The sequence below is a fragment of the Notechis scutatus genome, chromosome 3, assembly GCF_049901735.1.
Source record: "Notechis scutatus isolate UNSWTSFEM ecotype Mainland chromosome 3, rNotScu1.2, whole genome shotgun sequence".
Lineage (NCBI taxonomy): Eukaryota > Metazoa > Chordata > Lepidosauria > Squamata > Elapidae > Notechis > Notechis scutatus.
The window spans coordinates 49,160,216-49,448,573 of NC_142011.1; the positions used below are offsets into that span (position 1 = coordinate 49,160,216).

The window sequence follows — 288,358 nt, forward strand, 5'->3', positions numbered from 1 at the left end:
TTTCCCTTCATAGACTATGGCTGAAGAAAACAAGATGAAGATGCTGGTGATAATGAAGAACCACAGTAATGCTTTTGAATTCAATTTTTTAAAAGAATTTATTTTTTACTTCTTTAATTTAATATGCCAGGGCTTCTTAACTCAAAAACTGGGGTATATCATTGACCAGATGCCATAGCATCAGTGATTCCCCTTCTACGTTTATATTTAATGTATGGAACTATTTTTCCATGTGAGATGCTTAATTCTGGAAATGTACACACACTTTTTCTTTACAAATCTTACAATCTGAGGTTTTACTTGACTGCATATTTAGTTATATACTCTTTAATAGTTAGTATACAAGGGCTGCAGCTATTGTACTTCAGTCATTACTGCTCAATTCATCTCTGTTTTTCACTCTGTTTGTTGACCTATGATTGTTGTGCAAGGTTTGCCACCAACCATATTGTGAAGTATGTGGATGATACAACAGTAGTGGACCTTATTCAGGATGACAATGAGGATGCTTATCGCAAGGAGGTAGAGGGTATGGTGATTTGGTGTAATAAAAACAGCCTTGTTTTAAATGTAGGAAAAACTAAAAAAAATCATTGTCAATTTCAGAAAAGGCACAAAAAATACACCCCTGTGTATAATAATTCATCGTTGAAGTTGGTTAGCAGCATCGTATTTCTGAGTGTACATCTAAGGAGTAAGCTAGCTTGGTCACTCAACAATGAAACATTGATGAAGCAGGCACAACAGCACCTGCATCTTCTGCATTATATGAGAAAGGTACATCATCCTTCCTCTGTCCTTACCACTTTCTATAGAGTGATGATCGAAAGCATCCTGTCATATGGTATTATTGCTTCTAGAGAGTGGTGAGGATGGCAGAAAAGATCATTGGTTGTTTCTTTCCTTCTGTCCAGGACATAGCATATAAGCTATGCTTAAACAGGGTCCACAGTATTGTCTGGGATGTTACACCTCCTCTTCATGACCTGTTTTCCTTGTTACCTTCTGGGAGGAGGCTTCATGGTATCCGAAGCAGAACATTTAGATTCAGTCACAGTTTTGTTCCATATAGTATCAACCTTGTGAACTCTCAAGTTCCGTCTTTCCTCTATGTATTCGAAATAGACAGTGATGAATATATGTATATGTATATGTATGTACTCATACATAATACACATATGTACGTGATATATATAATGTATATATGTGTATTATGTATGTATATGAGTAGACATATACTTTCTTTTGAGAGCAGGCAACAGAATTTTATTTTTAATGTGTGCCAGCACGCTCACAGTAAAAAAATAACAATAAAGGTTAACTTCTCTTAATCTTAATCTCACAATTTGTTGTTGCTCCTATTGTTCATCTTTGATTATGAAAGCTAGGAAAGATAGGATTTGCAGATCAGTCACATCTGAATGGCCACATATTTCCCAACTTTATTCTAGTAGAATGCCTAGAAAATCTACAGCAATGTTTTTCAACATTGCTTCTTGCTGTCTCTACACGTAATGTCCCCATTGGTCTATAAAATGAACATGCAAAAGAATTCTAGATCTCTACCTGCCATGTGTGTGTGTGTGTGTGTGTGTGTATCTTTGAGTCAGTGTTGACTCCTAGTGAATACCTGGACAAGTCGTCCCCCCCCACAATTTTCTTGGCAAAATTTCAGAAATGCTTTGCCACTGCCTGCTTCCTAGGCCCAAGAGAGAATGACTGGCCCAAGGTCACCCAACTGGCTTTGTGCCTAAGGCAGGACTAGAGTTCACATTCTCCTAGTTTCTAGCCTGGGGCCTTAACCACTGGCTCTCACACATATATACTCAACCATTTAAGGTTAGAAATAACTCTTTGGAGGCAAGGGCTGTGGCAGGTGGGGCAATTGTGCATAAGGAGTGTGGTTATGTCATTCACATGGATAGCGATCAGATTTTCCATTCTATCCCCCCCCCTCCCAGTTTTGTGAGAGAACATTGTGGATCTTCTTTTTTAAAGTGTAAAACATATTTTATAGCTTACACACTTTTCACGTGTTTTTTTAAACTGCAAAAAAATTGCCAAGTGCAGTTTTGCTATCATATTGTTAATTTGTAAAGGGGAATCCAAATCTGTAAAAAGAGAAATGAAAATGAAATATAAAACAAGGCTATGTGTTGTCCAGGTGATATATAACATGAGTTAAATGGAATGCCCAAAGTCACATATGAAGCACCTGGAGCACAGGGGCACGACCACTCTGTGTTTCATTTAACACTGAATAAAGAAAGGGAATACTGAGTGGCTGTATATCAATTTTCTTTATACATGTTCTCTCTCTCTCTCTCTCTCTCTCTCTCTCTCTCTCTCTCTCTCTCTCTCTCTCTCACACACACACACACACACACACACACACTCTGCTGTGAACTTTTCAACAACCCTTCACAGCATTACCAGCAGGCATGGCCTGAAGATGGTGGAGAAATCCTGGAAAATGTAGTTCATCATATCTGGAAGATGTCATCCCAAGAAAATCTGCATTATAGTAAGAATGTTGTTGAGGAAATGGATGCCAAGCCTGCATTTTCTGGATTTCTCCTCTCTGTCTAATTTGAAAAAAGACAATATTTGCCCCACTCCCAGATTCTCATGTTTATGAGTGTTATGTAATCCAGGTGTTGGCTACAAAACAATTTTTTTACACATTTCCCATGTAAGCAAAGTAAGAAATTTCATCTCAAAATTGGACCATTATTCTACAGTACATGTATAATTCTACACCCCCCCCACCCCTCACACACACACTTTTAACTAGGAAAATTGTATTGGCTTGAAATTATTTGCAGCTTTTCCAATCCAAGTCCTTTGCAACATCAATGATGCTGTGTATCAGAGACTGACATCCATCCATCCACCCACCCAAAGTAAAGGTTCTCAGTGACTAAAAGGATACATGCATGTAGGGTTTTTTGGGGTGGGTGGGGAATAATACAGAAATTATTTATTTTTGGCTTCTCCAATTCTCACGATTCTATCCTGACAGCCTTGGCATTTTCCTGTCCAAGGATTAATCTGATACAGCTCTGCTTAACTTTCACGATCCATCGAAGTCAGTGTATACACCAGCACATGCACATATTTATGTAACTTGTCACCTTTTAACATTCATTTTTATTTTCCATTTCTTTTTTTCTTCTTGGTAATGATGATGTCTATGTGGCAAGTCTGTCTCTTGGAAATTCTCAGTAAGGCTGCCCCATTTACATAAACATAAAACAGAAGGTAATTATGGTTATATATGTGATATACAGGTAGTCCTCGATTTACAACTGTTCATTTAGTGACTGTTCAAAGTTACAAAATCACTGAAAAAAGTTGCCAGGTTTCCAAGTGATGAAATCCATTTAAAAAGAAAAGAACAAAGTCCATCTTCCAAGACAATTTCTTTTATTTAGGAAAGCATCAAATTGGCAAAGTCCATGGTAATTCCAGATCTGATACAACCCAGAATTATCCCCAATATTAAAAGTTAGAAACAACCCCCAAAAGTCACATTCTCCAATAGAAGTAATTCAACGTTGCTTGATGTCATAAATCTCCACCTCAAGGGGCCTCAGCAAGGTCAGCTCATTTTCCCACAGGAAGAAGAATCACCTAGCCAAAACAACTCTCTCTATCTCCACTCCTCCCCCCCCTTAGGAATGTGGCAAGCACGAAACACTTCCCCCCATGACTGCTACAGAGAAAGGAAGAAAAAGAATATATACTAAGCTTAACTAAAATGGCTACACATATGTCAATTTCAGGCTTGACAAAAGTGACCTATGACTCTTTTTCACGCTTACAACCATTGCAGCATCCCTATGGTCATGTGGTCAAAATCCATACTGTTGGCAATTAACTCACATTTATGATGGTTGCAGTGTTCCAGGGTCACGTGATCCCCTTTTGCAACCTTCTGACAAGCAAAGTCAATTCAGAAGCCAGATTCACTTACCAAGTTACTAATTTAACAACTGCAGTGATTCACTTAACAACTTTGGCAAGAAAGCTTGTAAAATGTCTCATTTAGTAACGTAAATCTTGGGCTCAGTTGTGGTTGTAAGTCAAGGACTACCTATATTTGCTATTATTTGTACCTGACAAATCTATACTTTCTTTTTGAGGATGGTCTCCTTTTTTTAAAAAAAAAAAAATAAGCATGCGTGATTAGAATTGCTGTTTTTCTGGATTATACATATACAGGAACTAATGATGGAAAGAAGTTTTGTCTCCACTGCATTCACACTGAAATTACAAGTATTTATATATCTTAATATAAATATTAAGGCATAACATAGAAGACTCCCTGCAGTGTCAAACATTACTGGATATAAGGTACGGTATATTTCAACCTATTGAAGACAATACCAGTAATTCAGTGCAAGATGAGAGTGGAGCAGCTTGAATAGAAATTGTTGATATGAGAACTGGAGTATTTCAAGCATATGTTTATTTTCAGCAATTGCATGTATGCTGACATTCCATGGTTATTTATTTATTCATTTATTTATGCAATTTTTGTCCAAAACCCCATGGTTCACAATGTTAAAATAGATTAGAATATCACATTTATATTTAAATCTTCACAATAAAATCACATCACCCAGTTAACCTAAAACATATAAACTAAAATCAAAATCCTAGATCCAACAAAGCAAACAGAAAGGCTGTCCATCATCATTTATGCCCAAACACTCTTCCAAACAAGGCTGTTTATACAGAATTGGGACTGATCAAAATTCAGTGGATCAACTACTCCAAAATATAGGCGCTGAGACTGAGAAGGTCTCCTTCTGAGTCCTTTCCTATGTTACTAATTCAATGGCACAGCTTCTCATGAACTGCTGACCAGAAGAAGACAGTAGTGTGTAGGTACAGAGTAAAATATTTCTTCTATGTTATCTTTTTCATTTTAAGAGATGCTAGCCCGAGACCATGTCTTTCTTCCTAAGATGCTCTTTGATGCTCCTTGCTATCATTTATTTTTGTAAATAAATTGTCTTTCTGTTAAGTTATAAAACCTACTTCATTAATTCTTGCTTAGAGATTCCTGTTCTCAGGCACACACACAAACCACCTCAAAATGCTGCATGAATTTCAAAAATGCTTCCCTGGCTGATCTTTTTGAAGAAAATGTTTCTAATTGAAATAATCAGCAGAAGCTGGTTGATTCAGCTTCTTGCAAATTCTGAACTAAGTCAGCTGAGCTTGAACAGAGCTATGGACCAACCTGAAAATGAGGGTGTTGCCTATTTTGATACTTCCACATGCACATGGTCTTCAAATACACACCAAAGAATCAGACAGTGACACCCATGAAAAAATAATAATTATACTTTTGGGAAATCTGGGATTGATTGATTATGTGCTGCCAAGTCATTTTTGAATCCTAGTAACCATACAAATAATTTTCAGATGGTTTACAAATAAAACAAAAATAAAATAGGAAAGCAAACAGAACAAAACCCCAAACACAATAACAGCAGTAAGACTTCCTGCTGATTAATCGACTAAGGAAAAAAAATCCTAACAATGATTGCTTACTTCCAACACTCCCCCAAGGCTTTCCAAAACAGCAGTCTTTTCTTGCTAGATACCCTGAATATTGCCCAGGTTGGTGCTGACCTGGTCTCACCTGGATCGCTGTTCTAAAGAAGATGGGCAACATCAGAGAAGGCACATCTTTGTGGTCTTTAAGGAGATAACAATCCCTCAAAGACAGGACTCAGATAGTTCTTTCCCTTCTTATTAGATGGGCAGAAACTTTTGGGAGAAAATGTCCTACAGATGTGAACATAGTTGACTAGGAAGTTAGTAGGGAATATTTAGCCCATTTCTCATATGTATAAAGTTGTATTCTCAAAGCTTACATATTTTAGAATTTTAGGTTTCAGTATATAAAATGGAAATGTGTAATCTATAGTTGAATTAAGGCAAACATGCTCCAGTATTGTAATGATTGGAAAGTTCCCAAGCATTAATTTGATATAGACTGGAAATGATAGCAAAAAATGGATGGAATGCCTGAGGAAGAGGTGCAACAGGAGAAATGGAAAATGTGACGGAACAGAAACTCTTACACCTATATCAGTGGCAAATTTCTTACATTTCTTGTTGGCTGCTAGCTCTTGTGGCTACTTCTATTTGTAGCTGGAATGAGAACGGAGAAATCTACTCATCATTCTTCATGTCTTAGACTTGTTAGAAAGTGCCTCCATGGAGAATTAAGTTTAGCAATTAGTTGGAACAGCTCTTTGTTCTTTTGTTTCCAATTAAAACTAGAAGAATATGTTTAGAAGAATAAGCCTCCCCCTCTTTCCCCCCCAACCCAAGAGAGGGCAGTAGAATCTGTTGGAAGTATGGTCATGTATAAACCATCTGTGGGGGGGATTCAGATGTGTTGGCTACAGGGAGCTGATAGATGCTTTTTTTGGTCCTCAGTCAAGAGGCTTTGAAGAGAAATGAGGTTAATAGTGAAATGAAAGGAATTAAGTAAACAAATAACTGACTGAGGAAATATTTTTACAGTGAAAGGTAGATTGGAGGAAAGCTGGGACAGAGTCCAAGAATGGTGGGGGCTTCCTAAAATTTAGCTCCACTCCAGGGAGGAGAAGAGGATGATTTGAGTTGTAGAATGACAACAGCCACTTCTCTTTCAATGTGTAGGCAAGCCCAAAACAATCATGCCTGACCCCCCACCCCCACCCCGTAGACCAATCCAACCAACCTCCCTATTGCAGCTAATTTCAAGGTTGCGTGGAGGACTGCTTTTTAATTTAAACTGTTGATCTCCTTGTTGGTGATGCTTAGAGGTAGACCATTTTCATTAAATCTGGATGTACTTGCAGAGGACAAGAAACTCTTCTTCAATGCTGAACCACGAATCTGGTTGTTGGTAATATCTTTGTGTAGTTTTCCTTTTTTTTCCTTTTCTTACCTTTATGTGTTTGAGATAGCTTGAGCCAGGTAATGTATTCCTCCTATTAAATGTGTAGATGAGCATTTACATGCATGTGTATACTTAAAATCAACTAAAAACAAGGATTCCTTTCAGGGATCTTTTTGAAGCTGGATTCTGCTTTGTTAAAAAGCATTGACACTCAATTATCATTACAGCCGCAACTAGCCAAACTATTTTGAATGAGCCTTTGTACAATAAACATCAAAGAATTTTATTCTAAAAAAAACCCCATACCTTGCTAAATCAATCCAAAGACCCAACTGATGAAATAATTCTGAAATGTTTGAGTCTTCATTCCTTCTTTCTTCAGCCTGTTTGCAGAATGGGAAAAATAAAAAGAAATCTTCCATTTTTTTTTGAAGCAAGTGTTAAGGTAGCTTTGTACATTTGTACAGCGTGTAGGGTGTTATATCGTACAGACATATCCTATTTCTTTTTCAAAAAAATAAAAAAAGTCTTGGGATTGCATTGAACTAAACAAATATCCTGCAGGGTTCCTTCCTTGCATAATAAAAGTAAGATTGGGCTGCAACTCCAGAAGATCCTGGAGAAAATGAACATTTAAACTTATTTTAGCCTTGGTTGAGGCCATTGATCACAGTAGTTGATGACCTCTGGATAATGATAAAATATGATACACATCTTTAGCAATATTATGATACACATCTTTAGCAATATTAGTAACAAGTAAGGGAAATGGGGGAAAAAAATAGGAGTCCCTGTGGATTTTACCTCACTTGTCACTGCTGATTATAGAAGGCGGTGGTCATCTCCGTTTCAAGGCCATTGAACCAGCGCTTTCAGAAGACATTTCCGTAGTCATGTGGCCAGCATGACATCAGGGAACACTGTTTCCTTCCCATTGAAGTGGTTCCTATTTATCTATTCATATTTGCATGCCTTGAAACTGCTAGGTTGGCAGGAGCTGAGGAGAGGACAGGAGCTCACCCAGTCATGTGGTGCTCAGATCTCGAACCTGGGCTGCTGGCTTTATAATAGACAAGCCCAGTGTCTTAACCACTGAGCTACCATGCCCCCTCAAGGGAAAAGTATGCAAGAAAAATTACATAAGCAAAGAAAGCTGAAAAATTCTTTAAATCCTTAGAAGAAGACAGGCAGGCTCTTCCCTGATTCATTGGGACATAAGAAGGAGATGAAATGAAACACAACCAGGTTTGCAAACTTCTGTTAGTGTAGCCTGTCTCAATAAAGTATAGTTCTTCCTTTGGAGTTGACTTTCTGCTCTGGTCTACCTAGTAGAGTTGACAATATGGGAGAAGCAATAAAATTCTAACAGCCTCATTTCTTTGTTGTTGTTTTTATAGTAACCATATCCATGTAATCTGTTTTCAAAACTGGGCATAAAAATCTTAAAGTTACACCATCCATCTTTGGTTTTAGTGATGCTTTCATCTTTAATTTGTGCAGACCTGGACAATCTTATTATTCACACACACATATGTTTTTTGGGGCTATAAATTAGAAATGTTTCATAGTATGAAGTTCTTGTAGGCAAACACTGAACCTGAGTTTGTAATTTATGTTCTGAAATGTGAAACTCATGCTGTCACACACATATAATGTACATAAACACTTGCAGATTAACTTCCATATCTGCTAGACTTACAGTATAGAGAAATCACAAACATGCAACCACCTGAGGGCAGCAAATGTGTGCTACAAAAAATAAGTTGAGCTAAATTATTACTTGCCTATCTATATGATTCTTCTTTTAAAAATAAAATTACTTTTCCCAATTCACCTAAATAATCGGTTCAGATAGTATCTGAATCAAATTTATTAGCTTATAATAGTAAGTAAAGGACAGATTTCTTACCTGAAGCCATCTTACTTAACCCCAGCTTTGCTAATTATTAAAACCAAAAGGCTGAAGACATTAGTATTTCTATTTATTTTTGATATAAATCCAAGTGCCTGTGATATATTCAGATCTTATTTATAATGCCACATAAAATATTGGCTGGGTCTAATTGCATTCATGTTACATTTCCATTACCAGTGAACGAATACAGTACATCTACACATACATATAGTATTAAAAGTCTTTCTGATCCTAGTATCCTGTATTTATCATTTTTAGTATTCATCGTCTCAAAAGACTTGGAAAACACCTGTTTAAAAAACCTGGACTAGATGGGCCAAAGAGGTGTCATGTCCCTGTTAGGCTGCCCACCAGTGGTGGGATTCAAAATGTTTTGCTACCGGTTCTGTGAGCGTGGCTTGGTGGGTGTGGCTTGGTGGGCATGGCAGGGGAAGTATACTGTAAAATCTCCATTCCCACCCCCTCCATTCTTTCCCCACCCCACTAACATGCTTTCCAGTTCTGTTCTCCTACAAGAGAAGATCCAGCCAATCAGCTGGGACTCAGGAGGCAGAAAAATATTCTTGCCACAGTTGTTAAGTGAATCTGGATTCCCCATTGATTTTGCTTGTCATAAGTTTGTAAAAGGAGGATCACACGACCATCGTAAATAGGAGTCAGTTGCCGAGCAACTGAATTTTGATCATGGGATCATGGGAAGCTGCAATGGTCGTAAGTGTGAAAAATGGTCATAAGTAACTTTCTTTGGTGTCGTTGTCACTTTGAACGGTTGCTAAATGAACCGTTGTAAGTCGAGGGCGAACTGTATTTCAATCAATTTAAATAGAATAAATAAAATCAATTAATTTTTGTCCTTTCCAACCTAGCACTGTGGTTCTTGGCATGCCCCTCAGGTCCCCAGAATGTTATCTTATGTTAGAGGTCTCCAAACTTGGCAACTGTAAGACTTGTGGACTTCAACTCCCAGAATTCCTCATCCAGCTATGCCACATTCTATGCTGGCTGAGGAATTCTGGGAGTTGAAGTCTACAAGCCTTAAAGTTGCCAAGTTTGGGGACCCCTGTAATATGTTCTCCTGTTTTTAAGTGCACAAATATGTACTTAAATATGTACTTAAAGAAATTGCTAATCGTATTACTCATTGTTGTACTGTCATGGGATCTTAAGATGGTCCCCTATCTGATCAAGCCACTGCTCAGCCTTGCCTCTGCAACGTTTCAGAGACTGAATCTGGATGCTTTTGCCTTCATCCATTAAATGTGATGGTGGCTGCTCTGTGACAATTGGAACATAAACTCTGGTTACAGGCACAAACAGTTGTCTTATTTAGTTCCAGTATGTTAACAGCAGAAATTACAATGTTGAGCAGCACAAAAAGAAAACTGCTGCCTTTCCAAATGGTTCTTGAACCATTTTAGGGTATGTCAAGAAGAAAACATGTTGAAGTAGGAACATTTCGGAAATTCCAATATGAATTGACCTCTATCAGATTAAATTAATCTATAGATATTGGACCTTGTTATCATTCCCTCGATGGCTACAATGTATGAATCTCATGGTGAAAAGCAAAATAAAGCATAGCAAAATCCTTAAAAATTCATTTGTTTGACAGAGAGAAGATACATTCAAAACATTAATATTTTTAAAAATACAGATGAATAAGCAATCAACTTATATATAGAAATTATATGAATTAGTAAGAAATTAATTAGTTTCTTTTTATATAGATAATGAATTTGGAAAATATATTCCCATGTAGTTTCAACCTCAGCTCATGAGAATCATCGGGTTGGAAGGGTTCTTGAAGGTCTTCTAGTCAAACCCCCTGCTTGAGCCATTCTAGACAAATGGTTGTCCAATCTCTTCTTGAAAACGTCTAGAGACAAGCACCCACAACCCCAGGAGGCAAGTCGTAGATTAATTGCTCTCACTGTCAGGAAATTCATCACATTTGTTTTAGACATTGCTGAACTCAGTAATAGCTGAGTGACTCCCTAACATTTGCATCCCAGATTTTTTTTTTTTATAAAAGTTGGGTAGGATGACAGAGGTGGCTACCTGAATCTGAGCTATTTCTGAATGCAAAGTACCTCTGACTGGTACTTTGTCAAATGGGAAAGCCTTAGAGACGGTTTGGAGTGACAGCTGAATAAGCTAGGATTCTAATTTGGTGCTCAGTACCAAAGTATAGCTTCAGTTTTGCCTATTCCAATTTATTTAAATAAGTGCAATTTAAATCATCCCCCTCCCCCAGAGAGCACACAAAAGCCTGTATTTAATTGGGGGGGGGGGGGAATCCATTCCCTCACCCAGTAACATTTTGCACACATTAGTTCAGACGTTCTTGATCAATCAAGAATAACTAGGCTCTATGGGTGCAGGCACTGCACACTTCATATATTAATATGCATGAAAATAAGTAAAGAACCCCGCCATGTATTTTATTTGCTTTACAATGGGGGTGAAGAAAGAATGATGAATAGGACAGACAGCTGCATTAAACTGTAAATTAATCCATGCTTAGGGATCTTGTGTAGTCACTGTACAATTGGCCAGCTGCGTACACAACTTTCACTGGCATAGGAATATTTATTAGCTAGTCATTAATTATATAATGTGTCTATATAATTTGAATGAGATTAGATGCAGGGGAGTCCAGCAGTGGCAGGAAACCTGCTGGACAATGAAAAGTACCATGATTTTTGCTAAACCAGAATGTCATCACCACATATATTCCTTCCTTTCCATTTCTCAAAGTCAGGCTACAATACTAAGGCTTCTTTCAGAACTGCCTAGATTGAAGAGCATACTTATAAAAGAATTTATCTTGAACAAATTGAACAAATTATGATGCACCCTATTCCTAATTCCCCATTCTGACTCCTAGAAGCAGTTCTTGCTCATAAGAGGCCCCTAGTTCAAATCCAATATCTCCCTCTAGTGGCCAATGATAGTGAAATGTCTAGAGTTTGGGACAAATTGATTGGCAGAAAGGTTACCAGTATGTGTAATGATAGATTCTCTGCCTTCCTGATGTAGCTAATAGTAAACATGTAAAAATTGGACGAGCTCAGCTAACATACCAGTCACCCCTGCTGGAATGTTTTGCCTTAGAACTAGTCAGAATAGGAGTAGACACAAGGGAAAGGACTTTTGGGTGTTCAACCTTGGCAACGTGCTGGCTGGGGAATTCTGGGAGTTTAAGTCCACAAGTCTTAAAATTGCCAAGGTTGGACATTCTTTTCCAATGGAAGATCTGAAGCTTAAACCCAAGAGTTTCTGCATGTCCTCTTTATACCTGTTTTTCTGTTTAGTTTTAGTGTAGGGGATTGAAACTGTTGATGAGAGAATTATTCTAAACCTTATGATGCATCCTTTTTGTTTATGTAGCAAAATGGTTAGAAACTTAAGTGGTCTGCAAGGGGAAGGATATGACAACATGTTGCATATTTTGCATATGCATATTTTGTCCCTTTCATGTCATTATGGTTAAGAAAATGTATCCATGTGTAAAGAGCTAGGCTATGAAATGGGCTCCATTCCATTTCCTGTTCCCCATCTTCTGCTTCTGTTCTACCATAGATGTTGATATCTGGGGATGCAAAAATATGATTTAGCCTCATTTCTTCAACCCTCTGGTTTGAATTTGTATTTTACACCATGTGCCTCCTACCCATGCTCCAGGTCAGCCTTCCTCAACCCGAGTACCTCCAAATGAGTAGATTTTTTAGCTATCCTGTGGAGTAAGCAATATGGCTGACCACTGGTAAATAAGTTAAAATGCATATATGGACAAATGAGAAGAAGATTCTAAACAGTATATTAGTATTCATTCCTATAAGAAAATAGTCAAAGTTCTAATCATCATTTTGTTCTGGTTCTTACTTTTCTCTTCAAAACAAAACAAAACAGAATACTGTACAACAAAACCTTCTTAAACAGGACTTGTTTAAGCAAAACCATTTTCACTGTTATACAAGTCTACTTTGAAGCAGCTTTACTGAACATTTTAGCACATTGTCTTCCGTTCCTTTCCTATGAATTTGTTAGTCCAAACCATGATTATTTATTGCATGTATTTAGAAATCTCAGGGATGCAAATCCAAGCATGTAGGAATCTCCAAATAATCCCCACTTCAGTGCCCTTGCAACTCTGCCAAAGTTTCATTCCCAGACCTGAGAACTCCATGGCACAATGTCTGAGCATCAGCTGGGAAACGTGTGTGCGTTTGCATAATGTTTAAGCAGTTATTCCAGCCCTTTCTTCAAACCATTTTATTGTAAATGATGCAGAATAAAGCACTTTCGATGCTTACATATGTAGAAGTGAGGGATTCAAATTTAATAAGAAATGAAAAGAAATATTACAATGTTATAGAAGCATGTCAGAGTTGCTACATACTGGCTCTCCTTGTGCCGGGCTGGTAAGACTGGATTTTAGCACGCAGCATCAATGTGAACACTGCCAGTTGTACAGTATTTTTGTGTTCTTATTAGTTCCTTCTCACTATTTTGGAAGGGAATGTGAGAGATGGAATGTGGCTTTAATGCAATGCAGAGATAACTTGGCCATGTTATCTCTGATAGCATGCTAGGACAGACTAGGCTTCCCTGTCATTGGAGGAAAATATGATTTGACAGTTGATACAAATTGGTCAAGAAGGAGGAAGTGGTGGAGGAAGGCTGTAGATTCATAAGTGCTACAGAGTTTAATTCAGAGTACTGGTCTATTTGGGACAAGAAGTTATTGGGGACAATCTAGCAATACCATATTAAGGAAAGATTTTTCCATTAACTGTTATGATGGGTACTCATTATGATTCTTTACGAAGTCACAGGTTGAGACTATGGTTTTCAACATGGAGTGTCAAAAATGCACACACTGATTGCTCAATATATACAAAGAGGCTTGAAGATACCCATTGTCCAGCAAGCAAGGATAATATTTTGTTTGACTCTTCTCTTTCAGACTATCTCAAGATCTTTCCTGAATAACATAGATTCTTTTTGAAAAGTTGGGACTTCCCTCGATCTTGCAAAAACAACACTTTTTGTCCTGTGGAAAGAATAGAGAAACTGCTCCCATTTTCAAATTGGACTAAATAAATACCAATAAGAGTTTTAGTAACAGTTTAGCACTTTAAATAACTAGGAATCTGGAAAAAAAATCCTGCCTTTGCCTTAAGAAATTGAACCAGATAGTGGTTGTTTTCCTGCCTGCAGAAGATAAGTTATTTGATCTCAGTGTGCTCCATTTGTGTAGTTATGTATTTCGCCCCGTAAAACCAATCCACACTATGTCAAACTGGAGGGAAAATACAGTCCAACTCATCTGAATGTATTGTCTAGCACAGAAAACCAAACAACTGTTACTTTGTCCTCCCCCCAAAAACCCGTCCCCCCATTCCTCCCAAAAAAACAGAATTGGATGAAGCATGCAGGAAAGCATTGTAAATAGAGGATACTCACCAATGCTCATCATAAATATTAGCACAAAGTGAACTGTCTTTATGACCAGTTTCTAAAGTGCTGAACATTTATTTTGTTAATTGACTTTTCACCAGAACACAACAAAATGTGGAAGGAAAGTTAGATTTCTATGAATAAATAAAGCATGTCAATTTTATAGAAACTTGTGCATCTTTTTCAAACTGTATTCCTTTAGATTCTAATTTTATATTTTACAAAGTACCAATGCTTTTCTATCTTGAGTGAAGATGTTTAAGACATATAAGGTATAGGGGATAAATGTGTTAAAAATACAAGCAGATGATAAGAGGTGGCGGGGTAAGGAATACCTTTATTCTTTTATGAATGCAGTGAACTGATTGTCAAGTATTAAAAGTAGGGAGAATATAAACTTAACATAGTATCTAAATCAGTCAGGTTGTTAATCATTACAAAAGTTTTGCTTTTGTAGATGGAAAGTCAGACACAGGAGACAAAATAGTTGAAGGATTCTCCAACACCTTTTCTCTATCTAGTCTTCAAGATGGTAGTAGTAGACAAAAAGATGGTAGTGTTATCATGACAATCAGTCTGATTTGATGGTGCATGTCAATTACTAAATCTAATATTCTCCTTTCTTCCTCAAGGCATTGCAGAAAACTAAACACATTCCTGAAAAAATCAGGATATAGTACTAGCAATAGTACTTAAGACTTAAATACCGCTTCACAGTGCTTTACAGCTCTAAGCGGTTTGTAGTCAGCATATTGCTCCCAACAAACTGGGTCCACATTTCACTGACCTCAGAAGGATGGAAGGCTGAATCAACCTTGAGCTGGTCAGGATTGAACTGCTGGCAGTGGTCAGTTATTCTAATCACTGCATCACCACACAGGGCACCATGGCTCTAAGAAGCTCTTTGAATCAGAGATAGAACAGTTTAAGTTGTCTATGCCACCCAAAGTAAATTAAAAATAACCCCAATATGTTCTGATCTACTCCAGATTCCTGGCTCTAGATATTTGGATGTTTGGTAGATTCCTGGCAGTCAGTGTATAACTTAATCAATTGTTAGAAATGAATTACTGTATAAGTGTTCTGCGCCTGGAAGTGATGCCTGGAGCTGTACAGATAATGGGTTCTCAAAGATTATTTTAAAATACTATTACATTAAGGATAACCAGACTGGTGTTAGATGTCTTGGACATGTGAAAAAAGGGGAAGATGTTCTTTACAGGAGACAGATGTTCCTTTGGGTTGCTGATGAGTAGGATTTGAGTATGAAGAATAATAATAACTGGACCAATGTTAGCTTAAATGAATCAAGATGTTGCCCGAACATATAACTCATTTAAAAAGCAATGAGTCATTTAATAGTTCCATCTGTGATTTCATGACTGTATCATGCTCAATATCATTGGTCTCTTTTTTACATATTAGTTGGGAGGGAGAAGGGGAAACAGAGTTATATTGCTCCCACAAAGCAGTTAATAAGAACCCAATTTATAGAACAAAGCAACATGAAAATACTATGTGTGGAAAAATGTGTCTGCTGCTACATACACAGAGTATTAAAATATTGAGTGAAGCCATTTTTCTAAGGTAAGACCACTTGGAAGAAGCATGAGAACTGTATGCAGAAGGAACAATGGTATAGAGAGAAACTGGAGGAATTATATTCTTAAGAAGCCACAGCCATCTTATAGGTAATTTAATTTTATTGCATTTTATAATGCCATTGTCCATACAGATTACATGCAGCTAGATCTACTGTACAAGGGTTTACCGTCTGCCAGAGCAGACACACAGAAGTCCAGAATACAAATACACAGCAATGCTATTTCCTTTATACAGCATGGAAATATGGCAGTGTGAAGCAGTAAGAGGAGGATGGATCAAAGGATTACAGACATCCCTCCCAGTAATCTTTCACTTCACACTGACTTGCCACCTGATAAAAGGATGATCACATCAAACCAACAAATGTGAGGAAGAAAAAACCCACAATATTAAAGGTCACTGCAATGTCTCGCCTCTTTCCTTATATCTTCCTGAGTCCCAGGAAAAGGAAATGACAGCAGAGTGCTGACATGTCAGTGTGCCCCACCTTCCCACCACACATTGGGTACTAATATGAAGGAGAAGATACCTATTCGCAACAGAGAAGATTTAATTAGAAGAAGCCCCTTGGGGTCAACATAAAATATTACAAATGAGAAAATCAGATCATTTCAGGAGACATGTTAACCTCCCATTTTCATTCAGTGAGATCAGAGACCCGCTGGCTCATGCTGCACTGTTTACGCTGATACAATTCGAGAGTCACCAGTCATTGGTTCTTGGGTGTTTTCCTGCCACCTGAGATTCAGTTGAGAGATTTGGAAGACAAGAACGCCAAGTGAAGCAGAGCCTCAACTCTTTGGGAGGGCCCAGAGAAACGTCGTTTCATAGAGCATCCCATCAAAATGAAGGGCAGAGAAGTGGGTCTTCAAATCTTACTGCTATAGTAGAACAACATGGTTATAAAAAAAAAAAAAAAGAGGATTCCAAACTGACAAACCTTCAGCACTTTGGAATATATCTAAATTTGAAAAAAACAAACAAAACGTTCCCCTGCGAATTATGGTGTATTTCCACATTTATGTGGATCAGGGCAATCAAGAATTCAGAGTATGGATAATACAGGGCAAAATCCTAGGGATTTTTTTTTCAGAGTAGGATTTCTGTCGTTCACCCTGAAAAAATAACTCTATTAAAATTATGTAAACATACAAAACTGAAATACGCACGCCTTTGGTTTAATACGATGTTTTTTTTTTTTTATTCTGTTCCTATTTTTCTAACTTCAGGAACCAATGAGGGAAAGAAAATTATATCATTATCCCGGTTTCTTTTTAGCAACCATCTATCTCCTCCCACTATTTCTACTGACTAATTTAAGAGAGAAAACAAGCCAAAAACAACATAAGGAACTGGAACAGCATCCAAGTCAAGTCAAAGAGAAATACAAGAATGGCTTCCTAAATTCCATAACAAGGAAAAAAAACCCTTCCTAAGTATTCCCTGCATTAGTCTCATCACAGGATAGTTAAACAGACAATAATCTAATTTTAGTAGGTTTTCAACCAGCATATATATCAATATATACATATACTATCCTGCCACAAATTGTGTTTGGTCTTTCCCACACTACCCCTTTAAAAGCCATTTTGAGGTAACAACAAAAAATAAAATATTTTTTTTAAAGACAAAAAAGAAATCCCCCAAATAAGTACTATATGCAGTTTTGAATGAAATAATTTGGTGGACATAAATGTGCAAAAATAGATGTACCTAATGTAGTCAAGAGTCTGGGAAGAGTGGCACTGGTATCAGTAGCCAAAGAAAGGAGGCTCTTCAAGACTCACACCAGCAGGTTGCTTCATCAATCAAGAATCAGGAATGAGGAAAATAAAATCCCAAGAGCTTGAGGCCGCCAACACAAAATTTTAAATAATATTCTTCCATAGGACTTATGGAACAATAATACATGGGTATATTTGGCAAAGTAGAAGCAGTTACATAAATTCCATTGTTTATTTCTTACTGACTCCATGTATATTTGTATAGACATCGTTCAAGTGAAAAAGTGAGCGGAATTTGCTGATCACACACACAAAAATAGAATTAGAAATAATTCATTAAACCCTTATAGGAGAAATGTAATCTAAGTAAAGAACCAATGAGTTTGTAAATGTTAGAAGAGACTCTTGCAGATGAAATCATGGCTTTAGTACCTACTCAATGTGCTTACTCAAATAGGCATATCCTTCTCATTTAACTGCTTGATTTTGCTAGGAAGGAAGCCAGGAGGACAGATTTTATTGCTAAAATTTAAATAGGCTTTTAATACAGAATAAACATTCTTACTCACCCACCCTTGGCCTGGATTCCTTAGGTGCCATTTATTATTTTTTATGTTTCCTTGTATTTATGCTATTATAACAGAACAAATACTGACCAAAGAACCAGGGCAGAACCAACTGGTCATTTGCTTGTGATTTACTCTATTGAAGGGTTTTTATAAACTAATGCACTTTATAGATGCTATGCAATCAAATTCAGGACACAAATGCTCATAATTAATCATATTTAGTCATAATTAGAAAAAAGGGTCAAATGCGGTACATTTAAACAAAACAGCATCAGCTATGTTGGAAACTAAAGTTTCAGCAATTCAATGTGGGAGAAACTTCAAATTTCCAAGGTGTTGGGGGACAAAATCACCCCAAACTGAAGATCTTTAGGGAACAGCATATTTATTCAGTGATACTGAATTACATTCTTTCTTCAGTACACTTTTAAGAGATATATCAGGATTAGAAAAATACATTTAAAGTCCTATAAACTACACAAACACCTGTAGGCTTCTCAAAGCTCTCAAGAGAAATAAATATAATGCAAGTCCTCGTTAATTGCAAGTGTAATTAGCATACAGCCTTTAATGGAAAGTGAATAGATTTAGGATCTGCTTCTCAATTTATTTCATTGTTGGTTTGTAAAAAAAATGTTTTGAATTTTTCCCCTATTGGGAGAGTTTGACAACATTGAATAAATGAAATTGCAGTTCTAAGTAATATTTGTTGGGAATGCCAGGATCACCAAACAAAATAAGAACTATGGTGACAGGATAATTTCGCTTTAAGTCACAGGCACAAGTCTGAAGATAAGTTCATGATTCCAAAGTCTAATTTCTTATTTTCCAATTCTTAGATATGTGCTGGTTCCCTTCAGGACCAGGCCTAGATTCTAAGCCAATCTAACAGTAAGAGTTATCTATCCACCTCTCACATTGACAAGTTGGTTACAGAAGCCTTGCTTCAGCACATAAGGCAGCCATTTGAAGAAAGCACACCCAATATTTTAAAGTTCATCCATTACAAAAAGAGATGGGGAAAGCATAGGAAGGAAAGGACTACGTTTGAGGAATTTAATAATTGTCACAGCACCCAAGACCTAAAACACTTTCCTTCAATGATCACTAAACAATTATTTGATTCTCAATGAATAAACCTGTCTTTGAGTTGTACCACTTCAGGCTTCAAGTAGCAGATCATGTAGTTAAATTTTCCATTTTTTTTTCAAATTCTGCATGGAAGAAAGTTTCTGTGAGATGAAAATTTAGTCACATGACTTCCTTCCCTCCTGTAGGCTGATCTGACATAATTAAACACAGACAGATCCTGTGAGAGCTAGGTCTAAAGCTGTCCTCTGAGGATACACACATATATTAATACTGTCACACGAAGGCAGGAAAGAGCTGAAACTGGCAGAATTTTTTTTTAGCCACAAAATACATTCTGGAGCTGCTCCATTTTGGGCAAAATGGAATTCTAGAGGCTGCATTGTTTGCCTTTATGCAGCAGTGAAGGGCTGAAATCATTTCCCCTGAGAGATTGTAAATGCCTAATATGAAATATGGATAGGATAAAAGGGAAACATCTTTGTCAAGATTCTCAAGAGAAAAAAAAAAAAGGAAGGCTACCAGTATAGTAACAACAGGGATGCTTCTAGGGCAGCCTCAAGGTTCAGAAAGTCAACCTAAATTACAGATATCCACCAAAGAATTGTCCAATTGTTTCTTGGACTGTTTCTTTAGAACAGTGATAATAGCATATTGCTTGACTAAGCATTGGGGAGGGAGGGAAATTCTGCCCAATGACTGTCTAGTATATAGTGGAAAAGGCTTAAAGATTAACTTTCTGTCTGGCAATAACTTTTCCTCAGTTCTAAGCCCCAGATGACCTTTCCGTATTCTGCTAACCCAAATGAAATAGTATTGGAAAACTTTTAATTTTAAAATATGCTAAATACATACTGCGCAACACTGCAACAACAGCCAAGTTAGGCTTTACAATGCTTTGGATTTGAAGGTAAAAATATGCTTTGGAGCTAGCAAGGGTGGGGATTTAGCCTACCTGGAACTCCTTAAACTCAAAATATTTTCTTACGGTTGCTATATTAACAAGATGCTACATTAGTTCCCTATATGCACCAAAGCACCTTTTCCCCTTGAAATCTGAAGCGCTCCCTAGATCTATAATTGAGTACTACTTAGCTCTCAATTTACAATGGGTAATTCACTTATTAACCCCAGTGTATCATACTTTCTTTTTCCTGTGCCTCTCTCTTTAAATGGATAAGGATGAACAAACCCCAACAACAAGGCAAGTTTTAGTTTGAACAGAAACAATTATATTTCTAAAGAGAATCTCTTCTCAATGTTAGGATGGTTACAGTTTAGCTCTTGACTATACAGTACCAGAAAACATCACTTTAATACTGGCAGAAAACATATAACCTGGGCATCTCAGGTCCAGCTGCAGATGTCCAACAAGCGGTTAATATTGTACCAGGACCAGGCAAGACAAAAAAAAAAAAAAAAACTGAGATCAGTGAATTAGGATGGTAGCAACTTTGAGAAGATCAAATGCAACTGTAATACTAGGATTGACAGAAAAGGGAGCCAAGGACAAAATACAACAGCATAGTATAGCCATTTAGTTCTAAAACTGTTTGCAAAGCAATTTGACACAATAGAGTACTACAAATTGTGATGCAATCAGACAAAGCTCAAAAAAGCACTTCAGTGCACTCACAGAGAGTTGGGTCTAAACATTACACATTCCAGAATATACCATTTTAGGCTGCAAAAATCTGCTTTTTTAATATGCAACCCAGTTTTTTTAAAAAAAAATCAATGAAAACTTGCATACATTTAAGAATAAACTATGCATAATTTGTTTTTCTGATGCATGACTTTACTATAAACTAGGAGGTTTTGTTTATGGGAAACAATTACAGGATGTGACTTAAGTAACCTTTGCAACATTATTTTATGTTCAGAATTCTCTAATTCACACAGTGCAATTTGTAGATCAAAGTTTGAGACGTTACAATGAATCTGCTGTATTTCAAAAACATAAGTTACCCAACAGTGCTTCAAAGAAAATAGCAGTTTTGGGAAGAGAAGGAGAAGGGGTTAGGGCAATTAACCCTTTGAAAATTAAGAAGAAAAAATGCTAAAAACAAGAGAGAGAAACTCCAATGTGTATAAAAACAGCTGAAAAGTTAACATGAAATAAAGACAGTTCTGACCTGTAAAAAGAAAAGAAAAAGAAACCACCAGCAGCAAGATGGAAGTAAGTTCAGAAGAGACCCATGGAATGCCAAACCACCCTAGGCTTCACAGCGTACCCTTGGTTCAAGAAACTTCAAACACAAAGCAGCAATCCATGCTCCCAATACAACTTCATTAGAAATGTACAAAACAGCACCTGTAAACGTTGATTTAAATAATAACTTAAAATCAAAAGAAAGTGACAAAAGGGCTAAAGGGATGCAGGATCTTTGTGATTTTCCCCCTTTTTGGCTGATGCCAAAAGTTAGAATAAGTCAGAATAAAAGCACCACACAAACAAAAATATTAAGTGTTTTGGTTTATGCTTCTTGTCTAAGCAAGGTCTTTGGTAAATGGTTAAGCCAATTGCAAAGCATTCTATAGAGGACATCAGGGAGACATTTAAATATGGTCCCAAGAGAAAATGAGGTGTGGTGTGTTCTTAGTAAAAGGAGGATAGATATATATTTTCTCGAGCTGCTTCTGGAGTAAAGCTGGGACCCGAGATGGATAATAAAAGTGTTGAGGTATTCTTAGTGCCTGCAATCCTATATTGCCTGTCTTTGTGGTCCTTGAAGAGCAAGACACTTGTTGATGGTTCTCTAAAGAGGCTCAAATTGTACTTTGATTCACACCCCATAAACATGATCATCTCCAGTTTTCTGCAGCTTAGAGACTGTTCCTCTTGGTCCCCTTAAGTGTACAGCCCCATTCAAATCAGAGCAATTAGCTCATTTTATCTAAATAACAAACTTTACAATTTTGCTTGCCTGTTAGAAACAGTAAGAAACAAAGTAGGAGAAAATGCATGTTTGGTACAGCCCCCTACAAGAGGCTCCAGGAATCAAGTCCTGAAAAGTTTTCTGAAGTAAGGATTGTGGAATTTCTTGCAATCATAATTCAGAAATGGAGAATATTTTTTTTTTCATTTTTGGTGTTCTTGATTTTACCTAGATTCAAAATCAGTTTGGATCATTTTGACATGCCATTTAGTAAATTAAGAACCTTAGAGAAGGGGAATTTTAGAAAGGAAGTATAATCTTGTTTGTTAGATGGGCAATGCCAAGAATTAGATAAAACATTTTCAAATTTTACCAAGTCTGAGATTTGAAGTCAAGGCTTTGCAATGGAGACTGGCCAAGATCAGCCAGTTACCATTTCTTTCCCTTTTTTTAATGCTAGTATGACCCGCCATAACCCTATCCAGGAAATAGATCTATTTTAAAAAAACTGAGCAAATTAGAGATTACCCAGTGCTTTAGAGTTATTGGAAAGAATAATCCTCAGAATAATCCTCCATCTTTTTAAAGAGTTTGATTTGGGCTAAGAAATTTGACAACAATCATATACAGAAATTTGTGGCAGTTCAGGAATAATGCCCCTTTTTTGATAGGTAAAAAGGCTCAAGTGCTACTTGATGTATCATAATCTTGTGAGTTAAGAGCATTTAAAAAAAAAGACAGTCTCTTACCACAGTTGACCAGCTGCTGAAAAGGGCATTAAGAATGTACTGTATTTGAGACAAATGGAGCAATTCTGCATATAAGGAAAATGCAATATCCCTCTTCTCCCCCCCCCTCCTATGTCAAAAACACTTATGTTACATATTATCAACTGCCATGAGCTGCATAGTGTTTGGAGCAATGAAAAAGCATTATTTAACCATGAAAATCAGAAGCGTAGAAAGGAATCCTAAATTAATCAGAAATATGCTGACAAAGTATTCTTGAGCATCTTAGTTTGAGGAGGTCATTTAACACAACTATCAATGTTGAATGTGACTATTCAAACATAGCTGTGATGATTTATTTTCTTCATGGGCTACAGAGTATAGAAGAGGAACAGCTGTCATTTCAGAAAACATCAAATTGCCTGGATCAGCTTGTCTCCAAAATAATGGGAGGAACTCCAATATCCCAATTTGGCCTGAAAATAAATTTCAGAGATTTCCTGATGGGAAAGGGAAGCATGTGTTGATCTGTTGTAGAAAGGCTTCCTTAGAAACATTAGTATCCATCTTCCTTGAGATATTGGATTCCTGATCATACAGAAAGCAAACCAGTTTCTCAATCAGCAACTGTCAAAGTCTCAGTAATCAAGGAGGAACATTTGGGTTGTCCTTTCATGGGGGGCAATAGCAAAGTAACCTTTGGAAACCTGATGTTTTCTGTCACATGAGATGCTCTTTAGATTTTAAAAAAATATTTTGATGTGAGGCAGCAAACAATGAGTTGATAAAATCAAGTTTGGGTCAACACTATTCATCTGACACATTTAATTCTTGTTATTAGTTTTGAAGCATCTTTTTTCCCCACATTGGCTTACAGCTAAGAACTAATGAGTAGCACAAGAGTTGTAGGATAGGATATATTTCTACTAGAGAATGTCAGAGGAAACTCAGTGCTTATTTGTAGCTTTGTTCTGGTTGGTCAAAAAGGTGGAGAATTACTTATCTTACATTTATACAGGTATATTGCTTTGAATTCTGTTTGGTCAACCCAGTTTTGGTCTGTTCTCCACAGCCATAAATTTCAGTTTAACCCCCCCCCCTTTCCTATCCCAAGTGCTTGAGATTTTGGTGGCTTTGCCAAATCAGCTGTATTTACATCAGTTAAACCTTCCCATTGCTCACATAAACGATCAAGGAGTCATGCTTTCTGGATTCAGTATTTGCTGGAATGGAAAAAACACGATGGCAGATGATAGAAGCAAGCAAAAGATTCATCTTGCAGAAGTCTCTCCCTGATTCTGTCTCAAGCTGGGCCCCGTTATCTTGACTGCTGGCTGCCCATATACAGCATAGACTTCTGAAAGTTATTTAAAATTATGTGGTGGCAGGGAATGGACATTCATTCCTGGATTTTGTGCAGAATAAAGCTTTGTGAGTTGAAGACTGGCTGTCAATCATGACTGGTGATAAAAGAATGCTTCTTGAATTTGGAAAGACGCAAACACAGGTTGGAAAAAAGAATAACCAAGTGGTTTTATGTGTGGCAGTAACCCCTTGCTATCCTATAATGTATTTAATAAAGTAAAGTCGGTTTTTCATTTTTTGCCCAGTCAGAAAATCAACACAAATTGCAACATTACGACCCTGGCAGAGGTCTTGCTTCCATTGCTATTCCAGTACTCTGAAGTGGTGTTAGTGGCAAGGATGTATGTGTGTGAGAAATGGAGACAGTGCATGTGTGAAAGTAAGAAAAAGTGAGAATAGATTCCTCCTAGTGCAAAGTTCTCAGTGGGATTACTGGCAAAACTAATGAAAATTTCCATGGGAAAATAAGGGACATTCACTGAAGCCTTTGGCTTTGATATTGCCCCTTAATGTACTGGATGCTTCCAAAATCTTGATTTGTGGAAACCAGGCAGATGGGTTGAAAATGACAAAACACAGAGCAGACAATACAAGACAGCTTCTTTTTTATCCCCATGAGATGGGGGTATGGGGAGGGGAGGCAGCAAAGAAGTCTTCGGACAGAAACAACCTACCATCCTCGTTTAACCAGTTACAAAATTTAAAAAAAAAATAAGAAAAGGAAAAAGCTCAACTCCGTTTTTTGTTTTTGTTTTCACATCCTCTCTGTGAATGTCTTTTAAGAGTCATTTGGATGTAAAAAGGGGGGGAAAGGTGTGTGTCTTCAGCAGTGGGTAGGCTCATGAAAAGCCTTTTGCTTTGTAGAAGTGCCTTAACTAAGTAATGCTGAAGGTCACCTTGAATAGGTGAGAGCCATTGCTTTGTCTCTGGGAAAAAATGGGCCCTATATGAAGATGAAGGACCCTTAAGACAAGTCTTCCACTGGCAGTTCCTCCTCTAGGTCTCTGTCATCGGGAATCGTCACATTCTGATTGGTAGTTGCCATGAGAGAAACAGGTCTGTTGTCATCTTCTGTCTCAGCTGGTTCTTCCTTCACATGCACTTGATGGCTGAAGAACAAAATTTTGGAGAACCAGGTAGAATTAGAAAAAATACAATAAGAGTCTACAAGAGATTGGCAAAAGAGTTTTCAGATGGAACTACACAATAGAGGATCAGATGTTGAACTGAGTATTTGCTTAGCTAGATAGCAATACTCTTCTGATTCTCACCCAGATCCTAAATACCCAGGTCTCTATATATTTTCAATGAAACAGAAATACTTGTAGCATTCAGTTCAGCTAAGTCAACTATAGAGTACTTCATTGCAATTTTAATCTATGGTCTCCTAGCAGTCTTTTCAATGATTAAAATTTTGACATTAAGAAAAATATTCCTTTTCTCCATATTTGCTAAACATTGTAAACTAGACCTCTTTGTTAGTACAAGTAATCCAAATACATTTTTCAAGCTGCCTTTTGTTAGTAAGAATAAATATGGCAATATTCACTTGAGCTCTTAATAGTGTTGCTGACACATAAATAACAAACAAACCTACAGATTGTAGGCTGAGGGACAGCTCTGTTGTGAAACTATATATAACTATTTTGAATTGCAAAGCTTATCTCAGTATTTCTAAGAACCTTCTATGAAAATGAAAGTCCAGGGCCATGACTACTTATTGACAAAAATAAACAACTGATGAAATGGATCATAATACATGAAAGCTCACATGTTAATGAATGTCTTAGTCTTTACACTGTCTCTATACTTTTTCTTTTTGCTGTAAAAGACTAATATGACTATTTTTGGAAATCATTAACAATAGAAATTCTAGATCTATTTCCAGTTTGCATAAACTCTTGAAAAATCCTAAATTGATTCTCTACTAAACTGTAAGAGATATTTAAAGACTTCTGGATCTAGTAATCCTGCTTCTGAAAATAGCATTGTATTAGCACTTCCAAAAAACTTCATTTATTTTCATCAGTATAAAGCAATAATAATACTAATAATACTAATGCAACCCAACAGGACAGACACATATTTCAGAGGATAATTAGGACTGCAGAAAAAACAATTACTACCAACCTGCCTTCAATCGAGGACCTGTATACTGCACGATCAAAAAGAGGGCTGTGAAAGTATTTACAGACCCCTCCCATCCCGAACATAAACTGTTTCAACTCCTTCCCTCAAAACGACGCTATAGAGCACTGCACACCAGAACAACTAGACACAAGAACAGTTTTTTCCCTGAACGCCATCACTCTGCTAAACAAATAATTCCCTCAATACTGTCCAACTATTTATTAAGTCTGCAGTATTATTACTATTAATCTTCTCATCACTCCTTATCACCCATCCCCTCCCACTTGTGACTGTATGACCGTAACTTTGTCGCTTGTATCCTTACGATTTATATTGACTATTTCCTAGTATGATTTGATTGCTTATTGTATCCTGTGAATATTATTAACTGTTGTACTTTATGATTCTTGACTCTTGACAAATGTATCTTTTCTTTTATGTATACTGAGAGCATTTGCACCAAACAAATTCCTTGTGTGTCCAATTACACTTGGCCAATAAAGAATTCTAATTCTAACACTACTACTATTACTACCACTGAGGATGATGATGATAATAATAAAAACACATTTTTTTCTGGGCTTACTTGTACTGCTGTGGTGAAAGCCGGGGGCTATTGCTGCCATTGCTGTTGACTTGTTCTACAGTGCTGCTCACATCATCATGGCCTATGTGTAGCATGCCACTAGTTGAGCTTGTGTTGATCATGGTGGGACTATTCAGAAGAGGAAAGTTGCTCTCAGCCAGAGCTGCCTAAACATAAACAGCAACTGGTATAATTCACAAATTCTTAAAGAAATCAGATATGACATGTTTAGAAAACAACCCCAGATATTTATTTACTGAGAAAATGGTTAAACCATTATACTAACAGTACCTTTATTTTTCAGAAAAAGTGAATGATTTAGACAAATAAAAATGTATGACTTTATTGAGAATGTTTATATTTCACCTTCTCATTCAGTAATATCAATTAGGATGCCTTACAAGAAAAAAATAGTTCAACATAGATAATTAAAATATAATTAGAATAGAATAGAGCTGGAAGGGATTTTGGAGGTTTTCTAGTCCAACCCTGTTCAAGCAGGAGACCCTGTACATTTCAGACAAGTGGCTGTCCAGTCTCTTCTTTAAACTTTCAGCGCTGAAGCACCCACAACTTCTGAAGGTAAGCTGTTCCACTGGTTAATTGTTCTCACTTTTTGGAAATTTCTCCTTAATTCTAGGTTGCTTCTCTCCTTGACTTGAAAGCCCGCGGTTAACCTTTATGCTTTTATTCCTTTATGGTTTTATCCCTTTAAAAATATTGAAGCAAAAACCTTGGTCTGTTTCAAGTAGATGTCAGAAATATAAGCTTTCTACCAGTATGCGTGCTGATAACCTTTTTGGTCATTGGCTAAGATGATATATCACTCTTTCTCTAACAGAAAATATATCTAAAATAGGGGTGGGATTCTACCAGTTCGCACCTATTCTCTAGAACCGGTTGTTAACATTCTAAGCAGATCGGAGAACCCGTTGTTAGAAGAAATTATTGACTAATCCTGTAAGGAAGGCAGGAAGGAAACATTCTGGTGTTGCTTACAGAAACTGCCTCTCCGTTAACCCTTATTACATTCTTGGCAGGACTAGACTTCCTGTCTCAGGAACTTCTCTGGAGTTATTTTTCCCTCCTTTGCTGGTACTTTGCTTGTGTGGAGTGACCATTCAAAGTTACAATGGCACTGAAAAAAGTGACTTGTGACCATTTTTCACACTTACGACTGTTGCAGAATCCCCACAATCATGAGAGTCCAGGCGAGGAGATGCGTGCCTCGATGTGAGTGATATTGAGTTGGCCACGCCCAGCCAATAACATGACCACCAAGCCATGTCCACCCAGTCTCATGACCACCAAGCCATGCCCACCAACTAAACCACGCACACAGAACCAGTTGTTAAAAAAATTTGAATCCCACCCCTGGTCTAAAACATCTACACAGCTAGTCCATGTTGGGTCCCAATGCTATTTTTTATTCCAGTCTGTTATTCCCCATCAGAAGAGAAGGGTAGCAGAGCATTGACCAAAGCATTCAGTCCCAAGAGAGACTATCTATTCTGTCATTTGCTGTCAATGATTTATTCTCACCTTGTTAAAAGTTAGCACTTATATTGTGAAGCAGAACATTAAAAATTAGCAAACATTGCAATGTAATGGAAACAGCAAGAAGGTGGATATTGTAGTGCTAAGGATGGCCAAGTGGTGTGGGTTATCGTGATCTGGTTCCTCTGATTATCTTGAGGGAAAATGCTACATTGAATGTTCTGTACTGGAATATAAATTGAATGTAATAATGACTTCAATGATGGTTGAAAGAGTTTTGAAGTTTTTCTACAATGCAGTACAAGATTCCAATAGAGCAGGAGTTTACTCTGATGGCTTGGAACAACCAACCCAATATTCTCCTAAGAAAGAGGACTTGCTGTAATGGAAACAATTGTGCTTCTCCACAAGTCTTACCTGGTAGCTGGCATTAAGTGCTCCATAACTAAGGCCAGAAATCATGTTTTTCACTAAAGTTGGACTCCTGTAAACAAAAGATGCAGCTTTTAACATTCCTATTCAAAAACAACAGTAAAATAACAGATGCCATGGAAAGAACATATTGTTCATCTCCCTCATTATTTAGCCCTTCCCAATTCCCATAATTTACAACCCCCATAATACAAAACTAGCATTTTAAGGAGTATTGGGATATTCCTAGCCTAGCTTCATAATGCAGTTATTTACTCTCAATATATTCTAAGTCCTACTACAGTATGTCTTGTTTTATTTTACATGTTGCAAGACCATTCAGGAAGGAGTCCTGGAAAGAGAGGGGGATAAGCAGGTGAAGGTAATTTCTCCCTACTCCTTACAACATAGACAATATCATTATGGGAACAATTCTGGACATTTTTATTACTTTTTAAAAATACTATTCATCCTGGGTTATGGATGATGTTTCTCATCTACTTGTAACATCTAAGGATGTCTCATACTACTGGATATACAACCTTGGTGGCAGAAGGCAGATAACAGTTATATAGGCTTGCAGTCTTTCACAGAATGTTAGCATGTTTTTAGCATGTACACACACATACGCAAAGATACATATGAAATATAGTGAATGGTAGTAATGTAAATTGGTATAGATTTAAAATATAAAAACATTAATCATATAATAAATACCATATTTTTCACTGTATAAGACGCACTCCCCCTCCCCAAAAAAGTGGGTGGAAATTTCTTTTTTTTTCTTTTTTCTTTATTTATATAATCTTTATTAAAAAAAAAAAATTAAAACATTAAAATACAAAATACAAATATTTAAAATGAAAGTGTTGTGTATATTACAATCCATTTTGACAGTGCTTACATTTCAATTGTTATTCCAGTGCGTATTTTATACTCCTAATTGTTCTTATATATATATACCTCTATCTTTCTAAACTATACATTCCTTATTTATTTAATTGCTTGTTTCTATTATTTATCCAATGATACCAATTTTCCCAAGCTGTATAATAATCTGAGTCTTCCTTCTCTTTTAATTCCAATGTAACTTTGTCCATTTCTGCACAATCAAAAATCTTTTGGATAATTAAGCAATCTGTTGGCATAGAATCTCCTTTCCAACATTGTGTAAGTGCTCATCTCGCTGTTGTTATTATATGCAGGATTAGATATTTTATCTCTTTCGTATAATTCCCTTTGATAATTCCCAGGAGAAATATTTCTGCTTTAAATTCTATTTGGACTTTAATAATTTCCTTTAACCATTTTCGTATTTTGGTCCAATATTTCTTCATTTTTGGACATAACCACCATACGTGAAAGAAGGTATCCTGCAATTGCTTACATTTCCAACAATTTGGGCTTAAATTAGGATACATTTTAACCAATCTTGAAGGGGCTAGATACCACCGGTAGCACATTTTATATTGATTATATGCCGCTGATTTTGTTATCATATAATTTTTTTCCAGATCTTTTCCCAGTCCTCCAGTTCTATATTATGTCCCAAATTCCTGGCCCATGCTATCATCAGTCCTTTCACTATTTCTTCTACCAAATCATATTCTAATAAATAGTTGTATATCATTGACATCAATTTTTCCTCTGTATCTACTATTTATCTAGTTGATTTGGTTCTACCTCAATTCCGAATTCCTCTTGGTCTTTTTTATAATTTGATTTTAATTGCAGATATGGCCACCAGTCTATATTTTGTCCTAGATCTCTTAATTCCTGGTTGGTCTTTAATGCTCCTTGGGGATCCAAAATTTCATAATATCTGGCCATTCATCCTAAATCTAATGTATTGGGGTGTATCATTGCTTCCATAGTGGATACCCATCCAGAGATTTTTAAGTAATGTTTATTTTTGATTTCTTCCCATATTTGCATATGTCTATGGAAATATGTATGGGCCTTACCTCTGTGACTCCACATGAAGACATGCCAGTGGGTGGAAATATCTGTGCGTCTTATACAGCGAATGTTGCTGAAGCCCCGCCCACCCACTGTTCCCCATTCTTCGGCCTCTGCCTCCCAGCAATTTACCTCCTTGCAGCAAACAGCCTGGTCAGCTTCAGCACAATCTGATTTAGCACAAGCAGCTGATTGTCAGTTGGATCTGCCTTCCGACAACCAGCTCTTTCAGGCTGTAGGGATTGCCATCGCCTATTGCCACCTCTGTGCCCCCCCATTTTTGGCCTCCACATCCCGTTTCAGCCTCCGTGCATCCTTTTTGGCCCGTTCCAATCCCCGCTGCCTGGAACAGGCCGAAAACGGGACGTGCAGAGGCCAAAAACAGGGCATGCAGAGGCCAAAAATGGGATGCAGAGGCTGAAAATGGGGCACGTGGAGGCAGCAATAGGTGATGGTGATCCCTGCAGCCTGAAACAGCTGATTGTTGGGAGGCAGATCCAACCGACAATCAGCTGCTTGTGCTAAATCAGGCTGTGCTGAAGCTGATCATGCTGTTTGCTGCAAAAAGGCAAATTGCTGGGAGACAGAGGCTGATTTTTTTTTTCTTATTTTCTTTCCCAAAAGCTAGGTGCGTTTTACACTTTGGAGCATCTTATAATCCAAAAAATATGGTAAGTAGAAAGCTACCATTGAAAGATAAATGTTACTTTGTTTCTGAATCTTAGATAATTTTTCTTAATTTTTTTAATTATTAGAGATTTTCAAAGTGATTTAACTATAAAATTAAAATATTTCTCTTATATATATTATTTATATTAGCTCAGTTTTTATGTATAAATATACCTTTAAACACAGATAATGGCAAAACAAAAAATGGTTTATCATTATTTAACAACATTTTGTCCACAAAAATGGGAAGTTATAGCACTATTAGAATGTTACGAGTGGTTCTTTCTTATTTATGGAATACCATTAGCACCTTTCAGTTACTATCTGGTATCTGGACTTTGTATCTGTTCATTCTGCTGAAATGCTTCTATGTATTTTTACCAATGCTACTACATGCTGAGGCAATGTTTGCAGCACAATTCTATATATTCAAGAAGATAAGTATACAATTCTTTTGATCATGTAAACTTACCGAGATTAATAGTATGGTTATACCACTAACATTGGTATCAATGCACATTGAATGTACCAGATACACTCTCTTTTCTCATTTCCACCCTGTCTTCTTTTGACTGTTTTTTATTTGACTAAGCTCCTCTTCTTTGATACTTGTATAAGGTATCTTTATGCAATTCCTGAGGGAACTGTCATAAACTGAGGCAAGGCAATTTCTAAAACATTTAGTGACAAGGGTCTGATGTTGATAGGGGATATTTACATTGTGCACATCTATATACACATGGAGTGTGAAAGACAGCCAAATGATTATAAAATCATTGAATAGTGTGCTGTTCACTCAAACAAGCTGACATATCAACATGAGCATTAGTTATTAAAGCAAAAGTTCAAATATGGTTCTAAAAAAGCCTAAATGAAGACCCCCAAGAATGTAATAACCTTACAAAGTCTCTCAGTCACCTCTTTTCCCTTGGCCATTTGGTGGGAATTATATTGGGGTTAAATACTCATTTCCAAAATATACAACTAGCTTATGTATATACAGCTTATAATATATCAGTGGTGGCCATAAGCCTAGATATTTTTTAGAAGCATTCATGGAGGCTATGAATGACTAATAGTTGTGACAGATATATATTGGTGTGAGATCCAATGCTCCTATTCCAGAGTTCCTATGCACTTCCCACCTGCATGTACTCTGGAGTTTTCATGCTCCCAACTATTCTCATATCTCAGCATTTGGCATCATTGCCTTATCTTGTCTATGCTCAGAAACTAAGCAGGGTAATATACAAATCTGAAATCTCCAGAAAATAACATGAGTATAGACCAGTTTTAGGACTAAATGCCAGAAAACAATATAGCAAACCACTTGTGTTTTGTGTGTTGCATTTATTTAGCCACCAAGTGTTATAATACTCAAGACTACCTTTACTTTTTCAAAATAGTTCTCAGATTGAACCACAACACTACCGACAAGCAATCAGACATACCCGGTCATCTTTGGTGGCCTTCTCTTTTGGTACTCATGTTCATCTACTGTCCACACTGCTCCCTTGACATTTTCCACTCGCACAAAGCACTTATGCAGGCTCAGGTTGTGGCGTACAGCATTCTACAAGCAGGGTAGAGAGAAAAACAGAATATTACCAAAATAGATTAAGATCTTCTATTTAACAGTTCCTCTCCAATAAAATTTTGCAATCAATTTTTCTGTTAACCAAACATAGCCTCCTACAGAGCTGTCATCAGCAAAATGATATCTATATTCTTTACAACTCTATATAACATGTTCTAAGGAAGGACTGGTTTCAGTTTATCTCATGCTGAAAACAACATATAGTAATTATTGTAGCAGATGGGGTTTTGTTGAATTCTCTCTATTCAATTGTCCTATAATATTGCTTCTTTATACCTCTTGATCTGTATGAAATCTTTGCTCCTAAACATTAACAGTCTGAGTTAACACATGTCATAACACAGACATACACATGGACTATCTTGAAGAAATTCAATAGTTATGAGTTCTGAGCTGCAGGAAATAGAATGTCAGCAACAGGAAAAAAAATATGACCATTTGTTCCACGAGACATCACTGTAATGAGATTAAGTGCCCACAGTCACTTGAAAAAGACTATTACTTAGAGATACGAAAGGAAGGGATTACTGAATGACAAATTCAATCCAGTTTTCCTGAAAGTTAGTGGACTTCATCAAACCACTCTTTCTTAAATTCTAAAACATCTAGTAATAAAACTTCCATATAACAACCAGGTGTTGCAATCTAATTTTTAATGGATTTTTTTTAATTATTGTTATTGTTTTTCTTTCCTTATCAATCAACAATATTCACTGGGTTTCCACAAACCACCCTACATATTTCCTTACTACTGGCTAAATTAGGGGAAAAAGAGGGAGAGGAAAAGTAAGCCCACATATTGCAATGAATTTCTATTGTCATCTTCTTTCTGAAACCCTGATTCTCCCTCCTTTTTCACAGCACGTCCCTCCTCTTTATTCTCCCATCTTTACATTTCTAAATGTAAAAATAAAGAAAATGCACGTACACAGGCAGTGTTGCCCTGAGAGCTACTAGCTCCTTCTCTCCCCCTCCTGCCGCTCCCTGCCATTTGCTACTGCCCCTATTTCATTACCAATTTTAATTTGCCTCTAATTAAATCCTGTGTATTTTTCCGACTCACTTGCTAATCCATGAGGGAGGCAGGAGGCTGGAGTGGAATCTCTCCAAGCTATAATTACAAAGGGCCTAATCACGTTGGGGCTCTGCCTTTGAATAAATTTCCTTGCATTAAGGTTCTCAGATTCTCTGCCTTGCAAATGAGAATGACCCCAATTTCAGGATGTTGGCCTCAGAGGATTTTTTTTTTTATTTCGAGCCCTGATTCGTGATGAGAGACTAATTCGTTAGGCTAAAACATTAACAGCAATTTAAAAGGTCGAATGGGGGCCGTATAAACAAAAGAGCTGGCCAAGACAACAAGGCAAAAGCGAGAGATGGGAAACAATCTCCCCACCTTAGAAATGTTACAGTTCTTGGAAACTCAATGAATTAGACTTTTTCTTCCAATTTTGGATACTGTTTATTTTTCAAGATCCTCTCTCCACTTAGTTATCCAATTGTAATTATGCAGTTGTTCCTCCTCAATGCCTCTGTTCCCCAAATTTAGAAAGGAAGGCCTTTTTTATTTTTGTTATAAAGGGCATTTTTGTCATAAATGTCTGCAACCACATTAGGTTAGATATTGCTGACACATCACTTGACTAGCAAAGGAATTTAGCAGTAGAGAAAACTTCTTTCTTGGGGCTGAAAAAGACCACACCAACTGACAGAAAGGGTAAGAGTGAGTTCTCATACTGGCATGCCTATGACAAATTTTTGTTTATATTTATATGAGATTATAGAAATAATATAGACAAAGGTTAGCCATAGAGTAAGAGTATTATGTATTTTTAATTCATCTATATATCAAAGAAAATCAGAAATCATTTTAGTTTTTTCCTTTTGCACTTCTTTTTTTCTTTTTCTTAAACCTTTTTTCTTGTCTGTTTATCTTTTTAATTTTCTGTTTCTGTTTTTTAAAAAAGTATTTTTTAAAAAGAAAGAAAGAAAAAGCTTTCACTTGACTTTGCTTTTCTATTCCTTGGACCAGGTGACCCAAATTTCAGACAGCTAAAGAATTTGTCAATAGCCTTCAATCATCACCACTAAACACTTCAAAATTATGGGGACTCCATGTTTCCTTGGGGCAGCTGTGCAGAACTTCGCAATAGCTTCAGGGAATCTGCATGGTATCATTGGTTTGAAAATAGTAAAACAAGTTGCAACCTAATAAAATGCTTTCCCTAATTGCTTTGCAAACCCAATAGCATTTGTTCTCCTGCACTGCACTGCAACTCTTCACTTTCTGTGGCATTGATGGTGCATGGCTGTAGCGTGAGGTTCAGATAAATTCTAAATACTGTTTGGTTGATTATCTGTAACCAGAAGAGTCTCACTGAAGATTACCTGCAATATATATCTCACAAACAGTGGAGTGGGGTGTATATGTGTGTAAGAAAGCAAGAAGTGATCTGAAGAGGGCAGGAAAATAAGAATGAAAATTATAAAACTTAGAATTCCATTTCAGATAAGGATTGAATCTATATCTCTACACAACACCAACACTGAAATCAAAGGTATGTTAGGCTTTCTCTGTAAAAATGCTCTTGCCTTATTTGATATCTGGTTGAAATACATAGTTGGGAAACAAAATAATCCACTTTATCCTATGGCTCACAAGAATGATAATGCATTTGGAAATATACCTCCCATGTGTTCTCCTCAAGGTAAGGTTTCATTTTCTTGTTGGGACATTACCTTGTGCACATTTGTTTCCCAACTAGACAACTGACCAAATACTATGATTTAAAAGTGAATCTTGTTCTGTTAATCAGAGATCCAGATCGAAACCTAGATTTGATTTAGCATCAGTGTGCTATTTTATTGCTTTCGCTCACCTCCTGTAAACAGAAGTCTGACACTATCTTATTTTGTATACCTAGTAAGAAATGTAATAGTAACATAATGAGTGTGATTTATTATTGGTCCCCTTTTGTTCTATGCTATTCTCACATCTTTCTGGAATTTTTTTTTACAAGAATGTCCCATTCAAATTTAGAAGCATAATTTTGTATCACAATGCCAATCTGATGGCTGACACAATTTGGCTTCTAAAGGACCCTCAATTTTTTAGTTTTTTGGAACTTACCATTTTTATCCCTTTTTATCTTCCCACCAGTGGGTGGTAGCAGGGTTCTGTCAAGCATATCTTGTGGTTTGATTTTTTTTGTTTTTTGCTTCTTCTTTTTTTGCCTCAATTCTGTGACTCCCTGCTCTAGGGAGGCCATCTTGCCTGATTTTATGCAGCTTTTGTATTTTTACAGAGTATTTGTCTAATATCAGCCTTGGCTGCTCTGTTTGTTTCTTATCTTTGCCTTTTCTAATGATGTTTGCTTTATGCCTCTGGCCCAGCCGGTCTCTCCAGCTCAAATCCCAGCCATTTAGTATCTCCCGCAGCTCCTTACCATGTGTGCTGCTGTTGTCATATCATTGAAAGCCTCCTCACACCTGTCTCTTTATAGGCACTGGGCACTTTACCTCTTGGCACCTGTTTACTTTGCATTTGCCCAGCTTCTATGAAAAGAATACTTCAAAGTGCTGTAGAAGGATATCTAAATGTTATCATCATTAAAACATTGAAACACTTTCTTTGTGTTACACGAAATATATACTTGCAGAAAAAAAGCATGTCCTGGTGTTAAAATATCCATTCTACCTATAATCCCTTTGAAAGAAAAGAAAAAAGACACTTTGCTTTAATTCTTCCAATGAAAAAGAAAAGCATATCTAGAACTTCCTGTGATAACTAAACAGCCATGTTGGAAGACAACTCACAAAAATAATTTAAAAGGTGTTTTTCACAAGCAGGGGCTTTAAAGTATCGTTCTTCAATTTGCAATAACATTTTTTTCTGATATAAGTAGGATGGCTTATATGTTTGTATCAATAGAGAACACAAAGATGTTCACCCCACTTCCTGCAAAGGTATAAACACAAACATTTGGATGTCCTTTTTCTATCCTCACCTCACTAGTTCTAAACGGAAGTCTGACTGACATTTTTCCAGCACTCCTTTCTCACCCTATTTTCTCCAATGGAGCTCCACTTGCAACATACACAGTATATGATCGGTTTAGTAGACCAGTTTGTACTTGTAGTTTTTGAACCGAACCATTAGAGGGAGTCAATGATTGGTCAATGATTAGACCAGTATGTTTCAACTTTCAGTTCACAGATACCTGTTCTGATTAACAGTGTGGTTTTTGCTTCAAAGTAAGGAATGAAAATAAAAGTGTCATCTAACCAGATCTTGACTCAGATCTGTCCCTATCATAAAAAACAAATATCCCAACAGTGCTTGCTAAAATGGTGATGTACTTGACCTAAGTACAACAGTCTATAGCCAATTTTTGCATGTCTACACCCAAAGAATAACAGCAGTAGCATTCGTCATATTAGTACATATTATGCATTAGTTATTTTTGGTATGAATTTTAAAACTTACAAAGCATAATTTCCTTGTCAGAACATGGGTGAAACTTAAATCTGTAGGTGGTATGGGTCTTCCTCCAAGCTCAGACCCTCTACTAGAAGCCTGAGAGTTTGAAAATTCTGCACAGTACCTTAGTTCTTCCTAATATTACACCCTTCTGGACAGGAAGATTGATGTTGTTCCTGGAATCTGTTGAAGCCACTTAGAAGTCACAGTTCTGAATGCTTCCATCATCTCTGAGACCACTTTGCCTTTTATTTTCGACATCCTCTCTAATTCCTCCTTCTTCAGATTTTCATACTTTCTGATGTTGCTGTCACTTAATACTACTATATCTATCACCTCTGCTGTTTTCACACAACTCTGTGTGTGCGTGTGTGTGCGCGTGTGTGTGCATGTGACAACTCCCACTCAACAACAACCTATGCACAGGCATTCACTTTTTAAAAATTATTTACCTGAGATGCAAGTAATACATATGAAAATTCATCTCTACAAAAATGAAGAAAATATTTTAGTCAGGGAATGAAATGAATGTATTACAGTTTTTTATGTTCCTAGTTGGGGTGAGGAGAAGTTGTTTAAGAAAAACTAGTTTAAAAAAATTAGAAAATGGCAGTTTAGGATAATGGAATTTAACAGCAGTTCCCTTTCCTAATGGAATTTAACAGCAGTTCCCTTTCCTTGACATCATCATCTGTCTTCCAAACAAAGGGATAACATGTCACTATCAAATCAGCTAACTTGGAAGGAAGATGCAAAGCTGTACCATATTTTCCTCATAAAATGCAACACACTTCATTTTCAGGTGGGATTCAAATTTATTAATATAGAATCACCTATTTCCTCATTAGTAACAGAATGATTTGTAATCTGGGTGGCAAGTTCAGTGATTGATTTGTACTTTTAACTTCTATGAATGATTAGCAATTAGAACATATAAAGCTAATTAAGAATAGTTAGCCACTTATACAAAAAAAATAGATAGACCGAAGAAACGGAAACTATGAACAATGGAAAATACACCACACAGAAACACTAAGCATTTCATCAGAAAAAGTTGAGAGCCAAGTGTGAGTCAGATACTGAAAGACAAACAATACATGAATTTGTTTGTGCTAAAATTAACAAATTGAGGCTTTCCTCTTCAAACATTCCTGAAATGGGAACCAATACCCACACACTCAAAACAGGCCAAAGATATGATCCATTCAAAGTTAAGCAACAGGAGAGCAATATAGAGTACCCATCAGAGGTGGTATTCAGTAGGTTCTGACCAGTTTTGGAGAAGTAGAAATTTTGAGTAGTTCGGAGAACCGGCAAATACCACCTCTGACTGGAGATTTTACAGTATCCTTCTCCAGCCATGCCCACAGAACTGGTAGTAAAAAAAATTGAATACCACTACTGGTACCAATTTCCTTTTTCACCTGAATGTAAAGGTGTCTTTTTAAATGGCAACCCAGAAAATGCCTCAGATTGTGCTGCATATCATCCAAGTGATAGACAATGAGGCAAATTGTACAAAATCGGGGCACAGAGGAGCTTAAACAAGACAAGAAACATGAGCGGCCACTTTGGAGCTTCTCTCTCCTTTCAGTAAGGAAAGGAAAGGTAGAAATGAAGAGAAGGAAATGCAAATTCCTCTTTTCAACTCAAAATTACAGAGAGACACTCTCCTATTTTTATTAACTCAGAGGACTGCTTCACCATATTATTCACAGACATCTGCTTTTTCATCAGTTTTGATGTTTATTTCTGAACAATACATCAGCCAGCTAGACATTTTGTCCCACTATGCAACAGCCTTCCACTTGCCTACTTTAGATTATTCTAATTTATGACTTTTTATTCCCCTCACACACCAACCCAGCAATCTTTTGTTAACCCATCCAGCAGTTCTTTTTAAAGTCTGCATCTCTATCACCAACCTTGCTTCTAATTTTCATATCTGTGGCCCTACCCTTTCCTGTTTGCATCTCTACAATGCTCTTTACTCATAGGTTACATATAGTCCCTAGCCTTCATTTTTGGGGCCTCATTATTAGGTTGCACTGGAAAATTTCGCAATAAAATTTTTAAGTGGCATGAACTTTACTAGTTTTGTGATTAAATTAATATGAAAGTAGATGCTATAATCATTGTGACCCTTAAGAACCCACCAAAATTTCCATCCTCAAAAAATGGACAAAGGACATTGTGCAAATTTCTTCTTTGGAACATAAAATCTCATATATATATATGTCTTTGTAAATATGTGGGGGTAGGGAATCCCCCTGTTTATATGTGTTTTTGCATTTATCATCCTTAAGTGATTCTAGATATGAATCATCCTTTTTAGTTACCAAATATGGCAATGAGTTTATTCATTTTTAAGACCAAGGGGGAAAATGAACAGAGTTTAAATTACCTCTTTTTCTCTGTAAGTCATGCTCACATTCAAATAAAAAAATGAGGTGGTAATTTGTATACAGTTAGGACTAACAATTAAGATTTTTTAAAAATCTATCAGAAGCTTATAGATGACTAGCAGACAGGGTATGGTAATTCATGTGGATGATGAATATTTTTGTGGAACAACTAGATACCACATATTTTAATAATTTTTTTCATGCTTTTCTAAAAGTATTTATTTTCTATAACCTAATTCTTGTCATATAACATAAATCTTAAAGTCATATGTATTACAACATAAAGTCCAGATAGATCAATCAGGATGGCACAGTAACTCTACCCCTTTCCTTTCAAGCCTGACAGTTTGTCTGACAGCTGAAGTATCAGTATCTTCTTTTGTAAGTTTATGGATAAGAGATGGATATATATACAGAATATTATATGGAGTGTATTATGTTATTAAGTTGGGTAATTAAATGTCTGCAAGTAAACAACCAAGGTGAGAGAATACTAAGAACTCCAAAGTTCAACCCTGAGCTACATACATTCTCTTCTATCTGAATGTCTATACTTATCTAATATAGGAATGGACAACGTGTGTTCCTCAAATGTTCTGATCCACAATTTCCAACATTACTCAAAACTGGCTGAGCTACTGGGAACTGTTGTTAAGCATCATCTTGAGTTCCATAAGTTTGCTATCCCTGGATAAGTCTTTTTCATAAATTAATAATTCAAACATATTCAATATGCAATAAGTTTGTTGTTTAAATTCATTTGTCAAGAATTCTGCTACTGCAATCTTTAATTCACACAACAGCAGCAATTTCAAACATGGAAAGGTCTGTGTTGTTAGGCTTCTACACATTGAGACTTCTCTGAAAGATTAAAGTCTGTAGGACAATGTTCAAAGACTGCCTTGCAGCAGACGTATACATCTTTTATATGGATATTTGGATGGGATGGCAAGGAAAGTTGGATAATACTGAAGTGAATCAAGTGAAGTGATCAAGTAGAATCTTTTTCATGCAATTCATTCATGAAGGAGGATATATTGCACATAAGACATCTTACAGATCTCTATAAAAGAGAAGAACCCCCACAATATTCCTAGGGCAACTTGCTTATTTTTGGCTTTTTACCTTGGGCTGATTCACCCCAAAAGCTAAATCTATGGAAAAGCACCTTTGGGACTTCAAAAGCTAGTTTGAAGTTCAGATAAACTGTAGGTATTGTAAATAATATTTCCCATATAGTTATTAAATAATATTGCATGCATGTGAAACAGAAACTTAAGTTCCCATTTTTTAAATCAACATCACTTTGAACAACAATTGTTCATTCATTCCTACAATAATTTGAAATTATTTCATTCTACAAAATGGATTTTAAATTTATTTTAATACTTTACTTACATATATCATAAGAAATAAATGGCAATAACATCAGTAATAGTACTACACTATTGCATCTGCCTATATAGCATATAGGAATGCCAGTAAGCATACTCTTAATTCTTGTTAACAGAAACTATAAGCAAAACATAAAAGCACCAGGCTATACACAGTTGATATCATTGCTAAAGACATCACATACTGCTTGTGAATTTCACTGCGGTTGTATTCCCTGAAGCACTTTCATATCTGGTGTTTTCAGAACATGATTATAGCATAACATAAGCTATTACAGCTGAAATTTGTTATATTGTAAATAATTACATAGTAGGAAAAATTATTCCTCTGGCAGGTGAATTGACTAGGTGTCAGCTAATAATTGTTTTCTAGACTCAAACAACCAAGATTATATAATTCTTGAACAAGTAGAAATGAAAATTCTTTAAAGCCTCTATATTATACTTGAATAGGTTAACCATCTGCCACCATCTATGGTAAAGCTGTGTGATGTGGTCAGTCCCAATATTAGAGCTTTCAGCAATTTGTTATATGAGCCTAATATTGTACAATGCTTACATTAACCACAGGAAGGGCTCCTTTTCTCAAATAAAGAAAAAGGAAGAGAAAGTATAGATGCAGACGACTAGCAGATTCAGTGCTTTCAGAGAAGTTGAACTCCCTGTGTAATTAAATCAGAAATCTTTCTACTAGGACAGGCCTGCACAAACTAAAGCCAGCCAGCCAATTGAAACAGTAAGTGCAATTATTTTCTCTGACATGCCACAAATTCATTTATTTTTCCCCACCCCAAATCAGACACATACAAGGGAATTGATAGCAATATTTTCCCAACCCTCTGCTGACAGAAAATTTGTAGCCTTTCTACATGTTTTTCAGATATATGCTTTGTATTCTTAAGATGTCATGTAGTAAATAATTTGGCATGATTTCAAATATAAATATGTATCATAAATATTAATATGCCTATGAGGTAAGCTAAGCTTTACCTTCCAATGACATATGAGGTTTAATAAAGTTTGAAAAACTCTTGAGTGAAGCTGGACTTTGATTACATGGATGGATAATAACTGTGTAAGTTTTTTGGCCACAGCATGGAAGTGATTTGCTATTTCTTACCTCTGAGATAGTTTTGAACTTCTCAGCTTGGCTTCCTAGTGGTCTACTGTTTGAGTATTCCTACCAATTCCAATCTTGCTTAGTTTTTCTACCCAGATGAGATGCTGCCATCTGCTCATCTGAAAACCTAAGTTTGTTACCAAAGGCCTTTGCTGAATTGCTGTCAAGGGAAAGCTTTACCTGTATTCACTGAGGTGGAAGAGGACAAAGAGACACTATACATGGGGACTAAAGAAAGAAAAATGGGTCATAGACATAGAGACAAAGGTACCTTGTTATGAAGGGAAACAAGAAAAATGAACTACAGATTGAACTGTCCAGATGCAGTTCAATCTGTACGTGTTACAGATCTCACATCTGTATCTGAGATCCATATTTAATGCATGGTTTCAGTATGAGCTAGGGGGTAGAGACAGAAAAATGGGTTAGTGAACTTGAAGGCACAGTTAAAACTGTGTAGTTGAATAAAGATACATGAAAATAATGGAAGTCCTAGATAGAGGAACCTGTCATGCTTTTGATTTGGTATCTTCATGTCACAAAAAACAGAAGGAAATAGGATTGGAAAGGTGAAAGATTGTTCTTTTATATGCAGGCAGAATATCTTTGTTTTACATGACAACTGGCCATGGCCAGCTCTCCATGATTGATTCAACACAACCAATTTGCTGTAGCCAACTTGCCTTGGCTAACTTGCTTGGTCAATTCATCAGAGGACAGCTCTCCATGGCCAATTCAACAATTCAATTTAATTATTTAAAATAATTTAAAAATTATTTTAATTTTTATCAGCCACATTTCATTTTATCGCTCCTTTTGCATACTTTCTTTAATGATTTTATTCCACCATTTCTTTGATATTAGTGTAACTGTTGCTCTGTGGCAAGTTGTCCTGCAGTGAATTGGTTGTGGTGAATTGGTCATGGCAAGTTGTCATAGACCCATTTTACAGGTAGTCCTTGACTTACAACTTGTAACTTTAGTGACCTAGGATAAAATGACATTGAAAAAAGTGATTTATGACTGTTTTTCACACAACTTTTTCAGCATCCCTGCAGTCATGTGATCAAAATTCAGATGCTTGGCAACTGGCATGTATTTATGACGGTTACATAGTGCAGGGTCACCTTTTGCAACCTTCTGACAAGCAAGTAAATAGGGAAGCCAGATTCACTTAATAACTGTTACCAATTTAACAACTGCACAGATTCATTTAACAACTGTTGCAACAAAGTTTATAAATTGGAGCAGGACTCACTTAACAACAGTCTCTCTTAATAACACATTTTGGGCTCAATTGTGATTGTGAGGACTATATAGAAAATCTATTACAGTAATTATGTAACTTGTCTAAAACATGTTCCACACAGTGAGTAATCAGCAATTTGAATGTTATGTGTGCTCCTGGAATAAAATGACTCAAAATGCACACCAAAGTTAGAAACAAAAATTAATATGGAAATGCTGATATTATTATGTTTATGTTTAGAGGTTTATGTAAAAAAATTGTGTTAGTTGCTATCCTATATTTGGCAGTTTCATATTTAATCTTAAAAATAATTATGCATAAATCTTAGAATCATGCATACAGTAGATTGGTTGTTTTCATGAGAAGGAAAGAAGGCAGGAAATGACTTCTTCCTTTCTTTTCCTGAAACCTTACAAATCTTCTGAAAAGACAAACTGTTCACAAACATTCCACACCATAATCAAAAAGAATGCTTCAACCAGCAAGTTTGACAGGTAATTTTTAACTAGTACAAACAAAATTGCTTTTCCCTGGAAACAAGAAGTATCTTAAGAAGAGGTTATATTCTGCCTGCCCTCTGAAATCTCATAATGGGTTATTTCATGGATCCTCTCAAAGCATGAGTTGGACTACCGGGCAGCTGCCTTCTCCAACAAACTTCACTGGCAAGTTCAGATTTCCATGGTCTCTCTTGGATTGATCCAAATCTACTCACTACCCACAAGAGCCTAATGCCATGACCTCCTTTTCATTCTCAGAGTAATTTGCCGCTCTCAGACTTGTGTTTGCTTAAGAAGCAGCAAGTTCTGCTTGGCCGTTATCAAAGTCTGACGGCTACACAATAACTCTGGTTTCCCGTCTAAGGGAGTGATTGTATCGGGCCTGAGTGTGACACTGGCAGAATTATGTCATGTCTGGAGGATGGAATCTTATCAGGGCTTTGTCTGAAAGGCAAAGATGCCCAGCTGCAGGAACATGACACCCCTCCTCTGCTCTGGAGACAACCCTCTGCTTTTCTTTTTCTCTCTCCCTCCCCCCAGCCCCCCACCCCCACCCCCATTTTTGCATCCCAAGGAGAAACAGTCTCTTCTACTTCCAGATATCACTGAAGCAAGGAAGGGCAAATAGATTCAGAGACAGAGGTTATTAACAGGTCAAAATACAAATTAAAAATGGAAATTGAGTACTATTTCACATGAAGAAAAATACACACACACAGACACGCACACAAACTTCATATTTTAAGGATATACAGTACGGTTTTTTTGCTAAAATATTAATCAGAAAAAATAAATCTGCAAAGAGGGCATTTTGGATTTTATAATATAAACAAGCCTTGGCACCTAATATTTTTAAGCTGTTACTTTTCTAGACAGTAGATACAATTGGCTTGATTTAGGGGAAACACACACATACACAAACTACTTGGCCCACTTAGTTTACTATTCCCTATAATCTACAATGATGGACCACAGCTCTTCTATGTGAATTCTTGTTCTCTATGATTGAGGTATGGACATCTTCCATTGCTCTCCACACAAAATTTGCAGATTCTGCCTTTGTTTTGATAAATTTTTAATTACCAAGGGGTACTACAAAGTTGAAATCGAGACATGCATTAAACATTATAGCCAGACTCAAACCCTCTGCTGTCCTGATATAATTAAATAAGTAACAGTAACATCCTCTTTTTTATTTTACAATTGTAGGAATAGATATACTAAGTAATCAGATCTTAATTAGAACCTCAAAAGTATGTTCAGGATAAAAGGCTGGATACTGGAAACTTATGACTAACTTGCATTGTAAAGTTTAACTTCTCTCCCAGGATTGAAAGCTAAGTTTGAGTTGAGTATTGCATGTTTCTCTCTTATGAACACTCACACACGACTATCCTATTAGGATGCCATCTGTATTATGGCAAGTACTCCTTGTAATCTGGGAAACTAACCTGAATGATAGCTAGGTTGACTGAAACATCTATTTGCCACATGCAGTGAGATGCCAACCCCCAGGTTATCATTAACCTTATTTTCTATTTCCAGCATCTTGAACTTCCCTTCTGCTTTTCTTGTACTGAAGCCACATGCATGCAGCTGCAGACCTATTTCTGCAGGCTTATAATGGAACAGACTGGTCACATGCTGTTGTCACCAACTCACACATCGTTATCCTCACCTCAGAAGCTAAAACACATTGTTCTGAGAGATGGAACCTAATGCTCTAATCTTGTTTAATCATCCATGCATTTTGACACATTTTATGTTAAATTATCTGTTTATTGTGCTGAGGAACTATACATTCTCATCAAGAGAAACTATAGCCCACAGCTCAGAAAGAAAGCCATAGAGGCAGAGGATTATCTTGTGCTCAAGAAGGTGGAATTCATCAGTCCCGACAGTCTCACAGCCCCTTCATCCTAACTGGAAGCAACATAATAATGGATACAAAATGACTCAGATATCTATTTTCTCCACTTTGGGTAACAGCTAAAGAACAGATCATCTTACTCGTGGAAGATATGGAATACCCCATGCGCTTTATTTGAAGGAGAGATAAGAATTTTGTCTTCCACACGTATTATAGTAGAAGCAAAAAAAAATAAAGAAAAGGATTCAGAAGTCACTCAAATATCATTTTACTTATTTCACTGGATCATATCAAGTCACCTCAAACACCCTAGTATGTTATATTCTTTGTAATCTTCCTCTTTACCTTCACATATTAAGATCTTCAATGCAGATTTTGTGCAACATGGAATGAAAGAAATAAGGAAACTCAACAATGCTGCTACTAAATCACAGAGTGGACTTATTGACATGCAATTGTATGTCACTTTTATAAAATTATTAATATCATGCCCACATTCAGAATACAAATAAAATACAACCCAGTTCAGCCATAAACACATTACTCTTTTTCTAAGGATAATTCGAATTCAGTCCTATATGTCTTCTACATTTAAAACATGTACACATGCACAGGTATGCACAGACACATACATACAACTAACACACAATTCCATTTTGTGGTTAGCAACATTAGACAGAGCACAGAAAAGGAGTCAGAAATATAAGCCAAAGAAATTAAAGTAGGAAAACAAAGATATTCAAATAAATTAAATTTACACTAATATCATCACTATTTATTAAATGTATATGCTGCCAATCTCATTATCCAAAGTGACTCTGGACTGCTCACTGTACTTCTTCATACTCTCTCTGCAAACCTTCCTTATCTTCACCATGGCCATATAGCGCTTCACGTACAGATAGTTCTCAACATATGACCACAATTGAGCCCAAAATTTCTGTTGCTAAGTGGGACATTTGTTAAGTGAGTTTTGCCCCACTTTACGACCTTTCTTGCCACACTTGTCAAGCGAATCATTGCAGTTGTTAAGTTAGTAACACAGTTGTTAAGTGAATCTGACTTCCCCATTGAGTTTGCTTGGTCAGAAGGTCACAAAAGAGGATCACATAACCCCTGGACACTGCAAATAGGAGTCAATTGCCAAGCGTTTGAATTTTGATCCCCTGCAGGGGATGCTGCAATGGTCATAAGTGTGAAAAATGGTTATAAATCCTTTTTTCAGTGCCGTTGGAACTTTGGTCACTAAATGAACTGTTGTAAGTTGAGGACTACCTGTATTGCCTTTTCTTTATTTAACCTGCAACCTCCGTTTACAAGTTAAAGTTGAGGAATTGATCAACATCATCTAACAACGTCTAAACTTCTAAATCTTTCAATTTTTCGTTCATATATTTGTATTGCAATGCATTTTTCAATTAATCTGTATGAATAAATCACCTCAACATCTCTTTTGCATACTGGTCACTTAGCTTTGTACTTCTACCCATCCATTTTTTATTAATTCCTACTTCCCATCTCATCTGGCTTTAACCACGTACACTTCTTAAATATATCTATTCTCACTCTGTTCTTAATACCATAAAATGTAATCAATACAAGTGACCATGGTGTGCGTGGCCTACTTGGCCTCCTGCGCCACAGTGGGGGGGTGGTTTGCTCTCTCGTGGCTTCGGAGGCTTTCTCAAGCCTCTGAAAGGGAGAAAATGCCCCCCCTGGCTCCGGAGACTCTCTGGAAGCCGGAAAAGGACCCATTTCTGGCCTTCCTGAACTTCCGTTCAGGTGTTTTTCGCCCTTCCCGAGCCTCCATATGCGCCCTGCACTTACCTGCATCCAAAACAGGCCTCGTGGGGACTCCTGGGGGGGGGCAAGGTAGGGTAGGTGGAGCCAGCCAGGAGTGGGAGTTGGGAGTTCTCCAAACTGTACAGAATCTTAGCTAGGGGCTCTCCCGAACACTTGCTAACCCCCAGCAATCCACCCCTGCATACTACCCACTACATTTATACCATCAGTATTTTTCTGACACCATCAATTTCTCCATATTTATTAATCAATAGTGTTCCATATTTCTTTAAGAAGTGATATTGTTGTGAAGAATATTATATATATCCCAAGGTTATATTTAAATCCTAGATTAAATATTACCTTCCATGTAGCTGTATTTCTCCTGAAGTAGGCAAACATCCGTGTGAACCAATTGTAGATTTCATTCAATGTTAGCTGCCTGTCAGGGGTCTCAAGGATAGCCTACATTTAGACATGAGAAAAAGTCACTCTCAGATATAAGACTCATCATTTCCCATCACCATTCCTGGGTGAACTACTATTAAAAATGTTAAAAGGGACTGACATTACTACAGCATGTTTACAAAATTTTCAACCACTTGTTAAAAATACTGACAAGTTAACACATATTGATTTTTTTCTTCACTTAATGATTAGAAAATGAAGTGGGAATTAGTGTGAGCAAAGTAACCATATAGATCCTACATTATTGAGTTTTCTCATGGAATGATGTTACCCAGAAACCACAGTTCTTTAGTGAATTGAATTTATGACTCAACAAGCTATATGACAAAGTATTGAGAGTAACATACAGATTTGTGAACCAATTCAAATTGGTTCCAACCAATTGGAATTGGAAACCAATTCAATTTGAGTTGACATTCAAAAATGTAGAAGTATCTAGGGATGACATACTGTAACATCATCACTTATCATTACTTATTCCAAGACAAAGCAGTAGAAGCCAGTAAAGGTATGTATTATTCAACAATGTATCACCATGCAGCTGGGTAGCAAAAGAAAATGTAAAGACCATATTCCACGGTCTTTTTATTAAGTTGTATTCATATCTTCAGAGAAATTCAATATTTGCTAATATTAGGTTATTATCAATTCCAGGAAGTGATGTACCAAATTCTCAAATACAATGGAATTGGTTCTTTCAATATTTTATTTAAAAAAGTAACTAGACCATCCAATCTAACCATTTACTTTCTTTGTCTGAATGTAGAACACCCTTTTGTAGGCTTAATGATTTCTAAAGTATTTTTTTATTTTTTAAAAATAAGTATTTTTCATTTTTTCATTTAATTTTTAGTTAAATTAAAAATTACTCTTAATTTTTTAAAATTTTAATTTCAATTTATATGGCTAGCTCTCAGGTAAGCCAGTAAGTTTAATAAGGTTATCTGTCTCACCAAAGGAAGTAGATCTAATCTACGTAGATCAGGAGTAGCAGTGCTCAGGGAATGCAGGTTTTAAATAGTTGTATTTACGGTAGCAGAAGATTTCCTTATGCAAATACAAGAATATTCTGTTTTACATACAGTACTATAGGCTTAACTGCTGAGAACAAGATCTGCTAAATAGTAAGTACAAAATTGCTGCTAATTATTATTCCCAAAGTACAAAAATGGAACAGACTAAGCAAGGCAGGTACAGAAATCATGTCTGCAAGCTGAGAATTGTACTATATGGACAAAGACAAGTTGTTGAGTACAATGTACTCAAACGTTCTTCAAAAACTGGTCATGATTCTTATGCCCTTGCTTCTAATTATATAGCAAAAGAAGAGCACCCTAAAATGGTTCCTTCTTCATTTCATTTTTATTATGCATCTCAGGATTTAACAAAGTCAACAGAGAAAAGGTAACAGGTTGGCTTTCACGTTTACTAACTCAGATCAGACACTTGGTGCAATCAGTTTTTGGTGGTGGCGCAGTTAAAAACGGAACATAATCAAAATTTGCTGGACTGTGACTGTGATAGAGACAATAAATTTCTATCAGCTGTTAACTCAGCAGGGTTGGGAGGTTTGAAAGTATCATTTGATCTAACCTAATATTTTTATATATGTGACTACCTGCACCAAGAGGGAGAATATTTGGGGGAGCTGGTAAGTGAAAATATTTGTTTAAAGTGAGAATACTTGTCAAAGCATCTCTTGGAAAAGCTTATCAAATCATAGATATCCCAAAGTGGCTAATCTGAAAGACCTGAAAATAACAGGAATAAGTTAGGAAATTATCTAATTCACACTTTTTGCATAGGCTTAAAAAGACTATGCAAAAGTATTTTCTAAGGAGGAGATAATAGAAGTAATGATCTTAGCTTGTTCTTCTAAGCACATTTTAAATGCAAAATAAAGTGTTTATAAAGGCATTTATTCAGCCAGAAGGAAACAGGGCTATAAGGTCAGAGCTCCAAAGTCCTATAAAGTCAGAGTCCCAGTACTCTTAAGCTACCCAACTGGTTTCTATTCACTGTAAAATGGAGATACTGGCCCAATACAGTATTATCAGGGAGCAATAGTAGCCATTTTCTCAGGGAATTTAGCTTGTTTTTGTATTTGGCTTTATTAAGTTTTTTTAGGTAAAAGAAAATGGGAAAAAAACCTAATAGAAAATGAATAGTCAAGGAAAGGAATAGAATAGAAGACAGAATAGAGAAAGACATGAGAATTAAACTTTTTTAAAGGATGTGCTATAGAAGGTTGCAGTTCATACAGGACATTATGACCCAAAGAAAACTATATCTGCTCTGCCAGAAAATTAAGACTGGAAGGAGAATCAGCAGTTACGAACCACTAACATGAATATATAGGAACTCTATAGTCTTACATAAATGAAGCATGTGATTATACTGCATCTAAAAATCAGAAATATTGGGTACAAATGAAACTATAGTAAACACTGATCTCTTCTTTGTGTATGAGAGAACAATATATACAAATATTAAATGTCTGAGTATCACTAGTTAAATTAACCTACTAATTTGTATTAATAAAAATATTTCTCTCAACAAAATTTATCAGGAAACAGCATTAATCAATCAAAGTTATTTTAAAGGGAGACTTTTGTTATTCAGTACAAGGTTAGTAACTCTGAAAGAAATAACTTTAATATTACATTGGTATATTTCTGAAAACTCTGGAAGACACTGAAGGGCAGATTTTTTACTAATGAAAATTGAGCATATCACTGTCATTTATTTATTTTTAAAAGTTCCTTTCCTACCCTTATTCAGGGAGCTATTAACCTGACTATATAAAGCAGTGCATTAAGAAGCACTAAGGTCAGAACTGCCAAGAGCTGTCTGATTCGAGCAGGATACAACTACAATTATAAATAATTAAAGAGCAATAAAAACTAGAAATACAATCCTTATGTCTTTGTCTCTAGGTCTCTCTTCACACAAAATAGACAAAAGAAAAAATAATAATATGTATCTGATTCATTAATCAGCAGTATTAGGATGCTTAGTGAAAGGCACAAACAATGGCTTAAAATCACAGATAATTTTGCTCTCAAGATATAAATTGGCAGTTTAAATTTGCAGCTTAACCAAACTGCATTCCCCAGAGTTAGGACAGAAGGCAAAAATCTTAGAGTACATTACTGACATATTAGAAACACTTCCCACAATTAACAATTGAGTGTAAGTGTAAGCACTTCATAAGGATTGCTGCCTTTTCCAGATATCATTGTATTTATGTGCATTCTTAAAAAATAAAGAGGTTTTTACCTGTCTGATAAGTGAGGCATATGTGAAGGGAGGGCGGACATCTGCATTTTTGTAAAATTCATGATTCTGTGCAAGTTCTAGGCAGAAAAAAAGTAAGTTATAAACAACAGCAAAAGACATTCCAAATGGTTCATTTCAACACAATATTTGATGTAACTGGAACTTCTCCTCAACTATCTCACCTGAGGAAATTGGTGTGCAGAACTTCTCTGAGTTTCTCCTGCGAATAGGCCCTACATTGTGTAAAGTGGAGGAGCTGATAACAGAAGGACCCTGTCGCAATGGAGTAATGGGTGCAGTTGCAGAGGTGGGGGGATGAGGTAATCCATCAGGAAAGGTATCAGAAGTGCTTTTGGACATTGTAGCGCTGGAAACCAGATTCAGCTGCTCAAGGAGGATTAAAAGAAGATCATGATTAGAACTAGACCAGAAGTGCATGGGTAAACAATATGTGTTCAAATAAAGCAGGTGGTGAGCATTATTTATCAATAAAGATAACTATTAACAGTGAAAGTAAATATATTCCAATGAGGCCTCATTCATTGACAATTGGTGGAGACAGACTTCAAGATATCAAAACCACTGTATTTCAAAGTATATTGTACCAAGTCAGGGCAAGTTGATTCTTGAAATCCTTTACCAACTTCAGTTATATCAAAGCATGTTGTTTGGTATAGGAAAAAAAATTACCCCCTAAAAATATACTTCTAATGAAAACAAAAACAAACCCCTAGCATATTTTGGGGGGGAGGGGGATATAGACAGATTTTTAGAGGAATAATTTTCAGTGATGGTTACTCAACTCTATCACTATTATCTATCACCAAGTTCAGCATTATTAAATCTGTATCGCAACTGGTGCTAAAGTTAAAGAAACAGGCTAGCAAAAGTTTAAATTCCTCTCTGCAGAGAAGACAAATAGTGTGATATATATTGAGGACAATATACACCAATATACACAAATTCCCTAATATTGTTTCCCGATTTGATAGCTTCATTTCAACATTGAATCACATACTGCAGTACTGGACCAACCAATCAACCAACTGAATAGGGATCTGAATCTTACTTTACTATTAGATACATCACAACTTAGGAAAGCTTTTTTTAAGAGAACAAAAAAGCCAGACTCGGCTCTTGGGATATCAACATGACTTAGCTCGGGAGAAATAGCTGGAGGACACATTAGTGCAGGGGTGGGCAAACTACGGCCCGCAGGCCACATCCGGCCCGTTGGTCTTTTAATCCGCCCCGAAGATTGGTACAGAATTAAGGTTTGATGTGAATGATTGCATTCATTTGATTTTGACTTGTAATGATAGGCATTTGACACCAGGTGGTGGCCCTCTGTCAAATTTTAAAAGTCAATGAGGCCCCGAGCCAAAAAGTTTGCCCACCCCTGCATTAGTGGGTGATACAGAACTGAATCTAAGGATGTGGATTGAGATCTTTCAAGCATGATCAAACAGTGTGTTGTCTGGATACAATTATTGTTAAGAAATCATAATCAATATTCATCACAATAATATTAATTCTATAATAATGATACTGGCCTTCTAACTTATTTGAGCATACAAGGCGGGAATAGGAACTGAATTTGAAAGATAATGCTTTTCTGAGAGGCTTGTGCTAACAATCTAGAAGGAAGATTTGTGCTATTCACCTTTATAGATTACCTGCATCCTACAGACAAATCTGTGACATTCATGTGTAGCTATGACTACACATGAATGATCATTAGCAGATATAGTGAGAAGGGCCTCAGCCATTTGAAACTACTGGAGACTGATCATTTTCCTGGAGATCAGGCTTTGACATAGTTATACATGCTTCAGTTATATTCATACTGGACACATAAAATGCAATTTAAATGGAGGATCTCTGAAAAGGCTAAAGAAGCTCACCTTGGTCCTGATGGCCTTTGCAGCATATAACAGCTACCAATATTGCAAAACTTTTCTTTACACTAATAGCTGTTTATTAACACTTATAAACAAAGTGATTTTATGATTTCTGTTATGGAGTTTCTATACATAATTTTTAACGTCAATCACTCTGGTGCTTTTGAAATTAAAAACATTACATAATTTCCTAAAACCAAACAATAAATGAATAATCACATTATACCAATGCTGCAAGAGCTGCACTGGTTATCAAACAGTTTCCAGGTCTAATTCAAAATGCTGGTGTTTGAGATACAGAAAGCATGTTTCTCCTTCCTGCATTTTGATTGCTAAAAACAGAAGGGGGAGGGGGTTCTATTTCCTGTTTATCATAAAAACATGTTTGAAAGGGAAAAACAAGTCTTCGCAATAGCTGCACCCAGACTATGTTTTGCCCTGTGTGGCTGCATCTTTCTTTGTTGGTCTTCACTATATGCTAAAGACAATTATACTCTTAAGTTTTCTTTGTGTATAGCAGATATTGTTACATTTTGATCTAGTTAGTTCCTTGACTGATTGATCTATACTATTTTTTAGAATTTTTTTTTGCAATTTTTACATTATATAAACCATATTGTTTGATGCTTTTGGCAAGAAAGATAGGATACAAACATCTTCCAATAAATTATTCTGAGGCAGTGGTAGCAGTACATTTCTTTACTCCTTCCTCAAGTTATAATTACAGTTGCCTTCCTTCTCATGGACTGTGGTAACAAGGTCCAAATGCCATATGGGCAAAATGCAGAACAAGATGGCAAAAGGAAAATATTAAATATTTGGGTTAACAATGCAAATTATTCTAGCAGGTTTTCTGACTGATGTGGTCTAGGGCATCAGTGTCACAAGCTGGCTTTTCCTTAGTAGCCATATGGAATGGCTGATAAACACTTAAATGGGCAACAGATCAGGAAGGAGCCAGTGGCACACCCTAAATGTAAGTTCCTAGGTCTTGTAAGTAGCAGTCATGACATCAGGATTGTATCTTCTGTCCCCACATTTTCAGATAACAGAGCTTTTCAGCTTTTGCTGGTAATCCCTCACTTAAGCAGCAGTGCACTTTTTCTGTTGTTTGTTTCTCAGTTCAAGAATGACATTTCCTTTTCTATTATGGCAAATATTAGTGATTTTGGCTAACTAGGCACAACTTGTAAGCTATGCTGTATCAAAACCAAAGGCAAGAAAAACCAAAAGTACACATACAGACTGGGTGAAACCAGGCTCAATAGCAGTAACTGTGAGAGGGATCTTGGAGTCTTAGTGGACAACCAGCTAAATATGAGCCAGCAGTGTGCGGCAGCAGCCAAAAAAGCTAATGCAATCCTAAATTGTATTAACAGAGGGATACAATCAAGATCAAGGAAAGTACCACAAGACTTAGTAAGACCACACCTAGAGTACTGCATCCAGTTTTGTTCACCACATTATAAAAAAGATGTTGAGACTCTAGAAAAAGTACAGAGAAGAGCAACCAGGATGATTAGGGGACTGGAGGCTAAAACATACGATAAACGGTTGCAGGAACTGGGCTTGGCTAGTCGAGTAAAGAGAAGGACCAGGGGAGACATGATAGTGGTCTTCCAATATTTGAAGAGCTGCCACAGGGAGGAAGAGGTCAAGCTATTTTCTAAAGCGCCTGTAGGCCAGACAAGGAATAATGGATGGAAACTGAACAAGGAGACATTTAACCTGGAAATAAGGAGAAACTTTCTGACAGTGAGAACAATCAACCAATGGAACACCTTGCCCTTGGAAGTTGTGGAAGCGCCATCAGTTGAGACTTTCAAGAAGAGATTGGACTGCCATTTATCAGAAATGGTGTAGGGTCTCCCGCTTGGGTGGGGGGTTGGACTAGATGACCTACAAGGTCCCTTCCAACTCTGATTATCTGTTATCTGAAAACAACTTCACTCTGTACATAGAAAGAACAGATTAAAACTCTTAAAGTAGACCTAGTAAAAGACCTATTATTTTTATTTATACAGCATGCCAGCAGCATTACAATGCTTTATGGAGTCACATGGAGACAAGTTATTGCCTGGAAGAGTTTACCTAACCTTTGGATCAACCTTGTAGGAAACCATGATAAAATGGGAGTACTGTTGCTAATTGGTCTGTCAGTTATTATAATCTCATCTGACCTCTATGATTTCATCTGATGAGAGTAATCTCCAAGCATTCAAACAAGTTGCTTGAGAAAACAGTAACATCTTATTTAGCATCTTCAATAGGAACAAAAATCATTTGTCTTCCACAGTATCTTCATGTTCCTTGGAAACAGTACCTCCACTTTGAGCTTAATAATAATGTCACAGTCAGCATTGGCTTTCAGCTCTGAATCAGTCCCCTAAGATGACGACATCATATTTTAGAACAATTCCTATTACAAAGAGAAGTTGGCATATGTGTCAGAAATGACCAGACTTACAGGCTGACTGAAGGGTTTTGGCTCTGAAGGTCTCATATGCAGATGGGCCATCATTGCCTGGAGACGTTCACTTTCTTTAGCTAGCTGTAGAGAGAACCAAACAGGAAGTTATTTGTTTGGAGGAAACATCCTTTACAATGGTCAATTCATTTATTTAGAAAAAGGGCCACGATAAAAGTTCATTTGATAATCATTCCCTAGAATGGCTCCTTTTCCATCAGCAGGAGCAAAACCAGCTACTTTAGTTTGCCCTGTTTAGCTTCAGGGTATGCATGCTTTCCTCTCATCTTGATTAATTCTTCTTACATGCTATAAGAACATGTGGCATTACAAAACTGTTCCTTTGTCTTGCTGCCTTTTAGAACATACCTGAGAGGGGAAAACTGCTAACTTTTCTGATTCCTTAATATCATGACTCTGGCAAGAGCATTACATTTCCAGGCCACTAAATTATTGACTTTCATACTCTCATGCTTATACTGTAAGGAAATTAGTTTTAGCTGTACAGAGACAGCAAGTAAAACTATATCCATATACAGAATTCAGCATCCACAAATAACTTTTCACTCAGCTTTTTCCCAACAAAACTTAGGTTATTTTCTTTACATGTGTCTGGTATTAGCATCCTGTCCCATAAGGAATGCCACTAGATTAGATCAACCATCTTTCTAATATTCTTTCCTTTCAGATACTTGCTCTTGCTTTCTTTTGCTCCTTGCTTTCTCTTAATTTGTCATTTGTCTTTGTTTCTATTATCTTGTTTCTGTTCACTTTGCGTTTTCCTCAGCTTATCCACTCACCTGCCTATCTACCTCTCCAGTTGTGCAGTATTATTTAAGCTGCATGCTTTATGTTGTGTGAGAGACTCTATTTCTCAGGGTGTGGGAAGGGTGAAATAAGTGCTATGGCACTGGAGAGGCTGGGTGCTTTAAAAACAGTGGATCCTGCAGGATCTTACTGTCATCGTCATTTTCTAAATGTTCAAACTTTTCTTTGGTTCCAGCCAGACCTGATGGATCCTGAGGCAGACTGCAGGGTTTATGCAGAAAGGGACATTTCTCTCCTTATGAGGTTCGGAATCTCTTCCCAGAAGTAAAAATGAGGGCTAAAAAGGCATGAATTAAATGCAGCATTGAGTTTGGAGAAGGCTTGCGAGATTCTGAGACAAGGATGACCTGACAGTATTGCAGCTTTCATTACAGCTGACAGATCCACTCCTGTGATGCATTGTAGGATCTGTAGTGAAAACTTTATAATAGGGAGCAAAGGCTTTTTACACGTGCAACTTTCTGCTCTCTTAAAAGGATTGTCCCCCACATAAGGATCAGTAATTGCTTGATAGTCTTTTTGAGAATAGGACAAATTCGCATAGTTGACTGAAGGCTATAAAAAAATGAAACTCTGCTCTTTAAATGCTCTTTGTCTGTTTTACTTGGCGTAAATGATGCATTCTTCTAGTCAGCCCCATTTGCACCCACTGATTTAATTTAACTTTCAACAGCGACTGCCTCCACTATATTACAACTGGCTATCTCCCTGCAGTCTCTTTCCTCTGTCACTAATCCTGTTGCTGCAGTGTCATGTCCCATGAAATGCTCCTGCTTTCATCCCCATCCCCATTTTGCTCATATATAATTCATGCAACAACATGGATGAAAAGAAACTCCTGCTCCATCTCTCTAGAGTTCATCAAGCAAGCATCAGTGCTGGCAGAGCCTGCAAAGAAGTTTAAAAACAAAGGGCATTCCCTGTTACATATCATAGATTACATGCTGTTTCACCACATCCCATACATTTAACAACCATTTATAGTTATCTCCACGTGGACACTTTCTCTCATCACCCTTTGAGATGCTAACTTTCAATCTGTTAATGTCACAGCTTTCTGTCACTGTTTACAATTTATGGCCCTCAAATAAATGTTATAGTTGTTACATGATTGCCATACAGATCAGCAGCAGGGTACTACTTGTCCTCACTTGTGCAGTGGCAACATTCAAAAGATGAAACGTGTGACATAAAGATATTGTGTTGCCTGTTTTTGTTTTTTTAAATTCTTTCCCCTTCATTGGCAATTACTTTTGGGAAAATGTGGAAATCAGCATAATTTTACATTACTAGGTATTCCCAAGTCAAAAAAGAAAGAAAATTCTGTTGCTGCTGCTTTCTGAACATAGCTACCTAATTTTGATAAATCCATTACCCATATTGAGAATCTATATGACATATCATAAGATATGTTCACTTCTGGAACCATAACATAAAATTCAGGTGAGGGAACATAGTGGGAAATCAGTTCACATTTAGTAGCACATTTCAGCTAGCACTGCTGGATTTATTTGTGGTTGGTTCACACATATCAGAGTCTTTCTACATGTGAGGTGTGCAAATAATCAGGCTATTAAATCAGTTTCCTCTGCTCTATAAATTGCGATTTTTCTATGTTAGAAATACAACATATCAAGCAAAGTCCACTACGTTTTTGCTTCCTTTTATATTAACTTCTGAAAGCCACAGTAGCCTACCTTGATTTGACAAACATGTCAAACTTGCTACAGCAGAACAAATCATGAAACCTCAATCAGCTTTTCACTAAGGGACTTTTTCTTGCCACATGAGCAGTTCTCTAACACATCATGAGGTATATGCATTGTGGAGTGGAAAAATGAGGTGTGAAGCAGGTGGTATTCAAAAACGGTATAGCAACTGCCATTCTTGTAACGATGACACATGTTCTATGGCGACTGTGGCAACTGTACCCACTGAATCCAATTTGTACTTTCCATGTACTGTAATCAAGATGGCAGAATGCAATTCAAAAATTACAGTGGTCAAAAAAGGAGTAAAAACCATCTGGGAAATAGCTTTTAAGTAAACTTTAAATCAGGTAAGAGGACACTCAAGGAGTTAGGAAGTTTTATAGAATTAAATGTATCTTATTGCGTACATTTATACTGACCTGTATTTCCAGCTGCTGTACCACTTGCATTTGAACTCGACACTGAGCCGTACTCCGGTCATCAAGTGCATGTTCTGTATTGAGGTGTCTAAAAATAGAAAATACCAATTTTTCTCCAGGGATTTGAAATTTGCAGTGCTTAATTAAAAGAACTCATCTGTGCATTTTTCTTTTCATGTTTTATATTTAAGAGTTGCAAACCAGCCTATGTTATACATTTTCCTATTTATCAGATTTTCATTCTGTTTTTCTTCTGAATTGCTGAAAGCATTAGGTTTTTCTATTTTATCATGACAATAACTGTGAAAGATGTCCTATGGGGAAATAACTCTTAGCTAGTTTATTAGTAACTTTGATTCAGTAGCACAGTAAACTGAGCAGAGATTTGTTTCCAGAACTTCCTCTTTCAAAGCTAATTCTCTAATGGCATTATATATACACAACACATTCAAGCCCAGATTTTTATAGTTTGAAGGGATAAGACAATCAAAGGAATAGGTGGAGATTCTGAATCACAGAATCACAATGTCATGTTTACAAACTTATTAAACAGAATAACAATTTGCCATTCTCTATTTTTTTTTATTATTTCTTTATCTTGGTGAGATGGATTAAAAAATAGGCACTTTTTTTCTACTTCGTAGCAGCAATCTCTCTGTTGTAGACTCCTAAACAAACTACTCTGGCTGAATAAAACTGCTGTGAAGTTCAGGTCAATGATTGAAGCATCATAGTCTACTGCTATAGTAAATTAATAAAGCCAAAATAAATCTGAACTTAAAGATGCAAGCTTTGAAATGGAAATTAAGCTCTAAGTGAAAGTTGCCCTAATGTCAGCCAATGAAATACCCTCTATTTCATTCCAATATTTTTGGTTCAGTTACTAAACAGCATTCTGTGCAGTATTAGAGAATCACAGCAATGTCAAGACATCCTTTTTATGAGGATTGAGATGAAGGGAAGCATTCTGTAATCTTGGGAAGACTTTGGAGGGGCAGAGTAAGAATACACATATATATGAAAACAATTCTCTATTTGCCCTTCTCATTTTGAAATGCAAAATGCTAGAAGGAATTTGGTAGGAGTACCCAGCTGACACTTGTTGACTATTGTAGTGATCTTCCATTAGTAAAAGGAAGATTTGTTGAAATGCTCAGTTTGCAGAATAACATTACACACTGTCTGATTAGGCACACAGGCTGTGCTTCCCAATATCCCCCACCTCCTTAACATCATTTCCACCCCCCTTCCCAACATTCTGTTCAAAAGGCAGTAGAGTGGGAAGGGGGGGGGGGTTGAAAACAGGCAGAGGTATATTGTGCATGTGGGAGGGGGAGCATGTGTAGTCACAAAGCAAAGAAGGGGAGGGGGAAATCCCAAAGAGGCAAGGAAAAGAAAACCCGTCAGTTTCATCTGATGTCTTTGCTAAAAATCTTGGCTACAAAGAGATCTAATTGCAAATGAACTAATTAAGTAAACCTCTGACGAAGCGTGAAAACAATTTGTTTGACCCTGACGCTAGCAGAGGGCTCTTAGACAGCAGAGTTAATCAGTCAGTGACAGAGCCCACAAGCGGTGTCAGCAGGCTGCCGTGCTGCCATCTGTTTCTCTCTAGTTCTCTCCTCCACCCCCACCTTCCTGCCTTCCTTTGCCTAACATGGACAAGTTATAAACTTTGCTGGTCTCATTTCTGTAGATCCCCTCAGTTTCTTTTCCTCCTGTCTACACCCCTTTTGTACTTCTTAGTGTTCAGCCATGGTGCTTCATAGCTTTCGACATTCTCCCTATTAAATATATAACGGGAACCTAACTATAGTGAGAAGCAGAGTGATTTTACCTCCATTTCAGGGAATTTTGAGAACATATACTGTTGTGATCAATTTTTCTACATATAATCATGGCAGATAGGTCTGCTTCAGTTCCAAAAAGAGGTTAATTGTCAAACCTTGCTAGGAAACTACTTCTTTAAAGATAGAAAAACTATCTTTTGAAGTCAATAAGGGAGAATATTTGAAGCTCAGGGTTAAAATGCGGGGGTCCTGGGTGCTCTCTGAGCTTGCTCGTTTTTTATTGCAGACCTTTCATCACTCAAACTAGGTAACATCATCAGTGCCAGTAAGAAGTGCAGTTTGCTGTCAATTTATATTCTAGAATAGAATATAAGAATATACAGAATATTCTATTATATTGTAGAATATAAACTGGCAGCAAACCATGTTCTTTACTAGCAGTGATAAAGTTACCTAGTTTGGGTGATGAAAGGTCTGCAAGAAAACAAGCAAGCTCAGGGACCACCAAGGACCCTTTATCTTCTGACATGCCAAAGTAAACTAAGTCCAGCACAGAGGAAACCATCCTCATGATCCAAGAGCAATAATTACTGGTGTTTCTTGTTTATACATTTAGCTCTGTACTGGGCTAGAGATGAATGAAAACAAAGTATAAGTTCAGCTAATGAGCATAGCAGCATAGAAACGGGTCACTTACTTGATAAACTGTCCCAAGTCCTCGCAGAGGGTTTCACATCCAGGCCATTTGCACTCCCCATGTCCATACAGGGGATGTGAGCCAGGAGTCTCCTCATGAGAAGAGCTGCAAATGTGGACAAAGAAAAAGAAAATAAACATTACTGCTGAGCGTTAAAGGCTTCTCTGTTCTGCCTACCAGGAACTATAAAGTTGGAAAGGGGATATTTTTCCCAGACTTTCATATCTCTGAGTTTTGGACTAAGCATATATTATATAATGCATTTGTACTCATCAACAAAAGAAACATCTACATGGGAATTTTAGAGGAATTTGACATGCTCTCAAAATTGGCAGAAGGTGCATTCCCTATGTTGAGCAGCTGTGATTGGCAGTCGTTCATCTGCATGATCAAAACAGGAGTGAAGACAAGTTATTATTTAGTAGCTCAGACATAATCTGCAGACATATGCTAGCAGAATGAACTTGCTCATCTTGGTTCATCTTAGATTTATCCTAGAGATAGGATGTCAAATGTGAGCCTTCTGGAGGAAATGCGATCCAGCTTATATTTTCCTGCATGCAGATTACATACATTCAGAAACTATCACCAGTTTGGCCATGCAAATTTTAAAGCATTGGTTTTAACAATAAAGTTGCAATTATGTATCCTGATATGGAATGTAACCATGGTTATAACCAGAATTCAGTGCAACAGAATTCCATTTTTCCCAGCAAAACAAAAATAAAAAAGGGAATCTGTTTGGCACATCCATATGTGCATACACCAAGATGCTAAAGACAGAAATAGTCAGTCTTTTGCACATGGACTACCAGATGGCTCTAGCATCCTAGACTGTCTCAGCCAGTCCTTGAGTATTGAAGATTTATCTTTAAATGAATTCAAACTCCAGCTCCTCTTTAGGACAATAATGGTTTATTAAATATAGCATCAAACAACAATACTTTAATCAGGCAAGAATGGCTAAAAGCCAGGCAAGGTTAGAGTTGGGTTTGAGTTTGCTCCCTTTCCTTTTATCACCATTATCATGAGACACACCCCACCACACCCAGGCCTATATGCAGTTCTAATTCTGGCCACACCTAACCCATTATCCCTAAATGCTATTAACCCTATAACATGTCTACATCCCTACCCTATTCCAACCCTCACTAATTGATCCCCACCTGGTGCCACCTTTACGTTGTTTTAACCTAAGTCCTAATTACCACCTATATGTGCCCCAACCCACTTTAACAATATGCACATCAATAAAGAGCCAGTTTCAGCAGACCTGCAGTTGTTGCAGAATCCATCCTGCAGCCCTGCAGTTGTTGCAGAACCCATCCTAAGCTCTGCTGAGTCATTCCAAAGCCATAGGTCAGCACACAAGTAGTAATACAGATCCGGAAGCAGCAGAGATAAGGTGACATGGCTAGCTGACTTGCTGCGAAGCATATTCGGAGCTGATGGGCTCTGGGTGAACTCGGAGCCCAACAGACTGGAGGCACTGATATAGAACATCATGACAATGTACTTTGAATCTATGTGATGTTGATAGATTTACTGACTATCAACCTTCCCCTTATTGCCATGGGTCTAATCCCAAAAATTATTTCAAGCCATTACATTCCTAGCTATCTGCTAGAGTGCACAAAATCTAGGAGTGTGGGAAATTCTAGACCGTAACAGTTTCACTTCTGACCATTTCCCTGACATTAGCAAACAAGATGATTAGTGGGGAGGATGGGCAATCTTGTGTAATAAAGGAGACCTCTCTTAACTGCCTCATTTAGTAACCATTCAAAGTTACAATGATATAGAAAAAAATAACTTTATGATCAATGCCCACATTTATGACCTTCACAGTCATAACCTCAGTCACATGATTGCCATTATAATCAGTATGCATTGACCTATGCCCTGCTCTGTCCTGATGTGTTTTTGTTCTCCCTTTGCAGAATGGAGAGATTGGACAGGAAGGGATTATAAGAGAGTAAAGCAATGGGGAATACACACCAACAGAAATACAGTGGCACAAGCAGCTCTGAGCATTCTTGCAGCTCCCAGCCCCAGCTGGTATATTCCCCATTGTGTGCCTGCTTACTCTCTTGTAATCCCTTCCTCTCCAATGAATGTAAATACAAGTATTAATTCCCTTTTTACTAATTATCCCAGCCCAAGGGTAAATCTTCCAAAGGGTAGGGAAACAGTCATAGTGATTTAACTGTACACATAGCAACCACTTTACTTAATGACAGAGCTGCCAGATTCAATTGTGGTCACTGAATGAGGATTACTTGTAAACTGAAACATTCAGCCCATATTTGTACTAATAAATCAAAAGAGCATTTGAGCTAGCAAGGAAAGATTTATCTCCAGAGTGCTGTAGCTAATTAATTTTACATTTTGCATTCAGTGACCTTAAGGGGAACTTTTCTTATTTGACCATGAGTAGGTTCATACATTGCACAGTAACAACTTTTTATACCATGGTTTGCTGAACAAGAAAGAATAAGCTTTACAGATAAGCAAAATAATCATGACTTGTTTTGTCAGTTTTTGGTTTCTTCTGTTTCCTTTTGGACTGTTTTTGCTTTGCATCTTGACAGCTTGTTTCTTTTGTCCCATCTACTATCATTCTATGCATAATATTTATTTCTAGAAACCTGATTTGTTGGAACAAAAGGAGAAAAAAGGCTCCTGATTATATACCATTTTGTACGGAAAATTCAAATCATAGCACTATCATGACTTAGTTTGACTTCTCCTTCGCTGTTCTGATGCTGCACACGTTTATTTGGGAACCTATACCATTTTTATTGAATAAACAAATACAATTCAAAAGAAAAAAAATAAAATGAGCCTCTGTAACTATATACATACTTAATCAGCCACCTTCAGATTTTTTTTAAATGAAAATTATTACTTTCTAGATACTGATTTGGAGGCCTCCTTGGCAACTGATGGGATAGAATCAGAATCTCAAAACTGACTTCAGGAGACCCTACTCTTTAGCCATAGGTTACTACCCTAAACTGTTACAATCAGAATTTGATTCTAAACCCATTTGCTGATACTATTTCAAATTGAAATGCAAATAGCTTAAGTGCCTTAGATTTGAATGCAGGACAAAAAAGTAGATTTTAGGGTTTGTCCTATTATACATGCAGTCTTTAACATATAGAAATTCTATAGTGAGATTAAATCTGCTTTTTATAAAATCTATATTTTTTTCAAAATAAAGATCCATTAGCTTCACCTGTCCCTCCTTTGTGCGAGCATGGCGTTCTGTCCATTGGGAAGAGGGTGATGGGAAATTGGAGGAGAGACCTTGGCAGCCGAAAACGAGGTAGAATTCGAGGTGTTGGTGCTGAGGTCAAGTCCCTCTTGCTTGATGCTTTCTTCTACAGGCTGAGTAGCAGTAACCTCTTTCCACAGCTGCTGAAGGTCTGAGGGACATACAGCTTCATAAGTGTTGTAGAAGGAAGAGAGGGAGAGAGAACACAGAAAGAGATTTATTTATAAGAACTTCAGAACAACTCCACAACTGTGAAGGTCTCCCCAATTTAATTAAGTGAGAAAAAAGGAATTAATTTATATCACCCTAATACATAGATATTATTCTCTTAATAAAGGAGAATGTTTGTAGCTCAGAGTTGACATGAGGTGGTGCTCTCTGAGATTAGTTTTTTTTCCTTGCAAATATTTCGTTACCCAAACTAGGTAACATCATTATGCTAGCACTGATGAGGTTACCTAGTTTAGGTAAAGAAATGTTTGCAAGAAAAAACCAAGCCAAGAGAGCACCAAGGACTCCTTACATATAAACTCTTTTTCACACTGTTATTAAATTGCACCATCTGAGCCTTTTAAATACTTAAATATATTTCAGAGCAATACTGCAGATATTTCAATCCTCTGTCATTTGCTTTAAGAAAGTACCAAAAGAATCTCAACACTTAAGACAAAGCATCATGAAAAAACAAATCTAAACTATAAATCACTTAAATATTAAGAGATAATTAGTACTAAGCAATTTACATAAAAGTAGTAATTTAGATGGAATTCATATTTCTTGATTTTAAGCAATGCTGGGTAAAATCAAGAAATATGAATTCCATCTAACTTACCACTTTTATGTATATTATGCCAGTGGAAAATGCAAGTCTAATATTCAGAATAAACTTTACATTTCTGAATCTAATTATTTATTTATTAATTTGTTTTGTAAAATTGTTATTTTAATTTGCCTAGTGCTGGTATCTGGACTGAACTAGAATCTTTGGTTTCCTGCTCCATCAGAGGTTAGTAGATTTTTAGGTACAGAACACAATCATGAGATTTCATATGATTCATTGCTTCTCAACCTTTTGGTGAAAATCAACTATGGGGATTTCCCTGTGATTCACAGGTGGCCAAGAATAACAAAAAAGAAAGGAAAATAAAAATAAAAATGTGGAACTTTTGTGGAATCATATAAATCTTTAGATCTTATAAAGTTGGGCTTTCTTGTCTGTTTATGGCAGGGGTGTCAAACTCGTGGCATCACATTGTTGTTACATGATGTATCACAACTCCCCCCCCTTCGCTAAAATAGGGGTGGGTGTGGACAGCACGTGACACATCTGGCCCCCGGGCCACAATTTTGACATCCCTGGTTTATGGCCATTTTTGTTTTTTAAATAGCTATCATCTAGGGACATAAGTGTACCTGTGCACTTGTATTGCGCTTAGGATCATGCCTAAGGCCTTCCATAAAATAAAATACTAAGCATAACATGTACTAAAATTTTAGGATCCTTGAGGTTGAAAACTCATTTTCTGACATGACAAGACCATGGAAGAATTATGATAATATACATTTCCTCTGTTAGTTTAATCAACAAGCCTGGAGTTTTTTTTTACTCTAAATTAGCTAAGGGAGAAGTAACCATAGAAGTTCATGCTATTAGATGTTCATGCTATTTATCAAACTGATTCAAAATTAGTATAGTATGTCACACTTCAATATCTTTGACATGCAACTTCTCTCACTTTTGGAGATATAATTTCCAAAAGTTTAACACTTATTCTACACCATCGATATATGGATTTATGATTTTCTTACTTCTAATTAGGACCAAGCTTGTATATTAAAATTGATTTTTTCCAATTTTTAATCTGAAGGTTTTTGACTAACTTCAAAATTCATATATACAGGTATACCTGATGTACCTAATTAAAGGCATTTTGTTTCTTGTCTACTAGGATAAATTGGGAATATTTATAGGGATGCTAGCTTTATAGATATTTGAGAAAACCTCTTTGTGGTATAAGGTTACCCTAGGTATAAGTAAATCCTAGGTCACAATGAAGCATAGTTTAAAGTGATGAAAAGGAGATAGTGCAGGTTGGGTGGGGAGGTTGCATGCTTCGTTTTCTGATTTAATCATGATTGAAAAGAAGTGTTCAGAAACTTTTTTTTGAAGTTAGATTGACTCCTTTTTTGTCATTTCATCAAACCCACAAACTGTTATCTTGTTGCATCAATATATCAAACAATTTAGAATTCAGAGAAATGCCTAAACTACATTAAATGAAATCATAAGAGAAAACTGATTGCAAACTCCACATGAACATGCCACAGAAGGAGAATGGATCAGGAGTGTTAAACATCTTAAGACTTGTTGCAGTTCATTTGGGTGGTTTTGGATTATACAGGTTGATGTCCAAATTGAGTCAATCTATTTATGAAATCTATTGGTAGCTAGCATTGGAACTTTAATAGAAGAAACATGGCCACTGAACATTAGTTCAGTTATTTGTTGACCAGCAGTATCTAAATGCCTTTCAGGCTGATAGATAAAACGTGTGTCCTTAGTGATATATTTCAGGGGATAAATTAAGAATTAATTGTTCATATTGTTCATATTGACATGTTGCTACTTCTTTCCTTCCTGTAATTGGGATGGCTCCAGAATGTCAGATTGTAATTTCAATGATTTGCATGGACTTTACTGACTTTCCTTCTCAAATTTCCTTAATCATGAATTTGACAGAAGTTGATAGGTGGTGCACGTATATGGGTTGGAGAAAGGCATAAGAAAATAGCTTTCAGGTACAGTACATTCTGCTAACAATAACCATTTATCAGAAAACCCAAACAGTGCTTTCACTCCCATCTTGTCCATCCCTTCCCATTATTATTCTTGGAACTCTGATATTTAGCATGATTTCAGCCCAGATTCTGCTGCTTCCCTTAAAAACAGTGTTTCTGATAGAGAAGACATAAGGTCTTCTGGAATAAAGCAAGATGATAAGTTACACGTTCTTTTCTTCTATAAAAAAAGTAATAGCAGCAGCAGCACCCAGGACGAGCTACTACTGCTTGCCGGTGACTGTTTTTCATGAAAGGTGCATTAGGCCCAGTTCTCTCCCATTACTATCAGCAGCACATCTTCAGGTAGTCCCTGAACTGTTCCTGAATTACATGCCCACTGCACTGCAATCAAAAAATGCTTTATCAATGGCTGTTTGACAGCAAAACGTAAAAGTGTAGCAAGCATCAGGCCTCAAGTACATGGACAACAGGCAGCTTTTAAAATGAGATGAAAACCAACTGGCAAAGCTAATTGCTGCAATGGCTGGGTGGGTTCTCCCTACAACAACTAAAGAACAAGGAGGCTTATGTGCATTACCTTGTGGCAGGGTCTGCAGAGGAACGGTGCCTTGTCCTGGCTGTAAACTGACCAACCCTTGTCGCTGGAGGTTTAACAGGTGCTGCTGCTGCAGCTGCTGCATCTGCAGGAGCTGTTGTTGGAATGCCAGCTGCTTATTCCCTAATGGCTGCTGGAAAACAAAAGAAAGAAATTAAAACACATTTTCATTCTCAAAGCACAGGCCTTCTATTTTTTTCTCAGGTCTTGCATAAGCAGCCCGATCTCAGCTTTAGCTATAGCTAGCACAGCTCACAGTTCTGATCTCTTATCCTCCGTGGCTACACAGCATATAACCAAGACTAAAAGCCTTTGATCTGCCAGAGCAGCAGAAACGAAAGGGAGGGTGGCGGAAGAGAAGACAGCGAGCCTGCTTGGCGGAGCACTGAAAATGCTGACACTCTCTCTCTCTCTCTCTCTTTTGCTCTCTCAAATGAGTCTTTTCATTAAATCTGTTATTTGAATTGTTATAAGAGACAAAACATCTTATATGTCAGCAGAACCTATCCACCTTAAACATATATAGATTAAACTCCTATGAATGCCAAAAGCTTCTGCACACAAGCAGTCTCCCATGAGGCTTTTAAAAGCAAGAAAGCTCCTTTTTGTGCAGTAACTCAGCACTGCCTGGGCCACACATATTCTGGAAATGAGAATACATGAGATCTGGAGGTTTCAAAATAAAAGGGAACATTCAATATTAATTGATTTGATGCACTATATCACTCTCATACATGAGAATCCTAGTTATGCCCCCTTGAATTACATATGGAAGCAATCAAGTATATAGATATGCTAGATATTAATGATGCAGGGATAATGATGTTTTAATTAAAGACTCCAAACAATTTTTATCTACCACTATTATTTAAACTTATGCTTTAAACTTGTTACATCATACAGTATACATTGAAGTATTGCAATCAGGTGAAAGCATATGGAAAGCAAAGTGCACTTGCCAGTGGCACTGAATATTTGAGTTCTGTAACTTGTCTTGAGCCATTAAAGAAGTGGTTAGCATACAAAATATTTTAAATCATTCGAACCATCTTTGAGTATAATCTATACACTGTATATGTATTTTTGTTTTGTAGCCATTTCATGACTGACTTTTTAATCAAATTGCCCATATTGTTATAGGGCTAATACAATGTCTAAGCATAAAAATGCTGCTACAAAGATAATTGCAGGTATTTACTTTTCCACTGTGGTCCATTTTCTTGTGAGTACTGTGCCATGGTGTCATGATGCATACACTAAGCCTATAAAAAACAAGGATTGTAACACTGCTGTTCCGTCTCTTTTTTACTATAATTAATTCATCCCTGATGCATGGATAGCCTTTGCTGCTGCTTCCAATGGCCCAGCTTCTTCATTTAAGCTTTGTCCCTGAAATCTGGCCCTCTGTAGTAATAGCCACTGCCAAAATATTCAAGTCTACATTAGGAGGGTATATTTTATAAGCACCACCAGAAACAAGTTTTTAGTATTCATTTTATAAGCAACATTGTAACAGACAATAAGTTTTTGACAAAAACAAAATCACACACCCTCCAATGTAGCTCTTCGCTGTCACAATTATTTTCTTCCTACCCTCTTCTCAAGGATTATGTATATTCTAATGAGCAGAGCAGCTAAGAGTGCTTAAGAGGCCAGAGAGACCCGCAGCAGCTTCAGTCTGAAGAGGGCCTCAGAGAATCAAGAACGGGTAGTATTAACACATACATACTCAAAGCCCCAAACATTAAATTTGTCTATCATTTCATTTTGAAAGTATTTAACTAGTAGTTCTGTGAAGAATAACATAGAATACATCATTACAGATTGTGCCTATATCAAGATAAGTTCATTCACTTTTGATTTGGACTGGATTCCTTTCCAGTAAATCATCAGGACTTTTAGCAAAAAGGCATCAAAATGGGAAGGAGCAGCCCCTGCAGGGATTGAACTGCAGGCAGAAAAACAAAAAAGTTCTTTAAAAAAAACCTTCTTCAATACGTTTTAAATAAATAACTCAAGGCAGCAAACTTAAAGCAGCAAATATACTAATAGTCATTCCTCCTCCTGTTTTCCCCACAACAATATGTGAGGTCAGTTGGGCTGAAAGAAAGTGACTGGGCCAACTGGTTTTCATGATTACGGTGGGATTAGAACTCACGGGTTCCTGGTTTCTAGGCGAATATCTTAACAACTACATTACACCAAGAAAAGGTTAGGCATTAATGTTAAGCCGTTTTTAAGGGTGAGAAAGATGCACCAAGTCGCCTGGAGAAAAAGGAGGGAGCTCTAGCTCTCTGCTTTGTGACTATAACTGCCAGCAATTTGCTTCATTTGCTTTAGTTCTCAAATGCAGAGAAAATTGAAACAACATAAACTGAATAGAATTCCAGCCTCTCTGCAGGCCTTCCCAGTGAACACAAGTAGAATAAGAGTATGAGCAGGGCTAAAACATTTGCCCATCTCTTCTCTCTGTTTCTTTTTCCCCCAGAACAAGATTTATTGAGTATCATTTTTTATGAGAACATATCCTGGCATCAGCCAAAAATAATCTTGTGTTTATAGTATGTATGGTTCAAGTTCAAGAAACAAGATTATTTACAAAGACTGACATTCTTGGTGATTCCCCACAATTAAAGACGTTCATCTCACTACAAATTCAGTAAAATCCAAGCCTATTAATTTTATAATCAAGTTATAAGTCCAAGTAGTCAGTCCTCATCTTATGACCACAACTCAGCCCAACATTTCTCTTGCTAAGTGAGACATTTGTTAAATGTGTTTTGCTCCATTTTACAATCTTTCTTGCTATAGTTCTTAAGTGAATCACTGCAGTTATTAAGTTTGTAACATGGTTATTAAGTGAATCTGGCTTCCCCATTCACTTTGCTTGTCAAGAGATTGCAAAAAGTGTTCACATGACACTGGGCCACGGCCACCGTCACAAATATGAGTCAATTGCCAAGCATCAGAATTTTGATCATGTGACTATGGGGAGGCTGCAACAGTTGTTAAGCGTGAATAACAGTTATATGTCACTTTTTCCAATGCTGTTGTAACTTTAAGCAGTCACTAAATGAACTGTTGTAAATCAAGGATCAGCTGTACCTTGATTTTTAGGTTTTTAGGCCTTGAATTAACTTAGGGGAAAATGAGAACGTGCATATAAATGATTAATTTTTAATGTTTTTTTAAATTATGCTTTACTTATATATATCTTCTTTATGTTTAAGAAGCCTCCTTTTCAGAGGTTTCCAGAAAAATAGAAAAATAGCTTTCAGCACTCACCAATCAAGAGGCCAAGATATTCTGGTTTATCCTCCTACATGGATTATACATGGAATTTCATATATTATATATTAAGAAAAATAAAAGCAATGGAAAACTATGAGGAGGTAATAAATAGATAATTGTGATGTTTCGATTCCCTCCATTGAGATGAAGCTTCATGAGTGAAGCAGATGTACAATAAAAGCTTCATTTGGAAGTATTTTTAATATTTATTTTCTTCCAAAGTATAGTATTCCAAATGTGAGTTTCCTTCTAAACGACAGACCATCATGAGCACATAGAATTACTTATGGTGGATGAATTTTTTTTGAATAACTAATTTTATTGAACCCAAATTCTTCCTACTTCCCAAACTAACCCACAGTGTATCAAATAAAAGAAACAATCCTACAAAAGAAAAACAAGAGTTTTTAGTCTTTGGATAAAAAAACTGAATGCAAGGCAAAAAATTAAACTACTGTACTTTTTTTCTGAGGAATTGTTAGAAATGTATTAGAAATTTGAAATATTGGTAATTTTACTAAGCCCAGCAGAGTGTTGTGTACATAAAAATGCAGCCCACTTCACTTTTTCTTGTATGTTATTTTTATTAACCTACATTCCTCCAAGATTTCTCCCTGATCACTAGAACTAAATAGCTAATCTGGTATTGCCTTAGAAGCTATCATTTGCCAATATGTTGTCAGAATTTGTGGTCTTCTCTGGACATTTTCACTTTTGGAGATCATCTTCCATGTACTTTTAATAGAATCAATGAAGTAAGAAACTTATCTGCACACTGATAAAAATCTTAAACACAAGGAAATAATTACTGAAGCTTACTCTGCCAGCCACTAGCAATTACTGGTGTACTGATCATACCATTTACAATCCTTTCTTCCTCTAATACTTGCAGGTATCTATAGAAAGCATTTATTTAGGATTAAACCCCAGATTTTTACCTTCACTTCTTGTTGCACCAACTCTATATTCTTTGATCCCTGATCTTTTCCCTAGTGATGGGGTTTGAATTTCTTAAAGCATTTTGTCTGCTCTGTTTACATTAGATGCAGCTGAGTGGGTGCAGTTACTGGGGTAACAGGCGCCCGTCACTTTGATTTATGAGCACATCAAGAGGAGTTTCAGCGTGACACTGTGGACTGACAGGAGCACTTCATTAATTTGATGCCCAGGTTACTTACTGGCCAATCCTCATGTGCTGCTTCCCTCCTAGATTAACCATGTTGTATCAGGTGGTATACTGGGATAACTTATGAGGGACAAGATTCTTTTTGAAAATTCTCACTCTCAAGCTTTCTGGAGTTACGGAACAAATTAGCATTGCAGGATTTCCTGAATCTACCTTAGCATTTCAAATGCTTCAGTACAAAGCAACAAGGTACGCACTAGTCTAGGCACAATATGTGATGACAGAATTTATACCTGCCAATATTTTTTCCCTTTAATTCAAAGAGAGCATCATTTCTAAAGTTATCCCAAAGGTGTTTTTTCAAGAGGCAACTGGACTTTGAAGAAGTTTCGCTTCTCACCCAAGAAGCCACAGAAACTGAAGGTTAAGCATGTATTTGCAGGTATCATGGCACAGATGCCCTGTCAACAAATATGATTTTATAGGAAATTATAATTTTAAACAAATATAGCTGGTCAAAACCAAATTTCACAAAGTTTCAGAGCAGGACAATAAAATTTCAAAAAATACAACAACGTGGGATTTTGGCCATTTTGTTACTTGTATTAGAAATCACTTGAAGTAACCTCTACCATCAAGAGACCCCCAATCATAGACTGAGAAGTCGTGCCATACAGAAAGTTTGTGGGATGTAGTAAAATTACTTGCAATATACATCACTTTAACTTTATGTCAGTCAGTGTATTGTAATTATAGTACTGTAAAGGATCTTGAAAATCTGGGTTCAAGGCCACATAAACTCATGAGTTGAGTTTGGGCCAGACATTCTCTTTCAACCCCGCTTAACCATGCTGAGAGGAAAATGGAAGGCGATTTTGCTTTGTATGTCACCTTTTGATCTTGGAACTTAAAATACTTATTGTCAAGTTAATCATAAACATGTGAATATGAATTCTGCAAAGTTATTGTTTCCTGGGTCTAACAGGCAACCTTTTAAGTTTTCCTTGGACTATTAAGATGAATATACCCTGTTTCTCCAACAATATGGCTTCCCTCAATAGGAAGTCCCAGCATGTTTTATAGGCATGAAATGAAATTAAGCCCCTCCCCCCAAATTAAGGCCTATATTAAAACATGCGAAATGGGGGAATGGCAGAGGGCTTGCCATTAGGAAGCACTTTTGTTGCACACCCGGATATGGTGCTGCCTGCGTTGACCCCGATACAAAGTGCCCCACCAACGCCGAGGTCAACATCCAAGCCGTCACCGCCCGCCCGCCTCAAGATGCAAGTGGGGGGAATTAAGTCACCCCGAAAAGACGGCCTAGCCATTTTTTCAGGGCTCAAAAAAAAAATAAGACCCAGCCCTATTATATGAGAAACACGGTAGTAGATTTTCTGGATTATTATAGTCTCTCAATTCATTTCATGTTTCTGAGGTAATATCACAACTACCAGAAATACCTTCACAAAACTCTGCATCATTATGATGATGCTTCTGGCAAAAATGCCAATAGCAGGAGTAGTACAAGTATCTTTTATTTTAGAATTCTACAGCAAAAATCATGTACTCAAGCCAGATAAATCTCTTAAATGAGAGCCGATTGTTGAGAATCCCTGCAAAACATGTACCTAAACAGTGAATTAGTCTCAGTTAAACTTGCTTATTGCAAAACATGGGTTACAACAGAGGCAGTAACTTGAGAATTTTTTTGAAATTAAATCTATACTGAATAACCAAAGATAATTCAGTTTATTCTCTCAAATGGACAAGAAGCACATCCAGGGGTGGGATTCAGCCAGTTCGGAATGGTTCAGACAAACCGATGCCAATTTTACGTCCAGTTCGGTGAACTGGTAGTTCCAAAGACCAGCTGGCCCCATCCCACCCCTCCCAGGAGTTCCCACATGCCTGGTTCTGGCTCCCAGGTAAGTGCAGGGAGGCTTGCTAGGCCCAAAACAGGGCACGGGGTGAGGGGGTGCGAAGAAAGAAAGAGGGAGGGAAGGGAGAAAGAGAGAGAGAGAGAGAGAGAGAGAGAGAGAGAGAGAGAGAGAGAGAAAGAAAGAAAGAAAGAAAGAAAGAAAGAAAGAAAGAAAGAAAGAAAGAAAGAAAGAAAGAAAGAAAGAAAGAAAGAAAGAGGGAGGGAGGAAGGGAGGGAGAGAAGGGAAGGGAGAAAGAAAGAAAGAAAAAATAAAAAGGGAGTGAGGGGATAAAGAAAGAGGGAGGGAAGGAGGGAAAGAAAGAAAGAAAGGGAGAGAGGGAAGGGAAAGTGAATGAGATACGGATGGATGGACAGAGGGAGGGAGGGAGAGGAAAAGGAGACGAAGGAAGGACCACAAACCCTGGCACCAGATGCAGCTTCAGAGGATGCTTTGAAACAGCACAGCAATCCAGGGCAGAAGGCACCTTGGAGGTCATCTAGTCCAACCCGCTGCTCCAACAGCATTGTTGAAGTGAGTTTCTCTCTTTTGACCCACCCAGTCACATGACCACCTAGCCATGACCACCATGCCACGCCCACAGAACCAGTTGTTAAAAAAATAGAATCCCACCTCTGAGCATGTCTGTTATTTTGCATGCAGAGCAATGCAATTTTTTTTTTAGCAAGTCTGTTTTTCCCTCACTTTTTTTTTCTTTTCTGCAGATTTTTTTTTTTTTTTTTGGAAAATATATCTTGCTAAATTCAAAGGAAACCTCACCTCTTTGGCTTGCTGCTTTCCAGCTTGTTGCTGAGTTAGAAGCTGTAGGTGAAGCTGTTCCTGCTGCTTCTTGTAGTATTCCTGAAGCTGAAAAGAAAAGAGAAGAAAAAGAGAAAACAATTATGATAAAGTTGGTGCTGCAGAATTTTAATGCTCTGCAACTATCTAATAAGATGCAAGCATACCATAAAGATATTATAGTGCTATACAATTGCCTAAAGCTGTGATGGTGAACCTATGCATGCTGGAAGTGGCACATAGAGTCATCTCTCCGGGAACATCAGCTGTCGCCCGTTGCTCTTCTGGGTTCTGGTGTGCACTTGCACGCTGGACAGCTGGTCTTCGCTTGCATGGGAGCACTGGAAACTGGAAGAGCAGCTCCCCGGCATGCATGCGTGCACCGGGAAGCTGAGCTTCTGGTTTCCGGTGTGCACATGCGTGACAGCCAGCTGGTCTTCGTGCACACATGCGCGCCAGAAACCAGAAGACCAGATGGCCAGCATGCAGTCTGTGCCGAAAAGGTTCGCCAACATGCCTATAGGATCATAACAAATAGAATAAAAAAAGTCAGTCAAAATAATTCTTTTGCTCTTTTAGTATATAATTACTGAAAGTCACAATAATTATTGAAAAGAGGTCACTAACATTTCCATTCTCAGATAGACCCAGAGACCAAAACCTTGATAACTTCATGAAACGTGATCTTCCCATAAACATTTCTTTTTTGAGAAAGAGGACATGGAAATTATTTCCCCAAAAATACAGAACTTGAAATGAAAGCAGATAGCCAATTGCAATATTTTTCTAGAGGGTGTAGACAATACATGTCAACAGGCTAGAAGGGTCAATCAAAAGAAGCATTCCCAGAACTGAAGGAATATGACTCACTAACATTTTATTGAATTACATGAGACTTAGGTTGTAACCTTCTCTTGCCAATCATTATTTGGGGCAAGAGAAACAGACTGAAGAGGAAAGAAAGCAGGAGAAGATATACAATCCTGTATATTTTTATGACTTTTTTGACCAGAAATGAATTAACTCGGAACTGCATTATGCCATATTTCAGAGTTATTGAACTTTGAAGGAACTACCACATGTGACACATGGCATTCTAATTGCTGCACACCAAATTAGAAAAAGTAGGAGGGAAAAAAAATGGAGGGCTCAGGACAGAAAGTACATTTGTTTTAATTTAACTTACTGAATGAGTCATTTATTTGAGTTTCCTTTTTTGGTTAAATTAAAATGATAACATTTTTAACTGCAACTTTTGGAGGGGCTTTTGACCCAAACAAGGCTTGTTAGATATAATTAGTTCCCAAGGCTTATCTGGCACTATTGTGGACAAATATTGTTTTAACAGGATGAAGTCACAGAAGAAAAATAATTCTTGCCTAAATAATGTTTATATTCACATTAGAGCAAATGTTATTTATTTTGCTTATTAAAACATTTATACTTGTCTTTAAGTTACAGGTCTATACAAGTTATAACACGTTAAAACCCATAATGTAAAACGTTAATCATATTTGAGATAAACATGTAATAAATCAGTGAGTACAATAGGAATCTAATAAATTCAGCAGACAAACCTATATAGAAATAACAAACAAAAAACAGCATAGTAGCTATAGTAAAACAATCAGCAAAAGTGAAAGGTTCTCAAACATTTTGTTCCTTTGAGCTTTGGTTTTAGTGTCTTGGGGTGCACAGCCACTGGGATCTCCTAATCCTAAAAAACCCGCCATTTTTGTTTCATCTTGCAAGTCTCCTTAGCACTGCGATATCCAGAGTCAACCAATGCTTTTTCCACATTTTGTTTCATTTTGCTTCACATTTTGTTCCTATATCACTCTATATGCTTTATAATGAAAGAAAAAAAATCTGCTCCTTAAAGACCACATAGAAACATTGGCAGGGTGACTTCAGCAAGGTGGCAGGAACAGCCAAAAAACTGAGACAAGGTTCAGAGTTTTGCTGGTAGGAAAACTGCTATGCAGCATAGAAGTTTACTGAAAACACTTTTTTGAATGGTTTACTCCTGCATTGCAACTTGCCAGAAATTAATCAGTTCAGGTACAGAACAGCTGTAGAAACCTTGTGATACAGGCAGATGAAGGGGCTTCATGCAGAGGAGTCCCAAAAATCATTAAAGACCATGAAGAATAATTTATACTATATGCAATGCTTTATTGCAGGGGTTCCCAAACGTGGCAACTTTAAGACTTGTGGACTTCAACTCCCAGAATTCTGGGGATTGTTGTCCACAAGTATTAAACTTGCCAAGTTTGGAGACCTCTGCTTTATTGGAAAAGAAACAGGTCTCTCTCTTAAAGGAGCTTAAAGTTTAAATGAAAAAGGAAGATACAATTTTCTGGGATGAGACAAAGTGTAGAAAGCATGAATACATATGAATGTAATTGCTTATAAAAAGCTTTGGCTATCAGTGGGGATGAGAATTAAAAATTATGTCAAAAGGATTTAGGGCAAATGACAGATTCTATGTTCTACTCCAGGGGTCTTCAAACTTGACAGCTTTAAGACTTCTGGACTTCAACTCCCAGAATTCCTCCTCCAGTCATGTTAGCTCAGGAATTCTGGGAGTTGAAGCCCACGAGTCTTAAACTTGCCAAGTTTGAAAACCCTTGTTCTACTCCCTTCCTCTTTAGGAAAAAACACCTGCATCAGAACACATTGTCTGTCTGTCTGTCCGTCCATCCATCCATCCATCCATCCATCCATCCATCCATCCATCCATCCATCCATCCATCCTATATATCTATCGTCCTAGCATTTGATTCTTGCCTAAAGGTGTTCCTGGAATTATTTTTATAACATTTTTTTATAAAATATGGTGTTCAAAGCCTTGTCTCTGGAAACCCAGGTGCCTGAAATCATTAGGAATACTTATTTTCAGATCTGACTGATTCACAAACTATGGCTTTTCCTGAGCCATAGCTAGTAATCTTGGTTCGAAACCATATGAATTTAGCAACCACTCACAAGTCCAATAGGTAAGTATTGCTTTTTGGACTTAAGAAAGCCAGATATTCTGCTTTAAATTATTAATTTTTGTTTCTGGAAAGTTCTGTGTGACCATGAGCTTCAATTAAAAGAAACTTTGGAATACTGCCTAATCTATATAGCTAAACCAATACATGAATCTGTTTTTATAAGCACTTAGTTTTCAAATAATGAAATTTAATGGCCAGAGTAAAAATGTATACCTATTATTGCTTAGCAAACTTAATAAGTACTGAATGAAACTAAAATATAGTTATATAAAATATATACACTATTTTATGTCATTAGGTATACTGGCTGGGGAATTCTGGGAGTTAAAATGCACACATCTTAAAGTTGCCAAGCTTGAGAAATACTGGCAATGTGATTTTGTACTTATTTTGCCTAAATACAAGGTTTAATATTTTGGACAGAGCCATTTCTAGGTTAATAATGCTTATTTTCAGGTGTAATTTTGGTTAGATTAGTTGGGAATAGGATTCAATTTAATTTATATAGTACATCAATAAAAAGTATAATTATTTATTTTTATCCATCAAGCTGTGCCTTTTCTTTCCAGAAGAAACTTATAAATAAAAAATTAAATTAAAATAACCTTTAATCAGAATGTAAAATTTTCAATTATTTCAGTTTTAGTTCCTGAATTATTTTAACCACAAAAATGTTAATATTTAGTACATGGAAGGATTTCATCTCTTCAGTGCAATTTTGCTTAGTGTATGATAAGTGGCATTACTCTGAGCTTTTCTTAGGCAGGCCAGTTTTAATTTCATTATATTGAAATACATGATTTACAGAGGTAATTTGTTTTTTTGGCGGGGTGGGGAGAGACCAGTATGGGTTTCCTCAATTGGGAGGGGGAGCAAAACAGGAGAAAGCTGACTTCTAAGAAATGTCCCTGGGGATTCTGGGAGAGTCCTTATCAGCTTGTGTGTGACAGTACTGACAGCAGAAACCTTTCTCTTTAACTCTGCTGAACAGGTCTGGAAAGCCTCCCTTGTTTACCCAAAAGCCAATCAAAACCAGGTCTCTATATGGGATTCTGAGAACATTGGGTCAAGAGGTGAGAGGTGTGATGTTTGGTTTTCTTCTCACAGAGAATGCCAGCTATTCCGGTCCAGGCTGTTTAATTTGCAGTCAGACGTGTTTCTCTATCTGGCTCCAAAAAGGCTCTGAGAGGGAAGGACCCCACCCAGGTTAGTGTTTACCTTTTGTTCTTCCCCTGGGGCTAACCTTGACTCCTTATCAGCATGTTTGAAATAAACAGGTACTTAAGGCAGGAGGAAGGGTGTGGAGGATGCTGTGGTTTTTATGTTTGCTCTCCATTCCCTGGTGTAAATGTTTGTCCAAACAGTTGTGTTTTCTTGGGGATTTTTATCTCCTCCCTCATTTTAATAATTATTTTCATTTATATTTAGTTTTTAAAAATGCCCACCCGACTCCCAATTCTATATAGTGGTTGATGAAAATATTTCCTGAGGGAACTTTTTGCTTTAAAGTAAAGCTTTACAGGATTAAGCATATTTTAGAACAGTAAGCTAATATGATAAACATGCTTCTGCAATTCAGAAGAAGCCAGAACTTGAAAAGTTCTAGAGTATAGAATGTGCTAGGTCACCAAAACAAAAATGAAAATTATACCTAACTGCTTTATTATATGTAGCTCTTAAGCTGACTGTCATTATATGGAAAAAAAATTAAAAAGCTTTGAAATAGAATGTCTGGAATGAAATTTCAATGCAAAATATACCATATATTATACAGTCAATATGGTTAAATAGGACATTCATTTAGTCCTCATTTGTTTAGTACAAATTTTAAATTGAAAGATGTACAAATAGTCCTCGACTTACAATCACGATTGAGCCCAAAATTTCTGTTGCTAAGACATTTGTTAAGTGAGTTTTGTCCCATTTTACAACCTTTCTTGCCGCAGTTGCTAAGTGAATCACTGCCGTTAAGTTAGTAACACGGTTGTTAAGTGAATCTGGCTTCCCCATTGACTTTACTTGTGAGAAAGTTTGCAAAAGGTGATCACACGACCCCGGGACATGGCAACTGTCATAAATATTAGATGCTAAGCATCTGAATTTTGATCACATGACCATGGGGATGCTGCAACAGTCACAAGTGTGAAAAAGTCACTTTTTTCACTGCCATTGTAATTTTGAACAGTCACTAAACACACTGTAATAAGTAGAGGATTACCTGTATTATGCTTCTCATTTTCAGTTTTCTTCCAGTTATTCATTCTTAAAATTTCATAAATGCAGGTGGACAAGAAATAAGGAACTTTTTATAATTAAAAAGTTGATATTTATTCTAAAATTAGTGCTAACGAACCTGCTATGGGAAGGGAACTGTATTTCCCGGAGTTAAGAACCCAGTAATTTTATTATGGGGGGAAAATAATTCAGCCACATTTTATCCAACTATAGTATAACTTCTGAACAATTTTACACGACTTAACTTCCAACCTTATTTAACAAAATTAGACTTCCCAATTTGTGCATGACTAGAGGAATTCCAAATCATCATTAAAAGATAAACAAAATAAAACAAAACAAAATTGGGGCATTGGAATCCCTATCAGTCCACTGTAATATATTTCAGTAAATAAACAAAACAAAAATCAAATTCACAAGCAAAATCTTCAACTGCAAATAAAATCCTCAATCTTCCCTCATATACATCCTATCTTTTTATAAACCTCCAACATTTGAATTATCCAAAATATTCTAATCCACATATTTAATCCATGACTATGACATTTTCTTTTTAAACTGAAAAGAGTTGAACTTTACTGTCAAGGATTCATGTTTTTATTCAACTATTACATCCAACAATTTTGGGCAAGTCAGTAGTTTTCAGTCCATCCTGCAAATTTACAAACAGGAAACACATTGCACTTGCAGGAGAGAAATTCAGACGTAGACGTCAGTCTCTGTGACTCTCACACAAAAAGTTTGCTCAAGTGCAAGCTGCTTTACCTGTTGCAGCATAATTGCTTGCTGCTGCTGCAGCAGGGCTTGAAGCTGGGGTGGAGACAGAATCTGTTGCATCTGCTGTGGGGTGATCATCTGAGGAGACATCATAGCCACAGACACTGGAACCTACAGAGAGAAAGATGGGTTATAGGTGATATCAAGAAGAGGGATAAGAGTTTTGGGGGAAAAAATACTTGCACAGATAATGTATACACCCATATACATATTCTTTAGACTCCAGATAAGAGTCTAAACAATATGTATTCTTTATGTATTCAGGTGCACTAAAGCTAAAGTGTCTAAGTGCTCAGAATCAGAAGAACAAAAATTGTCGCTTAGTGTTAAAAAAAATAATAATCACAAGGACATGATCTCAGGTTTGAGGTAGACTTTTCTGTCAAATACTTAAAAAATTATCCAAGTCCAAATGCACACTGTGAAACAAGCCTGGGACAAAAATTGATGTTAACACTACAGATGGAAAGCTGTAGACAGAAATACAAAATCCTACTTCATATTTCACAGGTAATTCAATTAGCAGATTTTTTTTTATTCCACCTCTCCAAATCAGTACTGAAGCTAGTGAATGAACATTATTCAAAGAGTTGTATATACAGACACACTCACACACAGAAATGAAAGTGAGAACAAATGCTATTTTCTTATTTGCAAGATGAAGCCATACGTTGTTTTGAAAAGTTCAGTGGGACTTCCTTTTTACCAATTGCTGTAGATGGGAAACCTTTTTTAAGCTGCACTTATTTGTTTGTGGCTGGTAGCAGTTTAAGGTAGCCTAGAGCAGGCAAAGTGAGTTGGTTACATCACACTCATAAATGGGGACAATTTGTCAATCCTTTTGTTTTAATGGGAATTTCATTTTGTTTTAAATACTGCGTTTCAAGATTTAGTCTAGAATATTAGGAGTTTCCCATTTTAAAATGGTTCTTAGCAAGTGGGCCATGAAAATCCAGCAGCACAATCAGAACAGCTTCAGGGTGGCAAGTTGTCTATTTAACAGATGTCCACAGTGACTGTTCACACATGTAATATAGCCGCAGTAGCTGAATTCCTGAGAATAAAATTTGGCTTTTCTGTTGCAGCAAAATATTACATAATGTTACACAATATTTTGAACAGATTCATATTGAGATTTGATACCGTTCTTCCATCCAAGCATGCATTTATGTTCACTCATTGCTTCATCATAGTGTTTCCCAGCCTTTGAAAAAACTCTAGTCTGTGGGCTAAACCACCTGTCCTATCATGCCTTGTTAAGGGCAGGAAATAGTACTGCTTTCTTTAAGTTCCCAAAGGTTATTATTCTTATGGCCTACATTACTATCAAAACAGACAAGTCAGAATTAGGTCACTATAATGCATGATACCCTGTTAAACAAAAACTTCAATGAGTGTTCATCTTTACTGGAGACGGGAGATCAAGAACAAGTCACATAACCACTTCGTGGTTGACCACTATTTCCTCTTTGTTCATTTGTGAATAACACTTCCAGTCAACAAACCATTTGCGACAAGAAATCCATCAATACTGAAAACATGTATTCTAAGTTTGTGGTGTTGTTGTGTCATGTCAAATTGTACTGCTTTTCATAACAAAGAGTTAGGCAACATGTTTATCACAAGATAGTGAAAGGCAGGAAGACTAAAACGTGTGAAGAATAGTTGCAAGATTTGTGTTTGGCTAGTCTAGAGAAAAGAAGGACTGGGTGGGGCATGATAGCAATATTCCAGTATCTGAGAGGTTGCCACAAAGAGGAGGGGTCAACTTATTTTCCAAAGCACCAGAGGACAGGACAAGAAACAATGGATGGAAACTAACCAAGGAAAGAAGCAACCTGGAATTAAGGAGAAATTTCCTAACAGTGAGGACAATTAACCAATGAAAACAGCTTGCCTTCAGAAGTTGTGGATGCTTCATCACTGGAGGTTTTTAAGAAGAGACTGAACAATCACTTGTCTGAAATGGTATAGGGTGTCCTGCTTGAGCAGGGATTGGACTAGAAGACCTCCAACGTCCCTTCCTGCTCTATTCTGATTGATTGATTGAAAAAATGCCAACTATGAGCTAAATACAGTCTTCAGGTGGAGATGCATTTGTTGCAAGAAAACGTTAAATAAAGTGGGGAGAGGGAAACGTGTGGCATGCTTAAAGCATTGAGTACGCCATTACAGAAACAGAAAATTTTTATTCAGAAAAGTTTTATGAAGGTTCGTTTTCCTAAATTAATGGAATCATATTTTACTTGCTTATCAACAACCTTTTGATTATCAATTATTATAATTATTTCAACCATTAGAACACTAAGAAAAGCACAGAGTATTTTTCATGCTGCATCCACATTTGATTTTCCCTCCAGTAATCAGAAATACTTGAACTGAAATATTTCATTAGGAAGAAAAATTTCAACCACTTGTATGATTAAATTATTATATCCCAAACAAAATTCTAACTTTTATCTTGTAATTATTTTTCTTGAAATTCTTGCAGGTATTTTAAAACATTGATGTTATATAATATCATATTAGACAGAAATAAAAAGGTTGATTATCTTCACATGCAATCAAAAATGTCTGTTTCTCAGTAATAACCATCTGAAGAAAAATAAAAACTTAGATTTGATGAGGATTGTATCCATTCCATTTGCCTAATTGGGTATTTTAATTAAAGCCATTTACCGTGTAGTGGAAATGAGTTTTTTTTATCCTATGTTATTGATGGAATAGCTCATAAAGAGTTCAATTTTTAATGGACCTTATGCTGTATGTTAGCCCAGAAGATACAGGTGGGGGGAATAAGAAAATAAAAAAGCTGAAGAAGCTTCTTGGATTAGAAGTGAAACATCTTCAAAGAAAAACAAGAAAGCCCAGTTGCCTCTTGAAAAAACATATTTTGGACAACCAGGACCTGGATGGCTGAGAATCTCCATAGACAAGAAAAAACGTATCTTCACCCTGGCAGTTCTTACTTCTATGCCAAACAACATTTTAGGGGAAAAGGTTATTTTGGATGTCTTTCTGTTCCAGAAATAATACAACTGATTTCCAAGTCAATCTGTACTGACAGTTACCACATCATGTTTCAAGAAAGCTAACAACAATAAACTAAAATTCTACTAAAACATCCTTAAAATACCATTGAACACTCTTGGAATATAGCCTACCTCTATTGTTACCAGAGCAAACATTTGCCTATGTAACCTAATTTCTCCTTCCTCCCTCAACTCATCTGAAATATGTTCCATGTCGCTCATATTCCATAACTCCCACCTTAATTACTTAATAAGAAATTACTGAATCATAGCTTTATGAAGATGCTAAAGAGACATGTAGCTTCCAATGATAACTTAGATAGTACCAATTGTAGACTTTAAATCCTGGAGATATGTATAACATATATTTTTTGTTCTTTGAAAAAGAAAAACTAACAGCAGATAACAAAAGAAGTTAGCACATCGGCTGTAGAAAGGGAAGATGATGATCTTGGCAGAAATTTGCAAGAACTGTTATGAAGGCAAAGGAGCTGAAGTCCAGAAAAATGAGATAATATTCATAAGTGACTCAGGCAGACTCCTCCCTGATTCATTGGCGTATAAAAGGGGGAGGAGATATGCCATAATCAGATTTGCAAGATTCTGTTGTTAACATCAATCTCAATAAAGTAGTTTTAGCTTTCCTGTGGAGTTCATTTCCTGGACTGATCTAACTAATGGAACTGACAGTAGCATTTTCCACACAAAGCTCTGCAAAATTCTATTTCAGATATTGCAACTGCTTTGGATCAGTTCAATGTAGATGCCAGTTATTACATTTCAATATTGGTGTTAAAAATAATTAAGTATTTATACCTGATCTTTTTGCATCTTCTCAACCAACTCACAGCACATAAATATACCTTAAATCTAATGCACTTAGCACATTTTTTTCTCCAGTCAATGTCATGGTCCTTCTTTCACATTCCTTCTTATAGTAGATCCTGGCTAGGAATACAAAGAGCAAAGGAAAATGGAAGGTTGAGGATCTTAATTCTTAGGATAAATTAATTTATTGCTTCTTCTAATGCTGAAAGATGCCCTAGAAAAGGTAATATCTCCAAACATGTCAGATGAACTCTTCTCCATGTGCCTTCAAGCAAAAGGCAAGATTTTTAACCCAAGTGTCATGAAATGGTGGAAAGCTTTCCTGGTTAAGCTAGGTAGCATTCCTCCTTCTGTGACTTGTGTAAGGAAAATCTATTTCTGATGGTAATTAGCTGTCCATTTCAAGCTTTTCAGTGCTTTTGGAATAGATGCTTTGAAGTCACTTTGAGCTCGGAAAAATGGCATATAAATTACTTGAACAAGGAATGTAAATTACTCTAGTTGAGCCTTTCTCCAAGCAGGAAATGTCAAATGAACACTACAAGGAACAGGTCTCATATTTGGAGTACACTTAAGGAAACATTATCTGTTGCTTTCCAACATGACGGATTCAGTAGCGGAGATGGCCACATATTTTCCCTCTCATCCAGCCTTGCTTGTTATTAAGGATGCCCCAGCTTGTTTTCCTTTCATTGAAGACCATGCAACAATGCATGTTGCCTTCTTCTCTTCTCTCAGTCTATTCAGAAAGAAAAAGGCTGCAGCTTGGCACATGAAGCAGATCAACTCTGTCATCAGACCAACAAGTGAAAAAAAAAACCTAGAAGACATTCTTACCTTTAGATTTAATAGTTCTTGAAGCAGACAGAATTTCACCAGGGAATTTCTACACCCTTCTGTCCTGTCAATTCAAGCAAGCAGGAACTTGCTGACCTTTGGGGCATGTTACAAAGCTTATCTGTTTACTCAGGTTGCTGGCTTGAGGGAGGTGCCCCAAATTTCATTTGTCATTCTAGAAGTCACTTTAAGTTAACTTATGAAGTTATTTATTAACTGCCTTTGGACTTGCTCCAAGACTGCTGAAGAGGCACTGACAACCAGAATCAGTCAATGAATCAAGGCAATAGGACCTTGGTCCATCCTGACAAAATCCAGACTGCTTAAACTTCCTATTAGAAAGAGACTCTAACAATGCTTGTGATCATTGCAACATTCCTCCAGCTTTTACCTGAAGAGAGCTCATAGAAAACCAAATTTATCACAAGGACAGCAACAGTGAAGAGACTAAATGAATTGTAGTGGAGTAATTAACATAAAGCCTTGTGATTGTAACCTCCACAATCTGTATTTGGCTAGTATATCAAGTTGCTAGTAGTTCATGCTTTATCTATCATAATGGCTGTTCCAACATGCAAGAAGCAATGAAAATCAGTAGAGAAATTTGGGTAATAGCAATAGGAGGACAAGAAAGAATGCAGTTGATGCCCACTCTTTAGGAGACAAGCATCAGGATAATTTCCTTTTGCTGCTCATCAGCTTGCAATGTGCTCTGAATGAGAGTCTGTAATTAATTGCTCATCTGCATCCCCCATCTGAACTCTCCCCCCCCACACCAACCCCCACCACCACACCGTACATCCAGCTTGATACACGTTGGCTGGCATTTTCAAAATCGGAGGCATTCTAATTACCGGAGAGTTATAACACCTTCCATTTCGCGCCCGTCGGACTGACACCCTGTCAAGAGCAAAGAGACTTGCCAGAGGTTTTGACAACACTAATTGCCCCTATAATCTAAAAACACAAAGGAGAGGCGATTAGTCGTGAGGGCCGCAGCTCTCGATCCGACATGAGGTTTTCACAACGTTACAAGAAAACAAAAGCGGCGCCTTTTAGAGTGTGATGGCTGCTAACAAAGCAGAATTATATTTTCATACAAACCTTTGTCTACATCAAATAGCTTCCTCTTTTCTCTTAAAATGCTATGCTGACACCATGAATGGTGGGGGCTTCTTAGAGGAGGGTCATGAAGAAAGATATACATGAGCTATGATTCTTACGTTCCTGCTTCCTAGTTTACAAAGAGTTGGTGGAAAAAGTCACTAACCACGGCTCTTGTCATGATTAGAGTCTTTCTTTCACCTACCTTCTTTATCCTTCCCCAGTATGGGGATCCTCCAGTGTGCTGGACTGTAATTTTCACAATGCCAGTCTATAGTAGTAGTTGCCATGCAGGCTGAATAGAAGAGTTGTAAACCAACAAATCTGGAGGCCTCCAGATTGGAGATGGCTGTTCTCAATTGGATTATATCAATTGTTGACATAACAATGTCTTTCTGAAACACACCATTTATAGAAAGAGTGTGCCCCTACCAAGTACTTGAATAGACAGGTTAACTGTATAACTCTAAATGCCTTGAAACATGAATATCTGAAGGATGCCATCTTCTATTATGAATTTATTATTTAACACATTTATATAGCTGTCTGTCTCATAAGAAGTGACTCTGAGTGGTATACAATTATTCAGTAGAGGCCATCCAAAGATACTTCCTTTATTTCTGAGGCTGTGCATCAGACATGCAAAGGAGGACCTTCTACATTACTGTCAAGCTATGAAATGTACATTTTATGGCACAACAACTGATCTTCACTCATTTGTTTTAGCTACACATTCTGAAGGCACATCCCTTCTTCCACTGTGGATTTTTTTTTTTTACTTTTAAGTGTTATTTGCTGATAAGTAACTTGAGTATTTAAGATGAACAGAAAAGCTGAATATAAATGAATATATCTTCTTGGGCCAAAAGCAAGACATTTGGCTAGCTGAATAGCTGGAGATGAAATACTTTGCCCCAAATGTAGAATCCAATATAAAATCCACATATATTAAGCCTTCTCTTTTTTAATTATCATTATTTATTAGAACATTTTTAAACAAATAAAAGATAAACAGTTTCATGTCCCCATCGGAGTCTGAATCTGCGGGGGAAGATGAACTGGAACAAGAGTGTCAAAGATCGAGAGGGCGGCTCTGCTGGCCTTGGAAGAAACTGGAGAAGGGCGGAGTCAGTCTGGGCAAGACTTTTCAGGATTAGAAAGACTTGCAGACAAAGAGGAACAGGAGAGACAGGGATCAGAGCAAGGACCACCCCTTCCTGATCCTAGAGCATGGAGAGAAGAGAGAAGGAGAGACCAACACAGACTGAACTGGCTACAAGGGAGGAGAGTGCCCCGCTCCCCTTTACAAGGCACACCTGGGGACTGAGATGTAAGGAGGTGCCGGTGGGAGGGGCATTTGTCAAGAACAAGTGTTGAATCTGTGGAGCCTTGTGTGCACTTGCCGACACCTGGAAATTGCTGTGCTCTGTCTTGTGTGGTTTGCCTGGCTTACTGGATTTCTTGCTCTTGCTTACTGTTTGGCTAAACCTGGCTTATTGGGCTGCTGGCCCTGCTTACTGCTTGGCTAACCTTGCTTACTGGACTACTCACAGCCAGATGCTGCTGAAGGTACATGTGAGAGCTTTGCTCCAGGACTTGTAGTAAACATGGGGACAGTTGGGGACAAAGTTGGAGCAATAAAGGGGAGTTAGACCTGTTCTCTGGCTGTGTTGCTTTCATGCCATGCCCTGGGTCATCACAAACAGTGAAAAAAATAAAGAAAAAGAAATTAAGAAAAAAATATATAAAGTACAATAAAAGAAAAATATTTAAACAAGCAACTTTCAATCTTCCACACAATGGTTACAACTATATTTATCGTCACTCCTCCCTCACATCAAAGTTATAATCACATAGCTAATTTCTTCCCATATCCAACTCTTTTCAAATCCAGAAATCTTCAAGTCATTTTTATCTATTTTCAGCAAAACGTCCATAAAGGGTTTTCTTTACGTTAAGATCCAAACAAGTTTTCAGAATCACTTTGGCTAACCTCTGGTTAGTTTTAATTTGCAAGCAAGCAAGCTACATGCACATCATTTTTCAGGATAATTACTTAAAAATACTTTCAATTTTGACTTAAACTTTCAAATCACTATTTATTAATTAAGCTCCCAGTAAGCATTACACACCAGTCCAAGTTCTAAGGAGGGTTGTAATTTCAGCTAGTTTTTGCACTACTAACATGAGTTCAAGAGTAATTAAGTTACCATGGAACTTTCTACTAACTAGCCCCAAGCCTGCTTTTTAAGTTTTACACTCTTAGGCTCTTCTCCTCTCTAAAGAATTAACACTCTCAGCAACAACAGAAGCATTATGCCTGTGGACAGAGATGCTGAATTTCTCTCTTCAATAATGGCTTGTTGGTATGGGTGTGTCATAGCTGACATTTGGCAGACAGTGAGCTAGGACAGGCAATGACTCACTTGTTGGCCTGCTGCCATTCTACAAAACTGCTTACTAACAGTTCTACTCTTATAACAAAGCTCTGATAAGACATCAGAATGGAGATGCCTTTTCAAGATGTTTCAGCAGGAAGCCCATTATACCCTAATTAAAGACTAAATAGCAAAAGAATAGCCTGTTTGTGGGTAGAAAGCAAGTATCATATTAAGGAAGAAATGATAGCTCTATTCATGTTTATATCAATCAGGATTTGCAAACACATGTAAGGGTATATGGTCATGCACAACATACCCATATTAGCATATCATGTGCCAAATTTACCTGTTCAACTGCAAACTTCCTCAGAGGTTCTGAAGAGGATTTCTATATTTGCATTTTGTTGAAAGAGAGTAGAGGCCTGACTTTCATAAAGCTAGAGAGTTCTATCCCATTCAGCCTGCCAAAATTACAAATAGGGAAGATTGCATATGGATAGGCATATTTGTATAACTTCTTTGGTATCTTCTCCCAAAGTTGTACACCTAGGATATAAATTGTCTTGAGGAATGGGGGTGAAGATATCAAGTGATTCAAGGAAATCATTGCAATACTGAATATATACAGGTACTCATTCTGAGCTAAATCTTATTCCAAGGGGCTAGCACATCTTTCATAGAGATGGGCCATATTTTAAAAAAAGTCTGTCATGGGGAACATAATATCATCAGAAGGAGTATGTGCTGTGGAAAACTTTCTTTGGGTTTGTAGTGGAATTGCAATATTTTAAATTATTGTACTGTAGTACATATATATAAATGCTTACTAGGTATTTATACAAATTTGAGTCTTACTGCATTCTCTAATTATTATAAAAATGAATCTAAGATCTAGTTGCTAACTCCATTTATATTTTAAGAAAGCATTCCAACTGCTTAACTTTGCATGAGCTAAGTCCTTTAGCTAAGTCTTACGTGTATTTTTAATTGCTACAAGTTGAACTAAAAATATTCCTAAACAGATGCCCTGAGATGGACATCATACTGTTAATCCAAATGAAGCTAAGGTCCACTGAACTCTGGGGATTCTAAGAACAAATTACAACAATGTTGGGGGAGATACATTAGCATTCCTGGACAAAAAGCACAGTGTGTTTTTATGTGCTTTTTATGGTAAAGTTTCATGAAATCTGACAATCTCCTGTGGCACTGTTCAGGTTTATCAGACTTAAACCAATAGTTTATTACCCCTGAATGACCAATGCAATATAGTTTTGTTTCATAGTGTCTTTTTACCTACATTACCAATGTTCTAGATACAAAGCAAAAGTAAGAGCTGTAACAAGAAGACAGAACGAATAAAAAAGTAGGGTGATCAAGGCTTGGGAGAAAATAAGAGAATCAGCTTTAATATGATCAACTAAAAGGAAAAATCAGCTGCACAACACGTACAGAGGAAGTCCTGTTTTTTCTCAAGTGACTGAACGTAGAAGGGCTAATATTGATCTGTCTTCATTACCCATTTCACTCAAGTTCAGATCAACAAAATACACTTTTCCACACCACTGCTCTCTTGCCACACAAACAAAAGAAAAGCAATTTCCTGCAGTTGCTCCAAACTTGCTGCTCTTTCCCTGTACCGTACTTCTTTGGTTACAAAAATGCCTTGAAATGGCACATTTACCCCTCAGTTTTCTTTCAGAAATGGACAAAATCTTAAGAAGAAAAGTGTGTTTCTCATTGCCAGAACTTTTAAAAATGGCCATAATCTTGCAACAATTCATTATCCCAAGTAGAATTTGGAATGTTCTTTTGAAACCACATCACTGGCTCATAGTCCATCAACTCCTATAGCCCAAATGGTTGGGGGGGAAAGTATCGAATTCTACCAGACTACAACTGCCAAAATAAATTGGGGATGCAGTTTAAATTCCTATTCATTTGTGAAATGTATTGCACCATTGTAAGCCTTCTTTTGATGGACGAGAGTCATATTTAACATTGGGGGGGGGTGTATGTCTCAAGACCAAGAAATGGAAATCATATTATGTATAAGGTAAAGTAAAAGCATTAACACATAAAGTTGCAATCAAAATGACAGCTTAGACAGAAAAGAGGTAACTCAAACTACAGGTTCTCAATGATCCAGGTTATGATTGTCCCAAAGGTGCTTTTTTTCCTTTTTTTTCAGGAGGCAACTGGACTTTCTTGTTTTTTCTTTTGAAGACGTTTCACTTCTCCTTCCATTCCCCACTATCCTGTCAGAGCTGAAGAAGCTTCTTGGATGAGAAGCGAAATGTCTTCAAAAGAAAAAACAAGAAAGTCCAGTTGCCTCCTGAAAAGGGGGGAAAAAGTTCCTTGGGAACTGGGGCATTTTCATGTTGCAGATTGCATGAAATAAACATCTTATATTTTAGTTTGTACCTGTAACATCTTTCTAAACAAACAAACAGAAAAAAAAGTAGGGTGAATACAAATGTGCAACTACATAGACTATTAAAATTAAATAACCTTCTACAGAAAGAACCTGGTTTTCATAATTTGTCATCACTGCATAATTGAACTTCCAAGTGTAAAATGCTTATTTAGGGATGTAGAGTGAATTACATTAACATTATGCTCTCATATACATAACATTCATAATATGCCATAGGTCAGAATGGAGAGTTGAATTTCAGTGTTACTCCTGGAATAAATTCAGTTATTCTTGCTCTTTCTTTTAAACAATAAATCATCTAAGATAGAATTAATAATAAATTAGAACATGAAATTACTTCATATTATTAAAATAAATAAAGTAGATTCATGTTCACTGAAATCGGATTGTGTCATCTCAATTGAATTTCAAAACTTCTTACATCTACTTCAAATGTGCGTTATCACTTTATCTGAAACCTGCCAGGTGATTCAAAGTAATTCAAAGGCCAAACACTTTCCTAGAAATGTATAATCTGAGATAAGAAAAAGAAAATTCATGGAAGCCTCCACCTGAAATTTTGGATTAGGAGAAGTTTTTTTTAAATGATATTGACTTTAAAATGGAATCATTAATAAAATATTCAAAAGTGTAATTACTGAACTGGAAACAGCAGCAAGTAAATGAGTGAGTGCATATGCGTATGTACATGTGATATGTGTAGATAAAAACGGAAACAACTAAAAAAATGACAAATATAACAAATCAAAGAAGAAATGAAATAGCAGATAGCTAAGAATGCCAAGTAGAATTGTTAGGATATGTTCACGGTCAAAAAGGGTAAAGGAGGGAAGGAGAGGGATGGAGAAAGGAAGGAAGGAAGGAAGGAAGGAAGGAAGGAAGGAAGGAAGGAAGGAAGGAAGGAAGGAAGGAAGGAAGGAAGGAAGGAAGGAAGGGCTTATCATTGATCTATGTAACTAATTTTAATGTCAAGTTTCAGAAATCCTGGCTAAAATGACAGTTACAGTGTAGTTGTTAATCATTTTTTTAAAAAAAACAATTTTAAAAATCTATAAAATATTAGGGGTACTTTTCCTAATATCAGATGCTTGTTCCCAGCTTTCAATATAATGCAAATGATATAAACCTAATGGATGTGAAATGTTCCTCTTAACAAGAGAGGAAACAGAGGTTAGTGAATGGCTGTTTGATTTCCTTGAATTAATTTCCTCCCTCCCTCCCTCCCTCACTTCCTCTTGTTAAAATACATACAATTTGTACCTAAAATGTGTGATTTATATTACACTCACAGAAACACAGACACACACACACATAATGTTCAAAATGATATTTTAGAAGTTTTTTTTTACCCTAAGACAAGTTTGAAAGGAAGTTTTCATGAGCTAAAAACAGCACTGTGAACTTTGAAAAAAAATCTGATGAAACATTATAATTCTTTTTCGCACATTAATTTGGATGATATGCATCAGAGTTCACAAAGTTCATATACACTGAATTTCCTCTACATTAAAGTTCCACAAATTATTCTAATCTGAGTGCCTTTTTCAACCACAACAAAAATTGCCTAAAGTTAATTTTTTTGGTTTACAGTAATTTTGTGAATTCTAAATAAAATAGACAGGCACTTCACTTATCTCACTAAGCCACATTATATATACAACTACAACCTGAAATAGAGTCAATGTTTTAATACTTTTTGCCTATACAAGCCTGATAGGGAGGTTTAATCTTGGCATGAGCCCCACACACACCCCACACCCCAAAAATGCAATTGACAAGACAGAGTGTCAATGAATGTTAAATGAGACAATTTAAGTTTGGTAAGTTGTTCTGTAGAAAACTTCTCAACTTCAAACTTTGGACTAAGAGTCTGTCTACATATAGAAGGTAGCTTCCATCTATACCAGATTAATGGATCAGGGTCTGGTCCATTCCAAAATTCAAAAAGATTTGAGTAGCAAGTAGTCAATTTTACTCAATATATTAAAATACCACTACAAGACATAATTAAAGAGATATAAAAATAACATATTTTGACAAAACGTCATTTTTTGTAGTGGGCAAATTTTGGTACCTGATATTATTATTCAGTAAGGTCGACAATACAGTTTTGGCTTTTCTCAATATTCATGCATACACTATATAGTAGTATTCATGCTACCAAGCCTGAATGGAAAAGTTTGAAAGTGCTACATGAGCTTTGCTTTCCTTCTTCTGCCACACCACATCCAATTCATGTGTTTAAACTTGCAATAACTCTGATTTTAACATTAGAAAGCTCGACTTTCCTTTCTAGCTGTGCAGCTTGTTTTAATACTTTCTATCCTCTTTATCAAGGAAAACATTATAGTGGTGTTCAGAGGCTACTGGACTTCAAACAATGATTGAAGCCTGGCAAGCGGTGGTGGTGGGGGAGAGCAGGGGTAAAGTCTGGTTTTGTTTCTCTTATGGTCATGGAAGCATACCTGTTTCATTTGGACTTGTCTTTGGCTGCAGAATTTATATAAAAGTTCAAATTCAAAATACTCTGACATTCTGCAGTCATTTTTTAAACATTCTATCAACAAGCCCACATTTTAGTCTTATCCAATACATTCTTCATTCACACAAACGCACTTTCTATCAATTCTCCCACCTGAAGAAAACTCCTGGTCAATCTCATCCACACCATTCCACTGTTAGATAAATGTCTTTTCCAAAATAAAAAAAAGATTAAAAAAAAGTCTGGCTAATCCAGTTTCTTCATTTGGATCCTCCTTCAGTAACACTGCTGGAGAATATGGAGGAGAGAGAGGCTGTTCAGTTTTGAATTATGCCTGACTCATACCTATAATTTTCACAAATGCTTTTGCAACACAAAAAGATGGGGAGGGAGCGGGGAGGGAGGGGGACACAGAGAAAGAGAGAACATTAGGCTTTGCTAACATTGAGAAAGTTATCAAGACAGACAGAAAAGAGACTGGAAAGGGTGGACCAAGAGTGGTGGTAATGTAAAGAGACAAAGCAAAAGGACCATAAAAAACAAAGAAGGAGAGAGAAAACAGATCAGGAACAAGGGAAGGTGAAAGGGAAGGTAAACATAAAATGACAGAATGAGACTAGTTTACAAAGACGGCTAGATAGAATCCAGATTCACACATTTAATAATCACTAAAAAAAAATGAAAAGAAAAAAGGGGAGAAAAACAATAGGAAATATGGGCATGTGTATTCACGCAAAAGTAAAAAAGGAGAGAGACTCACAGATTACAGGAATCTGACTTCACCCTTACTGCCTTTGTTCTTTAAATATGTTTTCCACTTAGTAACTGCATTTCCTTCCTGAAAAAGCTATTGGAAAAAGCTGACTGTTGGCTCAGGAGAAGCTCAGATGAATTATTGCTCTTAATATCAACAATGATTTTGCCTTCTTCACTTTCAGTTAAACTCATTAATGAAACTGGTGGCTTTTCTGCTCCCTCTACTGAACGGCTTCTCCTTTCAGGTCAGGTGTGATGAAGGAGAAGGAAGAGAGACATACAAAAAAATCTTTCTAGGTGGATCTGGATTCTGTCATGTCTCACAAACTTTCATAAGTTAATGTCATTTTTATGGTGTTTTCAAGACTCCAGCAGAAAAACAAGAAAGTTAACAGAAAACTCACAGAAGGACTTCATTTGAAAATTATTGGACTGAGCCAGGGGTCTTCAAACTTGGCAGCTTTAAGACTTGTGGACTTCAACTCCCAGAATTCCTCCTCCAGTCATGTTAGCTCAAGAATTCTGGGAGTTGAAGCCCACAAGTCTTAAACTTTCCAAGTCTTAAACTTGCTGGGCATCAAGAAATGAGAATTTCTCCTGCTTTCAAAGGAACATAACGCAGCTTCAGCTGTACAATTTCAGAGGCAGACAGCCTCTGTGAGAAATAAATAGAATCTGGTTAAGAAGGAAACAGGGCATATTCACTTGAGGACAGGGTGTGCGCATGCAAAACAGAATGAGAAACCATAGACAAGATAATCCCCTTGTTTTATTTGAGATGCACTTAAAACAAAACATGAGATCAAAAAAATATTAAGATTATCACAGGGATTTAGCCACTTTGAGCATTCTAGATAATCAGAAAATAGGCTCTCCTTCTCCATGTCCTCTTCTATGGGTTTTCTGTGATTTCTGGCAGATTTGAGAAGGAATTCAGACTGATATATAGGTAGGACCTTCAGTTTCAGTATAGCATACACTAATTACTTTCTTTTGTTAATTAAACCTGTGTGGCTCTAATAAAGTATCCTGCTGTATGCCAATAAATTTAATTAGCCTAAAGGGAGAGTCCCCCCTCACAGCTATTTAAAATTGTCATTTTCCACTCACTTGGGCTTCCCCTCCTTTTCTCTGTTCCTCTTTTAGACCTTAATTTATGCTCATTTGGCAACCCTTTGCATATCCCAAGTCCACTACCCTGACTGGTATGTACAATGACCTCCACTTTGGCAATGTCTCTAGGGACATTTGAAGCTGAAAAGAGGACAGTTTTACCATTTTAAAGTTAAAGAGCAGGCTTGATGCTTGAGGTGTAACTGATTCGGGGTGTAATTAGATGTTACAAAAAGCATAAAGCTGCTACCTCTTTCTCTGTCTCTTTCACACTCTTTCTTGTAATGTCTACAAAAGTGTGATGTGATGACATAATGCTATATATTTCTCCATTCCCACTGCAATCGCTAGATATCACTTTTGGGGGAAGGGCAGTGCAGAACATGACAACATGATATTCCACACAATGTTAGATGCCAGAACAGCAACAGCTCTGTGACTGTGATAATATTCTAGTTCGAAAGTCACATAATGGGTAGAGAAGGGAGTGTCAATACTTTCTGAATCATACAGAACCAACAATGCTACTTAGCCAAAGTTTGGACATTATTTGAAGAGGGATGAGCTTTTGTGAAAGGGAAAAAAAAATCTGAAGCTTTTGTTTTCTAGATTCTAATAACAGGTATCACAATTATTTTTACAGGCCACCAAGAAAGACAGTCAAAACTGCACACATTATCAATGAGTGACAATACAGAATAAGTGCTGGCTTAGAACGTAAAAGACAAATTCTCACTAGCTACAAAACTTCCACCTTAGAGAAAGCATCAGCACTGTAACAGTTTTCCTCACCTCTATAATGAGTATAATGAGAATAATAATAATGCTCTATACCACGAGATAGAACATAACAGAATAACAGAGTTGGAAGGGACCTTGGAGGTCTTCTAGTCCAACCCCCTGCTTAGGCAGGAAACCTATACCATTTCAGACAAATGGTTGTCCAATCTCCTTTTAAAAACTTCCTGTGTTGGAGCATTCACAACTTCTGGAGACAAGTTGTTCCACTGATTAATTGTTCTAACTGTCAGGAAATTTCTTCTCAGTTCTAAATTGCTTCTCTCCTTGATTAGTTTCCACCCACTGCTTCTTGTCCTGCCCTCAGGTGCTTTGGAGTATAGCCCAGGGGTGGGATTCTCCTGGTTCTGACTGGTTTGGGAGAACCTCTAGCTCCAATGATCAGCTGTTGAGTGAACTGGTTCTCTCAGCCCGCCCACTGGGCAACGATCAGGTCAAGCCGCCCACCTGTCTCTGTGCTTACTTACCTATACCCTCTCAGCTGATTCATGCAGCATAGCAGATTGCTGTGTCTCAGCTGTGTTACTCCCCAGAAGTAACATAGAAAATAAGTAATTCTGAAAGTTGTGCACCACCACCAAACCGGTTGTTAAACCAGCAGCTTCCCACCACCCCTGACTCCATCTTCTTTGTGGCAGCCTTTGAGATATTGGAACACTGCTATCATGTCTCCCCTAGTCCTTTTTTTCATCAGACTAGACATACCCAATTCCAGCAACCATTCTTTATATCTTTATATGTTATATGTCCAGTATCCTAATCATCTTTGTTGCTCTTCTCTGCACTTTTTCTAGAGTCTCAACATCTTTTTTACATTGTGGTGACCAAAACTGGATGCAGTATTCCAAGTGTGGCCTTACCAAGGCATCATAGCAATGAAAAGCATGCTTATAATATTAGCAAGGCAAAAAATACCTTCAATTGCTAAAAGATTTACAGAATTATTAATGCTTTTTAAAGCTACCCCAAAAAAGCTCAGATTTTTAGATATACATTCGAAGTAGAATTTTAAACACTCTCAATGTCCTATTAGGTTTAATAGCAAGCACCCACATTTTTGCTGTCACTTACCTGAACAGCCGGCTGCTTATTTTCATTGCTGGTGGGAGAAGTCAGCCCCGTTGCCTGCTGCAGAAGGAATTGCCTTGCCACCTGAAGAGCCTTGAGAGAAACAAATACAGGACAGAATAAAGGGGAGAAAGTTACAACTCTCTTTCCAGTTTTCTTCAAAAGCAATAAACTCTGAGCTACAATAACTATGTACATGTTTAAGCTATCAGGGCAGGGCAGGGCAGGGTCTCTAAAAGTCTGTATCATTGATAAAAGTATGGACTTAATTCAAACAGTATGATTCCTACACAGTGATATAATTTTGTTAAGTATTCTTTTATGTAAGAAGAAATACATCTTCAGCCCTGAAATATCCTAGAGCTCACAGAATAATTTAGCAATTTCAAATGCTGCATAAGGAAACTGAATGGAAATTGACTGGATTGGTAAACTCAGTGGGAATACCCTGGGAAACAAAGAAACAAATACCAACAAACAAATCAACAAACCAAATCTACGCACAAGATGTTAAATGCAGGGGAAAAAACTCAATAGATTATCTGACAGATTGGACTCCACTGATGCTTTCTTTCTTTGCTCCCTACTTCCTATTCAAATCCCATTCAAGATAAATATTGCATATAATAATGTTTATGATTTCAGCTGGTCTCAAAGTAAAAAGCCAATGCATTCAGATTAGGAAAAAACAAACCATTAATTTATACTTCTCAAGGAATGATTAGAAAATGTCTTATGCACTGCTCTCCTTCACACCGTATACACACTACTTCCATACCTTTCCCAATGCAATGCATTGATTAGGATAGTTCATTTTTGCTACAAAATATGTATTATATTAGGATAAAAGTTAAAATTATAATTATGGAGTTATTTCTTAAAATGATACATAATTATGGAGAGAATGGCATGCAAATCACCAATCCCTTCTTCAGACCATTAATATCTTAGAAGAATACTTAAGCTTCATGTTAATGTTTCACAATATATGTTCTGCATATGGATATAACATATGACTCAAGACCGCGTGAATTTGGCCACAAGTTTCCTCATTGTTACTTCTAAAACTGTTCCAGTAAAAAGGGCATTGTTAGAAATGCAGAAAGAATCAGAAATGTGCAACAGCATGCTAGGACGGGGTGTATTGTATTTTAGATATATACTGTACCTTGAATGTAGCTTAGATAAGGGTAACTTAGTATCTACATACATTCAAAATACTTCTCTTTATCTCTGTTATATTTGTAAAGGGATTAAAGCTCTCTGTAAATAATTTTCTACTGTAAATTGATAGCATGCAACTAGAAGAAACATGTTGATTACCAACATGAAAGCAGCTTTTAACTTGCAAGTTCTCATTAAAGCAAAGAAAACCAACTCTGGCTCTCTATCTGCTGAGAGAGCAGCTTCAAGAAAAGTCTCCACTTCTTGTGTATTGTTATTTAGTGGGCAGATACCCACAACTATTAACAGACTCACACACACAAAAACTTTACTCAGTTTAAATCGTAATTCTTATCCCATCTGAATTTTTATGGGGTTTAGCAAACCACTGAGCTCTTAAATCAGATATTCTGCGCCTTTAAAAAAAAATCTGTCCAGTTCTAAAATTCAAGGAACTTGAAGCTAAACACACACACACACACACACATCCATAAAATAATTACAAGAAATACTGCCTTTTCTTGGGGTGGGCCTGGATAAGGTTAATACCCCCCAGACAGTATGAAAGACCATGCTAGTTAAGGAAAATGGAAAGTATTACCTATTATATTAAGAAAGCAATGGTAAAACGTTCGTCTGTCATTATAAAATAAATAAATAAATAACTGGCCATGTCTATGTAGTTAATCAGAAGTTCAATTTACCTTATGTTACTCCTTGGCCTAAAAGAAGATCCCCTTTGTTAGAGCAAGGTGTGAAAATAGGTGAATGAAATGAGCCATTAATTCTCTTAAATTCTCATTTTATAGACATGAATCAACTTGTACCCTATCAAATGTTAAATTTCCAAATGGAACACAACTGTATTCTGGAGCCTCAGAGACACAAGATGTTCAGAAAGGCAGTATGGCTGATTTTTCAGTTTTTTGTGTAATCCTGATAGCCACTCAGAAGAAAACAGAGTGGGAAAAGGTGCACATAAAGTAGGGAACTTGTGAAAGAATGCAAGCATTCAAAAGTGTGCCCTGGTGTTTCAGACTAGAGGGGTTGTCCCCAGAAGTGGAGGGGGGGAAGGAAAGCATACTGAGAAGAGGAGTTCCATTCAGGAGCCAACAGCGGAGAACTGCAAGCAGAGAATAAATTCTAGCACAAACAAACCTGCTCCCAAAGCCCCATTTCCTCATACATTCCTTATTTTTGCTTTGAAAAGAATTTCATGAAAAAAAAAATGGTACATTTCTGAACAACAAAGTCATTGTAGCCCTGCCTGCAAGACAGGTTTTTATTACAGCACAGAGACAAGAGGGGGGAGCACAGGGTAGAGGTCAGCGGGTCATAGCCCAGCTTGGCGGTGCTGCAAACAGCATGTGGGTTCCACTGAGCTGTCAACACTGCAGCCGTAAATCAAGGCTCTGGCTTCCAAAGGCCGGCTGTGCTCTCCCCGCTCAATAGAGGTACTTGCAGGGTGTGTCCCAGAGAAAGAGTCGCTTGTTAATTTTCCACATTTCCAGCCATAAAGAACAAAGTTACTTTCCGTCAGGCATTTAAAATCCTGCGTACAGTACCGTACTTTCTCTGTTTGCAGGAACAGCTGATTTTCTACACCAATGATCACTTACAGTTTAACTGCGCATACATACAAGAGAAATATTGCACTGTACTATCAAAAAAATAAAACTATCTGATTTGCAATGAAGATACACATATATAAAATATATAATTTTAGAAACATACCACAGAAATATATCTATATACATGAAATTGCATACAGAGCACACTTTGTAGTTTGTGTGTGTGCGTGTATTCATTCTTCATCTCTGAACACAGCAGCTTAACATTTCTAAAATTATTTTCAGGATTGTATAGGAGTATAATTTAAAAACTTCATGAATTAAAGATGTTAAAATTCAGGATCACAACACATATGTAAAATGCATGTATGGATTTTGATTTAAATATGCTCTATATAGCACACCACACATAGTTAATATTTACTATTCATGTTAAGTGGACTAATTCATATTTTATGCAAATTTACTGAAAAGAAAATCTTTCGCAAAGTACCCTTAAAATTCCAAGTTATGTAATTTTATTGTTCTTAGAATGGTTTCTTAGGAAAATCAGGTGTTTCATTAAACTATGATAAGTACAAAATAGGATGATGTTGCTTTTACACCTTTAAAGGAGTTGAATGACTAAAGAGTAAGTTTACTGATATTTCCCATGTTTGCACAAAAGCCACTAAAAGGTGCCTATAACAATCAATTTCTAACCCAATTCCCTACATACAGTAATTGTAGATGCTGTATAAACATTTAGAACATAACTGTCAGTTTAAAGAAACTTTAAAATCAGGTTTATAAAATGTACAGAACCGGTAAAGCCAAAAGGGGTTTCGAGGCTTTCAAAAAGTATGAAAAATATCACAGACTAAATGCCTATACATTTAAGACCCTGGATCTAAACTCACTGTTTTTCTTTTCTTTTCCCCCCAAGTTAATAGTTTTATTGTATTATAAAATGCAGGCAATACTTTATAGAATATAGACAGTAACTGAATACAGTGGTATGTATGCAGTAGCAATTAAAAATTATTAATATTGTGATCATTTAGATAAATTAAACCTTTAAAAATGAGGGACAAATTTTACAACAAAGTTAACCATGATTTCTAAAATATACTGAGCTTAAGTTTGATTAACTGTATAATGAAACAGTTGCAAAATGCAATGAGTTATTGTAAAATATGAGAAAGGTTTTGATCTGTCTCCACTATATTGTTAGCTGTTGTTAGTTATAAATGTTAGAAGAAAGAAAAAATGATAAACAGAAAAGAAAGTCTCAACAGTCAATTCCTGGGAAAGAGGAAGGGGGGGAAACAAGTGTAAATGGCTGAATAAATCAGGGAGACTGAGATTGCCATTTTATGGAACGATATTTAAATTTTTTTTATTTAGTTTCTACTTTACCTAGGCGCAAGACAAAATAAGAACAATAAAAAGAAATCCCCCATTCAAAATTCAATACTCTGAAATTTCAGTTGCACCATCTGGCTTTCAAACAACTGTGGCAATTGTTCATAGAACATTTTTGTGCACTATAACTGTATCCTAAACAGCTTATTTTTCTTTTAACAGTATGTTGAAACAACCTTTGCCAAATGCTTGTTTTCCTTTGCTTAAGGAAGGCAAGTCAATTCAAAACAGTCAGATTTCATTCATGATAGTTGTAGTGACCTGTCTTGGATTCATACAGTTCTGTGACACTGTTGACTAAACCAGAACCTCTTAAAATATTATTGCCCCAATGCAATAACTTCAAAGATCACTATAAAGTACATTTTGCCAAAGAAAAAAAGATTCTGCAAAAAGAAGGTGACTTTATTTTTTAACAATGATCAAACAAACTAAAACACTTATTTGTCAAACTTTTCCATATAAATAACCCGATCTTTAATACTTCCCATGTCTTCTTTTCACTTCCTGAATTAATTTGCCAAAGTTTAAAACAAATTCTGAGTAAGTCTAAGAAAGGGTTGTGTCATAGCACAAATGCCATACCGATTGGAAAGATAGCTTGCCAGCAGAAATTGTGATGCTGCAACCAGCTGTGTAAAGTCTCCAAAAGACCCCATTTTTATTGCATTTGCCACCCAATGGGAGCATTGTTCTCAAGGGGACGGCTGGGACTGCCCCCTGTTTTATGGGCTTTGGGAACCCTATAAAGACAGTGTGAGTTTATTAAGTTGGTCGTAGCTTGGGCAAGAAGAATACAACTTGTGATGTGTGCCAGAACATGTCAAGAGGGCACCAAGCCAGGCTGGTACACAGGAGGCAGCATAAGGCCTGGTGCTTGATTGTGGGGATGCACAGCATGGTGCACAAGAGCCAAGAGAACTGTGAGCAGAATGGAGAGGCCCACCCCATAGGAGCTCTCATGGGGGAATTTAATTCACTCCCTGCTGACTCTCTCACTTTGTTGTGCTCTGAAGCACGAAATTACAAGATTTACAGGAAAAAAATGACATGGCTTTACAGTCTCACATCAGGGTCTCCTTGTGACAATTATGCAGCTCACTCACAGATATACTTCCTCCCCTCCCTCAGCTACAATCAACAAAGGGAGAAGACGAAAAAACAGAGCATTCAATGATAGGAATCAGCTGCATAGGTAGCTCCAGGTTGCAGAAAGGTTGGGGTTAGAATTGTTTTTCCAAAACATGCTAATTTTGAATGAATTCCATCACAACAGTTGGCAATCATCTGTAATTATGTCACAAAGCGCATATGTGTCTAATACACATGAATATATAACTAATACGCACATTATTAATTTTATTTCCATATTGGCTTATATGCCTCTCCAATCACAGAATGTTGAGCAGCATATACACATATATATATATACCCTACTCATAAATTATAATCATAATTACTATAAAAAAAGGAAGCATATTAACAAATATAACTATTGGGAACATCTACTACATAAGAAGTGTACTCCAAAGTTGGAACAACATTAAAAGATTCCAGCACCCAAGGCCTGTTGAACTGTCAAGTTTTAATCATCTTCTGAAAAACCAAGGGGAGAGAAGCAATTTGGATTTCCAGGTGAATGCTGTTCCCCAGAAAGAAGCACCAACTGAAAAAAGCTCACTTTTGTAATCACTGTTGCTTCCGAGGGAAAGGGATACAGAGAGAGACAATAATACTAGACCTTTTGGATGGGCAAATATAATTGGGAATGGATGGTCTCAAAGTTACTGAAATCCTGAGCCTTAGAGGCTTTAAACTAGACACTACATCCCGGATTGCACCTAGAAACCATGTAGTATCTTGTGCAGTTCTCAAAATGATGATATCATATAGACAAATTGAGAAAAAAAAAATCCACACACAGTGAATTAAAATCTTTATAGACACATGATCTTCCACCAAACTCTTGCCAGCACAGAATTGATCATTCTTTTCTGTTCATCCTACTTATATCAGATGAGAGTGGGAAAGAACTCTCCTTCCATCTTTGAAATCATCTTCCCTTAGTCTCAAAGCTATGTTTTGATAGTCTTAGAAAAAATACAATTTCACTAGTACAAACAACTTCAAAACAAGTCTAGCAATGGTGGTAGGTTCAAATGCCACAAATAAATACATAAAATGAAATAAATCAGGAAACTACTAGACATACTGTTCAATTAATGGCCAGAGAAACTGCTGGTGACTAAGGATTAGCCACAGTCTCCTTTCAGGCAAATATATGAGATTTCAAGACCTGTCAAAATTTGTTTCAAGTTTAGTACTTTTCTTTAATCTTTTAATTATTTTCACCTGTTTCGATAATTTGTAAGCCTCTCAGAATCACCTTGTAGGGGAGATGGTGGCATAGGAATGTAATAAATAAATAAATACATTTTAAAAGTCAATCAGCATGTGATGAGCAAACTAGATTCACCCGATCCAACTTTTAAACATACAATTATTAAATAATTTTTATGCTGCCTTATTGATGGTTTAAATTGTTATACAGCAATAATTTAAAGTTAAAGGAGCAAAAAATGTTGAGGATTAAAATGCAGGGTGCTTTTGAGCAATCAGTGACAGCACATTAACAAGCAATACAGAAAACAAACATGAAAATAAATAAATTTCCAATCAATAATATTTAAAAATTAATTATACTTAGCATGAATTATATGGAGGTAAATTTATATTATTAGTAATTAATTTACAAAAAGCAAAACTTGACAATTCTTCAATTTCTCTATATTAAGCTTTGAAACCATTTGCTCCTTCCTTGCAGAACATACCTGTATCTAATTTAAATATTTTTAAGAGGAACATATGTATAGACAAATATATAGACACTGTATATATTCTTATTTTCCCTATCTTGCTTAATTCAACTTTCAAAAATATGCCATACAAGGTATTTCCCATGTATACAAGGTATACTCAAGGTATCTTTAATGACATTTTTAATTCTTTCTTTGTTGTTACTGTTATTAAAGTAACATTGTTGCTAATTGCTAGATTGGTCCACAGAAAGAAAACACTAATTAATTACTGATTAGGAAGTCAAACTGGTGCATATTAACAAGTGAAAGATGAATTACTTGATGGAATTAATCAAATCGAGTTATGCCTATACAACTGAAAAACAGAAAAAATCCAGATAACAGAGATTTAAAACAAAATTCAAAAAGACAAGAGTTAAGTGTTACAAAGCCAAGAAAGACAGATATTAAGAATCCATATACTATTAAAATTGTCCTGTCTGTTTGTAATCTCCAGTTAGTCCAAATGGTGTATCGTAGCGCAATTTTTTGTTGTGAGTTGCATCTGAGATGATGATGGGACTGTACAGTGTAGAGCCAAAAACTATGGTCAATCTAATTATGCTATGTGGAAAGAGTGAGGGAAACCAATGTAATAGCACTATGATTCAGGAAAACGTAATGTTTATTGTTTTCTGCTGACACAGTGAGTCAAAGGTTGTTTAGCATAAGAAAAAAATTGTATCCATTATGAAAAAGACTAAAAAAGGATTAAGAGTTAGCTACAGTATTAAAGCAAAAAGAGAAAGGAGAAATACATTCTGAAATATTAAAGTTTACAAAGGAAAAAATTAAGCATTTAAAACAATTAAAGCAAGCAACAGTGTACCAGTCTGAACCTAACCACAGGTATTCCATATATTAAGTACAACAGAGAATATTAAACAAATAAAAATCGCCATTGCAAATTGGAAGAAGGATAATGAGAACAAAGAGTTCAGAGCTGAAAGAATGCTGTAAAACATCTAATTATGGGAAGATGGAAAAACAACTACAAGATGAAATAGAAGATAACTAGGGGGGAGATTAATGATTATGAACATTTCTAACTGATTTTTGAATAAGACTAGATATAGGATCAAGAAAGTGGCATAAAATCAAGATGTTATACTGCCTACTCTCAAACTGATTGTCCTGTGGGAAATGAACTGTCATAGAAAAGTTATTCAATATGTAAATCTCACAAAAAGATGCAAAAAAAAAATCTACAGAACTGCCCAATTTAGCAATACCTCAATATATATTGGAAATTATATGTGATATAAACATGGAGAAATGAACAATTGCTCCTTTGGAATTCCACTACTTTTCCCCCCTCTTTTCAAGTGCATCAGTTTTAATGGTCCAATCCAGAAAATTAATCCAAATGGTTTCTAGATAGCTAATGGACACAACTACTTCACAAGAGCATGGCACAATCATATATGGTGGTTATGTCCTGGAGCGAAAAAAATACTGGAAGAAAATACAAAAATATAGGATTTAATTGGAAGTCAAATAGAATTTATCCTGGAATTATTTCTTCTAGAGGTAAATTAAAGGAAAATATTATAACAAAAGAACAAAATATTTGGTGCTACATATAACAACAGCAGCCAGAATAGCCTTTGCGCAATGTTGGAAGAAAGAATATATACCATACAACACCACTATCTTCAGTATACAATGAAGTCCTTTTGGCTATTCCAAGAAGATTCCACACCTCTCAAGTGACTCTGAGGGCACAGATAAAACCCCAAGTAGCCTCAACTGCTCTCAGAGTGTTAAGACCAGATGACTGCAAAGAAACACAACCCTTCTCTTTCCTCCTGTCAGAACTTATCCTTTCCTCCACCCCACCCCCCAAACATCTATTCTGAGCTGTCAGTAGCTGTCCTTCCATCTCCCCCACCATCCAGTACAACTAATGAAGCTTCCTGGATAGGAAGCAAAACATTTTTTTCTTCTTCCTCCTCAAAATATCACTTCAGCTGCCTTAAAAAAAAAAAACCTTTGAGACAACTATGACCTGGATAACTGAGAATCTTCATAGACATTTAGTGAGACAAATTCCCCTTAAGATCCCATTTGCAAAGTGATGGTGGCATTAATGAGACAGTGCTTGTGAAGGTCAATGCAACATGGTGGAAGAAGATCATTAAAGTGACCTGAGATAGGTATATGCCAATTCACTTAAAATCAAAAGTGTATAAAATGATAGTCTGCCCAGTAGCACTGTATCAGACCGTGTACTGGCCAACAACCAGAAGTGCTCAGCATCCTTTACATGTCATGGAGATGCACTTGCTCCATTTGTCTTTAGGTATTTCCCTTCTTAAAAATGATATAGTCCAGCAGCAGATGGGTTTTGCACTAATAACAGAGAAATGAAGGAAAAATACCTACAGTGGGATAGCCATGTTCTACAAGCACCACCACATACTCTTATTTACACCACTTACCATTTTATTATTGATGGCTAATGCCCATTCAGAAGACCAAACTAAAGAATACAATTAACGTGCACATGGAATTGTGTTCTTGATCTAAAAAGCAGATCCTGCACCTGTGGGAAACTGCAGGAGGAAGAAGAAGGGAGGAGGAGGAGGAGGAGGAGGAGGAGGAGGAGGGGAGGAGGAGGGGAGGAGGAGGAGGAGGAGGGAGGGAGGGAGGAGGAGGAGGGGGAGGGGGAGGAGGGGATGAAGAGGAAACTTCAAAACTAAATATAGTGAAGCAAGTGGGAAAGTAGCTAATGTGCAGGTGGAGAAGGACCTTCGCTAAATCCAGCTGAAAAACTTATTACAATTCATTAGTAAGCTTATGATATAGTACTGTAAGTGGCAAATAAAGTATTTTATTTTTTCATTTTTGCTATGCCTTTATAGAATAATTCAGCCCATTCCCAGGGAGTTATGATGAACTGGTCTAAAAAGGAACCTGTCACACTATCAGCGTCTTGCTGTGACAAATTTACATGACACTTAAAAGATAGAATTGATATGATTCCACAATTCATGGAGTTAATTTCATTAATCAAAATATTCATACCATTTGATTTAGTTAATTCAGATGAGTTACAATTGAGTTTTGAAGATGCCAATAAGCCCTTTGAATAAGTCTGGTTAACCATTTGTGCACTATTCAAATAGTACAACTTGAAATTGGCTGATATTTTCAAGTAACAGCAATACTGTACAATCTGAATAACAATAGTTTTCACTCCACTGCCATAGCAAATTCAGGATTTTAGTACAGTGCTTTCTAAAAAAAAAAAAAAAAAAACAACCTTGGGCCAGAATATCTTTTAAAAAATCTACCTATCCTTTGAGTTAGACACCATCAAATTAAATTAAATTCCTGATTATTGTATGTCCCTTTAACTTGCCTAAATTTTGTTAACAGTTTCTACCCTACCACCATTGGAAGACCTGAAAAATCAAGTGAGGGAGTAATTGTCATGGAGAAAATCTAGGTGGTCCTTAAATTCAGAACTGGCTTGATGACACATAATCAATCAATATTCCTTCCAAGGACATTAAAGTGCTTTTTTAAAATTCTGTCTATCCATAAAAACTATTACCTTCCCTTTCTCTTATTATTTTAAATCTTCACAAGCTTAATCATTATTTTTAATCAATCTTTTGTTTAAGCTCACCCCAAATCCCATCCCCAAAGGGGTTTCTGCTTGCTGACCATTGTTTCAAATCATCAGCCTTTTTCTTGGCCCAGAATTGATGAACTGAGTCTTCTTGAAGTCCATGATATTCTTAGTTATCAACTCCCAACCTTGAGTTCAAAAGGTCTGTTTCCTTCTCTTGTGCTTTCTCAATGTGCAGCTTTCACAATCATATATTCCCTTGAAAGGCAGTTGTTTTTAACTATTCTGGTCTTTAATTCTATTGAAATATCTTTGCCTTTCTCCTCTTTATTTTATTTAGCACACTGCCCTTATTCTTCTTACTTTTATGACCAGCTAAACAAAATTATGTTTCTTTCACTTGTTTGCCATCAACAATGTTCATGAAGTAAACACAATGACACTATCTTTGCCATCTTAATATCTACAATGAACCCAGATATTTCACTTTTCATGTTTAGTTTTATAATGAGCATTTCAACCAAACAAGACTGGATCTTCACCGCAGTGACAGTCCATCTATGATGCCCAAAGGACACCTGTCTAAAGCCCACATTAATTTCTTTGTGACAGGCCTAAATAGCCTTCTTTTCAGATTTCAAATCTAGTTTGTATTTAGAATGTTAATGTCCATTACTAAAAAAAAAGAATTGGTTTATATATTTTACTTTGCATCTTTTGGTGCTTACGTTGATTGGTAATATGAAACATGCTTATCCTTTAAGCAACATGCCAAAATATATTATTTGCAAATTAAAACATAATAAACAAGAGATTAAAATCAAGTGAGTAAAATAAAAACAATTAAAAAAATCCAAACAATGAACTTGGCCACAAATCACTTGAGCTACTGGTTACAAACTGATGCCCTGACTGAACAGTCTGGGAGAGATGCCAAAGCAGACATGCGGCACTGTCTTTTCTCTGCCTTCTCCTAAAACAAACAGAACAAAAAATAAGGAAAAAACAACAACTTTAGGTGATTGCATGGCTTAGCATCCCTTTAGTAATTACTTTTAGTTTGACACCAGCGATAAAGCCTACTGTAGAAGGTTATGGGAAAGAAATGGATTATCTGCGCCATGAGAAGTAAACATTGTATGTCCTAATCTTACCAGACCACTCTACAGTAATCTAATAGGGCTAGGTATTCTTTCATTCTTCAGATATCCTTGATGTAACTGCTCACATATAAAGTCTGAATTCAAGAATTAAAAGGGAAGAGAGACCCACGACAGTTCTTAATCCTAGTTGTATTCTTATCTAACCTAGTATAACAAGTAGTGATTACTGTTATTTGGATACATTGAAATATCAATGGAAGTATTCAAAGTAAAAGACAAGGTAGACATTTGAAGACAGCAAGATGTTGAAAGACTGACATTTTAAAAATGCTTCATATATCATATTAAAACACTTTCCCATCTAATAAAAGCACATTTAATGTTCTATATTAGGGGTCCCCAACCCCTGGGCCATGGCCCATTACTCGGCCATGAGCTGTTCAGGACCAGGCCATCCAAAGTGGTGGGTGATTATGTGTGCATCCCCACTTGCACGAGCAGTGGGTGAGCTCGTGCTCCATTTGTGCAAGTAGCAGGTGTGCATGCCTGCCACTTTCACAAATGGAACAGCACACACTGCTCATACGGAACCAGCCCCTTTCTCCCCTGCCAGTCCGCAAAGTCGAACTCTGTTCTACATTATGTATATATAAATAATATATATAACAATAATACATAATATATAAATAATCCAAAATGCATCAAGATCTAAAACAAATTTCAGTTTAGACAACTAGCAAAATGTTTCTATTTTAAAACCACTTTATTTCCAATGCTAAGAGATAATGTAAGTATTTAGAGGAGAAATGGGGCTTTATATTTAATGAATTTCTCAAAGTGATACTAATTTTCAATATGCTCTGGACTGTAGACCATGTAGTAAATGCATCCAAGTTTGTAAATCTGACTTTCAACTGCTGCTTTATAGTGTAACTACAAATAACCAGAGCACAGCTAGTCCTTGACTTATAAGCAACCACTGAGTGACCATTCGAAGTTCTGACGGACCTACCTGGAGAGTATTTAAAACCCAGATTGGAAGTTCCATTAGTCAATCACCCCCTCCCACAATCATGTAATTGCACTTCAGATGCTTGGCAAACGGACCGCATTTACATCCATTTGGAGCATCCCATAGTCACAAGCACATATTTTATGATGGTGTTGCCAAAAATTGCTTTCAATTTTTGGCAAAAACATGCCACAGCAAACCACTGGATCACAGTGTTTGCTTAACAAGCACTACAAAAAATATTGTAATATCAAGTTGGTTATATAAGTTGTTTTACAACCATGAGTTATGACTGTGATAGGCAGCTCCATTACAGTTATAACTTGAGAACTACTTGGAATAAGAACAGCTAGAATGCTAAGTGTGAAGCAACAAATAAAATGTTCACGTACACCTAAAACTGAACATTTTAAAAAGTTGTGTTGATATTAAACATATATGAATGAAGGAATACAGCAGTTACTGATGTTTGAACTTGTTATAATACCTCCTTTAATGAAATTAACAACATACAATGATTTCCTGTAATTAACAAAGAATTTATTTTTGCTTTAGGATTTTTTTAAAATAACTTTTTCATACAGAACATCACTGTTTCAGAAATATTTCTTTAAGGTTTCTATGCATGCATGCAATGTTCCCACAGATTTCCAAGAATATTCAACTCTCAGCACTGGGATTCTGTTCCAAACCAATTTTTATTTATTTTATGATTGATTGGGATTTTTGCCTTGCTGAATGTCCAATGTCTTTAATATCTTCATTTAAGGACAATGAGACATTGGCTTTTAGTATATGTTGATATTTGAATCCTTTCTTCTTTTTGTACATTATTTCCTATGCCACTGGCTACCATAAAACCCAAAATAATGTGCACCCATCAATTATGCTTAATGGTTGGCAAGGTGTTATTTTCTATTAGATATGACGTTTGTTCTTTAGTCTAGTTCTTTCTTGTGTAATTGTTGCTAAATATGTCAGGTTTTATTTCATCAGTCAAAAGCACTTTTGTTCCAAATTGTATATCAAATTTTCTTTCACATACTGATAATGACTTTTGTGATAACAGAAAAAGTCTTCTGGCAAGATTACTGTTATATGCAATATTCTACTGTAGACCTATTAACAACTACTCTGATGTCATCTTAACTTTTTATCAGGTCATTTGTGGTGATCTATGGCTTCTGTTTTGCCACTCTGAACAATTCTGAGTTGATTCTAACAGAGATTTTTCTTATTCTTCCAGGACTTGCTTTGACTTCCACAAGTTCTATGTAATTTCAATTTCTTTATTACAACTGGAAATGTCCAAAAATATTTTTTATATACGGTGGTGTTCAAATGTTTGTGAACCTTTTATATTTTTTATACTTTTGCATAAATGTGATCAAAACCATGATCTCTTCTCCACACAAATCCTAAAACTAAAGAGTGCCCAATTAAACAAATGAGTCAAAAACATACTTGTTTATTTATTTATTAAGGAAAATGATTGAAAGTTACACAGTATTTGTATGTGGCAGAAACATGTGAACCTTTGCTTCCAGTAACTTGTATGCTGCCTTTCCCTCCACGCTCCATGGTGGCAGTAACAGTTTATGTTTTAAGTCATACTTAAGTAGAAATATAGAAAATTCAAAGCCACCACAAAATGTTAAGCACCATTTTAAATAATTCTTCCCCTGCTTCGTAAGAGTTTGTAAGCTCACCTAATGAAGAAAGCTGGTATTTTCACCTAATGAAGAAAGTGCTTAGAAGAGTGGGGAGGGAATGGAGATATTGCAGTAACCTCCCCCTGCCTCACCCACCAAGCCACACCATGCCCACTAAGCTACATCCACAGAACTGGTAGTAAAAAAATTTAATCCCACCACTGGTGTATGCGCAGACATGCACTCATTAACAACTTCAAATTAAAATAAAGAACTGAATCAATGAGAGCATCCAAACTTCTCTACTTCACATATTCATTGGTTTATTTTTAATTTATAAATTACATATAAACAATAACAAATGCATAATAAGCATGCTTTCAAATTTGCAAATAGATATGTTTAACTTTATACCTTACTGAGATTCTGTCAGTGTACATTCACTTATGGGTTTATTTAAACATATAGTTTGACCAAAAGTGCCTAAATTTCTGCATGCAGCTATAAGTTTATTCATATATTCACATAAGAAAGGAAATAATATAACACTGAAAGCATGGTTGACTTAATGGCCTCTAATGAATGACTGTAAGAATTAGTGAGGTATATAAGGATGATACAAATTCTGAATGTTTTCTGAAAGAAAATCTTTGCACGTTTGTTAATTTAGAGAAAAAATTGTTAAAGTCACTATGCTTGAATTATGGACTATTTTGGTTAAATGTGAAAATGAAAGTAGAGGTAAGAACTACTGAAAAAAATAAGAGCAACATATTATGGAAATAAATTATGCATGAGAATAAATAGAAGGCTTAATGAATGCTTCAAACTGAGCATGGAATAAGGATGTCTAATGTCCCCATGATGGCTTAATATATTAATGGATAATTTGTGTGTGTGTGCACACGTACACACACACACACACACACACACAGATGTTGCTTGGATGATTTGCAACAAATAGTATATAATGCAATAAGAATGATCTATCAATTTATCACACATCAGTAAAGCTGTATTTCACAGGGAAAAATGAAATGAACAAATACAAGGTACTGCTGTAAACCACAGCAAGTAAATAAACGTACTTTGGAATAATAGGATTATTAAAATGGTAAATAATAGAGGTGGAAATGTAAGATATGCAAATGTTGATCAAAAAGTAATGAATAGTCTGTGTCCTATCTTAAGGAATGAATATTGAAATATATGAAAGTGGCTGTGTAAAAAAAGCATAGGGTTTGCCACTTTTAATATAGAAGAGGGAGCTAGGTTTGTTAGGAGAAACACAAAAAATTAATGCAGTGGGAATATGGCACTTAAGAAATGTTATGGTGAAAAAGAGGGTCAAGGTGAATGGGTCATGAATGTCTGTGACTTGAATGCAAAAAAGACTGCCCGTATGAAAGAAGTATGTTGAGGTGATCTGGTCATATAATGAAAATTAAGCAGGATCAAATCACAAAACAAATATATAAAGGAAGAGTGAATGAATTGAGAGAAGGGGAAAGACTGAGCAAGTCATGGATGAATGGAGTAGATGAATTCCTCAAAAAAGAGAGGTGAAAAGCTGAAAGGATAAACAGCAAAGTTTGAAGCCATATGTGGACATGATGGAAGCAAGTACAGTTTCCAAGGACAGAAAAATATAGAGAAATGCAGTGAATTGTGTTGATATAAATTATTGAAACATTTTTTCTGTTTTTAGTATAATCAAACCTTCAATTTCTAAGGGCTACCACTGTATTTCTTTCAATGCACTCTGCATATTGTTACTTATCCTGAAAGGGAACAATGTGATGGCTAAATTTCTATGTATACATGTGTGCAACTACTAAAAAAATACTTAATCAGAAAAGTATGGAAAAGCCATACTATTTCACATTTTGTTATACTAACCTCATAAAAAATAACATCATATTCCAAATTCAGCAGTTTTAAAACATTTGATCACATATTTTGGATAGCTATTATCAAGAAATGTTATCACCCTGAAATGCACACTTACATCTGCTTATTTTTATATGATCAGAACTAAATGATATAAAAAAGCAGCAACATGTGGTCAGATTTTTCCAATTTGTTGAAAGAAATATCTCTAACTTACAAGCTCGTTATTTTTTTATAGGCACATGTTACCAACTCTTTACAAAGTCTATGTAGGACTTCGATTTTTATCTATCACTCTCCTTGGTCAAAAGCATCACTAACAAAGGATGGAAGAAACAGGTTCTCTCCTCATTTTTTTTTAAAAAAATCTGTTTTATATTCATTTAGGAACTATAAATCAGGCAAAGTAATAGAAAACTGATGATCACTTAAGTGCTCCAACCTTTCATTTTTATCTTAAAATACTCTAATAATGTTTTACAAACGTATATTTGAAATGTGATCAGATCCATTGAACAGAGTTTTATGTGGTCAAGTTATTCTCCAATCTATGTAGATACACCTTAACTCTGTTTAATATGAACTGCTCTGTTTTAAAAGCTTATTTTCACTTAACATTAATATAACATATGTCTGTCATAAAACTGGCTCCAAAGAGACAAAATAAATATTATACCTTGTCAATGAAATGGTTTTTCCAGATGGGCCAGTATTATTTCATTGTATTTTTAAAAAGCAGTTACTCAGAACCAACAGAATTACCTTAGGAGAGAATAGTTTGTTTCTAAATGGGATGAAATAATCTGATATTTTATTTTGGTGCTTGGAGCAATAGGGTGCTCAACCTATATCCAATGGTGTTTTGAACAATAGAAAACTCACTTTAAAATTTACAGCTATTACAATAAAAAGGAGAGGTTTATGAAATTCACTTTTCCCAGCCCCAAAGTTCAAAAATTTGAAAGCACATGAATCACATGTGTGGAAACACAGTTGTGGATAGTAGGTAGGGGAGAATATATCAAACACTTCCCTTAGAGGCTTTTAACTTTTTTTTTTTAATCTTTAAGCTGTATTTCAGTAGCAATATCAATTTTTTGTAAGTAAAAAGTAGTTAAGAAAGTTTTTAGAAACTAAAATTAAACTCAAACTTCAAACTCATACAGAATACTGTATAGTACCGGGGGGTGTGTTTCCACACACTTTTATTCTATCCAATTATGTGCTGCAGTGAAAAACTTACATCATCAAATATAAGCTGTCATTAAAATATATAGATTAAGAGCAAAGATTGCATTTTAGAAAGTTTCCTTTTTCAAAATTGCAAAAAGAAAGTATTTTTACAGTTTCGTATTATGCTTCTTTTTTAGCAACCAATCAATGGCTCTTAGTGTTCTTTTCTACTAATCAGTTAACCAGCATCTAATTCTTCTGAAGTAATTAGTTGATTACCTGCTTCTTCTTGAGTTTTCTAGGAGGCCATGGAAGTAAGGCTTAGCAAGGAACTGCTACTTCTCTTGCCTGCTTGCCAGATTAATAAGAAGAAAACCTTAAGATTTTGAAATCTTCATTTTTTGGCCTGTTTTTGGCCTGTTTTCCAGGCTATTTTCCGGTCTGTTTTTCACCCGAAAAATGACCGAAAACAGCCCCAAAAACAGGCAGGGGCAAGGCCAGCCAGTGGTGGGATAAGCCAGTTCACTGAACTGGGCAGAATTTTAACAACCGGTTCACTTGAACCAGTCCAAACTGGTTGAATCCCATCTCTGTCTTAAGGATAAATTTGTCCTTTCTAAATTCTTGAGCTTCATTTCTCTGTGTCAAAACATCACACCTATATCAAGACTCTATTTTGAATACTATATTCTTGTTTTAGGTTTGCAGAATAAATGACATTCTCCCCTACCAGTTAGCATTGCCATTGCTGTGCAGTTGCTATGTGTAACGGGTGGTGCAGTTACCAGGGGCACTTAATGGGTAATATCTATGACATCACCAATTATGAGAGATCTTTCTGTACTACCATGATGTCTGTAGATTTGTGACCATTGATTGGACAACCAATGTCTGACACAGTATAGGGTTTTCTGCTTAGGCAGGGCGTTGGACTTGAAGACTCCAAACCCCCTTCCAACTCTTGTTATTTTGTTATTATTCTGTTTTTTACTTCTTTTATAAATACTGATTTCTTTTAGAAACTTTTCTCTGAACAAGTACTTTCTATAATTTTTGCAGGATTAGCAGATCACTGTCAATTATTGACAGCTAACCATGCATTTCAAACATTTTCTAATATTTCATTATACCATGGTGATATGTGCACTATCAAAAATAACTAGTTTGTTTCCTATTTAATGAAAAAAGTACATCCTAGAATGCTTTATTGTTGCCTAGCTTGAGGAAGAGATGTCAATGTCCATAATAAAATATCTTCTCATTTCTGTTTTTAACTGCAATTAAATTTATTCAGACTAAAAGCTAAAAATAAATATCTTCAGATTATCAATCATACTGATGATTACTTTATCAAACATTGGCTTCTTTTTTTAAAAAAAAAATCAATAGTATTTGTTTGGAAAATCAAGAGCCAAATTCCTCTGTATTCCTCTACTCATCCTCAGATGTTATTGTTTCTGAACTAACTATAATATCGGAGGAAGCCTTCCAAACCAGAATTCAGCTTCAGTGCCATTCCATAAACAAGCCTAAGCATAAGAACTATATATCCGATGATGGTAGATGCTCTAAATATACATAAATTATATATTTAACATGCTTTTCATAACATTTATTTTCAATCTTGCGTTGGAATGGGGAAATGTTCTCATCATTTTGACCCCTTGTAGATGTCTTTGAATGACTATTTCACTATCCATCCTCTGATTTATTCTACACCTTCTGGATGTTGTTGACTATATCATTCCCATTCCATCAACTTTTTTTTTCATGGTACAGAATAGAGAAAAGATCACCTGGTGTTCTACTTTCCATCTTTATTCTGCTACTACTATGTACATCAAAGGTTTAAAGGTAGAAAAGCCAAAGATATTCACTTTGGAACTGTCCTGTTAAATATCCACAGTACTTTTCCAACAAATGAGTAGTATGGATTCATTAAATTAGAAATCAGATGTTGTGTGAGAACACATGTCCCTAACCCTTCAAAACAATCAGAAATTTTATGAAACTATATTAAATATACAATTTATTGAAACATTTCAATATCATATTAGATCACTGTAATTGTTGTTTTGAAATTAGCAACACCTGAGCTGGCACTTAGTTTTTTTAAAAAAAAAGATTTATGGAACAAATCATGGTTCAGCAGAATTTAAAAAACTTAATACCTACTAATCTATTTAGGCCATCAGAAGGCCAAACACACTGGCAGATTTCTGCTTTAAAAAAATATGTAGGGAGAGGGGAATACTCCATAGAGGAAAATATATTAGCCCACCTTCAAAGTCAGGATATGTAAACAAGATGCAGCCTCTTTCTCACAACTTACTCTGTACTTTGTCAGAGGTTTTCAAGTGTCTTTGAGCATAGTATAGACAGAAAACAAATATTGTCAAATATAATTCACTATAAAGGATAGTCTTCACAGCATTATTTAACTTCCTAAGATATAGGTTTACTTGTGCCTGCAGACATCTGGCAAATATCCTTGCTTTGAGAGAAAAAGGATCATAGTAACAGTTACAAATATCCCAGACACACTGAAACAAAACTTAGTTCAAAGCCAGATGATAAACATTGGCTTTACAGCATGGTTAGTCTGGACACTCCAGCAGAGAGGACATTTGTGTCAGAATTTTAGTTACCTGATTGATCATTCTGTCAAGCAAATACAGGAGAAAAACAATAGGTTTCTGAAGAGTTAATCTTTCTCCAGATGTTCTTATCAAAGGCTCCTAAGGAAGTCAAGAGCACCATAATTCTGTCCTAAGCTTACTGCTTGGGGTTATATTCTTATCCTCATTGTACTGAGCAAGAGAGAGGGTTATTTTGCACCACGTTGCCTTGTTTTTCACTTTGCAGTCTCTGCAGTCTCTGCCCCCACCCCCTTTCTTAAGGATTAAAGGGATCTGCATTTGAGGACATGGTTCTGAAGGAGGGGTGGACTTAGCCCAAGTTAAAAACTCATTATTGTATAAAGATTGGGGCTCTTCTGAATCTCGTTATAGGATGTTAGCACACTGGAGGTCTCTCAGTGTTCCCACAGCAACCACTGTGGGAGTTCCCAGATGCTAGGCAACCCTCCCATGACCCTGACTGACCTTTCACCTCCCATGACCTTTGCCACAAAGTAAGTACATGCTATTGAATCTCAGGACATTTTTCAACTGGGCCCCACCATTGAAACTTAAGCTTTTTCTCCTAACACCATCAAATTTGCTAGAGAAAGCTGGGAAGTGATTCCTCTGTTCTTCTCATTCTCAGACAAGATCTGTAGAAGCCTTTCTGGAAATTGTATTTAATACTTTCCTCCTTGGAAAGAGATGAGAGTTGTTCCCCCCCATTTCCTAAATGAGCAGAACAGAACTGTATTCATACAGTATGTTAAGCCGGTTTTTAGATTGCAGGTATACTGACCCTTGTGAACCAAGTGGGGCTATAAATAGACATCTGACAATTACTTTGAAAGTGAACACAATTCAAACGAACAAGACACGTCACAGCTTATTGTTGGAGCTATATTTCCAGACCTGGGTTGCTTGCAATCAAGGCTCTTGACCTCTGGTCTTTCAGAATGTAAGGAAGAAGTCCTAAAACATATTTTCTATTTTTTTAGAAAACACTTAAATGAGCCAGTGTAAGGAGCACAACTGGGCCAAGAGTTCTCCAACCAAAACACAACCCTTGATCTAGGTTGCGGTTGCAAAACACATGTAATTATTTCTTTAACAATGTGCTTAGGAGCCCAACTAAATCTCTACTGAGATTTGAGAATTCAGTACTTTAGTTTCAGCTTCCACAAGCAATTCGTGAAGGATCAATTTAAATCTATTTGCTAGTGCATATTGTTGAAAAGCTTTACTGTGTACCAGGATTACTTATAGAAGCTTTATATATAACATTTTTATTGCATAAGAAACTTGTTCGTGCAGCACTACTATTTCAGATTCAAATATCAGTCTGTATGATCTATAGGTACCTGGATAGTAAATGTGGGAAGAAGCATTTTAAAACATTTCTTAGCACTACTACATATGTTTTGGTAGCTTATCTGAGCAAGCGATAATATCTAAAAAGGACGATCTATGCAAAGCTTCAGAATGTACAGGAGTAAGAATGTGGCATCTATATATGAGTCATTCAAGCAAACACGTCTGCAAAGGGAAAGCAGGGGAGATATTTGCTGAAACCACACAATCCTGGAAACAGACACGACTGCTTTAATGAGTCACAGACAAGAACTGTATTCATGCTCCCATGTGTTCCAAAGTATCTCTTTCAAAAGTAGTCAGGGCCTAATCTATTCTAGCAACAAGACATATCTACATAAGAACATTGTTATTATACAAATTGTTACTATACAACTGTACCTGTTATTATACAAATGTACTATTATTTATAAAAGTACTTTCAATTGCAAGTTTCTCTATAGTGAATAAACACAAACACAGGTCTTGACTATAGACTCCTAATAAAATGCAGAACATAAAATGAATGTTTCTGCTTTTTTAACAGCTGCACACAATATTTAATGTTTTCTTAGAGACCATCCTACATTAAATTGGAAAGGGCAAGGTGGATAGAGAAAGACAGTTTAAAAAAAAGATGAGAAGCTAAGAGACATGTCATAAACAGCAGGAATATGAGGTTGAAAAGTCTGATAAAATGACAAGTTTTCAGAAGATACAGAAAACTAACTAGACTTATGAGGCAAAAGTCCAGAAGTCCAGTGGGAAGTAACCACAGAGGGAAGGAGGGAGGGAGAGGGAGAGAGAGAAAGAGGGAGAGGGAGACTGTCTGTGTGTGTTGTGATTTTGGGTTCAAATATTTTCCCCAAAATACCAAATAGCCGTGCTCTTTGTCAGTCTGAGGCCACAGATTTAGCAACAGAGGTGGTTAAATCATATATTACTGATTCTGCTTTCCTCTGAGTTCTTAATTCATAAATGAAATAGCCCAAACTTCCTGATATCTCTGCATGGAATTTCAAGGTCTTTACTTACCCATCCCAGATTTTAAAAAAAAACACTCTGAATTAGGATTCAGCAACTCCCTTCTTCTTCTCCTTACACCTCTCTTCCTTTTTTCTAACATCAGGACCATACACTGGCTACAGGTCACCCAGTCTCCTTGCTCCTTTCATCTCTGTTTAAACAAGCTCTTCAGTTCTGCCCGTTGCATGGAAACAGACACTCTGTCTTGTTCAAAAGTGACGTGTGCTCTCTTGCCAATGCTGTTTGTTTCAGTCTAAACTCCTGTCAGATGCCTGACTTCTGACTCTCTCTGTTTATCTCTCTCTCTTTCTGTCACCTCATTACTCCGTAGCCCAGCTCACGTTTCCAGACCTTGTTTACCATAAGCTCAGGAGTTGGGCACTCTGTCTGCCTGGGAAGAGGTGGAGAGAACATGTTATACCTGTACAACAGCTGGAATAATCACAACAAAATTCTTTTCTATATTATCTAAAAGGTTCTTTAAACTCCCATGTTTGGAATAGGCATCTTCACAATATCTTTCACAATTATCAAGTGATTTCAGCCTGCAGATTATTTATGTATTGATACAAAAAGCACAAATTACCAAAATCATCTTTCAGACCATGCAGCAATCTAAAAGCTAGAGATTAACTAACTTCATTTATTGCCGCAGCATTCAGGGCTCCTCCACACTGATTCCTCAAACATGAGGATAAGAGCAGTAATGCATATTGTCATCCTTAGCTTGCCCTTTTTCTCACCACAACTCACTGCTGAAGCAACCTATACTTGCTTTCTCTTGTCTGCATCAAAAGTGATATTTTTCGACTTCTGCTTTCACAAGCAGTGCTGAGTGATCCACCCACTGCCCAACCTTTTATTAGCAGCAAATGTCTCCACTCTGTTTGGCTCCTATGCATTGTGGAGCAAATGCCTTCAGGCCCTGGCATCTGTCCTGGGCTGCCAGCCTGCATGCCCTTTTCTAAGCACACAATCTCACAAATGACGGCTGAATCTTTCTAGCCCAAGTGAAGAATAGTAAAATTGTGATTGTTTCTTTCCTTTAAAAAAAAAAGACTAGTTCACTACCATACAAAAAGGAAGGTGCCACAAAGTTAATGAAGGGGGTCTTAAACAAAACACCTAGCAGTGGAAACCACATATTTAAAGACTTATCCACATGGTGAATGGTGCTTGATTTTCCAGACCAGGTGAGAGAGGTAAAGAAGCAGGGGAATCCACCAATAAGGGGCCATGGCAACCACCATCTGGACAGGACACCTAGCCAGTATCATTGCTAAAGCTGATGAAGAGTCTGAACTCCAGACAGCAATTTCTTAAACTGGCTTAATTTCCAGTTGGCCTTAACACAAACAGCTTAAAGCTGCCATTCAGAGGTGCTTTTACTGTGGCTTGAGCAAATCACTTTATCTCTTTACAGGAAGATAGTTGGTGTACATCTCTCACAGGTTGTGTAATTGTTTTGTCCCAGATGTTCAATTATTTTGCAAAAATATATTACCACTTGCAAGGAATTTGAGAATTCCTCTGACAAAATGATAGAATGCATTACTGAATGCTCATCTGCAAAACCAATTTAGTTCAATAAAAGGGGTGTTGGTCTTACCTAAGACACTCCTCAGAGGGTGGAGATAGGATCCAGTAGCTTGGGTTCATTCTGGTCTACTAGCACTTTTGACTGAATAGTTTAAACTGAGGACACACCCCCTGCACTCCTATGGTCCCCAGTTTTCTATGAAGTTGCAGTGATGCCAGTAGTTAATCACTGATAACTGTCCTTACCACACCCACGCTCCGGACCAGACAGTTGACAGGGTGGGCCTGGATCCTATCTCCACCCTCTGAGAAGGGGGGTCTCAGGTAAGACCAACACTTTTTCTCCAGAGTGGTGTCGATAGGATCCAGTAGCTTGGGACATACCAAAGCTAATAATCTATGGGCGGGTCTCCGTCTGGTCCCAAGTTGGTTGTGTCAGGAGTACAGGACCCGTCTACCAAAGGCAGCTTCTGCCGAGACAAAGGTGTCGAGCCTATAGTGGCAAATAAAATGTGTAGGTGTGGACCAGGTTGCCGCTTGACAGATCTCCTCCACCGAAGCCTGTGTGGCCCAAGCCACTGTTGCTGCAGTGCTTTACGTGGAGTGCGCTGTTATACATTTAGGTCCTTCTAGGCCCTGCTCCTCATACACCTTGGCGATGCAAACTCTAATCCATCTGGCAATGGTGGATGGCGTAATTTTCTGGCCCATAGAAGTCATCTGGAATGACACGAACATGGCCTCCGTCTTCCTAAAGCTCCGGTCCGCTTGATATATATACGGAGGGCCCACCTTACATCCAGAGTGTGCCAGATCTTCTCCCGGGCAAGAGATGGTGCCGGGCAGAAGTCTGGCAGAATCAGCTCTTGAGCTTGATGAAAATAGGAGTTGACCTTAGGGATGAAAGCCAGGTCCAACCCTAACCCTGCCCTGAGCTACTTGGTCTTGACAATGTGCCCCCCAGTCCAGAAAGCTGGCGTCTGTTGTTATCGTCAGCCGATACTACTCTTTGAATAGAGACCTCCTGGAAACCGCCAAGGACATCCACCACAGAAGAGATATTAAGACTTTCAGGGGGACTCGAACACTTGCCGGAGAATTGCTCCATCCTGCTCTCTGATATGGGAGCAGAAACCACTGCAAGGCTCTTGCATGCAGGTGCGCCCAAGGGACTATGGCGATGCAAGAAATCAACATGCCCAAGAGTTGAGAGAGCAATTTCAAGGGAGCAACTCTGTCCTTTCGGATCTTTGCCGCCAAGGCCTTGATGTCCTTAAGACAGTCCGGTGAGAGATATACCATGCCCTCTGAGGAGTCTATAATTGCCCCCAGGTGCAGTATATGAGTTGACGGTGTCAGATGACTCTTGTTGAAGTTGATAGCAAAACTGTGGGTTCTTAGCACCTGTACAGTGATTTGCAGATCCTCCTTGGCTCAACAGAGGGATGCTGACTGCACCAAGATGCCATCCAGGTAACATTGTATCTGGACCGGTATGGTTCTAAAATGGGCAAACAGTGCAGCCAGGATCTTGGTAAAGGTTCTGGGCACGGATGGCAGTCCAAATGGCAGTGCTCGGTATTGCAGATGCTTGCAGGAACTGATGATAGCTTGGGTGAATGGGGACATGTAAGTATGCCTCCGTGAGGTCAATGGATGTTAAATAATCCCTCTCTCTGACACTCTCTAAGGTGGATTGCAGGATGTGCATTTTGAATCTGCAATAGACTAAATAGCGATTCAGGCTTCTGAGATTGAGAATGACTCTCCAACCCCTTGAGCTCTTTGGGTTGACGAATAGAATTGAATACAATCCGTGCCCCTCTTATCCCTTTGGAACTGCCTCTATGGCCCGTATTGTTAATAGATGTTGAATAGCCTCCTCCATCAATATTGTTCTGACCCAAGCCTTGTTCAAACCAAACACAAAGTTTGTATAAAAACTAACCTTTTTAATGTGTTGCTGTGAATTCTGTTCATTCACAGCCAAGAGTCATTCAAAACTAATTGTCCCAGTTAAGAGCCAGCCCTTTCAAGGTGGCGAAAGACTGCCAAGAACAAAAGACTAATTGCAGATAAATATCCAAAGCCAGAAGTTTCCATAAACAAACCAGAGGACAAGAACTCTGAGCATAAAAAACATCTTTGCTTCTTGCAAAGAAGCCAACTCTGAAGGCTGGCTTTTATCTCTTATAGGAGGGGCCATCACCTTCCAACTTGATTCTCGAGTCGCCCGTCCTGCTTCAGCTACTCTTTCCTTCAAGCAGCCCTACACACACGTGCACTGAGCACAGGCTCCCCGGGTTCCTCTTTGTCACTGTTGCCAGACTCCACAACCCCCAAAGGCAGCACTCCACTCTCCGCTAGTCCTGGCCCCATCCCTGCATCACACACAGGCCCCTCGTCCAAGTCCTCACTGTCAGAGACCACATCTGGCTGCACCTGCTGCTGGTGAATCACAACTAATATTCGCTTGGCAGCATCCTTTGACATGGGACACCGGATGAAGAATCTCGGAGTGATGGATCGTAACTCCAGACAGGCCATATCTTGTCATGCTTCACACCCACGTGTCCGTTGTGGTCTGCTCCCATTGGTCTGTGAAAAGTTGTAGTTGAACACCAATGGGAGCTTCGGTGACATAGTCATCTGGACCGACAAAATGACCAGTGGCCTACCCCTCAAAAGGGCTGCTTACTGTGGGTCTGGGCTTGTTTTTGTCTCCAGAGCCCTGGCCTAACTGGAAATCTTGCCTTTGCCCAAATGGATCCTGAGTCCGTTGAAAGCTCAGCCTGTAGTACGGCCCCCGAAAGGACTGACGAAAGGATAGCACAAATCTATTATAGCCCCTTTGGGAAATGGAAGGAAGAATGCCTCTTTAAATATAAAAAATATATAAAATATAAAAAAACTTTCACGGTTTGCATTTTTGGAAACTGCAGTCCTGATGCCTCAGTTGTGGCCAGAACTGAAGAGCAGAGCCTTCTGGTCAAAAAGCTGCCCTGGGACTGCTCTCCTTAAGAGGCAAGTAGCCCAGAGAGCCTCCTTCAAGCTGGTGCGGTTTAAAATAGCGCTCCCACCAAAACCGTGCTTCAATGGTGGCTAGCGGAACGCCTCACAGCTGATCTTCAGCTGCCCATTCCAGATCTGTCAGGAGCTCCGAGCGAGGCTCCTTGAAGGCAGGCGGCTCCGTTAAGCTACAAATCGTGGCATCACTGGCTGCACTCTCTCCTGGGGCAGGCGGGCAGGCAGGCACTCCCACTCTCATTTCCTGTCAGTCTCCGATCTGCAAATTGGCTTGAAAAACCAAACGCCGCGAAGAGCAGCTTTCAAGCTCTGTGACTGGGGCCAAAGACTCTGGCCATTGAATAGAGAAAAAGACTGCTGCTAATTCTAGATTCAATAGAACAACAGTCCTGAAGAAAAAGGCAGTGTTGAAAAATACATCTGTAGAGCTCTAGACTGAATAGAAAACTGGGGACTGTTGGAGTGCAGGGGCCGTGTCCTCAGTTTAAACTATTCAGTCTAAAGAGCTAGCACACCAGAATGAACCCAAGCTACTGGATCCTATCGACACCATTCTGGAGAATAAGCCAGAGGCTATACACTGGCACAGGAAGCATTGTTTCAACTAATATGCTTTACGATAAAGTTATGATTGCCTCATGTTGCATACTGTAGACTAAATCTATATCTCACTTTGCCCAAAGCATCTCTTTGCAAGAATAGTAAATCAACATATTCCACAATCAACTCATCAAATATATGGGATGTACAGGTGGCTTATGCAATTGTGGATAGCTTCTACAAAATATTTTTGATATTGGAAACATGGATTATCCAGTGATCAGTCTCGTGAAGGCAGTGGAGTGGTGGCCCGGTACACCTGTGTTTATGGAAAATCCACCTTTCTGTCACTAGAAAAAGAAAGAAAATTCAAGAGTAGACACAGGACTGATTTGAACCCCAAGAATTGTGGTTTTTATTGTTACCAAAGTACAAACATATATTAGTACTTTTAGTACAGGGGGGGTCTACAGGTTGCTCAACTAAATATGTGGCTAAGGAAAGAGCCTCCCCGTTGGTTAGACAGTTGGATGAGACTATGAAGCCAGAAACACACAATGTTGTGTATGCAAATTATCATGTCATGTGAAAGCAAATGTACTGTATGAATGGACCCACTATAATTTCAAATGGCTAAGACTGTTACAGCATACTCTGCTCAGCAATCAGGTGAATGTTTCTCTTCCATATACGTCAAGGGTTTAGGATGCCTGTAAAGTCTTTGTTCAGACTATCTTCTTCAACTGAAAGAAAAGGTTAGAATATTTTCATAGCTGCCAGCATTTTAACTTGCACATGCAGCTATCCATGCTGTAACAGCAAATTAAGATGGAATAAATATTTTTTTCTAATTTTAGAAGGCAGATGGAAAGCAAATGAATGATGCTAGCATTGGTGACCATCTATCATCACATTGATATGCAGCTTGTCAAGGTATTACTATTTGTTGCCCTCTTGAGTCATAGCAACACTTTCACCCCAAGACCATCAGTTCAACATAGTACACACAGTATAGTTGTGAGTTCTATGTTCCATTCAGATTTGTGTCCTGCCATCCTTCATGCAACGTGAAATATTTCTTAAACATCATTTCTATTGTTTTGCATTTTCATAGGGTATATGATTTTTTGGGACAGGTTCATAGGGTATATGATTTTTTGGGACACTTATTGTGCAGTGTACTTTCCAAGAAATTGATACATTTAAGCTTATGGTTCCAAATAACTACCCACCAAGTATTAGAAAACAGCCACAATTTGGGAACCTTATCCACCTTAATGTAATTCATCTCTCAGAATTCTCAACATTAGCCATGCTGGCTAGATTATTCTAGAAGTGAAGTTCCTACTTATCAAATGTACCAGGTTGGCAAAGACCAAGTTAAAAGAAACTGTCATCAATGAATGAGCTTCATATACACAACTCATGATGTATTGACATTGTATCTCTCCAAATGAAGCCAAGTTAAATTACATTTAGTCCTACACTAGAACATTTTAAATTTTCCTCATTAGCTATTTGTCCTCACGGAGAAATTATTCAGAACAAATTTTCTTTCATCTTGTAGCACCCTGGACCATCTTATGGCATGGAGGTTATTAGACATTGCATTTTGCATTGGCCCAATACCTGAAGGAAAACTAGTATTTCCCTTACTGTCTTCTTTATAGTCCATATAAAGTCTGTCTTCTTTATAGTCCTTTCCTTTCTCCTCTTGAGAATTAGGGCTCAACAGGAAAAAACATTGAAAAGGCATTGAGGTAAAATGCATTGGGGTCTAAAGCACAAGGAAGAGACAGAAGCTGTCAGACAGGAACAAGCTGATGGCTAGGTTACCCTTTTAAGCAGGGGCAGACATGGGATACTTCTCGAGAAGGTGTAAATCCTTCATGAAGTACCTAATTGTGCAAAACTCTATAGATGGGGACATTTATTACTGACCCCAGCTGCTGCTCAGCTTGTTTCCTGAAGCATGAAGATTGATGGCACCAATGATTCTCATCTGAGCTATTGTCACTGCAGATGCCATCTGTGTTCAAAACTTCCTCTGCCTTTAAGTACTGTCTCGCACTGGTGAGTTCTACAGGTTAATTATATATAGCATCAGGGAATGCATTTAAGTGAAGGCAAACATTATTTGGGATAATGATTCCAAGTGTGCATGTGTGGGTGCACACATGCACATGCCTATAGCCTCCTTTTACAGTTAAAATACCGTATTTGCCGGCGTATAAGACGACTGGGCGTATAAGACGAGCCCCCAACATTTCCACTCAAAATATAGTTTTGTTATATACTCGCAGTATAAGACGACCCCCCACTTGGAGGCATGCTTTTCAAGGCAAAAAGTCGTCTCATACGCCGGCAAATACGGTAAGTTGTAACACTTGGGGTATTCTGGATATAATTCTTGATTGACACCCCCAACCCCTTTCCCCCAAACTTACAAAGCCACCAAAATGCTTTAGAGAGGCAGCTTCGCCTTTCTCAGGCTGGCACTCAATTCCTCTCCCTTTCTTTGTGACAGCCCCGGCGTGCGTGCCATCGGGACTCCAAGGGTGGGGGATGGACAGCTGCCAACTCTCTCTCTCTCTCTCTCTCTCTCTGTGTGTGTGTGTGTGTGTGTGTGTGGTGTGGAGGGTAATTCCGGCTATCTCTGGCCTCCGCCGGTATTAAAGTCGCTTGGCCGGTTCCCAAGTCGCAGCGCGCGCTGGCCGGGAGACGCGGCGCCGGGTGGAAGCTCGGTGCAGGGGAGGCAGATCTTTTCTCTTAAGCGGGGAGGGGAGGAGGGGACAAGAGGAGGGACGGGACGGGACAGGGGGCGGGAGGAGGGCGCTCGCCTTCTTCCACCGCCCACCGGACCCTTTTCTTCCCAAGGGGACCCTGGAAAGCAGCTCGGGAGCCGGGTGGCCCTGCCCAGCGGGGTCCCATCAGGAACTTCCTGAGGACACCCCCCCACCCCAAGCACAGCCCTCCCGGTCTTTCAAAGAGGGAGGGAGAAGCGGGAGGAGCAAATTGCCGCCCCCGCCCGCTGCCCAGAAGGAGGGGCGCCACAGTCCACCCCCACCACCTCCCCCCACTCCCCGGGCCATTCACGCGGCTCGGGCTGGCTGGGCGGCGGCCCGCCAGAGACCCCACCTCAGGGGGGGGGGGGGGGGGGGGGGGGGGGGGGGGGGGGGGGGGGGGGGGGGGGGGGGGGGGGGGGGGGGGGGGGGGGGGGGGGGGGGGGGGGGGGGGGCCTGACCCCCACCCCACCTCCAGATTGGCTGGGCAAGCGCCCGAGCCGGGCGGGAGGGTGGGTGGGTGGGTGGGAGGAGGAGGAGGAAGAGAGACTTCGGGCTGGGCTTGAAGGGGCTTCAAGTTGCGGAGCTCCGCCCGTCGCTCTTGCACCGAAAGTGACGATGCATTTACCGCGCATAAGACGACCCCCCCACTTGGAGGCATGTTTTTTAGGGCAAAAAGTCGCCTTATACACCGGCAACACGGTACATAAGGCTCAGCCAATCTCATTGTACACATGTTGTACTTTGACAATAAAGGTGTTTAATAATAATAATAATAATAATAATAATAATAATAGTAGTAGTAGTAGTAGTAGTAGTAGTAATAGTAATAGTAAATGGAAGGATAGATTTAAGAGGCTATCTTTGCTAGATTTTCCTTTTCTGATAAAAGTAAAGGACATTAAATAATGTTCATTTCTTCTTTCTTCTATCTCTTCTATCACTTCATTCAACTATATTGGAAGCAATGATAATGTATACCCCATGTATAGTTTTATAACCCTCGGAATGCTAAAAATCGCAAAGCATTTTTTAAAAAAAAAAAACATACAAATTTTCAACAGGCCAAATTTTCACATTATTCCTTTTAAAAATGCATCAAACTTCTATATTGTTTAGCGCACCTTTTTCATATCTTAATCCTTTCTCCAAAGGGAAGATACATAAGCTGAGCGTTTTTTCCCCTACACAATGGAAACAATACTGTGATCCTTGCATGTTAAGGAGAAAAAGTTAAACTGTGGTTAATATTGGCCATAGTGATAGCAATAATAAATGCAATACTTCTAATACCAGAAAGGAGTAGGGAACATTACATAAATTGCAACAATCTTGTCCAAATGTATCTTGTTCAGTCTGATCCTACCACAATAGTCTATCTACAGGATTTTAAGATAGGCTTTCTATAGAACTCATTAGTCAAGGAACTTGATACTTTTATATTTATGATTTTATGGCACTGTAAGCCGCCTAGAGTTGCTTTGGATAATGAGATGGGTGGCATATAAATTAAATAAAGAAGTGTCTGCCTAATAAGATACAGTGATTGATACTAAGTATGCTGTAGAAGAGGAAGAGAAGCAAACATTTAAATGCTTACTTTGATCAGGTAAACAAATCATTTTATAAACAGAACGGGCATTTAAAGTTAATGCAATTGCTTATATTTGTAAAAATACATAATTCATAAATGAAAAGAAATTTGGAGAGAATTGTATCCACTTGGCTATTTCATATGGAATCCAAAAATCCAATGACTAACTAATTGAATGTATCATAAGCACCTCTTCAAAATAATTGCCTCACAGATCTTTGTGTAACCCTATACAAGTAAGTGTAATAAATATATAAACATAGAATCTGTTGCCTCTGAATGGTACATAGTGAGTCTGAACGTCTTTTCCATGTACAACATCAAGTCAAACCATATCATATTATAAGCTCTTGTTTGGAAATATCTGACAATTTCCATATTGATTAGGAGAGGCATTGGGTAAACATGACATATTTTTTCTTCTGTGAGTTTTAATGGCCCAACCAATCAGCACCCATCTCAGTAAAGGACTTTCTGCTCATTGAGCACTGCAGTACTTAGACCCCTAGTGAAATAGAGCCTACAAAGTAATTAACTGGATTACAGTGCTGAGATTCTAGGCATTATGAAGACAGACTTACTAAGGCCACAAGCACATACACATCAGTGACAGGAGGGGGAAGTGCATCTCTATCGTTCTGCAGGACAATTCCAAAAGGCAGGACAGCACATAATTTCCTTTCAGATCAGGAAAACAGAGGCTTGACTGAATAAGAAACAGTTGTAATGTAATGTACATTACATTGCACATGACATTGTAATCTAATGTAAAGGTAATGGATTTACAGTGTTAGCTATTAAAGCATCATAGAAATTTTTTATAGCTCTGACACTAATATTTATGGCTCAGGGAGGCAATCTCCAACATGGTTGGACTCATTGCCTTATTTAGTAAATGAGGAGGAACATATTATGTTTTCTAAAACTTATTTTAGAAATGACTAGCCCTGATGATGTTACCTAGTTTGGATAATGAAATGTCTGCAAGAAAACAGCCAAGTGCAGAGAGCGCCAGGGACCCTTGACTTATTTTAGAGCTAACTAGCATGTATTTATATATGCATACATAGTAAGACACATCTGTGCAGTTACTGTGTAAATACTATATCCACATGTATCTAAGCAAATACCTAAATGTCAAAAAACAAATGCACACAGAAAAATCTTTGCAGTTTTTATACTTTTCTTTTATATGCAATAAATGTAGCACATCTGTACGCACTTGTTTATTTAAAAGAACATATCCAAAATATTACAGGCTGAAATCCAAGCAAATTGCATTGTTGATTTTTAAAAATCCTTTCTCACCCCTATGGGGAGTGTGTGCTTTCTCAATCTCAGGTCTTCTACCAAAGCCCTAGGATTTTGAGAGCTCTGTTCAGTATCTTACACTACTCCTAACACTGGCCTATCATTCACTGTTCAAGACATTCTCCTAATGCTAAGCGACCTCCTGAGTCTTGAATGCCATGAAAGAAGCAGCTGATGCCAATATACAAGTACTATAGCATATGCAGGTAATAATCCTTGATGAAATGGTATTACCGCTAAAATAGCAGCAGAGAATTGGAAACATTTAGACAATCAACCCCTGCACAGAACAAAAATTCAAATTACATCCTTGTCCGATTATTGCCCTTTCCAGCAAATATATCTTATCACCTTTAATAATTGGTTCTACTATAAAATTGTTATTATTATTATTGGAAAGTTTTTCCTAGTATTCAATCAGAAGCTGCTTCCTGTAATCAAATGACCATTATTCTATATCTTGAATACAGACAGAATAAAAAAGATTTTCTTGTATGTGACAACCCTTCAAGTATATAAAAGAATGCTATCATGGCCTCCCTTTGTCATCTTTCTCAAAACTAAACATTCCCAACTCTTTATCAGAACTGGACAACCTACTCAAGGTGGAATCTGATTAATTTAGAATATAGTGGAACTATTTTTTTTTTTTTTTTGCAGCAATTCCACTCTGCTCATTCAAATAAAAACAGGCTATATATTGAGTCAGAGAATAAATAATTCCAATACATGTTTCATATACATTAGCAACAAATCAGTTCTTTTATATCCTATAACTGTGGATGGTATTATGTTTTTAATGTGAAAAGCTTTCAATTCCTCTTGGACAATAGGGAGTTCATTACACTAAAAAATCAAGACCATTTTGAGTCATTTGTCATTTAAACCAGAGTTCTCCAATCTTTTTAGTTTTGCGGGCTGGTGGGTGTGGGGGGAGGGGAGGGGATGGTTCTGTGCAAATGGAACACGCACGGACGAACTCACCAGCTGCTTGCAAGAGTGGGGATGCATGCATGCGTGTGAGGACACACGCACCTACCAGTTCCACGGCTAAGTTCTGAAAGGCTCATGGCCCGGCAGTGGACTGCAGCCCAGGGACCCCTCTTTTAAACTAATTATCCAGTTCTGTATTACCTGCAAATTTGATAAGCAATTCCTCCCCTTATTTATCCAATTTATTAATAAGAATGCTAAAGTGAATCAGTCCCAAGTATTGAACTCTGCAACTTCAGTCCAATTTATTGAGAAACTACAGTTTTCAAGCCAACTTCAGAGTCAGCTAATAGAAGAATTAACTGGATGACATGTTTAAGTGCATTTCTATATGTAGACACTAATTATCTCACTAAGCTATAAGTTATGTATATATTTGAAAATTTTGACAACTATTTTCCTGATTGATTATATTCTTCCTATGATAGATAAGATGAAGTTGTGCTTGGTAGGTAGAACACTTTGTTTGGGAACCCTACTCATTTTGAATGCCTAATAAACAATGTAGCAAGTATACACTACTTCACAAACACTTCTAGAATCACTGGGACTGTCATTTTCAAATGTGCAGGCAAAGCAAAATTAACAGAAGAGTCAGCATACAAAACAACTGATACACAGCAATATAACAACCATGTATAATTGTGTAATGCAGAACTACACTGGCAGGCATTCAGTGTCAAGTGCTATTAGAGTTGGCTTGGAGAGAAGGTAAATGGATGGATAGATGTATGGACAAACAACAAGCTGTCCTCAAGAATTCCAATAAGAAACAATAAATGCAAATGATACTTGGTCTATCTTTATATAGTTGATAGAGCTGCAGGATAACAGAACTTTAACAATATCTCCCCAACTGTGCTAAAAAATATTCCAAAATTAGCCACTGGAATGGCAAATTCTTCTTTATATTTATGATGTCCTAGGAACACACGTGAATATGTTTTAATATATTTATTGTTTGTGATGCCATGAGTGACTGCTAATGAACAGAGGTTTTTTTAATTGCAAGTTATTCAAATAATCTTTAAATCCTTTGAAGGATTTTGCTTGGACCTTGTCTGGCTGCAACTACACCAAATGACACAACTGTTGCATTACAACATTTTCGTTGCAAGCAGAAGTTGCTTACTATCGCTCTAAATGGTTGAGATGACAGGTAGCATTTTCTATTGGTGGAATCTTCACTTATTTGGCAATCTTCTTTTGGGGCAGCCTTCGCTTTCATTTTTATACAAATGGTAAATTGAGCAAGTAAGAAATTGGGGAAATTGGAGGGAGATAGGTGGTCAAGATTTATGTTATGTATGAATGTATGTATGCATGTATATACATATGTGTGTGTGTATAATATATAAAATAAAAATAAAAATGATAACTTTACCAATCCAGACATTTTAAAAAGCAGTTTAAGGATAGACAATATGGCATTTACAAATGAAGTGCCATCAACTCTATACATTACCAATCCAGACATTTTATTTTAAAAAGCAGTTTAAGGATAGACAATATGGCATTTACAAATGAAGTGCCATCAACTCTATACTTAATAAGTGTTCAGAATAAGGCAATTAAATGTTCATGAACTTTATACAGTAACTGCCTCTGTATTTATAGAGATATCTAAAAGTAAGTGAAGAAATATAAGAGTTGGATGATGGAGGGAACACAAATATCAGATTATGCACTGAACAGGGTTTAGATGTACAATATTTTTATATGCATGTTTTCTTGATGTGTTATGTTACATTAGATCTGTTAGGATAGGCTATTATTAACATAGTTATTATCACTGCCTTTTAAAACATGAAGCATCATTTCAGATTAATGTTTGCTCATATCTTCACCTATAAAATAATCATTCAAATATGTACTAATGAATGCTTAATAAGTTGTTGACTATAATGGCTGAAATGAAAGGAACTTTAGGCTTTACAAAACTTATTAAACAAAACTGAAGAAGCACAACAGCTAACAGTTGAACAATAGTTTTAATGAAACCAAGCATAGAGATACAGAGCATAAACATATAACTAAACTCACAACTGCTTTTATAAATTAAAAATGAGGGAAGTATTAGCATATTTCTAGAGTGTTTATTGCCATTTTGAATTCCCTTTTTATTTTGTCACCAAAGTAGTATTTCTAAGGATGCCAACATATGGCTTCTGAACTATACAGGGGAACAACTTAAGGAACAATCATGCACCAGGATCGTACCTTAAATCCTAAAATTTTAGCAAGATTTATTAGTAAGCAGATGCAATGAAATAGCCCCCATGGATGAATGTTTCTGTTAAAAATATCAGACACATCAACAAAGAAGTGCCATGAGAACGATTCTTCTCACCCAGGACTTAAGAGTAACATGTTTATGAATGTAAGAAAACAAATATAATGTGGGACCTACCATATTCAGGTTCTTCACCTGATTTATAACTTTCTATTTCCATTTCCATTATCTGCAATATTCCTAAGTTAAGACCTACTTAACTGAAGAGAAATGAGCAAGGGAAATGAAAAAAATATGAAAAGAAATAAAATGAAAACATCAAGTCCACAGTACCTGCTGCTGCTGAAAGTGGAGGAGCTCTACTGGGCTCATTTCTCCATTAGTTTCTCCACTGGCTCCTCCCTCTCTTCCACATCCTCCTCCTCCACCGCCACCACCTCCTCCTCCTCCTCCATCAGTTGGATTGTTTAGGCTGCTGACACCATTTTGACCGGAGGGAGTAGAACGTATTGTCTCTGAGGCTGATTCAACCATCATGACTTGCTAGCAGCACCTTTATAAAGAAAGAAATGACAAGATATCTGAGCAAAGATATGAACTGCAGGTTCTAAATTATGATTGAGGATAGCATTCTAATAAGTGATGTTTCATTCCTTTATCTTCTTTGCAAAGGAGATGTGTAGTTGTATTTCAAAAAATAAGATTTATACACTATTTTTGAATTTAAAATATAGTTTTTTGACCCATTTGCTAATAAAACCATTACCAATCAAATACATCACTTTAGCTATTTTTCCCTTTCTTAATAGTGTTGCTATGAGAAAGGGAAATTCAGGATGTTACAGATGGAAGACAGTGATGTCAAGAAGATCTAGACAACTCGCCACAGCCAACTCACTATGACCAATTCATCATGGATAATTCAGTGAATCCAACCTGTCGCAGTCAATTCGCCATGGCCAACTCACTGTGGGACAACTCACCATGGCCAACTCACTGCAGGACAACTCGCCACAGGATGAGAGTTACAGTAATATCAAAGAAATAATGGAATAGAATTGTTAAAGAAAGGATGCAAAAGGTGGGACAAAATGAAGTGTTAATGACAAAAATATTTTTAATTATTTTAAATGATTAAATAAAATTGTGGAATTGTCCCACAGGGAGTTGCCCTATGATGAGTTGGCTGTGGCAAGTTGTCCCACAGTATGTTGGCTGCAAAGAGTTGGCTGTGGTGAGTTGAGCATGGCAAGTTGTCCCATTCCGATGTCAAGAAATCTCTCGTATAAAGTTCTTTGACAGAGATATAGCAAATTGTAAAACAAACATGTAAGTGTGAATTGATGATGCTATCAGTTTAATCATAATATTAATCCAGCTCTCCAGTAATTACAATTTTTTTTGAAGAAATGACAATTTCACCTGAAATCAATAAGATGCTTCAAAAAATCTTTGAAAAAAACTGCCCCTTTTCTGTAGTGCTAGTTAACAAATGCCTGAGCAAATATCATGTGCTTATCATGTGTTAAACATTAATTTTATTCCTATCTTTTCTTTAACTTGGATAATCCTATGTCATCAAGAAATAATTATTATTATATTGTTGTTGTGCAAAACCCAGAGTTGCCTTCGTTGAGATAGGTGGCTATATAAATTTGATTAATAAAATAAAATCATTACTTTATTTTATTTATTTTATATTTGCATCTGTTTTTCCCCTCAAAAAAAGAGATAAAACCAGCCAATATCCATATATAAGGAAATATAATATTAAGTGCAAATGCTGCACAAATCTTTTAATAGAATTTTCATTCCATAGCAAAGGGGAAATAGACAATATAACATTTATTATAATTAACAAGGAGATCATAAACTATTTTCAGACAAGTACAAACACCAATATCCCCAAGTCAGCAATTGGCATAATAAATTATATACATTAGGTACTAATCTGCTCTTGAACTACTTCGAACAAAGAACTGAGTACTTTATATAGCAGTAGTATAATACAATGAGAACCACCACCTCATGAAAATTTACAGAGTAAAAACCAACTTCTCAATGCAAATTAATACAGAGACAGAGCGTTGTTCATTTGCATTGTGTTCAAGCATTGTTAACAAGTACAGGCACTAATGCACAACTACTGTTTGATATGTGCAAATTGTATAGGAACATTGCGATGAACATGGCCATAAACTCAATTTCAGAGCTACTAAGTTTGTTGGCTGAGTGGGTACAAAAATAGCCAGGAAAATGGTTGAAGCCTGGGAAACATGCCCTTGTCAGTCAACAGGAACACTGATTTACCACCAGCTTATCAGGTACTTTAGAACCAAGGACTGGCAGCACAAGGAAACAAGTGCCAACAACTTAATAACCAGCCATGAACCTAATCAACAACTAAAAAGTCATACACAACCAGGCACCACATAAATACTACTCACAGAATAAGTTGTCTGATGATGGGTTCCATCATTGAGTCTAAAAGCTCGGAAGATTAAACCTCTAGTCCCAGTGACTGACTCAGATTGGATCCTCCCAACATTATCCTGGGAAGCATATATTTGCCTTCATTCTTTGTACAGGAACATTTCTGGATGTAAACCAGTGAGGAAGTGATTGATTGAAGGCATCTGTAGGTAATCTAAAATTTTTCTAACAAATATCCTAAAAAGGCCTATTTGTAGACAGTATTCAAATTAGGCAGAGCCAAATTGGTGTAGTGGGTAAAAGCCATGAGGCTAGAAGCTGGAAACCTGTGAGTTCTAGTTCTACTTTAACTAGCTAGATGATCTTGGGCCAGTCTGTCTCATAGCCCTAGGAACAAGTCAACTGCAAACCACTTTCAAAAGCCTTGACAAGAAAACTGCAGGGACAGTCTCCAGAAACACTGATTTGAAAGAACACACACACACACACACACACACAATCTGAAAGCACACACATAGTTTCTTCATAGACACTATGAGGTAGTTAGGAAACTATTCTAAAAGGACCTCTAGAACCAAACTCACTCTCTCATATTACTGACACTTTGTAGGAAAGATGCTGGGCATAGGCAGTAAAAGTAAATGAATAAAGCTGGAAAATCATCTATCATAAAAAATGTTGCTACAGCTGTTTAATTCAAAGTTTCATTAGAGACAAGCAATACCATATTAAAAATGTTAGGTTAAAACCTGTGAGAAACTATTCCAATAGTTATATGCCACTATCACTGTGCTAGTGGAGATAAGAACTGCATGCCAATACAATTGGAGAGCAGAATAGTTAGGAAAGTTTACAATTTCTAGATCACAAAATGTTTGTGAAGACAAAGAATTGAGAAAAAACACACACACACACAAATTATGAGCAAAGATACATGACTCTTCCAGACACAGGACACAAAGATATTCATTTATTTGTTAAATATGTATCCCACTTTTCTTCAATGAGCTCAAAGCTGCTTACTCAACATTCTCTGTTCCAATTCCTCTGTCCTCCATGATCAATTCTATTCAGTGGGCTCGGCTGGGAGAATGTGACATATCCTAACTCACCAGAAAGTTTCCATGGCTAAAAGTAAACTTGAGTCTGAATCTTCCCAGTCACAGTCCAACATTTGACCATTATACCACACTGGCTCTCAAAACCTTTCTATTCAAAAACTGCAAGAGACTATATAAACTGCATAAAGAGGTCAACAGTGGGAAAGATTGCTCACTTCTCCAAACCATTAGCACCATGTGAGTTCATTATTAGGAAAGACTGTCATACTTGAATTCTCCAATATAGTAACAGAGAGTAATTCTACTTCCACCCTTTATAGAAAGGTTCAGAATATCCTCCAATTTTAATTTTCAACATTATCCTCCAATTTTACAATACCCTCCAATTTTAATTTTCAACATTAAATAATGCCAATAAGGTTTTATGTATTAAAACTGTAAAAGGACAATCTCCATTACAACTTTTAAAAACTAGGAAGCAGGGGGAGAAAAGGAGTCATTCCTACCTCTGTCTGTCAATCCTTCCTCTCAACTACATTAGGGCTTAGAATGAAGAGAAACAAAAAGCAAACTTGCTTGTCCTCATGCTGCCAGCACCCCATGGCAAAATTAGAATAATATCCATTCCCAATCATCAATTTCTTGTCTCACTTAGCTCTGTACACAGACAACAATCTTCATTATTGCAAGACCCATAAAGTCTTGCTATTCTCCCACTGCTTGGGATGGGGCAATACACTTCTCAGTTTGAATGCATGAAAGATAAAGCTTTCTTAGATGGTTGGACAATAACAATCTAACATTTCTCCCACTCTCCTCTCAGCAAAGCAAAATACCCAGATCCTCAAATGCAAAATACAGTGCAGAAGATTTTGGAAATTTTACTTTTAGTTGTCCTGGATATTCAGACTAATAATTTTGAAAGTAATTTGTGTGGAGCTTTGTCCTCAGTTCAAACCACAGTCAGTATCATGAGATGAACAAGAATGTAAAATGATTACTCGCTGAGTAAATTACCCAGCAACACTTGTCTATCATAAGAACTGTCTCTGGATAAGTCCCAGCAGCTGGTACCAGTATGCCTTTAATATATGAAGGCTGGGAGAGAAGAGAGCTTCAAAGAAGTCCTTCGGAGGTACTGCTAGGCTGCTGTTTATGTTCCGAAGTTGAAACTCTTGAAGGTGTATTCTAATCATGATCACTATTTCCTCTGCCACTACTAAAATGAATTATTCATCTACAAAGTGAAAGCAGACTCAAATATGTATTCAAAGTATTTCAGTAATCTAGCAAATTGAAATTTAAGGAGGAGATAGAAAATTTGTAGCTCAGGGCTGAACTGTGGGATCCTCAGTGTCCTCTAAGCTTGGTTGTTTTGTTACAAACATTTCATTACTCAACTAGGTAATATCTTCTGAGGAGGAAATGCCAATTGTTTTAAATTGATTATCACCAATTTTGAGTGACAATCAATGAGTAATTTCTACTATTGTAATTACATTCAGAAATCTAGATTCAAACTAATGGTAATGAAAAACAAACAAACAGGCACACTGTGATTTTTCACTTTCTTCCTCTATTAAAAAAAACAGTACTCATCCTTCCTTCAAGACTGCTGCTTTCTAGATCAAATGAAGCACAAAGCCCACACTTGGAACTGATCAGACAAGTAGTCAGCAAGTTTCAAAGCAAAAGGGGCAGAAGAAGAGTGGTTTTTCTTTTTTTTACTATCCTTTTTTTTCTACTGCATGTGGATTTTGCTTTTGTTTTTTTGGCACAATAGACCGACAAACTGGGAACAACATAATTGCTGAAATGTGGCATGTAATAATAGCTATTCAGAAGCTATCATTCATATTAAACAGGGTGAAGCAAGCTTCTCATTTGCATGTTTGAGATTATATGCATTTCAAAAGTCATTTCCACAGGATATGTGAATGACATTAATTCCCATGTGGAGTTGTCGATTCCCTCCTGTAGCCCCTCACACTATCAAGTACACACAAAGTGACACAGTATGACACACTTGTACCAGGGAATTCAAAGACAGAATGTTACAGTGACTTGGTTTTATGGAAAATATACATTTCTAGTTAACAATATATTGCTGGATAAAGAATAAGATGAAATCAAATAAAAATTCTTGGAACATAGAAGTTACAAAGTTATCAAAAAAGATAGAAAACATTTTAAAAACAAATGCAAACCAAACTTGACTTTTAGCACATGTTAACTCTACACGTTGCACAATAATATACTCAGTTCAGAAAAAACTGTCCTCCATGGTATAAATCCAATTGTCAGAAAGAAAATTTTTCTTTACCTAGCAGTAAACACAACAAATATTGTCTTAAGATTTATGTACGATTTAACTTCTCTTACTTTATATATTTCTACTAGTCTTGTTGTTCCTTTCCATCAGTTTTTTTTTAAATAGATGTTTTATTTGAAATTCGTCTCTTTTTTACAACATTCACGACTACATGAATACTCACAGAATTCTCTTATTATCTCTCACACAAGGTAGAATATATCTTCCAAGGGATGGCTTGCTGCAATTCGGATATATTTTATAACAAAATGCACTGTTGTTTATATTTCCCATGGCTAGATCTAAGGCTGTAGTTGAATGAGGATATATGTAATGGACAGATCCACAATGAAAGTCAATTATCAGTTCTGTTAGCCATTCATTTCTGGTTTAGCATAGGATTGAAGAAAGGGAAAGCTGTATAATCATCAATAGTATAAAGTCTTGTTCTTTTAATGCATTTCTTGCATTTACAAAACCTAAGGAAGACTACAATGTAAATTCAATTAAAAATTATTGTCTTTCACTCTCTATGTAGAATATTGACATGACTCGTGTGTGAGCATAGATCATTCAAAGCATCTTTTATATACAAAAATGGATATAATTGATAGAATTACAAAAATTGGTATGAGATGGAGATGGCATTTTCTTAATGCACCCAGTATAGGCATTAGCTAAACTTATGTTTTAAAATCAAGATGGGGGTGGGGGGGGCTGGAGCCTTGTCTTGCCCACAATGTGGCATTTCAGAAGGTGGCAGCACATAACTGACTGTGCCTGGATTTTGAAGCTAAGCAGGCTCAGGCTTAGTTAATACATGGATAGGAAAGCAAGTAAAGATGAAAAGAGTTGAAACAAGGCAGAGGCAAACCATTTCTACATTTTGGTCAAGAAAACAATATCAACATTTCCATGAAGTTAACAGGAACCAAGCAGGATGTAAATACACGGACATGCTTATGGGTATATGGCTATGGGTAATGCATCAAATTTTCTTCTCTAACTGCTTATTTATTCTGCTTATGTCTGGCTGAAGATCACAATCATGGCAGACCCAGAAGAAAAATACAAGGTTGAAAAATCATACCACAATTGTCATTGTGCCATGGCTATTTTCTATAAACTCTGAAAAGAAGAGCACATGGTCAACATGTAGAAGGTCCCTGATTCAATATCTGGCAATTCATTTTTTTAATGATAAAAGTGGATAAGTAGCAATTCAATTAAAAGCTGTTATTGCCAATAATAGGAAATACAGAATGAAATGGATAAACAGTATATCTTCAATTAAAATATAGCGAATGACTTTCCACTATCAGGGAGGGTCATACTTCCAACATGGTAACCACTTTCCTCTGGTGTAAAATTAGCATGAAATAATTACCATAATATAGAAGAATTTAATTAAAAGAAAAGTGCTTTAAAGTGCAGCACCTCGTGCACTAAAAATAGGGTTTCAGTTACTTTAAATTATTATGTATTAAAATGAAAACTGTATGGACATATCTATGATCCCAAGACATATGTACTTGCATGAAAGCAATGTGTCTTCAGCCAATGTGGAAATTAATTTGAGCACCAGCAGTCACTATTAACCATTATTTTGGATTTAGATGGCAGCTAAACACTGTCCGGCCTGGAAAACAACTAGTTTTGCCAGGAACATTCCAGAGTCATCTTATACCTTGCAGAATTGCCTATACTTTGCAGAATTGGTATGCAAGTTGTACAGTTTTACTAAAATCAGGTTTTACCATTTGTTGCAAAAAACTAATAGCGAACCTTACACATTTCATCTTTTTTATTCTTGCATATTTGATTTTTCTCTCTTCCTTTTTAGATTTTTTCCCATATTACTTTCAGTTGTCAAACATCTGTGCATTTGACCATTTTTGTCAAGCATATGTATTTTGTGAGAAAACCAATTTTCAAGTAAAGAGAAAAAGTACTGAAGCAAGTGAGACCATATACTACAAAGCATTTAAGGAAAAAAAACTGTTTACAGATTTAGAAACATATGTCAGATAGTTAACCCACTACTGACAAACACCAGGAACAGGGGGGGGGGGGTTTACAGCTGGACAAAGAAAAGGAAAGAACAGGCTTATTCCTGTTTTTCCAGTTTGTTAAGAACCATTTTATCACACAACCATGAAAATAGAACGATCATAAAACAACCCTAATGAAGTTGCTTTTTAAATAGGCCATATTAGCAAAAGGCTGTAAATGATAACTAAAAAAGTCTTATTCCCAGTACTATTATGCAATGTATAATGACTGGGAGGAGTCTGATTACCAGAAGCTATTTTTCAATAATTTGTTTTGATTTTATTTATTTGCCAAATTTGTTTGCCACCCATCTCATGGTTCTAGGCAATTCTGAGCAGCTTATAATAATTTTTATAATTATATTTATAATTATAACGTATATCTGCATGTCATGTCTAAAAAATCAAAGGTTCAATTTGCATACCATGGTGTATCTCTGAAGATATAAAATATGAAGGGCTTTAATTGTTTGTTTCAATTTCTTATTTATGCACTATGTACTAGTTCAGGGGTCCACAACTCCCAGTCTGTGGACCAGCATAGGTCCACCACATGCCAGAAACCAGGCCACACAAACAAGCAAAGGGGTGCATGTAGCACATGAAAGTACGCCCCTGCTGGTCCAAGGAAAAACTTCCTTCCATGGAACTGGTTTCTGGTGCCCGAAAGGTTTGGGGTGCAGGGCACTGTACTAGTTCATAGAATATGGGCAGAAGAATACAAATATTCCACAGAAAAGAAAAGAAAAAGAGAACTATCCTTTCTGATGTTAGTAGCACTTTAAAATGCCTTGATCATACTTTGAATATTGCATCCAGTTTTAGTTGCCACAATATAAAAAAAGATGTTGAGATTCTAGAAAGACTGCAGAGAAGAGCAACAAGGAGATTAGGGGACTAGAGGTTAAAACATGAATAATGGTTGCAAGAATGGGGTATGTCTAGTTTAATGAAAAGAAGGACTAAGGGTGACATGATAGCAGTGTTTCAATATTTGAAGGGCTGCCATAGAGAAGAGAGGGCAAACCCATTCTGCAAAGCATCTGAGGGCAGGACAAGAAGCAATGGATGGAAACTAATCAGGGAGAGAACCAACACAGAAATAGGGCGTTGGTACTTACCTGATACGCCCATTCTGTGAGCTGTGAAGAGCATCCAGAAGTGGAGGTGCTTCAGTCTCTTCTGGAAAGGCTGGGCTTAAAACTCCGGGATGCTCCTCCTCCTCCACAGGACACCTCCCCAGCGTCCCCCAGTTTTGCAAAGACTGAGTGCCAAAGTCCGGAACTCATCACCTAATCTAGATCCCTGACCGGAAAGGAACCCCACCAGATGGAAAGAAATGGGTGGGGCTGGGTGCTCTTCACAGCTCACAGAGAACGAGCGTATCAGGTAAGTACCAACGCCCTTTCTCCCATGAGCTGTTCAGAGCATCCAGAAGTGGGACATACCAAAGCTTGGGCTGTCCTTAGGGAGGGATTCCGTCTGGATCGAAATCCACTCCTAAACTCTGTGGACCCTCTGCAGGACTCTTCTGCCAAATGAAGCGTCCGCTGAGGCATAGACATCAATTTTATAATTTCTGACAAAAGGCGATGGTGAAGCCCAAGTTGCCACTCTGCAAATTTTGTCTATGGAAGCCCGTGTGGCCCATGCTGCTGATGTTGCCGTACTCCTTGTTGAGTGGGCTGTAATGCCCTTAGGAACTGAGATGGACTGGCATTCGTAACTTTTAGCTATGGTGGCTCTCAACCATCTACCAATGGTCGTCGACGACACCTTGTGTCCTAAAGTGGATGGGTTGAAGGATAGGAATAGAGCCTCAGATTTTCGAAATGCCACCATGCGGTCTAGATAGATGCTTAACGTCCTTCGAACGTCAAGTCTATGCCATTGATGCTCCAGTCTATGAGATGGTTTCAGACAAAAATTTGGAAGCACCAACTCCTGCGCTCTGTGGAAGACTGAATTTACTTTAGGGGTGAACGATGGATAAAATCTGAGAACCACTCTGTCTGCATGAAACAAGCACAGGTCCTTTCTCATTGACAATGCTGCCAATTTGGAAATCCTCCTTGCTGATGTGATTGCAATTAAGAAGACCACCTTATATGTCAGGAATTTGAGACTAGCGGTTCTTAAAGGCTCGAACAGGCCAGTTGTAAGTGCGGTTAACACCTTGTTGAACTCCCAAGTGGGATAGCGGTGAATTACAGGACGTCGTAAGTTTGCAGCACCCTTAAGAAAGCTGCGGACATGTGGATGGAATGAAGGTCACCCCAGGATATCACCGAGGCTAAGGCCGCCACCTGTCTGCCTAAAGTATTTGGCCCTTGGTCAACCCCTCCTGTAAAAAGTCCAATAATTGTCCTATTGATGGGGCGGTTGGGTCGATCTTAGACCCCTGGCACCAGCGACAGAAAGTGGACCACGTGGCCTCGTATATACGATTTGTTGAGGACCATCTGGATGCTTATATGGTGGCAATAGCATCCTCTGAAATCTGTTAGGTCCTTAAATGGCTCCGCTCAACCTCCATACAGCTAGGCTGAGCCATTGTGGGTCCGGGTGAAGTACCAGCCCTTGCGAGAGGGAAACCCTCGATGGTGGAATTTTCCAAGGTTGCTCTCTCGACAGGTCCTGTAAGTCTGCGAACCACGTTCGCCTGGACCAGTAAGGGGCGACCAATATCAATTCCGCTCGTTCCTCCAATAACTTCTGGATCAACCTGGGTATTACAGGGAGTGGAGGAAACGCATATAGAAGTCCGGGAGGCCACTGACATTGCAATGCGTTGACGGCCTCCACCCCCTGAGTCGGGTACCTTGAAATATACCGGGGCAATTGGGCATTGAGAAGAGAGGCAAATAGATCGATCACCGGTTGCCCAAACCTCCGCACTGCTTCCTGGAAGACAGACGGGTGTAGGTGCCACTCTGTCTGATCTATCGTGGCCCTGCTGAGCCAGTCCGCTTGTGTGTTTAAGGCCCCTGCTATGTGCTCTGCCTTGAGCGAAAGCAGATTGGCCTCGGCCCACTTGAACAACCTGGCCATCTCCAGCATCAGAAGTTTGGAGTGGGTTCCCCCCTGTCTGTTTACGTGGGCCTTGGTTGTGATATTGTCTGTCAAGACCAGAACGTGGCGTAATTGGAAAAGGGGTAGAAAACTGCATAACGCCACATGAACTGCTCGCAGCTCCAACAGGTTGATGCTTTGTGATTGTTCGGAAATAGTCCAACTTCTCTGTGCAGTGTGGGATTGGAAGTAAGTTCCTCATCCTACCAGGCTGGCATCGGTTGTGATCATTGCCCTGCCAGGTTCCTTGAAAGGACACCCTTTGTTTATCGTATTTTACGACCACCAGCGGAGCGATTGGAGAACATTATGTGGTACCTTTATCCGGACATTGGAAGTGGCTCTTCCGGATCGCTGGAAAGGTAGCAGGAACCATTGCAGATCTCTAGAATGGAATCGAGCCCAAGGCACAATGGAAATACAAGAAATCAGTTTCCCTAACAGTTGAGACAGAACTGCCAGGGAAACCCTCTTTAAGGCTCTGATCTCTCTGGCCAAAGACTGGATACTATTCAACCTGTCCTGAGAGAGAAAAACCTTGCCCTCCACGGTATCTATCACTGCCCCTAAATGAACTAACCTAGTTGAAGGGATCAAATGGCTTTTATCCCAATTTATGGAAAAGCCATGACCTTGAAGGGTCTCCAGAGTAATCTTGGTATCCAAATTTGCTTGATGTCTGGAAGATGAGAACATTCAAATATCATCCAGATAACATTGTAAATAAATAGATTTGATCCTGAGGGAGGCAGCCAAAGCCGCTAGGACCTTGGTAAAAGTTCTAGGGGCCGAAGCCAGACCGAATGGTAGGGTGATATATTCGTAGTGCCGATCACAATAGCAAAATCTAAGATATTTGTAGTGAGCAGGTCTAATTGGTATATGTAGATAAGCCTCTGTCAGATCTATAGAGGTCAGGACATCGTTTTCTCTGATGCTGAGCAGAATGGACTGGAGAGTAGTCATTTTGAATTTTCGATAAACCAATGATCTGTTCAGACGTTTGAGGTCCAGAATTGCCCTCCAGCCCCCCGAACTCTTTGGGACCACAAACAATAGAGAGTAACAGCCTTGACCCCGTTGTTCAGATGGGACCTCTCTAATGGCTCGAATATGCAGAAGATGATTGATAGCCTCCTGCATCAATGGTCTCTTAATGGGGTCCATGGACCTAGGGCTCCTAATGAAAAAGTTCAGAAGGGAGGATTGAAACTCTAGCACCAAACCAAACCTAACAGAGTCCCTGACCCACACATCAGAGGTGGATCTGTCCCATTGATCAGCAAACAATTTTAGCCACCCTCCAATGGGAACTGCTGTCAAGGATTCACTTGGGGCGACGAAAAAATCGGCCTCCGGTACCTCTGGAGTTTCTTCTGTTTTGGCCTCCCCGCTGACCTCTGTCGGAAGATTCCGACCTATCCTGTCTAAAACTGGGTCTGTAGCCTGATGTTCTTTGGGATCTGGGAACGAATGGGCCTTGATAGTAGGGCCGAAAGGAACCCCTTCAAAACGACTGGGGCGTTCTGTTTTCAGACCACCGAAAAAGAGGGGAAAGCACTTTTTTCTTGTTTCTATTCTCAATAAGCAGGGGCTCCAAGACACTGCCAAATTATTTATCCCCCAATATTGGGGCTGATGCCAACTTGCATTTATGCTTGGTATCCGCCTGCCAATGTCTGAGCCATAGCAGTCTCCGTGCTGCTACGTGAGATGCTATGGCTCTAGACGAGAATTTGACTGCATTAAATGTGGCGTCGGCGGAGAATTCTGCCGCTGCAATAATCTTAGCAATGTCCTGGTGGGCTCTGACATTTGACACCGGCAATATATCCCTCAAGTGGAAGAGCCATCGTAGGGAGGACCGTGTAAAAAAGGGTGCAGCTGTAGCTGCCCTAATGGCCCAGGCGTCAGAAACATGCGCCCTACGAAGTGCCAACTCTGCTCTCTTTTCCTCCGGTCTCAGGGCTTCCTCGGCCTCATTAAGAAAGGTTGAAGAAGAGGCCAGTGCCACAATGGGCTCATCCACCTCTGGCGTTTTGAGAAAATTTGAAAACTCTGGTGCCAAATTATAATATTGTTTATCGTACCCTGTTGGGGCTGGGTAGGATGCTGCTGATGCCCATTGATTTTGTACTAATTCAGCAAACATATGAGGGACAGGAATAGTTTCTGCCTCATTAGCCGGTTGTGAGAATATTAGATCCTCGGATTCGTCCTGAGACCCTGTTGACAATGGATGAGGGCTTGATGTGCCTAGTTTAGCGGTGTTCTTTGCTTTGAACAGTAAAGCATTAAAGAGGTGCAGACAAAAAAGGCCAGAAAAGGTAGGTTGGTCCGGAATGAGGCCTTCGTCATCCGACATTCCTCGTTCTAGTGGGTCAGCCTCTGACAACCCCAAGTCCATCTGATGGATCGACCCCACCTCCATGGGAACATCCTGGTCATCTAATTCCATCTCCTCCTGAAGACCCTGGACTGGTATGTCAGGGATATTGATGATGTCAATATCATATGCGCAAAGGATCGAGCAGACAGGGATCCTGCTTCCAAAGTAGCCAAAAAGTGTCTGGTCCGGATGGATTGCTGAACTCCAGCCGCAATGCCCTTTTGTATGGCCATCTCCATCCACTGCCTCATTTCAATGGGAATAGTCTCAGGTAATCTCTCCTCCTGCCTTAAACCGGTGGCCGTAGGGCTGAAGGTTGCTTCTGGGATTCGCCGGGAGTGCTCATTGGAGGAGATATGCCTACGGGAGGCTGTCCAGAAATAGCCTGTCTGGGCTGGGTGGATAAGTCCAAGGGCCCCAACAATGTACTTGGGCCCTGATCCGATTGTTGTGTCAAAGCCATCCTGGCCCATTTCTGCAACTGCCTTTCCAAGGCTTGGTGCCGTCTATGGGCATCCTTATCTGCCGCCTTAGAGGCATTTTTGGGGCCCACTGACTTATCTTGGGACTTATTTGTCTTGGAGCGGAAGACGCTGTCACCTTCCATTGTGGAGGACTGATTCTCGTGCCTCTAACTTTAATTTTTTAAAAAATTATTATTATTATTAATATTATTAGTACTTAGGGGTGATGCCTATACCTGTGGTTGAAAGTAGAATGCTTCTCCAGGAGTGTAAGTCTATCTATATATAGCTATACACACACACATATATGTACCCATACACATACGTGCCTATATCTACATGTAAAACTGTGTATATGGGAAACTGTATCTAAGGGTCCCCAACAAGGGAAACCCCCAAGTGCTCCAAGCCAGAAATATTCTGGATCCCTGGTCCCCAACAAGGGAAACCAGCTATACAGGGCCTGATGGATCCTTTCCTGTCAAAAACATCCCGCTGTTTGAAATGACACTTGCGGTTTCACTCCAATGTAATGATCCAAAAGCAATTGCAAAAAGAGAGAGAAAAAAATTCCTGTTTAAGGACTAGCCTGCTTATCCAATGCCAGCAAGATAAAAGAGAAATAATGCCAGGGAAGCGGAGTGGGAAGGTACCTCCCCCAGTCCCCAAGAAGGGAAACCAATGGGGAATAGCGCCTGTGATATTTAGGCGTGAACTTGAAGCCAGCCATTGAAAATGGCGGGAAGGCAGAATCTCCGATGTTAATTGCCTGAGCAGTTTAACGAGCCACTGCTGCTGACTCTCTAAATTGTCAGATAAATGATCCTGTCAGTCGAAACGGCAAGAAGAAGTGAGCCGCGGCTGCGAGCACTCCGCCAAGATCGCAGAGATAAGACGATCGGGGGATTAGATAATCTAATTGCCTGAAGCGGCCGTCCCAGGCTGCCTGCAGAGTGGCAGGCTCCGCCAGCCACAAAGAATTGCTCTCAAACTGATCGGGGGAATGACCTAATAGAGCCACAAGCCTTGAAATCGCCAAATTAATTGGGGAAAAATTTACAAGCCAAATTAACCCAGGAGCAAACCTGAATTTTGACTAGCTGAATCAGAAACCCGTTGCAGTCAGGGAGTGCACAACTTCTTACCACGAAGGCTGAGCTAAAACTGGGGGACGCTGGGGAGGTGTCCCGTGGAGGAGGAGGAGCGTCCCAGAGTTCTAAGCCCAGCCTTTCCAGAAGAGACTGAAGCACCTCCACTTCTGGATGCTCTGGACAGCTCATGGAAGAAAAGGAGAAATTTCCTGACAGAACAATTACTCAGTAGAACAGCTTGCCTTCAGAAATTGTGGGTACTTAATCACTGTAGGTTTTAAAGAAGATATTGGACAGCCATTTGTCTGAAATGGTGCAGGGTTTCCTGCTTGAGCAGTGAGTTGGATTGTAAGACCTCCAAAGTCCCTTTCAACTCTGTTATTTTGATAGTGCAATCTAGCATGAAATTTTTAAATGCCCCAAAAGGATATATATTATTATTTATTAATCTAATTATTTATTAATAATTTACCCCCTCAATTATAAACTGTTGTGCAAAATGCTCCTTAGCAATTGATCCACAGCAGCTCCATTTTGATTCATTTGCAAGGAAGCACCATGAAGATACAGAATATAGCTACGAGATTATCACCCCTTTTCTGTTAATTATATGACCAATGATTAAGCCAAGATCTATGATCAAAGTATAGCATGCATGGTCACAAAAATATGTTGTTCTTGTAATTTTGGATCTGTATTGAATGATATATCAATATGACCAGTAATGAGAACTGCTAGATTTAAAAGATGTTAATACTATTTGTTGTTAAAAAAAAAAAAAAGTAACTGGTGCTAGGCATGTAAACAAATAAAATGTAAAATGACAATGTTAAATTAACACTAGTACTTTATAAGCTCTTTGGAAAAGGTAACTACATAAGTGAATAAAAAGTGTTTGCACGAAAGGAGCAAACACTCATCCTACAATGATTAATTGAAGTACTGAGTTGAATATCTAATTACTGTTATTTTTAGGTAGAATTAAAATAAATGTATTCAGTAACTGCCATTCCATTTTACTATTCTTATTTGTTTATTTCAAACACATTTTATTTAGCAATGAAAAAGGAGCCAGGAGAAGAAAAAAAGAAGAAAAAAAGGCTACTACAGTAGAGACCCAATACCATATGGCAAATGGCAAATAGGCATATTAATTACTGCTACTTTTTAATTAACAATTGCTTAATCTGAGCAGTAACATTTGCCTTGACATCTTTTGACTCTCTGCTAACCTGTGAAGTGCACATGCCATGCCAAGTCATCAATTAATTTTTATTGACATTTTCTTCCCCTAAACAGGCACAATACCAGGGTTTTCCAATTAACACCTCAGCACTCTCTAATTAGTGCAATTAACAGACTGATGGATGCCTGGAGTTTCCCAGAAGGGAGAGTAGAGATCAGTTGGTTTTGCTATGTGGACAGATCTCCCACTGAGAGCAAGCATACATAGCCGAGGACACAAATTATCCTCTAGAATTTTAAATGGGAGCAACTACAGGTTTGTATATATGCGTATTTCATAATTTTCATGCATTTCACACACATTTCATCCTAAATATATGAAGACACATTAGTGTAGTCACCAATAACTGCCTCTTTACTAGCATTAGTATATTTAAATTTACAGAACTCTTAAGTTGTCATGAATTACTGTTTTTCATAGAAAAATCTATTACAATTATATTACTCAAATACATTGCATATATTCTTCTCATGGAGCTCTTGAAGCAGCAAGAATAAATACATGTGCCACATTTCCCTTTCATTTCTTGTCCCCTTAATCTATGAATAAAGACTTTCTTTTGTTTATCAAAACTGTTATGGTCAACTAAAAATGTCTTTTTGAAATGCCATTTCTCCTTTCTGAATATTATTCCTTTATACCAGGGTGATATCTCAAGTTCTCTATTGCAGTCTTGCTGCAGTCCTCCTGATTTGGTTGAGACTTGCAATGATACCTTATCCAAATTAAGTTAAATGATGGATACAACTGCCAATACAGCTCTACATATATTTGGTCCAGTTTTCTTATGCCAGCAAAAATTTATCACCTCATATCCCTGGGCTTCTCCTCTTCTAAATATCAAGTAAATAATTATCTTGCCAAGTATATATTTGTTTCAAGGAGCAACCAGAATCTCCATGACTTCTGCTCTTTCCCAATGACCATTTCCAACTGCCACAGAACCTTCAGTCACGAAAAGTTCTGTCTACACATTTGACTCTTAAAGTAATAACAGAAGATGTAGAACCACAAACATAATCTGTCTTCGTGCCCTCTATCACAATCGTGAAATTTCAGATGAAATACACAGAAGATTTATAGCAAAAGTATAAAATATTAAGCAAAACCTTGTTTCAAATGTTCCAAAACATTTGCAGAAATGGAATAGATGTAAAATGAATAATCTTTCCTACAGAGACATCAAAAAGATTACAGAATGAATGCTGCTTCGGGAGAAGAGAAAATCTAATTGAGGTATCCATCAGAATGGGTTCTTCTTTCAGGGTTTTAAGGGGGAAAGAAGACACTTATCTGTATCAGAAACAATGAAGTATGGGTTAATTAGAAGCAATTATCCACTAACTCTAAACCAGAAGTCCAAAAAACAAGTCAATATTCAACACTTGGCAGAAAAATACACATCTAAAACAGGTTCAATATTGCATACTGCATTTATTGATTTTAGGTTTAAATTCGATCTACAGTAGTTCCCAGAGCAAGGCTATGGACTAACCCAAATAATACTACTACTGATAGGCAGTTACTATTTCAAATCTTAATAAGATTTCTAGAATCAAAGTTTAATGCTATGCGCAACTACAATAAAGATATTACAACCACAGAGGAGAGAGACAGGGATGACTTTTATAGCCCCTGCTGTTTAATCTGTACATTTATGAACAAAATAAATTACAACATTACCCACCCCCAAAAAACCTAGCAAACAGACATACTGCAACTTTGTGGTATGCAGACTACACAATATTCCTGTCACAAATGTTAATTGGACTTAAATGAGTTCTGAATGCTCTGGCCAATCACTGATCTGAGGAAGCACATGAACTCAACTATAGTAAAACTAAAATTCTGATCTTTGCAAAGAGACCCATCTACACACCTGGGAGATAAACGGTCAAAGTACTGAACAAGTGAAATCTTTTAAATATTTGGGCATAGTTTTCCATAGCTCCTGCATACACAGTGAACACCAGAATTATGTCATACCAAATGCTCAAAAAACAGTAGCCACAATTCAATCTTTTACTTCACCAAAGGAATAGAGCCTATCCTAGCAATGTTGAAAGTTCAAACATAACTACTTTTTTGTCCCAGATAGGACTTTATACTTCTTTACTCCTCTTGAAAGAGTCTACTCTAGATTCTTAAGGGCCATATTCAAGGAAACAATTTGTGTTTCTATTATTAGATGAAGGAGGGAGTCAGGGCTATCTAAAGTCAAATCAGATACACGGACCTGCATCAAAGCACTTTAGATGAAGTTACTGTTCTTTCTAACAGGTTTTGAGTTCTTTCTTTATTGAAGACAATTATGAATCAATATGGTTTAGGTCAATCTCAGAAAACCTTCAACAGCTTGGCTTTTCCACAGAAGCACTTCTAATGATGGGTTATAAGCATGCACTCAACAAAGTAAAACAATATAGCAAAGGCCTAGAAGCACAACAGGACCAGTATGCTTTACCTATGAATGTTTTTCTTAGCAGTCAAGTCACATCTTACAAATCAGCAAGATACTTATACAACATAACTTTCTAAATACTCCAAAACACTGACTTTAAACATTCCAGCATTCTCCCAACAGCAGTTTTGGAGGACATGTACAACTAAGTCCTACAGGAAATGAAACTGTGCCCCTGTGAACAAGGAGCTGTTGAAACTACAGTTCATGTCCTGTTATACTGTACCTTCTATAAGGACACAGGGACATGCCTTATAATTCTTCTACCTGGTAAAATGCTTAGAAATTTCTAATGTTTTTTATGTACAGTTGTTATCAGAACATATACTTCAATTTTCTTGAACATAGCCATTATTTTATTACCTCTAAAATAAGGAAGACTTTTGACCCTAACAAACCCACCACCAATTATAATATTTTATCTTGTTTTGCTTTTATTTTTTAATGTGTTTTTGTTTGCAATTCAGTGGTCAGTGATCGTAATAAAAAATACTCATATTCAAGGCAAGTCAGCCCACTCACTGACCTTCTACCCCATGTCTCAATTAACATGGAATTCAAAATACAGAACATTCCCCACCCCCTCCTATTTCAGAAGTTTTAATCAATCTGAGCTGAAAAGACAGATATTTAAAAATAGTAAAAATAAGGAGATCACTCTGGAAATTAATTGTGCGGTAGATAAATTATATCAGTAGCATCCTATTTAGATCTAACATAACTGAAGATATGAACTGAACAAGGGTATGAATTTTCCCCATCCCATTTTAACGCCTAAAGGTAACTTTTAGTTTTTTACAGCAAAAAATTTGAAAAATATAAAAAATTTATAGCAGAAAAATCCTCCCCCTCCCCCATTTGCTTTTGGAAAGAATAAAATAAGATAGTTTTATTCTAAACATTTTGCATGGAAAACTGAAATCTAAAACAATCAATATATTACAGAATTGTATTAGGTTGACACAACTTAAACTATTCATAATAGGAAAATGGCCGCTCTATGTGCACTTACATGAAAGCAACCTCTGTCAAAGAGTTTATTGGAAAAGTATGCATAGGAATACTTGAAAATTTAATAATTATAAAAATTACTACTACTCTCTATCCTACGTTATGCAATGAATATTAAATTTAACATAAGCATTTTATCTTAATAAAATAAATTTTTTAAAACATATTTTGCCAAAAATACGTTTTTCTTGACATAGGATATGTCAAATATTCTTTACATATTACTTTACTAGAATATAGGAAAGAATTTCCTATCAGTAAGTCGTATATATATATCCAAATTTATAGATGTAAATCTCTTTCACTTTTGTACCATCTTAACTGAAAGATGAAAATAAATAAACTCTTTAACTACTGGCGATAAACTGGGCAAGTGTTAGGTCCTGGTTAGAAGCAGAAAAATTATCTTGTCTATGTGAATTTAAAGTGCTGTCTTCTTTTAAGCTATCATTTTAAATTCACATTTAGTCTCCAACTTTGCAACATCAGGCTGTTCTGTATATTTTAATTCATTTGTCCAATACTTTTAGGCTCCAGATAGAAAACTGGGTTTGCAATTGAGGCTAGATACAAAATTGTGTTTATTCCCCCAAGTACAAGAAAGTGTTCTTCCAATGTTCAAATGGTATGGATGGTATCTCCAGATGTTGTCAAACAGTAGAGATATTTCCAGATGTTGTCAAATCAAACCCAATGGCACCGGATAAGGTTTATAGAAATTGCATCACATGATATTTGAAAGGTTCTTGATTGCCTACTTGTGTGCTAAGAGGAAGACTTTTACAATAAATATATTTATGCATTTGTTCATTCATTCCATTTATATCCCAGTATATTCAGCAAGAGACAACAGTTTACAGAAAATAGCACTTAACATTCTTAAAACAGCCACAACAAAATTAAGAAATACTATATATCAGACACTTGTCATTAGTTGGGTATAAGAAGAACACAAAATTCTATGTTTATAAATAACACCTTTAGGAAACCCATTTTTCATGTATTTTTATTTTAGTTTATTTTTTCCAATACCAATATTACACTGAGTAACACTAATTACCTAATATTACACTGAGTAACACTAATTCATCACAGACATTTAGATAAAGCATCTGTAAATAAATCTATTTTCATTATACTTTTGGTTATGAAGATACTGAAGATACTAAAGATAAGATAGTAAAAATTTTAAGCAAATAGAAGTATATACTTTCCCCTTCTATAATAGGCAAGGATAAATTTGTGTGCTGCTATAATAAAATTCAAGACCATAGTCATCCATGCCCAAACACAAATTTCAATGTATGTGTAGCATAATGTTCATTCCTATTCTACAGACTCCTTTGAAATAATGTCTCACTTGACTTCAAAGCCAACAAAAACTCATACTCCATGCAGGAGAAAAAAGATTTTATGACTTTCTTATTGCCTTCATGGAAACATCTGAGATTATTTCTACTTGGTGTCTAAAATAACCAATATAGTTTTCAAGAATATATTTTACAGACATATAAATGATAAAAGCTCATGGTAATGGCAATTTATTCAGGTATCTTTATTTCTACAGTCCTAGCTTTTAAATGAAGAGAAATGAACCATTTTGTTCCCAGGTATAAGCACCAGAATGATTTTAAAAAGCAGTTATTTAATGATAAAATGATTTGGAGAAGAAGAACCTGAGATTGTTCCATATGGCTTTTTACACTTTAATTAACACACAAACACAGAAAACGTAGAAGGGGATTAGAAAATAAAATCTGCAAGAGCTAAAATGAATTTAAAGCATTACAGTAAATTAGAAAAGATTTAAGGAAGAAGGATTGGCTTAGTCAAGGCCAATGGGATCACTACTAGGTATGCTTTTTAGAACTAATTTTTATTTCTCACATTTTGGACAACAGTTACCCTTGAGCTTTTCCCATATACTAATATGGCAGTGAAGCATGCATATGGATATGCACACATTCACCCCACGCACACTTCCAGTACATGACAAATACGCCTATGCTTCTTCCCTCCCTGGACTTTTATTTAGAGCACTGACTTTAAATCTTCAGTTTGGTTCATGATGCAGTATTTAAATTTCATCCATTTCTAAGTTTGGTTATGTGTCAAAATCCTTAAATCTGAATATGAGTTGTATGATTACACAATGGTAAAATTGTACAGCTAGACACAAAACATGGACTTAGATTTCATGTTACAGAATACAGAATGCAGAATAACAGAGTTGGAACGGGCATTGAAGGTCCTCTAGTCCAACCCCGTTCCTTTTATATTAAAGAATGAGAATTATGAAGTGGTCTGCATTGTACAATTAGGAAGTGGTCTGCATTGTACAATCTATATAATTTGAAAATCTGTTCACAGAGATAAAAGAACTGGCTAGTTAATATTAGATTTACATAACAGAGTATATATACATGAACAGAAAATAAAAAACAAAGAAAATATTTGGCTATTGTGTCTGAAGAGAGAGAAGAAACAGACGCTCTTTAATTTCACTCAGAAGTATTTTCCCTGCATCTCCAACAATTGAATTAAAATTATGTCACATCAGTAGCAGCTCTGTCCAGCTAGCAATTATCAACAATTAGTCCCTCCAAAACATATGTTTAGTCTTTCAAGGACATTTTATTTAGGAATTATTTGCAGTCAAGGGCCTCCACTTCATGCTCAGCCTGATACATCTAGGGTGGAATAAATCCCTTTTTCATAAATATAAACTAGTCTTTTGATAATCGTACATTTTCCAAATATGCTGAAATTATTTTATTTTAAATAAAAGTATGTTAATTTATTTTATTTCCAAACTATTTGAATGATACTAGGAGAGAAAACGGAAGATGATGTTGAGCTGGATAGATAAATGGCTCCCATGTAGCTTTCTCTAGTAAGAGTAAAAAGTCATTCGGCGTTCAAAACAACTAGAAACAGTTGGGAAACTATAGCCTTTCACATCTTGAACTACAACTCCCAGCAGCCTCATTCAGCCAGTTCAGAAGTGAGCAGCAGGGACAATTCTATAATGTCAAAATAAAAAACATCCACAGGTACACTCACCTTCCCTAAATCCAGCATCACGTGAAGATATGATATTTTTTAGAAATCTTGTTTATGAAAACCTATAGGTTAGATTAGGAACCTCTTTTCCTTACAGAAAAGCAAAGTGGCTGGGTAAGGCAACTGGCCTGTTTTTGCTGCCTACAGCAACAGAAAAGGTGCCAGGGGTTGGCATTCTAGTTTCACCACTGCTTGCTTTCTGCTGAGCTCTTGAAAAGATTAAAAAAGAGCCCCACTCCATCTCATTAAGAAAGTAAACACAAGAGCCATCTAAGTGTCTAATTAAGCTTCTAATTAGTCCCTGCTTGTTACTAATGCAAATTAGATTACGCCGCTTAACTACAGCATGTCCACAACACCCTTGTTAATTGCGGCCTTTTGAAATTAAATTACTCCCTAATTAGCATATCAAAGCTATTGATTCGAAGCCAGGAAAGATGAGGGCAGAAGGAAGCTGAACGCCAAGTTTTGTTAATCAGGGATGACTAATTAAATAGTGACGTTGCACACACAGGGCTCTTGCCTCACTGTTTGGAAGAAACAGGAAACCATACATATTTGCAGCTAGGAACGAAGCCAGAGACAAAAGTGGTCAAGTCTCCTCACTGTGTCCATCTGCAAGGATATGAGAAGGAGAAAAAAGCTACTGATTCTTAACGTGATCTCCTAGCTATGATGGTGCAGATACAAAACCTCTGAACGTGTACCGTACATGGAGAAATTCCAACAGTTTTATTTGTATCTAAGCTGCCTCTGCATTCTCATATTTTCTGATACTTCAGTCATACTTGCTATCGTGTAACAGCACAGAGTTATAAAAGAAAGCCAAGACAACCCAATTTTCAATGAAACGTATTCAACAAAGAGATATATAGTAAATCAGATCTCTTTTTCGTATATGACACTAACCACAGAATGGAAAAGGCTGGAGAATCTTTAACAAAGTTCAGACAAATCTTTATCTTATTTCCATCAGGTTTTAAAACTTTTTTTAATATACACCAAATTGTATTTAATAACAAAATATAACCACCTAACTTACAATAATGTACAGATCATAGTACGAACAGATATCTACATTTTACTTAAATATACCAAAACATTCTATCTAAAAAATAAAAGACTTGAAGGACTTTAAATACTAATTATGTGTTTAATAGTTTATGCCCCTCAGTTCCTTTACTGGTTAATGGATGTGTTACCCTTAACTACTAAAAAGTACTTTCATCATCTTATAGGAACCTTAAAGAGATGAGGTATTTCTACTTTATCACAAAGCTACATTGACAGAGTCTTGCAAGTATGAAAGTATCATTCTTCCCTCCCCTCTCTTTTACATCCTGAGAAAACTAGGGGGGGTTTCTTCTGAGCCTCTTGGCCTGCCTACTCTCTAACTGCAGGCTATGTGTCAACATTCCAAATAACAACCTCCAAAGAAAAAGACTCCGAGAATATCATCTTCCCAAAGATCCATTTTATTAGAGATGTCATATTGGCACATCTGGGGAAAACCCGAATCTGAAAAGTTCCAGGTTTTCCCTAGCCCCAAATCCAACCCCTGCACCCAATAGTCCATGGTCTAATCGTTACTTCATTCCCTGGAGGGGACTGACTATCCCCAGACACTCCCCTCCAGGTGTAGAGTGACATGTCCTTGACATTATGAGAAAGGAATGTTGTTGTGGCTAATCTTCCAATGCTCCTTGAAGTCCCACTCCCAAATTCCCAGGCATTGAATGTGGCAGCCCAGAAGCCTCAAGGAAAAATGGCTTCCAAGCTGACACTATACTATATTTAGTTGCAAGTTATGCTATCTCTTATTTAACCATTCCCTTGGCAGCATCTTTTTGCCCAGTTTCTCAAGATCTTTATCATATACCATTACAGAAGCTCACAATTTCATCAAAGGATGAGAATAACTGTAGTTGGGAACCCATGATCATCAGAAGCAAAATTAGCACAAAGTAGGCCATGCTCCTAGACCTCGACAACCATTTTAAAATTCTATCCTCCAGGAAGCTTCTACAAACATGGGAAAGTTATCCCAAACCCATAGTTGACACTTGGTCACCTAGTAATATAGAAGTAGTCCATCACCAATCAACAGCACCTGGTACAATGGAACTAGTTCAATTAGAAAAGGAAGAAAAAGAAAAGGAATTGTCATTGTAGATGAAAAGATTTGCAGTATTGATCACAGATCTTTTCTACTCATTTACATGGGGACAAATTATAGGCAGCATATAACATTTTATGGCTATGGGAGGAGATGAAGGATTGTGGGGCCCAAGTCATAGTCTCATTAATACTTCCCATTGAAGGCAAAATTTCATAAGAAAAATAAAAATATTTCAACTGCACTCCTTATTGCAAGATTAGTGCAAGCACAAGAGGTTGTGGATTTTCAACAATGGTACTAACATCAAGGAGCAGAGACTGTGAACAGGAGTCATAAGACCATTGGTGATTAATGAATTTACATGTAATGGACAATAAAAGAATTTTGAGCATAAAAAAGGGGGAAACAACTACATGGAATCCAACTCTTATCTTAAATGTTTTTACACTCATACAAAAAATATGGTTTACAAGCAAGATAAGCTAAATGTCATGAAGCACAAGAGCGAAATGCTACGGATATAATCTACCCAAAAATGAGCAAAGCAATTGACAAAGGTTATTCACACTGACCACCAATGGAAATGTAGTTTGGATGGCACTACAACAAAGTGAGTCCAAAACTGGTTGACTAACCACATTTAAGACAGTCTTATCAATTGGGTTCTTACAAGGATTTGACTTGTATTCAATATTATGCAACATTATTAATGATCTGAATGAAAGGGTTGACCTGCTGCTTGACAAATGTGAGAGGTCTTGTCAACACTCAGGATGATAGAATAAAATAGAAATCTAATATGGACAAGCTGAAATACTGGGCTGAGATGAACAAGAAATCCTTCAGTAGGGAGGAATATAAGGTATCACATTTAGGGAGATAAATATAGATAATACTTAAGATGCAGGGTTCATGCCTTGGACAAAGACTTGTGTCTGCTAACTGAAAACAAGCTAAAGAAGAGACATGTGAGACAATTCCTAGAACAGCTACTACACTGAATCAAAGATTGTGAAGTCCTTCTGTCCTTCTACTCTATAGTTCTTTTTTTATTGATTAATTGATTGATTGAATGAATGAATGAATTAATTAATTTATATTGCCACCTATTCTCCCATGGCGACTCAAGGTGGCTTACAGAATACAAAAACTACATTCAAAACAATAAAGACTAACAAAAATAATCAAATAAATTATATACACTTCCAGAAAAATATGGACAGATTAAATGAGAATAGCAAGGATGATACAAGTACTATGAGGATACGCTGAAAGTATTGTAGATGATTAGTCCAGTTGTGTAGTTGTTAAAGGAACTGGGTCAGAAAAAGGATATTATGAGTTCTAACCCTGCCTTAGGGACAAAGCCAGTCATTCTCTCTCAGCCCTAGGAAGACAACAGAAAACTACTCCCAAAAATATAGCCAAAATGAACATGTCTTTGTAGCATGGACATGTCCTTGTAACAGCCAGAGTCAAGAGTGGTTTAGAGGTGCACATAAGCAAAGTATGGAGAAGATTGGGGAGAGATATAGTAAGTTCAGGTATATAAAAAAGGTGCCATAGGGAAGATTACAGGAATTATTTTTCAAAAACTAGGACCAGAAATAATGGAGATAAACTGCAACTACTTATGTTTTGTTTAAATATGAGAGAACATTTCCTGATAGTAAGATCTGTTCAACTGTGGAACAGTCTACTCATAGAAAGCATGAGTTCTTCAACTAGAGGTTTTAAGAAGAGGCTGGAAAATCACCCATTCATGGTTCAATTGTTTTCCAGTACCTTGCAGTGGGTTGGACTAGATAATACCTGTGGTCTCATCCAACTCCATAATTCTATGATTTTATAATATTTCCTATTTAAAATGCCACTTAATGTGATTGGAAGTTGCCACTTAATCAATAAATTACATATTGTTGCACAGCACATTAACAGAATAACAGAGTGGGAAGGAATCTTGGAGGTCTTCTAATTCACCCCCCTGCTCAAACAAAAGATCAGATCCTACATCATTTCAGGAAAATGGTTGCCCAATCTCTTCTTAAAAACCTTCAGTGATGGAACATCCACAACTTCTGAAGGGAAGCCATTCCATAGATTAATTGATCTAATTGTCAGGAAATTTCTCCTTATTTCTGCAATTTAGACTGATGTAGATGTAAAGGCTGAGGCCAAGATATTTCACTTCTTATTAGTATTCACTTTCTGGTGAAAGCTCTAAAAAGGATGCTAAATTTCCTTCATTCAACTGCCTGCTTATGTTTGGATTATCTGCTTGTTTTGAGGATATTACTGCTGTTCTTTTGGAAATAAATTTACTTTCCATACATGATTTTTCAATCTTATTGGATTTTAGTTTACATGTTTCTTTATATAATTTGTTCTTTCTCTTAATCTACCGAATAAGTTCCTCAAATATGTATTTTTGACCATCAAAATAATAAGAGCAAACTACCTGAGAAAGGAGTAATAAAAATATTTATGGCTCATTTTAAGTAGCATACTAGTCTATGTATCCACTACAAAATAGATGGATCTTAGCTGGATTTTCTAACTGAATTTGTTAAAAACTACTTTTGTAACTCAGTCTTAGGGCACCGTAGAGATATATAAATTGTATAATATTGTAGGTACAATAGACTGTAATATTTCCCACATAACAATTTTAAATACAGGATTTAAGATTACTTTTTATGCCAACTCATTCTATGCATATGGCTATTGTTTTCAATTTGTTTACTAATAATAATGCCAAATGTATACTAGCTAGAATACATAAATTTAAACTATCTTTTGTTTCTTCTACATTCAATATTGAGGCAAATACAAATGAAATCATAAAATGAACAGGATAAAATGAGAAGCTAAAACAAATGCTAAATTTAAATTTCATATTAGAAAGTACAGGCATTAATCAGTTAATATGGTTTAAGAAAAATATAGACATGCAATTTTATGTGAAATAAAAAGTATGTAACTTAAAAGTACTTATACTTTATTATGTACTTGGCAAGATACAAATCAATTACCCTTTAATAAATAAATAAACAGTTCTTCATGTAGCATGGTATCATGTTACCTTAGGGAACATATTGTTCAAAATTATCCTGCCTATCCAGAAGCTATAGGGAGCCTCTAAAGAGAGTTTAAGAACTTTCTCATAAGAAGTCGCAGAGTTATGTGCTGGAAGACCTTCTACCTATACTAACCATACTATGAAATAGGCTACTTCTAGAGATAGATAAACCAATAGTAGTGATGGAAAGAGACCACTGTCCTCTTTCTATCACTCTAGCTAATTTGCTAGTGGGAAAACAGGAATTGAAGCAGGTGGTTATTTTTTATTTTTATTTGTTTTTTGCCTGTCTGAACTGCCCATCTCAAATAGTATATATAAAAGTTAAAAATTTAAAATGAAGAAAGAGTGATTAAAGACTATTAAAATAAGTTAAAAGGAGAGGGCTTTCAGGGAGCTAACCAGCCCCCTTATTCTTGTTGCAACTCTTTTCTTGTTTCCCTGTTATTTATGCAAAGGCTTCCATGTGAGCTAGAATTTTAATAGTGCAACGTTTTACCTCATGGATAAGCAAAACATCTCTGATACAGACAATCATGCCAATCATGTAGACAAGAAATTCACTATTTCACAATACAATACAATACAGGAAACTCACTGATACTGTTGAGATCTGTATACAAAAAGTTTCATCTCAACAGGATCTCTTGTTTTATTAAATATATTTGAATCAATGTTATCTAGTTCATTCTAACAACATTGCTTATAGATTTTAAAACAGTAAACATCCAATAATACAACTGATTTGATTTAAAATTGTACTAGTTCCATTGTACCGGGTGCTGATTAAACCATGCTTAGAATACTCTATCTCAGTGGTTCTCAATCTGTGGTCTGCGGACCCTTGAGGGGCTGCAACGTTGTCACAAAGGGTCTTGTGAAGGGTTGAAGAAATGGGGCGTTGGTACTTACCTGACACGCCCTTTCTCTGTGAGCTGTGAAGAGCATCCACTGTTTGGGATGATGCTTCTGTCGCTCGTTTGATAGGCTGGGCTTTAATTGAGAGGACGCTCCTCCTCCTCCACAGGACTCCTCCCTAGCGTCCCCAGTTTTGGCAAAGTCGAAGTGATGAAATATTTCTTCTCCTTCACCCTTTCTAATACTTGGCCAGAATAGCATCCCACCAGACGAATAAGGGTGGGGATGGATGCTCTTCATAGCTCACAGAGAAAGGGCGTGTCAGGTAAGTACCAACGCCCCTTCTCCAGATAAGCTGTTCAGAGCATCCATTGTTTGGGACATACCAAAGCTTGGCATGTCCTACGGGAGGGCTTCCGTCTGGTTCGGATTCCCCTTTTCTTGGTCCCTATGGACCCTTTGTAACACTTTCCTGTCAAAGACAGGGAGGCCTGCCTCCGTAGAGGCGAAGACATCATTCTAATAGTTTCTAAATAAAAGGCGATGGTGAGGCCCATGTTGTCACCTTGTAAATTTTCGCTATTGGCGCTTGTGGCCTATGTTGTCAACATCGCAGCACTCCAGGTCAAATGAGCAGTGATGCCACTGGGTACAGGAAGAGATTGTGTCTCATAGGACTCGAGAATTGTGCTCTCAGCCACTTACTGGTCCTTGAGGAAGGGGTCTTGCACCCAATGTTGGGTGGCTGAAAAGAAATGAAGAGAACCTTTGTTTCCTAACACACATCGTGCAGTTGAAATATATGCAGAAAGCTCACCTTACATCTAGATTGTGGCATTGTCGTGCCAGATTTTATGTCGGTTTCAGACAAATGTATGGGAGTATCAGTTCCTATGGTCTGTGGAAACCCAAAATTATCTATGGGTGAAAGATGGATCTGGACTAAGGACCACTTTGTCTGTGTGAAAAATACAGAGCTCCTGTCTAACTGACAAGACTACTAGATCCAAGATGTAACTGGCCGATGTAATGGCAACCAAGAGAACCACCTTGTACGTTAGGAATAGAGACGCATGGTCTACATGGGCTCAAAGGGAGTTTTCTTGAGTGCGGTAAGGACCTTGTTGAGGTCCCACATGTGATATCAATGCACTACAGGAGGCTGTAAGATTGTAGCCTCGTGCAAGAAAGTGGCATATGCGTGGGTGATAAGAGATGGACTGCAAGTCTCTCCTAGTGATGACCGATGCTAAGGCCTCCCCTTTGCCTGTTTATATGAACAAGATAATAATGAAATGTCATATAAATAACACTGCTGTCTAACAGGTGTTACCCTGAGATGAACAGCAAGAGCCATCAGAACGTTTGTAAGAACCTTGGGCAGGTGACAACCCAAAGGACAGTGCAATGTATTCAAAACGTTGAGTATTATAACAAAAACTAAGAGTTTTGCTATGTGAGGATCTAATTGGAATGTGGGGATGGGCCTCCATTAAGTCAATGGAGGGTAGAAAATCGCCCCTTCTGAAGCTCAGAAGTATGGAGTTCAGTATACTCATCTTAAGCCTCCTATGAACTATGGATCAATTAAGTCATTTTAAAACTAAAATTGCCCCTGCTGATCTGGTGCCACAGGTTGGTTGCCTGGATCTCCAATAAATGAACAATAGCTGTCTCCATCATGCTCCCTTTAACAGGATCCCCAGAGAGAAGGCAAGTAATGCAAAGGTTCCGGGGAGAGGATGGAAATTCTATAGCCAGGCCTAATCTTCTGATACCTCTAACCCAGGAAACAGAGGTAGAGGCATCCCATCTGTCCGTGAAAGGCTTGAGCCTTCCACCAATAGGGGCACAGTCGTGAGGCCTATGTTGTGCCTGGGAGACCTCTATTTCATGTTCCTCAAGAGATTCTTTTGCTCTGCCCTCCCCTTCAGTATCTATCTCCAGATCGGAAACTATCTGACTGTTGGTGAATCATGCGTCCAGATGGTCCCTTGCCTATATCCACGAAGGCTGAGCAAAAACTGGGGACGCTAGGGAGGAGTCCCGTGGAGGAGGAGGAGCGTCCTCTCAATTAAAGCCCAGCCTATCAAACGAGCGACAGAAGCATCATCCCAAACAATGGATGCTCTGAACAGCTCATCTGGAGAAGTTATTATTTTATTGTTGAGTTAAGTCTGTGGTCCCAAAAGGTATTTAAAGGGGGTCCATGGTGAAGAAAAGGTTGAGAAACACTGCTCTATCTAGTTCTGGTACATTTTAAAAGGGACACAGAAGGTGAAAATAATTAAGATGATAATGATATGGTATCTGGAAATCAAATCCTGTGAGGAATAGTTAAAGAAGTTAAGTGCATTTTTACTTTGCAAAAGAAAGGACTAGCAAGATGGGCAGTAAATAAATTTGATTAGATAGATAGATAGATAGATAGATAGATAGATAGATAGATAGATAGATAGATATAGACAGATAGACAGATAGACAGACAGATGTTCAAGCTGAATATAATGAGAAATTCTTGGCAATAAAAACTACTATGCAGCAGAACACAATCTATCTAGAAAAGGGATTTCAAACTCAAGGCCTGAGGGGGCCAGATCCAGCTTGGGGGATGCTTAGATCTTGCCTATGGGCCCGCCCTGGAAACAATGAAGAACTGGTCCGTGGTGCCTCTACCAGCAAAAACAGAGCTCAGGAAGTCCTCCCAGGCTTCATTTTTGGCCGCAATGGCCTCCTGCAGCCCTCTGCCAACAGAAATGGAGCTTGGGGAGGCCACACACAGCCCGCCCAGGCTCTGTTTTCAGCCGCAACAGCGTCCTACACCCTCTGCCAGCGAAAAAAGAGCCTGGGCCAGCCATGCAAGGCCTCCCCAAGCTCCGTTTTCATTGGCAGAGGGCTGCAGGAGGCCGTTGCAGCCAAAATGGAGCCTTGATGAGTGACATTGAGCTGGCCATGCCCCCAGTCCCATACATGCCTGCCCCCCAAGGTCAAACACAACCCTGATGCGGCCCTCAATAAAAGTAGATGGCCCATCTGACAAAGTTGATTTAGTGAACAGCTGCACAGAACAGAGGGTTGGAGTAGATGAGATATTACATTCCTTCCAATCCATACATTCTGTGATTGTACAGCACAAATAATCAAGCTACCTCCAGCAAAAAGTATATTTGGATATAGGATATTAACTAATATGTTAATTCATTCTGTAACAAAATGCATTAGAACATAAAAACATTTACAAATCACTGTCCTTAATGTTCCTGAGAAAGAACCTCAAATTAATAGTTTGTGTCTGTGTGTACAGACATACACACACACACACACATTTCTATTATATAATTTGATTGCAAAAAAAATTTCCAGTCCTAGTATAACATTTTAATGGCAAGATTAACAATATAGTTCTTTCATATACACATGCAGAAGCATTTATGGCAATAGTATAAGCACTTAGACTTATATATCACTTTATAGTGCTTTACAGCCCTCTGTAAGTGGTTTACGGAGTCAGCATATTGCCCCCAACAATCTAAGTCCTCATTTTACCCACCTCAGAAGGATGGAAGGCTGAGTCAATCTTGAGCCTGGTGAGGATTGAATTGCCAAACTGCAGGCAGCTGATTGCAGCAGAAGTAGCTTGCAGTACTGCACTCTAACTACTGCGCCACCGAGGCTCTTAATAATACATTTTTGTAAAACAATATTCCAATATATAACTTGCTGCAACACGACCTTGGCTAAAAACTATTCTATGTTGATATCCCCACAGCTATTCAGTGAAGGTTGTGACTAGGCATGGAGCAACACACAACTTACACAATGAATCTCAATGACAAAAAGCATAATACACCATTGCTTCAAAACTGGGGTTTTGCCTGAATTTTGGAAAGCCACTGCTGCAAGTAGTACAAAATGAATGGTTTGATTTAATGAAAAAAAAAGTTCCTAATCTTTACTTACACTTACACACACACACACACACGATATTGGTGAAGACTATGCACAATACATGTTGAACCAGTCATACACTTCTGGCATATCCATACATAAACACAGAGCATGTATCTGGGTATTCTTTTTTAGGGGAAAGAAAGAGAAAGAGAAAAAAAAAGGAAGGAAGGAAGGAAGGAAGGAAGGAAGGAAGGAAGGAAGGAAGGAAGGAAGGAAGGAAGGAAGGAAGGAAGGAAGGAAGGAAGGAAGGAAATTTTAAGAAAAAGAAATAGCTTTATCCAGTTTAGACCAGCACCATTCTCTGTATCTCTCCACACCCTTCTGTCCTTGCAAATATTAACAATGTTACTTCTGCCTATAATGAAAGACATTTATTGACCAACAATAGTCTCCCATCGCCATTTGCATCTACTACCACACAAATTACAGTATCTAAGTATTATGTCAGCTTCATGTTAACTTGAGTTCACTTGACACAAAATACCCCCATTCAAATTCACATGCATGGGATTCAATCTATAAAGTATGGGGTTGGATGAAATAATATGCAACTTGCCCTTAAGAAAAGCTATTTCAAAATAGCTAGTGCCAATTTCCTAAGTACATGGATACTGTTGTCCATGAAGTCTATCTACCCTCCTCCCTTGAAAATAGGAAAGTTTCTGTTATACTCTTATGCTCTACATTTTGTACATGGTTTTGCTAGAAAAACCTCTGAAAGTCTACTTTTCATCAGCATTATCAAGAATTAGAAAAAAGATCCACTTTTCAAAAATAAATTAAGTAACAACAAAAACTAACCAAGGTAAACAGTGATATTTTTCTTATGTAGAATTTCTGGTAAATTTTTGAAAATGCTTCTAATCAAGTTACCCCAAGGAATCAGGTAATAAAACATATAATAAAAATATTAATTTTAAATAGAACATACAGGATTATAATCTTTCATGATAACAGATACTTTATGTTTAAGTATCAGGAATTTGAAAGTAGAGGAGGAGGAGGAAATAGATTATTCCTGTCTCCTTGAGGCAAAATTTTCTCATCACTTTGAGTTATTTAAAGATGGAATATAAATAAATAAAACTTCCTACTCTGGATTACATATTATTAAGCATAGTACTATGCGTTTGAATAAATAACTAAACCATGCTTTTGCTGTAATATGGGAAGAGAGGTCAAAATTTTAGACATACTATATATTATTTCTTTTAAAATATTTTAAAATTGTCTAAAACTTAGATAAAAAGCTTAAATAAGAAACTTGTGTTTTGTATTTAATCATTTTGTCTAAGAAAATAAAAATGGGGCAAAGAGTTATTTACACTTCAAACTGAAAGTCTATTCATATTGTGGGAAGAATCCATGTTTTAAAAACAACTTTGGTAAAGAAAAGGCATAAGTTTTAGAGTAGGTATAGTACATTTTTAAATGAATAGAGATTCAAATGAAATACCTAATTTCACCTTCTGAAAACAAATGAAGACCCACCTCTAGTAGCAAGAAAGTGCTAAAAATTAATGTTTTTTTCCTTTGGATATAGAGGAGATATTTTCCTTTTATATGAAGAAACTCCAGAAAAGGGAGGGAGATAGTAGAGACCCAAATTTTATTCCTTCATTGTATAAGAAGAGTAAAATAATAATGAAGTTGTACAATGCCACACTGTTTGGAAGAAGTGGTAGAAAAGAGGAAAAAAAGTGTATGTAAAAAAAAAAACAGCTAAGAACAGAAGGACCAGCTCTAACCACCCGCTGAACAAGCTTCCTTCCCAACGAGATTCAATTAATTGATAACAAGAGGCATCAAATTAATTTTTCAAGGATGTTAGATTTTGATGAAGGAAAAAAATCTCTCTGATTTTAATCGGGGTGGCGTTTAAAAGGCATAAATGAATATCCCTTTCTAATCATCTGAGACACGGAGGAAACGCCAAACGGTTAACGTGCAAATTCAAACCGTTTAATTAGGGGGGGTGGGGAGATGGTGGCATCAGAAAAGGAAAACAGTTTCTTTTAAGAAGCCTTTATAAAGAGAATTATTTTTAAAATAATATTTCTCCTGACATTATGTCCTCATGCACTGTACAAGCTTTCAGCTTGGACCAGAGTTTTACCATTGAATAGAGATAATTTCTCTTCACAACCTAATTAATCAGAAAAGAGAATACATCACAGTAAAAATTAATTTATGAGGGGTAGAAAATCAATGAAACAAAACTCCTTACACATATTATGTTTCTAGTGCTTCCTGCTGTTGAAACCTACCACTGAAACCTAGTAAACTTAGAGAAGTACCTTGTAATACTCAGGAAATTCTAATTGAATGGAAAATCCCCAGAAACGAAGTACAGGAGATTGCCTTGCTTCCCATCTTAATATATATGTTTACATTTGCAGAGAGAGACAAACATTCCAAACAACTTCTCAGCTAGTCAAACAGGAACGTTCATTTACAATAACTTTGATTCAATAGTGAAAGATGACAAAGGCAGTCCGTTTGTACATATTTTACTTACTGTCCTTTACTCATAGCTTCTACAAGATGCTGGATAAATTACTTGGATAAATTACTCCATGGGATATTTAGTTCAGAGCCAGCAACTGTTTTCCCCTCCCTATGTCTTCACATATGGTCACATTGAGTGAAAGAGTTCGTTGGCATATTAAAACATACTGCTCCACCATTTAGAGAGACAGTCAAGTGTATTCATTTATTTTTAAGTCATCATCTTAAATATTAGCTACAGCTTAATCACTCACAGACAAAGAGATTCTGCTGTCTTTGTTTAGCACAGAACCAAGTCATAATCTATTTCCCCACATGTAATATATAATACAATTTTGTATATAAAATATAATTTTATACCATATATTTAGGATTACAATTAGATGAGTGCCTGGAAAAATACCCAAGTACCAAAACACTGCCAGCCCTGAACCACTACAAAAATCTGGAATTATTTTCAGATGAGGAAAGGGGAGGCATATTAATAGAACAGTATATTCTTTGTAATATTTTCTAAACTGAATAAGGGCCCAATCTCTACAGAGTGGCTGTTGTCCAACACCCTCAAATATCAATTGGGAGAAGAAGTAGCATCAAACCACACCAGGCAGTTGAAATAACAAGCTTGCAGATGCAACCAGTGATTATGAATCCTACTACTATAGCCATAATTTCTTCAGGGGATAAGAGTCAGTCTTTAATATTGTTTTAAGTTTTAATAGTCCTTAAATTGGGCTTCTAGTTTCTAACCCCAAGGATGTATTTTATTGATGGTTATTTTTTAGACTTAATAATTTTTTGAAGTGAGAAATCCAGGTATCATATTGTAAATTCTGATTAAAATTTTAATTATTCTAAGCCTTACATAATGCTTACATAAACAGAAAGATGGGGTATAAATCTAATATTATGGAAATAAGAATTTAAGAAAAGGAAGATCTACTGAACCACTACTTGTAGTTTCAAATCAGTTTCCCCAATTCAAATTCTTCCTTATGTTATGGGAATGAAATAAGCCTCAGAAAATTGCTCCTCAAATTATTCCACTTTCACCCTTTACTGATAAACTGTCAAAATATACAAAGTTGTAACTCACCAGTAAACTGCTGAAATCTTCAAATGTTAAAGATCTACACATCCTCTTTATGTAACTCCAAAATAAACCAATAGACACTACTTCAATTAAAAAAAACTAAGTCTATTGCAAGAACCAGATTAAATTCTATTCTCACATTTCCTGTATCTACAGATTTTTACTACTGACCAGGGGAATGATTTCTGCCAAAAGATTATCTGATATGTAGCAAACATATATAAATAGAGTTTTCAGACTGGACTAAATTCAAGGGGACTAATACGATTCATACCTACCAGTCACTTGGTTATACAGTATTCCTTCCGGTATTAGAAATTATGTATATCAACAACAATGGATCTGACAAGATTCTAGGCTGATCCAGCATAATCCTCTTACATTCAAGAGCTCATATATGGGCTAATGAATGGGCAAGGTGCTTGGGGAAAAAGTCACCAGGGAACTACATACAATCTTGGATGAAATTGCTTTTCTAGCCTCATTTTAATCAGGTTTCAAAACTGAACTGGGTTGATCAACTGGCAAGATTATCTGAATGGAAAGAACAAGACTCTGCACTTCTGATAAGGCTTTCAACACCATCAACCTTAGTATGTTTCTGGGCAGTTCATCTAGGTTACAATTTGATGGTATCACAGAAACATAATCACTGTAGTACTTGGATGATTGGCTTAATAAAGTGATAAAGGAAGAGTTTTGCTATGCCTCTATGTAGCTAAACAATGGGTTCTACAGTTTCCATCTAACAATAATGGGTTCCACGCAAACCAATAAACAAAATAATCACTCCAGATGAGATGGTGTACACATAATGGCTATCAGATGAGTTACATTCAATCTAGTATGGAAGAATTTGCCTCTAAAAATTCTTAGTTTGGCATTCTCTTTGGATCCAGTTACAGAAGTGTGTTTTCTCTTGAAACTGATAATACAGATGTGCTCATATCTGAGTAAGTATAATTTGGCTCTTGTCCACATTTCCATAACTTTAGATTATTGCACATTTTACATGGGCTAATTTAAAAATAGGACTGTAAATTTAAATTAAGCCCCAAAGGATTTTATGATTATTTTTGCATGTCTTGATTAACAGTCCTGAATACTTTGTCATTGGTTTTCAATGAACTATTTCAAAATCAAACTGGTATTATATCTTTAAAGCAATGTACAGCTTTTTCTGGTGCCATGGTATCTGGACAAGTGTCTTCTCCTTTGCACTCCTATCCAAATGCCAAGGTCATCTTCTAATACGAGACAGATGCTACATAGAGAAAAAGAGGGAGAGTTGTTCCATCTTTGGAAAAAACGGTTTTCTTCTTAATTAGCAACATTAATGTCACATAATGGGAAACTAAAATAAACAGATGGGTACAAATGTATAAGAAAACAGAACCACAGATTTCTGCTTCAATGTTAGTTTATAGTTTGTTTTCCTGACTTTGTTACAGACCTCCAATTCATAGATAAAAGCTCTGATTTAATGAAGGTCAGAATTCCTGTGCTGGATTGAGCATCCAAGGAAGGAACACTGAATCAAAAAACCATATCTTCTGAAGTGTGGGCAGACATAGAGCACCCACAGAATGCTTTATCAGTTCTCTCAATTGGGGTATCTCATTCCCCAACCTGTAAAGCAATGTTGGAAACTAAGAACTTCTAATAGGACCAAACTCTCCATTATCATGATTTTGCTGTAATGTAGTTACAGGACTAAGTATTAGTCTAGCCAATTGAAATTGCATAAAGTCAAGCAACCACAATCCTGGGTATGTATCATTTATTGTTTGTCCTGAAAGACAAAACTTTTAAACTGTTTTTACAGCATATGCTTTATAATTTCAGTCTGACCTTATTTTTCACATGAAATCTCTGTACAAAACATTCTGGTGCAGAAGATGTAGTCCATAGATGATGGTAGTTCACTCATTCTAAAAAGCCACAGTGTTTTTAATGACAGTTTCTGTGGTCCATACAATGCAAAACACTAACACTTTATTAGTAGAACTCTGGCCACATTATCTATTTTCTCCTCAGCTTTAAAAGAAACTGAATCAGTGACTTCAGTCATGCAAGAAACAACATGGTAAATTAGTTTATTAGTTCCACCACAAGCTATTAGGCAAAAGCTAAACAGTTTATATCATGAAATATTACATGTATACACGTTAGGTGTAACTAAAACATTTTTTCATTTAAAAATAGTTGTAGTTCTGCAAATCCAATTGTGCCAAAGATTAAACTACTATAAAATATAGAGCAGCAAAAGCAGCTACATCAGTTTCTGCTGAAAACATTTCCATATTGCTTTGACGGACTGAAAATACATTTTTCTGAATGGATTAAGACTGAAAAATAAATGGAGACAATCAATTAACAAAAACAAAGCCAATAATTAAATTGGCACTTTCCAGCTATCCCTATGAATTCTTGTCTTCTTATACAGGCACTGTACAAAACTGTTCTCAAGAACTTCAAAACAGAACACATATATCACATAGTGCAGCCCAGTTCTAAGTGTTATTGCTTTTTCTGAAAATTTTTATCACAATTTTACAGAATACACAAATTAGACTCCTAATTCTGAAGGACATAGAACATACATAACCACAGGGTAGTAAGCATCAATGTGTAAAAAAAGTTTCTCACATATCTTGGGCAACACCTCCGTCTCCATAACACAAAATGAATCTTCCTATCCATTTAATTCCTAACCTGCAATAAGAATGCCACATGGCAGCAAGTTAAATACCAGTTATATTAGCAGCTTTAATGATGGGGCCTTCAAGTTCCATTGAGAACTGAGAGGATATTCACAATCCAGCACAATACACAGTGGAAAAATGAGATTGTTGTTCCCCTCCTATGCCTATGAATCATATAGGAATCTCTTCTCCACTGACAAGTTCTACAAGCATCAATGTGGACTTTCATTTTCAAATTAGCATATTAGTAATTTTAAAAATGTTGCAACTTAACCATACCAAGCACATAATGGCAACAGATTCTACTTCATTGAACACTATATCAATCTGAAGTTCAAAAGCGCATAACTGCATTTTTACCCTGATACAAACCATTTCATTTGTAATGGAGTAGCTGTATACGTATCTATGCATTATCCAGCATTTGAGAGAAGAGAAATAATAATAGGTAGGTACTTTTTAAATATGCATTGTTTTATATAATAATGAATAACACAAAATGCACATACATCTCCAGAGTTGACAACATGGGAGTGCTTAAGAGGGACAAGAACAGTTCAGCATTCCATCAGTACTTTAAAAAATCCCATTAAAGCCCACCTTGCATACAATATACCTATCTACTACATAGATATTTTAAAGATAATTTACCAAAGTGGTTTCCAAAAGTATTTTTACAGTAAAAATATACAAAAACTTTGAACATATTCTTATACAAAAAGAAATTGTTAGGATTTAATAGCGGAAAATATCATTGTATGATTTCTGAATCAAATCATTATTCTTTTCTATTCATTCCCTTTCATCTCTTATGTACCAGGATTAGAAACAGCAAGATTTTATTAAACCTTAATTTCCCATTATATATGTACTGTGAAACCAGATATTAGTTTCTGCCTCTACTTATAATCAGAAGTCAAGCCACAGTTCCTACTTTGAATGTAACAAGAATCTGTGGTTTCACAATCCAGATTTTTTCCTATCATATAATTAATAATAGAGAAGGAGTAAGGAAACGTGTAAGCATAATTCTCATTATTTAATACTCCCATGGTTAATAACGATCATTCTTAACTATGTGGATTTTTTTACTTTTAATCAGAATACTTCGAAAAATGTGGTATAAATTCATCTAGATAAGACAATTTATAGCAAAGCCATTATTGGAGTTCTTTCCTGCTAGATTTTTCTGAGCTACAACTCTAGAATCTCCAGCCATCAGAGCCAAAAAATTAAGTATGCAGAGAGTTGTGCTCACACATACAGCTAAGGCCTCTTCTTGGGTATTATATGCTGTTCTTCACAGTACAATGCAATACAAATAATAAAGCAGCAGAATGCTGTAAAATATCAGTGTTTAAAAGTATTTAAAATAACTGCCAAGAAAGCTAATAGAGAAGCAGTAGAAGAGACAACTATTCCAATCTAGATCCAAATGTCAAAAATTGAACAAATACTTAAGAAATGCCCGTTCCTGGACAATAGGACAAAAGAACCAGTATCAAATATGACAAATTGTAGAGGGGATGCATGCAGCTCTGAGTTCACAAGATTTGGGGCGGAGGAAATTGAAAAGATTTTCTCTAACCACAAAAAATTAATACCACAAAAATTTATCTGAGACAAACTAGTCGCATTACTGTTACCTCATCAATCTATCAGATCTATGTGCAGTATCATGCTAATTCAACCTCTTTAGAAACTGTTGCACTGAATGCACTGTGAAGCAAAGTCAGGGGGAAAATCATAGTCAAACAAAGAGATATAGAATGGTAAATAGCAGGATAATATACCGCCTGCATAAAGACAAAAGTCCAGCACATCAGGGAAAATAGTTTAATCTAGACTAGGAGTGTTAAACTCACGTCGTCATGGTGGCATCACATGATGCATCGGAACTGTTTTCCCCTTCGCTAAACTAGGCATGGGTATGGCCAGCGTGTGACTCATCTGGCCCATGGACCGGGAGTTTGACAGCCCTGGTCTAGACTAAACAGAGGTACCAAGAAGGAATATTCATATATGTAATTCAGCTACCTATAATTTGAAATATTACAGTCCTAGGAAGAATTTTTACTATGTAACCCTATAAATTATAGAACCCAAGATCTTTATTGTTGGTCTAACTAAAAATTATGCTTTTGCCCAAAACATATGCATGCATATAATTGTTTGTTAAGACTTTTAAAGTATCATAAATACGAAGTCATCTTAACATGGCACAGTGGTGGGATTCAACATTTTTTACCACCAGTTCTGTGGGCGTAGCTTGGTGGGCTCAATTGGTGGGCGCGCTTTATGCGCACACAGAGGATTTGATACTGACTTTTTCCTGCAATCTTACACTCTCCCTGTGACAACTGACACACGGCAATCCACTGCGCCACGAGAAGCAGCTGAGCTTCAAAAGCAGGAAATAAAGGTCAGTATAGAGCCGGGATAGGTGGGAGGGTCAAGCAGCTGATCATCGGAGCAAACCTAACTGGGCCGAACCAGTAGAATGCCACCACTGCCATGGCATTAGAATAGCCTGAACCAGTATTGAATAATTATTGATTAAATGTATTGACAGAGTATTGCAAGAAAACCCCAAGACACCACCAATTTACAAGTCACCCATAGCCCCAACTTTTTGTTGTAGTTACAAAAAACTATATATTTTGCATAAATGTTTTGTTCCTTTACAATTCTCTCCTCCAATTTCTTTAGCGGACAAAATCTCTCAACATTTTCAGAGATATGTTTTCCCTCACTACTCCACCAAGTTATAGTTCTACAACCCCCATGGATACAGTTACTCCATCAGAACAAGAATCAGGGTGGTGGTAAAAACAAAAAGTTCTTGTTAGACTTAGTACCTGACCTGTAAAAACTTGACCAAAAAACCTAAAAACTTCTGCTGATATCAAAAGGGCAAAAGTCTTTTAATTAAAATAGGGAGAATAACTACGGCATCCTTTTTTTCTCCCATTTCTTTCCACATAGGGGTTAGATGCAATCCTGGTGATACTCATGCTATCAAAACAAACACATCTCTGTATTCAGAAATCCTTACATATGTATAGATAATAAACTCTGAATATTACATTTTGCAATTTTCAATGAAAGAAAGAATGCATGAGGGACTTAGAATTTATATCCAAATGTAATGTAAACATGTTGAAAAGTCTTTCATCAGTTGTATTCCTGCTTCGTGATCTTTCAAAATTGATACAAGTTTCCTGTTTTCCACTGGGAAAGCTCCCCCTGAGCATGTGCAGTCTAATTGTTCACTGCTAGATGTAGATTAAAATAATAATCTAGAACATCTCGACTAACTCTGGTCCTCAGAAAGCAATATTAGAGGTACTTCATTTGGAAAGTTGCTCCGAAAGTGGTTGTGTAATACACCAGATGTACAGGTAATCTTCAACTTACAATCACTCATTTAGTGACCAATGGCACTAAAAAGTGACTTACAATCAGTCCTCACACGCTGTTGCATCCCAATGGGTCATGTGATCAAAATTTGGACACTTGACAACTGGCATGCATTTACCATGGTTGCCATGACTCAAGGCCATGTGATCGCCATTTACAACCTTCCCAGCCAGCTTCTGACAAGCAAGGTCAATGAGGGGAGCCAGATTTGCTTAAGAACCACAGCTGATTAATTTGACAACTACAGAGATTCACTTAACAGCTATGGCAAAAAGGTTGTAAAATTGGCATGACTCATCTAACAACCTTGCTTTGCAATGGTGTTTTTTTTTACCTAAATTGTGGTCATAAGCTGAGGACTCCCTGTATAAAGGTCTTCTGTAGCTTCCAAAGAAACTGAACCACCAAGCCTTTAACATCATGTCACTGCCACGGAAACCAAGTAAATGTCAAGCTTGAAAAAAGGAATGAGAAACTAATGGAAATCCCTATTTACTTTTTCTATAAACTTGATAAAAGGAGAAAAGACTACAAGATAAACAAGTACTCTAAAGAGCCAAAATTAAATGGTATAGGATGATTTTGCACTAGCTCTGCTCTAGATATAAATAGTGGCTAGTTGACCACTAATAATGCTTGCAATATCACCAAAGTGCACAATCATTTACCATACAGGATAGTATTAATGCAAATTTCGAATTTGGTGCACAATCATTTACCGCACCATACCATAACTTTTGAATTCATACCGCTAATCCTTATTCCTTCAGAAATAAAATAGGATTATTTACTTTGAGCAATTTATAACATCGTTGAAGGCATTCTGCCACTGAGTTTTCTACTTTAAAAACTTACTAGACATTGAGTTCTCTTGTCCATCAGAATGAGCTTTTTTTCTGCAAATATTCAGAGAATATAGCCAAGGAAATGTTATTTGATGACATTTCCTGGGCTAATGATAGAAGAATACTAATTCCCACACTATGGTTAATTTTAAGGTTTTATAGTAACTATGAACATCCAACAATAAGTCAAAGTTGAGAGCAAGTAAAATAATCATCCTCTTTTCTAGATGTGAAATGAGGTGATGGAATGCTAAAGTAATTTTCCTTTCAAAGGGATGTATATATTTTGCATAGCAAAGAAATAGAAATTGGAATTGTTTCAAAAGAATTCTGCATCAATCATTGAAACTGGACCTGATATTGAATAGAATTTACCAGTGACATTCCGAGATAAATTCTCTGGGTAATTTTGAGTCTTTCTTTAACGTGGTTCATACATGATGTTATTCCACAAATAGTTTCCCTCATAACTAGTTTTGATATCTGAATCTATCTAAAGTAAAAATCAGAATTTAATTTGGGAACAAATCCTAATCTAGATTAAATCCAAAAACCCTAGTTTAGCTTTTTACACCTGAAACTATGAATCCTATGTTACTCTTGGCTTATTTTTAAGTGAGTCAGCTCTCCATCAGTCCAAAAGTGAGTAGATTTAAAAGGTACTATTTCTCAGGTTAAATTTTATTTGTATTTTCTTTCCAACTCCTCTCTGATAACAACTGTGTCTGCTTAGGTTTTCTCTCAGTCAAAAGCAGAAGAGAAGAACTGATCACTAAATGCAAATCACGTATCTGCTTCCCCAAACTACAAAAAAATTTTCCATGTCACAGAAGGAAAACTTGCAAAGCTCAGAAAAATATACATGGGCAAAATACATACATTATATAAAAATTCATAGCTCTACCACCAAACTCATACAAACACAAAATAACAAAAGGAACAAAACAAACAAACAAGATGTAAACTTTACATTTCCCAGGAAAAAAAATATCATACCAACACTCCACCCAAAGAAAACATAGGAAAATATATTGCACAAAAACAGAAGTAACAAGAATCATCCAATGTTGTTTTTAAATGGCACTAACACATACTTCACAAAAAGAAAATAGTCCATAAAAATCCAAAAGCCGAGATTCATATACGTTTTAAAAACCTGCACTCATAAAGAACCGCAATAAATACATAAGAAAAATATACTTGCCCCACAAACAAATCTTTCTCTCGAGCAAGCATAGAGGGAAACGCCTCCATTATTATTAGGATATTTGGGATATCATAGTCTAATGATATTGGGAAGAGACATAGATGGAAAACAAACTGGGAATTGGACAAACAGCTTATAGAATGATAACAAACAAGCCATGATTATTTTGCTCTTCCTTCATGACTGTAAGTTGTCTAGAGAACAGCAGTGAAAACAAAACTTTCACCTACGATAATGGATGAATGTAGCGTCCATCTCAATTCTACAATCATATATTGGGGAAATATTCTGCCATAGAGAGAATATCAGTAAAGCAAAACAATAATGCCATATTAAAAAATGGTAAGATCAATGAAACTATAAATTCAAAAATGTAAGCACGTCATTTATAACACAAACAATCAAGTTCCTCCACATATGCAAATGAAGGGGATATGGATCCATTTGAAATCAAGAAGGCAAACAGAGGTTGCTGGGTTTTTTTTTCATTTTTAATTGAGATTTGGGAGAGACAAAAATTATTCATTCTGTCAAGGATAACTTGGAGTATTTACATAACATGAAGTTATGTAGGGTGCTTTTTAAAGCAAATACATATTTTATTACCAAAGCATAATTTTATCAAAACAAACAAGGTAGGTAGGTAAGAAAGCTATTTTATTGAGAAAAATCTTGCAGAGTTTCAGTTCACCATAAAAAAAAAGCTTTTGTCCATTAAAAATGATATTGTGTAACATAGGAAACAAAAAATAGACCAAAATAAAGTCATGGATGTAATTTATTAAAGAATCTTAAAATCAGAACTTTAAAAAGAAGAGTCCTGGCTCCTTTGACCTCTTAAAAATCCCATTATAAAAGTGAACATTACAAGGTTCAAACAGACTTTTACCAGTCACCATGTCACTTGGTCTAACTAAAAGTACAGATATGATCTAAATGTACCACTTTAGATACATTTTGCAGAAAACATTTTTCTAGGTGTTTTGCTTTGCTTTCAAGTGACTACATATTTTTATTATTTTTCCTCATAGTTCTCCATCATGCAGTGCCAACTTTTCCCTTCTATTTACTGAAAAAGTCAGCCAGTTTTTTTCTTTTTTTTCTTGAGGGAAGAGGAAAGAGTTTGTTAAGTTCAGCTTGCTAAGAAAATATCTTGGCATTATGAACTGCCATACCCCTTCTGATTAATATATCCACCCTTGTAATAAACAAAGGCGGAGAAGAAAACCAGGGCACTGTTCATTACTGAGCGGACCCAACCTGCCAGATCCTGTAGCCAAAGTCCTAAGCCAATAGAGCTGGCTTTGGGAAAGGAGAAAGGGACTTGCACAATTAAATATTTATTATTGCTGTAAATATTTGGTGCTGGCAACAATTTGTCTTCCACTGGCTGCCAAGGACCACTATTGAGAAACTTAAGGAACCTCAACAAACAAATGTGAAGCAATTACAAGATACAAAGGAAAATACTCTTTAAAACAGCAGTGATGTGGTGGTAGATTTGGACACTTCCAGTAATTGTAACAAGATGGCAGGGGAGTAATACCATATCTCTATATAAACTAAGTCCTCTATCAGCACAATGAGGAAAAGACTAAAAATTAGGGGGGAGAATTGAAGAACAACAAAAGTTCCAAGGTCCAGGGTAAGCCAGGAAAGCCATCCTGGATGTCAGAACTCTTCTGAGTAATTTTTACTGTGTCTGAAATTAGTTCCAAAACCTATACTTTGTGGCTAGTTAGATTAAGTTTTCCCTCCTGTTTTAATTAGAAACAATTTATGTCAAATATTGTACCACCCTAGAGACAATGCTGGAATTAGAACCAATCATTGGGTATTTCTTAATGATACAATTTCCATTGCCCTGACTATTCAAAGGACAAGCAACTTCAGCCTGAGTTGAAATAAGTTTATATCTTAAATCCTATTGATTTAAAGTTGTTAAGGGGTTGCAGAATAAATGCTACAAATAACTGCTAAATATTGAATTTCACTCTCTAGATATTTAGCATCATCATTTTCCAATCTATATCTTACAAATAAGGACCTAAACTGCTTCCCAAATGCAGTCAACCTTTTCCCATGTAAAACTCAAATATTTCATATCTTAAATCAGTTTCATACAACTGAGCTGCACAAAGAGATTTATGTAAATGTTACAAAGCAGTTTTCACCAATTCAGCACTTTCACATATATTCAGACGAACTTTAAGAACTTGCAATCAGCAATAATATTGGAACAACAAGTACATAAGAGGCATTCAACCTTAGGAATAGACATACTTGAAACAAGTTTAGACTACTAGAAGACTTAGAGCTCCAACTTATCCACCACAAATCAGGCTTCTAACTCTATTTAGCCCCCAAAGGCCATTTTTCATCTACAATAGCATGTGGAATTTAAAATGGTTTGGACTTCCATAAAATGACTAAGTGTTCAGTTTGCTTTTGGTATTGCAATAAATCCTAAATTCAGAATATATTCAGAGACACTTTTTTTTAATTTTAAGTATATACTATATTATACTAGAATCTGGTGGATATATTTTGACATTTCAAGCAGTTTTGCAATAAATACGATATTTACCTACCTTGATATAAGGTACTATATTGGAAGGAATGCAAACTATTTGTTAAGATACAGAAGCTTTCATTTCATCACATCCATGAAAAAAAAACCTAGCTATTCCTATGCCATACCAACAACTGAAATTTTATAATTTCATTTTGTAGAACTAAAGAATCTACAGTACTATTTTCCATTTCCCATTTTTAGTTGTTTCTATATTAGAATCAGAGACATACCTTTCCTTCACACACCTCAACAACTTCAAGCTTCCTTTACTGTATTCAGGGAATTGGACATTTTACAAAGGTTCTTCTAAAAGAACTATCCCATCTTCAAGGATTTCCTTGCCATTCTGACCATAACTGGGATTACCCTTTTCTTTTAATGAAACCAGACAATTCCTGTAACGTAGGACTAGGAACACAGATTACGGTTAGCAAATTAAATACATGTTTGAATTAAATATACCTGGAATTTAGTCACTATTAGGGAATCACCGCTTTTAAGATGAGCTTTTAAAATAGATATTTTTAAAAAGTATATAAAAAAACCGTACAATGTTAAAAGGTATAGTCTGCTATTTTCAATTTTATTTTAAACAAATTTCATAATTCCTTAAGCAATACAACAGAAGATGTGCTCATGGGATCAGATTATAGATTCATATTTGGAGTTAATTCTTCACCAAAATTAGCTTTCTTATCAGTCTCAAAAATAGTTTGTACCATCCAACAAACTTGCAGCTTGGCAAGTAATGGAGTATTTATATTACTACTTAGCCAAATTCAAATTTCAACCCAAGCTAAAAACAGAGTCATCGTGCATGCCAAATCTCCTTCAACAATGCTTGTGAAAATCAACCCTTTATTATTACAGCGCTGCCTGGAAATATAGAAGTAATTCAGCCACACTCTTTTTTTCTCTTTTTCTTTTTTTAAACTTTTTTTTAATGGGGTCATGGGGGATTGAAGCAGGGTCCTAAGTTCCTGGGTGCTCATTCTGGACTTTTAAAAGGGTATAGACAGTGCCTACCTCCATCTGCACACATGGATAAATTCCCTAAAACTGCTTTGTTCACTCCTGCATGTGTGAGTCATTACACAAACAGTTTCCGTTTGAAAGGATCAAATACCGCCAGATAAATCCAGAAACATGTTAGCTCCTATCCTGCCCTCAAGGAACACACTATACACATGCTCTGTAGTCTAACACTACATATGCACATGGGTCATTTTATCTTTTTAATGTATAATGCTGCATGCATTCCTCTATACAGCTATACCTCAATACCATACTTTTATGCAGGTAAGTAAGTAGTAGTTTCTTCTAAATTATACCAAACTGCTATAGCCAAGATACTGCAATATACACACTTGAAAAATAACATTTGGGTCTTTGGGTATGCAGACCTAATCACTATGTAAACAGTGCACACTACAGTTCCCATACAATTTGTAAGATTCTTGCTTACTACATATGTATTTCATGTATTTCTTACTAAATCACTTTGGAACAAATTCTTTCTGTTTGCTAACCTGAATGTGCCAGCTCCCATCCTAACTGTGTGGTGTTAGATGTACAGTCATGCCAGTAAGTTAGAATAAAAAGCTTACCAAATATATCAAATGACAGTGACTTTTCCCCTTTTGTTCAAATCCTTAGAAATTTATATGTTTCTGTAAATGCCTACAGTTCTTAAATGAATCTAAGTTTTAACATCGTTAAACAGCTAGAAGATTTCCAGAAGGAAAGCAGAAATTCTGATATTTTTCCATTTTTTACTGCAAGTTTTCTCACTGAGGGATAAGGAGGCTCAAAGAAAATGGGAATAAAAGGATTTGATTCTGTCTCCTTCCAAAGACACAAAGGATATGAAAGAAGTGCAGACTATTTGGTGATAAACAAATGCTGTAAAGGCAAGTTAGCAGAGCATGTTATAGAAAACAAAGATTTTAAAAATCTGCTAATAGTGCTCACACCTCAATCCAACAATCCTTCTGACCTGATGTACTTGCATTTTATCTTCAATAATCATTCTTCCATATAGAATAAACAAAATGGGAAATCAGGTTTGTGCTATGAATCATTGCTCTATGAACCTGAGTTCATCCTACACAAATATATTTTCAAATGCACAATTACACTTTTAAATGTTTTCTTCTTCCTTATTTTGGCTGGTTAAATTGTTCCATGGATATCCCAATTTTAAGAAAAGATACCTTAAATAGATAGAAATTCAATAATAATCAGTTATATTCATACATAATACATATTAAGAATTTGTAGGAAAAAATCAGTTCAGTTTGTCTCTACTACATTCTTGATTAAATTTCTTGGTACATAAGATCTTTTTAAAAGCAAAAAAAAGATACACTGTTTTAAATTTCATGTGCAAACTATATACCCCAGGACTAAAACTGCTCTGTGGGAAAAACAAAGTCAAATAAGAAAAATAACATTTGTAATTTAAAAACAAAACAAACATTTCAAAAGCTTTTGATTATTATAGAAGACTGCTTATAGCGAACAAAGGATATAACTTCTAAGGACCAAAAATCAGAAAATATAACTAAGACAAATCAGAAAGTATGGCTAAGAGAAGCTGGCAAATTTGAAGCATAGCCATGAAACGTAAAATTAGCAAATTTCAACAAAATTCAAAATAAACTTTTAAAGTAAGTTTAGTTTAGAATACACTTTCATATTACTCACATTTCCCAGAAGAAAGATTTTTAGTTCTCACTTAACTTCTCCTTCCTATCAAGCATTTGGGAGGTGTGCTTTAACCTGCCGTGCAGCAATTACTCACAGAGTAAGGAGGAAATCACTCAGCCCTGGAGGCAAGTGAAGTAGCCAAGTTTGAAAGGTGGCATCCTGTTCTATCCAAGAGTAAAACAATGCCGAATGGAAAATAATTAAATCAAAATGGGCAACACTGGGATTTGAAGTTGCCAATAAATAATGCTAAAAATGTTTGCTACCCAATTTAAGATACCTCAGATGAAGCAATGTACTTTTGCAGTCAAAAGCAACCTTCTCCATAAAGAATTAATAAAGTAACCTAGTTCTACCTGAAAGTTTGATTATTAAGAGCCTGCAACAAATGTCTTACAGAACTTCAAAATCAAGTGTCTTTGTAACATTAAATTGCCCTTTTAAAGCTGTGCAATCTTAGAGAGAGAAAATGCCTTTCTTATTAAGAAACACACGTGCTAGCAGGGAAGGAAGATTTGAAGAAGGAAATTCCTTCTCTCTCCTCAACTTTTTGCTTCTGCTATGGTAGAGGTCAGGTAAAAATCAACACAATTCCATTCTTTCTAAAGAGACTCACAAGATAATAAATAAATAGCATACACGGGTAATCTATATGTGGCCTTTTTCCACATTCTGTAATATTCTGTAACATATAGGTTAAAAAATTTCCACTACCATATGTCTGAAATATAAACAAAGAGTTGATTAAAAACTATCGTATACACACTTGCCTGGTGTAAGCTCCATTAAACATAATGAGATTAATTTTTGAGTAAGTATGCACAGGATCGGACCATAATTCATCTTAAAAGTAAAATGCAACAGAATCTTTTCTTTTTCCAATCTTCTTCTCCACATATAACAGAAATATATTTTCAGCTTACCTCCCCCCACTCCTCCCCTATTCCAACCCCACAGCAAGACACACACAAACATTATCAGATTCAAAAGCATCCCCTGTGCCATGAGAAAAGAAATGCTCCTAGGCTTCTTTGGGCAAAAACTTCACAACTGACTGAACATAGTTCCCGGCTTGGTTATTAGAAACGAAAAAGAGAAAGCGCCTCAAGTGCTTATTTTATTTGCTCTTTGCTTTATGGATTTTTTTTTCGTCTTAAGAAATCCTTCTTTCTATAAGAGAAATCTGAGTTAGGAGCACACCAAAATTCTTCTCTGTTCTTGCTTTTAATCTCCTCCAATAAAGGAATAATAAGGGGAAATGTTAATTATTAAATCTAAATGGATATGCTTAGACCTAAACTACTCATCTAAACTATTGTTCATCACCTTTATGGACTAAAAAGTTATCAGTCGGAGAAGAAGGGAATTCAATGCCAATTTCCTAGTTTTCTTACAATATTGCACAATGGAGGCGTAATAAGACATCCTTATCCCTACTATGTTTCATATTCTGAAGTTCTTTCCTATCCCAATGTTGAATGAACTTTTTGTTTTGTTTTGGTCTGCCATATAATGCATAAATGAATAGATTATCCAGGATTTTTATTTTTATTTTCACTGCAAAGATGTTCTCAAATTAATTATATGAAACAGTAATAAATTAAAACTATTTTAGTTTTAGGAAATTATTTTTACAAACCTATACTCTGAGCATTTCAGATTTACATATACATTATACATACACACCAAATATTCATTCAAGGACTCAACTGAACTTTGAATAACTTTCTAAGAAATCTCCAAAATAGACTGAATGACTTTTAATACATTCATTCCCATATGAGAAAAAATAATTTTCTGAATCACTTTTCTGTTCTTATTTTTTGGTTTGCACAATAAATAACTGATCCAGATTGTTTTCTGCCCAGCTTTATAGAATCTGCCTGATTTTTTTTTACTAATTCAGAATGAAAAATATTAAATATTTTGAAATCAAATTATCTGAGGATCACTTACCTTTAGATTTTAGCTTTATTTTAAAACACAATAAAAATTAAGATTACACTTCTTCATTGTAGCATCAGAATATTTTATATAATTTAGAAGTTACTCTGTGGATTTTACTTCTATATGTATATAGTATTAAATAAAGTTAATTTTGTATGAACTTTCTCAATAGAGTGCTCAATGCTGTTACCAGCTAACATATACAATTGATGAGTTCTATTGGCTGAAGGTTAATATCATACACTGTGTAAATTTCATACAAAATGGCCTATTAGCGGAACAAGTCTCTTTCTTGTAATGGTACATCTGGATAATATTCTACATTATTATATCAAGCAATACTTCTATTTCTTGTCCCCACACCCTACACCCAATATCTGAAAATATTAAAGGTCTAATCTAGAGCTAAAAAGTGGAATTGTCTAGAGTAGAAGACTGCCTTATAAACTTTATCTTCAAGAGACAAATGCAGTTTTTGGCTGGAGCACATATTTGAAGTTTTCAATGAACTCAGAAAGAGATCTATAAATAAAGGGCTTACAACTACCATGAGGGTGTCCAGCACACTTCTCTTAATGCTACACTTAAAAAGAATGTAATGTCTATTCCTATTTATGCAACATGTATTATGAATTTGAGGAGAATGTGCTAAAATAGCTTTAAATAAAATATGAAATTCAAGAGAAAGTGTTTTCTTCCAGGTACATACTAAAAATAGAAGATGCCAACATTAGCTAATTATCAAAGAAAAAAATTGCACTTATTGTATTCAAACTGTTTTGCCTTACAAAACTTTGTATAAGGGCAGCATAAACATATGTGTACAAGAACTAGGGGAAAAACAGAACTTTAGTAATATGGGCAGGAAATAAATGTTAAAATTATTTATCCCTGTTGTGGGAAAATGAATATTATAAAAATGGGTCAATACATTTCCCAAATCTATGCAAACTATAATTCTTTCAATAGCTTGCTTGAAACTTCTCAGTTGCCCAAATAAACGTGAAAATAGGGGATATTGGCTGAGGTTTACTGGGCTATAGTCTGCGAACTAAACATCAATCTGAAACAATTGTAAAATTGTCCATTTAAGATTCATCTTAATAATGAAATTTTGATTGTCAATTTTTTAAAAATTAGAAATCTCAGTTAATGCACTGAGCAATGTTATTTCAAGTGCCACTCCATCTGCTAATTACTTTTTAATAAACATACATTATAGATATTTGTATCATTTTGTGCTTCTATTCATTTATAGAACTCTTTATTATTTCTGTTGAGAAAAAATTAGAACTAGCATACTACATTAGGGCTAATAACATATCCAGTAGTTTCCCTGATACTTTTAGCCTAAACTAACATTTCTAGTCATAGGTGACATTAAAAAGGAAAGCCAACAAGAAAATTATGCCACACTGGCTGATGGAGCTTCTTTGACAGTGTTATATCCTGCACAATAAAAATATGTGTAAAACAAAGTCACAGTAAAAGGAAATGTTCTTTTGTAACTTTTATTCCACCTACCCTTTCAAAAAGCAGACCTATTACTTAAAAAAAGTTGTTTATAATAACATCATTTAAAATTTAGTCCAACTGGGGTATTTTCTAGCTATTTAAGGTTTTTCTACCATCCCAACGTTTTACAATCCCGAAGAAGAGAACGAACTCAAAAGCTGGTTTTTTGTTTTTTGCAAGGCAAGAATTTGAACCAAGTTACTGCCAGAAAAGTTACTCCACGAAGTGAAGTTGAGGATGGGGGGGGAGGTGGGGGGGGGGGAGAGCAGCCGTCCCGATCCGAAGCTTTCCTTCTCCCTCCCCTCCCCCACCCTGGTGTGTACTCAAGGCGGCCATAAACGCGAAAACCTTGGAGTCAACCCGTCCTGTCAATCACAATAAATTGTAATTCACAGACACACTTACCGAACTGATTGATCTGGAGAAACCCCAAAGCGGTTTTGCAACATCTTCTCCCCACCCCTCGCCGCATTCACAAAAAAACAGAACAGCCAAATACACACACTCACACACTCACGCAAACACGCTCGCCGTTTCTTCCTTCATTTCCCCCACCACCACCACAGGCAAGATCCTCCTATCTCTGCCTCCTCTCCTCGCCGCCGCCCCCGCCCCCGAACAAAGAGGAAGCCTTCCAACGTGCCACTTTCGTCGCCGGCCGATGCCCCATCCATCCTGGGGGTGGGGAGGGCTGGCTCCGCACCCCTCAACCCCCGCCTCGGCAAAATCCCGGCCGAAAAGTTGCCTCCGTCAAGAACCTTTTCTCTTTGTCTCTCGGCCGCTTCAGGTCCCGAGTGCCCCGAACTTTCACGCGCCTCCTTGGCGAAAAAAAAAACAGCCACCGAGAAATCCAAAGCAAACACTCGGAGCGGCGGGCAGCTGCCGCCTTCCAAGTGGCTTCTCTACATATGTCCACGCCGCCGCTTCTCCACACAAACACACACACACCCGGCAACCTCCCCGCGACATTCTTAAGGGGTTTTCCTCGCTCTCCTTTGGACACTGCGAGGAAGGACGCGGGTCGGGGGGGGTGGGTGGGAGAGAAGGAACCAACAAAGCAGAAATCTCAGCCTCCCCTGACACCTGTTTTCCAAAACACCTGGGGAGAGGGGGGGAGAGAGAAACACCAACTCGGCCAGTTGAGCAACTTTACGGGTTTCCCGGGCGCAAATATTCTGGGTAATTTCTTGAGACTTCAAGCAGAACAGTCCTTTTCAGCAAGGGGGAGGGAAAGAAAGAAAAAGAGGAAGGAACTACAAAAGGTCCTTTGCCTGGATTCAAAAGTAAACCAACAATGAAAGTTTCAGAGAATTGAGGGTGGGGGGTGGGGAGAGAGGCCACTGGGGTTGCTAAGAAATCCCACCAACCTGTTTTGATCTTACGGCGCCCGGAATCGAGACTCAACTTTTAACACCCCCCACTCGGCGCATGTGGCTGCCTCTTTCTTGCTGTCTTGCCGCCGCCTCCAGCTTCGTCCCTTGCGGTGCAGAAATGCCCGAGATCCCCCAAAGTTAAACACCTCGGAGACAAAGAGAGGGGGGGGGAGAGAAGAGGGTGGGGAGAGAGAGAGAGAGAGAGAGGCCGAGAGAGAGAAAAGAAAGCTCTAACACAGTTCGGGCATGGTCATACTTTTCTCCTGCTCAAGCTTTTTCTGTTTCCTTCTCTCGTATCGTAGTGGGGAGGGGGTGCCTGCTTCTTCCTTCTTCTCTTCCGTTTTCCTCAATGGAAGTCTCCAGGGGGGAGTCAATCTCTGTGCCGTGGGTCCCTCCTCTCTCTCTGTCCCATTCAGACGGGGAGATCAGCGTCTAATCACAGGGGTTGTGTCTGTACTGGAGATGTGACTTGAGAGCTTGGAAGGGAGGGGTGGGAGAGCGAGTTACTTCCAGTTTTACCATAATTCATCTAAAGCAGGTGCAGCTCGTTTTCAAGCCCACGGGTCCTGAATGGAAGAGGAAGCCACGGCGAGGGGGAGATAAAAGAGGTGAATGAGAGGGGAAGGGACGCTATTGAAGCAAGAGGAGTTAAAGGAAACGGGGCCTCTCTTGCGATCTGTCAAGTGACTTTGGGGCCTTTTAGTACCTGAGCGGGCTGCTATTCCTGCCGAACATAGTGAAGGCGATCCATACTTAACTGTCTTTTGCCTTTCTCCTTGGTTTGCTCCTCTGTACTTATTATGAATGGCCACTGTGATAAATTAATCCCTAAAAGAATGCAGATATTGAGTTTGTAGTTTGTAAAGTGTCCTACCGCGTGATTGTGTCCTAGCCGATCAGGGGTGTACAATCTAGTCAACAAACCTGCATGTGTAATGCAGGAAGGATTTTCTTCAGATGTATGGGCAGTGGTGTACACTGGAGATCTAGTGTGTGAAGCACATAGTTCATACAAAGATGATGGAATGAATAAAGGATTTTCACATGTGAAGCTAAACTCCGTCATTGCACATCTCACATCCGTAATGCCAATATCAACACATTAGGACTTTCCTGCACTTCGCCTTCTACAAAAAGATTAAGATGACTGCATAGACACAGTGGGAAGCTCAGTTTTATGTTTCATGTTGATGCATGAAAATGTTCAGAATGCAAGACTGAAGTAGATAAGTATTGATTGTACCCTAAAATCAAGCTATGTGATAGAAAATCATAGTAAGATGAGAGTGGTGTGAAAACCCTGGTAAATTTTATTTGTTCATTTTGTACACCTTTTTAACTTCCCTAAAATGGGATACGATCTAAACTTATGCAGGAGTAAATGAAAGGAATTACTTTGGAATACAGTTTACACTGTAAAGGTTATTTAGATCTCTCCAAATTCTTCTAAAATTTTGGTCTGATTAAAACCAGGTCAATAGGTAAGTATGCTGGGGACTACTTTGTTAAAAAAAATATCAGGGTTATTTACCCACAACACTAAACAGAAGAATATATTGCAAACAGACTGTGTGCTTTCAACATTATTATTTTGATTTCAAATGAGGTACTTAAAAGTGCAGATAATAAATTCCTTTTACATGATTTGTCAGTATTAAATAGTTTGAATGAGCACACTAGCTCTACTTAACAGCTCTACTTAACAAGTACCTTCTTCCAATTACATTGAATTAACGAAATATAAAACAGTTTTCAACATTTTGCTATTTTTTTCAGGCTGAAAAAAAATGTAATCTGTAAGTTACGGGTATCACTTTTGCTCACTATTTTCTTTTTGTTTTTGGGGGGGCTGGCATCAAGGCAGTATGAATCTGAAAGAACTGGCAATAATGGGAGTGCAGTGCACAAACTAATAGAGTGAAAGTTGCCATAATTTCATATGAAGGGAGCTGTCATAGGGTATCTGGGAGAGGTGCTGGGGTCACAAAATGTAGCAGGACTTGTTCACTGCAGTTAGGGAAAAGGGCTCTCTATCGTGCTGGTTTACAGATGTTTAATCTCTGCTACAGTGCTTGGATGATAAAGAAGGCAAAAAGGGAGCACACCAAACCCAAATGTACCTAGAGTGGGAAGAATTATACCAGTTCTGAGTGCTTAGTTTTTCTTCCATCAGGATATATATGAGAATTGTACACAAATATAAAAATAAAGGGAAAGAGAAGTCCTTTTTACCTTGCTAATGCAACTCCTGGAGAATTTTAGACATAGCAGTTCATCCTCCTGAAGCATTTTGCTTCTCTTGAAAGATTGTTATATCTGAATCACAAATATCCTGGTTTGATCCTTGCTCAAACATTTTGTTTTGAAACACAAAGTTTAAAACATAATAAAAAGCACACTTAATGCAACACTTTTTTTAAAAAAAATTACTGATTATAGCTCTGTAACTTAATACTGGTGTTCAACTTGTGACAGATGTAGTTGAAAGAATGAAACTAAGCAAAACACTAAAATTATAATATAATTTGGTTTGCTGATACTTTAGGAAGTATATGAAGTTCTATCTAAAATTTGATTTAAGTCACCCTGCCTTTATTTTCAGTGCTTATTCAACATTAAATTCATCTATATTCAGTTGGATTTAACCTGGTTGTAATTTTATACTAAAGGAAGGCATTTACTTCTGAGTAGACATATCTTAGATTATATATTATGTATATTACAGAAGTTTCTTTTCTGGATACTACATACATGCAAATACATTAATTTTCAAGATTCACTCCTTTAGTGAACTAAAATATTTAGAGTATATGGTGCATATTATGCATAACTATTTTTTATCACTTTGAAAGATTGGTATTTTCCTTTCTACTTTATGATTTTATTAAGGATGTTAAGCCCAAACAAAGATCCAGAAATAAAATAATCTAAACTATACAGGATAGAGAAAGTCCGTGATCTTCTGTGGATTTTATGCAGTATTTGCTTACAGATCAGAGAGCCTTAGGACAGAAGTTAATACAGATCAAGATGACAGCGCTATGACAGGATTACTCCTTCTCTACTCATATTTTGAATGAAAAGCAACTAAAAGGATAAGGAAAAACTATCAAATTGTAAATAGTACATTCTATCTGGGAGACCCCAGAAACAATCAGAAAAGGAGAGATTCCCCTGCTACCTAGCATTTAATCTTTTTCAACACTTTCCTCCTGAACTATACCACTTTTAGGAGGAGAGGAAAGAGGATACTCCTCAGCCCTGCTCACTTCTTAGAACACCACAAGGCCCCACAACAGGAAAATTGGGAGCATGAGCTAATGCCTTTGCTTGAAAAAAAGCAGTTACTGAAAGGGTTCTCTTCCTGGACTCTCCCCTTATGAAGCATGCTAACAGTGGAATACCCAGCCAAATTGCCCATCATAACCCCAATGAAGAAGAGAATTTGACCTACTTATGATGAATAGTCCAACTAATCCCAATTTTTCCATCTGCATTGCCCAAAGAAATAGGATATTCATGCAAGTGGCTGCAATAAGAAACACAGAAATGTTTATCCAATGTGGAAGCACTAGTAATAACAGTCTCCTCCCGTTCATCTTCCTTTTTAGAGGAAAGCATCCTGTGCCTTCGAGATACTTTGGATTTCACCTCTTAGCCCTGGCCCATATAGTCTGTGATCAGAGGGGGTTGCAGTTCAGAACATCTGGTATTACCACTCCCAGCTGTCTCCTATAAAAGAATAGAAACTATGAGGTTCACAGCATAGCTTTCACTATTGGGTTCAGAGGTGGTATTCAGCAGATTCTGACCAGTTCTGGAGAACCGGTAGCGGAAATTTTGAGTAGTTCGGAGAACCGGCAGAACCACCTCTGACTGGCCCTGCCCTCATCCATTCTCTTCCTCCCGAGTCCCTGCTGATCAGCTGGGTCTTCTTTGGTTGCCCTGCACAGGAGAACGGAGCTGGAAATTAGGTTAGTGGGGTGAGGAGGGAATGGAGATTTTACAGTATCCTTCCCTTGCCATGCCCACCAAGCCAGCCAAGCCACAGAACCAGTAATAAAATTTTTTGAATCCCACCACTGATTGGGTTGCTTAGTTAAGAAATTCAGTGAAGGGAAAAGCTGGAGTAGTTGTTGCTTTGATGACAACATCTAAAGTTTGCATTCTCCAAAACAAAAATAGTTTGAGGAAATGAAGAGAAGCAACTGCTGCTTTCAGACCTTCACTCAGTAGATTTGTTTTTTTCTTCTTTTTACAGGAAGAATTGTGCAAGACATTGCTCTTATTGTTTATTGTTTGTCTCGCCTAACCAACTGGCTTCTAAACAACTGAAAGCTTACCATGCTAAGAATGCTTTTTGAAAATGCATTTTAATGCCATATGTGGTTAGTAATGAAAAAGCACCTGCAACAAAAATCAACAAATGTAGCAGTGCTAAAAAATACATCCATAGTTAAATGCTAGCAGAAGTTCAAATAAGCTTTCCTCCAGTGCATTGCAGATACTCAAGTAGATAAGTAGATGGATATCTTTGACTGGGCATTGAATACAAAGCAGACCTGGCCTTTGGTCATAGAATTATAGAGTTAGAAGGAACTTAAGAGATCATCTTGTCCAACCTCTGTATACTACCATTCCCAATTAGCCAGGCTTTAAAAAAAAACCTGTAGTGAAATGGAAGAAATGATTCCATGGTGTGACCTGCTCCAATGATTGATGGTTCTTACTGTCATGAAGTTCTTTCTAATGTGTAATCTAAATCTATATCCTGTTAGTTCTAGTCTTCTAGTTTTAGTCTGAAGCAAGTGGTAATACATCTGCACCCCATAAATGTATCAACCCTTCAGATATCTGAAACTTTTTACCTTTGTTTCTATAAACTAAAAACCTGGGTCTTTTAACTGTTTCATGTAGGACTTGATTTCCACTTCTTTCACCATCTTGGTAGACCTTCTCTAGGCACCTTTTTAAAAATGGGACCAGGCAGAATTGAACACAATACTCCAAGTAAGGCTGACCAAGGAAGAGTAATTACTTCTTATAGACTGGACTCTGCTCTATTTGATGCTCCTCTGAATGTCATTGGCCTTCCTTGCATTACCCTGTTGCAATATGTTGAGTTTGCGATCTACTAGCACACCCAACTCCTTTAAACACATGTTGCTCTTGAGCTAGATTTTTCCTACCTGGTGTAGGTTTCTTGAATTTTTCTTAACTAGAGGCATGTTTATATTCCTCCTTGTTAAATTTCATTCTGTTTGTTTCTGCCTAGTCTTCTACTCTTTTTTGCACCCCACTTTCTTTCCAAGTGTTAGCCAGCCCTCTTAACTTTGTATCATCTAAAAATTTGGCAAGCATTCTCTTGACTCCCTCATCATTTTATCATTTATAAAAACATTGAACAGCACCAGGCTCAGGATAGAGCTCTGTAGCATCCCACTCAATATGTCTCTCCAGGCAGGTTTGACATCTTGTACAACCACCCTCTGAATATAATCATTGAGCCAAAAGTGGATGCCTCTACGGATTGAGTTATCAATGCCATATTTGGCTATTTTGTTAATAAGGATGCCATGAGAGGCTGTCAGAAGCTTTGCTGAATTAAGATATACTTATATCCAGGGCATTTCCCCAATTGACCAGGCTAGTAACTGTAATAAAAGGAGATCAAGTTAGTCTGGCATGATTTATTTATCATTAATCCATGTTGGTGCCTGTTATTTAATGGATGCCTATCTAAATGTTCACAGAAATGCTGTTTGATAACAAACCTATCATGTACCGTTTTATAGAACTCTTCTGTTTTTACACAATGGCAATGTAAACCCTTCAATACCTGTTGGTTATGCTGCACACATAAAAGAAACATACAAAAACATGGGAAAGTTAAAGCACATCCAGTACATCAAGTACAATTGTTGAATTGTAATAATGCTGTCCCAAGTATATTTATTCAGCAATAAATACTGATTCTAGTCCAATTTCTTTTGAATAGATCTGTTTTGAATTACGGTTTAAAATAAATGATATCATACAGTTGTCATGGAATTGTTGGTAAAAAGTATGCTATGCAAATGAAATTGAATAGACAGATAAGGGGTAGGTCAGCAAGCAAGTTACTCTTTGTGAAGGTTTTTGTTACTACAATCAAGTAAACAAAAATGTTGCCTTTTACATTTCATCAAAAGTTCCTATAAGTAAAGCTTGGATAGTCAATAGTTGTGGTGACTGTAGTAACACTAAGCTCGAACTGAAGTATTTGAGAGATATAACACCTGCCCTCTACGAAGGAATTGTAAACTAGATGTGATAGAATAATCACTGCCCTTCACACCAGTGTACAGAATTCTTAATATTGCATAATAAGGTAGATATTCATTGATTCCTTTATTATATTTCTAATCTGCCGAATCCTGGATGGAATACAAAATCTTTACAATTTTTTAAAAAAATATAAAAATAACAAATACTAAAAATACTACAACAAAAATACAATTAATAAAGATCATACTCTTTCAAAGCCATGGTGGCACAATGGTTAGAATGCAGTATTTCAGGCCAACTCTGCCAACATCAGGAGTTTGATCCTGACCGACTCAAGGTTGGCTCAGCTTTTCATCTTTTTGAGATTGGAAAACGAGGACTGAGATTGTTGGGGGCAATATATTGACTCTGTAAACCAGTCGGAGAGTGCTGTAAAGTACTGTGGGATGGTATATAAATCTAAGTGCTATTGCTATTGCTTTCAATCTAGAATAAAATATAAAATTAATAAATTATATATATATATATATATATATATATATATATATATATATATATATATATATATATATATATATATTCTGAGGTTCTCGGGTATTTGTATGTGGATCTTTGGTTATTCAGGGTTTCTCCCGCGTAAGATTGGAAGTATCTAGGCAACGTTTCGATGAAGTCTCATTCATCATCTTCAGGCTTCTGTCTTCAGCTCTGTGCTTCTCAGAGTGATGTGAGCTTGCAGCTGCTTCTTCCTTTTAACTGCTAGTGGGGGTGACTTGATTGGGTGGGGGCTTGGCTGTGTTCTGATTGGGTGGGGAGTGTTCTCATTGGTTGGGGTTTGGCTGTGTTCTGATTGGCTGGAGGTGTGTTCTGTTCAGGTGGGGGCTTGGTTGTGCTCAGGTTGGTCTTAGTTACTGGGGGCTTTGAGCTGGTGAGCTGTGATCTTGCTGTCTGGCTCCGAGTTCGTGGTCGTGCTGCATCTTCATGGTGGGGGTCAGTTCGCTTCATGTATGGCTCAGAGGGTTTGAAGTGGGTAGTAATGCAGCTGCAGTGCGGCTTCTGGTCTGTGGTCGTGTCTCATCTTCTGTGTGGGTGTGAGTCTGCTTTTTACGTGGAAGTGTGGTGGTGGCATCTTGTGTGGCCCTCGTGGGTGTGGATCATGATGAATTTAAATCTGAAACCACTGTAAAAGTCTGACTCACAGACGGACACAATACAGAAGCCTGATGATGGCAGATGAGATTCTGCTGAAACATAATACATACATACATAAAGCACAACTATACATACGTGGAAAATACCGAATAAAGCTGAAGGCCATATATACATACATACATACATACATATACATACATATATATATTGAATATCTTAGGCCTGGTATTAAAAGGATATCAATGCAGACACCAAGTATCTCTAGGGTGGGCATTTTTAAAATGAAGTCCCATATTGAGAAGCAGAAGTTGGCTGGGGGAACTATCAACACCATGAACATGGCAGGAGCATCTGAAAGATCCTTTTTATGCAATAGATACCCTCTTGACTCATCATTTCAGAGATATTTCCTTATCTATACAAACAAACAGAATGACCAAAAACAAAAAGCAATAGAAGCAGGAGCAACTTCCTGCCAGCTTGACTGCAATTGACTGTCCTTGGGCAACTCATGGTACAACTGGTCTATTGGACCTCGGTAGGTCTAGGGTGGAACCAGTCTACTTAATTCTCATTGGCCAAAAGAGGGGCTGGTCTATCTGACCTCCAGAAAGCTAGGCTTGGAATTGCCTACTGAACCTCTGGACATAGCAACAGGCTAACACTGAAGTGATCACAAATTTGCCAAATTTCAATCCTACAGGTCCCTGATTTTGGCTGCCTATTGGAGGTACTAAAATTGTCCTATGATGCACTGTTTCACCCAGTTAAAGGTTTCAGATACATGAGTTTAGTAGTATACAAATCAGTGGTGGGATTCAAAAAAATTTGCAACCAGTTCTGTGGGCATAGCTTGGTGGATGTGGCTTGGTGGGCATGGCCGAGGAAGGACACTGTAAAATCTCCATTCCCTCCCCACTCCTGGGGGAAGGTTATTGCAAAATCCCATTCCCTCCCCACCCCACCAACCTGTTTTCCATTTCCATTTCCTGTGCAGGGCAATAAAAGAAGACCCAGCCGATCAGCTGGGACTCAGAAGGCAGAGAATAGATGGGGGCGGGGCCAGTCAGAGGTGGTATTTGCCTGTTCTCTGAACTATTCAAAATTTCCGCTCCCAGTTCTCCAGAACTGGTCAGAAAGTGCTGAATATCACCTCTGATACAAATTATACAGATAAAAAAGGCAACTGAGCTTCGAATACCTAGTTACATACACCATTTTTATTCCATTTACTCTCTTTCCCTCATAATGGTCTTGCTGAGGAGGCCTTTTCCTTGTGGCAATTTTCCCTCAATTCATTTAGCATGGCTGCTTGGAAATAGGTTTTGGAAGGTATTCAAATAGCTGGGCAAGTTATTAGCAAAAAAAGGGGAGGCTTTCTTTGAGCTTGAAGCCATGAAGACCTTTGGATATTAACACCAAAACTATAGAGCAAGGATACAGACTAGAACAGTGGTGTCAAACTGGCAGGCCACGCCTACTTCAGCTCTGCAAAGGGGAAAAACATGGTGAAACGTCACGTCACAGCAACGTGACGCCATGAGTTTGACACCCGTGGACTAGAAGCTAGAATAGTGTTCCTCAATCCCAGCAACTTTAATATGTATGGACTTCAGCTAGGGAGTTCAATTCTCACATCTTAAAGTTGCTAAGATGCATAAAGTGTAATTTATCCAGTTTCATGTTAGGATTTACAAATGACTTGTTTGCATTTATTCCCCTCCCCCTCCCATCTTTTGGATATTGACTAATTGAGAACTAAATCTTACTACCTCTGGTCCGGCAGTATATCAGTACTTTAAGGAACATTACTGAAGAAATCATTTCAGTGATTAAAATATCATTATTGTCAGCTTCCCCAACAGACATGCTAGGGCAAGCTGTGCAAACAATGGACAAAAAATATTTGAGGTCTAGGATTATATGTATAAAGATTTTCCTAGAACCCAATGACTCAGGCTGGTTCGAAAGCATGCTTTTGTACATGAGCAGACAATTGAACACAAATAGGTGATCAAGTAAATGCTTGCTTTCTTATGGGGGGGTGGGATCAGCATACTGGAAACTTTTTTTTTTTGCTTGTATGAGGAAAGGGGAACAGACCAGTGAATTCAGCAACTGAAGCTTTATATAGAGCATTACAAACTGAGAAGCTGTAAATGGAACAGTTGGGAAACTGAGAATGGTGAACCCTCATGTCTTGAGTTCTAGGTCCTTGGTGTAGGGCTTTACAGATTTTATTGTGTGGACAACACCCAAAATGATAAATGAATTATTTGACCCCTCTTGCTTCTGTGAACGAAGTTATTTCATTTCAATTAGGGTTGGGCAGGAAATATATGTAACTCTTGTATTTATTTGTTCGTCTGATTTCTATAGAGAGGAGTTCAAAGTGATGTTCGCACTGCTCCTCCTCCCATTTCTTTTTCTAACAACAGCAACTTTGTGAGGTCAGCTGAACTGAGAGAAAATGACTGGCCCAAAGTCACCTGGTGAGTTTTTATAGCTGACAGCAGACTTAACCTGGTTGGTTCTTATGAGAGTCTCAATCTCTGTACCACACTGGCTTCTTCCTACTTGCAATAACTCAGTTTACTGCTGTAGACTCACCAGGATTCTCAAATGTTCCAGTCCTGCAACTGCTTACCAGGGCTTGCAGAGACAAAGTGAGGAGCAAAGCTTGGAGCAGGTTCTGACCGTGTTCCAACTCTGCTTGCACAAAGCTGATCAGGAGGTTTTTTTCTTCTTCTTCAAGAAATTGTGATCCTTCTCTAAGTAACTTGTATCTCTACTCCCCTAGGAGAGATCACAACCCCTGATTTACCTGTTGGCTAATTTGGGTTGAGTAATAACTGCGGGCCAGTGGTGGGATTCAAACTTTTGTACTACCGGTTCTGTGGGCATGGCTTGGTGGGCATGGATTCTGTAAAATTTCCAGACAGAAATGGTATTTTCCGGTTCTTCAAACTACTCAAAATTTCCGCTACCGGTTCTCCAGAATTGGTCACAACCTGCTGAATACCACCTCTGCTGTGGGCTCAAGAAACTAATAATACCATACTGAAAACATTTCAATGTTAGGTTACAAGAGGGAGAAGGTGGGCTAGACTTCCAGTGTGTTAGGAAAGATTTGGAAATGGAGGGGATGGGAGCAGAGCAGAGCAGAGCAGAGGGCAAGGTTGGCATTCACGAACTCATAGCAAGTCTGGCAAAAATTCTGTTTACTACCATTTTTGTTTTGCTTGAAGAAAAAACTATGACTTGATCAACTGGGTTGCAAGCCAGCTGGTTAAACAGCAGTAAGCTAAAGCAAGTCACATGACAAATTGTCTTCAGCTTGCTTTTGTATTTAGACCTAACTCTTATTCTCTTGAAGAAGGAATTGAATGATTATGGAATAGACACACACAGAGAGAAATTTTAAGCTCAAGGCTTAGGTTAAGATTTAAATGTTGTATCAACATATCAGCAACTGACTCATCCCAGGTGGGATTCCATTTTTTTTTTACTACCGGTTCTGTGGGCGTGGCTTGGTGGGCATGGCTTGGTGGGCATGGCAGGGGAAGGATACTGTAAAATCTCCATTCCCTCCCCACTCCTGGGGGATGGTTACGGCAAAATCTCCATTCCCTCCCCACCCCACTAACCTGCTTTCCAGCTCCATTCTCCTATGCAGGGCAACAAAAGAAGACCCAGACGATCAGCTGGGACTCGGGAATAGATGGAGAATAGATGGAGGTGGGGTCAGTCAGAGTTGGTATTTGCCGGTTCTCCAAACTACTCAAAATTTCCACTACCGGTTCTCCAGAACTGGTCAGAACCTGCTGAATACCACCTCTGAACTGACTATCTTTCAAATAATGCTTGTTTAAATAGACTTGTGCATCTGTCCAATGAAGGAGGATATTAAATATCCACAGCAATCCAAAGGCACAGCTGTTTTGAGGCCCCCAAAGACACTTTCTCCAGAAAAAAGGGGAAGGACAATGGGTCATGTGACAGACTGCACAGACTACTTTTTAATGTTGCTGCAGTGTTTTATAAATTAAAGTTTTTATGAAATGCTTTTTCTTCAGTACAATATTCTTGGATAATAGACCCATTTTGAAAACTAAATCTTTAAGACAAAATCCAACAGAAATTAACTATAGCTAAGACTCAGTCGTTATGACTCGTCATGAGGTCCCACCTAGTTTTTTCCCCCAAATATTTACCTAAGTTTCATATTGAATTCAGTATATGTTTCTAAATCCTACAGAACCTTCTCATTGTTTTCAAAACTACCCATAATTTTGCCACCCTTGCCCAAACTTTTACTATTTATATGGCTACTATGATCTTTGTTTGCATAGTCCACTCACAGTGAAGCTTTCCTCCAGCCACAAATTGCTCCACCTTTACTCCTTGGCTGTCCCTTCTGCCTCCCAGAATGTATCCTTTAAAGTCTTCTCTAAGTTCTTCATTGTCCTTTGTACAATTCACAAGTATCACTATTATATGGTAACAAATCTAAGTATGTTCCCTGTTTACCTCCATTTCCTTCCCATTCTGTTGACATTTTTGTATTATTTCTAGGATATAGAAATATTGGCTACTGTCTGTTGGCAATAAGAAATTGTAGTATGCTATGTGCATCTGTGCATTATACCAAATAAATACTTTTTTAACCTATGAGGAATGTGTTTGTAAATTTCAGAAACTATTTTCTAAAATGTCTCCATAATATATTTCATGTTTTCTTAATAACTCTCAATTATGGCGTTAACTCTGACAGTATATTTTTTCAGAATGCTTAATAATTGCCCAGAAACAAGAAATTCAAGTAAAAGATTGAATCTTCCATCATGGAAGTATTATTCTCTGTTATTAAAAGCATTGTATATTATTCAAGGCCCATCTTGTCCTGAGTCACATTAATCTTGGTTTGGGAGAATGGATGTGGGTGCAGTTCAATTAGCAAAGGACTTGAATTAAATTCTTTTTGTTGTGTTTTTAAATGTAAAAATTCAAATTTTAAATACAAATCTGGATTTTGATTCTAGAATTTCCCCCTCAATATCACTAGATGTCACATCTATCTATCTATCTATCTATCTATCTATCTATCTATCTATCTATCTATCTACCTACCTACCTACCTATCATCTATCTATCCACAGATACAGACAGACAAACACGCCAAATTATTTCTCTTGTTTGCAGTTATATATGGAGAAAATAAGGTTATTTATTAGCATAACACATTGACAAAGTTGTTTAAGCATGGTGAAATCCAGTCATATTATATTATGTTATTATTATTTATTATTATTACTATTATTATTATTCACAAAAAACGATGGTGTACACAGCAAACGAGATGACTATGCAGGGTTTTGTATCACAACTTACTAGTTGAACACTTCCCAAGCATTTAGGACCGTGTGATGTATCGGCGGATTATGCAAGCAGAACTCAGTAAGATGGCCTTCTGCAGCTGACCAATGGTGATTTTGTCAGTGCTAATTGTTTTTAAGTGCTTGCCTAGGTCTTTAGGCACAGCACCCAGTGTACCGATTACCACTGGAACCAGCTGCACTGGTTTATGCCAGATTCTCTGCAGTTCGATTCTCAAGTCCTGATATCTGGTGATTTTTTTTCAAGTTGTTTCTCGTCAATTCTGCTGTCACCAGGTATGGCAATGTTGATGATCCACACTTTTTTCTTCTCCACAGTCGTGATATCCGGGGTATTGTGTTCCAAACCTTTTTCAGTCTGTATTCGGAAGTCCCACAGTAGTTTTGCACGCTCATTTTCAACCACTTTTTCAGGCTTATGATCCCATCAGTTCTTTGCTACAGGCAGATGGTAGTTGTGACACAAGTTCCAGTGGACCATCTGAGCGACTGTGTTGTGACATTGTTTGTAGTCAGTCTGAGCTATTGTCTTGCAACAGCTCAGTATGTGATCAATGGTTTTCTCCGCTTCCTTGCAGAGTCTGCATTTGGGGTCATCAGCAGATTTTTCTATTCTGGCTTTGATTACATTCTTTCTGATGGCTTGTTCCTGGGCTGCAAGAATCAGGCCTTCTGTTTCTTTCTTCAGTGTTCCGTTGGTCAGCCATAACCAGGTCTTTTCCTTATCTACTTTTCCTTGGATCTTTTCAAGGAACTGTCCATGCAGTGCTTTGTTACACCAGCTGTCAGCCAGAGTTTGCATTGCAGTTTTTCTATATTGATTCTTGGTTTGCTGCACTTTGAGCAGCTTCCTCTTGTTGACCTCCATCAACGCTGGTTCAACACTGTCTTTCACATAATCTGCCAGAGCATGCTTCTCTTCTTTGACTGTCTGCTTCACTTGCAAAAGTCCTCTACCACCTGCTTTTCTGGGCAAATATAGCCTGTCGACGTCACTATGCGGGTGCAGCGCATAGTGTATGGTCATCAGTTTTCTTGTTTTCCTATCCAAGCTGTCCAGCTCTGCCTGTGTCGAGTTTATGGTCCCAGCAGTATATCTGATGACAGGTATGGCCCAGGTATTTATAGCCTTGATGGTGTTACCGCCATTCAGTTTGCTTTTTAGAAGTTTTCTTTGTGTGTATTCTTTGCTGACCACATTTTTCACTTGCCCATGCTTGATATTATCCAGCTGCAGTATGCCCAGGTATTTGTAGGCTTTGGGTTGGTGGCACTTGAAGGTTTGTCCATTGGGCATTTCAATTCCATCACTTTCTACAATCTTCTCTTTCTTCAGTGCCATTGTGGTGCATTTGTCCTGGCCAAACTCCATGCTGATGTCAGCACTGAAAATTCGAACTGTATTGGTCAGTGACTGGATTTCAATTTCTGATTTTCCGTATAACTTCAGATCATCCATGTACAGCAGGTGAGAGATTTTCTGTGAATTTTTAGCAGTTTGATAACCCAGGTTAGTTTTCTGTAAAATTGTTGACAGGGGGGTCATGGCGATGATGAACAGCAGAGGTGACAAAGAACCACCCTGGAAAATCCCTCTTTTTATGTTGACCAGTCTGTAGCCTTCACTTCCAATAAACAGTTCTAGTTTCCAGTGTTTCATCGCATTTGCAGTGAAAGTACCAATGCACTTGCATATTCCGATGACATCCAGGCACTTGATGATCCAGCTGTGCGGTAGTGAATCAAATGCTTTCTTGTAGTCAATCCAAGGTTGTATGCAGATTTGTTTTTCGGCTTTTGCAGTTCTCCAAAATTATTTTGTCAATCAGGAGCTGATCTTTTGTGCCTCAGCTTCCTACTGGCAAGATGTTATTTGCTTCTAGGTAGTCCTGGATCCTGTCAGCTGTGATGCCGGTCAGCAGCTTGAACATGGTTGGCAGACACATTATTGGCCTGTAATTTGCAGGTATTATTATTATTATTATTATTATTATTATTATTATTATTATTATTATTATTATTACCCTTCTATCCAACACTAACTTTCTACCCTATTTGGATCTAATCTTGGATTCAGAATAGCATGATCAGCAGACTTGAAGAATCTGGAGAAGTCATGAGAGCAAGAAAAGTTAAAGCAATTTAGCATCAGTTAAAAAGTAAAAGCAGAATCCAAGTTTATATTAACTGTGGGCTTGTAAGTAGTGATTTTCTTGATGATGTGCTCTGTAGGATACTAAAAAAGGGAGGTGGTTTTTTTTGATGCCTACTAATCAGAGAAAGTGATACATATCTTTCCAGTTGGCTCCTTCCCCAGTGCATGGGTATTACCATCACCTGCCTTCCCTAAATGGCTGTGAAATCTTTCCTCCTGCTTAAGACAGAACAGTTAGGTGGGTGGCCATGGATTTCTCACTTGGCTACCACATTCCAGTTGCATAAGGCAATGAAATGATGTGATTCATTTACTATAAATGATGAGAAATCTCCTGGCTCTACATTTAAAAAAACATACGCCTCTCAGCACTGGGTGAAAAGCCAACCCACTAGACTTAGTCAACAAGAGACTGCATCATGTTTTCCCAAACAAATATCCGCAAGGGAACGTGGTCCTCTTTACTGGCTATAGTGCCAAAGAAAAGTGAGTGTGTAGATTCATTTGAGGAACTTTCATTCTGATTTTCAAAAAATATCAGATGCAGACAGAACCTTGGTATAAACAGAAGCTGTAAATGACTTCAAAATTAGCAAGGACAGCTATTCCATTTTTTCTTTCTTTTTTTTCTTTTCCCTTTAGAAAAAATAAGAGCAGAAATAATGGTATAAAATAAGGGAGAGATTTACAAACAGAGTATGATAAATTGGATTTCTCATAAAATTCTGCAAGTAAGACACCACTATTATGCAATGAAAATTTTACTTGGAAGTATCCTAAATCTTTTCCTGACTTTTTTCTGGAAAACCACAATAATTAAAAATGATGAGGACTGGGAAAGCAATACAGCTAATGAATACGTCATAAAATATTCTTCATCCTCTCCTGAAACTTACTTTTTCAGTTGTTGTGGGTGTGAACTTCCACAACAACCAAGAGAATAAGCTGAGTTTATTCTAGATAAGAATGACATCTGGTTTTGCTTTATTTTGTCATTTTTACGTATCTACAAAAACCAGTTTTCTGTTCTCTGATGCCCACATTTTTCAGAGGATTTCTGGCCTGTTGTACAATATTCCCATGAGGAAACTAATTTTGGAAGGATGTTAAAATATCAATACAGATGCACCATGCCATCTCCTGACAACCCTCTCTCCTTCACCTGGTAAGCTTCTTTACAGTTAGGGCTTACTCAACAGGGATCTGGTTAAGTGTTGCCAGGGAGGTTGGGTATAATAAATAGAATAGAATTCTTTTTTATTGGCCAAGTGTGATTGGACACAGAAGGAATTTGTCTTGGTGCAAATGCTCTCTGTATACATAAAAGAAAAGAGATATTCATCAAGAGTCAAGAATCATAAGGTACAACACTTAACGATAGTCATAGGGTACAATAAGCAATCAAATCATATTAGGAAACAGTCCATATAAATTGTAAGGATACAAGCCACAAAGTTCCAGTCATATCATCACAAGTGGGAGGGGATGGTTGATAAGGAGTGATGAGAAGATTAACAATAATAGTAGTGCAGACTTTGTAAATAGTTGAACAGTATTGAGGGAAATATTTGTTTAGAGAGTGATGGCGTTCGGGAAAAAACTGTTCTTGTGTCTAGTTGTTCTGGTGTGCAGTGCTCTATAGCGTTGTTTTGAGGAAGGAGTTGAAATAGTTTATGTCCGGGACATGTATTTTCCCACGTCATTGTAGTTGTGCTTTTAAAGTTGTAGCGACGTTTCGGCAGAATCTCATCTGCCATCATCAGGCTTCTGTATAGTGTTCATCTGTGAGTCAGGCTTTTACAGTGGTTTCAGATTTGAATTTGGGGCTAGCCTATTGCTGTGCCAGAATGGTTTTTTCTTCATCCTGATTTGGTTGGGAGTCTTGGTCTGTGTTTATTGGTCTTGGAGTTTGCTGTGTTCTGCCTGATTGGTGTTTCTAATATCTTCTGTCTGTTTTGTAGCGTTTGTTTTTTTTTGCCTTGATTGGCTGGCAACATTGTGTTTCCTGTATTGGAGGCTTGTAGTGCGGCTTGGTTTCGAGTAAACAGACGGCTATCATTTATTAGGAAGCTAGGTTTCATCTGGGTGCCTGGTTGGGGTGTGTTTGAGCTGGAGGTATCGGGGGGTGGGGTCTGTTTGTGCCCAGGTGTTTGCTTGGCTTGTGGTGTGGAGATTTTTTTGTTTGTGAGTGCAGGCTTCCAGATAATTGACAGTCTGGTGGAGTCATCTCTTCTATTCATGCTTTCAGGTCTTTTTTCAATCTCTATGGCTTCTCTGATAATTCTGTAGCTGGGGTTTTCTATAGTGGCTAGGGTTTTGGTGCCATTGAAGTCGATGCTATGACCTGTGGCTTTCATGTGTTGGACTAGTGAGGATGTGTGTTCCAGCTTTTTTTACTGCATTTTTGTGTTCATCTAGGCGGGTACTTATTCTTCTATTGGTCTGTCCAATGTATGTGGCAGGGCATGATGCACAGGGGACTTCATATATGCCTTGGTTTTCCAGGTCAATTTTATCTTTGGGGTTTCTTAGGATGACTGCTATTTTTCTGTCTGTTTTAAAGGCAGTCTTGATGTGATGCCTGTGTAGTATCTTGCTGATTTTGTCTGTAGTACCTCTTATGTAGGGCAGGACAGCTGTTCCGTAGGTTTGTTCATCTTCTAGGTCTCCAGTATGTCTCTGTGTTTTTGTGGATCAGGCCTGTGATTTTGCTTTTGTGGAAGCCGTTGGCTGTCAGTACTTTACAAAAGCAAAATCACAGGCCTGATCCACAAAAACACACTGAGACATAATGGAGACCTAGAAGATGGAACAGCTGTCCTGACCTACATAAGAGGTATGCCCTATGGAACAGACAAACACAATACAGAAGCCTGATGATGGTAGATGAGACTCTGCCGAAACGTTGCTACAACTTTAAAAGCACAACTATAATGATGTGGGAAAATACCCGAACAAAGCTGAATACCATACATGTAAGTACCCACGAAAACTTAAGCAACACACACACAATATATATATATATATATATATATATATATATATATATATATATATATATATATATATATATATATATATATGGATGGCATATATAGGTATATTGGGTTTTATATCTGTAAGCCACCCTGAGTCACCATGAGTGATTTGGGCAGCCATGTAAATAGCATCAATCAATCTGCCTCACTTTTCCCAAACCTCAGCCCTATAGGAGAAAAATGGTGCTTGTGTTTGAGCTCAAGAGAATAATGTAATTCCAGATCACTGAGAAGCTGGCCTGTGCTTATTCTATGCTTCATGCCAGGTAGAAAAAGACCAAGGCCATAGAACCACCCACTTCCAGCCATGAACTCTTTATCACTCACTATTTTACACAAAGCAGATCAGGGATTCATTTTCATTTATCTGTTTTTTAAATAATGTTACTCATACTGATCAGGCTGTCTGTACATACCACTCATGGAGCTTGTCTGCATTGTTTCCTTAGATTTGAATTCTTCTCCTCTTACTTCTTTAGAGTCAGCTGTGAGTAATCATTTTCAAATGGACAGGACAACCCTGAGACTAAATAAAACATTTAAGCAGAATATTTCTTGCTTGGGAACTTTGAACGTTTCTTTTGTCACTTTTATTTTTCCTCTTACCACCCATCATTTAATCTATTTTGGAGTATCAATTGAAAAAATCTTCATTTATTCAGGCAACTCTTTGATGTATTCATATCTTTTGTTTAATGGTAACCAAAGCATTGATACATGCATTTTCTTTAAATTGCTTTAGAGAAGAGGGGCTCAATCTGTTTTCCAAGCACCTGAAAACAAGACAAGAAGCAATGGATGGAAACTAATCAATGAGAGAAGCAACCTAGAACTAAGGAGAAATTTCCTGACAGTTGGAACAATTAATCAGTGGTATAAGTTGCCTCCAGAAGTTGTGGATACTCTAACACTGGAGGTTTTTAAGAATAGATTGTCTGAAATGGTATAGGCTTTCCTGCTTTAGCAGAGAGTTGGACTAGAAATCTCCAATGTCTCTTCTAACTGTGTTATTCTGTTAAATCCTGGAGTGATGCTAACAGGTTTTTACTCAACACTACAAAATAGGATACTGAGTTGAGTGAGTTCTATCCATCTCCAGCTCCTCACGTAATTCTCATACAAAATATGCCAGCTTTTTACTCCATTTCCTTTCTATTGCTCTTATGTGTTTCTTCCAACTTGGAGAAGCTGACATTTACTTCTCTCAGATCATACTCTAGGAGGTGAAACCTTGGTAATCATTAAGCATACTGATGCAATGAAGGAAGGGGGAATCTTTGTGTCACTCAGAGGTCTTGGTCTGATTCTGTGAAGTTGTCTGACAAGGTCTAATTCGTGAATTATCATGTTTGGAATGCTGGGGCATAATCTTTTTTAAATGCATGCTTGGGAAGACTCGACAGAAAAGCATTTGGGATACAGCCCATTCCTTTTTCCATGCAAAACTGCAGTAGATCAATGAATATTTTAACAAAGAACTATTTCATTAAAAGGGTTGATTGCTTAATGAACTGTCCCTGTGAGCCATCAAATGCAATGGTTCTCCACCCCCACCCCCTTAACAAAGGCAAAGATTCATATCACGAAGAACTAGTTTATCAAATTACCGTAATAGTCTGTGTAGAATATGCATTTTTTGAGAACCGCTTGTAATGGAAACTGGGAATGACATGGAAAAATAATACTTATTTAATATGTTCCTTTATAGAATTCTCCTGTATGATTCTATAAGATGTCTAACTGGATACGTGTTTACATAGGTTAAAGGTAAGCAACTTTTTATCAGACAAGAGCCTCATTCCATTCAAAAATAATCTGCTGAGGGCTGCATGTCAATGTGGGTGAGTTTTAATCAAGCAATCGGTGGAACCAAACCAAAAATTGGTGGAGTTACAAAACACCAGCAATTGCCTACCCCGGATTTAGCACAGCTAAATTGAATCCTTTAAGTTTTATCCTGTATGCATTTCAAAATACATAAAACAGTAATGAAGAACATGTGAGACAGTTGTGGATGCAGTGTTGTTTTTCCAAAAGTCTCAGTACAGAGGGACGGGTATGTTTATTTCACTCCCTAAATAAGAATGTGAACATGAAGTACTATATATTTCAAAATACTGTATTTTTAAGATAATATTGTATTTTTAAGAAAGGCAAAATTTACCCACCTTTTCCTTTTTTTTCTATATGATTAGAAATTGCTCTAAACATACTGGTCTGTAGGTTTTATTCATCCAAGCAGGGTTTTGCATGGAAGCTTCATACATCTTTGCAGACATGGCAAGAATTAACAGCATTTGGAGGGCAAAGGAAAGATTTTAAAAGTTTGCTAGACATGAGTTTTCTTTTTATTACTTGTTTGCACGTGCACATTTTGCAATATGAGCTGCAAAGTCAAGAAGGGTATTTTAGATAAATGTTTCCTGCTAGTCTCAGGATTCCTAGTAGCTACTCTGAGAGTTCACAATGAACTGAGGAAGAAGCTTTAGAGGAGGTTATGTAGCATGCAGTTCCATGGCAGTGGAAGCCTACAAGTATTTTACATGACCTCCAATTTGTGCTCTGGTTGGTAGGAAGCACAAGTCATTACAGACCAGGAAATGAACTTTAACTTGTCAAGAAACAACCTATTTTCCATCAGTTAAAATTAAACCTTTGGTTTTTTAAAATAAATAAAATTAAAGGTGATGATTGGTGATTACTTTTCTGTGATCACAATTAATTAAAATGCCCAAGATGAAAACTGTTAACAGATCATTAAAAGGTGGCTTCAGGAAGGTTAGCTAGCATGGCATTAACTCCCGCTGATCTGAAAATGTGGCATCCATGAAGACCGAAGGAATTCTAATATCTAATGATATCAAGATGCCCACCAAATAGTATATTTGGGAGGGAAAGCTACATAATTTAAAGGCATATGGGAATTATATTTGAGCTAAAAAAAATGACAATTTAGTATGATATGTTTTCAGTAGTGATTTATAGTGCTTTTTAAGCATCATTCAATCATTCTTGTGTTAGTGCAACATTAATGAGGACAGGCTTTGTAGTGCTTCTGTGATCACAGTTGATGATGGTATAAAGGTCTTATATACTTAAGAACATGCCTAGATTGGCCAATGCTGTTACTTAGGGTTAGATTGGGGAATTCGTGGCTAGGGAATTAAAAAGGTCAGCATGATATCCATTACTGTGCAATTAAAACTTGCCCCTTTTTACATGCAACATCCATAAAAAAGGGGCCAGTCTTTAATTATGAGGACATGGACACCCTTTTTTCTCATTTAACATTTTTATTTAGTTATAAGATAAAATAAGATACAAAATACAAAAGCAAATAGGAAAATGGTGGGGAGGAAGAGCGGGAAGAGAAGTGAGGAAGGGTAGGGAAAAAAAGAAAAAGAAACATTGACTTCCAACTCTCTCTGTTGCAGTAAAATAAGGCATTAATATCAAATCACAACTTTTTGTTTTTTCATAATAATATAAACAAGCCATTTCTATAAAGATCTATCAATCTAATCGGTAAAACCCAAAATCAAAGTTTCATTCTTTTTCACTTCAAGCACAAAGTTCAGAAGCGGTCTCCATGTGGAAACAAAAGTACTTGTATTCTTTTCTTTAATCAAAATTGTCAATTTTGCCATTTCAACCAATTCCATCAACTTCTGCAACCATTCGTCCACTGTAGGAATTGAAGTGTCCTTCCATTTTTGTGCATGTAATAGTCTTACTGCTATCCACATATATAGTAACAAAGTTCCAAATTTTTCCTCCAGGTCTTTTTCCATAAGGCCAAAAGGAAAAAATATGATTCCATCTTTATCTCTGTTTTTAAAATTTTCTGTATTAAAATATGAATAATACTCCAAAAATTTTTTGCTTTATCACATGTCCACCATAGATGATAAAAAGTCCCTTCTTTACTTTTACACTTCCAACATTAATTTGACATACTTTTATACACCATCTTACCCTTTTTCACACCACCACCATCATTCATACCCCTGGACTAGATAAAGGGAGTTTCCATGTTCCTAATTGTTTTCCTATCTCTAATATAGTATAATTAAGGATGCTTCAAAATGTGGAGGTTAATTTCCATTTATGTAATCCCACAATATATGGATTTTAATGCTATTGTTTGGTAGCAATATGCTCAGACATATTGACATTAAAAGTGACAGAAAGAAAGTAATTTCATGAAGGTTGCCAAATTGTTCAAGATGTGCACTACTGCCAATGTAGATGCTTGCAAACAGCACAAGGGAGAATGGCTGTCATTTTTCCACAATTGTAGCTTGTATCAATGCTTATGACCGTCAACAATTTCTTCAATGGGTCTAGTTGTTGCTAAACAAACATCTGCTTTAACCTAATGGAAGATAGGAAGTTCTACAAGTATTTTAACATATTCACTCCTATAAACAGCAATTGATTAAGCTGTTTCCTCACCTGAAAGCACCATCTGTGTATTACTACCACTGGAGTAATTGCCATTTCTAATATCAGCTTTTAATAAAGTATTAAGTTTCAAGAAAATGAAAAGTCAAGTCTGTATGAAGGGTATGTTAGACCAAGGATGATTCTAATTTTATAACTAGTGTAAGCTCCAATGAAGTAGTGATTGCTGAATCCTAAATCAATTTGCCTAAATGGTAAGATGTTTTAAGAGACATAGTTAATCTCTCCTCCAATTGGATTCAATGGGAAGGAAAAGTAAAAGCAAAAAATAAAAGGTCACTGGGTTTAAAATCAGCAAAAAAAAAAAAAAAAAGCCCACTGTGCCTTCTAGCCTTGCATCAGTAAACCAAAAGGGCTGGAATAAGGCAGATTTTCTGCCACATAATCACAGACATTCTGTGTGATTGCTCTACCTGATGGTGTTATTCTCTCAGGCATATAATGATCTCATATTTTTTAAAAACAAGAAATAAAAAATGCAGCCTGTATTGTATCTTTAAATTTACTGCTTATTCCATGATTTTGCCTCCTATAATTGGGTCAACCTTGCCAAAAAGCCATGGGTTTTGCAAAATTTTTTTTAATGGGCAGAGCTTGTATAACAGCCAACAGGTAAAGATTACCTGGCATCAAGAGGCATTAATAAGGAAGAATTTTTCTGGCTCATTTCTCTCAGATGTGCCACTGTTAAGAATCAAAAAGCTGCTGTCTAAAAAAATGTAGCATCTTAAGATCTGTCAGATGCACCTAGATCAACTGTTTTATGGAGAGAGTTAGGCAAATGCAAGAGAGTTCTTTCAGATTCTTTTAGAATTCTATTTTTTTCTTTTTCACTGGGAGATTTCAAGACATACTTTCACAAATGAATTCAGAAAGTAAATTTGGTTTGCAACATTCCTGCCAATCATATTTGTCTATTGATTTCATTTTGAAATTTATTTACAAATAGAATAGATCTAATATCATTCAAAAACTAACTCTTTTTAGAGTTCAAACGAAAATAGTGATCTGGAAAAAGTGCAAAATTTTATTCAAAGAGACTTATGTGGGTTCTTGTGCATTATTCTTTTTCTTTCTCTCTTTTTCTCACCTCTCGTTTTCTTGCCCTATTCTTTATTCTTTAAGTTTTATTCTTGAAGTTTTGCAACAAAGCATGCTTAACCTATTGATGTTTGCCTGAAAAACTACAGCCTGTTAAGGTGAATTATTAAGTATTCCTGGGCACATTAAACAAAAGATGGGAAATAAGATGTGCAAATAAGTCTTGCAATAGTAAGCAATATTGCAATTAATAATGGGAAGGAATACTATGATGTCTCAGGAAAATAAATTTTCCATGCTGGAATAAAATTCACAATGGGCATAGTCTTTGTCAACTTTTGCTCTCTGAATATAGTACCAGATTGGTCTACACCATGTGGACTTCAACTTCCAGAATTCCCCAGCCAGCATATCGACATGTCTTAAAGTTGCCAAGATCTATACTACTAGCCATCTTTTTCTCAAAACCATGAAAAATGTTACGTTGTAGATGAGAAGAATCATCAAAAAGTCAGACCATTTTTTTCCTGTTGACTTAGCAATAACATTGAGTCTGCATCTCCATAAAGACATTTCTTGGAGTAAGGTCCATTTAACTTAGTGGAGCTTACTTCTGGCTAGATATAAATAAACTGCCACCTGGGTTCATTTCTACTGGGGAGTTCAACATCAGTTTTACTTCCGGGGACTACTGTATCACCATAAGAAGCAAACAAAATTAACGGGGGGAATTTATACATTTCAGGACACATTTTAGTATATTTACCCATCCTACCCTTATTCAAGGCAATAGTCTAGTTGGGTCCCTTTGTAATAAAGAAAGATTGAGATGAAAGCCATGTTTACAATATATGAAAAAAGGTGAACTGAAAAGTGACTAGGAATGATTTTCCCCCATGTAGTCTTTCTAAAGGGGGTTTAAATCTCACATATACATGGAGAGGGGATGGCGAAGACTTTAAAGATCTGCAGGTCAGATATGATGAATATTAGAGATATTTGCATTCAATTTTCTTCATCTAAATTGACTATAATAATGATGAATTTATGGAAGAGAGCTGCATATTTAAATGAACAAGACAAGAAAAGAAGGTAGGGGAAAGGGAAAACCATCTGGATCTCAGTTGCCTTCCAGCTCTGAACACATTTATGCCACCAGTTCCTAAATGCACAAATTATGCAGCTATTTCACGGGACACTTAGGACTCAATTTGCAATGCGGCAGTGGGGGAAAATTGGGCACCTAATTCCCCCTGAACAATAACAGGGAGTTGCGTGGTTAATTTAACTCAAAGCCTGTAGCCAGTTTTCACTCCATCAGAGGAAGCATATTCCTTTGAACTACTAGAAAGCAGGTTTCCTAATTGAGAGGCAACCCTTATGTTTATATCCTGACTTCGGACCAGGAGATATCTGGTCTATCTGAGTTGCAGCGAGAGGAAAAAGTGTATATTAAAAATTTTGCCTGTGATTTATCAGCAGTGCATGAAATTCCAGCAGGAATGAGAATGTGTGTGTGTGTGTGTGTGTGTGTGTGTGTGTGTGTATGTGTGTGTGTGTGTGTATATATATATATATATATATATATATATATATATATATATATATATATATATATATATATATATATATATATATATACATACATACACACACACATACATACATACATACATACTCACTCTGAAACTAACTTCCCAGAATTCTCTGGCTGGCACCTCCCATATACATTAAGAGTACAAGATATTAGAAAAGAGGAAACCCACCATGATGGTGGACTTCTCTTTGAGAGAGCAAAGAAGGGAAGCAATACACCCTGAATTGCCATGGATTGGAGGCAAAATGGATTCAGAATTGCTTATTTGGACCCTGTTTACTTTTCAAGAGGGAGGCTGGGTGAGGTTAGCTATGTGCACACAGAGTGAGGCAGACACATACATACCAAACTGCCCTCACACCCTTGGAATCCAGCAGCTGGGTGCACAGTGGCAGCAGACTGTTCTCATTACAGACCAATGAGGCTGTTTACTCACCCAGCTGGAGATGGTTAGAGAGTGATAAATAATGAAAGAGAAAACATGATTTTCCCCTCTGTGGTTTCTACTTGTGTAACCATATGTCACAGCTCAATACGTCGGCATTTTTGCGCATTCTTTTTTCAGGAAACAGTTTATTTTTCCCATACAGTGGCTTCCCCCCCACCCCTTTCATTTTTTGGTTCAGTGGCAAGCATTTTAAGGTTTGGATTTCCTTAAACTCAGGCTTCTGTCTGCTTCAGGAGTTTATTTGTCCCAATGACAACAATCTCCAATAAATACACTCCTTTCTTTTAAGTGTAATTTTCAGAGTAGTTTTAGGGATATACTGTATGGAGCTCAGCATCAGTATGATGGACTCTCAGCTTTGATTCTGCAGTAGTCCTGATACTGAACTTATTCTGAGGGTCCTGTTGTATAGAACAGGGGTTGCAAACCTTTTGGAACTCAGGGACCACCAAACTCATAATTTTAAATCCCGCGGACCAGAGACCCTGGGAAAATCTCCAAAAAAGTCTGCAGGAAAATTCCCCACCCCATTTTCCTACCAATCGATCATTCTTTATTTGGGATCACAGCATACCATCTCCAGTTCCGTTCTCAGAGAGAGAGGGAGGGAGGGAGGGAGAGAGAGAGAGAGAGAGAGACTTTTGGCTTCATGCAAGGAAAGCAGCAGAAGCAGCAGAAGTCTTTCTTTCTCTCCCCCAAATTCCACCAGAAATGAGTCTTTGTGAGACTTGTCGCACCAGCGCAGCCTCTTGGAGCAGGATGCCTTGCAGGGTCCCAAAGACTTATTTCTGGCGGATTTGGGAGAGAGAAAGAAAGACTTTTGCTGCTTTCCTTGTGTGTAGCCAAAAGCAGAAGAAAAAAGAAGAGGAAAGAAGCAGCCAGGTCACTAGGCGAGGTGTGTGGGGTGAGTGGGGCAAGTTCCCCCCTCCGCCCTTTCCCCCCTCCCCTCACTACCTCATGTTCTTCACAATGCAAGCAATGCAAGCCTTGTGTTCCCACAGGCCACGTGAGGAGCACAGCCTTGTGTTCCCGCACAGCCTGGATTAATTGCTTTGGGGGTGACATTTCTCTACAGACCACCAAAATTTTCTTGCAGACCATCAGTGGTCCCTGGTCCACTGGTTGATGGCCACTGGTATAGAAGACAGTCCTCTCTTTGAAGAGCTGTCAAAAAACATATTTTGTTTTTGTCCAGTCAAAATTCAGTTTGAAGAAAAAGGTCCAAAAGACCAGAAAGCAGGAGCCTTGAAGTTGTCTTTTGGCAGTGAGCATGTGTACAACAGATTGAGTAGATGCTCATCTCGTTTGGTCATACTCCTGTCCAATAAAATGAGATGTTTTTAAATTTATCTCTCCAGATTACGCAATGTATTTCTAAATCATGTGAACATATGCATTTTAGCCCTTTTCATCTACTTCCAAAACAATTCTTATTCCACTCAGAATCATTCTGCATATCTATTTTTCTTTCATTTCATCCATTATGTCATGCTGTTCATCATTTATTCCACTTAAATTCCAAGTTGCAATCTTTCATATTTCATGGTTGTCACTGATGTTCCATAAATAATGAAATTGACCTGCATTGCCCATCCTGGCTTTGATCAATTAAAGCATTCTCTTAAAGCTACAATTTTAGCAAGATGAAGAAAATGTAGACTAATTTACCAGCATCAGTTGCACCTGTGCTACCATTCAGCATTCCCTGTTAATATTATGTAGGTTACCAATCACCTTTGGCAAAGTTTGGCCAATATTCTACAGGTATACCCCAGCTACAATTTTACCGTAAACATGCTTGCACTATTCCATAAAGCTTGGATTGCTCATTTAAGGAACTACATTAAAAACCAACATACTCGCAACTCACAACCAGAAAGTACATGCAGATTTAAAATTGAAGAGAAAATATTCTGAAAGGAATACTTTAGAGCTTTAAATTGGGTGATATATTGAAGAACGATATTAAAACAAATTCTATAAATATCAGTATCCCCAAAAAGAATTGGTGAAATGGAAGTCCTAAATGTTATGAGAATATTAGTAAAATAGAATGCTGCGGGTGTAATTGGTATAACTGGAGAAACATGAAAATGTGGACATAGCTTGCTTAAAGAGTGGCTGTGCAGTTTGTTTAGTATGTTTATGAAGATTGTATTTGGGCCTTATAGTTAGAAGAATGTTACATTCTTCTCCTGTAAAAAGGGAGAGATATCAAGAATAAATGCAAAAACCGTAAAGAACTGATTTGTTAAGCATATCTGAGAAGATGTTTGGCAACATTCTGATTGAAAGATATAAGGTTTGACAATGAATAACATTCAACAAGTATTGTGTGGCTTTATACCAGGCAAAGGTATGCAAACCAGATTCTTACTCTTTAGCAGGTCACTGGAAAATGTATGAAAGAAAAAAGGTTATTGCATTTCTGTTAACTTATAGAAAAATGTGTGATAAAATTAAAAGGCATAAATTATGTACGGTTGTTCATGAATATAGAGTTGAAGGTTGGTTGTTGAATGCTATCAATGTACCATGGAACTAGAACATTAAAACAATGGAGTGCTTAGTGAATCATTTAATATTGAGCATGTAATAAGATAGGAGGTTGATATCTCTCTGTATTTTATTTATTTATTAGATTTATTGGCCACCCATCTTGCCTCGCAAAAGTATAATGAATGCTTGTGATGACATCAGATGTGCATTGGTTAGGATGTGAATGCATATGGTGCTTCTGTATTTAGAGGATGTTGTGTTGATTGAGAAGCTTAATGTTTTGCAATGAATGTTCAATAGATTGAACAATGCAATAGAGTCAGAACTGATAATTATTCTATCAAAGAGGAATCCAGTTATGATAACATATGTGGTCCATGTTTTTTGAAAGAAGATATGGAGAACGTGAATGTTAGTGTAACATAGTTTTAGCTATATTTCTTTTTTTTCCCTCTTATGCATTTGCTTTCTTTGGCTTAGCATTTCTTCCATCTTTTCTGTGCTCAGCATAACAATAATTATCCCACAAAAGAATAGCATGATTGATATGTATGTACATACTTATATATGTAACTATTTTGCTGCATTGATGTCATACTATCTATAGGCACAAAATCATTCGGTAGTACAATAGGGTATTATATTTAGAATAGCAAATAGTTTTTAATGTTTAAAAACAAATGAATGGGTGTTCATGAGATAAGATTGAAGTCACTGTTTAGGAATGAATATTCTACCTATTAGCTTAATCAAACTAAAATTTAGATTTGTCTCAGGGCACCGTTCATTTTTCCACACGGGAAGAGAGAAAAAATCCAAAATTAATTAGGAAGCTATGGGATATGCCTTTATATGCTTATTATCTCAGTTGCTGGCAGCACTTCTCTAATGTCAGTCATAGCAGGGACTTCATCACTTAGCTAAAAATACTGAATTGTAGGAGAATGCTCATTACTTCCAAACCAAAGGACAAAATAGCACATTTATGTATATATGGACTATAACATTCTGAATCTTCTGCAAAGAGAACGGAAAAGTGTCTGAACAAGTTAACCTCCATCTCTGATTCTATACAAGTGTACACCTAATGATCTGAGCTTCTGCTTTTGCTACTTTTACAGACCCCTGCCCATTGCACAGTATCAACAGCATACCTGCTAAACTGCAATTTTATACAGTTGGAATCTGTACCTCCTGGTCACCTTTGGAAAACCCACTTCCCCTTCAAGTACAGATTAGGCAAAACCTGGCTCAAAAAAACAGTGACTGTGAGAGGGACCTTGGAGTCCTAGTAGAAGATCACTTAAACATGGGCTAGCAATATCCGGTAGCAGCCAAAAAAGCAAATACAATCCTTGGTTGTATAAATGGAGGCATAGGATCAAAATCACATGAAGTATTGTACTGCTTTATGCATCCTTAGTAAGACCACACCTGGAATACTGTATTCAGTTTTGGTCACCACATTACAAAAATAAAAAAAAATGACACTTTGTTGCAAAGAGCAACTAAGGGTCTGGAGACAAAAACATGAAGAACTGTTGCAAGGAATGGGTCTAGAAAAAAGAAGGACTAGGAAGGACTAGAAGGATGATAGCAGTATTCCAGTATTTGAAGGGCTTCCAAAAAGCAGAGGGGGGTGAACTTATTTTCCAAAGCGCCAGAATGAAAGACAGAAGGAAAGACAAGAAACAATGGATGGAAACTAATCAACCTGGCATTAAGGGGAAACTTCCTAACAATGATGACAGTGGAACCAGTGGAACAGCATGTCTTCAGAAGCTTTATTACTGGAGGTTTTTGAGAAAAGACTGGATAGAAACCCTCCCATACTACCACCTCTTACAATACAAGACAACACAGTATCAACAGTAGAAACCTTCAAATTTCTAGGTTCTACTATATCACATGACCTAAAATGGACACCTAACATCAAAAACGTCATCAAAAAAGCACAACAAAGAATGTTCTTTCTGCGCCAACTCAGGAAGCTCAAACTGCCCAAGGAGCTGCTGATACAGTTCTACAGAGGAATGATTGAGTCTGTCATCTGCACCTCTATAATTGTCTGGTTTGGTTCTGCAACCCAACAGGACAGGCACAGACTTCAGAGGATAATTAGGACTGCAGAAAAAGCAATTACTACCCACCTGCCTTCAATTGAGGACATGTATACTGCCCGAGTCAAAAAGAGGGATGTGAGGGGTCTGTAAATATTTTCACATAAACTGTTTCAACTCCTTCCCTCAAAACGACACTATAGAGCACTGCACACCAACTAGACACAACTAGACACAAGAACAGTTTTTCCCCGAAAGCCATCACTCTGCTAAACAAATAATTCCTTCAACACTGTTCAACTATTTACAAAGTGTACACTACTATTCTGTTAATCTTCTCATCACTCCTTATCACCCATCCCCTCCCACTTGTGACTGTAGGACTGTAACTTTGTTGCCTGTATCCTTACAATTTATATTGACTGCTTCCTAGTATGATTTGATTGTTGATTGTACCCCATGATGATCATTAAGTGTTGTACATTATGATTCTTGATTCTTAACAAATGTACCTTTTCTTTATGTATACTGAGAGTATTTACACCAAGACAAATTCCTTCTGTCTCCAATCACACTTGGCCAATAAAGCATTCTATTCTATTCTATTCTATTCTATTCTATTCTATTCTATTCTATTCTATTCTATTCTATTGCCACCTGCCTGAAATGCTGCTTGAAAGTATCTGCTGCTTGAGAAGTGGGTTGGACTAAAAGACCTCCAAAGTCCTTTCCAGCTCTATTCTGATTTAAAGTTGATTCATGTTTTTTATTATTGTGTTTTCCTCCCATTCCCATGTATACTGCACTCCAGTTCATGTTTTAACTCATTTACCCTAGGCCAGGGATAAATACTGAAATGAACATCTCCTTATTTGCAATATTGCTGCATAATTCAAGATTTGAACTATCACACTTCACTGGATTGGCTGATCTGGTGCCATATTGAAAAGAACGCTTCTGAGGCTTCTTTGCATTTGATAAACAATAGCAATGGCACTTAGACTTATGTACTGCTCCATTGTGCTTTACAGCAGTCTTTGAGGAGTTTACAGGGTTAGCATATTGCCCGGAACAATCTAGTTCCTCATTTTACTGACTTCGGAAGGATGGAAAGCTGAACCAACCTAGAGTCCGTCAGGATTGAACTCCAGACTGTGGGCAGAGTCTGTGGGCACATTCTATACATTTTGTCAACTTGCACTGTGTTGAAAGTAAGGCTTTTGAGAATCTTGTGCATGTGGTTACAGTTTCCTTCCTGTGATGCCAATCTCAGAGCACCAATAAGGAGAAATGCTTTTGCAAAGCCTTGGCAAAATGTATGTGTTTTATGGACATATATCATAAACTTGTTTGTTTTTTTAATGCAAGAAGAAAGGGTGGCTGCCTGTTATTTCATGTAATACAAGAAGCGTATGGCAATGAAAGCAACTATTGACAAATCTGAAATGAAAGAGGAAGCATTGATTGAGCTCCATTTCCTCTGATCACATTAGATTGAGCAATGATAGGCTAAAGGTGCCAGCTGTGACTCTTAATTTGCAAGCATGCAGACACCCTCATACTAAAAGTGTTTCCTATCAGAGGACCAAGGTGGGGAGAAAATGCCAATTCAATTGAAAGTACTTTGGGTTGATCATGGAAGACAGGGTAGCGTGGCAGAATTTGTACTCCCAAATGCCAGAGGCTGAAGTGTATGAGCTAATCTGGTTATAGTGATGTAGTTGAAAAATGCTTAAATACTATTTGCTTTTACATGGGCCTACCATATCTGGGCTGCAAGATGACAGATCAAGGTATTTTTTTTAAAAAAAAAACTCACTTAACTTCTTGCTTCTGCCTAGTGATCCCATGGATTTTTTCAGTTCAGATCTGATAACCCTAATGTGACAGGCATCTTAAAACAGCACTACTTCTCTTTTCCCAATTTATGGAGCTGTGCCTTCAATAGGAACTGCTGTCTTCATTATGAAGGGGGCAGTGACAGAAGGAAGGTTATACCCGTTGAACTTCCTCCATCGTGCAACCATTAGAAGCACAGATTCCTTCTCTAGAAAAGTGGTGACAATTCTAATTATATGATAAGGTGATTACTTCACTAGCAAAAGTATAACAGTACCGAGCTATTTCAAATTAATACCAGTGGGAAATAGGTATGCTTCTTTGCTTTAAGCAGCTACCTGACAGCCAGAAATTTAGCAGATAAATTGTTTCCCGCTCATTGGGCAGCTGTTAAAAATAGAGTAACCTGCCAGAAAAAAAGCGATCAGAATAATACATAAAAATTGGGACATTGCAGTATATGTGTCTGTGTGCCCCTAAATCTTCCCATGACAAACAGCTTTAAGGTATTTATTTATAGCACTTATAGGGCCATCTACTCATGATGACTCTAAGCCAGTGATGGCTAACCTTTTTGGCATCAAGTGCCCAAAGATCATGCGTGCGCATCCCCAAAATGCAATACACATGCATCCCTTGCATGTGCCCCACCTCCGTGCATGTGTGTGTGTGTCCCATGCATGTGCATGCATCCCCCATCTCCTGTGCATGTGCCCCACCCTATATATCCATGCATGTCCTCCGTGCATGCACACACATTCCTTGTGCATGCGCCCCACCCCTTGCATGTGCCTTGCCCCTCATGTATGCATGGCAGAGATCCGAAGACCAGCTGGCTGGTGGGAAGTGCACATACATATGCACAGCGGGGCTGAGTTGGGGCGACGGCTTGCATGCCCACAGAGAGGGCTCTGTATGCTACCTCTGGCACGCATGCCATAGGTTCGCCCTCACAGCTTCTAAGCCATTCACAAAACTCCATTAAAAAACATAGTTAGAAACAAAATGATCTTTCCCCCTGGTGCCAGATCAATCATTCTCACGGCTCAACCCCTTCCTAGCCAATACTTGGTGGAAGAGCCAGGTCTTCTTCTGGAAGGCTAAAAGAGTAGAGATTCCCTCATATCTCAGGTAGAAGGCTGTTCCAAAGAATTGGGGTTGCCACCGAGAAGGTGTACCTCCAAGTCCGATCAAATAGCACACTTAAGGGAAAGGATCTAAAGCATGCCCAGCTTTGTAAACTGGTAGGAAGGGCAGATACCTCAAGGGAAGGCAATCCTGCAAGTAGTTTGGCTTGTATCATGTAAAGCTTTAAAGGTGATAATCAGCATCTTGAATTGCACCCAGAAAGTTCAGAAAGGTCCATCCCACTCCTTTTAGGACCTAAAGGTAAAGACTGCAATGATGACACCATTAAAGCCAACCTCTTTAACACATTCTTTGGCTCAGTATTTGTAAACAGCAATGGATCATGCCCAGTATTTCCTAGTGGAATCACAGACAACTACAATGATCTAATACATATTGATTTAACAGAAGACAATGTTGAAAAAAGCACTAAGCAACCTAAAACCATCTCTATCTATTGGACTGGACGGAATATGTGCCTACTTCTTTAAAAAGCTATCTACTGCCATAGCTGAACCTCTGAGCATAATCTTTGGAAAATCTTTCAGGACCAGCTCCTTGCCTAACCTATGGTCACTAGCCACGGTCATCCCCATCTTCAAAAAGGCAGACCACAGCCTAGTTGAAAATTACAGACCAATCTCCTTATGCTGCATCACCTGCAAAGTCAGGGAATCAATTATTAACCAATCCATTATCCTCCACTTAGAGACAAACAACCTACTCTCTAATAAACAATTTGGTTTCAGAAAAAAACTATTCTGTAATCTGCAACTTTTACACTGCAAAAACATATGGACTACACAACTTTATCAGGGCAAAGCAATAGATGCAATCTACATAGAATTCTGTAAAGCGTTTGATTCAATGGTACATGACAAACTACACCTAAAACTAAAATCTTATGGTATCTCTGGACACCTTCATAACTGGATAGAAGCATTCCTGTCAAACAGACAACAAATGGTCAAAATTGGGAGCGTTCTATCAAATTCTGTACCTGTCAACAGTGGTGTCCCCCAAGGCACTGTTCTAGGACTAACTCTCTTCATACTCTATATAAATGACCTCTGTGATCATATTAAGATCAACTGTGTTCTCTTCACTGATGATGTAAAGCTATTCAACACCACTGACAATACTGCTACCCTTCAAAAAGACCTCGACTATGTATCAGAATGGTCAAACAAATGGTAACTTCAAATCTCAACAAATAAATGCTCTGTCTTACATATTGGCAAAAAAAATCAGAAAACAAGATACAGGCTGAATAGTCAAGGCTTGTTGATGATCTAAACTCTGTAAAGGACCTTGGAGTACTCATCTCTAATGACCTAAGTGCTAGAGCCCACTGTAACTACATAGCCAAAAAGGCATTAAGAGTTGTTAACCTAATCCTACGTAGCTTTTTCTCTGGTAATATCACACTACTAACTAGAGCATACAAAACATTTGCTAGACCAATACTTGAATACAGCTCATCAGTCTGGAACCCGCATTATGTATCTGATATTAATACAGTTGAGAAAGTCCAGAAATATTTCTCAAGAAGAGTTCTCCACTCCTCTACCCGTTGCAGAATACCTTATGCCACCAGACTTGAAATTCTAGACCTAGAAAACCTAGAACTACACCGCCTTCGGTCTGATCTAAGTATAGTACAGTATATAAAATTATATATTGCAATGTCCTACATGTCAATGAATACTTCAGCTTCAACTATAACAACACAAGAGCGAACAACAGATACAAACTCAAGGTTCATCGCACCAAACTTGATTGCAGGAAATACGACTTCAGCATCAGAGTGGTCAATGTCTGGAATATTCTACCTGACTCTGTGGTTTCTTCTCCAAACCCCAAAAACTTTAACCTTAGACTTTCTACTATTGACCTCACCCCATTCCTAAGAGGTCTGTAGGGGGTGTGCATAAGCGCACCAATCATGCCTACCGTCCCTGTCCTATTGTTTCTTTTTCTTTTTCTAATATGTACCCATTCCAAGTATAGCTATGTCTATACTTATACCTGTAATCTTATAATCGCTTGACAAAATAAATAAATAAAAAGCAACTAGAAGCCAATGCAGCTCATGCGACAGTGTTGCTACCAGGGGTGTGATTCTACCAGTTCGCACCTATTCACTAGAACCGGTTGTTAACATTCTAAGCAGTTCAGAGAACCGGTTGTTAGAAGAAATTACTGGCCTAATCCTGTAAGGAAGGCAGGAAGGAAACATTCTAGTGTTGCTTACAGAAACTGCCTCTCCGTTAACCCTTATTATGTTCTTGGTAGGACTAGACTTCCTGTCTCAGGAACGTCTCTGGAGTTTTTTCCCCCTCCTTTGCTGGTACTTTGCTCATGTGGAGTGACCATTCAAAGTTACAATGGCACTGAAAAAAGTGACTTTTTTTCACACTTACGATTGTTGCAGCATCCCCACAATCATGAGAGACCAGGCAAAGAGATGCATGCCTCGATGTGAGTGATATTGAGTTGGCCACACCCAGCCAATAACATGACCACCAAGCCATGGCCACCCAGTCACATGACCACCAAGCCATGCCCACCACCTAAGCCATGCCCACAGAACTGGTTGTTAAAAAAATTGAATCCCACCGCTGGTTACTTCTGCTACTAAGGTGAATCACAGGGCACACAAAATTGTATATGATGCTGTATTCTGGAGCAGTTGAAGCTTCTGGACAGTCCAATGTAGAGCACACTGCAGCAATCCACACTGAAAGCAACTAAGTTTAACTGTGAGCAAGGCCTCCCAGTCCAGGAATGGGTGCAACTGATGCACAAGGTGAACTTGTGCAAAGCTCCCCACTCCCAGCCACCACTGACATCTATTCTTCCAGAAGGAGTCATGAATCTAAGATGACCCCCAAATTGTGTACCAGATCTGTGTAAGAGAGTTTTACCCCTTCTAGAATCAATTCCCTGGGGGCAAAAATCCACATCCACTTCATCTTGCTAGAATCGAGACATTTGGATTCTTCTCATCCTGGCCCTGACAACTCTAGACATTGAGTGAGGACCTGAAAAACATCACCTGCCTGCCCTGAAATACAGATGTATAACTGGGCATCATCTGCATGCTGATGATACCATATTTCATAGGGGCAGACTCCTTGGCAAAATCACTTCTTCTGTTTAAAGTGTTCTCAGAAAGCTTTGTGTCTTTTATGCCCATGAATCCTTTAATCAGATCTGTAGAGCCAAGTGAGGTTTACCATATGTATAAAGCTGCAGTTCCAATTGTTTAATACACAATCATGTTTTGTGTATGGTGCTGAATATGATACCTAATTTGTGTTAGTACAAATCAGAAGCCTGCACTGTGTTTGAATTACATCCATTAAGGTTAGCAAACACACTTCCTTATAGAGTTGATCAAATTTTAAAATGCATGAAAAAAAATCTCCCTAGAGTTTTATGAATATTACTGCAAGGCATGTCTGAACAGCATACAATCCACAAAGTCACTAGCACAAGCAAATATATCTGCATCTACTATTTCACTGATTCTGATAGTTTCACATTTATAATACTCACTGTACTCATACATTTGCCATATTTCAAGGTAAAGATGCCCTTTATTTTAAAGGCATAAAATTATCAGTACCACATAAAGCCAGGGGCAAATCCAGTATTTGATCAGGTCTAAAGAAATTCAACATGAAAGTCAAATAGGGTCAAGATGGAGTTAGGTTTTATATGTTTGTCCTGATAAGCCTTCTTCATTCCCTTTACTCATTTCTGATCAAGTAGAGTAAAGGATAATAAATCCACTGCAATTAAAGCAATGTTTGGAATGTATGACTTTATGAGAATTAGTTTGTTCAATCCACAATGAAATTGCCCCAAATCCTGTCTGTATCATCCTAAAGTCCAAAAATAAAGGTTTTGCAACTCCTCAGATACTCATGGTTAGGGTAGATGTCTCTAATAGATGGGACTGAAAGTCAGGAAAGTGATGTGGCTCATGAATTTTCATTGACCGTTGTTTACATCAATAATATTGGCACACAATTGTAGCAACACAGGAGACCTGCTAGATCAGACCAAAGGCTTTATTTCCAGAATAGAACTGGATAGCCTTAACACTCCCTATTCCCTATTCCCAGCAACTACTCGTTCTAGGCATATGGTTTCTCCAATCAGAAGTAATATAGATATATTGCAATTGCCCTTTTTATTTATTTGTCTAATTCCTGTTGAATTGTCACTACTCCTGTGGATGACAGAGAATTCCATAGCTCAACAGTGTCCTATACCAGGGGTCTCCAACCCTGGTAAATTTAAGACTTGTGGACTTCAACTCCCAAGACTTAAAGTTGCTAAGATTGGAGAGCCCTGTCCTATACAAAGAAGTAATTTATCTGAATCTTAGCATATTCTGCTTCATTCTAAATTCCAGTATTATCAGAAAAGCAGAATATGTTTCTCTTCCCTATTTGTTTTGTTGGATTTCTATAACACCTTTCATTGTGGGACTGAAGGTGTTCTTGAAGCGGTCAAGGGATAATTTTCTTTTATTCTCTACCTCATCATACACATTGCCTCTTTTCTTTAACCTATAGAAATCATATAGTATCCACAGAAAACTAGGCCAACTTTTGCCTCTAACTAATTATCAACCCACTAACTTATCAACAGCCTTCCTTGTAAATCTATAGCACTCTTTCACATCAGGTATATAGCCCTTTACAACTACGCTTAAAAACATTAAAATGCACTGTGGGAGCTTTACAACTACAGAAGTGACTCCTCAGAACTGAAACTGGTCTTATTACTGGTCAAAACAAAATATAAATTTCAAATGTTCTTCATTTGCATAAATTCTAACATCGTATAAAACATTTGATGCAAAACAAATTGCTTTTGATTTTTTTTCCCAAAGGAGAGTAACATTTGGTGAAAGTCTCATCATTGGTGCTAGGGTCCTGCATTTATTGTAATTGTGAGATACCTAGAAGCTTATCTTGCCTTTCACCATGTAAATCTATCTCTATCGGTATTCAGATTTTCCATATTTCAAGTTTATTTGAAGAAAAGCTCCACAGGGACTTTCTACAAAAGTGTTATACACACAAAATATGGGTAGCCAAGGAGGCTGCTCAGCAGTGGAAGAATGTGTAACTGAAACAGAGTGAAGAGAGTATCATTTTGTCATTTTCTCTCATCTCACAGCAATAAGGTAATATGCTTAAAACTAAAAAAAATTCAAAAGAAATTTAACAGCAGCCCAGGAATGAGGTAGAGAAATTTCTCACAAAAGAAAAAAAGGTTCAGGAAATCAGAAGATAAATTTTGGCATACTATTCTTTGGGGCTACAGAAAGGTTGGTGTTCAATGGCTGCTTGAAACAAAATATAAAGGCGAACCAAAAGTTGTTTTTTTTAAGATGGGAAAAAGTTATGTAGCTTCTTCTTCCATTTACAGCTATCCCAAGTCTCCAATTGAACATTGTTTATCCGTATGCTCTAATTTTCTGCATTAGACTTGGCCCAGACATTCATAAACATATTTTTGAAACTATTTTTGGCTCAAATACCCACAAATAGATTTTTTAAAAGCAATATTTGGTCCAAAAAACAACAAACAAATCTTTAAATATCATAAACAGATTTAAGAATGAAACAAATGACCCAAACAACAATTATAGTTTTGGCAAGGTAAGGGAGAATTGCCTGACTAAAACAAGTAAATTAAAACAAAATTAAAATGATTCAAACAAGTAGTCAAACTAGATTTTGAATACAGTTTTAACAATAGGGAGCATATTTAATTTGTTAATCTTGTTGTTTTTTTCTATCACATTAGCACACACTGTGCATAGCTAGGGAATTTTAGGGCATCTCACAGGGTTTTAGCAAAATTGCTAATCATAGATAGATAGATTATATGCCATTAGGTTGAGGTCAGTTTTTAGAAACAAGATAAACTTTCTCCATGATGACCTATTCTCAACCTGGCCTGTCAGAGGTTCCAACAATGAATGTTCCACTATTGTAGTTGAGTCTCTAGAACATAGAGCATAGAACATAGAATCATAGGGCTGGAAGAAACCTCAGAGGTCAATACTCTTTTCATCTTCTTCAAAGTCCAACTTTTGCCTCCATAGAATATCACAGGGAAATCAGCAGAATTCTTATATTTATAGATATGGATACATCAAAGCATCTGAATACCTTTTACAAAGCCTTAACCACTACTCTATCAAGTGCTCATTTATAGCATATTTCTTGACTGCTGGTTCCTCCAATTTTAAAAGCATGTTCATGTTCTTTGAACCCAGCCTTGGTCATTACATGTTCAATGTATAGGTTGAGTAAATGAGAGAATTGTTGTTGTTTTAACTATTTAATCAGGCCTAACTCTTGGCAACTTCATAGGCAAATGTTTTCTATGCTACCCTGTCACACACAGCTTATTTCAATTGTTGGATGTTCAACTTGGTATCAGATCTGATATTATCAAGCCAGTGTGTACTTTGCTTCCCCTTCTTCTTCTTGTTCTTCTTCTTACATTAACCATTCCTAGTATCATTGCTTTCTCCAATGACATGGCCAATGTGAATCAAACATAGTCTTATGATTTTAGCTTCTAGTGATGTGTCTGGTTTTATACAATTTAACACCTCTCTGTTAGTTATTCTAGCTGTCCATGGTATATGCAATAATGTCTGCCAAAACCACAGTTCAAAAGCATCAATTCTTCGATCAGCCATTTTTAGTGTCCAACTCTTACAGCCATATATCACTATAGGGAATTTTTTTTGCTCTAATTAGCTTGCTTTTTGTATTTATAGAAATATTTCTGCTTTTCCAAATCTTATTCATATTAAGCATTGCAATGTGGCCTAAGATTATCCTATATTTGAATTCAGGAGTAGAACTGCCATCATGAACAATTTTGAATCCATGAAGATAAATTATTGAACTAATTCAATTCCTTCTTGTTGATTTTAAATGTCTCATGTCCATCTGCAGCTGGTGTCATTATCTTTGTTTTCCTGATGTTAAGAATCAATGCTACTTTTTCACTTTCATCCTTGATTTTCCAGATCATGTTTTCCAGGACTTCCTTCTTTATAGCCAACAGTGTTATGTCCTCTGCATACCACAAATTATTTATGGTTCTTCCCCCAATCTTCACTCAACATCAGTCAGATCTAGATCTAATTTCCCTACAATCATTTCACATACATATTGAACAAAAAGGGTGATAAAATACATCCCTGTTTAACTCCCTTACTGATCCTGAACCAGTCTGTGTTGTCATAAAGAGTTCTCACCGTTGCCTCCTGATCAGTATAGAGTGACTCAAAGAATCTAATCAGGTGGGTTGGGACACCAAGATCATGCAAAGCTGCCCATAACTTATTGTGTTCTACACCAGTGATCCCCAACCTTTTTTACGCCGCGGCCCGGTATCCCCAACCTTTTTTATGGCGCGGCCCGGTACCGACATCAGCTGGGCACCGCCATCTTGTTTTGATGAAAAAGTGCTTCCGGTGAGCTTTCTACCCGAAAAAGTTCACCGGAAGCACTTTTTCATCAAAACAAGATGGCGGCGCCCAGCAAGCCAGCGGCCCGGTAGGACTTGTTCCACGGACCTGTACCGGTCCGCGGACCGGTGGTTGGGGACCCCTGTTCTACACAGTCAAAAGCTTTTCTGTAATCGATAAAACACATATAAGAACCCTTTTGATATTCACATGTCTTTTCCACAATCCATCTAATATTGATAATGTGATCTTACGCGCTGCACCTCTTTTTAAAGCCAGCTTGTACATCAGATACAGTAACTCTTGATCAATAATATTTTGTAGCCTCTGTTTAATCATTTTTAACAGAATCTTGCTTGCATGAGAGATCAATGCAATCAGATGATATTTGGGGCAGTCTCTCGCATTGCCTGTCTTTACTAATGGGATTAAAAACAGATCTTTTCCAGTCCTGAGGCCATTGGCATGTAGTCCATATCTTTTGTCATGGGGCAAGGAGAGATGTTAACTGGCACTGGTCTTATTAATTCCATTGGTATCCCATCAGTACCTGGGGTTTTCCAGTTCATCAATTTTCCCATCGCCCATTCTACTTCTTCTTTCAAGATGTTTGGTTCTTTATTAACTGGGCTGTTATCATTGTCATTTTGATGCTAAATCAAACTGCTATAGAGTTCTTCTATATATCTTTTTTCTGTTCTTGATCTTCTGCTGGTCATTTAGTACATTCCTGTTGTGGTCTTTAAGAGTTCCTTGCCATGCTGAAAAGCTGGATCACATCATTTTCCATATGGCAAATATGACCTTAGTATGTCCCTTCCTATTAGCTTTTTCCAGATGTTGACACTGCTCCTCCCACTGTTTATCTTTGTCTTTTCTGGCTTCACATTGGAAAATTGCATCCAGCTTTTTAACTTTATCCTTTTTACCTTTGGCTTCGGGTGCATTTCTCTGATCAACTATTTTAATGGGGTCATCAAATAGCTATTTGTTTGTTCTCTTCGGTTTTGGCATGACACATACTTTCCAGCAATTTCCATGATGTTATCTTAGATCTCTTGCCTCTGTTCATTTGGGTTTTTTTTTCCCTTCTAAAATCAGTGGTTGAAACCTATTCTTAATTTCTATGGCATGCATAGGTGAGATGTTGTTCACATTCAATTTTGGGGGATATTACCTTTTTTTTTTTTTTTTTTACTTTGCACAGTTTGACCTTTAGTTTAGCCACTACCAGCTGATGGTCTTAGCTACAATCAGCACCAGGAAGTATTTTAACAGATGTAACTGAACCGTTCCAGTGTTGTTGGCATAAAATAAAGTCTACCTGATTTTGATGTTGTCTATTTGGTGCAGTTCATTTGTATAAACATTGCTCATGTGTATAAACCATGTATTTATTATGCTGAGATGATTTTCCTGGCAAAATTACACTAGGCGATTTCCAGCTTTATTCCATTCATTTAGCTAAACTTGTCTATTATTCTTGCAACTTCTCCTTGGCTTATCTTTGCAGTGACATCACCCACAATATATAATTTTTTAATATTTACTTGGGAACACATTGAAGCACACTGTAAAAAAAAAAGTTTAATTTCATCATCATTTGAGTTCTAGAGTTGGGGTGTATGTTTGTAGTATGGTGATGTTGAGTGACTTGCCTTGAATTACAGATAGATATTATGAGATTGCTGTATGCTCAACATAGCCATTTGTTTGCTTGTGCAGAATGCAATTCTTTTTCATCTGATGATATAATTTCCAGAAAAATAAGCTCATCTGATTTGAATTGACCACTATCTGTCCAGTGTAATTCACTGATGCCAAGGATGTCTATGCTAGCTCTCACCCTTTCTCTGTTTACAATGTTGAGCTTCCCAAGGGACATGCCTTTAACATCCCATGTTCCAATTACAGAAAACTCTGTGCTGCACACCACACCAATATCATTTCATGCATGTTTCTAGACAGGGGTGGGATTCTACTGGTTCTGTCCGGCTTTGTAGAACCGGTAGCTCTGACGAGCAGGAGACATAAAACCGGTTCAATGTCTGCTGCTGTTTTGGGCCACCCACCCACCCAGGTTCTTACCTGACCTTTATTTCCTGCTTTTTCAACCTCAGCTGCTTTGCGTGGCATAGCTGAGGTTGAAAAAGCAGCGCTACTCAGCTGTCCAGGCGGCAAGCTGATAATGATCTACGCGCACGTGCAGCGTGTGTCATCGAACTGATAGTTACACTGGTCGGATCCCACCCCTGTTTCTAGACATTGCACAGCACTGGAACTCTGGAACTGCATGTGACTGAGAGGAATCTTTTTCCCCTTGATTCCTCTGGTTGAATGATTATGTCTGGGCATGCACCCCTTCTTTCTACAATGGCAGATTCAACAGGAGAAATGCTATCATGCTAAACAGAAAACTGGGTCCAGGAAATTAGTTGAGAAAGGAATAGGAATATCACTGGGATATTGAAAGAATAAGAAAGAGAGAATTCTATTAACCAACCTATTTCTATGCACATTTTGTTTGTTAGTACAAAAAGAAAGCTGTTTGGATTGTCTCAGTTAATAGACTGCATAATCCCATTTACTAGTAGATGTGAACTGGCACACCTGCTTAGGCTGGAGTGATTAGGTTTTACAGTTAACTGTGGTTTGTTCTGTTTTCCACCATTTAGCTAAAAAGTGTAAAGAAAATATGCAAAATAGTTTTGAAAAATGGGCTGTATTCCCCCCCTCCCCAATTTTGTCATTACGTTCTGCAGGAAAGCATTATCCAAAGTACTTTCATTCATATACCAAATGATACTTTTGTGCTCCTGCAATGATATATGTAGTTCTCAATGAAGATTGATGTTTAATTAAAGGATTGATGAATGTCAATTGGTACCTTGTTGGATCTGAACCAGTGATTTGGAAAATGCAAAGCTTCACTAGTCCATTATTAAAGCATTGAACTAGCCCTCCCCTAATAACACATGCTCATAAACCTTTTTTAAGGACCAACTTCCTGGACTCGGGAGAAATGACACCATCATTACATTACATTAGGATGAAGTTTGCCCTTTGGCTGAAATATGTGAAACATGTTAGAAGTGAAAAGCTCACTGATGTGTCTGATGGTGTCTTTGAGACTTTATAACCATATTGAAAAAAAAAGAATAAAAAGAAGTTTTAGTGGACTGAGGTATGGGGAGCTCACTGGGCCCTTGTCATAGATCAAAGGTCTCCAACCTTGGCAACTTTAAGACTTGTGGCTGGAGAATTCTGGGAGTTGAAGTCCACATGTCTTAAAGTTGCCAAGGTTGGGGACCCCTGTCATAGATGAAGAGAAAGCACCACATTTGCAGTCAAGCAAGAGAATGTCTAATAATAACTACTAGCAAAGAGTTTTGATTGCACTCCCCACATAGTTCTGCTTCAGAGAAAACCTTTCAAGATTCCACATCTCAGGGAGCAAATCCTCACCACCTGCTGGCATCTATGAACACTATTCTACTGCTGAATGGAACATCTTAATAGATAGGTTGCTTGGAGTTTTCCCCATACTTGCTCCTGTAATGGAGTTTGCTCTTCTTTCCAGAACATATAAGAAATCTTATATAGTATACAAAACTATGCTGCCTGGGAACATAACCCAAGTATAACAATACTTAGTTCATTTTTCTCCAGCCTAGAGCACTTGAAATAAATCCAAGCAACCCTATAATCACCTAAGAAGGATCACAAAAGTCATGATGCCTCGGGCAGTTCAACCAATATGCTATTCACAGGCAAAACAAGTGGTGAGATAAATTCTAATTATAGGCATTAAGTTAACCAATTCTTTTCCTTCATACTAATCCTGAAGATATATCCACTTCCTATTCTGTGTTGATGAAAATAAGAATACTAATTACAAAATACGGAGGTACCAAGTTAAATTCAGAAGTCTATAAATTTTAATGGGACTTGCATGAGCAAATGATTTTTCCAGCAGTTTTATGTGCATCAGGACACAGACCATAGCAGCAATTTGGCTTATGGCACTATCATATGTAGTTGTATCTAATCACTTTAGTTCCCACATAAAGTTCCCAATTGTATCTTAGAAGAGAAAACCATGTTAGAGTTTAGCCACAAATTCCGATCTACATGTTGAGATGTCATTTGGAATCAACAGTCATAGATGGTAAGTTGCTCAATTCTCCAATGCTACATGGCCAGCTTTTGGTGCAAGATGAATATTTAACACCAAGATCTCTAATGAGCCTGTACCATCCAGATTCATATATCTCTTATAGCTAGGGAACTGCTTGGTACACATTTTGTACCTCAATACTATTACTCTATATAATAATTTGATGCTGTTGAACATAACCCTTGAAAGTATGCCACATGATTAAATATGCCCCTGTAAGAAACCATTATCACTTTGTAAGTAATAGCTCAAGGGATTGTGGTTTCCAATAAACAGCAGTCAATTGGTTATAAATATAAGCCCAAGTGAACAGAGCCAGACAATCAAATGGTGACAGATAAGATCTATTTTTCATTTTATTATACCTTTGACATGCACTAATCAACGCAGGTAAAACAGTGACTGAGGTAGCCTTCTATTAAATTAAAATTCAAGACCAGAGGGCCTCAGAGAACATACTGAGTCAAAGTATTTGTTTGAAGTATCAAGTCTGAGTTCATAGCCCTTTGAAATGCTAAATGTATACTGCTTTCTCTAAGCTTTTTTCACTGGATCAGTCAACTTGAGGAGGTGGAGGGTAGGGATTATTTGTTGTTGCCATTATTAAATCAGTGGGAATCAGAAATGCTTTCAACATACTGAAAAATACTACAATCCCTACAGTATATTCCAATCTGAATTCTTTCCATCGCTGTACAGTAGTAGACTTTGCAGTGATTATGTTTGCTAACAAATGTGTACATCCAAAGGAAAAAGAAAGGCATATGTGTTTTATTCCAAGTTCACATGGCTTAGCCTATTGATAGGAAGAAACAATTCCAGGAAAAGATGTTTTTTAAACCATGTAAGCCACAACTTATGTAATACTTCACATATAACGGTTTTTTCCTGATCTATCCTTCTTTAAACTCAAAATCCCTTGAACTGGGACTATAGATAGGAGGAGGAGATTAACTCCTAATCAGTGCAACCACTTACATATTTATGAGAAAGTGGAAAATTCATGGGGGGGGGCAGGAAGAAGGGGAGGAAGAGGAGGATGAAGTTATTTGAAACCTACCAAACTACCTGCATATATTTGCATATAGTAACCTATTAGCTTGCACATATGAACCTAACCATAGAGATGTAAATCTGAAAGAAATGAATATAATTTAAATAGAAATACAATCCACTTCATCATGGTGGAAAAGACTGGGACTAGGTAACATACATGCAAGCTCAGAGCCTTATCAGATGCTAACTCTGAGTGGCTACCTTGTGAGCCTTTATTGTCCTTTCCTGTGTTTTTAATACTTTTTGTAAACTAGACAGGCTTATTGTCATAGAAATGGCTTGTACATACTGTTGTGTAAAAGCAAAAAGTTGTGGTTGTAATGTTGTTGCCTTCTACTGTGCTAAAGTCAGTTGGAAATTGGTGCCTTTTTCATTGTTTCCTCCCATTACACTATACTCCCTCTTTTCCCCTTCCTGTCTTTTTACTTTTCCATGTTTTTTTCTTTGTATTTATACTTTCAGAAACTAATAAAATGTTAAATCTCAAATACTTTAGAGCCGTGATGGCACAGTGGTTAGAATGCAATACTGCAGGCTATTTCTGCTGACTGCCTGCAGTTTGGCAGTTTGAGTCTTACCGGCTCAAGGTTGACTTAGCCTTCCATTCTTCCGAGGTCGGTAAAAAGAGAACCCAGATTGTTGGGGGCAATATGCTGACTCTGTAAACCACTTAGAGAGGGATGTAAAGCATTATGAAGTGGTATATAAGTCTAAGTGCTATTGCTATTGCTATTAGAGAAGATTTGGACCAGACAGCCTTTTAAATAGCAAAAGTCACCATCAAACTTAGGAGCTTCTTCTATAAGTCCAAGTGAAGTGATACCCACATACTTTATCTCAAATAGTGCCTATCCTTAATTTTATTTTTTATCTCTTTTGCAATTTACTCTTGCCATGAAAAAAGTAGCATGACATCATTCATTATGAAATAAGAGGATCCGAGATCTCATTTTTACCCTCCAACACCAGTTCCACATCTTCTATCACTTGTGTCATTTTATATTCATGTAGGTCAGAAAGACAAAGGGGCAAAAATGTTGGAAAGCAATAGGAGGGTTTTTTCCGCCCTCTTTTCATTTTGTTTCAAAGCTTATCTAGAATGTTTACTGGGGAGTCTCTCGTTCAGCTTGGTTGGTTTTTATTGAGAAAATCTGCTTAACCTATAAGGCTAGTAGTTCTTGTAATTAGAAAGACTTTGGATTTTCAGTTCCAAGCAAGTAGCATATTTTCAGTCCATCAATATATTTCCCCTGGGTTTCAAAACACTTGCCAATTATGTAATTGTACCCAAAATTGTGTCACCTGCTTGTGGGAATTTCTCAGAAAGTAATACAAGCTTCAGATGAAGGCTTTCTCTCGGGAACTAAGCAGAAAATGATTCAATTCACCTACACTTGCAGTGACCCTGTGAATTACCACTCAACAAGCTGCGTTGATTTGCCTTTTTTCCACATTCAATATTTATATCTAGCTTAGCCTTAGATAACAAAGGTAAGATATTTAAAGATCAAACTAACATGTGCCAAAATCTGTCCTCCAATTCTCATTTTTTTTTTCCTTTCTGTGAAAGTCTTCCTTTAAAAAAAAAAACCTCTGATGTTGTTTTAGAATTTCTTTCAAGTTCTATTGCCTCAATGAGAAATTTTAAAAAGTGCAGACAAGCTCAAACCTATAAGCTACTATTACACAACAGATGAAATAACATCTGGATCAACAGCTGTTGATATCAAGATAGCTGAGCTTGATTTTGGAACAAATGTAGGAGCAGACAGTAGCACCGATTCTTTTTCATCAACCTGAACCTTCAAATCTCTTATTGCTTCAAAGGAATTGAAGAAGAAACAGTATGAATTCTAATTGCATTTGTTTGTCTCATCTTATTAGAAAATCCTGCTGCTAAATTTGGGCAATTACATCCCTTACTGTCTGAAAAAGAATCAGATTAACAATATTGCACGCCCATCCTTTTTATCCTTGAGAGAAATAAGCATGGACCTAAATGCTGCGTGGAATTCTCCCCTTTCTTCTAATGATATGCCACCTCAACACAGACAGAGAACACTGGAAGTCCCAGGTAATTCTAACTCTCTAGCCTGTGACCTTCACATGTACTTTAGCACGGGTGTTTCTCATGTAAACATTTGGCTTGTTTACCTTGGGAAATAATCACCCAGAGTGGCATTGCTACAAAATAGCTTCAATAAGGGCAAGTGGTTTTTTTTAAAAGTCTATTACTGTAATAAGAGTAATCAAAGTAAAAAATTTGGAGTCACTAATAACATATAATGTAAGTGTGATTACCTCATAAGACCTCATATAAGAATTTGGTCAATAATTTTTTTTTTATTAGAAGTCTTGTAATCATCTCCCATAATTAAGGGGAAAAAGGTCTTGCCCTCTCCTTTTTCTTGGGGGAGGGGATGGTCATTTCTATCAATGGCATATAGTGACAGTAAACAGAACTGCAGAAGCTCCTATAATTCATTTTTGTAAGTCAGGCAGCTATGCCAAGAATCCTGAATTCTCTTTTATGAGATGGCACAGCTATGCCTCGTTTCTCCCTCCCTCCCTCCCTCCCTCCCCCCAGGGAACCCTAGTGCTTTGCTGGAGGGCACCAAGTGAATCATCCAGTAACACAGAAATCTCCAAGTCCTCTTTAGCAATCTCAGGAGGAGGCAGATCTGAGGAAAGTCAGCGGAGAAGATGCCTGCAGCAATGTCAGTTCTAGAACAGTCGGGCTGACAGGATTCTGAGCGGGGATTAAGGTTGGGATCAGGGACGCAGAGAAAATGAAAAAAGATTCTGGCTTTCAGGCATGCTTCTGTTGTGTTTGTCTTGCTGTTTGTTCTTAAGGAAGATTGACTCCCTGGACATTTGACTTTAAAAAGCCCGTGATCACCTTCATGAAAGGCCACAGTGTTTGCCTAACTACCAGACAGCCTCTGCCAGTGCCAAAGACCCATGTTAACAAAGTGGGATTGGCAAAACTCAGAAAGTTCAGAGCATCTTAGAGCTGTATCTCTCTCTCTCCCTCCCTCCCTCCCTCTCTCTCACACACACACACACACAAAACACACACACACACAAAACACACACACGCACACAGCCCACGTGGATTGCTGCATCCTCAGACATAGCAGCTTAACATGCATATAGTGATGCCACTGAAGTGCAATGCGTTTGAAGTGATATTCTGAGCAGATATTTTAGTTCTCTTAGTGTTTCGTTTTAGACGGTCCATTCACAGTCCATGCTTGATACTACAGTAATTATGCAAGGCAGCTGCTTGTGGGAAGTGGCTCTTGGTGTGTAGCATCTACTATCACAGCTGCTTTTCGGAACTCTCAATTGTGGAACTCAGAAGGGGGAACCTCTCAAGTGGTTCTTGCCCTGAATAACATGAAACCAATGGTCGGGTCTACAAATGTTATTTATGCTATTCCTGAATTTACATCTCAAGCTTTTTAAAAAAAGAAATTAAAAGTAGCTTTGTGGAATTCTTTAATCCAACCTTCCTCAACCTGATGCTTTGCTGTTCAGGTTGCAATTTTCAGAACCCTGAACCAGCTCTGTGCCTTGCATTCTCTCCATACCGCACCATCAAAGACACACAGAAAGATGATTTTCTAATTGCCTAAGAAATGTTTATTGTTTTTTGGATGCCAACCTCTTTAACACCACCACTGAAAATTATTTGACTGCTTCTGATTAGAGATAAAAGCTATATACAAACAAACTGTACAGCCAGAGTTAAGGGAAAACCTTTCAGAGCTTTTGACAAGATCCTGGGCCCGAAACACACTGGGCAAGACATTAAATGGTGCTTATGCATTTTGAGATCATGTCTGGATCCGCCTTGGACTATTGTGCCTAATCTCTTCACAAATGGTTACAGCTTCATCAGACAAACAGAAGTGGCAGCAAGCAGCAGCATATCTCATTTGCTACTTGCTTGAACATAATGACATCTGTAAGTGCCATCAGCTTCCTTTGAAAATCAGAGAAGCTTCTGTAACTGATGTGTGCTTTCCTTCATGACATGTGCATAAACTAGACATATATAAACCGGCTGGTGACAAATCTATCCAATGGCTCTCATGTAATCTATTTTGGATACCATTGTAAAAGCATAATTTAAGTCAGAGATGCTCAAGTTATTGTGCTTTGTTCTAAAATATGTTGGCCCAGATACTTAGAGAGGTTTGGCTATTTATAAATTTATCAATGGAAATACTCATAAATTATTAAGCAATGAACAGTTGATGAAGGAGACAATAAGCTATCCATTACTAGAAATACATTATTTGAACAATTTGGGCTTTTTTTCTGCCATGTTAATATGTTTAGGTTTAGAAAGATTGAGAATGCAAGGATAGAGCTGAATGGATAAGAGGTAAGATGTATATGAAGCTAGATAAGAAGAAGACACTAGTGCTTTCATTTTATCTACCCATCATTATTAGACAATCCTAGTCTAATAAACTTAGAGTTGGAAAAAATGTTATACAGTGCCAAAGCCGGGTAGTTTTGAAAACCAGTCAAAATTTACAATCCAAATTTCTTCTTGATAATGCTAGAATTAAATCAGTTGCATGTCTTTAATATATTTGCTGTTTTTCTTCTCAATACATTATACAACATTTTCATCTTATGTAGAATTTTGTTTTAACATTCTCTCAGTATATCAATTTTTCATGCTCAATTTTAATTGTACATATACAGTAATTCTTCTTAATTTTGTGTTGTCTGCAGAGTTGAATGTTATACACTGCACTTCTTCAACCAAGATACTAAAAATGATGAGCATCTCTAGATTCATAATATATGTGTATAATAATGATATGTGGGAAAAACATGGCATATGGAGCAAGAGATACTGTCTAGGGTAGGGGTGTCAAACTCTATTTCACTGAGGGCTGCATCAGGGTTGTGTTTGACCTCAGGAAGCCAGGATGGATGTGGCCAGGGTAGGCATGGCCAGATTGACATCACTCGTGTCAGGGGCACTTGTGGTGGCCTGAGTTCTCTGCCAGCGAAAATGGGCTCCCAAGTTCTGTTTCCGGCTGCGACAGCCTCCTGAAACCCTCTGCCAGTGAAAACAGAACTCAGGAGGGCCATGTGCAGCCCTCCCAAGCTCCATTTTCACTGGCACAAGCATTGCGGTTTCCAGGGTGGCCCCGCAGGCCAGATCTAAGCACACCGAGGACCAGATCTGGTTTGCAGGCCTTGAGTTTGACACTCCTGGTCTAGGGAATGGTAAACAATAAGAGAAGGCATAGTTTACAGTTGGATAGTGGGTGGGGCAAGAGATTTAGAAGGGGCCCTCCCTGGTTTCTTGGGCTGCAAAGAAGACAGTGGGAGAATTGTACTTTCAAAGTTGCAGGATAATGTTAGCTGTAGCTTTACTATAAAGTAGAATTAGCTTATCTGGTTATGATTCCTGTCTGATCTACCTAGTAAGGCTGACATTGTAGCATAATTACCACACACTGAAACAACTTCTCAACAAATAGTATAATTTTGATACAATGTCCTTGACATGAATTATTACCATCAGGTTCTTGACCGCCCAATATTCTGATGAAGAACCACATGTTCTCCTCTGTATTTATGCTTTTGTGTCTTGTCTAGGACACTTGAGTCATTTACTTGGTTTGCTTGAACTTTGTCCACAAAACTTTGCTTCATACCAGGATTGGATTATCACCCTGCTTTGTGCATCTGCACAGACATAGTTCCATACATCTGGGGGAAGTCTGGAAAAATATTAAAGAGTAGTAATTCATCATAGGCCATTGTATTCAGAGAGTGCATATTTAATGATATCAGCAACATGTGGGAGCAATGTGCAGATTCCCTACCTCACAGAGAGTCAAAAAGAGAACAGAGTGGCGGGCCAATTCTATGGTCCAGTAAAGATAGCTGCCACAATGTTGAATAATAATACGATAACAATAGTAGCTTTATATGAGGGTTGCCTTTAACGACTACTCTGAAATTATAATTGATCCAGAATGTAGCAGTCAATGTATTAATAAGATTCCCCTCATTGGGACTATTTAACACCAGTTCTATGGGTCCTGTATTAGTTAGCAATTCAGTTCAATTTTAGGTACAATTTAAGGAATTGGTTTTAAACCATAAAGCCCTTTGGAGATAACGGCAGGATCACCTTATCCGACCTATATTGCTCTGACCCTCTAGAGCAGTGGTGGCTAACCTTTTTGGGCTCCTGTGCCAAAAATTGTGCACGCACTTGCACATTCACACTCCTGTACCAGCACCCAGAAGGCAATGCGTGTCCCCCCTCACCCCCTATGCATGCATGCACAATCTCCTGCCACCCCCTTACCTGCATTGTGCCTCACAGCTGATTTTTGGCTGGTTTGAGGCCTTTTTCGGCCTCCCAAAGGCTTGAGGAAGGCTTCTGCAGGCTTTGCAGGCCAAAAACTAGGCCGGTTTTGTCACTTCTGGTATTTTCGGAAAAACAGGAAGTGACAAAATGGGGCTAGTTTTCAACCTGCAAAGCCTACAAAAGCCTTCCTCAAGCCTTTGGGAGGCCAAGAAAAGGTCTCAAGATGGCTGGAAATCAGCTGTGAGGTGTGCACATGCGCAGTGAGGTCAATTTGCCTGAAGCTCGCGTGCTGGCACAAATGGCTCTGTGTGCCACCTGTAGAGTATGAAGGGAAAAACTCCCTGTGGCATCACATTTCCAGAAGGTGAAGGCTAAAAGTCATTGATTCTTGGTGGCTGCCCTGGTGCTGGGGAACTGTCTCCCCATGGAGATCAGGATTGTCTCCTCTTTGATAGCACTCAGAAGACTGTTAATAATTGAACTTTTCAAGAGTGTATTCCGATGATTTTTTTTTTCTACTGTTCATTTCATTTTTCTGTTTTCACTATTATGAGGCATGTGATTGTTACTTTATTTTCATTTTTCTGTGTTCACTATTGTGGGGCAAGTGATTGTTACTTTATTTTCATTCTTTACTTTGTTGTCTCTTAATCTTACTATATGCTAATTTTTCCTTTCTTGAGAAGAAATGAATGACATTGCAGCCAAATATAAATTCAGTAACAGTGACAATGTAGCAGCAGACTCTAATATAACCTTTCCCAAAATGATACCTTCCAGATCTGTTGAGGCTGTAACTCCTTAAAGCCAAGCTGGTTTGAAATGCTAGGACTACTAGTTTCAATACATCTGCAGGGCTCTGTGTTGGAAAGGACTGCCCTATGGGCAGTAATATTACTGGCATTACATTATTCACAATACATTTCCTGACAAGGTTCCTCCTAACTTTTACAAGAAATGCATTCATTCACATGCTGCAATAGCAAGAACACTGTGATGACATCATTTTTCAAGTTTGGTCCGAGCAACCTTTCAAACAAGATGTTTTTAAATCCAGGCCCATCTCCTCTAATTCTGTCAGAAGGATCTGAATCTTTGGTATCCCAAACAGCAACAATTTGCAAACCGATTCCACTTTTGTCAGGAAAAATATCAGGGACATACATATAGGTACATTCCTAATCACAGTGACCAGGAGATAAATAGAACCTAGCAGAGATAAGCTTGGTAAAGAACTATACCAAGACAGTGACAATAATGCTACATAAAACATGCATGTATTCGTGTATGGAACAAATTTTGCAAAAAGAGGGAACAAAAGATTTGAGAAAAGAAGAAGACAAGCTACAACAGCCAGCTCAAATGCAAAGTAAGCTCACAAACTAATCCACAGCACAAAGGAAAAGAGCACAAAAATAGAAACAAGGGAAACCAAGACTTTTTCAGCTGGCAACAACAGTGCTCAATGTAATGGGGTAGGCAGCAAGAAGAGAACCCACATCCATGAATGTGTATTTAGTTACTATGATGCTGCTTGTGCAGAACAGTTGGATAGAAATCCAAGGCTCCACTCAGCAAAATGAGCAGATGGGATGTCAAATACAGCAGGACTGGTGACCACATTTTGAAGTGAAATGTTTCACGTTACACTCTAAAAAGTGTGGGGGTGAGTTGGGTGGGGCTCTTCTGTTGGACCACTTGAGGTAATAGATATGATATTATGATCTAAAGGGACACTCCTCCATAGGACCATAGCATCCTAAATCTGTAATTATCTAAATGCGTCCATGTTTGACTATAAGAACTAATTTTATGCAATGCAGGAGACAAGAATTAACCTGGGGGAGGATAGGATGTCAACAAAGTTGGCCATTGCTTCTATGTTGTTTTTCTGTCTCTGCCAACCCCTGGCACTTTGTGCCATCCACCCACTCTCTCACACCCACTCTTCTCATCTAATATGAATTGGAGTTAGACAGCAATGCAATATTTAGTTGCAAACTTATTGTTTCAAAAAAAATAGTTTATTGCCTGCGATACAAAAAAATGCATCACCTGAACCAAGTTTGAAAGAGAAATAACAATAACTATTATCCCATGAAAGAATAGAACCAGTGTTAACAAAATATATTACGTGATGGTTTTAAACAAACGTAGATGTTTAAAGTGCATACCACAATCTTTAAAATCTATCCTTTTTCCTCTTTCTCACACATACATCATTTCTTCATCTTTTTCCTAAATCTGTTTATTTCTCAGAGGCCAATTCTTCTTGCTTCCAACAGAATTGGTGGCAATGGCAAGAGAACCACTAGACTGTATTACATTTTGGCACTGGATAAGTTCCCAGCTAAGTCAAGAACTGCTAAAACAGCAAAACACTGAAATAATAGCAAGAACAATAACAACAGAACAAATTCCCAAAACATTCACTGATCTCCAAACCACAAAACTCTATTTATTGTCCAGTCAGCACTCACAGTCAAAGCTGGATCTTACTCCCCCAGTATTTTTCTGCCAATTCTCTAATCTCTTTATCATATTATATACACTCTTAATTTCTCCCCAAATCTTTTCTACTTATTTTTCCCTTCATCTCCCCTCCATTTACTGCCTGATCAGAATTCTTTTGTAATGTCTTCAGAAGGACAGAAGATGCAAGTCTTTCTTTCTGCCAGTATCTATATAATGGTGTAATAATACACTGGTGACTTTCAGACAAGCTCTGCACTGTGATGTCATAAGACACTTGCAAGCCCCACACAACATCAGTAATGATTGTACCAAAATCTGCCTTCCGTGTCAAAAGGTGGAGGAAAAGCTTCAGCACTCAAACAGAATTTTCAGTTCAGGGCTCTTGTGGCCTTCCAGCTTTTTCTTCTCCAAGATACAAAAGGCTTTAAATTCTTTTTCTTCCTCTATCTTGCAGTGTTCTTTCCATCTTCTTTTTTTTCTTTTCTTTTTCATACATAATATTCAAACCTGTTTGAGAGTGCTTCCCCCCCCCCAAGTTTTCTTTTAACTTTCAAGGTCAACAGGGACAGACAATGCCACCAGTGCCTGTTTGATATGTGAGCGCTATTGGCGTCCATTGCCACGGTTTCCGTGGTAACACAGTAACCATTAATTTTCAATTAAACTAGACAAAAAGCCTGATGACAGCTCCAGGTCTGCTGAAGATGTCAAGAATCCGTATTAATATACAGCAAGAGAGCATAATTGTGTGTCCATCTTCCCGAGCAACGAAAATGGGGGGATAATTACCAGCTAGAAAGCCACTCTATAATTTTGTTCTTACTGTCACCACAACCCTACATATTAGCATAAATTAAAAACAGGGTTTATTGTTACTAAAGTGCATTGATATTTCGAGGGTATTTTCTTTCTTTTAACTGTTTGTTGTTGATGGGTGATTCCTGGACTTGTGACAGCTTGTACCTTGGGAACATTCTAGATGTGGAAGAGTAACAGCAGAGGTCTGAAGGATGTCACAAAAGTTGAAAGAACAAAGAAAAAATGTAAAGGGTGAGAGAGGTAGGACTTGAGGGACTGAATAGTCTGTTTCTTCATCTAGCCATACAACATCATAATCGATTCTCTAATTTTCCTGTACCTCCTAATGTTAGCATATTCTGTGCTAATACTTCACTTTCTGTTCCTTGATAGCCCCATCATGCAATTTACATTTTAGCAGGTTAAGGACTTACCATTAATGAGAACAAGGCAACCAATCCAGGCAGCTGATGTGGTGCCAGCCAAACTAGACCCATGTAAGAAACTAGTGCTGTATAGGTCAGCTGTAGTAGCAGAATCTTGCAAGTCTGAATGGGCTTCCACCCTCCTCTCTTTATCTTCACTTCTCTAGGGAGGAATTTGTCTGAGATGTTATTTTCCCAGCCTGGGGTCTTATCTGATCATAGCCTTGGTAGTCCCTCTTCACTCTTGTCCTTCAGGACATCCCCTTTGCCTTCTACATGCAGAGGGCAGTGGTACAAGCTTTTTCTCCTGAATATTTCAGCTATTTCATTTCAGATACCCCCCCCACCCCATCTGTAATTATTTTTCTCTGTTACAGAACAAATCTAGAAGAATGAAACACCCTATTCTGTACCTTTAAAACACTTCGCAGTTCTCAAATGTGATGGAAGACAATAACCCTTCAGGACTGCTGAAATAAGTCACCTCATATATGAACAGAGACAGGGTGGGGACACCTCTACTTTAAACAGCCCATAATTTTGAATTTGTAGGGATCTTTCATACTAGCAATGTATAGCAGCATCTAGCCACCACTATGTTGTTAAATCACCATGCAGTCAGACTTAATATTGTGACAATAATGACTGGTTGATACTATAAATGCTGGTGCAGAAAGGCTGGTAAACATTGATATATTTCTATGATTATTTCATTAAAAATCTTTTTTCCTTTTGTATTAAAAACAGAGACCTCAATTCAACAATATGAATGTATCCAAAGGAAATTAATTTCAGCAATTAAAGTAACATCTACTTCAGATTATGAACTGAGAAGGATTTCATCTTACAAACTCTTGCTTGCAGGGATTCTGAATAAAGCTCTTTCTTTTTACCATCTCTAAGGCCAACGTTTTCAGTCTTCATATGCTTGAACTTGGAAAATCCCTTAAGTTGCCAGCATCCCTTTTCCCTGCTTCAGGTTCCATTTTCCCCATTCCAATTAGTCTGTCGGTGTTACACAATTAGTGGACAGTCTACAATATTTTTATAACCTCCTTCACTAAGACTTACCTTGAACTTGAAATGGATATAAGCCTATGGCTGCTGAATTTCTAGTGACAGATGCCAAATTTATGTATCTAAGTGAAAGGAAAAAAGCAAGTTTCTTATATCATACCCAGAGAAAGCTGTCCTTCAAAAGGGAATTTAATGTAATTACTCTTAAGGGAGCTATCCTCATACACAGTCAGTCACAACACTGACCTGCTGGCTAGGATCTGACAGGGAAATTACAGGCTGTATATTCAACAGAAAGAGTACACTCTGAAAAGAAAGACAAAATGGGAGTGTTGTGAAAGGGGAAAAGATCAGCTTCTGGGTTTTCTTAGAGAGGATTTCTTATGTAGCCAAATCAATGCAACCGACAGGCTGCTTATGAGTGGCTGAGATCATCTTAGGATAAAATTCCAATGGGAGAGTTTGCTGAATTCTGGCCTTCCAATAAGAATATCAAATGTTTTGTCCACTGTACTTTCCAGAGCAGCAAATGGTTGAGCAAGTATAGAAACACTAGCTAAGGTAGAAATACATGTAATGAGTCATCTGTACACAAAATAGAAGCCAGTCAGAGAAGTTGCGGGGGAGAATTGGCAGGTGGGAGAGTTTGCTTAACATTTCCTCTGCTGAGCAGTTCTCTCCTTTAACCTCTTAGATGTTGCTTCCTACATTTGGAGGGCTTCCCTTGGACAGCTCTTAATAGAGGTGTTTTGTTTTTCTACCCCATGATGGATTTTTAAAAGAAGTTATAAGATGAGTGGGTAAATATAAAAGGATAATAACTGGAAAACAGTAAGTTCTATGTGAATGAAACAGGACAATTGCACAATAACAACACTCTTGGAGTCCAAGTAGGTAAAGCAGTTTATATATATTTTAATGTAGTTATCCTAATATGTGCCTCAACCACTTTAAACTTCTTTTGCAAGGGTATTTTGTTAATGTCTTAAAAAATAAACAACAACTAATAAGTCTGAATTAAATGGTCTGTAGGATTACAACATTGTCAATTCTCTTCTGGAAATGCTCCCATGGCAAACATTTTAAGTAGATATAGTTTTGGAACCTTCATGTTATATATTTCTAGCATAGAAGATTTTTTTAAAAATCTGTAGTTTCCTCACAGACTTTATTTCTCTAGATATTATGATCCCAGCTCCAAAATTCATAGCTTTGCAAGATTCTGATGTGTTTTTGGTTTTCTTGCAGATCTCTGCATAAAATGATTACAAAATGTAAAGTAAGGTATAGTATTATTCACTGAAGTAGGTGTTTGGTCAAAAGTAGCTCTTAAATTCAAGTCATGTCTTAAAAGTTGCATGGTACCTTTTATGTAACTATTTGATAACTGCAAATGCAAAAGATCTGGCAGCTTTAATAAAGAAAGCCAAGGAGCATGCTGTCACTATGGGACTCTGATTAAATACAACAAAAATTCAACAGATATAATAAAACAGGCATAGCAACCAGCCTTAGAACTGACAATGAAGACAATGAAGTAGTGGGTAGTTTTCTTCCTCTTATCCACAGTAAAGGAATGCCATCAAAAAATATGCTACAGATTAGCATTTAGTAGAGTAACAATGAAGGCCTAGGAAAATATATTCAAATGCCATGGTGTATCTCTATCTACAAGGATCAGAATCAGACAGTCAGTGTGACACTCTACGGATGTGAAAGGTGGACTTGGAAGAAACAGGAAAGAAAAAGAAACCAGGAAAGCTCAATTACTGAAGGTTTTGAAGAAAAGATTGGATAACCACTTGTCCAGGGAGATGTAAGGACCCTTGCCTTGGGCAGGAAAAGCCCTTCAAGATCCCTTCAACTCTATGATTCTGTGATTCTCTGAAAGGGTATTAATACTTTTAAAATTGCTTTTGTAGAAAAGCCCTGAGAATACTATGGATAGCCAAGATAACAAACAAATGGCTCATAGAACAAATAAATCCAGAGTTCTTACTTAAGGTACAAATGGCCAGGCATAAATTATCACATTTTGGAACACATCAGGCAAAGAGCTAGGTCTCTTGAGAAGTCTACGAGACTGGATATAGTGAAAGAAGAGCATAGGTAGCACCACTAAATTACAGTAGCAATGGGTCCACCTTTGGAAGAAGGGTCAGATCATCCTAGAGAAGTTTCTAAGAGTTTACACCAGTTTGATGTCAATCCAATCAATGTGACTATCTTTTTTACTATAGCATAACATAGAATATATAGACTCTTCAGAGAGTGGGGGTAAGGAATATTTTGGAAGCAGAAAAAATCCATCATAGGTTAGTTAAGTAAATTAAAATATTAGTGATTTAATGGCCATGATCATCACAGAAGAGAACTTTTAAAACTATACATGAATTGTAATATTACGTATATTATTTCCACTATTAAATTTGTATGTTACCAAATCCTGCTAGACTCCTGGTGGCTTACAATGTAAATTAAAAATTACATTGTAATATCCCAGATGATGAAATATCAAGACCTCAAACTCTAGCTTCTAGAAGAAGGTTGTTCCAGAGTATAGTATCATAACAGTAACAACAAAAATCTTCCACTTTTTCTGGCATCAATGCATCTCTTCATAAAAATGGAGAGCACCAGAAGCTTCTTTTGGGAGGACTGCTTTGGATGGACCAATTTGAGTTGGAGTAAGTACTCTGGTGGGTACCAAGCCATTGAAGGATTTGCACATTAAAATAAGCACATTGACTTACCCACTGGAAACCCACCAACAGCCAAGATAAGTTTAACACAATTTTGGTAACAAGAGTAGTCAACAGACTACGTTACAGGTAGTCCTCAGCTTATGACCATTTGTTTAATGACTATTCCAAGCTACAACAGGGCTGAAAAAAATTGACTTTCAACTGGTCACATGATCAAAAGTTGGCAACCAGGATCTATGTATGATGGTTACAGCATCCTAGGTTCAAATGATCACCATTTGCAGTCTTCCTTGAGGACTTCTGACAAGCAAAATTAATGGGAGAAGCCGGATTCACTTTACAGCCATGCAATGACCATGGTGTTTCACTTAATGATGATAGCAAAAAAAGATTAATCGCAAGTCACTTAACAGCACATTGTTAGTGATGAAGTTTTGGTCATAAGTCAGGGACTATCTGAAGTGCAGTTTGAACCACCTGTGGTTTCCAGGTGTTTTTCAGAGATGAAGTGCATGCAAAAAGCCCAACTGAATGGTTATAAGGACATTAGCCTTGTGTCCAGATCCTCTTATTCCCATCTTTTCTCCCATAACAAAAAGTTATCTTTTAACCATCTGGTACAAAGTTGCCTCTTGAATTCCATGGACATCTCCCTCTCCTAGTCCAAGTCTTAATACCTTAGCCATTACACTACACATGCCCGCAAATGCACAATATCTTGTAAGAGAACAGTTTGAAGTAAACCCTAAATATAACTAAGAGAGAAATAAAATTGTTCATCATTCCATCTGATGTCACATTTTATTGCCTGTACACTTAAAGAATGAACAGAGCTCAAATTCTAAACTAACTTTTGCAGGTGGAATTTATTATTTGCTATGTACTGCCAATTTTTATTAGGGGTTGCTTGTCTAACAAACAAGCAGAACTTATTTCCTCAAATCAGTTGTGTCTTGCTATGAAACAGCTGCTTATCCAGGGCACAGCTGCAGCCTTTACCGAAACAACAAAAGATTGAAAAATGGAAGCCATGATCAAAGCCATAGTTATAGTTACCTCGGTGTAAATTGCCAATGCATATAAAGTTCCTCTATGCAATGACATACTTCAATATGCAAATGTTACAAAAGAAAGAGTTCCAATTTGATAATCCTAACTATCCCAATGCTAATAAATTGACTTTAAAATGTTTTAGAGCCTTCCTTTTCTAATATGAGTTGAATATGGAGTATTACCAGTGGTGGGATTCAATTTTTTTTTTTTTACTACCGGTTCTGTGGGTGTAGCTTGGTGGGCATGGCAGGGGAAGGATACTGTAAAATCTCCAGTCAGAGGTGGGATTTGTCGGTTCTCCGAACTACTCAAATTTTCTGCTACCAGTTCTCCAGAACTGCTGAATACCATAATACATCAGACATTATTTGTCTAATTTTTCCTTCCTTCCTATACAAAAGAATTAAAACTAAACATTAATGAGAAAAAGTATTCTAGACAAGATATTCCAAGTTTCAGCATCTTGTTTATATTAGCATGCATATGTAGAAAAATGAGATAGAGGGTAAAATAATTTTAGAAACTTTAATAAATTGAGTCCAATGTCACTGCTACATATGTATTACAGATATAGCAAATGCAAACAGTAAGGTTTTTGGGTGGCCACCCAAAGATTCACATTATATTTTTGGAATTCCCAGTAAAATTGGTGTCTCTCTGAGTGTGAAACAGCTGCAGTTTCTCTCCTATTTCTTTCCTTGCTTTGCTCATTTGCCTTCCACCCACTCCTGCTGTCTGAAACAGGACTCCAGATATGCCGTATGTACATTCATATATACACCCAGGGGATGGGGCTAATCAAAGGGCCCAGACAGCATAAACAAAAGAAGCTGCAACTGCTTTGTCAGCTAGTTTATCAGGGATTTGAAACTCAGTCTCCAGGCTGCAACCTGGCAAAATAACCATGTTGCTAATGTGTGAAAATAGAGTAAGTTCCTCCTAGAATAGCTTTAAGCATCACTTGGAGATTGCTTCCAGGATCTTTAAAAGCTACTTGGAACAAGCCTTTCAAATCTATGAAGAAAAGACAATCAGCACCAGGTATGGTACTGAGTAACCGGGGTTACTTTCTTTCATGCCTTCTCATCTGTGCATTATGAAGTTTCAAACATGGATTTGGGTAAGTTTGGATTTTACGAGAATGCTTGATATCTTAAGTTTCCACCTGTCATGTAGTTATTAAGGAGATAAAAACTCAGGGAATAGGTGGATCCTATCTACTAAGTACTATTTGGATCTTAGGTAGGCCATTCAGTACAGGATTTCAGAGTAGGTGCCCTTAAACTGTTTTCTTGAACTATAGTCTGAATGTATTTTATTTTATGACAACGGAATCTCTCTAATGACAGAATAATTTTACAGTCTACTTCAAAGATTAGAGTATCAAAAGCTAACCCATCTCAAAGAACAGATGATTTCTTCACACCCTGTCCAGAGCATGAGTTGGTCAGAGAAAAGTACATATTAATATGAGATTGGGTCATAATTTTGATAGCAAAGCTGGATAAGGCAAAAATAATAACAAAAGCCCTTCATTTCTCCCATGTTTCCAAAACACAGGGGTTTGCTTCAGTCATGCTTGTAACATACTGCCTTTGTCACCAGCTTTGCTATACTAATGAGAATGACCAATCATCAATTGTTAACATTCCTTTTCACTTGCAGTAACTTTTCAAAATGAAAGCAGAAGTTTTTACTTCATCCCAAGTTTTGGCCAAACATCTGGAATATACAAACTTAACAAATTAAGCAATAGATCAGTAATTGACAAGGGGCCTTGGAGGTGATACTTCCAATGTAATCTACTGGATTCCCTGCATGGATTGCTCTTGTGACTATGTAGGACAGATGGGGAAGAAGCTAACCATCAGATTGCAAAAACACAAGTGAGCAGTCAAATGAGAAGATCCAAACTCATTGGTAACTTCACATTGCAATAAACAAGAACATACATTCAATTTTGCAGCTACCGAGATTGTTGGGTGAGCAGGCACAAAAACAGCCAGGGAAGTGATTGAAGCCTGGGAAAAAGGCCCCTCATCAATCAACAGGAGTATGATTTACTCCCAGCTTATCAAATACTTGGGAGGCAGAGGCTTGGCAGCACAAGAAAACAATAGCCAATGATTTAATAGCCAGCCGTCAATACCAACACAATCTACATCTAAAAAGCTACACACAACAGGCACCATATAAATACCATACACAGAACAGCTCAAAGCACACAGTGTGGTTTCCTGAGCATGAGCTCCAACATGAGTCCAAAAGCTCAGAAGACAAAACCAAGATTGGATCCTGCAACATTATCCTGGGACGCATAATTTTGTCTTCATGCATGAGAATGAATCATCCACAAAGCCACAGACACTATCCAATAGTTTGCAACACTTATTCAACTACAATTCTTACTACTGCAAATAAATTTTCACTTAATTGAGAGGAAAGAGAAAGGCAAAATTGCAAAGTATTACCACTTAAGCTTACGTGAGTTATTCCTGCATTGAAACAACACAAGAAAAAAATGCCTGAGACTCCCACATCAAAGTAGTGACACCCTACTAGTTCAGGTGGCCTAACCTGAGGGTGAGCTGAACAAAGGGTCTTTCCTCTGTGGTAAACCATGGAAAATTTACCTGACAGCAGCAATTAAAACTGCACAATTCCTTGAAACTCTTGATCAGGAGCTTGCGAGAAATGTAAAGGATAACTAAATCCAGCTGCCCACTTCTGCCTGAAGTACTAGGCTGTGAAAACATTTAAAGGAGGCCAAGCATGTGTCAGACTGGGTTTTGTAAGGATTGGGCCTCAGCAGCTGCTCAAGGTACCAGATGCTATGTCAATAATGTAGGCCTCAACAGATAGCCCTTCAAATGTTCCCATTGGTTGCATGACTGGCTGATGCTGTCAGGACAAGATTCTGAGGTTGCCACCCAGCACCTCATGCAGAAGCAGCAGAAGGAAAGGCTCCAATCAACAGAGTTACCTTAATATGTAACACAGAGTATTCCCTCACCCCAATAAGCATCCTGAGGGGGAAGGCAAAGGCAAATGATGAAACATGAGTCATGATGGAATGATGCAAACCAAATGATGATGCATATGTGTGCAATGTAATGATGCTAATATAAAAGGCTGGAATTTGCATTGTGAAGTCTCAGTGCCGGTTTCATCATTTTCACATTATCACCATTTGTACCAGATGCCTATGCCAATATAGCCATTCACGTGAAAATATTTACAGACCTCTCACATCCCAGACATAAACTGTTTCAACTCCTACCCTCAAAACGATGCTATAGAGCACTGCACACCAGAACAGCTAGACACGAGGACAGTTTTTCCCCGAATGCAATCACTCTGCTAAACAAATAATTCCCTCAACACTGTCCAACTATTTACAAAGTCTGCACTACTATTATTGTTAATCTTCTCATCACTCCTTATCACCCATCCCCTCCCACTTGTGATTGTAGGACTGTAACTTTGTCGCTTGTATCCTTATGTTTTATATGGACTGTTTCCTAGTATGATTTGATTGCTTCTGGAAGGGGGGGGGGGGGGGGGGGGGGGGGGGGGGGGGGGGGGGGGGGGGGGGGGAGGAAAGGGGGAGGGGAAAGGGGAGAGGGGGAGGGGGGGAGAAGAAGAGGGGGGGGGGAGGTTTGACCCTATGGCTATTATTAAGTGTTGTACCTTATTATTCTTTACTCTTGACGAATGTATCTTTTCTTTTATGTATACAGAGAGCATTTACACCAAGACAAATTCCTTGTGTGTCCAATCACACTTGGCCAATAAAGAATTCTATTCTATTCTATTCATCTAAATCCTAAAGTTTTCTAATTGTACCTTTGTTAGGCAGTGCCTAATGTTGTGTTCCTCTCTTTCTCAGCTTGTATCTGGGGCAACTTAAAGTTGTACTTCTTTGAGTTGTTCTTTGTTATCTAAATAGAATTTTGGAGATTGATATCTTCTAGCATGCTCAGACAAAACTCAACAGCACTTTTTTGTGCAGCTGTTGATAAAAATAGGATTGCCAACATGATCGCCTACATCCGATGATGGATATTGCACAAGAAGAAGAAGAAGCATGCTCAGATGACCATTTGGTTGCTGGCCTAGTCAGATCAGGAGCTGGGACCTCTGTTCAACTCCTGTTGGTCACTTTAGGCTGCCACCGATATATCCCTCCTCTTTGGTGTATGGTCACTTTCCTCCAAACCTGCTATGGCTTTAGCCCAAGAGAAATGGAATGCCTTCTGTCTGCATAGTGCCTGAGCAGCTTTCTGAACTGCTTGTTACTGTTCGTACAAGCTCATTACAGGTAGTCCTCAACTTATGTCCACAATTGAGCCCAAAATTTCTGTTACTAAGTGAGACAATTGTTAAGTGAGTTTTTCCCCATTTTATGACCTTTCTGGCCACAGTTGTTAAGTGAATCACTGCAGTTGTTAAGATAGTAGCAATAGCAATAGCACTTAGACTTATATACCACTTTACAGTACTTTACAGCCCTCTCTAGGCGGTTTACAGAGTCAGCATATTGCTCCCCACAATTTGGGTCCTCATTTTACCCAGGATGGAAGGCTGAGTCAATCTTGAGCCTGATGAGATTCGATTTGTCAGATTGCAAGCAGCTATCAATCAGCCTCCATACTGCACTCTAACTACTGCACCATCGTGGCTCAGTAAAACGGTTGTTAAGTGAATCTGGCTTCCCCATTGACTTTGCTTGTCAGAAAGTCACAAAAGATGATCACATGATCCTGGGATACTGAAACCATCATAATACATGCCAGTTGCTAAGCATATGAATTTAATCATGCAACTATCAGGATGCTGCAATGGTAATAAATGTGAAAAATGGTCATAGACACTTTTTTTCAGTGCCGTTGTAACTTCAAAAGGTCAGTAAACAAATGGTTGTTAGTCAAGGACTACCTGTATGAACTCAGGTTTGACAATCATCCGAAAGAGCACTAGTGCTGTAATACACAGAAAATGGATTTAAGCCAGAAAAAAAGACAGGTTCTACCAGCTGTGTATTGCTGATTCTACCAGTATTAAATGGATTACAAGGTTTACTCTGCTTCTGCCAATAAGGGATTTTGTGTGACCATATTTTTTGACTTTTCAAAGTATTATTATTACTCATGAGAATTTGTGCAAGAATGCTACAACTGTCGTCCTGATCAGGCCATGCTACTAAAACCAGTAAAAATAGCTGTGACTGTGCAACACACCAAGATTATTTATATCCCTGGAAGGAGTAGAGACAGGTTTTTGCTCATTTCATTTCTAGAATAAAGACAATACTATTTGCATCATTAGCATCATTTGCTGGCCTCACTATGAGGGACAAATGGGGAAGCGGGATTTAAGCTAGTATACTTTTCTGCCAGTCCTAGGACTGATGTTTGACACTTTAATTGAGCCACAAATAGAGTCCTGCCTCTCTGACATAAGTGAATGGGTGCTAGGCTAAAGATGTACAGGTGTTGGTCCAAGCAAAGGAGTAGCAAAGGCTATTAATGCCACTTTCTTTGTTGCAGTCCTTTTCTCTATGATCTGCCTATCTCCAAGGTATATATCTATCTATGCCAGGGAGCATAATACTGAAATGAGGTATAATCCTGAAACAATCAAAGCATAATCCTGACAAAACAACAAAAGTTCTTTATTAATTGGGTTCCTTCCCAGTAGGCAAACAGCTATGCCAACCTAAAAACCCAGTCATCAGAGCCAGCAAAGTTACACTACCACACAAGAATAAGCCAATAGTTATTCTTCATGCCAAACCTAGCATCCCAGAAATAAGAGATTAATATTTAAACCATTTTTGAAAGTTTTAAATCTTGAGCTGTATACTTTCCCCCTGCATTGGTTCACCACATCTTGGACATTGCTTGCTGGATAATTTGGAGATTACCATGTTGTCGTCTCCTCATCCCTGCTATCTTTGCCAACTGTGTCTGTGGGAAGAATTGTCAAAATATTGACTGGGAGGTGGTCCACCCATGTTAAAGATGCTGAGATTGAGAAACTCTTGTCTAAAGGATGGTTATGAATGAATGATCACAGCCCCAGTCCTTTTTACATGTATTACATGTATAACAAACGTTTAAAAGGGGCAGAGCTTTTACTGCAGAGTTACAACTTCCCATCTTTGGTTTTTTGACACCCCCAGCAATAGACCCCATTGATCTCTGCCACTGAAAAGGTGCAAAATGCATATTTCAAAACTGTACTGTAGTAAGGCTTTAAAACATGGCAAATAAATACTCTTTCAAGGGCTACCTCCATTTTGATTCTATTCTGCCACCAGAGACATTCATTATAGCCCATATATTATACTTGTTTATGAATCAAACCTAGAAGCTGCTATAATTTGCTTTTTGCTATAATTTACTCTTGAGCCTCAGATCCCAAACTCATACTGAATCATGTCCTCCTCATATTTCCAATTTAAATAAAATATCAACTAATTTGTGCATGCTTACTTGGTTCCCACATTCAGTCTCAGAGGTTTCTATTAAGTACAGCTTGTAATTGGATGGGTTATATATCAAGCGTAGTTTGTTTATTGTGAGTGGTAATTAGGCTTACACTTAGGCTGGGCCAAGACCAAACTTTATCATGGGTTAACTATGTGTGAACCCAACTATTTGTTCTGAACTTATAACAGTCATTCCCATCTTTGCAACATGTTGACATCAAATTGTTAGTTGAAGTGGATTTAGGATTCTATTTGTTTCAGGGATGGCAGCTATAATTTCCAGTTCAGATCAAATGTGAAATTGTGGTCAGTTAGATTATTTTTTTAATTATGGCTTGGGTGAAATAAATACAAAGGAGCTCTGTGTTGAGGGAAAAGTGCATTTATATGTGTACTTATTAAGCCAAGAAATAATAATTGAAGTGCAGCCACCAAGTAACTCTAGTTTAGTTGAAGTAAAAGCCTCCACTTGGTCACAAAATAACCAAGAGAGTGAGGATAGAGTAAGCATGCTGACAAAACTCCTGAATCAAATAGGAGCATCAGAAATTACCACTTTGAAGACCATCTTCTCCAATTGGTACGTTCATGTCCTATGTAGCCTGACCTGCAGAAGATACCATAGTTACCTATCTCTGGAGAGAACTGAGGGGTAGAAATCCAGTGAATGGCATTGAGTGGCAGCCTTCTCATTGAAAAATAATTTACCCTCTGGTGTGTTAAATTTATGTTCTACCAACAAAGAAATAAAGAGAGCAGCATGCTCCATCCCATAATTGGGTAGACCAGGTTGCCCTGATAAAAAACTCTCTAGGCTGCCCTCCAGCCTTTTGATTTGTTTATCCAGCAAGTAAAGACCATCCTCTTCTTCAGAGCTTTTGAGTAGTAAGTTTGAAGGTAGTGCCTGATTTTTAGAGATTTTTTTAAATTAATACATGGATGTTTTGATAAATTATTGGAAGAAAGTAGACACCATACTAATATCTATAAGCAAATAAACACATAGATTTCTTTCTATAGCATTGCTATTGATCATTCTACAAAAGATCTGCCAAGGATTTGAAGATGCATAGTGAAACATGTTCACAGTGGACATTTGCAAAAAAACCTTTTCAATTGGCTGTTGGAGTTTAATGATTATTATAAAAACCATGCTCTAATTTGAACAATAAGATTTTCTATAGGCTGATCACAAGAATTCCCCCAAAGCCTGATTTTTGCACTGGTCATTGCTGCCTTCACAGCGACAGAAAATTCTACACATGATGCACAGTTAGAAAATATTCAGTTTCAGTTCTTTATGCAAGAATTTGAAACTTCCTCATACTTCCAAGTGAAACCTTTTCATAGAATTGGGTAAGAGTTCCCATCAGGACTCAGTCCATTTGTAACCCTGCCTTCTTTTCTTATTTTAATCAATGTATTTTATCAATGAATATATACATTATCATTCATAATTTTTTAAAAAATGTAATATTTATCCTCAGGTATATAAAAGCCGATTTACAGACCATTAGTAAATTAAATTTCAGAAATAAGATGGCTGTCCACCTAGGACAAGAATAACCTGCAGATAATCATGGTTTAATTCATATGCTCATGAGAATAATATTATCTATTTCCGGGATTTAAAAAAAATAATTTTGGCAGCCTCTGTAATCAAAATAACTGAAGCTACAATCCTGGACAAATCAAAACCATCAGACAAAAAGGATCACAAATATTATTTCAACATACAGTAATATTACACTGAGCTTGAGAATTCTAAGGTCTGGATTCAGTCTTAGGTATTCATGATTGATGATGATCAAAATGCTTTCACCCCCCTCCCTATGCAAGACCCCCAAATATGCTGAACTCTTTTGAAATACTGTTAGTTTTCTGAGAATATTACTAAGAATTCAGGTGCTCAGCTTGGTCTATAAGATCAACAAGGGAACATTGGTCACAATGCTCAGAAATGAAATCCAATAGTTATCTGCTGAATTAAATTCACCAGGAGTTGCATCTGTGAAAAAGCCAGGGACCCTCCACTCCTTTTAAAAGCTCCATTCATGGCAGTATAAAGTAGCAGATAGCTCCCAGCTTTCCTTCCCCCTACAAATACCAGCCTACTGGTTGACACAGAGTACATACATCTTAAACAAACACTTGGCTGGGCTGTTTATCTCCGCAGCCTTTAAACAAACTTTTTCAAAGGTTTCTGCTGATATGAGAGATTTACTGAAAACCATTCACCCTTCTTAAAAGCCTCTCAGTTTATGCTGCTATGGACGAAATGAATACCAATTTTGCCTGGAGTTTTCTGTCTTTTGACCACATGTTTATCCTAGGAGCCGCCACAGGCTTTGATAGGAAAGCAACAGGGGCACAAATCTTTATGAGAAAAAAAATATAAAATAAACCCAGAATTTGGGTGTACATGCAGGGTGACTACAGAGTTTAACTCTAGCTAATTTTACATACAACATATCTGCTCCTTGGCTGTACTGTAATCCCACAACTTGCATCATTGCTGCAAAGTTTTTCATCCTGCCAATTAGCTCAGACAACTCTGGGTTTATATTACACTTTCTGCATCAAATAAAAGCCTTGGCCTATTTACAAGTGGACTGGTTTTAGTAAAAATAATTTAAAATTCGGTTTGGTTGAACTCAAAGCATAGCAAACCTCTCCCCCTTCAAAACAGAGCAAAGCAAAACAAAACACAGAGAACCCTTGCCTGCCATTTATCAAATGCATTTTAAGCCACTTGATTTTTAATTCATAACTGGATGAGCAGTTGGCAAAGCCCATATGGACTTTCTATGGACACATATTTCAAGCTTTACTTAATCCTGTTATCTTATAGACTGTAGACTGGTACACTTTTAACCTCTTGGATTGTTAGAAATGGAGAGAAGAAAGGACAGAGTTCAATGATGTATCACATGCTTTGTAATTGCAAGGTCTAATAGGTTTACAAAGATAGTTTATAGATTATCATCCAGGGTTTATTTCTGATAAACCTTCATCTCTGATTGGTTCCTGACTTCCCTGTTTTATATATACTCATCCACAAAATTGGCATTCCAATTTAGATGTTTCCTCATTCACAGATTTAGACAATCAGTCTCAAAGTTATAATATCATAGGAGATGTAATTTTCAATTCTCATTATCATACAATATGGCCACAAATAGCTCAGGACTCAGAAATAATGTATCTTGCATTACAAGCAAGTGTGTTTTCTGCAGCTGTGCACATCCTTGTTCAAGATACTATTTCAACTAACTTTAGATAGCTAAGATAAACTTAGACATTTGAATAAACCTATTCACCGACTAAGGCAAAATCATGCAGTATATATGCATATTCCCCCACTCAATCTTTAATGTTTGATGGGCTAAACATAGAATGAATGATAAAGTATCATATGGGCAGAAAAGCAAACTACAAATATAACTTAAGTAACTATGATGCCCATTGCTGCCTATAAAATCAGTATGATACGTGCGAACAACTATATATAGGCAACTGTTTGTGAATTTGTGAGAATATGCTACTATTTGAATACATATTATTGGACTAAGTAGATAAATGTTCCAATTTTTGTCAAAAAGTAATTGTTCAATCAGAGCCAGTTTGGTGTAATGGTTAAGACATCAGGCTAGAAACTGGAATACTATGAGTTCTAGTCCCATTTTAGGCTGACCTTGGGCCAGTCACTTTTCCTCAGGCCTGGGAAGGAAGCAAAGACAAACCACTTCTGAAAAATCATGCTAAAAAAACTGCAAGCATTTGTCAGGCAGTCTCTGATAATCTAGCGTAACTGAATGGAAGGAAAAAAATGTTGAGTATTTGTGGTCATCTTCTGTACATTCTGCAGCTAACATTAGTGAGATTTAGATTTAATGGGAAAAGAGAAGGCTGGTGAAATTCTTTGGGATGAAGCAAACTTCTTGCCCTTAGGGCATTGATAAGGAATGTCTCTTTCACAGCATAAGCTTCTCTTCAAACATCTGATGTATCCTTGCCTTCTCCATATTTCAGTTTAAAGCCAATAGAAGATATCTTGTAAGAAAATTTCACATAGGGCTTTTTCAAATGGGAAAGTGTGGCAGCCAGAGATGGATGGAGAGAAGCACTTTCTATAACTACACCATTTTTTAAAAAAAGTTCAACTGAATTTTGAATTTTGTTCAAAATTCAACAGCATCCTAAGAACAAAATACAAAAATTGAAACCTTTTGCTCCATGGTGGAAAACAAAACATTTTCAGGAAACTGGACAACAGATTTCAGCAAAAACATTGTTGTAAACTCACATTTGAAGGGAGACTTAAAAGGTGATATAGAAATGCTTTGATACATAAGCAAAGCAGTAGGTAAGAATTTTCAGGTTTCTGTACAATGACCTTTGTTTGCCCCTGCTACACTGTCATTACTAACCCCACCCCCTCTTTTTTGGGGGGGGGGGGGGCTTTAGTGTCAGTCTGCAGCACAACAAATAATCCAGTATTTTTCTCTAGGCTTGTTAAACCAGGGAATCTACAACATAGGACTGAAATTCCAGCCTGTTTATGAACCACCAGTTTATTTGGATGCTCAACATTTACATGTAACCCGGGAAGAGAGTAAAGGTCAAAATAGAAAATGCTGCTGTTTATTTATCTAGGAGTGCTTTGTGAACAACATGTTTTGGTGAAACTGCATCAACCCAACCCATAAAGGTTGTTAAACCTGTTGGACTAATATGTGCAACTCACAAAAGCAAACAAACAGCATACAAAGCCACATTTTTTCCTAGCCTTATGTACATAAGGAAATGCATGCATATCCCCTCACAAGAAACCCAGTCCCAATTTGCAGACCATTTACAAATCTTTTTGTAACATAGTATTTTTCAAATCTGAATTTCTAAAAGCTGTTAGGTCAAGAGAACTGAAAATATTTCTATTCCTATGACACCATTACCCTTAATCTAAATGTAGTGGTCTCTTGAAATGTGTCAATTTAGAATTATATATAATTTATTATATATATAATAAATATTTTATATATAATTTTATATAATAAAGCCACAGCTGTAGTTTTGACACTTGAAAAACATATTCTGTAAGACTGTGGAGCAAAAAAGGGTTCCTATTGTTTTTTTCTTCTGTTTAGCACCAATTATTTCTCCTCATGATTCTGCTGCAAATACCAATAGAGAGGCATTGTTAACTCAGCTTTATCTCATCACATATCCACTCCTTGCCTTTCTGTCTGATCATGACGGGTTTGTCCTTGCTCATTTTTCAAAGAGGAGGAAGGAATAACTATCCCTATCATGCCATGGTCATGATGTGGCAGAGCAGGCAAGAAGTGAAAGCTCAGGGTTTGGGATGCTACTCTGAAAAAAAAAAAAAGATGAATCCTTCACTCAGTAGCAAACAGAACAAGGCATATGGCTTTGAGCTAGCTAAAAGCTTGAGATGCAGGTTTGGCAAAGTAGTGGAAAAAGGAAGCTACACCCTGCTCATTTTTTTTTTTTAAATTGGAAACTCAGAAACTCCATCGCCAAACTATGGAAAGCTGCAAAGAAGTGTGATCATCACCCAGGTTTGGTTGTACAGATTCAGCATATGTAATCTGAGGAATGCAAAGAAATCAGAGTGGGACAAACTGGCATACCCCAATTCCAATCCTCCACATACTTAATCTCAGTATAATTATGGGCCAATGTTCCTCAAACGGGTATCTTCCTACTTTCCCCAGTCAATGTGGCAGAGGTATCTATAGGGGTAGCTGCTCTTATATTATTGAAGCCCCATCCTATTTTCACACACAACAAAGAGAGGGTACTTCAACACACAATTACACTGCCACATTGACTTGTCAAATTTGTTATAGATTCTTTTTATTTTCTCACCTCTCTCTCTTTTCTAATATATAGCACCAAATAAGTCATTCTTAAGCATCTAAATCCTAATTAATCCTGGCTGTTATATCCAGGATTTCACTTCCATGCACTACCATGTTCCTTGCATGCATTAGTTTTTAAAGAATGACCTCCTACTTTAAGGGAGGTGTGCTACAATATGCTATATGGTTTGTCAAGTCCTGGGAGAAAGAGAGGAGAAAAGGGGTACTTTTTCAAGTGCATATGGCTATAGCTATGTAAGGTTTCAGTAGACTGATACTGTTTTAGAAAATTTACAGAGAGTTCTCAGATTTAGCTCTCTCAGTACTTAGGTTGAATAGAATTAATATGTCCCAGTCTGGATGGGACTTCTATCATTTTCTGATGTGTCTTCTTCAGTTAGCTGTTTGCATTAGTGAAAATTACTGGACACACTTATTAAATGCAAAGAGACAATACATCAATAACGTTGGAAAGTGCAGCACTGGGAAATTCTTGCAAGAAAAGTATTTTTCTGCAAACCTTTTGATGTTCATATAAAATTCCAAATCAATTAATGGTACCCAGAGGAAGTATTTAATACACTTGCTTCAACAATACTGGTCTTGGGAAATTAATATATAGATTTCCAACAAGTGTCGTATTGCACAAAGTGATTGCAAAAGGATGTGTTTAATGCCATCTGCTTGTATTAGTTTTTCAAATGAAGAGAAATCACCTTTTGTAGTCAGGAACAAATTGCAACATATATAGTAGAGTGCAATTTATGAAGGATGTGCTGATATGATTCTTTAAAACCTTATTATCACAAGGAAAGAATTTGAAAAAAACCTAAAAAGTGACTGCTTGACTGCTACCAGGTCATTAGTGACAGTATCTGAAATTTTTATTTCTGTGCTAGTAACCTTAGAAATAAATATTGAAATAGTTTGGCCTTCATTCTCCATGTTTTCATACTTGCTAAATTATATTAACATAATGGGGATTACAAGTAGTGATCACAAATGAGGCCAGCAACTTGGTCATTAGGCAAAACAATTTCTAAGTGAAACTGCAGCTGTGCTTAGGATCTTACTTCACCTTCCTTTGTTTTACAGACCTGAGAAGGTCATAAATTGTGAGGATTGGTCACAAAGCTACTTTTCGTATCTGTGAATGGTTGCTTAATAAGGCAGTCATTAAACAAGGACAATCACTGATACACAAAATAGAGTGGAAGCCACAGAAGGCACTTTGTTATAGAAAGTAGCCCTATCGGTTTTGTGTTCGTTTCAGAATGTACATTAGAAAGAGATGGTGCAAGCCAGGAGGAAAAGATTCCATAAAAGTCACTTAGGTGAGAAACTGGATAGATAAATACACAATTAAAGTTGGTGCCACAGCAGAGAAGGCCTGTCTCTTGGGACCTGCCAAGTGTAATTGCCTAAAAGACAGGATCAGAAGCATACCTTCTCTGGCAGATCTGGTGGGACAAACACATACAATTGTGCAGACACGATCTCTCAGTTAACTTGGCCCCATGGCATGAAAAGCTTTAAAGGTGAAAACCAGCATCTTTAATTGGACTCAGAAACACACTGTTTACACAGTTGTTCTAGGGGCACACATAATTATTACTTAGGCCTAGTTTATCTGTCTTTTCTGGCTGATCAACTATGTTTTGTTTGTACAGGTAGTTCTTGACTGATGACCCCAATTCAGCCCAAAATTTCTTTTGTTAAGTGAGTTTTGCCCCATTTTACGATCTTTTTTGCCACCGTTGTTAAGTGAATCATTGGAGTTGTGAAGTTAGTAACTGGTTGTTAAGTGACTCTGGTTCCCCGTTGACTTTGCTGTTCAGAAGGTCATCCCAAAAAAGGTGATCACGTTACCCCAGGACACTGCAACCATCATAGATACAAGTCAGTTTCCTACTGTCTGAATTTTGATCATATGATCATAGGGGTGCTACAAAAGTCGTAACTCTGAAAAATGGTTGTAAGTCACATATTTCAGTGCCATTGTAACTTTGGTCACTAAACAAACTGTTGCAAGTAGAGGACTATCTGTACTTACTGTTCCCCACCCACCTCTGCTCCCCTCTGCAAAATAGCCTGGGAATATATATTCATAAGCGCATAATCATGCCTACCGTCCCTGTCCTATTGTCCCACTTATTAGTTCCTATTTCTTGTATTTAAACTTATGTTTATTCTTGTTTCTGTTATATTGTAAGCTTTTGACAAATAAATAAATAAAAAATAAAATAAATAAATATGATGAGAAATTGGTGACAAAGGAACAAAAGGCAGATGGATAGGAACTGTGTCTCTGAATCTTAACTTTGTTTTTAAGGAGGTCAGATACAGACACTTTCTCAATTTCATTTCTGCAAATTAGAGTACAAGCAGACAACACTCTATGAAAGTTATTTTTAGATGGCATCGGCCCACTTATGGCACCCAGCAATGTAACTGGACCCCAGAATTTCCTCATTATATCCATATTTCACCACACTCAAATCAGAATATAGTAAATTAATTTTTTTTTAAAAGTGGGAATGGAAATTATTCTATCTTGGAGGGTAGGCGCGAAAATGGAGACGAGACACTGAATTGTGACTTCAACTCTTTATTAGTGACTTCAGGAAGCAGAGCAAAAAAGAATAGCAACAGCAGCTCCTTTTATAGGGCTGGCTGCTGTCAAAGCGTCCAATGGTTTAAGTTTGCCGTGCTTGGAGCGTCCAATCGCGGCAGCCCGTTAACTAGCCAATCAGATCAGTCCCAGTTGACCAATCGCGACTCGCTGTCAACGAACCAATCAAAAGTGCAGGATTACGAGCCTGCTTGGGAACGGCTAGTCAGGTTTGCAGGCTTACGAGCCTGCTTAGTTCGGAACACCCCTCCCCTCTAGGTTCCGTCTCAGGGGTGAAGTGATGTATTCGTGCAGGTAGGCAGGTCTTCGCACCTGTCTACCTGACTTGCGCTGTTCAACCTGCCTTAGCTCGGATGCTGGTTCTGGTGGGTTGTTTAACGGTGACCTGGCTTCTATGCTGGGTATTCTTGGAGGTGACTCAGGGATGCCTACAACGATGTCCCTGTTGTCTGGGTCCTCCGAACTTGCTGATCCCGCTCGGCTGCTGCTGCTTGGGGAAACGACCGTCTGCCACGGGTCCTCGTCATCAGGTGAGTATGCTGGGCTTGGATGTGCGAACTGCGGGCTAGCGTGTCCTGGGGCAGGTCTTATTACATTTTCAAAATCCTCGGTTTCCCTTCCCCCTCTGGTTTCGATGTCAGAGTTCGTGGAGGATGTAGTTAGTAGCCTTGAACGCAGCTGGTCGATGTGGCGTTTCCACAATCTTCCATCTGTGGTTTCTAATCAGTAGGAGCGGGGGCCTGTAATTTGTGTTATCTTGGCAGGGACCCACAAAGGGTCACCTGTGAAATTCTTAGCGAACACGAGGTCTCCTACCTTGAATGTGTGATGTTTGCTGCTGGAACCCAGGGGCTTTTCTGGGGTGTAGGCAGGGTGTAGGCGGTCCAGGTGTGATCTAAGTTTTCTGCCCATCAGAAGTTCGGCTGGGCTTTTGTTTGTGGTGCTGTTCGGTGTGATATGTTGGAGAAGGAGCATTCTGCTGACTCTGTCGTGAATATTTCCTTGGTCCATTTTGTGTACGGTTGTTTTAGTAAACCGAACCATTCGTTCAGCCCGCCATTGGCTGCCGGGTGAGCAGGTGATGTCAAGGCGTGACGTATTCCCCGGTCAGCTAGGTATTGTTCAAACGCCAGGGCGGTAGGTAAATTGTGGACCATTGTTGGAGACCAGGACATCTGGAAATCCGTGTGTTGCAAACAGTCTGTTTAGTTTTTTGATGACTGCTTCTGTGGTTCTGGTCTTCATCTTGTTCACCTCGAGCCAGTTCGAGTAGGCGTCCACTGTTATCAGAAAGGTATGGCCTTTTGTAGGTCCCGCAAAATCGATGTGGATGCGGGACCATGGACCCCTGGGCGTTTCCCATTCCGTTGGGGGTGCTTTTGGTGGAGCTGCGCGCGTTTCTTGGCATTTGTTACAGGTGGCAACCCAGGCTTCGATTTGTCTGTCCATGCCTGGCCACCATGCGTAGCTCCTTGCCAGTGCTTTCATACATACGATGCCCGGGTTTCCATCGTGCAGCACTTCCAGGACTCTGCGTTGAAGTTTTTCTGGAATGGCTACTCGGTCTCCCCATAGCACGCACCCCTTTTGGGAGAATAGTTCTGTCTGTCTGTTTTTGAAGGGTTTGAACTTGTCGTTGGGTTCGATTTCTGGCCATCCCCTCTCCACCCAGCTGAGGACTCGCGCCAGACAAGGGTCTTTTTTTGTTTCTAATGCGATATCCTGTGCAGTTAGTGGAGGTGAGGGAAGCATCTCTATGTGTAGCGTGGAAAGTGTAGGAGCTGGGTCATCTAGGAACTCAGGCAATGGCGAATGGCTTAAGGCGTCAGCATGGGGAATGGCTTTCCCCGGTCGATGTCTTAACTGGTAGTCGTATGCCCCTAAGAACTCCGACCAACGTGTCATTCTTGGTGATAGGATGTGGGGAGTTGGTTTATCCCCTGCCAATATGCCAAGCAATGGCTTGTGGTCTGTGATTATAGAAAAGGATCGTCCATATACGTATTTGTGGAACCCTTTAATTGCAGATACAATAGCAAGGGCTTCTTTATCCAATTGACTATAGTTCCTTTCAGTTTTTGACAAAGTTCTTGAAAAGAATGCGATAGGCGCTTCTGTACCGTTTGGAAGAACGTGGCTCAGGATGGCTCCTACTCCAAAAGGTGAAGCGTCACACGTCACAGTCAAGGGTAATGTTTTGTTATATTGGATTAATACTGCATCAGATGTGAGGAGGTCTTTGACTTGTTGGAAGGCTTGCTCCTCTCGACGTCCCCAAAACCAGGAAGCCTTCTTGTCGAGGAGCCTATGCAGGGGTTCAGCAACAGTCGCCTTCTGGGGTAGGAAGATGTTATAAAAGTTAATGAGGCCCAGGAAGGCTTGGAGGTCTGTGTTGTTTCTGGGTCTTGGAACGTTTTTGATAGCTGCTAATTTCTTTTTGGTAGGGTGAATACCATGCTTGTCAAGAAGGTAGCCAAGGAATTCAACCCTCTCAGTGCATAATTGGCACTTGTCCCTCTTGACTTTGAGTCCTGCATCCTGGAACTTTTGTAGGACAGTTCTTAGGCATTTTTCTAATTGACTTTGTGTAGGGGCGGCTATCAATACATCATCGAAATAGGGTACGACTCCTTTTATGCCCTGTAGCAACCTTTCCATCAAACTTTGAAAAATGCCAGGTGCTACGCTTACTCCGAACTGGAGTCTATTACATTTGAACGCACCCCTGTGCGTGACTATAGTCTGGGCTTCTGCGGTCTTTGCATCTACTGGTAGTTGCTGATACGCTTGGGCCAGGTCAAGCTTAGCAAATACCTTTCCGCCCCCGAGCAAGTGAAGAAGGTGTTGGACCACGGGTACTGGATAGGCGCTTTGTTGAAGCGCGTGATTCAGGGTGGCCTTGTAATCCCCACAAATTCTCAGGGACCCATCAGGTTTTATGGGGGTTACTATTGGGGTTTCCCACCGGGCGTGGTCGATGGGTTCTAATACGCCCTGTGCTATTAATTTGTCCAATTGTTCATCAATTTTCGGTTTGAGGGCAAAGGGAACTCGGCGTGGCTTTAGACGGATGGGTGCGATGTCAGGGTGGAGATTAAACGAAATGGGGGACCCCTTGTACTTGCCTAGTTGCTCGGTGAAGACGTCTTGGAAGTCCCGGATGAGGGCTGCCTCCCAGTCCTCACTTACAGTCTGGTTGATGCCTGCCAATTCAATTCCTAATGGTGCGAACCACTGTAATCCCAATAGACTGGGTCTGTCTCTGTCAACGATGGTGAGAGGTAGAGTTGCGGTGTGGTCTTTAAACAAGACCTGGACGTGACTGGAACCAGCAACCGGGATTCGATTGCCTTGGTAGTCTTTTAATATGAGTCTCTGGGTGCGGAGGTCCTGACGGCGGATGTCAGGGATCAGTTGCTTGAGAGTTTTCCAGGAGACCATTGATAGGGATGACCCGGAGTCGACTTCCATGATGCATGGTCTGTCTTCGATGGTGACCTTTACCCGGATTTTATTTGCATCCACTGATGATGCGTGGCCGATAATGACGGTCTGATGTGCCTCTTCTCGTCTGGTAGTGGCAGCAAGCGTTCGGCTTCTATTGTATGGGCTCCACTGCGTGTTCGGGCGGTCCCGGCTTGATGGGTGGCTGCCCACTGTCTGCCGGAAGGTATTTTCGTTCCTCTTGGGGCTGGATACCCGTTTACTCCTGCAGACTTTGGCGATGTGGCCCCTTTTATCACAGTACGACAGATGGCATCTAGGAACCTGCAATCTGCTCATGGGTGGTTTCCCCCGCATCCGGCGCACTGGTAGCTGGTTTTTCGACCTCGCTGGTCTTGCTGGTCGCGCTTTGATCTGAGTCTATTGACTTCTTCTTCTTCACCTTCTGATGAGGACTCGATGTCTTTGTGGTGGGCTGCTGTTGTGTGTCTTTCTGTGGGCGTTGTGATGTCGCTGGCGAGATGGCGGCTGGATCCAGTCGCTCGGTGCATTCGAGCCGCTGACTTCCTGGTTGCTTCTGCTGCAGTAGCATCCGCTATGGCATCTGCGAGGGTGATATCTCCTTTTGCCATAATCTTGCTTTGGATGGTGGGGTCTCTTAGACCCAGGACAATCCGATCTCTCATGGCTTCTTCCAGATTCGCGAAGCCACATAGTCCACCCAAATTTCTTAGGTCAGCTACAAAGTCCCCGATACTCTCGCTTTCCCGTTGGTCCCTCTGGTAAAACTCGTGTCTTCTGATGAGGGTTGGAACCGCTGGGGCGTAATGAGCCCTGAGAATGGGAGCGAGGGTGTCCCAATCCATAGTTTTGACTTCAGCTGGTTTCGCTAACGACTTTGCCATTTTAAAAACGGCGGGTCCGCAATGCGTTAGGAACACCGCGCGTTTTTCCCCAGGCGTAGCATCCTTCAGATTATTGGTTTCCAGGAACATTTGGAACCTGTCCATATACGAGTCCCAATCTTCGTTAGCTGGATCGAACGGAGTGGGTGGTATTGAGCTGCTTGTCATTCTGCCGTCTTTGCGCGATGTCAGCCACATGCTCTGCCAATACTACGTGAGAGTTTCAGTCAGCTCTTGTTGTCTCCGCATCCCATCCTCGTCGCCAGTGTTCTATCTCGGAGGGTAGGCGCGATAACGGAGACGAGACATTGAATTGTGACTTCAACTCTTTATTAGTGACTTCAGGAAGCAGAGCAAAAAAGAATAGCAACAGCAGCTCCTTTTATAGGGCTGGCTTCTGTCAAAGCATCCAATGGCTTAAGTTTGCTGGGCTAGGAGCGTCCAATCACGGCAGCCCGTTAACTAGCCAATCAGATCAGTCCCAATTGACCAATCGCGACTCGCTGTCAACGAACCAATCAAAAGTGCAGGATTACGAGCCTGCTTGGGAACGGCTAGTCAGGTTTGCAGGCTTACGAGCCTGCTTAGTTCGGAACAGAAATTATTATGGTATAGCCTTTATTAAAATTCTCACAGAAACACATTAATGCACTAAAAGCCAGCTCCATACACAGCCCAGTTCAACTGATCCAGAGTTTCTCCTTCTAAATAAAAGCCACAGAGAACAGCAAACACGATTAGTCCACTCTGTGGTAGAAGGAGGCATAGTTGAGCCCCCATTAAGGTCCCCTCTCCCTCCCAGACATTGTTACTGGCTAGAGGAAGGAGCCTTTCCCTGGTGTCCCACTGGGGATAATAACAATGGGGGGATCTTTATTCAGATCACAGTACAGAAGAAGAGTGAACGTCCCCTTTAACCATCTACTCCTGCACCCCCGTAGCTGTTGTGTAAAAGAAATGCAATCACGCATTTAGTGTCACAGCTATTTTGACCCCAGTTGTGATCATATTTAAGTTTAGAAGCATAACAGTTATGTCCATATTTGAAGAGGGTCTTCCCAGGGGCCGCTCCATGATGAAGTAATCTAAAATATTATCCTCAGTGGTGTTTCTTGTAGAAAACCCATCAACAGATCTCGTTGCTAAGTTGTAAATAACACAAACAAAGCCTTAAACTCCACGCAAAGAGAACATTTTGTATTAATTTGCGCTAGTTATCTCTTACTTCAGATCAGAACTGCAAGTAAGAAAAGGGAGGCTGGTCTCTGGGGGGAAAAAATGGACTTAACTTTGTTGAGGGAATACTCAGGCAGGCACAGTGCATGCGTGTGTATCTTGGAAAGAAGCTGCAGTCTGTTAGTGTGACTCTCTTTCTGACTTCTTAACTTGTCAGCATATCCTAAAGTTTATAATGCACATGCACACAGGCCTTCAGCCAAAGAGGCTGTCTAGCCGCAGATCCAGATGTGGGGGCCACTGCACAGCCAGCCAGTTTCGCTCTCCCTGAAACGACTTTCAGACTAAACAATTGTGACTTGGCTGTGAGAGGCAGCGTGATTCCAGATGCTGCTTTCCTTTCACATTGCTTTAATTGGGCTGGCAGGCGCAAAGGCTCTTTCAGTGAGAGGAAAGCTTCCCCATGAGACCACAATGTATTGGCAATGCTCCCACACTGCTACCTTAAGAGAGAGAAGGGAACAAATGGAAGGAGGCCAACAAAATAGAAAGGGGGAAAAAAAAAATAATTTTTCCAAGGTGTTTATTGATATAAATGTCTGTTGCTTTTTTTTTTTTTTGTCTTCTCAAAGTGCTGACTTTTTTTCCTATTTGACAGACTTTATTTTCTATTTGATAAACAGCAAACATGGAAGTTTTACAGATGGGAACTTGGACTCTATCCCTTCAGTAATCCTTACAAACAACTCCGCTTATCAAAGTCTTTCTTGAAACCTGGCTAGTTTATTGGTTGTGTGATGTCTTGGATCTGGCTTAGGATTAGAACTAGCTTCATATCCCTGATTCAGCAAACCTGCTCCATTTTCTCACTTGGGCAATTTAGTCAGCTTCTTTAGCGATGTCTTATATCTTAAAAGTCTTTGTGCCAAATCACTGGTTTATGGAAAATTAATACACTGAGTAGTGTAAAGACCCTCCATGGCATGCTAAGAGGAACCAAAGATATACCACAAATAAATAAAGAGCTTCTGCTTTTTCCACAAGAGGGTTTTTTTGTTGTTGTTGTTGTTGTTAGATGATTGGGGGGAAATGAATAGATGAAGTTGACCAGAAGCTACAGAAAAAAAAAATGAGCACAGAATAAATCTATGGGAAATGTTATTCATCAAAATATGACATCATCTCAAAACAGGGGAAGTATTTTAGCAATTCCATAATACCAGTGTGGGAAGCACATGAAACAAAAAGTCAAGAAAAAGGCAAATGGTCAAAGTATCAAAGCATCAAATGCAGAAAAATATGTAAAAACTGCATTTAACCTATACTTTCAAAAAAAAAGATTATTGAAAATACAAGAGAGCCTATAGTACTTTTGAGATGTAATAAGATTCACTCCTGATTATCAAACCTAAAATGTAACCTTAACAGTAAATTCGGTTCATTGCGTTTTTGAGAAGAAAACTATGTTTGGAGACAGCAAGGGAAGTATATTCTGAATATAAAAATGTCCATATTATGTAACACTAATATTGACTTGCTTAAAATTTCTTAACACCTATTTGTATCCACATGAGTCTCCAATACAACTTAGATGAACTGAGGAAAACCTTGTATACATGTGGAGGGCTTCTTATGATTGTGGGGTGGGACGGGCAGGAGGAACAGAAGCCCAATGGTGAGGTTCTCCCATTGCCATTGCTCTGATTTTCTTCACTGCATAAGTTTATTTAGTTGGCTATTTTGATGAAATGATACAATCACGTTACATCAGTGATCCCTCATTGTCTGGGAATGTCTTAAGAAAACTAGTTAACAAATTCTTTTAGCTACAAAATAAAACAATTGTAAACAGCATGAAAAAATGGTAAGTGGGGCTAAGAAGTGGCTGGGAAATTTCCCTTAATGCAGTTCATGACATGGGGTACAAGTTACTCAGTTTCTTGGGTCACAGAAGCTTTTGAACACAATTCCATGGCAAAATTAATTCCCAGCATACTGCTATTTCATCTTTAACATTTTAGTGCAGTGACTAAGATGCTGAACTTGTCAATCAGAAAGGTTGGCAGTTTGGTGGTTCGAATCCCTAGCACTGTGTAACGGAGTGAGCTCCCGTTACTTTTCCCAGCTTCTGCCAACCTAACAGTTCGAAAGCATGTGAAAATGCAAGTAGAAAAATAGGGATTTGGTGGGAAGGTGACAGCGTTCCGTGCGCCTTTGGCATTTAGTCATGTCGGCCACATGACCACGGAGACGTCTTTGGACAGCGCTGGCTCTTCGGCTTTGTAATGGAGATGACCACCACCACCTAGAGCCAGAAACGTCTTTAACTTTACCTTACATTCTAATTGGGCATTAGATATACATTAATTAACATATTTTCAAGGTTTTTAGAAGTATTAGAGACATAGAATCTATGGATTCCTAACATACAGAAGTGCCTTGTTTACAGTTCTGTAGTCTTCAGATTTACAAATACTATGAGGAAACTGTCAATATCTCACCCTATTTCTTTGGCACATTGCCATCAGAACATTATGACCATAGAGTGGAACAGTCCAGAAAGCTGAATTGTGACTCATTTCTTTAGGCATCAGGAAGAAATTGACATTTAAAATTTTTGCTGCCTTTCTCAAAAGTTTCCTCGATATTTATAATCATTTTTGCGGGAGGGCTCTTGTACCTTTTTTGCCCACCCAAAACCTTTTTGCCCACTAGGGAGTTCTTTAATCACAACAACAATATATTTGAATGCTTTCTCCATGATCTATCTGTACAAGGTTCAGGTAACTGAGGGGTTCATTAATAAAAGTTTGCAATCAGGCCAACTCACCTCACAGGGTTGTTGTTGTGCGGAAAAATAGATGAGGAAAGAATATTAGTTGTTTATAAAAATAATGAAGAGGGGAAATAAAATAAAGTTTGTCTCTGTGAATTTATTTGCCAGTGGGTGAAAAGTTTTTGGACACGAGATTTTATTACTAGTGCTGAGCAACAAAGGAACCAGAGCCATTTTGGGTAGTGCTAGGCAACAAAGGAACCAGAGCCATTTTGGGTTCCACAGAATGGGCGGGGGGGGGGGAATCAAAATATATCCTTTATGAAGCTGAAATGAGTTGTTTCAACGTTTAAAAGTATTGAAAGAATGAGTTCCTGCAGAAAAGTGTGTGCATTTAAAGTGTTTGGTTGGAGTTGTTCTGTTTTTCTTAGCAAACTGGAAGTGTGCATCATTTCACATGGCTGATTGCAAAGGAAAAACTTTGCAGCACCTGGCCCAGAAAAAGGGAAAATCTGGAAAAGAGACAGTTCAGACAGGCTTCCCTGAATGGAAAAGATGCTGGATGCTATTACTGCAAATTAGATGGGCATTCTCCAAAGCAGAAGAGGCCCAGACTCAAAGGCATGCAAAGGGCAACTTGTATGGCGGCATGCCGGCACTTTGAGGCCTGCCTGACAATCTTTTCTTTGTTTGTTTTCCTTAAAACTGGGAGGTCCAAATTCCTGGTGGATACCGTATTTTTAAACTCAGGAAAGGCAAGTCAACCACCTCTTTTCAGGCAAAGCATGCAAAAGTGGCAGGTACTTCCTAAAAAAGCGACATCTTGGATGGAAGTTTAGAATAAATAGTGGGAAGGTAAAAGGTGTATGGAAGGGGAATTAGCTTTTGCCAAATCCCAACTTTACTTTTCAAGCCAAGTTGGCTAAGAAAGTTAAAGAATAATATGGATTATACTCTAGACAAAACGGTCCCACACTTGAGCTATGTTTGCACCCTTACAGGTCGCTTTACTCTTTTTTTTTTTTTGAAAAGGAGGTAAGTAATCACTTTTTTTAAAGCCTTACATTCATTACTTTTTTCAAAATCTCCCAATAAAGGAAAACATGGAAAGAAAAACAAACTATTAGAAAAGAGAGGAGGGAGGAAATGTTATTTAAAAGGTTACCAGACCACATCATTTTCCAGTAATATTATATACTCCCTGCAGTATCCAAGATATATATGGGCTGTAGGCCAAGAATGTTTTAAAAAAATAGTACACACACACACACATATACAGTATAGACACAACATCTGGACACAGGCTGAACAAAACCTCCATTTATCACACTTAATCCTGCAATGAAGCAGTCAACAGTTTACTTCTATTTTGCTAATTTAGGCACTTCCATGCTTCCGAAATGGAAAAGTGCATGTAAAAGCTCTGAATTAGGTGTAATTTTATGAGGCCACTTTCAGTTTTCACTAAAGTTAACTGTAAGTTTTAAGTTGGAGAGAGAGAGAGAGAAAGAGAGGGGGGGAGGGAGAGGGGAAGGGAGAGTGAGATCTACTGGAGTTTCCATTCCCCACCTCACCCCAACTTTCTTTTGGTTATAATTGAAAAGAGGCTGCTGAAGATAAAGGGCCACACCCAGTATTCTAAATAGCTGGCTAATTAAAAAAAGTTTATATAGGAGTATATACTCTTTTGTCATGGATGTGTTGAACCTCCCTTGAACATTACATCTAAAATTGATGGCCTCCTTTACTTCACTGGGCAAGTATTCCTAATGCACCTGTTTCTGGCTAAGGCAGGACTGGACATTGTCACACACATAGCTTACTTTTATTGTAATTGGGTTACAACATTATGCAAACTGGAGTGAATGCAGGTAATGTTATAAACAAGTCTATAAAAGGAAAATGTGTGCGTGTGTTTGTATATAATTGTTAATAAAGACTCCTGATCAATCATCTTAAAATATATTGAGAACCTACCAGTTGTTCATTGTGATGTGTTCTGCGAGAGGCTGCCTTAAATTTTGACTGTTCAAAATGCAATATTATAGATTGGCATAAATTATTCCATTTCTTTATCAAAATCACTGGCAGATAGCCTAGTTAGAATCTTCAGATTGCTTGGAACCAGAGGTTACGCTCAGGAGTGGGATTGTACAGATTTGTACCTATTCACTAGAACTGGTTGTTAACATTCTAAGCAGTTCGGAGAACTGGTTGTTAGAAGAAATTATTGGCCTAATCCTGTAAGGAAGGCAGGAAGGAAACATTCTGGTGTTGCTTACAGAAACTGCCTCTCCGTTAACCCTTATTACATTCTTGGCAGGACTAGACTTCCTGTCTCTGGAACTTCTCTGGAGTTTTTTTCCCTTCCTTTGCTGATACTTTGCTTGTGTGGAGTGACCAAAGTTACAATGGCACTGAAAAAAGTGACTTATGACCATTTTTCACACTTACGACTATTGCAGCATCCCCACATCATGAGAGGCCAGGCGAGGAGATGCGTGCCTCGATGTGAGTGATATTGAGTTGGCCACACCCAGCCAGTCACATTATCACCAAGCCACACCCACCAACTAAGCCACGCCCACAGAACTGGTTGTTAAAAAAATTGAATCCCACCCCTGGTTACGCTATACATTTCCTCCTCCTTCAGAGTCCTGTTCATTCAGAGAAGCTGATATTAGACAGAATCGCTTTTTTATGTCTTACCATCTGAAATGCAGTTTACGTGACTGCAGGAATGTGTCCTCTCCATTATTGTACACAGGGTATGGAACTTCTTGCCTCAGGAGATTCACCTCACTGTTTTTTCCATTCAAGATCATTTTGCTTCATGGTAAGCTTGACTGTTGCTTATTGGTGCTTTTTCTTTTCTTTTCTTTTCTTTTCTTTCTCTGGGTTTTGCCCTTTATTCACTTGCTTCTATTCTGTCATTTTAAAGTTGTTCGATTTGTTAGAGTTTGTAATTTGTTTTAAACTTTGGTGATATTGAATAAATTAGACATTAAAGCAAATATGCAATGTAGGTAATATGCCAGCATTACTATTATCCTTCTAAACCTTTTAACTACCTTCTCCTGTTGGTATCTTATGATTATATTACTTTGTTATTTGTATGTACACTGAGGGCTATGCATCAAAGACAAATTCCTTGTGTCCAATCATACTTGGCCAATAGAGTATTCTATTCAAGTAAAGTATTCTATTTTGAATTCTTTAAAGTGAAATTATAGGAATAACGTCTTGAAAATAGATAGATAACATAAATTATTTCAGAGGACTTAACTGGCACCTATGACACAAATATGCCCTGAGAAAAACTTACTTTCCACCATTTCCTCATGACACATTTCTTTCCAAGCTTGAATTAGTGTTCCTACCTTTATTCTGATTCTGTCCAAGGACTCTGTCACCATTACCTTAACGGCAAGTCAGGGGAGTGCAGGCAATAGATAAAAGATAGGGATTAGCAAAAGCAAATTTCATGCCAGTGTACTTATTTGTCATCTCATGGAAATGGGCACAGACCTTTAATTCAGCACTGGGCCCCAGACCCATGTAGCCCAAGAGATCTAGAGCATAAGGAATTTCTCATTTCTCTATGAATTTTGCAAATCTTAGATTCCCCTTTGAAGATGATGCAAACTCCTATATGGTTTCTTGGGGATACATGAAAAGTTGATCAATTTTTTTAATGATGCATCTCATTCTTTCCTTTGATATTCATCTTCTCTTACCTGTTCCTTCCTTCCAATCTTTCTCCAAACTTCCTCTACAAACAGTTTATCATACATTCATTCATTCATAGTTAATTTGTGTATCTGCCCATCTCACAGAACAACCCACTTTGGGCAGCTTACAATAAGTTAAAGCAATCAATCAATATTTAAAAATCATTATAATCGTTAACAACTAAAACTTCAAAAACTATAAAATACTGAACAAAAATAAAAACTAGATGAAGGAATGTTAATAACAGTGAAGCCACCTCACTAGGCCATCCATCCCCTGGGATCCCCATGCCTGCTGATACAACCTTCAGAAGCTCAGATGAGATGAGGCCAATTTCACCTGAGAGTGGAGAAGATTCCACAATGGAGACGCCACCAGTGAAGGTCCACTGTTTAGAGACTTTTAAATGAAGCTCCCTAGATGAAGAAACTTGTAACATACCCCCTCTGTTGAATCTGGTGGGACAGGCAGATGAAACTGGGGAGAGGCAGTCCTTCAAATAACGTTGTGTCATGCCATGAAGGGCTTTAAAGGTCAATATCAGCACCATGAATTGGACCTAGAAACAAACTGGTAACCATTGCAGCTCATGAAGCAGAGTGTAACTTGTGTTCTGCAAGAAAAACAAATAATCAAGTTTCCAGGTACTCTTCAAGAACAACCCCATATACAGCACCGTTCTCCTTATTCCTGCTGCTCCTCCACTGATTAGTGCCTCTGTTGTAGTTATTTACATTTAGGGTATTGCACACACATTCAAATTGGAAAGGCTTTGGTCACTTGGTCACATGTTTATTTTTATATTCTAAAGTTTGATATCTGGTTTGTAGATCAGGATAATTTAGTAATTTGTTCAAACCAACAAGACAGTAACAAGCACATTTTTACTTTATTGTCAGCCTAGAAATATTTTGTTTAGTCATTCATAAAAGCTTCTTTTAATCAATTATGAGGAGGTTTGAACTTCATGTAAAATGTATTTTTAAAAATACATTGGAATTTCTATTTTTCAAGTTATCTCCAAACAAGCAGTACTCCAATACTGTACTTGGAAATATCTCATAGCCTGCAATTTCAGCTGCTATCTATAATTTCCTCATTTCTTTAAAGATCTACCACAGGAATGACAAAGTTCAGGAGATTTCTTAAGAAATTCTGGGAAAACTGTTTTATTCTTGGCTGACTCTTCACACTATCTTAATTCTGTCAGTATATCTGTCTATAGGTTGGCATGTTTACAAACATGTTTTTAGAAGTGCCAAAAATAGATGCCTCACAGAACAGTGTTAAATGTTTTAGAAGCTTTATCTGAGTTATAGCCCCAGTATAACACACTTAAATTTTCAGCTTACTTTATAGAAGAACAGTTGTACCCAATAAAATAACAGTTTTAGCCTCTGTGTATAGTTCTGAGTAGTCAGGACTCCAGGTTTTCATCAGGGAAGGCTTATACAGGAATCTAGATTGACATTCATCCTGACTTTTGTGACATCACTGCAGAAAGCTACCTAAAAACCATTCCTGATCGTCTATTATCCATGGGAATACAGATTCTGATCTTGTCAGTGAGACAAAACACTTGTGAATAGAGGTAACAAGAGGGACCACAAGGAATGTTAAATGTTTCAGAATGCTCATCTTTGTATAAACAGGGAAACATTCCAACTAGCAACATTCAACGTCAAGATACTCCATTTCTCCTCTCCCCCTATTTTTCATTTTTTGTTATTTTCTTTATTCTAAACCATAGTTATGGATGCTGAACATTTTCAATCTACACAGAATTACTTTCTTTAAAAAAATTGTGTTCTGCAAGTTTAAAAGTGTTTTGAAGATTGAGCAATGGTGCAATTGTTATTTTATTTTAAATTCTGAACTAAATGCTCTTATAAGGACCTCCTTTGGGATGATAATGTGTATTAGTTCAATTTTCTTAAAATGTTAGAAGCCTGGTCTGCCTATTGTTTCACTTCAAAAGAGGGTCATGGACCTATAATCCAAAGTCCTCCCTTGACAGTAACTTTAATTTGAAAAACAGCTTTCCAGCGCTCCCCACAAAAGCAAAATACTGTAGCTTTAAGCTACCATATTTGGGCTGCTAAAGTCCAGATGACCACTAGATGGCACAATGTTAGAATTTTCTATATCTCCTTGCTGGCATCTAGTGGTTGTTCAGATTTTGGAAGTCACCATGTATTAGCTTTACTACAAACTTTTGGAATCAGTGGGTATATGAATGTGAAAGCAACATTGTTTGCATTAATATTATTGATTCACAAAATGGATGCATCAAAATATGAACACAGTTGGGGACCAGTCTAAGGATCTTAAAACCAATAGACATTCCTAGTTCAGGTCCAGCATAGCAGGCATGCAGAAAGACAGAGAACAAATTAACTCTTATGAACGTGGACCTTACCCAACTTTGATAAGGACATTTCCATATCACTTTTAAAACATAGTAGGAATGACTATGTACTTGGGTAGACAGTCTAGAAAGAAGTCAGGCACAAAGTGTATACCAGCAATGAGAGTTAAAAGTTTACTCAAAAGCAAAAACAAGCAGGGACCTATGGGGTAAGCATCAGTATAGAAAGTTGTTGGAGGTGGATGACCATCTTAATCATAGTAGCAAAGATATTATTTAACATTGTGAGAAAAAGACAATGTTAAACCTACCTTACATTTCACTAAGAAAACTACACATGTAGATAATAGAAAACCTTTGACAATACAATGCCGGATGATGGACCCCTCAGGTTGGATGACATTCACCATGCTACTGAAGAAGAACTGGGTATACTTTTAGAACATTAATGATGTTTATGATATGGGTAAATTAAAGCTTTCAGAACGTGTAGTTGCTAATGTCATGCAGGAAAGAAAATCCAAAGTTCAAAGAAAGAATTTTACATTGGGAACTTAGAGCATAAGAAGCATGAACATGAACAAGAGCCACACAGCGAAAGATGAACTCAACCAACTACACATTGACATTTTAGGCATCAGCAACTTGGAATGGCCTGGAATTGGATACTTTCAGTTAGAAGATTGTGCTATTTATACTCAGAATACAAAAATCAAAGAATGGCACTGCTTTCATAGTCAGGAAAGATATAGCAAAGAAGTATTTCACTACGCTGCGAACAATGGCCAAATATTATCAATTAAACTTTGTGGACAACCTTTTAAAATGGTACTTTATTCAGGTTTATTCTCCAACCACTGAAGCAAAAGAAGAGTAGGTTGATCTGTTTTACGATCAAATTCAACATGGAATAGGTAGAACATGCCAGCAAGATGTGTTACTTATGTGTTTCAACTTCTCCCCTCAGGATGCTGCTGTAGGGCATTGCTTGCTAAAACAACAAGACACAAAGACAGCTTTTTCCCTTGTTCCATCACTCTGCTGAACACCTAATTCCCACAGGACTTTTTTATGTCTAAGGATATTTACCCATGCAGCATGGCTTTATTAGTATTATCCTTCTCATCTTTTCCACTACTCATCTTTTCTACTTCTCATCTTTTCTGCTTATTTAGTATCCTATGACTATCGCTAAGTGTTGTATTTTTATGATTCATGATGAATGTATTATGGTGACTATGATCATGATTTATCACTCATATCTTTATGTACACTGAGAGCTTATGCACCGAAAACAAATTCCTTGTGTGTCCAATCATACTTGGCCAATAAAGAATTCTATTCTATTCTATTCTATTCTATTCTATTCTATTCTATTCTATTCTATTCTATTCTATTCTATTCTATTCTATTCTATTCCGTTCTATTCCGTTCCATTCCATTCCATTCCATTCCATTCCAATCTTTGTTAGAAACCTGGAAAAAGGCCAAGGAAACAGAAATGAAGCAAGAGAATAGTTGCCAATTTCTACAATTCCAATGATTTATAACAGCCGTCCCCAACCTTTGCAGTTTGGCGGCCCAGCTGGGAGGGGAGGGGGAAGAGGGGAACTGAGTCACATGAGTAGCAGGCCAGGTGCAACCTAGAACTACACTGCCTTCGGTCCAACCTAAATGTAGTATATCAAATTATCTGCTAGGATGTCCTACTTGTCAATGACTACTTCAGCTTCAACCACAACAATAAAAGGATACAAACTCAAGGTAAACCGCACCAAACTTGATTGCAGGAAATACGACTTCAGCAACAGAGTGGTCAATGTCTGGAATACACTAACTGTGGTTTCTTCCCCAAATCCCAAAAACTATCTGTCTTTCCTAAGAGGTCTGCAGGGGGCGTGCATAAGCACACCAAGTGTACCATCCCTGTCCTAATGTTCCATTTCATATATTCATAGTCACGTTTATACTTATACCTGTTATCTAATACTTGCTTGACAAATAAAATAAATAAATAAATAAACATGCACACACACACACACACACACACACACACACACACACACACAAAGCTCTTGCATGAGTGGTAGGCCAGTGTACATGTGTGCAACTCAACTTCTGTGAGCGGCGGGTCAGTGCACACATATACGAGTGCCCGCTGGCCTGTCACTCATGTCCACCAGCCTGCCACTCAGGAAGTTGAACTTCACATGCATATACGTGCTCCAGCCATTCACACATACAGCCCAATTTCAAATAAGCCACAGCCCAGTAGTTGGGCCATGGCCCAGGGATTGGGAGCCCCTATTTATAATATTCATTGCTAATATATTCTTCCAACAACCAATGTAGATGGATATCACTAAGCAGTGTACTCATATCTTGAGGGTATACAAGGTACAAGAATTGAAATATAACAACAGAAACACTCCGGGAGCATATGCAATTTCCAAGTCAAGCTAAATCAGAAGAATAAGGCCAAGCGGTTTCCATAATATGATATTGAATATATACCCATTATTTTGAAGAAGAATGTAGGAATCACTTTGAATTCTTGAATGTCATTGATAGTGAACCAGGGGAACTGTGGAATTAATTTTAAAAAGTTATTAAGGATGAATGTGAAAAGAAACTGTGAAACATGAAGAAACAAAAGAAAGCAAACTGGATATCAAAACAAATTATGAAAATTGCCATGAGAAGAGAAACCAAAGCCAAGACAGACAAAAACCTCAGAAACAACCCTAATAAATAATTTCACAAAACTCTGTAAAGACATTAAAAAAGAAAGTCTTCCAAAAAATCTACAGACTCAGAAGAAATTTCCAACTTCAAATTGGCATCTTAAAGGATGCCAGTACATATATAGTACTGATTGAAAGATTAAAACTGGAAGAAATGAACTGAAATTTTGTACAGTAGAAATTTACTTCTAGTTCAAGAACTTCTAGTTCTAAAATACAAGGTTATATCATCACTCTATTCATTACCAAGTCAAAACGCTATGAGAATTGAGGGAATATCTACAAAATTTGGCAAGCACCAAAAGAAGAATCTGTAAAGATTTTAACCAAACTATGTCAGCAAATTTGGACAATGACACAGTAGCTAAAAGATTGGACAAGGTCAATTTACATACCAATACCAAAGACAGAGTCTAAAAGATATTGTCTGCTAATCTTATTTTTACATCCTAGCAAAATAATGCTTAGGATGATCCAACATAGGTTAGAACCCTACATTCAAAGGGAGACGCCAGTTTCAAAATTCATAAAGAGAAAGAGAAGGGAGGGAGGTGGATTTAATATATTGGGGAATACTGAATTGGAAGAAAATAAGTTTTGTTTTTAAAAGTGGAAGAAGAAACAAATAATCCATGCTAATGCTGATGACATTACTCTAAAAGTTGAAAATCAAGAAGCTCTAGTAATGAAAATCAAAGAGCGCTGTGTAAAAATTGGAAGTAATATTCAATATATAGAGATTCAAACTAATGACAACCAGCCTTAGAATTGACAGTGAATATTCCTAATTTGATAGCATAGTAATGAAGACCTTAGAAAAGATACTTTGGTGTCTGATAAATACCAGAATCATGCAGGCAACAGTTTTTCCTATAATGTTCTATGGAAGTAAAAGTTGGATCTGAAGAAGCAGAATAAAAAGAATATTGATGAATTTGAACTTTGATGTTGCAGAAGACTCCTTGAAATACATTGAATAATGAAGAAAACAAACAAATGGTTAATAGAACAAATAAATTCAGAGTTCTTACTCAAAACACAAAGTCAAATTCTCATATTTTGTTCTTGCTGCAGGAACTTCTCTTAGATTGTACTTCTGCCTCCTGCACTACAGTTGCTAAGGTTCTGGGATCTGTCTCCTGGTCACTGTGAGCCAGGGATATCTGCTGTTAGGCCTCTGTGTTTACCTCACTGGTTCTGGCTTTCTACTATGCCGCTCCCCTTTGTTCTGGTAGATTGGCATAGCTGCCTCCATTAGCTTGACTCTGGTCATTTGGCCAGAGTGGCTTCATCACTGTGACTATCACTAATCAAAGGGGTGGAAGAGAAATGCTGCTGATATCATCCTAATTTTGCTACCCCTTTCCCATTAAGGTGGCACAATGGTTCAGTAGTTAAGATGCTGGCTGGAAAAGCCGACAACTGTGTTTGAGACCCAAATGTTGCTCAACTGGGTAAGCTCCCATGTCCTCCTAGCTCCTGCCCACCTAGCACTTTGGTGGGGAGGAAACAGTGCTTCATGATGTCATTCTGGTGTCAAGCCCGAAATTGACATATGTGTAGCCATTTTAGTTAGGCTTAGTGTATATTCTTTTTCTTATTTTCTCTTTGGTGGTTATGGGGGAAGGGTTTTGGGCTTGCCACATTCCTAAGGAGGGAGGAGTGGAGATAGAGTTGTTTAGGCTAGGTGATTCTCCTTCCCATAGGGGCTGACCACATGAGCTGACCTTGCTGAGACCCTTTGAGGTGGAGATTTATGACATCAAGCAACATTGAATTACTTCTATTGGAGAATGTGACTTTTGGGGGTTGTTTCTAACTTCTAATATTGTGGGGTAATTCTGGGTTGTGTCAGATCCAGAATTACCATGGACTTTGCCAATTTGATTCTTTCCTAAATAAAAAAAAATTGTTTTAGAAGATGGACTTTGCTCTTTTCTTTTTAAATGGATTTCATCACTTGGAAACCTGACATTATTCCAGATCTCATAATAATCCCGGAGTGGGGTTGTTATTCAGAGTTTTGAGCCCTGGCTGTTTACCTGGAGCATTGGGTAACAGTAAAGACTCAGGGAAGATGGCAGAAGGATGTGATCCAGGGGCACAGGAACATGAGTGCAAAAAATCCACCATTAACAGACTCACTCCTTCAGATCCCCAGGCTAGATAATAAACCCAGTTTTTTCAAGCTTTTGAACAGCCAGCAGGGTCAGGGGAAGTCTTTGTGGGAACAATATTCAAGAGGGGGGTGCCCTGACCAAAAAGGCTCTTTTCCTGGATCTGACTAGATGGCACCTCTTATATATGGGACATGAGGCATCTCTCTTCTGCCAAATCTGATATTAATCTGATATTAACCCAGTTGAGAAGGTCCAGAAATATTTCACAAGAAGAGTTCTCCATTCCTCTACTCGTTGCAGAATACCTTATGCCACCAGACTTGAAATTCTAGACCTAGAAAATTTAGAACTACGTCACCTTCGGTCCGATCTAAGTATAGTATATAAAATCATACATTGCAATGTCCCACCTGTCAATGAATACTTCAGCTTCAACCATAACAATACAAGAGCACACAATAAATATAAACTCAATGTAAACCGCACCAAACTTGATTGCAGGAAATACGACTTCAGCAACAGAGTGGTCAATGTCTGGAATACTCTACCTGACTCTGTGGTTTCTTCCCCAAACCCCCAAAAATTTAACCTTAGACTGTCTACTATTGACCTCACCCCTTTCCTAAGAGGCCTGTAGGGGGCATGCATAAGCGCACCATCGTGCCTACCATCCCTGTCCCATTGATTCTTTTTATTTTTCTTATATGTACCCATTTCATGTATTCATGACCATACTTATACCTATTATCTGGTAAGTGATTGACAAATCAAATAAATAAATAAATAAACAAATCTAACAGGATTAGTGGAGGAAGAGACTTGTGGTAAATTGTCATCATCATTGTATGGTGCTGTAGTGGCTTGAATGGAAAAGTGAGAAATATATCTTAAATAATGCCTACTAATAGGAAAGTTTATAATATCTAACCTTATAGTCAGAATGATTAATCGGTGTCTTGAATCTCAGAACTAGGAGACAGGGGAACTTCCGGTTTGCTAGCCTTCGGCGGCGGCAGGGATTTGCCACTGTGCGGTCCCTGCTGCGTTCACCGCCAAGGTTCCCCGATCCATTTGGATTTGGGGGATACAGCTGCCCTGTAGAGGCAGCGGAAGATAGGGGGGATCCGGCAAGGGGTTTGGGGGTGCCACAAACCCCCTCCCCAGCCGGCTAAACTCCCTTTTCCCGAGGCGGAGGAACGGCGGTCAGCAATGGCCGCCACGAAGAAAGCAGCAGCCAGGTAAGCAAGTGCAGGAGGGAGAAAGCTGAAAGAAAAGTGAAAGTTGCTTCTAACTGGGACAAGACGGGAGAAAGTGACTTGGAACCTTGAAAGCTGTTAAGTATCTATTGTTCCTTGCGAGAGTTACAAGCTGTGAATACCTTAAAGGGAAAAGTTTTTTTCTTTGTTCGACTCTCCTTCCTAAAGTGACAGCGGGGGGAATCTTTTTGGCTGTGAGTGGGAAGGGAGAGTGGGAAAAAAAATCTGAGCAAAATTTGAAAATAAGGAGAAGATTGCCTAGAATTGCAAAGAGTTTAAAAACTTCCAAAAAATATATTTGAAAAGGATTTGTGATTACTTTAACCCCAGAAAGAGAAAGTCAAGAAGAAGAAGGTATCTAAAAGAAACAGTCTGTTTGGATTGTTTGGTGATTTTGGAACCTTTGGAAATTACTTCTGATTAAATCATCTGGGTGGTTGTTTGGAAAAACTTTTTCTCTACACAATGGCATCATCTATGGATGAATTGGAACTTATATATCAAAAATTTGAAAGAGAAAAACAAGGAGGGGAAGATGGACTTGGCACTATTTTCCAATACTTAGAAATGGTGGTTTATATTTATGTGAAGCAGAATGAGGATAATGGGGACAAAGAAGAAGAAGAAGCCATCTTTGATGAGAAAAGGACTTTGATTGGAGAAGGGAAAAAGCGGAGGTCTTTAAGATCTGGAAAAACAGCCCAAAAAGAGAAGAATAAGGTGAAAAAGGGACATTATGTTAAGAAACAACAGAAAGGGGGAAAGCAGAATAAAAGGGAGGTGGGGAGACAAGAGGTTAAAGAGGACAAGGAGAAGAAGAAGCAAGGGAGAAAGGAAGGGATGAGAAGCCTTAATGGTGGGGAGCAAGATATTATGAAGCAAAAGTTTTTCAGAGATAATGGATAAGTCTTATTGTTAATGGGATTCTAGAAAGGTACATAAGATTGCATTTTTATATCTGTATTTAGAAGTAATTATAGAAAATTAGAAATAATATGTAGTTTAAAATGTGATAAAATATTTAACATAAACAAGTGAAATTTTTGTTAAGAAAAAGGGAGTACTGTAATGAAATATGATTTAAGATTGTGATGTGGGGGGTAATAATCGTGGAAAGCATAAGTGTTCCCACAAAGGCATGATATTCAATTGAAATGGATAAAATGTTTAAGATATAAATGATTGTTAATATTAATACTTAGAAGATGGTATATTAGCAAACCCTTTGTGAAATGAGATTTGAAGTAGAAGAAGGAGGAACATTTCAATGAAATATTGAGCTATAATATGTGATGTGGGGGGGGAATAATTTTGAAAAATAGGGCTCTCATAAAAGCATGTGATTTAATTGAAAAGTAATGAGTTAAACATCTAAGATATGAATGAATATCAATATTAATGAATAGATTTGTATTATTTTTGATAATATAGTATAATTTTAGAATGTACCAGACAGAATCCCAATGTATGTTATGTATTTTATATTAAGTACTATAAATATAGGGGGAAAAGATAAAGGCATCATACTCCATATAGTGTATAGGAGAAGTATTTCTTCTTTTTTTTTTTAAAGAAGAAAAATAAATGATTGGCTGGAATAGAACAGACAAAGAATAATAAATATTACGATATGAATTGAGAGGAGATAAAAAAAATATAAAAAAAATAAAATTGAGAAAATTTAAAGGAGAGGAGAAGTTGTATAGAAAATTGAAAATGTTAAGAAGATATGAAATGGTATGTAAAATGAATATGAAATTGAATTTGTGTCTGTACCAAGAGTTTTAACCCGGTATTAAGCAACTTTCAGAAAAGAGATTTTTTATATTTTTATGTTTTGTGTTTATGTGTATTTATGTATTGTTTGTCTTGAAAAATAAAACTTGTTTTTTTTAAAAAAAGAACTAGGAGACAGAGTGAGGGAGATGTTCCTGCCATTGGAAATTGGCCCACCCATAAGCACCGCAGAGCTATAACAGTAAAAAAGGAAACGCTAGCCTCACTCTGATTTTTCTCTTTAAATGGCATAGGTCCAGAAGTGTCAACTCATCTCTCCAAACCAGCCAATGATATGAAATTGGATAGAACTGCTTCTGAACTGTTGCAAATCTCTTACCAAGAGGTGGTTTAAGATTTTTCCCAAATAATTTATCTTTTGGTGTGGAGAGATGAGGTGATCATATAGGCCTTTTCCTCACTTTTAGTTAGCATTAGTGAAATAATGGCCTGACAACCATGGTGTCACCCTTGTTCACACAACACTGTCCTTATCTTCTCCTCAAGACATATTTTAAATAATCTTATGCTGAGCTTTCAAATTTCAGAAAATAATTTATTTTTGCTGTTTAATCTGACAAGAGCTAAATTGTTTAAATTTTATCAGTCTTGATTCGTTACTGGCAGATTCCTGGAGAAGGTCCCCATATCTTTCAAGGAGAGGGGGACACTTTTACCATTGGCTATTCATCAGCCTAATGACATCTTCCAAATATTCTCTGTCCCTACATAGGACTGTGTGTGTAGAAATATTTCATTAGTCAGCAGAACAGCAGTCAGAATCAGGCAACATACTGCTCTACTCTTGGTGAGGAAAGGTTCTTGGATTCACTGAGAATATAATCTTGAGAGGAGGGAATAGAAAGGGAACTTATCAAATTTGCGGATGATACTAAGCTGGCAGGAATAGCCAACACCTTAGATGATAAGCTCAAGATCCAGATAGAGCTTGACAGACTTGAACACTGGGCCCTATCTAACAAAATGAAATTTAATGTAGAGAAAAGTAAAGTCATACACTTAGGCAAGAAAAACCAAAACTACACATATAGACTGAGTGAAACCAGGCTTAATAACAGTAATTGTGAGAGGGATCTTGGAGTCTTATTGGACAACCAATTAAATATGAGCTAAGAGTGTGCAGGGGCAGCCAAAAAAGCCAATGCAATCCTAAATTGCATTAATAGAAGGATACAATTAAGATCAAGTGAGGGAGGGTGGAGCTGGCGTCGCGACGATACAGCATGCGATCTTGGAGGGCTGAGATCGCTGCCGATATCTTTGCTCCTGGATG

The 288,358-nt window shown here is 37.6% G+C and overlaps 1 protein-coding gene across 13 annotated transcripts; it reads right to left on the minus strand.

Annotated features, from left to right (window-relative positions):
- Positions 1 to 21,006: 21,006 nt before the first annotated feature.
- Positions 21,007 to 189,559, minus strand: FOXP4 (forkhead box P4). 13 transcript variants are annotated; one of them, XM_026680337.2, is made up of 17 exons: positions 189,088 to 189,559; positions 134,870 to 135,089; positions 98,119 to 98,208; positions 81,268 to 81,390; positions 75,251 to 75,337; positions 68,117 to 68,267; positions 64,699 to 64,903; positions 61,458 to 61,562; positions 58,971 to 59,058; positions 56,012 to 56,095; positions 51,826 to 52,027; positions 51,644 to 51,720; positions 48,260 to 48,361; positions 32,951 to 33,072; positions 28,878 to 28,944; positions 26,964 to 27,130; positions 21,007 to 25,356 (listed from the first exon to the last, which is right to left on the minus strand). In XM_026680337.2, exons 2-17 carry the CDS (start codon positions 135,071 to 135,073, stop codon positions 25,212 to 25,214), a joined length of 2,019 nt encoding a protein of 672 aa, XP_026536122.1. In that variant the 5' UTR covers positions 135,074 to 135,089; positions 189,088 to 189,559; the 3' UTR covers positions 21,007 to 25,211. The 13 variants fall into 13 exon arrangements, with proteins under 13 accessions (XP_026536122.1, XP_026536124.1, XP_026536128.1 ...); XM_026680339.2 differs by having other exon boundaries at positions 189,350 to 189,552; XM_026680343.2 differs by having other exon boundaries at positions 68,117 to 68,264; positions 189,088 to 189,546.
- Between the last annotated feature and the right edge of the window lie 98,799 nt (positions 189,560 to 288,358).

What these genes read in the sequence shown, in the direction of transcription:
- FOXP4 (XM_026680337.2), bottom strand. Translation starts at nt 135,073, where the DNA reads ATGATGGTTGAATCAGCCTCAGAGACAATACGTTCTACTCCCTCCGGT. An exon ending in ATAAGCAGCCGGCTGTTCAG is followed by an intron (nt 81,391 to 98,118) that starts GTAAGTGACAGC and finishes TTCTCTCTGTAG; the next exon opens with GTTCCAGTGTCTGTGGCTAT. An exon ending in AGGCCACCAAAGATGACCGG is followed by an intron (nt 28,945 to 32,950) that starts GTATGTCTGATT and finishes TTTTGTTTACAG; the next exon opens with GAGTCCAACTTTAGTGAAAA.